The sequence below is a fragment of the Acanthochromis polyacanthus genome, chromosome 8 (genome assembly GCF_021347895.1).
Source record: "Acanthochromis polyacanthus isolate Apoly-LR-REF ecotype Palm Island chromosome 8, KAUST_Apoly_ChrSc, whole genome shotgun sequence".
Taxonomy (NCBI): Eukaryota; Metazoa; Chordata; class Actinopteri; family Pomacentridae; genus Acanthochromis; species Acanthochromis polyacanthus.
In genome coordinates this window covers 23,490,382-23,778,739 of record NC_067120.1, presented here as the reverse complement: position 1 = coordinate 23,778,739, position 288,358 = coordinate 23,490,382, and the positions used below count along the sequence as shown (strand labels likewise).

Below are 288,358 nucleotides of genomic sequence, written 5' to 3'. Positions count from 1 at the left end.
CAGTATTCACTCAGGACACCTCTGGTCCCTGTATTCATGTAGATGATACCATGACATGTACCACCTACCTAAACATTCAGTGGCTTTCCACCACAGGGTAGGTGTGAAATACCATGTGCATGTACAGGAGCATAACTGGGGCTTTTAGCCAGATTACCTTTCCATTGTGATGTAGGATCCAACAGCTTCAACCCTGATGTTTAATCTGAGTGCACAAAAACAACTGGTTCGATGAGTCCATAGGAAATAGAATAAAGGAAAGTGGTTATGTTAGGCTTTACAATCAGTGCAATGTTGTTAATGATGATGTTGGAGATGAGAAGACTGCCTTTCGATGAGGACAGAAAGAGGGCAGAAAATTACACTTTTTGTTCTGATCTTTCTGTGTTTAAAAATCCACATTTATTTCCCCTAAATTCAGCCAATCAGTGCGAAGACGTGCACTACAGTCTTTTGGAGCCAGACAGAAGTACCTAACCGGAAGTAGGTACTTTTTCCTCCTCTGGACACAGCCCTGAAAACAGTTCTACATGGGTGGTTCTAGTCTGGTCTGCAAGTGGCTTTTAGTTTGGAAAGCAGATAGAAGTCAGACAGTGCAGGTTGTGTAAGTATGGTTCTTGAGTTCAAAGTCACATTTGGCTCCTTTGCCACCTGCACTGTGTGAGTGGCTACATTGTCCTAGGGCAACAGCAGACAGCTTTAAGATTTTCTCTCCTTTTTTAATTTGAATGTGTCAAACATTTGAGTTTTGGTAGACATAAGGCATTATGGTACATAGCTATGCCCCAAAAATGGGGATCACAGCCCTTGTTTCTGGATGAGATTGATAATTTTTTGAAGTACCCTCACATAGGTCTCCCAGTGCCAGCCACCACAGGACATGGCCAGAACTCCTGATTCAATTCCTCAATCAGGAGCTGTTTTACAGACATGAGAGAGATCTACACAACACAAGGCAGGTGGTTTTTATGTTATTGGTGTATTTTGACTTGCATGTAATCCAGATGTCACCCATCAAACCCTTAATATGGCTCAATAATTAAACTACAATTGCATTTTTGTGCTTTCCAGATTAAAGGCCCTTGTCCATTGCAAAACCAGTCAACCTCTGACAACTTGAATGCATCTGTATTTAAATTTGTGCAGAAGTGCAGATTGTTGCTTCGACTTCCATTATGTATTGGAGCCTATTAACATATGTTTTCAGCATTGTTGCTAGGTGTCAACACCCTTTTAGTCTCAGAGAATTTGCCAGGATGTTCAGTATGGACTGTAAACCTCCATGGATGGCAGCAGTTTAAGGTCATGGCTTATGATATGACACACAATCAGTGTTCCACCTCACTGTCATCCAGTCTTGAGGGCGGTATTCTGGCCTTTGAGTCTCATTGTAGCCCGGAACATTCCGAGAAAAAAGAGGAGTGTCACATAAAGCAGTAGATACTGGACCACACACTTACTCTGTTTAGGAACACAACCTGCGGTGCTGGTGGGAGGATGGACTCGGCCCTGAGTTCAAGGGTCGCATATGGTGACTTTTCACAGGAGGAAAAACAGCAGGAGAAGGAGAGGGAACTGTTTCATCATGATGTAGCCTTACGGGTGTGTGCAAGGTGTCTGGAGACAGAAATTGGAGATAAGAAAGAAGATACACATAGTCGCTGTTATCTACTCTTACAAAGTATCGAAGCCCATTTTGCGAGAAAAAATGTACAAATGTTAGGAAAAACCCACAAAAAACTAAAACCTCATCCTTAAATTCTGATGTATCATCTCTTAACCTGTAATAGTGGTGGTCTCTTTTTGTGATTAGTTGTCATTCTGCAACTCCCTTGATGTATGTTATGTGTACTTTACATTTTTGACATCAGCAGATAGCAGCAGGTAATGACTGTGAAGGTTTTCGGGATCATCAGTACTCCAACCAATCAAAAATCAGTGGTCAAAGCCATGGCAGCCTAAATAACAACAACTCCTGATAGTTGACTAGAAGACAGAAATGCAGAAAAAATGCAGATGAAAAGACAAACATATTTTTTAACATATTAAAACATATTTTTACTGCTTTTCTGTTGCTGTGGTACACTAACATTGTTTATTTTTTGTCTCTGCAGGATTCCCAAGTTTTTGAAAGAAGGAACCAATAGAGTTGTTGAGCCACTTTAAGTGGAAAAATCATTGCCTAAGGACATGGGCAATCTGACAGAACTGTACTAACAAGCTGGCTGACAAAGTAAAGGAAGGGAGTGAGCTTTAATTTGGGTGTGGTAGACAGGGTGGAGTCATTTACATAAGGAGCCAACCACAAGCTGATATTTACATATGTGTGAACTGAATATTTAGATAGCTAAAGACCTGGGAAATTTATGAAAATATCTTCTATTTAAGCAATTAAAGAAAAATATACATTAGAAAATCTTATTGTCATATAATCCTGCATTTGTACTGAAATACTTGAATGATGATATTTTGATGAGATGCTGAACAGTCACACAGAGTTGCTATACATACACCTCCACCACATAAGATGACTTCAATCTCAAATTGGCCTTGAATATAATGTGTACTTGCCAGAATTAGATTTGGACTCCGCCATGGAAACTATGAAACTCTGGCCACACTCTATATGCATATATATCACACACAGCTGCTGGAGAAGAATGAACATTAAAATGTGCATTAGAAGGACTATATACCTGACAAATCTGCAGCCTAGACACACACCGTTGCAGGAGATTTATTTCTGCTGTAAAATATTACTTCTGAATTTATAAGCGGAGTGAGAAAATAACTCAAAGATGCGTGTGGCCTGAACAGCGCCTCTAGTGGCAACAAATTACAAAGAATCATTGACTGGATGGCTGAGCAAAGACTGGCAGTCTGCAACTTATTTTGGAGAAAAATCACTTTTGCTTTCTGCAAACTTGAGTTGATTTTATCCTTACATGTGGAGATGGCATTACTCCGTCAAAGAACATGGTGGAGTTATGCGATGATCGGTGTACGTTTGTCCATCTGTTTGTCTGTCTGTCCATTTGCAACATTACTCAAAAACAGATCAACTGATTTGGATGAAATTTTCAGGGAAGGTCTGAAATGACACAAGGACCAAGTGATTACATTTTGACAGTGATACGGCTTACATTCTGGATCCACAGATTTGTTAAAGATTTCTGTATCACTTCGTTACTGTAACTATGACTGCAAGTGAACGCTACGTCAACTGCTTGCTGATGATCACATGATTGTGATCCTACTACTACTACTACTGCTGCTGCTAGATGATATAAGAAGTGATGCAAGAACAACTGGGTTTTACCGAGTCCCACCTATTCCCACCATCCGCTACATACACTCAACAAAAATATAAATGCAACACTTTTGTTTTTGCTCCCATTTTTTATGAGATGAACTCAAAGATCTAAAACTTTTTCCACATACACAATATCACCATTTCTCTCAAATATTGTTCACAAATCATTTCTTTGCCATAAGCCGTCTCGAAAGGCGTTTCAGAGAATTTGGCAGTACATCCAACCAGCCGCACAACCGCAGACCACGTGTAACCACACCAGCCCAGGACCTCCACATCCAGCATGTTCACCTCCAAGATCGTCTGAGACCAGCCACTCAGACAGCTGCTGAAACAATCGGTTTGCATAACCAAAGAATTTTTGCACAAACTGTCAGAAACCGTCTCAGGGAAGCTCATCTGCATGCTCGTCGTCCTCATCGGGGTCTCCACCTGACTCCAGTTCGTCGTCGTAACCGACTTGAGTGGGCAAATGCTCACATTCGATGGTGTCTGGCACGTTGAAGAGGTGTTCTCTTCACGGAGGAATCCGGTTTACACTGTTCAGGGCAGATGGCAGACAGTGTGTGTGACGTTGTGTGGGTGAGCGTTTTTCTGATGTCAATGTTGTGGATGGAGTGGCCCATGGTGGCGGTGGGGTTATGGTACGGGCAGGCGTCTGTTGTGGATGAAGAACACAGGTGCATTTTATTGATGGCATTTTGAATGCACAGAGATACCGTGACGAGATCCTGAGGCCCATTGTTGTGCCATACATCCAAGAACATCACCTCATGTTGCAGCAGGATAATGCACAGACCCATATGGGGGAACCCCTGCACAATAGACATACGGATCCTTGCAACATGCATGTTGCAAGGATCTGTACACAATTCTTGGAAGCTGAAAACGTCCCAGTTCTTGCATGGCCAGCATACTCACCGGACATGTCACCCATTGAGCATGTTTGGGATGCTCTGGATCGGCGTATACAACAGCGTGTACCAGTTCCCACCAATATCCAGCAACTTCGCATAGCCATTTAATTTTATGTTGTTATGATTTCAGATCATCACAAACTAATAAATAAATGCTGCATTTAAAAAAAAATAATAAATAAAAATTGCTGCTTTTCTGACAGTGCCTATGGGGGAATGAACAGCCTTGGCAGAGTGCTCTCAGAGTATTTTTCCAGTATTTTTGTATGGACTGGTTTCCAGGGTTAGTACTGGGTTTTGTAGGTAAAGTTCAAAGTTTATTCAGGATAAGGTCTGGCTTGGAGATGCATAAGACTAAGAAATCTGGGAGAAATATGGAATACAAGGAGCCTTTTCCTTTAAGGCTCCTTATATTCTCAGATTGTGCCAAAAACACCTTGAAACACTTACACTACCATTCAGAAATTGGGGGTCACTTAGAAATGTCCTTATTTTTGAAAAAAAAATTTTTTTCAATGGCGATAACATTAAGTGAATCAGAAATACGGTCTAGACATTGTTAATGTGGTTAATGGCTATCAGGACTTTTAATGGAATGTCTACATAGGGGTATAGAAGCCCATTTCCAGCAACCATCACTCCTGTGTTCTAATGCTACATTGTGTTAGCTAATGGTGGTAAAAGGCTAATTGATGACTATAAAACAGTTATGTTCGCACATGAATAAAAGTGATAGTTTTGGAAAACATGAAATTGTCTGGGTGATTCCAAACATTTAAATGGTCGTGGATGTGCAAACACTTTATTGAATTCTTTTGTATGGACTGACACTTCGCTGCGTACATCAGGTCAGTGGTTTGAAAAGTGGGAGAACCAGAATCCACCAAGTTAGTTGCTAGATGATTTCCAGAAATTAAATGTATCGTAGTCTAGCCACAATTGTTCCAAACCACAAAAATAGTAGATTAATTAAAAATGAAACCATGTAAATAAAAGCACGTCATCAGTTTAATAAATTTGCAGATGACAGCAACAGTGTAGGAGTTTGTTGCTTGTTTCACATACAGAGACGTCACCAGTGAGTCTGCAGCTGCTACATACTGTCTGTTTACTCAGTCTGACAGTTTAAACATGGAAATTCCTTTGACTGACGTATTTTGTGACTAACCTATAACAAATTCTAAAATAGTATGATGAAGGTTTGCTGTTGTCTTCTTTTGTGCTGTCATTACGGCCATGTTTGGATAGTCGTATTAGTGTGTGTGCACAGCTGCATGCAGTATTAGTATACTTCAACCACCAGTGCGCCCTTAAGTCTTTGACATTATTTATTTATTATTTTGGGGATTTTGAGCGAGAAAGTTTGGGAACCCCTGCACATTAGACATACAAAACCTTCCTAGTTGTAATTGATTTACCAGAAAAGTAGTCAAATCCACACGATTACACAAAAAACAAAAAGAACTATGCATTGTGGCAGGAGCAACATGAATCAAAATGACTTATTTCACATTCTGTGGGTAACTATACAAAAATAAGCAGTGGCGGCTGGTGGTGAAATTTGTTGGGTGGGCTAACAAATGCATAATACCGATTAAATAGTTAACACAGCTGCAAAAGCAGTTACATCAATTACAGGTACACTATACTTTTTTAGTGCTCTACATCAACACTCTCTCTCACTCATTCTCTCACTCACTCTCTCTCTCTCTCTCTCTCTCTCTCACACACACACACACACACACACACACACACACACACACACACACACACACACACACACACACACACACACACACTCACTCACACACATACTCCACTACAAAACGTGTTCCAACTGCAACGACTGCCCACAGATAGCCTGCTGCAACTGTTTTATTACAACTGTTTGGCGACATGTAGTGCAAAACACGCCTTCAGTACAACAGATGACCTCAGCAAAAACAGTGTCACAGTCCTTTAACAGGTCAACATGGGCCTACCTTATTTGAAAAGAAGCTCACATCGACGGCCGATGTGATCCCAGTCTCTTAACTTCCAGCTTTTCCTCCAAAGACATTGAGGAAAATGGACATGAAAGCAAATAATCCACCTCGTTCATGCTAACGCCCACCATAGCTTAACCTTTTCTCGCTGAGTCGAAGGCCTGTGGGCTGACCGAAGTTAGCCCAAACGATCAGTCAATCACGGGGGCGGGACATGACACCTGTCAATCACTTACAAGAAGAAATGAATGAAAGCGGACTGTATCTGCTGGGGCTGTAAAAAAATAAGCCCATTTAGAGATATTCTATGTTTTTCTTTTGACTGATTGGTGCTGTTGCTACCTTTGTTTTCACCTAAACTTAAAACAATCTGTTGTAAGTTATTTAAAAAATAATTGTCTCATCTTTTTTGTGTTGGCCTGGGAGGGCTTAGCCCTGTTAGCCCATTTATACCAGCCGTCCCTGAAAATAAGGCAAGATAAATGGCAGATAAACATTTAAAGACAATGAAAAACCTGGCTGTGACATTCTCCTCTTGGTCATTCCATCTGAAATCATCAGGGACCATCTGCACAACCATCTCTGATCTGCCAAAAACTTATTAATTGCCCTTTTACCTATCTTTGGCTTGTTCTTTTTGCACATTGAAATTTAAAGGCTGTTTGGATGGCAATATCTCAGGAACTGTTAAAGACAGAAGTGTGAAATTTTTACTGTTGCAATATTGGACAAGTAGACCAAATAGTCTTTGATTAGGGGTGAGCTGAAACATGATGAAACATGAAGCAGGGCCATAAAACAGGGCTTTCAAAAAAACAGAGGGAGAGTTATAACATTAAATAATTAAATTACAGTAACACCTAATTTTGCAAAGATTATTTTATTCCCGACCATACTTCGTATAAGTATCAGTGCTCTACACTTTTATGCATTCACTGTAGCTCAGAAGAAGTCATTGGAGATAAAACATATAGTGTTTCTGGCACACACCTCACAGCTGCCTCTTCCAGCTGGACAAAGACCCCTGCCATGCCAGATAGCTGCTCAGAAATGTCTCAAGGAACCTGACAAAGAGCCTAGAATGTTAACTTTTCCTCAAAACAACTAGATCTTAATCATTTGAACATCTTTGGGATGTGCTGGAACAAGTCTGATCCACAGAGGCCCCACCCTACAACCAACAGGACCCTTAGGACCCAGTGCCAGACACCACAGGAAACCTATGTTCTGAAGGGTCAGATTGGACTATACTGTATGTGTGGAGAGGATTGAAAGTTTCCAAAATTTTTGAAACTAACCTTCACAATGAAACCATGTATTTTAAATTATGTTGCGTATTTTTATAAACACCCACCATAAACCAGTTATGACTCAGCTCCTTGTTCTTTCCACTCAGTGTTTTGTTTAAACGGTTGGTGAGGCATTAATCAAAGGGATTATTGCATTCTAAAGCACAGATATAAAACAGCAGCAAACTGAAACATTCAGCTCCTTTTATAGAAAACATTCTTCATGGCTTTGTCATACGAAAATTAACTCCAGCAGTCATGCTGCACATGGACTCTGACATTCTACTTCAAATTGTTTATGACAGAGTGTTTCTTTAGAGTGTCGTCTATTTTTAGAGCAAATGTCCGCACTTCACATCTCAAACTTTGCTTCATTTTTAACCCATAAGGTCACGAATAAGCTCCTTGTGGGATCAGAAGAAACTAGAACAAGGAAGGCAATCTGTCATCTTGTGGGCAGATAAAAATACACTGGTTCACATCCAGTGACTTGAATTGATTAATTTCAGCCCAATCTGTTGAAATGTTTTGATTTGGGTGACAGTCTTCTGCCTTAACATTGTTAATGAAGAGACATTTTTCCTTTAACATCAGTCTCCAGTAAAAGCACAGATCAGAAAGACTCCTTCCAGGTTTTCTGCCTGAACGTGTTTGGTTCTCACGCTGCAACTTCAGCCTCTTTTGGAAAAATATCTTTCAAGCTTTTCTCATGGCACTTTAGGCTTCATGCCATCAGTTCTGTCATATTTGCGCTTAATGGCTCCCAATAGAAGCCATTAGTATAACTCATGAAATCACAAGCAAAATGATTTGTGATTGAAGGAAGTGAACATTTGACATTATGGTTTGCTGATAGACTCTGTTAACGAGGGTTGTCCTGCTGACGCCGAATCAGTCAATGAATAGCACACATCCCACAGCAAAGTGCATGAATCAGATGTTTGGTAACTCCTGGTAACAAACTTGATCACAGGATTTGATGCAAAATGATAGCAATAATATGCAAAGGGTGATTTAAAAAAAAAGTCAAACGACACCTTAAATAATTCCACCACACACCTATGTTTGGAGAATTAATGTTTCTGCAGGGTATTTATTATTGATCAGCCGACCAGGTAGTGTATTATTACTGCAAGACTGCTTAATCAGAATTATCCATCCATCCATTATCTATGCACCGCTAAATCCTCATTAGGGCTGTGGGGAGGCTGGAGCCTTATGAAGGTAAATTTGTTTCTTTATTCTTCAATCGAAAAAAAAGTTGCTCCAATCGCAAAACATGTTTTCAATCAGAAAAAACTTCACTTCAATCAAAAAAACGTTTTCAATCAAAGAAAACTCTTGTTCAAACGCAAAAAAATATTTGAGACCCAAAAAATTGCATATAAACACGTTTTTTCTTTGATAGAAATTTTTTCTTTTGTTGTTGAAAATACATTTTTTGATTGAAGTCATATTTTTGGATTTGAGCCATATTATGGGTAGGACATTTGTTTCTTTATTACTCGATGAAAACAAAAGCATCCTCAATCTCAAAAAATGTTTTCAATAAAAAAAAGGTCACTTCAATAATAATAAAAAAATTCAATCAAAGAAAAAAACGTTTTCCCAATAGAAAAAATATTTGAGACTAAAAAACAAATGCATTTCGAACACGTTTTTTCTTTGATTGAAATGTTTTCATTATTGAATTCAGTTTTTATTTGACTGAAAATATATTTTCTGATTGAAGTCATATTTTTGGTTTTGAGCCATAAAATGAGTAGGACGTTTGTTTCTTTATTACTCAATCACAAAAGATATAGCTTCAATCAAGAAAATTATTTTCAATCAAAGCAAATAAAAAGTGTTCGGAGTGTTTCGACTTTGTTTTGGCATTCAAACACCTTTTTTTCCGATCGAAGTGAAAAAAGTTTTGAAGCCTGTTTTTTGCGATTGAATCATTTTCACACAAACATCCCACAGTGGGCGGATGCTTCTCCATTGGTCGGGCATGTTTGAGTGACAGGTGTCCACACCAATGACGAATCTCTCTCCAGAAGAAGCTACTTGTGTGCGGGGAAGTCAGTCTTTTCTATAGTCGTATGTTTGTGCAGCTGACACTGCATCTGTGGTTGCAGGCGCAGGCCACTACTTATTCCACCACCAGCTGCAGCTGCATTGTAGTATCCACGATACTGAATTTACTGTGAGTACAATGCCCTCAGCACACTTCATATTATAGGCTATATAAACACTGTTAAACACGTTATATTAACCCGTTGCACTTAAGTTGCGCTTCAGTGTCCCGCCCGCGGTTCACTTTGAGATCTGCATAAGCAATTTGCTAAATGTCTGAAACTGCAAACATGAATAGACAAACACTATACGCCGATGGAAAGCTCAGATTCTCATGAATCCGCCGGTATAAACCATATAACGTGCTTAACAGTGTTTATATAGCCTATAATATGAAGTGTGCTGAGGGCATTGTACTCACAGTAAATTCAGTATCGTGGATACTACAATGCAGCTGCAGCTGGTGGTGGAATAAGTAGTGGCCTGCGCCTGCAACCACAGATGCAGTGTCAGCTGCACAAACATACGACTATAGAAAAGACTGACTTCCCCGCACACAAGTAGCTTCTTCTGGAGAGAGATTCGTCATTGGTGTGGACACCTGTCACTCAAACATGCCCGACCAATGGAGAAGCATCCGCCCACTGTGGGATGTTTGTGTCAAAATGATTCAATCGCAAAAAACAGGCTTCAAAACTTTTTTCACTTCGATCGGAAAAAAAGGTGTTTGAATGCCAAAACAAAGTCGAAACACTCCGAACACTTTTTTATTTGCTTTGATTGAAAATAATTTTCTTGATTGAAGCTATATCTTTTGTGATTGAGTAATAAAGAAACAAACGTCCTACTCATTTTATGGCTCAAAACCAAAAATATGACTTCAATCAGAAAATATATTTTCAGTCAAATAAAAACTGAATTCAATAATGAAAACATTTCAATCAAAGAAAAAACGTGTTCGAAATGCATTTGTTTTTTAGTCTCAAATATTTTTTCTATTGGGAAAACGTTTTTTTCTTTGATTGAATTTTTATTATTATTATTGAAGTGACCTTTTTTTTATTGAAAACATTTTTTGAGATTGAGGATGCTTTTGTTTTCATTGAATAATAAAGAAACAAATGTCCTACCCATAATATGGCTCAAATCCAAAAATATGACTTCAATCAAAAAATGTATTTTCAACAAAAACAAAAAAATTTCTATCAAAGAAAAAACGTGTTTATATGCAATTTTTTGGGTCTCAAATATTTTTTTGCGTTTGAACAAGAGTTTTCTTTGATTGAAAACGTTTTTTTGATTGAAATGAAGTTTTTTCTGATTGAAAACATGTTTTGCGATTGGAGCAACTTTTTTTTCGATTGAAGAATAAAGAAAGAAATTTACCTCCATAGAGCCTAAGCCTGTGCTCAATTGCCCCGGTGACCTCAAAACTTTCGAACGGCAGTGTATCCATGTCACAACCCTTTGCTTTCCAATCTGAATTAATTCAGGCCATTGCAGATACAGTGGTGTTTATGAAATCCTATAAATGCAGAGATTTTCCACTTTTCTGGAAAGGATGCTTGAGGTCTAAATATTGCCTTGCTGACTTTTGAAAATTCGTATTACAGTTTTATACATCTATTTGTCTGTGTGTAGCTTAACGACTCTGCCTTAGTTGGAAAGTGCAGTTAGAAGTAGTGATTCATTGTGTTCAACGCCCCCAGAATATATTGCCATTTCCTGTTTTTTTCTGAGTCTTGGTCTGACAGACAGCTGTAGACAGACAACACCTGTCAGGTTGAAAGTTTCCAAAACTGAATGTGTACAATTCAGAAGCATTGTGTTTTATGCCCCTAAGATTGACCTACACTAAAATACAACCTGCTTGTCTGTCTTACTCTGAATGGGACCATAATTTACAAAATGAACTTCATGCTGTATTGAAGGAGACTTGAAAGTAATGATTGAGACCAAAAACTCATTAGAAAAACATTTACTGAAGTAACTGATCAAATGAGAAATTGGGTTGTTCGGTCTTTTTTCTGCAACCAGAGGAGTTGCCCCCTGCTGGCTGTTAAAAAGAATGCAGTTTTAAGACATTTCCCTGTTGGCATCATTTTTCAGACTCCAAATCCAGTTTATGGCCATATCCAATGATCAGTACAAATGAACGCTATCGCTGATCAAATTGGAGGACGTATTGCACTTGTCTACAGGTGACGCATATCATTTCAGGATATCCATATTGTTTATCTTCAGTTTCAATTAGAGGTTAAAACACAGATCATGGCAGGTCCCAGCATATATGGAAGTTTTCATTTCTCTCAAATGTCATCTTTATTGTCATGATGGCAGTCTGTGGCTCAGCAGCAGCTGTTCTTCACAATTCATACCACAAAGTTCATTTGCTGTACTTCAGTTAGGTAGTTAAGTTTAAAACACGAGCCTCAGATGAGCTCACCCCTCAGGAATCTCACATCTTCTCTTTCATCTGTCTCACTCTCAAAAAGAAACACACTCAGACACAGGCTCATACTGTGCCAGGGATGTCAACATTGTGCCAAAGAGAGACGAGCCTTCCTCAACATTCCACTCAGGAAGTAGTGTAAGGCTGATAACGAGGAAATGGGAAGGGGGAGCATTACACACTCGAGTGCTCATGCATTTGTATCTGTGTGCATGTTAGCCATAAAGTCTTGGATAAGTAACACAAGTGGTGAAGCTTAGACTAATTAATAACTAACAGGAAGTGCGCGATTTGTTTTCTTTGTGCAGCTAAACATGAAATTAGAGGCTTTATCTCTTATCTTAGCCTCTCAGGCCCCCGGTCGCCACATCTGACAAGATGTAATGGCATTTTTTCAATTGATCCCAGTAGGAAAACTCAGGTCAGAGGTCAGACCGTGGAACAACAGCTGTGGGACTGGCAGAGGTGTGGAATCGGATACTATAGCGATGCTGTAACTGTTAGACAGTTTGAAAGCAGGGGAGGGAAACTACTACTAACATGAAGTTATTAGAGGACTCACCACCTACATCTCAGATTTGTTCAGCAGTTCTACCACGTCATACCATTTACATCTTTGTAGTAGAATAAAGGGGGCATCATCTGTCTACTGAGCTAGCTAGCCACCCAACCACATACAGTCAAAAATATTTGATTGCAACTCTAAATAATTCCTTAAATCTAATGTACACTGACAGTCATTAAAAACTTTGAGACCATATTTTTCAACATAATTTTTATTTTGAAGCCCGAAACTGGATTTTCTTCATATGAATCATTTGTTTAGCATGTTGGCATACAGGAACAAAAATCAAAAGTTTCAAGAATGATTTCAAAATAAAGACTTTCACAAAAGAAAACGGCACCTGCCAAACACAAAGTCACAACAGTCAATACCGAGTATGGCCTCCATTTGCTTCGATGCAGGCAGCAATCCGTCGGCGCATGCTTTGGACCAGGTTTCTGATTGTGGGTTGGGAACAGCCCATACGCCTGGCTACATCACTGTAGCTCAAACCAGCCTCCACCATACCCAGTGCCTGGAGACGTTGTTCATGTGACAGACGCGGCATGATGCTGTTCACTGGACTAACAATGGTGGCCTTTTTTGGGCCTTTATACAGGCCTTCAAAACCCATTCTCAAATTGTGCAGATATTCACTGAGTATTGCTTGGTGTGTATTTGGTTCACTTTTGCAAAGGGACCAACCCATGTGCAATGAATCATGACAAAATGACAACTCATCATTATCTCAACTACCAGGGCACTAGATCATCAGTAAATCCACAATGAATAATAACAACCCCCCTACAAGTAGAATTCTGCGTACATTTCTACCTCAAAGTTTCTATTGACTGTCAGTATACATACAGTTATCTTCAAGGCTGGACTGACAACAAAAATCAACAAATCATGTTCATTTTCCCCCCCAAGGATTTGTATTTAAGAAAGCAACAATTTAGAGCTGAATTAATGCAATGATCACCTGAGACTCAATTTGACATAACAGCTGTATTATCTGAATGATTTAAAATATTGCAACATATTTGCCATTTGTTCTGTTTATTAATTATAATGCATCAATAATTACCTGGAATGAAGTCCAGACTGATCATATGAATGGTGCGTTGAGCATTAATTTCATTCAAACGAACACAGTAAGATTCATTAGTGCACAGTAATTAGATTTATCCTGCTTCCTGCTTCCTCCTCCTCCATTCTTTCCATTTCTTGCTAAGAGCCATGTTTATTAAGACTATTTACTTAATCATATTAACTGCTGGGCTGCCTATCAAATATTTTATGAATTATAGGCAATGATCCATAACAGAACCGAGTAGCCAAGAGGAACATGATCAAACTTACATATGCATTGTACCCATTTTTGGCTATAGACTTTGGACAACTTTAACATAAACTCTCTACATGTTTGTGCACTGAGTGTCAGAAATGGGCAGACTTTGAACTCCAAAGTTAACCTAAACCTTGAGTTAGTTCATGCGACTCGTTGACAACACAGAGGATGTAAGCTTGGCAAAATGGTTGCTTCCTGCTCACTCCTCTCTCATGTTTTTGAATTTTCACCACTGTCATCATCATCATCATCTGCAGAACGCCTAAATGAATCAATTATGTCTTAACACATCTTTTTCTTAGTTTGGTATCTTCTTTGCACTGCTAAAGCCTTTGTCTTTCTTTTTCAGCAGTGAGTGCTAGATGCTAAGTGTTTGAGGGTTAGATAGCTTTATTTGTGATCGTAACCTCTAACTGCTGTTCAGATGATCTACGTAATATTTGTATACAAAGATTTATACACTACTGACAATGGGATTGGAAAATAGAAAATTCCCAGTCTCCTTATGGCCAACACTTACCTCTTTATCTTTATAATAAACTGCAAAATGCATTTCCATTACTTATCAAGGTGTAATTGTCGTCTCTCGTCAATGTTTTTCTCATCACAAAGCAAAGGCATCAGCTTTTGTGTGGACATTCAGAAAGCTTGGGAATTTTCCTGGAATGGTTTTTTTTCCCCTCAAACAGATATTCAATAGTTGTGTAATAGTGTTGGTGGTCAAATGAACACCCGTCATCACCGTGCTGAGGTTGTGGGTGATCTTGGGTCAGATGGTCTCATTCACCCATGGGTGGCTGATGAACACTAATGGCCCTCCATGTTTTTCTTTGTGCAGCCTGTCAAGCTTTTGCTCCATGAACTGTCAGTCTGTCTCTGCAGTTTTTTTGTTCTCCTGTCATTTTTTAGGCTCATTGCTCTGCTTGTTACGCTGTCACTTCTCCTTTTCTATCTCTCCATTATACTTTCTCATCATTTCTCATTCACAACTTACCTCACACATACTCTTAGTCCGACACACAGGCTCTTTTTCCCCCTCCCTTTCTTTCCTTTTCTCTTTCTTCTCTTTTCCTCTTTGCTGCTAACATCAGCAAACCAAGGTGTAGCTGCATAGAAGTGTCTATATAAAGCCTCCCTCACCCCTCACCCACCCATCGCACACCCCTCTGTACTGCCTTCCCACAATCCTCTCTGCCTCTGAGCCCAACTGACCGACGCAGAGTTTCCTGGCCTCGGTTCAGGAAATTGCTGCTCCAAAGAAGGAGGAGGAGAAGAAGGAGGAGGAGGAGGAGGAGGAGGAGGATGGAAACTTAGAGACGGCTGCTTTGCCTTGGATACAATAATAAAACACACATAAACACACACACGCACACACACTCAGAGTGCAGGAGAGAATGCACACACTGCCTGCCTTTGTAATCAGGCGACTTGTCTGATGTCTCTGTTATCGGGACACAGTCTGGGAAAATCTAGACACTTGAATGAACAATAGAAGGAGAAGCAACATTTTGGAGGCATTTCTTTCTTCTCTCTTCTTCACTCTTCCTTCCATTAATTTTCACATATAAATTCTGCAACTTTTCTGGCTTCAGCTTCTTGCTAAAGTGAAGGCTTTTTAGTCCCTCCAACAAAGGCCTCCTTTGTATAAATCGTAAAACTGACAAATCTTGAGTCAATAAGATTTACAGATTTAATATAAAAAAGTAACCCGAGGTGTCCTCTGGTGAAATTTACAATCAAAATATGCAGGTCTGAAAGGGGCTTCTTTGTCTTCATCTTGGACTGTGTTGTGTCACTTGTCTTCTCTGTTTCTTTTTTAACAGTCTCTCTGTCTCTCTTCTCTTTCCGTCTTTGCCAAAACTTTCTTTCTCCTGGTCTTGTGGTCCTCAGTGGTGAAAGAGAAATTGTGCCTTTCCTCTCTGGTGCTCCTCAGTTCTGGTGACTCAGTCTTGCCTTTGAGTAACAGAGTTGCCTTCTTCCTCACTGTGTGACCGACCAATGTGGTGTGTATTGTCTCAGCACGTGTGTGCACATCCTAACACCAGATCTCCTGAAGCAACAACTGTCCAAGCAATCAATTCACATTTGAAAGTCAAGTTTGGTGTTAAGGCTTTTAAATGCTACCAGATTGGATGTTTCTAATTATATGTGTTTTATGTACATTGGGACCCAACATCTGAGGAGACATTAGATGCACTAGATGGGTCAGAAATCAAAAGAGTTGATGATTTTCTATGTCTTGAAGGCTACACCAACACAGAAACAAAAACTGGTAAAGCTTGGGAAATCTTGCATTCTTTGTCAAAAATATGTCTATCTCCAATTAAAATGGCATCCAAAATTAGAGTATTCAAGGCATCAGTGGAATCCATCTTGCTTTATGGACCTGACTCCTGATCACTAACGAAGACATTCTCAAAAAGAATTGATGGGACTTATACCAGAATGCTACAGATGGTACAAAACATCTCCTGGAAATCACACCTCACCAACAAGTCGCAATATGGCCCACATCCATGCTCGTCAACCATCATTAGGTAACGTAGAATATCCCTTGCTGGACATGTGGTGAGACACAACAAAGCAGCTGGTAAAAAACTGTAATGGAAAACTGATATTATCAGAAGGGCTGAAAAGCCTAGCACAACATTAAGGAAGATGCTAGAAGAAGACACTGATCTGGAAGGCAAATAACTTTTGACTGCAATGTTGGTCAGGGGAGCTGGAGGAAGAACTTTATTCATGTCACCGATTCCACCAGATACAACTGATTGACAGACTGACATTGGGACACATAACCTTGATTCTTATCTTTTGTATTTACAATTTAACAACGAGAGTTTCATTTTATTCGAAACACTAAAAAGGCTACAAACCTGTCAACTCCTTTGCATTTAGAACCCTAAATGCCCCAGATAGTTTTTTTTCCACTTTGCTTCAATAGTAATATTGTGTGACTTGACCTTCTTTTGTACATATACTATCTAACTGAGGAACACACTGGATGTCACATGAGTTTGAGACACAGAGTTAGTTTTACTCTAAGTGTTGTGGACTGTGGCAGTGCTGGTAAATGGGAGTGCCCTTCAACCAGGCATCCAACAGCGTGTGACTGATGCCAAATGGGAATCTTCATTCCTTCCCACGCCATGCAGTTCTGGGTACACACTTGGCTTCTGAAATGCAGCCACTGTGCCACAGATGTCTATATGTGTCATCATGCACACATTCCGTCTTATGAAATTATGAAACTAAAGCCAAAAGCACAGATTACAATATACACACACACCGACAGAAGTACGTAGAAATACTGAATGAGCAGAGACACACACACACTCTCACCAGCTCACGTACACACATGCTGACACATTCACTGTAAAACCACAATGCAGTGAGCCAGAATGCTCTGCAGATGACGTACACCCTGCCATGCCACAAATACCCGCTCCAAGCTTATTTTCTGTCAACACTGGTGTCTCCCCTTTTGCCTCTAGTCATAACTTGTTGGTAGTAGGTTGCTATGACAACACAAGGTTGCTATGGTAAGGAGCTTACATAACTTCCTCCTCCCAACATGGTCATGCGGCTTTGGATGGAGGCAGGATGGGTTTGGACTCCGTACTGGGCTCTGGAATAACGTGGCTGACAAAACCAGATGGTATTTTTTAACAAAGCATAATTGCAAAATGAAAAATATCTTTGCAGGAAAAATGGTGTGACAGATAAATTTTGGTGTTTCTTGAGGATCTGTACAAGTATTATGATCATGTAAATCAAAATTTGCCATGCAGAAGAAGCCTGAAGCTAAACTATGACTTTACTGTTCTGAACAGCAGCCAGTAGGTTAAGTATATGAAAATATATTACAGAAATTTGAACTGAACTAGGGCTGCACAGTGGAGTAGTGGTTAGCACTTTCACCTTGCAGCAAGAAGATCCCTGGTTCAAGTCCCGGCCTGAGCCCGGGATCTTTCTGCACGGAATTTGCATGTTTTCCCTGTGCATGCGTGGGTTTTCTCCTGGCACTCCGGCTTCCTCCCACGGTCCAAAAATATGCTGAGGTTAATTGATGACTCTAAATTGCCCGTAGGTGTGAATGCGAGTGTGATTGTTTGTCTGTATGTGTGGCCCTGCGACACGCTGGAGACCTGTCCCCTGCCTTCACCTGAGGCAGCTGGGATAGCGCTTTGAGGACAAAGCGGTGTATAGAGAATGGATGTATGGATGGACTGAACTAATTGCTTTACAGCTTTAAACAACTGAGAACTGCTTTGAAGCAAGGTAGGCAAATCATAAAGCTAGAATTAATCACAAATTACCTGTAGCGTACACTGATTTGTCTGAGTTGTAAAATTAATTAACGTTTAACAAACAGCTACCATTTAAATTTGAAAATTACAAGCAAAACCATAAGAGATAGTGATTTTTTTTGTTTTCAAAAAGTTTGTTACTCGACCTCGGCAGAGTTATGTGATAGCGTTAGTTTGTCTGTCTGTCTGTCTGTCTGTTTGTTAGCAACATTAATCGAGAACAAATTAATGGATTTGGATGAAATTTTCAGGGCAAGTCAGAAATGACACAAGGACCAATTGGTTAGATTTTGGGAGTGATACGGCTTATAGTCTGGCTCCATAGATTTTTTTTTTTTTAAAAGAATTCAGCTGTTGGAAATGATTCACCGTCTGAGCAGCCTTTGGGGAGTACTGCGCCATTTGAGTGTTTTTCTGGTTGGTAATGTGTAAACCTGCTGTGTGAATCTTTTGCCTCCCCCTTCTGGGTACGAAATAATCAAACAGCGTCAACATGCTTATAACATAGGTCTGAAGTGTATGTCTAACCAATCACTACTGGCTGACTTAAAATTAATCTCTACAAGTGTGGGAACATCGCAACAGACCCTAGATATAAAACTCCAGTGAACTATGAAATACAGAGAGATTGACCTGACCCTCATAAGCTTAATCAGCATTGAACAAACTTACTAGAGGAACCCTGGTAAGAAGTGGAACATAATGAACATTCATATTTTAAGCAAAGCTTTTAAGTCAGCGTTGAGTTGGTCAAAGACAGATCAAAGTACTTCTGGTTGCAGTTTACTTGTTTTGCCCTGAAGTTCTTTCTTGGCTATGCCAGACCATAAAGACTGAAGTAAAGTGAGTTGGCTACATAAAAGAAGTTCTGTCTCTGCACTATATTTTTCTATTGTGAGCAAACTGGAAACTTTGTGAAGAAACATTGTATTGGGAGCTAGAGGACATCACAGGACAGTATGTGTGCTGAAACTACAAAATATGTGTTTCCTCTGTGAAAACTTCAGTCCTTTACTGCAACAGAAGAATGTCAGAAACCTTACAGCACAAAGTGTGCTGCTGCTTTGTGCTTTCATCATCTAACAGAGAGGAAAGAAAACCTGACATGTAAACGACCTGAAACATGTTTAACAGCTCATTTTGTAAAAGCATGTTGTTAACTTATAATCTATCTGATTCTATGAAGGACACTCATGGTAGGATTTCAGGATGATTATATATCAGGAACCCAGCAAGCAAAAAGGCAAGAGGCTGGAAAGACTAGCAACGTTGTCTGCCACATCTGAGGGAATTCCGTAGGATGTAGGAGAGTTTGTCAAAAGCCTGACAGGGAAACCCTATCATCCCATGAAATTCCTTCCAAAGCCTCTCACCACAAACTCACTCACTCACACACACACACACACACACACACACACACACACACACACACACATACACATACACATACACACACACACACACACACACACACACACACACACACACACGCTGAAATGTACAAACATATGCATTCATGAGACCTCACACACTCTCTCACACATGCTCACACACACTTACACACACACACACACACACACACACACACACACACAACCCCATGCTAGACAGCAGATGTAAGGGGGGAAAGCCCATGGAAAAAAACAGACAGAAGCGGTAGATTAGCGAATGGGAACGTCACCATCCCTGCATGTGTGAGGACACCCCTGCAGCCACGTGGTGCAGTCCAGATGGACGAGTGAACTACGTGATGGAATATGTTTTGTGTGTCTGGACACGAAATGGTCTAGAGCAGGGATTTCCTCAGTCTGTTATTGGAACTCTGCTAATGGGACTTCAGTTGATGTGTGTAAATCTGTCCATGAGCCCGGTCATGCAGGCACACACCCTCATCCTCTGGCTCACAGAGTCCGGTGTCAGAGTATTGTACGCTGCTTGGTAGCAGTGAGGATATGACGGCATGTTTTGGAGCTTTGGATGCGAAAACGATACCCCAGAGAGCGTTCTCTTGTTACCCAAATAGGCCTCAGCTGGCTGCTTCCGTGTATTGTAACCACCGGGGGGGACGAGGGGAGGGGGATACAGTAGAGGGGCTTGGCAAGGACTCCCCCAATAGATTTTCTTCAACAGCTTAATCAAGAGGGAAAATATGAAAACATGGTGGGGGAAATGATCCCAGAGGGTGTAAACTACACTGTGTACTTTTTCCTCTGAGCTGACAGGGGAAGCCCTGTCGTAGATTACTGAGAAAAGCTTTGGTATGATTGGACAGATTTTCCTTGTCCTTGAAAACAGTCATTGCAGAACAAGCTATTGGCATAGCAGGACTTCTCTAGGGGATTCTGTAGAAGTAGTGCATATGTGGACCATTTAGTCTAGGTTCCAGACCTGCAGCTATATTCATTGCATGTATTTTAAATTATGTTGCATTAAGTCAACTGTGGCTGACTACCAAAAACTGTCTCTTTATGGCAGAAATATCAATCTTTGTAATGTTCACAGAGCTTATTTTGATGCATTGAAAAAAATGGAGAAGGAGGAATGACAGACAAAAGAACCTGTCACATAAAATTGTACACTCCCATGTTGTGTGACTTTTTTAGCAGCAACTTCATGGGCTGAAACCTGAAGTCAATGTGGACCTGATAAAACTGCAGTTCTTCTGATGTCCACTTGAGGCTGGCAACAAAGTGAATAAATCAGCATAGACCTCCATGTTAAAATGTCAGTTTTGGATTAGCCTGACAACATGAATGGTCACCACACTCAGCTTTAAACCACGATGCAGGAGACCCAGGAATGACCATAGACTGTATATAAAGATGGACGTAGCATCTGGCTCCAAAATTGAAGCCCACCCGGAAGTGTCAAAAACTTGCAATATCACGCCATCCGCTAGGGTTGGCTCCAAAAAGCTTTTTCTCCATAGATCCCAATTCATTTTTGGAAAAAATAAAATTTGACAGACTGATTTTCTACAGCTCAGGATTTTTTTTTCCCGTTAGTTTTCATGGTCAAAATGAGAGATCAGGTGGCCGATCTTAAAATAAATCAATACTGAATTTTAAATAAATCGTTAAAGTTGGCAGAGCCAGGGGGCGTGGCTATACTTGATTGACAGTCCCATTGACTGGTCCTACCCCGAGTTGCTCTCCAGTCCAGCCCGTTTGATGACGCTTTTTACGTCACTGGCTCCAAAAAATCCAAAATGGCGACCAGGAAGTAGCAAAATCCGGGCTTCATTTTCTCGGCGTTGAAACCAACGGGTGATGTCACAGTTAGTTCACACCTGGGAATGACGTCATGGAGGATTCATCCGTCTTTATATACGATTAACAATAATATGACACCTAATATTTGTGAGTTTCAGCTGTCAATAGTTACCAACGATGTCAACTAGTTATTTTTCAATTCAATTTATGTTTTGCACAAACTGAATCCCGTCTGATAAGTAGGATTTAAACCATTCCAGTGCTGTCCCTTTAATGTCAATAGAATTTAACAAGAAGGTCCAACAAAAAAAGTATAGACACCAGTCCATTATCTGACACTATGAGAAAGTCATTCGTGACTTTCACCAGAGCTGTTTTTGTGCAGTGATGCACTCTGAAGCCTGACTGACACTCTTAAAACAAGCTGTTTCTTTGTAAATGTTCACATAATTGATTTGCAACCGTTCTCTCCAGAATTTTAGCTAGAAATGGGAGGTTGAATACAGGTCTATAGTTAGCTAAAACATTTGGATCAAGAGTAGGCTTCTTAAGTAAAGGTTTGATTACAGGAGCCTTAAAAGCCTGTGGTGCATAGCCTCTTACTAAAGAGACATTGATCAAATTTGTGACAGTTTTAGGAAGGGTGAGATAATTTTTTTTCTTTGATCGTAGCAAGTTTATCTGTAAAGAAGCTCATGAAGCTGTTAGTGCTCAACGCTAAAGGAATACAAGACTCAACAGAGCTCTGACTCTGTGTCAGCCTGGGTACAGTTCTGAAGAGAAACCTGGGATTGTTCTTGTTCTCCTCTATTAATGATGAATACTATGCTGTCCTGGCATTACAAAGAGCTTTTTTTAAAATATAAATTACTAGACTATTTTTCCAAGCTACGTAAACATTGTCAAAACTAGGGGAACGCCACTTCATTTCCAGCTTTCGTAAGGCTTGCTTTAAAGTCCGCAGCTGGGAATTGTACCAAGGCGCAGGTCCTTTCAGAAGAGTGCAACACTATCAAGTGTCGTGCATAGTGAGGCTACAGTATTATTAGCACGATAAGTCACTTCTGGGCAGATAAAGTTAGAATAACTGCCCTCCATTTTATCAGTAAATGGTGCTGAGTTAAATTGTGATGGTATCACCTCAGATTTAGTTACAGCATTGCTAGACAGACATCTACTGTAAGGATGTTTATTCCCAACTGTTGTACAATCCATTGTTGTAAATTGAAATGTTATTAAAAAAATAAAGGTCAGACAGAAGAGGGTTCTGGGGAAATACTATTAGCTGTTCAGTGTCTATGCCATATGTCAGTACCATGCAATTGTAAGGCTGTCACTGTCAACGTCAACATGAATTTTAAAATCACCAGGATGATTAAATATCAGGACAATGATGGCTTTATCTAAAATGAGCACTAGGTCAGATAAAAAGTCTGATAATTGAGACAAAATCTTGGAGCAAGGAGCACACAGACATTATTCAATAACAAATAAAACTGGCTTCTGAGTTTTCCTTTCTCGATGTGAGATTAGTATGTGGTTGCAAATACTGGTTAAAAATAAGACTTGTGGTGCATTATGTGATATGGGAACATCAGATGTGGGTAAGCCCACATGTGGACAGTGTCTTGCTGTCTTGTTAGCTCAGTAGCTGGCCTCAGGCCCAGATCAGTCTTGCTTTCTTATTAATTCACTTACTGGGTAAATCTTATAGCGCTTGTGATCAAAGTGTAGCCAGCTGTCCCCAGCTGACCTGCCTATTTACCAAATGTTCTTCTACACAGAACAATCAGACATCTGGAGTTAATGTGGAAGTTTACACTGCTGGGGAATGTCTGATTTTTCTTTTGAGAAAGTGGAGGGTTTAGGGGGAAAAAAGCATTGCCTATCTGCTACCATAGGTTAAACCATAAGATAAGATGTGCGCTTTCTGGTCCTGGCACAGAACACAGAATAATCTCTTTAAGGATTGCAGTCATGGGTTTTGCGTGGCAATAAATCAGAACATTTTGATATATTTAGGGGATTTTGGAGCAGGCAGTGCTGATACACAGGACGCACAAGCACTTTTTCTAGGCTCTGTCTCACAGGGCTTGTCATATGTTTTTATCACTCCAGCAAGGAATACGTCTGTCTGTCTGTCTGTCTGTCTGTCTGTCTGTCTGTCTGTTAGCAACATTACGGTACTCAAAAACGGATTAACGGATTTGGATGAACTTTTCAAGGAAGGTCAGAAATGACACAAGGACCACTTGATAGATTTTGGCAGTGATGCAGCTTATAGTCTGGATCCATTTGGATTTGCTAAAGATTTCTCTGTCATTGCGAGATAGTGTCACGGCATCACTGTAACTATGATTCTAAGTGATGACCATGTCAGCTGCCTGCTGACGATCACTTGATTATCAGCCTACTACAAATTGACTGGTGTAGACTTATCGGGACTTAACCGTTGGTAATCATACAACAACAAATCAGCCTTGGCAGAGTACTGCGCTCTCTGAGTGCTTTTCTTATTATCAAATGCTGTTGTTTTCATTAGACAAAATAACTGCCCTGTACTTGTTATAGGAGACTTTGTATTTTAAAACAATTTAAATCACAGTCATCCTTGGGGCTCTGTGAGGATGTAATTTGGCACAGTGCTGCCATGAACGAAATACCATCATGCTTACAACCTCATAATGACATTGTTAACACGTTGATGTTCAAATGGTATAGTGTTCACCATTTTGATTTAGAAAGTCAGAATGAAGCTGAAGGATTTGTCATTAGTTTTGAAGATATTTGGTGATAAGCCAAACTTCTGGACAAAATGAAGAATTGATTTGATGTTAAAGATTATCAAGAATATGTCAGTGGTACACATCATCTGGCAATGTTTCATTGCAATCCACTGAATACTTATATATCTGAATCAGATCCACTGTGGCTAAAAAAAAATAAAAAAAAACCTGCAAGAATTTATAACACACAATAAATTCAAACTAAACCAAACCCAAACTAAAAACTAAGGTCTATGCCAAAATAACAAAAAATCTGCTTCAATATTATCTATATTATGACTGACCTTTATTCCTGCCGCTATGATTTGCCTTGACACTGTTATACACATTTAAGAAGACCCCTGCTGGTTAACTGGAGGGAGCAGTGGAGCAACTGTCAGACACTACAGACTTTCCAAGTTAAATGACCTAATGTACTTGACATGTACCTTGAGTGGTGGAATGCAGGGAATTCCCTTAACAGGCGAAAGTAAACAGCTGAAACAATAGACGGGAGATACTATCATAGAGGCTATGTTCGCCTGCTCCAAGCTGCTGGGTTCATCTGGAAACACTGAGGTGTTAGGAGTGGCAAAAACGCAATAATAAACACAATATGTATGAAGCTTTTACACAGAAAAGCTTATTCAAACATTCATGAACACATTAAGGATATATCAACAAGAACAAAGAGACATTCACCACCTTTTGCATGCAGGTTCACAAACATAGTAAGACAGGTTGTTCACACCGTGCGTGACCTGGGCACTGAATACACAGGCATGTGTGGCCTCAGTGAAAGCAGGAAGAGCTACAAGCACAAATTCCTTCCATGGCTCCATGGTGCTTCACATTGTGAGCAGATACAATTTATTACGGTGAGAGGGGCCAAGTGTATTATCCAAAAGTCACACAGGGAAATACTGAGGCTCCTGTTTGTGTGTAATGTTAGAAGAGAAATGGTAAGAGCTTTGCAGCCATCCTATCATACACACACACACACACACACACACACACACACACACACACACACACACACACACACACACACACACACACACACACAGAGGGCTGGTTGTGGGAAAATACAGGGAAAGAGACCACAACACATGTAGTGACAAGAGGTTTTGTTTAATTTTCCATTAAAGGTCCACTGATGTTCCCAATAAGAAGCCATGAAGGACATCCACTGTCAACTGCAAAGATGTTATTGTTATTTATCAAAAACAACATAACAAAATCCATCCAGGACAGAAGAGGAGATTGGAGGGTAAGGAACTATAAAACACACATTGGGATACATGCACGATGAGAGTAACATAAATGATACATACAAAGTACAAGCCAACATTGGAACTGATTCATAAGTTTACTGTTATGGTGCAAGGCTCTGACATTAAATATACTACATATGTAGCTAGTAGTGAGATGCAAACATTGTGTAGCTGGAAATATCAGGTATAGTAAGGGCAATACAGAGTAGGATGGTGGAAATGGGCAGCTGGAAGCAATGGGCTGGACGAAAGACACCAACCGCATCCCACAATGAACATGTTGGAGACTAAGCCAGCTGGTGGGACAGCAACCACAGATCTGAAGCATCCAGCTCTGAGACCAGGGACACCCAGAAAAAGACACACAGAGACACAAAAGGAATGCAGTGCAATAATGGTATATATAGTAAATACATAGGTAATTAGAGAAGGTCTCAGTGCATCGAGAGAGGTCCCCCAGCAGCCTAGGCTGTAAGGGCATAACTAAGGGACGTCAAAGAAGTCAGTTACGCCCCCGTACATGCAGACTCCAGCTCACCCCCCAGGGTCACCCAAGTCAGCCCTGACTATAAGCTTTGCCAAAAAGGAATGTTTTAAGCCTGGTCTTAAAAATAGAGAGTGTCCCCCTCCCCAACCACATTCCATCCTTAAAGATATCATCACCTAAGATTGACAGACGTGTTTTTTCCAGTGTGTTGTTTAGACCAAAAGAAAACTACAGCAGAAGACACAATAGTGTTAACAAGCATAGTTGCAAATGTCAAAAGACAGTTTTCTATCAACCTTTGATGTGCTGTAACTTTTATCACTGTGCATCTGTCCTCCCAATGAATACCTTTACCAAAATTACCAGAGAAATCTGCTCATTAGTCTGCACTGTAACAGCTGCATCATCGCCACAGCTGTCCATCTACTGATAGTGATATGCTAGCAGGTTGCTGAACTGGCCCGACCATCCCTAGAGCAGCATGTGGAATATACAGTACCACTAGGAGACAGAGGAAGGAGGGGAGGGTGCAGAGATATTCCGTATGGGAATGGATTAGGGTTGCATGAGTAGGACTGGGGAATACCTTTTCTAAAAGGCAGAGGGATTAAAGAGGAATTTTCTGCTGACCTATGTGGGGAACTAAATCAGCATTTTCCCCGTTCAAAACTCTATTTTTTCCCCTAAATCACCAGCTGCCAGACTGATGTACATTTTGTAGAATCACCAAAAGAGGGAAACACATTTGCTCTTGGGGATGGAGCCAAAGAGCAGCAGTAACTCAAGAGGCATACAGCAAAAGGTGGAATTTCTACAATGGCTGCATTGTCTGTGTTTGTGCTTATGTGTGTGTAGTGCACATACGTAACCTACGCCAGGTACACACTTGCGATTTCCATGCTTCTGTGACTGTGCTTTCATACCTTAGTGACTTTAATTGAGTCCAATCATAGAGGGAGAGTCCCACTTCAACATCAATTAGTCCGTGACATTGTGGAAAGTGTGCTGGCTGGCTCAATGGACGCCTGTTTTCAGGGACACCATGGGGTTATAAAGGGCCTCAGAGTCTGTCTGTCTGGACGGCTGGTTGGGAAACACATGATCCAGTCAGCGCAGGAGTCTGCCAGGGCCTCTCTAATGCTGATCTGAGGTCCAGATCAACACATGAAGCAATTTGTCAAGTTGAGTGAGATCTATTTAGAGAGAGGAAACAGTTTTTGCACTTTAGCAATCAAGGACATAAATACAAAGGAGTACAAACACATTCAGATATTTCTTTACAACCTGGATCTAATTTCAGGAGTTTTAGCTTTTATTTATGTTACATATCTAATTCTAACCATAACACTTACTCTTTTCCTGTGAACTCAATTATCTTAACCACCCATTTGGAAGTGAAAACACAGGGAGTGTACTGAGAGTCCATTAAAATCTCATACTACACAGTAAAACTGCAGGCAAGCACAAGAACAGCAGGTAAAACTGTTCTTCTTGTTTATATGAGATAGTTTAGGTTATCATTTTAACAATCTGATTACTTGATATCATGTTCAAACTGAGGGAGTTGGCTTTTAGTTTGAAGCCTGTCTGACTGATCCCCCTAAGCAGCCAGAATGCCAATACTTACAAAATTAACCCTCGAAGTACTATTTTACCATATCATCATGCAAAATTTGCCCCCAGCAGTATTAAGACTGGAGTTTTCCTTGTAAAAGACAAAAGTTTGCTAACAGTAGTTGTTTGTAACAGGCAATAGTAAAATATAGGGAACCTACAGCTCATCTGATATCCTTCATTTCATTAGACCACCCCCCAGCATGATCAATTTTCCTTCTTTCTGCAACAGCTTTGTTAGTAAATGAATAGTTAAAGCTGTTGTCTGTGCAGGACTCACAGTGCCTTGAGGAAGTTATGCAGCTGAGAAAATTGAAAAGAAGAGACAAGCTCAGGTCTGCCCATCAAGCCTGAATGTGTCCTGATTGAAAGCGATTACCTAACTCCCAAAGAATGAGAGGTAGAATGAAAAGTGTTGCCAAGATAAAGCTTTTAAAATGTCTCATCGTTATTAGAAAAATAGCACCTCTCAAATCAGAAAGATCAAAGACAGAAATTTCACCACACAGGCTTCAAAGTTTAAACCTTCTTGGCCTGAGCGTCCATGCTCTGACATCAATGTTTTTAATTTCTGCTATACAGTATGTATTGCAGAAATTAAAACTGTATGTTTTAGTGCTAAAACTAAAACATACTGTTCTGATGTGTGTATACCTCTTAAGGTCAGAGGTCAAACTGAGTTTCACTTCAGTTCCAGTACAAAGCCCTGCTTTCACCCCAGATAACTCTAACATGCTTTCTTCACTTGTTGAGAATGAAAACTATGCAAGAAGAAGCCAGTGTTTGGCATCATGCTGTTGACAGATGATGCAGAGCAGGTTGGTCCAGATGAACAGACAGCCAGAGCTCATCCCATGAACGTATAAGAGACCATGTAAACATACGAGGCTTAGAATGGGAGGTTGGGAAACAACTGTTGCACAGTTGAATTTACTCTGAAATGTTGTCTAATTACTCTACACTTTTTCTGTCACATGTAATAAAGTTTTTTTGGTTAAAGGTGGAAAATACTAGCCTCAACACAATTATTTATCTAATAAAACCTGATAATGTTTTAGCAAAGGATCCTGGCCAACAGTGTTTGCAGGAAACCTGCAGTCATGCAGTCAATATGGCTATTGCAGGTGTAGAGTAAAAATTGAGTTTTTGAAAGTTTAAGAATAAATGAATAAAATGACATATAAAGGAAAGCATTCTTTGCTTGTCTTATTTGAATCTACATGGACATGACAACCTTTCCACCATAAATTCCTCAGTTAACGGTGGTTGTTAAAATAATGCAAAACATGAAGTTGAGACTAGCCATGTGCTTATTATCATAACTATAATGATTCAGTTGATATTCTCATCCAACACCCTTATATAATCATTCATGTGGGAGAACTGACCTAGCTCAGAAACCTGTGATAGCTTAGCTGTCAGAAAGCAGGGAGCTCAACGCCTGTGTGTGTACTTGTTTAATATGTGCTCATTACTGCACTCCAAAAAACACATATTACTTAATGAATCAACCAGCTGATTCCAGTGTCATGGAAGTAAGCACAATTTAAGCTGATGGATTTGTTGCAGCCTTCATCCACCTTTACAGCTCAAAATAATCTGGTCAGACCTTTCCACCATTGAGGTCTTGCTTGGATCGATCTTTATCAGGGATCTTCCCTTCGCCCTTATGCCATTGGTGATCCTACCAAGAGCACAGCTCCACACAGCATCATTCTCACGACCACACAAGCTTATACATCCCAACAAGGTGGCAATCCGTTAAGAAAACACCAGTTTTTATGACTGCACTATTATATTGTCACGGTCTCGGTGAAGAACCTAAACAGAGAGCACATGGTCGAGGCCGAGGAGGGTTTCAACATGTTTTATTGAGGGAGTGTGAGGGAGGTCAGGAGGGGGTCTTGGAGGGTGAGGTGAGGTGGAGATCAGGGAAGGGGTGACAGAGCTGGGGACGGGTGAACAGAGGGGGCTCCGGTCAGGGAGGTCCGGTTGGGAAGACCCAGTCGGGAGGTCCGGAGGTCCGGCCTGGGAGGGCCATTTAGGGAGGTCCAGAGGTCCGGCCAGGGAGGACCGGTCAGAGAGGTCCGGTCAGGGAGGCCAGAGGGGAGACACGAAGCAGAAGGGAGCCACGGCGGGGAACCAGAGAGGGACACGGTGCTGGAGGGGTCCAAGGTGGGCAGCCAGAGGGGAAGCACGAAGCAGGAGGGAGCCGGGGTGGGGAACCAGAGTGGGTCACGGTCCGGTTGGCAGGGCAGGAGGGAATCCGGGCAGCTGGGTCTTCTAGGTGAAGAGAAAAGAGAGAACACGTTAGTGTTGTCTTTCAAAACACGCAGAGAGAATCAGCATGGTTAGAGACAAACTGGCAGGGTAGTCAGGTTTGACAATCTGGCAGCGAGTGGAAGGATGAGCCGGTCTTTATTGGAGAGGTGATAATCAGTAGTATGAGCCACAGCTGTCCGGACGCCAGGGAAGCAGCTAATCAGCAGAGTAGAAGCAGCCTTGAGACTGCTCTCCACTTAGTGCAGCGCTGAGGAGAGAATTGACAGGAGAGAGAGGGAGCGAGGAGCAAGAGAGAGAGAGAGAGGAGCACAGAGGGAGAAACAGGGGGAGACAGATAGGATAGGGGTATTTGGGATGCCAGATGGGGAGGACGAGGGTGAGGAGGGAGCTCTGACATATATAAGATGGGTGAATCAGTTAAACAACGTCAAACCAGAGGAGAATCTGTTCCTCACCTGTTTCCAAAATGGATCTTCTGGCTGAGAAGATAATAAAATGAATTTCGAAAAATAACTGCAGATCAAGGAGAGCTTGTCTATTTGTAAAGGGATAAAGGTCTGATTAAAATCAGTTCGTTCTATTTGATTCACCATGATCAGTGGATCCTCTTGGGGAGGCAAAATTAGTCTGTGCAAATGTTCCGCTCCCAGGGGAACCAAAACTGAGCCGTAGACTGACAGCAAGCCAGTTATGAGATAGAAGTCAATGCCACACTTTTGAGTAAAGACATAAGCGTTAATAACAGCTTCAATGTCAGTTTGTTGTGTGACTGCCACTTAAGAACATCTTGAGTGTCACTGACTCTTCTGAACAGCTACTGGATAGCTATAAAGCTAAGACTGAATGCATCCAAATGTTGATGGATTGAACTGGATCAGAACCGTCCATCCATCCATTTATCCATCCATCCATCCGTCCATTATCTATACGCCACTTAATCCTCATCAGAGTCATGGAAGGGCTGGAGTCTATCCCAGCTAACTTATGGTGGAGGCAGGGGACACCCTGGATATGTCACCAGTCTATCATGGGTCACACACATTCACACCTATGGACAATTTAGAATCATCAGTTAACCTCAGCATATTTTTGGACTGTGGGAAGAAGCCGGAGTACCTGGAGAAAACTAACACATGCACAGGGAGAACATGCAAACTCCATGTAGAAAGATCCCAGGAAGGTGGGGACGAGAACTGAGGATCTTTTAGCTGCAAGACGAAAGTGCTAACCACCAAATCACTATGCAGCCTGGATAAGAACCAGATGAACTGAAATCTGTAGTAGTTTGAGACACAAATGAGACATAAATGGAAAACTAATAGGGTCCTTCCCCTGTGATTATGGCACCCGCAGGTCTGCTGGTCCAATGTAACAAAAATAATTTTTTCAAGTAAGAATTCGAGAGAAATATTTACATGAAACTCCAAAGGACAGATTTTGGAGCAACCTTAATGACTTTCCATTGTAGAACTCAACTCAGGATAAACCACAGAAATGCTACAACTTCCACTTCTACAATACTTACTGAGTTTGTGAGAGTTCAAGGCTCCTGCCTCATTTATGGTCTTTGTGTTGTTGATATTTTTTATGACAGGAATGACTAAAGTGTGCACTAACAACATTCCCTTGAAAACATTCTTTCAACAAGCACAGACCGGCACACAAAGCAACGCACAGAGCGAGTCAGACTCAGACACTGGTGTTAGTGAGAAGTCACAAATATAAGCAGCATTGAAACAAACCAATCATTTTATTGGAATAATGTCTCAAGATTACATCCGAGAGATGTTCAGTGAGCAGTCATGTAATTATGAAAAACTAATCTCTTACACAGATGTTAATTTAGACACTTCTCGTGCCAGGAAAGAGATGTCCCACAGAGACATATGAAGTAATTACAGATCTAAGAGTTTCCTACAAGGGTGGAGTGAGATAGAGGTTAATCTGTGTCTTCTTATCTGGGTCTACATTTCTCTCCATCTGCCAACAAACAATTGATGAATGAGCAAAGTATTGCACATTTATTTTCTTTGACTCTGTTATCCACCGAGGGAGTGGTGCAAGGCTGCCCGTGGAAATCATTGCTCACTCAAACAGTAGATGTGTGGATTTTGGCATCGACTAGTAGTGGGAAGAGTGGGTGTATTCAAGGGTCAAAGGTCACAAGGTGAGAGCTGGGCCAACACTGACACCCACTTCACAATTCTCTCATGGAATTTGTACGAGTGCGGAAGGACGAAGCAAAGTTTGTTTTACTTTCTGCCATTTCCCTCCATTCCTGCTGACAGGTTCTCAATCAAATCAATTAGAGGGATGGGATGGTTGTATCTAAATACTGCCAGGATGATTCAACATATCGCCTCACCTCACAACAGTTTACTTTAACAATGCCTGAAGGAAAAATTCTACAGTAAGCACAAAAAGAAAAAATGCACTCAAAGCTATAGAGTAAAACAACTTTTTTAAAAAAAGCCAAAATATTTACAAAAATAAACATTGTCTTTCTGTAAAATTGTTTCTTAAAGTATGGGAATGACCTTTTAAGGAAGTTTTATGTCAAATTTTGGTGGGTCCCACGCTCTCCGAACGGACATGTTCCTACAGGTCATTGCAATAAATTAAAGATTTTGCAATGTAAACATTGGTGATCACTTTTAAAGCTCGCCAGGGTCTCGCCCCAAGCTACATTTGCAATCTGTTGACCCCTTATGAGCCTGCTCGCAGCCTTAGATCCTCAGGTTGATCCCTTCTGGTTGTTCCAAAGTTGAGGTGTCATACAACAGGGTTGAACCCAGGCAGCAGGCACAGACAACAGGGTGAAGTATTAATGATTTAATTAATTTAAAGAGTGTAAACAAAACAGAAACTCATCTTAAACAATGCAGGAGGGGAAAGAGCAGGAGGGAGAACTAAACAGAAACTAATCAACTAAAGGAGGACCACGGGCCGAGGTAAAAACTATAAAACAAACAAGACTAAACTAAACCAAGGGCGGACCGAAGGCCGAGAACAAACAAAACATAAAACTAACTAAGTCAACGGGGAAGTGGCTTACTGATTGTCTCAAGTGTGTGAGATGGCAGAGGGCAGAGCTGACAGAGCCGGAGGGGAAGAGAGGCGGTGGCTGGGAAGGGCAAGATTGTCCAAGGAACGGGGCATAGTGTGAGTAGTGTCCAGGGGAGAAAGCAGGGTCCAGGAAATGACGAGAAGCGTGTAGTATCCAGCGGGATGCGTCGTGTAGGGGGGTGACGGGTGAGGATTGTCAATGACGCAGCGTCGGGGAGATGGAGAACGCCAGGCTTTATGCAGCACTGATTGTCAATTACGCCTGGCTGCGCACTCCGCACAGCCGTCTGTCATCAAGTTAATCAGTCTGGTCACAGGAGCGGGAGGCGTGACATGAGGCTTATATCTAAGGGTGACCGAGCTTTCTCCCTCAGGGCTTGACTTTGGAACGAGCTGAAAACCCATGGCTTAAATCCCACTGTTATAGACTTCCTTATTTGTGAAGTTTACTTTTAGCTTTAATTAGTTTTAGTGCCCTATTTTGTGTTATGTCCTGTTTATTTTGTATGTTCTCTGTTGTTTTATTTTAATTTTCGCTGTCTAGTTCATTGTTATGATGTCATCTCAAAATTAATTTTTTTAAAATTCTCAAATTTTTTGATTTTTAATTTCTAACCTTTTAACCTTCAATCTTATTTTTTTTCATTTTAAACTGCTTAGTGCCTTTGTTTGATATACATGCTAATCTAGCTAACTATTAATTTAACTTACTATAATTTTTGATATTTACTTTAACTGACTGCATGTTTTGACCGTCAAAGCATCTTGTGAACACTGTTGTTAAAGGTGCAATATACACTACCGTTCAAATGTTTGGGGTCACTTAGAAATGTTATTTTTGAAACTGATCAGAAATACAGCCTAGACATTGTTAATGTGGTAAATGACTATTCGAGCTGGGAACAACAGATTTTTAATGGAATATCTACATAGAGGTACAGAGGAACATTTCCAGAAACCATTACTCCTGTGTTATAATGCTACATTATGTTAGCTAATCATGTTGAAAGACTAACTGATGATGAACCAGTAATGTGCATTTATGTTAGCACATAAATAAAACATTTCAACATCACATTTACTGCCCACTCAGACTAAGGAGATTGATTGAGAATGAAAGTCACCACAGTTTTGGGCTTTCTCGTTAAGGTTAGGGTTGCAGGGGACAGACTTAGAATAAGGTATGGTTTAAGGCACGCACTAAATACTGAGACAAGTTTCATGTGTGTGTCAAAGGAGCAAAGGAGGAGTATAGTTACAGGACAATGATGTTGGACAGATATGTAAACATCACTCCATCATTACCACCTGGCTTGCTGTGCACACGCACACGCACACACACACACACACACACACACACACACACACACACACACAAATAGTAGATATACCACAGGTTTAAAGGCTTGGCCTTGAACCAGATGAAGCTACTCACTTATCTGTGTAAGAAATGACAAAGTATGTGAGGTTGTATTTTACATAAAACAAGATAGAGAGTGTGTGTGTCAGTGTGTCTATATTTGTCTATATGTAGTGTATATCTCAGCTCATTTTCACACTGCTTTGTTTGCTTTGAATCGACACCACGAACCGACTGCCACCCATTCTTCTAATGCCTCTGGTCTGCTTTCACACATATTCACTGCTGTTTCCATTCGTGGTGCCTTTACTTCCATATCAAAGTGCAGGTGTTCACTACTGTTACCAGGAAACTACTTTAGGGCATTTTCTTTTTGCAGGCATATCAGTCAACATACAAGTTGGCAGAGCAGGGTCCTGCTTCAGTTCTGTTTCAGAGGTTTTTCTGTTCTGTTTTTTTTTCTTTGCTTTTTTAATTTTTAACTATGAGTTTCTCATCTCAGGATCAGTTAATTCAGAGTTCAGGTTTAGAGTCTGAGTTAGTTAAACCTGCTTTCTTGAATTAACCTCAGGTCTGTCCTAACATATTGCAAAGAAGTTAACAAGACATGACCCACATCTATGACCTCTTCCTAGAAAAATAACGTGGAATCTGATTAATTTTCTGTTCATGCATCTGTTAGTAACATTTTTTTGTTTGATAATACCAGAGATCTGGTTGCACAGTGGCATGGTGGTTAGCACTTTTGACTTGGAACTAGAAGAATCACGGTTTGCGTCCTGGCCTTCCTGGGATCTTTCTACATGGAGTTTGCAAGTTCTCTCTGTGCAAGCGTGGGTTTTCTCCAGGTACTCCGGCTTTTTCCCCACAGTCCAGAAACATGCTGAGGTTAATTGGTAACTCTAAATTGTCCATCGGTGTGAAGGTGAGTGTGATTGCTTGTCTGTCCAGGGTGTCCCCTGCCTCCACCATAAGTCAGCTGGGACAGACTCCAGCACCCCCATGACCCATAATGATGAGGATTAAGGGGTATATAGATAATGAATGGATGGAAGGACTACCAGAAATCTATTATGAGTGTTTTCATGATGAATTTTACTCATGAGAGAGAATGGAATAGGTTCTGTCAAAACACATGAAGTTCACAGTTGCAGCAGACCATGTTGTTCAAATGTAATTTAGATGTGCTATTGATTTGACTCATTTCATTTAGCTTAAAAACATTAGCTTTATTTCTTTACATATTCTTTACATTCCTAATTGCATATCACAGTTTACAATGTCCTGGTGTTATTGGCACTGCTTCTGTTCAGACTGTGATTCTAAAAACTTTTGTCTGTCTGGTTAAATAATTTCAGTCATTTCAATCCAAAAAAGCACAGAAATAAGTTCTGTTTTTTTTTTTTAAATAATGATGCTCGCTAAGCATTATAACTAATACTGTACATCATGTCCTAACTGGATGAATGAAAAAAAAAAAAAAAGAAATTTACACATGCTTAAAATTACCTACCAGAAAAAACAAAGCAAACAAACATAAAAAAAACACTTGTGAACCTCCTGGTTTGCTACAAGTTAGTAAACTGTCACCGAGGAAGCTAGCTACCCCTTCTGTTAACTTGGAAATTAGCTCCAAAGGAAAAGCCAAATGTTTACCAAATACTTACTTCTAGCATTTTCCATAGAGCTAGCAGGAAGTTCCCCCCCCAGATGAAAATATGACCTTTCTGCAAATTTACAGTAACAGTGGCTGAGGTTAACTACAATTGTTTGCCAAAAACTCAAAATTTTTGTAAAGGTAGGCCGAAATTAACTGTAGTCAATATAAACAGTCAGACACTTGTTCTCAAAGAAAAGCCAGCCCAAGACAGGTTGTTATATGAGGGTTTCCAATGGTTGAAAAGCAGTTTTTTGTTCCTACAATCACAAAAGTAATAGGTGGAAAATGTTTATTATTCCAGTATTAGCCTGTTTGGTAAGAGTGCAGAAGCTCAGCCATCTAGCCCGAGTCGTAGATTTTATGAAGGCTGTAGTCAGTTTTGTATTGACATGGAAGTGGGAATGACACCTATTTTAAGGTAGGACAGCTCACACTGTTAATTCATGGCTATTTAACATGTTATATACTACGCTTCAACAAGCAATTCAACCAAATTTCCCGACTGCAAGAACCCCACAGCTAAAGTTTGACGGAGGTGATTGGGGGAACCCTCGTTTATCTTCACCTCCTCCTCCTGAATCCTTGGTAAAAGTGTATCAGAACCAGCCTAGATACTCACAGGGGGAAAACACACATGTGAGCTTAAAAAAAGAACCAGCAGTCAAGTTTTATGACCATACAAGGCAACCTCACATTCCTGCCCCGGAACATTTACAGACTCTTAAACCGGGGCCTGGTGCTTGCCAAAACTCGGGAGGAATTCTTATCAAGCTACAGTACGGGAGGCATTTACTGGTTTTTTTGTTTAGTTTTTTTGCTCTATGAAGGGAGTTATGGGAGCATGATGAGTGGTGGAAAGAGGAGTGAGTGTATATAAAAGGTTAATGGGAATAAATAAGGGTGGAGAGAAAATGAGATCAAATAGACATATGGGAGTGTGAGTCTGGAAAGAGAAGTTTCCTCTTAAAGGCCTACTGACTGATCCAGTGGAAACATGCCGCATGTGTCGATGATGTATCTACTGAGGCAGAGAAATTGCAAAATATCTTCATTTTCTACATTTAAAATCTGACTGCATATATTTCACATTTTCACCTTCTGGCTTGTATTGTAAATACGTCTTATACTGCATGTCGATAAGGTTACGCCTGGGAAGTTTTATGAGTTGAAGCTCAGAGAAGTCATCATTTAATTTCATGTATGAGGGGTCAGTAGGTTAATATGTGTTAGTTTAGGGAGAGATATTGGTATGTCAGCTTAACTCCCACACACCGACGCACACACTTACACACATCTTTTCAGTATAAGAGAGAGTGCTGTACTGTGTCATGACTTAAGAGACCTCTCCTGTATATGCATCTGTGCATATGTGGATGATTTTTTTCCACCACTCTGTTCTGCTCTGCCTGGCACAGCAGTGAAAGCCCCTCATTACAACCATATGACGAATTGGATGCACGAAAGCCTTCGTGTGAGTGTGTATGGCTGAAACTGGTATGCACGCATATACACATACCTGTCTGTATCCACACATGCGCACATAAACATCCTTACTATTATTTACTGTTAAAGTCATGCTGTTCTTTTCAATGCTTACTGTATTGCCACAATACCTATAAAAAGTATTAACCAGAAATGCAGGACTTTATTTTGTAGAAATGCAGCATTTGTTTATTAGTGACTGATGATCAGAAATCACGGAAACATAGAATGTTGCCATTTAATATAGATGTACCCACAAACAAAATGACCTTACGCTGAGCAGAGGCATGTGTTATGCATGGGTACATTATGTACGAACACCGAATCGCGTGACCTAAATAGATAGTGGGTGGTGGGAATTGATGGGACTCGGAAACACCCCCACAATTTAGTCAATTGTTCCTTTTATCATTTCCGACGGATAGGTCCCAAAAAGTCCGCAGCGGTCAGTTTGTAGTAGGATTACAATCATGTGATCTTAGCAGGCAGCTGACGTAGTGTCACTTATAGTCATAGTTACAGTGACACTGTGCCGTTTTCTCGCAATGACACAGAAATCTTTGACAAATCCATGGACCCAGACTATAAGTTGCAGACTACATCACTGGCAAAAATCGAATCACTTGGACATTGCATCATTTCTTACCTTCCCTGAAAATTCCATCTAAATCAGTTTGTCCATTTTTGAGCAATGTTGTTAACAGACAAACAGACAGACAGAAAGACAAACCAACACCAGTCGTCACATAATTTCACAGCCTTCCTTGTTAGAGCAATAAAATGTAAAATAAGTATTGTCTCTCTTCAAGTCACTATTTAGTAGAGGCAACTTTGGACACAATTACATCACTGAGGATGTGTGACAACCTTGCGCATCTGGACACTGTAACTTTACCCCATTTTTCTTTGCAAAACAGTTGGGTTGCAAGAAAATGAAGTCCAGTCACAATCTTGTAATTTAGGACTGCGCTCTGACTCGGTCACTCTGAACATTCACCTTGTTGTCCTTTAACCATTTCTGTAAAGTTATGGATGCATGATTTGAGTCAGATTCTCACATTATGATGCTGCCACCACTACACTTCACAGCTGGAATGATGTGTTTGTGGTGATGTGCAGTGTAGGTTAGTGGTGGCTCTGTGAGTGATGGATTTGTAAAAAGGCTACCATTTGCTAATATGACTGTTTTGAACTTTCTAACATATGTCAGACACAGGTTCTTGTCAGGCTTTGTCAGCTAAGATGTCCCAAACGTGCCATTATCTAAAGAAATACATCCAATTTAATACAACTTCCTTTCAGTTTTCAATGATACGTTTCACTGTTAAAATAGCTGCTTAAGTCCTTCATGTGAGAGTCCCTTGTGAAGCAAATCTATTGTAAAAGAAACAAAGAATGACACTAAGGAAACTAAGGAAGACATCTGATTGGATGCTGGAAGACTCAGCTAGATTTTCTCAGCTGACAAGCTTGTTGACCATGAGTGCAGGGTCCAAGTCCCTGGTCATGCAGTTCTATGGGAAATAAATAAACTTCTAATGACTTCAGGGCCCTGGATGGATGATCAAGTGAAAAACAAGCTCTCCTCTCACATGATCAGAATTGTAAACAAACTGCGCTTTTAAAGAAGGGAACACAAAATTTTAATTTTAATTGCTCAAGTAAACGCACAAGAGAAAAGTCATTGCCATATTAAAGTGGATATAAAAAGTGAATTGTTTAAATGTCTTTTTTCTTTTTTTCTGTATACAGTTTACACATAGTATCCAGGTTCCACAATAATTCCCAGCATGCAAAGATTAAATTGTAGACACTAAAAATAAAGCAAAACTTCAGAAATGCTCTCAAAATCAACATTTTTTTTTTTTTAAAGAGTTGTAGATTCTTCAGTCAAATGCTATTTCCTTTAGAGGAAATCCCTTCTTTGAACAGTTATGTAAAACAAAAAGACCAGATGTGTAAATGGTTGAAATGAGTCACGCACATAAAGTAATGATACATTCAGGACCAGATACTGCTCCCTTTGTTCTTAGGAGGCTGCTGCTATCCAACACTAAAAGAAAAAATTCCACAATGACATTTTGTTTTTAGAAAAAAAACTGGTGCATGTGTGAAAGCTAAATCCTTGTGAATCTATTATGAATGTTGTTGTAGGAAAATGAAATACTATTAAATCATCGCTCTGAGTACCCTCTAATCCATAATGAGGATCACTATCACTGCGTCACCATTTCGTACTGTAGCCCTGAGTGGAGCCCTGATTATCTCCGTGAGAATTCAGCTCCTTTTTTCCAGCTTCCAGCTCTGGGAGGAGGAAGAGTGTGGTTGACAATGGCAGGAAAGGGAAACTTGTAAAGTGAAGTTTGGCTGCAGAAACGACATCAGTAGCAGTACAGGCTTATTCTTGACATCATTAACTGCAAATACCTTGTAAATGTTGCCTTTTTGATTTGTGCTATGCTGCTGGTGGGGATAGTGTACTGATGTTGCTGCAATTATGCTATTTCTGCCTGAATTAAGGCTAATCTAATTTAGTATTTGAAAATGGCTGTGATTTGGAGTTTCAATTGTGCATCATCTTGTGCAAATAGCAGTGAGAACACAGCAACAGAAAAATACACTCTTACAAATCTACTTTCTCATAAACAGGCACATGTTTCCACAGTAACCATGGGGACTGTTCTCTCACCACTGTCAGTTACACATTATCTTATGACATTTTAGGGTCAGGGACGTATGTTTGACTTAACAGATGATTTAACCTATCTAAATATGAGGGATGAGTCACCAGGGAATCCCAAAGCAATGTTGAATTGCGAAGAAAAGGCTCTCTCTTAAACATTGTCATAAAGGCATCACAGACTAGAGAGATCATATTTCCGATGCCTCTAAAGATGACATTTTCAGTTGAAGTGACACAAATATTGCCAACTGTAAGACAGAATAATTACCTGGCGATTTAGCTTGAAATGTATTCAGAACTATGAGATCCAAAGACAGTAAGGTCAACACAAATTGAATGTCTTGTGTCTCAAAATTGCTAGCCTTAAGATGATGTTTGGAGCCCTGTGTACCAGATTTGCCTCTTCTAAAGGAATAAATGACAACAGTTGTGTGCAGTGACATCGCAAGATCTTGTCACTGTTAAGTTGTCAGGTAACCAGCAAAGGCTACATGAAGCATGATTAGATTTCTGTTTGTGTATGTGTTAACTGAGTAGCATAAAATGTGGTAGTTAGCCATCCTTAGGGGACACATTAGATTGTTTTAGCATTATATGCTAAGACAAGCTAGTGGCTCAGTACATGGCACACACACATTCTTTCAGAGTGGTTTTGAACTTCCCATTCCAGTCTTGGCGAGAAAAGCGTGTTTACCAAGAAATTGAATTGGTCCTGTAATAGATTCATGATCAATCCTCTTGGCTAATTTTCCCCCAGCTCATTTTCAGCTTGTCAGGTTCAGTGTTGGACAGTTTGGTTTTTGTTAACAGTTCTCCTTTCACTAGTCTATATGGTTCTTTGTCAGCTTTTTAACATATGTTATAACATAGCCTAGTAATATTTTGCAGACTAGCATACTGTGCTAAGATCATAGACTGATGAATCTCATTGTAGCATCACCCCTAGCTTTTCTGAAGCAAGATTTGAAGCTCTGTGGTGCCATCACCATCTCCTGATGGCACCTGCCTCGTAACTCTTGTTTAATCCAAAAATGAACAAAGAAGGGAAATGTCAGTGGAGCTAAGGAGGGCAATGAAAACATCTCACAGTCACTTAAAGTGGCCACGGCCTTGATTACGCATAATTTTACGCCGCAATAACTTTAAGCCTTTAATATATAATTCTGACAAAAATTCAGCCTCTCTGTAGTTGTCATCAAATCAGCTACAGACACCTCAATGTGTTTTATAGCAGGCTGTCAAATTGTTTATTTCCGTAAAGTCTTAACATGAGGGGATTGACTCATTTTGGAGCCAGTCTCAAGTGGCCATCCATAGAGCCGCAGATTTTGGCATTTCATTGCTGGCTTCATGCTTCCACCCTGGTTGTTGCTCTCTTATCACTAATTCGCCTTCAAGAAATAAAAACACAATCAAGATGTCTGAGCCTGTCTGAGCTGCTATGGCAACATCAGTTTCCTGGCAGCTAACACTGTTTAGATTTCCTAATCAAGAATGTTGACTAATTAATGAAGGCGAACAAATACTGACTAATGTTTCCAAAGAGTGGAAACAGTGGAGCCACCTGTCTGTGTAAAATAATATATTAGTAGTGTCTTTTCTGTGGAGGGAGTACATTGTTATAAAGTAAAAGGTTACCTGGCTATATGAAAAGTCTGACAGTGTCAACTGAAGGAAAGTTGCTAGTTATATAACATATTTAATTGGTAAAGGTGTAAACATTGTTGACATCTGCATTTTTACAATGTGAGGTAAAAGCTTTTTCTGTCTTATTCTGAAATGGATGCAGAATAAAAGATGTCTGTCAGTACTGGCACATACTTTGGCTGAACAGACAGGATTGTGTCCAGAGCTGTAAAGATAGAGCTCTGTTAGACATTTGCTGAACAGGTGCTTCCACATTGTCAGGCAGAAGTTTTTAAACCTTCAAATCATTCCTACAGGCTTTATGAGCCCACTTAGTCCAACGCCAAGGCTCTGATTTATAAAGCACATGTCTATAGGGAAGAGTGACTCCTAGTGGATACAACAATAATGTGAAAGACTCCAAAGTGAACCCCAAAGATGAAAGGCTATTTTTGAATAAGTCCCTTAGATGAAGATGTTTGAATTGAAGGATGTCATTGTTCCTTCTGTCCTTATTTTTCTATCATTCCTACTTTGTCCTTTTCCTCTCTTTCTGTACCCATACATGGAAGCTTATTAAATGTTCAACAGTAGCACTGAACTCTGTTCCCTACTACATTTTGAATACTATTACCTTTAATACAGCAATATATTAAAAAATTACGCTGTCATACGACTGTTCAGTTCAGTTGTTGGTTAAACTTTAAAGGTCGAAAGATTCACGTTTCAAAGTTCAATTCATTCCTTCAATAAAATCTTGAAGCTCACTGCTTAACAAACACCAAGCAAGAAAAGCACTCAGTACAGTACTCCGCCAAGGCTGCTCAGTTGTTGTATAATTTCTGACTGTTGAAACCTTGCAAAAATTTGTGGCAGAAATCACGGCACCATAGAATATGACATTTAATATAGATGTACCCACAAACAAAATGACCTTGTGCTGAGCACAGGTGTATGTTATGTATGTGTATGTTATGCTGAATTGTGTGACCTAAAATATGGCAGACGGCAGGAATTGATGGGACTTGGAAACAACCCCACAATTTAGTCAATTGTTCCTTGCATCATTTTATGGATAAGTCCAGACAAGTCTGCCGTGGTTGATTTGTAGTAGGATCGCAGTCATGTGATCGTCAGCAGGCAGCTGACGTAGTGTTCACTTGTTGTCATAGCTACAGTGATGCTGTACTGCTATCTCGCAATGATACAGAAATCTTGAACAAATCTGTGGATCCAGACTATAAGCTGCCAAAATGTAATCACTTGGTCTTTGTGCCATTTCTGACCTTCTCTGAAAATTTCAGCCAAATCTGTTTGCCCATTTTTGAGTAATGTTGCTATCAGACAGAAAAACAGACAAACATATGGCGATTGTCACATAACTCCATGGTTCCTTGGCGGTGTAACAAAAGCTACAAATACCCATGGAATAATAAGTCAAAAAATTTATTAATAATTTTTGGGCAGCATCTTTGCTTATGTCTCTTTATCTTTGCTAGTCCGGTCAGCTACACTAGCATAGCCTTTGCCTCTGGATGATTTCTGCATGAAAAAGAAAGTAAATATCTTGGTGCCACATCAACTGAAGTGTCTGTACAGCCTTTGGATGTTGACAGAGGGAGAGACTGAGATCAGGAAGGCAGAAAGGAAAGCTGCACATGGAACATGTGAGAGCAAATCATTTATTAAAGAAAGGAACAATGCTGAAAGGTGAAACAAATATGTAATTCACATCAAAGCTCTCCTTGGAGAATCAGTGTTCTAGGGTAGATGGAAGAACACAAAAACTGGAAGGCGGCAATGAAGGAGAATCGGGACAAAGACAAGCAGATTCAGGATCAAGGAGATGATCTCTGATATAGAGGAGGGCTGATAGTAGCCATGTGTAAAAACAAAAGACAGCAGAGAACGTGAAGGAAATGGAGAGGAAAAGGGATGAAGATGTAGGCACAGATTTGCAGGTTGAATAATCAGAAAGTAGGAGGACCACAAAGAAAAAGAATGGGTTAAAGGATGTCCATCAAATAAAAGGAGCAGCCAAGTAAACCAGACTTGACAATCCTCCAGTTACCTGAACTGAATTCTTTTCTCAAAGATAATAGCAGCTTTAAAAAGCTGAACTGTGATCTGATGATACCAGAGGACGATCAACACCTTGGATTAATTGTTCTCTTCTTTGGCCCATTCTTGAACAGCTTCTGCAGAGTGAGGCCACTGCTGTTGGTCTGGAACAATGTTTAGATGGATGGTATGTAAAGCAGCATCCACATTAAGTCCAGCGGAACATTGCATTGTAACAAAGTGATCAGTGTCAGCAGTGGCTTTAATACTGTTGCTAACTGGTTTACTTTCTTTAGCTTAAGTCCCTAAACTTTCTGTTTCCACCCAAGTTAAATGGAGATACATTATCTTTCAAAAGTTTGAGCTCACCCAGACAATTTCATGCTTTCCATGAAAACTCACACTTTTGTGCATGTGCTAACATAATTGCACAAGGGTTTTCTAATCATCAGTTATTGTTGGAAAGCACTTTGGTCTTCTCTTATGTTGTTGTAAGGTGCTCTATAAATACATTTTGATCGAATGATTGATTGATCAATTAGCCTTCCAAACACGATTAGCTAATACAATGTACTATGAGAACACGGGAGTGATGGTTACTAGAAATACCCCTATGTAGATATTCCATTAAAAATCAGCCATTTCCAGCTAGAATAGTCATTTACCACATTAACAATATCTAGACTGTATTTCTGATGAATTTAATGTTATCTTCATTGAAAAACTCCTTTTGTTTCAAAAACAAGGACATTTCTAAGTGACCCCAAACTTTTGAATGGTATTGTACTGGAAATTCCTTTGTGAGGCTCAAGTTGCAGGAGGCAGAATTTTACAAAAGCCAAAAATGGCAGATTTGAAAATATACAGTTCTTGTGATGCAGCTCTTTGTTAGTATAATATTTCTACCCAATAATACAAAAAAATACTGCCTATCCCAACTTTAAATGATTGCTTTCTAGGTTCCCTGCAGCTAAGTTGGGTTTCATTGAAAGGAGTTCCCCTGAAGAATGTTTACTGTGACATCTGTTGGTTATCCACATTAACCAGGACATGACAGATATCTCAAAACCATCTGCATTGCATGATACCACTGTTTATTTATTTATGTATTTTTGGGGCGTTGATTTAACACTTTAACCTTTGAAGTAGACAGGCAGGGCCCATCGCTGTACTGGAAAATTACCTTAGTGGTTTTGAAGGAGATGTAGAGCTGCTCAGTTTGAGCCACACATGCACGCAGCTTGTTTGACTGTACCATTAAACATGATCGCTCCTGTTGGCTGCTGGATCATACCAGGCCTGCTCCATAATGACATTCCATAAAAATGAATCATCCCGGCGCTCTGCCTCCTCCCTCACAGGAGGAATGTGGGTGGTGAGTTATCAGAGAGCTGGCATTGATACCAGCTGTGTTAAGAAGTGTGCCATGGCTGATATTTCTGCTCATCTTCCTTTATACAGTGCATCTGTGTCTAACCTGGATGAGCCAGAACTGGATGTACTTTTTAGCCAGGAAGTATGAGGCCCTCACCTTTATCTGCTATTTATGGAATCTAAAAAACAGATTACGTTTGGTTTATAATCTGACTGAAAGAAAACACTGTCAAAGTATAGTATACTGTACATTTAGAAGGGCAACACTGTTTTACATACCTCCGATTCTTCCACAGCTTCTGCAGTCTCAGACTCATAGTGATCAAACAATTCTTTGCATGCCTGAACTGCTCTCTTATATTATGATTCCAGTGTTACAGGAATGCTATCAGTGTGTTCCGACTCTTTATCTCTGCTCTGTTTCTTCCTTGAAGTAGTTCAGACATATTCTTAAAATAATTATCATATAATATGTGGTTTTGATTTTGCAGTCAGGACAAGAAGTAAAAAATGCAAGTTGAAATGATCTTCAGATGGTTGCACCTAACCTCATTTGGGACTCTTGTGTAGCAGACATTTCTGGACAAATCAGGGAAGCAGCTGTGAATTGTACTATGAAGTGCAATAGCTAACCAGATGTGCAACTCCTACACAGATCAGTTAGTTTTCATTCTCAGTTATTTCTGTTGTAAGACTGAAATACAGTGTTTGCAGAGACTAGGGATTAAGCTTAAGGGCTGGGCTTGTCGTTGCCCCCTGTGTCTCCATCCATCCATTCTCTATACACCGCTTTATCCTCACTAGGGTCGCTGGGGATGCTGGAGTCTATCCCAGCTGACTCGGGCGAAGGCAGGAGACACCCTGGACAGGTCACCAGTCTGTCACAGGGCTACATAGACAGACAAACAGTCACACTCACATTCACACCTACGGACAATTTAGAGTATCCAATTCACCTCAGCATATTTTTGGACTGTGGGAGGACGCCGGAGTGCCCGGAGAAAACCCACGCATGCACAGGGAGAACATGCAAACTCCATGCAGAAAGATCCCAGGCCCACCCCGGGATTTGAACCGTGGATCTTCTTGCTGCAAGGCAAAAGTGCTAACCACTACAGCACTGTGCAGCCCCCTGTGTCTGTTGGGGGAAAATAATCACTACAGATGCAGAGCCTCATCTCATTTCATCATTTTCAGCCTTCTCGTCTCCCGCACTCCTGCCTGTGTTAAATAAAAAACAAAATGTATGACTTCTGTACATTCTCATCATGTTATGGCACACTGTAAATTGAATTGTAAGTAAACACTTTATGCACACCTTACAGAATTCATAAAATACAGCAGTAGGCTGCAACAAAGCAATGGACAGATGCTCTAGCTCACCACACATAATGTTTAATTGACATCATTTTTAAACAACAGTTCAGAGGTGAGGACGTCTCATTTTAATGCCTTGACTTCTCTCTGCTTGCATGTCTTCCTTTCCTCCTCTGCTTGCAACTACAGGGTGTCCCTAAAGTCTGGATACATAGGAAATCTCATTAACTGTATTTTTTTTCCCTTAATGGATTAAATATGGCTTTGTTGAAAGAAGAAGCAGTTGAATTTGTACTTCTCAGTTTCAGCTGATACATTTGGTCATCCAGAACCGGGTTTGTCCATGACGCTGCCCGTTTCTGTAAACTTTAACCCACCTTCGCCACTGTGGAAAAGCCAGGTGGAATCCTGCTCGGATGACGTGCATTAAATTCATCTGCTATCGTCACATCCACTGAGAAGTACCAGTTCAACTCTTTCTTCTTTCAACAAAGCCATATTTAATCTGTTGAGGCAAAAGAATATAGTTAACGAGAATGTCTATGTGTCCAGACTTTAGGGACACCCTGTAGTTTGAGAGGGACCAAGAAATGAGCAGACGAGTCAAGGAAAGGAATCCAGCATATATAAGCCTGCAGCATTACTTGTCTTGACCTGGGATTCTAAGGTTCTCTGATCATGATTATTTGGTTGTTTCTTGATATAAAGGAGACTGTGTCACTACCTAAACTTTGGAAGACTTTCCTGTGTCTTTGTGTAAAGTACTTTCTGATATTCCCCTCTTGAAGGGTGTCATATAACTACAGCTATTTAGTCTGCTGCTCTCCTAGCATTAACATGAAGAAGAACATGTATCTATGTGCAGTTTTTCTTATGTTGTAGCTTCTCCATTGTTAATCAGAAAATATCAAGCATGAATTCTTGGTAGCTTTTTAAAAACACTTAGCCCCATGATAGTACTTTATGTGAACCGAGGGTTTCACACAAGTTTGGTTGTCAGTGCAGCACTAGTTGAATTTTAGACATCCATAATATTACAAGATTTAATTTGGATATCCATCCTGTTCTTGGAGAACTTGGAGAACAAAACAGAATGAGTAAGTGTGGCTTACCTGAGAAGACAAAAACATTCACGTGAACTCGTGAATGCTGCAGCTGCTCCCCCTTTTACTGCTACTTGAGTGTTTCAACATTTTGAATTGTCAAGGCATTACTCCATAATGAAAAACTTGCTCATTGAAAATGAGTAAAGTATAGATACTTCAAGTGTTTGTGTCCTGAATGTGAATCATGACTCTGTTGTAATCCATGCATAAAACCAGAAACAGATTTCTACTCAGTTGCAAACAGTCTCTGTGTTCCATGTGGCGCCTCCACGCTGCTCCATCATAGCTGACGACTGTGCAAGCAGAAAACTCAGATTCCAAGTGTCATCTTGATTTAATCTCTTATCTCTCTTCATATGACTCTGACTCACTCTTTACACGTTGGATACAGTTTGCATAGATGGTGGCCTACATTCACGCATTTATAGCAAGAATATATGACATGGATTGTCTGAGTACAGACTCAAAGTATGATTTTAAAGATCATGTCCTCGACACACTTGATTCAAAGAACATTTCACCTCTGGAGTATTCACTTAGAGATTCTTAGGCAGAAACTCTGGGTTGGACAGAGTAGGAGCGTATCAGGAAAAGTACAATGGTAGTTTCAGTTTCAGTTTAGTTTATTTGACAGGGGACAATACAGTTTCATAAAACACATGATTACACATGGTTAAAAAAGCCAGAATTAGCCAGAAGGTAGTAAATGTCACCATGCAACTGCATGGACACAGATGTGGGTATGAAGCTTGTTGCAGCTGGTGCTATGGCCAGACTTACAGCATAAACATAAAATCTGATGACAAATGGACCACAATGCAAATTCCTTTGTTAAACTGCAGCACAATGCAAATTCCAGTATATGGAACGAATCACATGCAAATTCCATCAGGCACACAATATCACAGGAAGGCCGACCTCTCTCCCCACAGCTTTCAGAGTTTTGAACTAATTTCTTACATAAGACAATAACTACATTCTAATTCTTAGATCAACACTGCAAGTCTAATGGCAACAATGCCCTTACTTCCTGAAGCGGAAGAACTGGAAATGCTAGGAATCTGCAAAATGGGGGAAACTAGAGAAAGGACACAGGAAGATGTTAGCGAGGAGCTATGACTGTGTGATCTTGGAGTTGGTCAGGCAATTCAGTCACATCAGGTCTGGTGGAATTGTGGTTGAAAGAGGGGAAATAGCAGCGTGGCTTTGGGCTGACTGCCACTTAAGACAATGGGCTTCCTCAGAGATGGAGCTTCCTTGAATTGTGTACAGTTTCCACAACGTGAATGAAAACACAAACACTTCAGTCGTGGTTTTTCCATCATGGCCACGCTGGTGCAGAGTTCCCATCAGAGAGTAACAGGTGATGCGTCAGAGAGATTAATATAGGCCCTGTGGGAGTCCCAGTGAGTGGTATGGATAACTGAAGGTAGTGTAACGCTTTGGACTGTCGACAGTCCTTCATAAATACAGGAAGGTCAAAGTAACGGTTTAACTACTGTCAGTTGGATCATTTCTTGTAAATGTGAATGTACACTGATGACAGTCTGTATACTGTGGCAATAAATTACAGTACAAATGCAGTGTGGAATTGGTATTCCACGTACTATTAGCAAATGCCCCGCACATCCACACAAGCGTTTTTACCAACCCGGTCTCACGGGGATTCGTGAAACTGTCACGTAAGTTTTAGTTTCGGTTTCGTGCGCACCAACACGATTTCGTCATGTTTTTCGTGCCGCTCACCACGAAATGTTTTTCGCTGTGGTAATCACATCTGAAAGTGGTTTATACCGGCGGATTCGTGACGATCTAAGCTGTCCATCGGCGTATACTGCTTGTGTGATCGCGTTTGCGGCCGCCGGCCGCCGGACATTCTTGAAATTCCTATGCAAATTGGTAAGTGTACCACCGGCTTATGGTTAGGTTATGGTTAGGTTATGGTTAGGGTTATGGTTAGGGTTATGTTTAGGGACGATGTCATGCAAAATATAGCGTTGAATTCGCCACGGTTTTACATTAAAAATATAATATACACATTCTTTTGAAATACGTTCTGAGTGGCACGAAAAGTCCGCCGTTTAAAATACATTGGAGCGCATTTCGTGGTGAGCGGCACGAAAAACATGACGAAATCGTGTTGGTGCACACGAAACCGAAACTAAAACTTACGTGACAGTTTCACGAATCCCCGTGAGATCGGGCTGTTTTTACAGATTTGCTCTCTGGTGATTAACTAGGAGAGCTGCACAGTGGCTCTGGGGTAGCACTCTCACTTCACAGCTAGATGATCCCTGGTTCTAGACCCGGCCTGTACCTGGGATCCTTCTGTGTGAAATTTATATGTTCTCCCTGTACTTCATGGGTTTCACTGAGATCTCTTTCTTCCTCCCACACTTCAAAAACTTGCTGTTTTTATCCGTAGGTGGGAGTGTGCTTGTTTGCCTCTATATGTAGTCCTGTGACAGACTGGTGACCTGCCCAGGGCATCCCCTGCCTTCACCTTAAGTCAGCTGGGATAGACTCCAGTGCCCCCGCAACCCTAATGAAGATTAAGTGGAGTACAGGTAATGGATGGATGAATGATTAGACAGGAGAAATTATTCACAAAAGACATGCTTCAACAGGAGAAGCACCAGATTAATGATGGCTGGGTTCCATGTAGTGTATGTGGCTGTTTTGCATGCTGACTTGCTGAAATGCTTTGTTGGGACATGTCATGGAAGGAAGATGTCATGGATGTGATTATTTACACCTCTGATTTACCTGCTGGCACATTCAAATGTATGCTTTGGAAAATGGAGGTGGGGGTCATCAGTTCTTCTACCAAACTACCATAGCAGCAGAAGGCACCATCTTTGGTGACATAAAGCCTGAAGGTCCTGGCAGCATCCATCAACCAATGAGTAGCTTATGCTGCAATGGGTGTAAACCAAAACAGGTAAGAGAGAGACAGCAAAATATCAGTTGAGCTTTCAACATACAAATACTGAGAGATCTAGTCAAGTGTTTCAGAAACCCTGGGTGAGGCTGGACCATGGTGGTTTTAATTATCCACCGACTCAAAACCTTTGCTGTACTGGACAGCAGACCTAAACAATAGATTGATTTCAAATCAGAAGCACAATTTCAAACAATGTAATCAGGAAGAACTGCAGTTGAAGTATCTGTGTATCAGGTGTCGTGATTGAAGGATCTGACTAATGCTGTAATTCAGTTTTATTTAATCTCAGAAGACTAAAATGTTCAGAGGTTGTTTATGCATATTGATCAATGTAAAGTTGAACACAAAAGTTTACATACAGTTGTAAAGACTATGATTATCAGAGCAGTCTTGAGCTTTCAGTGACTCCTACAGCTCTTCATTTTCTGTGCTGAAATCATTAAAACACAAGTCTTTGTCACAAAAAGCTATGAATAAACTGTGCTGGAAGTATGGGTCAAAAACACACAGAAAACAGACTGAACTAGAAAAGCACTCGGAGAGCGCAGACCTCCGCCAGGCCATCTGTTTGTCTGTCTGTCTGTCTGTCTGTCTGTTAACAGCATCTCTCAACTGTACAGAGTCCTTCAAAAAAATCCTGGATCCAGACGGTGATCCGGATCACCTCCAAAATCTAATCGATTGTTACTTTTGCTCTTCCGGACATTCTGTAAAAATTTGGTGAAAATCCGTCCATGACTTTTTGAGTTATGCTGTTAACAGACAAACAGACAAACAAACTCCGATGATTACATAACCTCCTGGCGGAGGTAATTATGAGTTTTGGTGATGTTAGTTGTATTACAGTTATGTTAATCAAACTTACTAGTATGGCCTCTCAATTTTGCGTGAGTAAATACAACTGACTACAACTTGTGACTTCTCTGAGCCAATTTGATTAGGCCCCATTTGATACACTCAGCAGACTCAGCCACAAATGCTACAATGGCTAGTCTGAGGATCTCTGCGCAGATCAAAGAAAGCAAATCATTGACTCCAATAAGTCAGGAAAGTCACTTGGAGTCATTTTGCCCAAAATCAACTGTACAAACAACTGTCTGTAAATGTGAAGTGTGTGACACATTGTGTCACTGCCATGGACAGAAAGAAAACACAAACTATCAACTGCTGCAGAGACAACTGGCCAGGATGGTCAAGATTCAACCAAGAATCACCAAAAAGCAGGTCTACAATGAATTAGAAGCACCAAACAGTCAAGTGTGTTTTTCATCACCATTGTCTAAGAGGCTGTCATGTGAAAAGGGAGCCCTGCCTCTGAAGCGGCACCTAAAGGCTCGACTGAAGTTTGCTGCTGATCACCTGGACAAAGAAAAGGTCTACTGGAGGAAAGTTCTGTGGTCAGAAGAAACAAAATTTTAGCTCTTTCACAATGACTAGAAATATGCTTGGAAAAGAGAAGGTGAGGTCTTTAAATCCAAGAACACAAATCTGCCATCAAACATGGTGGTGGTAGTATTATACTGTTGGGCTGTTTTGCTGACAGTAGAACTAGTGCTTCACTCAAAGGAAATGAAATAATAAAGAAACAGAATTACCTCCATCTTCTTAAAGAAAACCTAAAATCATCAGCCAGAAGGATGGGTCTTGGATGCAGTTGGATGTTCCAACAAGACAACGGTTGAGTCAGGCTAGAATTAAGGTTTTAGACTGATTTCCCCAAAGTGGCTTACACCCCATCCAGTGTCTGCAGACTGTGATGAAGAAACAAGTTTGTGTCAGATAACCAACAAATGGAGTTGATTTCTATCAAGAGAAGTGGACAAATTATAACCAAAAGCTTATGGACAGCTACAAAAAGTGGTTAGTTTAGGTGAATATGACCAAATGATATTTAAACATGCATTAGAATGGCTGCATGTATATTTTAATTAGTCAGCAGCTGTGGTCAATCTTAACCACTCAGGAGAAGTAAATAAAATTTGATTAACGTATATGTCTGTATCACCAAAACTCATTATACAAGTTGCTGTATGTCTTTTTGACCCAGCAGATTTAGTAATTTTTCTAGAAGACCTATAATAACTACAAAGGGCAATGAAAGAGAAAAAACGCATGCTTGTTTTTGTGACAAAAATGCACATTTCAATGATTCCATCATAGAAAATGATGAGCCGTAGTAGCCACTGGACGCTCAAAACTGCCTTGATATGTATGGTCTAATTGTAAACGTTTTTATACGACTGTACTCAATGTCGTCAAGGTGTCTCGACTTTAAAAAAAAAAATCTCGCAAATCAGATTGTAGCACGTCAGAACAATCACAATTAGATATTCGCATCAAATTGTTCAACTCTACTACGGATCATTTCACACATTTAGTTGATCCCAGGATGTTGCTATTACTACAATTATTGAGAAAAAAAACTATTTAACACTCATCAGTACACCTAGGGTCCATGTGGATTCCAAGGGTATATAACTTGTCATTTTTTTTTATTTGTAAGTTGGATTTTTCAGTTCCAACTAAGTTGTCACCCACATAGTTGCCATCACATCCATCAAAGCTTATCTGATTCCAAAGAGGTTTGTGGTGTATATATATATAAAAAAATCATTTGAGGTACATGCAGACCCCAGCCGGACAGTGCATCTTTTATTTATGTATGTTTGTGTATTGCTGCTCTTGTGATGACTGCTTCAGTTGCATTGTTTCATTTCAATTTAGGAGTTCTTTCGCTAATATTGTAAGCAATGCACTACAGTAATTCCATCCATCCATTCTCTATACACCACTTTATCCTCACTAGGGTCGCGGGGGGTGCTGGAGCCTATCCCAGCTGACTCGGGCGAAGGCAGGGGACACCCTGGACAGGTCGCCAGTCTGTCGCAGGGCTACATATACAGACAAACAATCACACTCACATTCACACCTACGGACAGTTTAGAATCACCAATTAACCTCAACATATTTTTGGACTGTGGGAGGAAGCCGGAGTGCCAGGAGAAAACCCACGCATGCACAGGGAGAACATGCAAACTCCATGCAGAAAGATCCCAGGCCCAGACCGGGATTTGAACCAGGGATCTTCTTGCTGCAAAGCAAAAGTGCTAACCAGTACGCCACTGTGCAGCCCCACTACAGCAATTATCAATAGTAATTTCATTGTTTCTTTCATCTTTATATCTATAGACAACACATTTTAGGATAATGTACAATGAGAGGGTATGGACAGGTACAGAAATGAGAAACAGATGAAATACTACCGGGGGTCCAGTTGGACCCCAAGTGTTCAGATGAAGTAGGTTTTGCCACGTGTACTGATGAGGGTTAAAGTGCAGTTTATTGATGAAAGTAAAACACATGGAACAAAAATAATGAAAAAGAAAGATTTAATGTGAGACTTTGTGTACTGTGCTAAACCGGTCATTCTTCCTCTACAAGAGCTGGATAGCAGGCAGTTGTTGTGTAGCTCCACTGCATTCTGGCAAGCAAAAAACACACCAGCTTCTGGAACAAGCTTCTGTGCTGCCGAACTCCTTAAATACGCCTTCTTTGGAAAAGTCCTCATTAATTATGCAGTCAGAATACACATTTGATGTAATGCATGAGTATATTTTTCTTTCATTTACAATGAACACATTTTGTTTTGCTTGTAAACTTTATTTATCAGTAGATTTATATTTACAGCCAATGCTATAGACCACTTTATTGGCAGCAATGCCAATCCAGTTAGACAAATAATAATGAAAGAAACACCTGTGCATTCAAAGACAGCCAACTATAGTAACCATATGTTTGTGCACATCATGTTAACACTGTAACAGACAGGTGTTTAATCCATTCTTTAAGACTGTCTTAACCAACATGAACATATGTGAGGAAGGTGGTATTAGAAACAACTGGTAGATACACCACTTAATTGCATATCAGAAACTATTTCCTAATTTTGCATACAGGAAGCCATTTGTGCTGTTTTGCTCCCTTAAAATACTACAGAAATGCTACTAAATAACTTCAGTGGCTAATACAATAAAAGATGTGTAAAGAGTGTGCTAGCTGTAGACTGATATACTGTTATCAGAGCTGGGGCAATTTCCAAATCTCTCACTGAAATCCTGGCAGCTAAATTTAATCAAGAACCTTAAATTAGCTACAACCGTTAAGCTGGTTATTTACTTTTATAACTTAAATTCAGTCAACCCCACACCTGCTAATACTTCTTGCAATACAGATGCATAGAGAAGAATGGGCATCAGTAGTTTTTCTTTGAGTGGAGGTTACAGTATAAAGTGGCACATTAAATCAACAGTGTAAAGATGGAACAGCACAAATAATACAGGTTTAACAAAAGAAATAATCTCATCTGTGATTAAAAAACAAAAAAGCAGTGCAACAAAATCAACAAAAAAACTCAAAGGCTGAAGACAAAAATGGACAGTAGAACCCTGGGGGTTACTCACTCTGACACTGCGACATCTATCAGCACTGTGGTCTTCCGTGGACAGGCAACAAAGAGAATCCAAATACTAACGGGCTCAAAAATCTTTACATCAAAGGTATCAGGCACTATATCATGTTACACAACCACAACCCATCTCTGCCCTTGTGCAGCTGCAGTGTTTGTTTTCTCTGGTCTGGCTTTAGGTTTAGCTGAACCCGTCCTGGTTTCACAAGTGGTCATGGAGAAGATGAGGGAGTTGCTTTGGCCCTCTAAGCCATGGTTTTCTTCTTGCACTCCATGGAGCAGAAGAGGAAGTTCTGCACTGCCATGAAGCGTTGGCCGATCAGGCACTTGGAGCAGCCAGAGCACTTGAAGCACTGCGGCTCGGCGTGCCAGTGGTGTTCACCGTAGGAAACTCTCTGGGCCTCAGGCTCCACCGCATTCTGGCAGGCTGAGCATTTCTGGGAAGAAGGAGAATATGGTGTAAAGTCACAATCGCCTTTTAACTCAGATATTTCATATCTTTTGATTTGTCAAAAAAAAAAAAAGCTTTATTAAAGCTGTTTATTTCTGTGCAAAGATTTTCTTTTTTTAATCTGTATTTTCCTCCCTAAAACAGTAAGCTCAACTGCAGTCACACAACAAATTTAAGAAAAATACAAAGAAAAGGACTATTGTTGTCAAAGTTAGGGTAATTTCTAAACAACAATGCAATTTTGATAAAAAGTAAAAAAGATTTTTGTTTTTGCTTTGTCTTGTCAAAAATACTACTAGTACTCGGACACATTAAACTTGAATAAAACGCTCAGTAGCATCATGAAAAGAATGCTTTTGAATACTTATATACCTAAACAGTCACATGTAAAGAAAAGTACAAAGTTATTTAAAACATGCACCAAAGTCTGTTCTACTTTGCCTCATGACCTGTCCAAAAGTCTTTTAACAGTAAAGTGACACTTGATGCTTTTGCTGCTTAGGATTTGGAATATGACTTTAAATTACAATGTGAATTAAGCAAAGACTGGCTATTAGCTTTTATTTCATGCTGTTTAATAACCACATGCATTTTTTGTTTTCACAGCTCTCTGATACAAGTATGTAATTGAGTGTCAAGCCCACTGTCTTTAATCCTCTTTTCAGCAAGTAAAATGCTCCCCAAGGTTTAAATTTCGTGACTGAGCAGTGTTAGATCGTCCTATTTTTGTCACTAATAAAAGCTTTTGTTTAAATGGCAGTGTGTAGGGGTTGCTGTATTGTTGCAGGACAAAGGTCCAGTCAATGAGATTGGAGGAATAAATTTCTGCATAATTACAAACAAAACGGAAGTTGTTTTTCTGTCAGAGAAAGTTCTGTGGTCTTCATGTTGGTATATATACATTCTTGTTCCAGTTGCATTCACAACAAATACAAACACAGACTGAAATGAGATCTAGACAACCACTGTACCAATATATGTTAACAACCCATGCAAAAGCAACCACTTGGGAAACAAGTTCCACCAGTCATCCAGTTTTTAACTGATGTTAGGACATCTGGAATTTGGAGCAATTAACACAACCTGGCCATTGAATGAAAACTGATAACTGCTTCTTTAATTTCTTATCTATTCTCATTATCTTCATTTGCTATTCTGCATGTCTTACTGTTTTTCTTTTCTTTTTTTTAAAATTACTATATTACTCTTAATAGTATATTATCCATAGTCAGACACTTTAAAAGCCTACACAAGATGACACCATTTATTTTTTAAATTTCCTGGACCTCCGACACATGTATCTGTACATATTCCCTGTACATCAGAACAACAAGGGCCTCACAAGCTAAGGACACACATTCAGGGATCTGAATTGTGGTTTAAACAACAGGTTTCAACAAAGAAATACTAAAGATGTAACTATAATGAGCCAAGACAGCATTAACACCTGCCTAATATGCTATTGGTCCTTTGCGTGCTGCCAAAACAGTTTTGACCTGTCGAGACATGGCAGCTACAAAACCTGTAAGGGTGCCCCGTGATATTTGGCACCAAGAGGTTAGCAGCAGATCCTTTGGGTCACCAGTGGTCAGACCTGTTCAAGTACATCCATTACTCTCCTCTTCTTACTACTGTCATTAGGTATTCACAACAGCTGACAGAGAACAACTTCTTGCCCTTGCAGAGATGCTCCAACACAAGTGTCCCCCGATAATTACTTGCTCTTGTCAAAGTCACTCATGTCTTTACTTGTGCATTTCTCCCATGTTTACTATGTTGAGTATTAGAATCAACTATTCATTGACAGTCCAATACATTCCAGACAACATTTTTGTAAAAAAAAAAAAAAGTTGTTTGCTTCATCTGCAAATGGTCATGAGGTTTTAGCTCGTCAGCGTCTTTAAACAGTATTAGAAACACAGATGAGGAAAGTCTCACCACAGCATAGTTTTTCATGTAGCAGGTTGTGCAGACAGGCTTGTCATTCTCCATAACATATGTCTCTCCAGCCAGGATGCAGTCACAGTCGAAACAGCAGAAGTGCTTAAGATGCCAGTTCTGGCCCTCAGCTTGAGTGTACTCATTACTGAAGATCAGCTGTGGACAGACACATTTCAGAGTACAGATTGAATGAGTTTCAGTTACGACCTGTGCCTGTGTAATCTCAATTTTGCCATGACACAATATATAAACAAAATTTAGACTTTAAAAACTACAAGACGGTCATGGTATCCGCTCCCACCTCATCACAGCCTCCGCATCGTGGCTTCTCGCTGTCTCCATAATGGCGTCCGCAGTACATCTTGCCTTTCTTCCAGAAGTAGATCATGTCAACCAGCAGTTCATTACAGTTACAGCACACAAAGCATGCTGGGTGCCACAGCTTGTCGTAGCCGGCCCGCTCAGCATAGACCGCTGGCTCACCCATACGCATGGGCTGCTGGCAATGATGACACGACTTGAAGGGAAAAAAGAGAAGGACAGAAGGTTGGTATAGTTACAGATTTAGACTATACTACCAACAGTGACAGTAGATATGGACCACAGCGCAGATATGGGTATGTACACACAAGCAAACAAAAAACAAACCAAGGAAAGCCCTGTCAAAATAAACAGGTACATCATGTCTTGAAAAAGATTCTTATAGGTCATTTAGTCCTAACAAATAATTACTATGCATTTCCAGTAATTCTCAATAGGTTTACACAAAGGGTCTTCAATTCCATAGAAAATTCAAGTGGGGCCTCCTTTGATCTGACAAAAGAAACACTCTATCTTTTAACCTTTGATCACTGTACTCCTTGAATGAACACAGAAGTGCAGCTGCTGTAACCTGACCATGATGTTTTTAATTAAATGACATGACTGCTGTTAGGTGAAGACTTAGGTGAGCAAGTCGGGAGAGAAAAGCAAGCTCTCAACAGTGTGCTGTTGTGGATGCCATGAGGAATGAAGAGGGAGGCTGAAACACAGAGCGCAACAATGAAAACAGAAGAAGTAAGGAACATGAAAACTATGAGGGGTTTGCAATAGAAGATAGAAGAAAAAAGAAAACAAGAATAAAATACATGGAAAACAGAAAGAAAGACGTCCAGCATGGATGATGTTGACTGATGATTTCATTTCAGCCCTGCTACTCTTGTATAACCAGTGCTGCTTCTTGTTTCAGTTTTAAACCCTTTTTTAATACATGCACCACAGTGGACTGAAAGTAGGAATAAACCATTAGAATCCACACAGGAAGAATTAATGAACTGCATGTGAGTATGACAACCTAAACTTCAGCTGTGACTCATGCTCCACTGTGAATTCTAATGAAATCACTATCCATCATCCTAAATAGGGAAGGCTGGGTCAAAGTTAATGTTTTGTCTCCATCTAGTGTCCTTTTGTTTAGGAACAACACTGTTTCACTCGTAATCACTAACAGTGCTGCACCATGGAAAAAAATGGGTAGATCAATTGAATCAGCGTAACTTAGTCATTTAATTGACATACACATTAAACATGACCTAAAGTACACACTTACTAGTCATTACATGTAATGGCAGAAGCTACACCTGCAAGAAACACTTTTTATTTGGGATTCCCACCTTGGAAGCAGAAACTTTCCCTAGCAGTCACCAGATAAACTGGAGTGGTCAAGACATAATGGCAAAAAGTAGTAGCAGTGAAAAAGTTGTCTTGCTGCTTCACTTTACAATCTAGGGGGAAATAAGGAACTGAAACACTTATTTTTAGAGGTTTACAAGCCAAAATTACTGTAAGTCATTAGCATTATCTTGCTGTCGCTCGCTGAAGGAACACTGTGCAATCATCTCTGTTACTCGTGCAGACAGCCATGAAGAAGAAAATAATGTGACTGTTGTAACAATTAAACACTGTTTGCACCTTGATAGTGCAAAACATGTCAACTACCTACAAGTACATGCACTATTGCACTGATTTCCTACCATTCTGTAGTACCTCTGGAGCTATGAGAGATTGTGTGTCTGTGTTGTTCAAAGACACTCGGTGACCCTGACATTTCTTCTCACCGAGGCAGGATTTCCCATGACTATTCCATCCTGCTATGTACTAAAATACTAAGCTACAACATACCGCTGTGTCCTAGGTTGCAAACCAAACTAGTACTGTGTCTTAAATCGACTGGTCATGGGGGAAAGGAAATCTGCATGTTAATAACTAAAGGCACAGCATGTCCATATTCATGTGATGATCATGTGATGAAGATGATATATCATGTTTGTTGTTGAGCTCCGATATACAAAATGTATATCGGAGCTTTTTGTAACTTTTTGTCCACTTGTTTGTCCACAAAATTTAGCCATACCACAAAGTTATTTGACATGCAAGTCTGTTAGTTTGGAGGTGACTCTGAGTAGACGTTCACTAAAAGTTAAATAAGTTGGACCAAGCAGTCTCCATTTGGTAGTGTGATTTAAAACTTGTGAAAATGCAGGGCTGTTCACAAGTAGTCTGTTTATTCCATTGCCATAAACAATGACATAATCCTGGAAGGCTATTAGTGTTGAGCTATTCTCCTCATGAAAGTAGCATTTGCAATATATTTTAGTTCGCTACCACACCATAAATGAAACTAAAATTAAGTGATAGTAATGCTTTTACCTCTCTTGCATAAAAAACTATTTGAAATTGATTCTTCTCAACTTCAGCAGACATGTTTAATATTCAATTAACAAATACATCTTTCCCAAATGCATGATTCTGAATAAACTTTCATCAAAAATTAACTTCATCTTTGGTATAATGTCTAACTATAAAACACAGAGAATTATGTAAATATTGAGATTATCATTTTCAATCTGTTTAATCGGGGCTGACCTGGATGCCATTTTACTGCCAGTGATCATTTCGGCAACAGAGACTGAGGAAAAGACAGACTGATATGCATATAATAGACAAATATAGTGTAGACATCTTACAAAGCTCTGTTGTTGTGGTAGTCCACCTTGAGATCCAGGGACACTCATGGCTCCAGCAGTGGCAGATGTACCCATGGCTCCTCCAGCAGGCGCATAGTCAGCGGAGGGTCCAATCCCAGGCCCTGAAAATGGTGCAGCACCACCAGCTCCAGCTAGAGCTCCGGCTCTGGCTCCAGCAGGCCCAAAGTCACCACCAGCTCCCACACCAGCTCCAACACCAGCTCCAACACCAGCTCCCACACCAGCTCCCACACCAGCTCCCACACCAGCTCCAACACCAGCTCCAACACCAGCTCCAACACCAGCTCCAACACCAGCTCCAACACCAGCTCCAACACCAGCTCCCACACCAGCTCCCACACCAGCTCCCACACCAGCTCCCACACCAGCTCCCACACCAGCTCCACCCTGTCCTCCTGCTTTAACCAGAGCCATCTCCTCGGGCAGCATGACATCTCCAACCCCCAGGGCCTCATCCTTGTACTTGCGAACAAACTGCTGCATTTTCTTGACTTCGGCAGGGCTCAACTCATGGCACTTGGATGGGTCCTGGTCGTGTTCAGGCAGCTGACGGGCCATCTGCTGCCGACGGTAAGCTGCTCCCTCTGTACCAGCCACTGGACGCTTCTCTGGTGGGAGCAGCTCAATGTATCGCACTGCCTACGAGGCAGGGGGGAAAAAAAGAATACAATTTCAGTTTGGATAGTATAAAGGAAGCGATGTGAAGGACAGAGATGAGAACAGTAGACAGAACAGAGAACAGAGATTAGCTAAGGACCAATCAGAAAGCAAGTACAGGGAAATTGTCTTGTCTTATGCGAGAAGACAAGCAAAACATGGGCCCTACAGATACAGCTCTAGACTAAACAAAGACAAGGGTTTAATAGACTGGCTGCATTAATACCAAGCAAAAGATTAATGAGGTGGTGAGAGCTGCTGTCATTAATTAAAAATTGCATCTGGTTTTTAATCATCAGTGCTTCAAAAATTCATGTAACTTAACAAATTGCTTGGCCAGATATATGGAGTCAATAGAATATCACTGTATCCTGAAATGGACAAAGGCTTTCATAAATTTCCCCTAAGTATCTCAAAATATTCTCGAAATTGTAAATAAAAAAGACAGTAGCTACATGCTTGTGGTCTACTAACTGACGGTTGTGAAAGCAGATACACTGGAGCAGACACAAAAATGATCTTTTGGGTGAATAAAACACGTGAGCAACCGAGGTGACCTCGACAGTGACATATTTAAACTTGTTCTAGTGAAAATCTAATGCCAAACATCATATGAAAAAAACCAATACAAGTAAATCACTACATTTGAGAAATTAGTTTTGCATTTTTTGAGTTATTTTATCACTTGCTTGAACTCTTACCATATACTTGTTGGCTACTGGTGGTGCCCACTCATAGGTGACAGACTTCATTGGTACATCTTTGGGAACTGCCGTCGCATTAGCTGATGTGGCACTGACAGTGACCGGGACTTTGTTAGCCTTGAGCGGTGTAACACCAGCTGGTGTAGGCTGAACCTGAGCCTGAGGATGAGCCTGAGGATGAGCCTGAGGATGAGCCTGAGGATGAGCCTGAGGATGAGCCTGAGGATGAGCGCTGCTGGGTGCCAAACCTGCAGAGGCTCCAGCAGGTTGTACAGATCCAGCTGTGGCAGAGGGAGGCACAATGGTGGAGGAGGCACTGGGTGGGACTGTGTAAGCAGTGGCAGGGCTGGGCAGAGTGATGGTCACCATGTTGGCTTGGTATCTGGGAATGCCATCCGTCTTCAGCTTGGCGATGAGGCCAGTGTACTTGGTGTCCTCGAACAACTTGCCTACCTTCTTGTTCTCTTCCGAATTCATCGACACATCATGCTCTGTAAGGCCGCATTTACAATTCCGGCATATTTTTCTACACAGAAGAATGATGAGAAAACACTGAGAACCTGTATTTCTCAAACATTTATGGACTTATTTAGCATGTTTTGCCTTTTTTAGCCATGTACTGTAAGCATTTAAAAGATGTTAATTGAATTGTACATTCTTTACGTTACACAACTACTTTGTTTGAAAAATGTTCATGAATCTCTACTCCATTGTTTTCTCTTAACTGCACTGCAGTCTATTTTTAAACAAACATGCATTCATTTTTAAAAAATTTTTCTTATTTAAGTAATTGTAATCAACCACAACTTTGCCATAACACTGTACCAACATGACAAGCTCAGTGTTTATCTCAGATATATTCACTTTTAACATGCCTCAACATAACTGTACTCATATCTGTAGAGTAACTCTGACATAATTTACGACTACAGGCATGCTCCAGCCTGACCAGGCCCTCAGATTTCTAGCATGTTAGGAACTATTTCTTCCAGCTGTGGTAAGCTGTTTAAACACAGTTTCAGTTGTATGGATGAGAACTGTAATACAATTTTATACATTGGGCATTCAATTGACTGATAGAGACTAACAAAAAAATGTTTTTCCATTGTGCTCATATTAGTGGATGAGGGAAAAAAAAAAAACTAAAAGCATGCAGGGCAGTAAATGGACAACCTGACTTCCCGGGGTCCTCTGTCTTGCTTACAATGTCTATCACAACATGTGCTCTTTATTTGCTGCAGCAGCTCAGAACAAACAATTCTGTTTGGACTCTACAATTATCCACACATGGCTAGTTTTCTTGAGGCTAGCACCAGGTGCCGTGACACAGACTGGAGCACCAGCACAAAGACACACCACGGGTTTCTGGGGGTGTTCAGAGTTTTTAAATGTCTGATGTCCAGCCAGGAATGCTGCCCTGTTACAAGCAGTGACCGAACTTATGGCAATGGATTTGTAAAAGTCTTGCTTTAACTAGCTGTACCACTGAAGACTTGTTGACTTTGTAACTATGACAATACTGTATAGTGTACTAGGGTGAACACTCAAAAGTAAGCAATGGCCTGGAGGGCAGTTAACCTCCATTTAAATTTGCTTTGTAGAGTTAGACCAAAACTCACCATGAAAACTCAACCCTCGCTCTTCAGTCAGAACCAATCAGACCAATATTCACTGAACTAATATTTCCAGCACTGCTTTCATTATTGCTAACAATAAGTCAGTGGGACGTGGAACACAGTGTTCAAAGACAAATGTGAGGAGCTCCTGTTCTCAAAACCAGCACGTTCCTATTAGGCTGATGACTCCTGCTGCTATTGGGAGTATTTTTAATTAAGCAACTGACCAGACTGGGTCAATGAATGATGTTTTAGTGTTTTCCTTTTTATTATTCCTGGAAGGGCATGCTGAATAGGCATGCTGTTTTTCATGACTGCTCTGGGTCATAATCATATACTGACAGTGTTTTACTATGGAACACTAACTATCCTCCCCTGAGGATTCTGTGCTTTGCTCAAAAGAACTGTCATTTAGTCTGAAATTACACATAAGGTCCTAGTGTCGCAAAGGAAGTAAAAATTACTCTCTGTTGTGAACCTGTAATATGGTACAAAGAAATTGTACAAACCTCCAGAAATGCAGCTCAAAGCCCTCGCACTTGTCCTTGCATTTTAAACAAGCCGCTCCAGCGCCAAACTCATGGCCAAGGGTCATCTGTAAACAAAGCACACAAAGGAGATCACAATTGCTATTGCAGTTTTGTTTTAACTGTTGAGCTTCAGTGAAGGAAGATGTATAAAGACCAAAGTTAAAGTCATGAACTTATTAAGTAACTATTTGCTTTTGCTGAATGAATAAAATTAAGTTTTGGTACTGTGCATTTAACGTAAATTTGGTCAAACTCAGTGGACTTTTCTGACACTTTGATAAAGTTTGATATTTAACATGCAAACTAATCCCTCCTTTAAACTCTCTGGAGTGGAACTGCCCCACAAGTGATCACATTTGGAGGGAATGAGACTGGCACCAGAAGAGTCAGGTTAAAAATTATTATAGCCCACTGTTCATAGCATGAGCAAAAATGTGATTACCCTGTCACTTTCTCCTGAGCAGCAGTGAAGTAAAAGTTTGAGATGGGAAATTTTCAACTTTTAAACATTAGCATAGCACATTCTGATGTCACTTTGATTTCTTGCAGTGTTCAGGAAAAAATATAGCAAATACTCTCACTGCATACCCTGGAATGTGGTTCACATGTGTTGTAACCCCAGTAAAATAGCTCTGAACTTGACTTTAGAATTACTTCAGAGCCATTTCTTTCAGTGAATGACATTCAGACTTTCATCCTGTCCAGCTTCTGCAACTCTGCTGCACTTCTCTCTTGCATCTGTGGTTTCTTGTCAAACATCACTCATGTCCACCTTAAGCCATTCCCACCATTTGCAACCATATATGGGCAACTATTCAATGATGCTGAAAGCCTCTTGGGATCCCGGGAGGCACCCCTGCTGTCAAGAGAGATGTTTTTGACTCAAAAGACACTCACTGCAGAGGAATGCAGACAGTGACTCCTGTCTTTAATGGTGGAGCCTCGCTGCCAGAGTTTGGGCTTTCTCTGAAATTTCCGGAGTGGCATTTTCCTCCCCTGGGACGTGTTGACGATTACAACAACAAAATGTTGCAACATGATTTGTAATGACAATTTAAGGAGTGAAACATTTCAGGGAATCTCTGTGAAGCTGCACATGCACTCCTCTGCTTTCTCTTTTCAGGCAGTATAAGCTGAATTTTAGATCAAATTTGACTAGAAAGAAAATGTGATGTGTTTTCTTTTCTTTCAGAATAACTTTTTAATGTCTTGAATTTATTATGTCCAGAAAATACGTCTTGCTTGAACTTGTGTTTCAGTACAAAGATGGAAGCAATAATGCAGCAAAGGAAGACCGATGTCTAAACACAAGTAGCTGCACAAACTGTTGCTTAAATACAGCATAATCTTTAAGGAAAAAAATGCATGGACAACTTGTGCTGTTTGATTTAGAAAGAGTAAACAAGATTAGAAACCTGTGCAGTATCGATAGCTAACTTTCCAACTTTCAGTCCTTGATAATCTGCCCTGTGGGTACATTTCAGCTGGTGCCAGAAAAGCGTTTGGACTGTTGCATCTATTTTCAGGTTCATGAGAACTAACCAGGTACACACATCGTAAAACTAAAGCATTTGCTAAAATACCTCAAACGCAAAAGTTAATAGCTTGGATTTAAGGCAAACCGGAATAAGTGGTCACAACTAGAGCAAGTCTAAATATTTATGTCAGACATGGTGAGGACGACTGGCCGTTTTCTTGCTGAGGTCACTCCATCTGTATATATTTCCTTGGAACACAGTTGCAACATCTGCATTTAGCAGTTGATGCTAATCAGTAACTTGAAATTATGACTAGGCATGTAGGATAATTAATTCTGGTGGAACAAGGCAGTTCAAACACGAAGTAAATGACTTGGATCCGATGAGTCATATTCATGAGTCACTGTGCTGCAACAGGACTGAGTTACAGACCAGTGGCAGCTGTGATGAAGGAAGTCACTCTCATTTCCAAGGGGACACCAGTCAGCCAGAACACACGTCAGTCTTTAAAAAATAAAGTCTTTCTTCTGTTGTTTTCTGTCGAGTACGTCTACAGTATTTTACTCATAATGCAGTGCTGCAAAAGGTTTGGTGATAGTTTACAGAACAAAACGGGGTGTATTAAGATACAGAGCGGCACAGTTTAGTTTTAGTCAGGCCAGTTGCAAAACTCACAGCTTTTGTTTTTTCAGTTTAAGCAGAACTTTCCGATGTCAGGTTCCAGCAGTCGTTTAACCTCATGAGCCCCTTTTGGGTTTCAAAAGTATATTGAACCAAAAAAAATAGAAAATGACACCAATTATCAAAGCAAGAAGTTGCAGAAACAAAAAGAATGATTATATATTTGACAATCTGATGGTCCTTGAACTACTTGTGTGTTATGTGTGGTTCCATTGGGAAACTTAACCAAATCTAACCACATTTCATTAAAGTTACTTTATTCTACGTGCCTAATTTAAAAAGTGGCAAAAATAAATAATTTGCTTAAACAGTATTGCATCAAAAACAAAAAACGCTGTGCTCCTCTGTGCAACAAGGAAGCCAATCCTTGTATTTTTTTAACCAAAAATACAAGGATTTCTCAGCTGAACAAGGCTGAACTACAGGCAGTCCAGACAGGATAGCAGAAAAGTTTGGAAATAGACTAAAAAGGGAAGTAGTGACATACCTATACTATGTAGAGTCACCATTTCTTACAGCATTGGTAACACCTGGGGACACCTAGAGAATGTTGCACATGTTGATACCATACAGGTTTTTTTTAATTGTTGCAAAATAAAGAATTAAAAACATGTTTTTTGTTGTTTATTTTTTATGATTTCTGGCATTTCAACTTCATTATATTGCAAAAATAACATCAGAGTTGTGCCTACTTCTTGTCACTGCTGTGCTGTTTCTGCAGAGGTGCAGGACTTTCTGCTGCAGAGAAAAATGAGCCCACAGTGAGGAAAAATGAGACGGCAGCAAAACCCACACAGAAGCTGCTTGGGGTTCAGAGGGTTACATTTATTTTCATTTCACAACACTATCGTCTCTTATCTGGGTGTGGAGAAGATGGAATATATTCATGCATTTCACATCACCACAAATATGACTTTGGTTCATCCTCCTTGCTGTTGTTTTGGAGACAGATTTGATTTGCACTGCCTTCACTGTTTACCAGTTCACATCACAGAACGCTCTACAGGATTTAAGAAACACAGAGATCTGTGTAGGATCTTCTGAACTTTCTTCCAAAAACAAATCCCGTATATTGACTCTTTAACGGTGATTTATGTTAAGGATATAATCAACATAATCTGTGTTAACCTAGAAATTGACTGTAACACTTATCATGCTAAAAACTGAAAATTTTGTTTTAAATTGCTACATAAAATAAGTATACTACACAAGTTGAAGTAATTTTCTTATTTTGCCTATTGAAAGTGTGCATTTGAAAAATATTGTATTTTATATCTGCATCTGTCTGTGGGCCACCAAGGTAAAAGTTGGCATAATAATATGTTAAATCCCTGACAGATGAGTGAGAGCTCAAGCTCACTGTAACAAGGTGGAAAAACATGTACATTTAGCAGCAGCAATTCACCAGAATGAGCTGGGAAATATCAGCATATCAAACATCTGCAAGCATCCAATATCATGCATCCCTCATTTGTCTATTTAGGGAGGAAAATGACTCCCACTGGGTAAGACTGTTGGAGAAAGACCATCAGAATCAACTCTGATTTAACACAGGGGCACTGCTGACGATTTCCCAGCCTGTACAGCACGTTCAGTCACAAACCTTTACCTCAGCTGTCTTTAAAAGACAAATGCATGGGTTTAATTGAGCATAATGTTACCTAACCACACAGGTGGCTTTTCGTGAAGCAGTTACAGTTTTAGCCTCTCGCTGATTGCAGCCCTGCAATCAGCCACAGCAGACTTATCTCCTCCAGGGATTAAAAGCAGATGTCAGACTGGGTGTGTCTGGGTCACCCAGCTGCTCAGACCTACTTTTTAGTACAAGCTAACTGTATATACATGCTTTTCCTGTGCTTTGATGGAGTTGACTTTGTTAGCTGAATAATAGTGGTTCTTAGTGATCAGCAAGCGGGGTGGGACAATGCCACGAGGCACATTTTGGCTTTCCTATGGGCTGTCTTCACTCTGGCTGAAAACAGAGCTATCCGCTCAAGATCCTGCTTCCATCAAACACTTCAATTACAGAAAAAAGAAGAATTAAATAATATACACTGTAGTGAGACAAAATAGGCAACAAACTCCATGTTAGCTTGTTGTGACACATGCAGTATGGCATCATCATGTACCTTATCTAATTTGATCTGACAGTTTGTCAAGAGTGATTGCCAATGTAGACAAGATGGAAACTGTATTTTGAAGTGACTGAAGTGATGACAAATTTAGGTTGCAGTTTATTAAGTGTACTCCCTCGAATTGCTGCCAGATCTCTGCAGGTCTATGCAAGGACTCCGGTAAACTCAACAGCTCAAATTACCTTTGACAAAAGGGAAAATGACTTAGTGCCCCTAAAAGGAGCATTTGGACACAGATACTCAGCAGGTCGCAACGCTTAAGCCTTAAGAGCCAGATGCAAAAAAGTCCAAAGCCAAATGACTGCTGGGATTCAGCTGTTTTCAGTCCACAAACTTACACAAAGAATTTATAAGCACATCCCCAAACATGCATGAAGATCCGTGGATTCCAAGTGTACAAAGTAGAGGGAATCCAATGGAAGCAAACAATGATGTGCATCTACAATGACCTCTGTGATGTGAAATGCATGACTAGTCACTGGGCAAAGTGTGTGTCTTAAATGTGATGCCTGTCTGAGAAATTAAAAGCCATAATGCAGACATGACACCTTGTCTCCTCTCTTGCGTGGCAAAATGTCATAAAAACTCTCTTAATTCTGCAGCCTCTCACTCCAGAGCTCGAACATATAAAAGTAATCAATGACTTAATGTTTTTGGAAGTTTTAGTGACAGTATTCCCACAAATCAAAAACAGAAACGCTTACTCAGGAGTGAATAAACTGGTTTGGATGTTGCTGTCAGCCACTAAAAATGTAGCTGTTTAAGGTATACAGCGATGTGAACTAACACTAAAACACTGTCAAAGCAACAGCCATTAAAAGCTTAAAGACTATGCCGAATTTAGGAATTAATTCAGTTGTTTCAACAAACAATTGTTCATTTGTCACAGAGCTTAAGAGTCTGTTTTATATGGAAGGCGACATTATAGTGTGAATGGCTCTAACAGTTTGTCGTGGACTTCCTTCAGAAAGGAACTTAATCTTAAAGGGAAGTGAAAGGGTACGAGGCTGCTCGTTTTGTAAACCTTTCAACAAGAACTTAATAATTTCAAGTGTTAAATGTTGCGTGAATGAGCTTTTAGTATACATCTTATAAGCGGAAATACAAAAACGTGGCTCTCAGACGAGCTCGAAATGTAAAACGAAACACAAACGACATAGTCGGACTTCATAACTTTTCTCGCCACCTGCCACGCGCTCGGCACACCTTTCAGGGCGTTCCCTGGTCAGTCCGAGACACCGACGGAGAGCACCGAGGGGGGAGAGAGAGCTTACCTTCTTCACCTCCTTCTCTATTTCCATTTTGGTGTCTGTCTGCGCGAAGTTTTCTCGGTTTACAGGGAATTCTCCTGGAAGAGCTGTCAAAAAAAACACTGATAAAAACGGGCCGGACAGATAAAACAAGCCCTGCTTCCCTGCTTCTCTCCTCTCGGAGGTCCTGCTCCCACCGTGGTGAAGATCAACAGAATTAAACACATCATATCCGGTTATACGTTTCAAAATAAATTGCTGCCAGATCTGGACTTTGCCTTGTTTTTAGTATCTATCAACTGTGAAAGTGTGTGAGCTTTGAATTTGTTTTATCATAATTACTGCAGCAACTTAATCATCATATAATGTCAACATATACAGTAACATGCAAATCAAACTGCATCAAAATAATTAAACTCCAGAAATGCAAGGCACTACATGCTAACCAAAATGGCACTGTACAGATTATCTACATGTGAATTTAGTTTATTTACCACACAATTACTGCAATTACTTTACAACTATTTTTTTAACGTGTGGGATAACAATTCTGTTGCTGTAGTCTTCGTCTTTTTACAAAACAAACAGCATTGTCCTGTTTCCGGGCAGATTCTCGTTTCTTCTCTCCAGCTTGACGCAGCTTTCACTCTGGAGGTCCTGTTCAGTTTTCATTGATAAAGGGGAGGACTTCCGCGTTGATAGATTTTTATCTAAACCAATAGGAACAGAGAAAATTAGTACTAGCGCGCAGTTCAGCCAACCAGCGCACAAGAGAGGCGTGTCTTCACTTAACAAAGGACATGACTGTATTTTGACACATTCAACCTGCTTTAGTCACAGTCGAGGGCCATAGTACAGATTCTGGATATGCTGTTTTTTCTCTCTCCAGAAACTTCTTTTTTTTTTTTTTTCTAATCATGATGCTTTGAATTAACAAAACACTGATATGTTCATTTTGTCACTGAACAGTGAAAAACATCCCTATTTAAAGATAGAATAGCGCTTTTTTTTTAATGCAGTAGCACACATAAATATTTCTGGGACATCCTGGGACACACATACAAACACAAACCACACACCACAGCTGGTTTGCTTTTTGATGTGCTGTTTGTGGCTTGTACTGAAGTGCCTGTCAAACAGCTGTAGTGTTGCCTCCTTGACAGGAAACAATGGTGGTGAGCAGTTTCCTGTGTGTACTGCTGTTGGTTTTTGCAAAGGAAGTGACACTGTCACACCCTGACAGGTCACATATTGCGTTATCAGTGAGAGCATATGCAATTTGTTTTCAACAACTCTCTCTCTCTCACTGTGATGTCTGATCTGTGCTGTCTGGTATGCCTGTAAACTCTCAGGCAGCTGATTCCATAATGAAGTCATTTTAACTGAAGTATTCAAAACTGATTTGAACCTCATCATGTGATATGAACCTACAACATGCTCTGATTTGCCCCTCTTTTGTGTACAAAATGCGACTTTAAAATATCATCTCATGGGATCCTGAAGCAAAATACATGGATTTAGAAGATCAACATGCATTTTAAAGTTACACTCAGAAGCTGAATCATGATGCCTAAAATGAAACCCATGTCATAAGCTTAAGTGTTGCTACAACAGTGAGCATTGACTGCAGACCCTCTGTGCTTTCCATTATTTAACTTTCTGATCCTTTTCCATGACTAGGGCATTCATTCTGAGAATTTTAACATTTCCATGAAAGGATATTGCTCTTGATGGCATGTTTAAGGAGAAAAACTACTTTAAATTAAAATAAGGAAGTCATGCTCTCCTAAAACGCTGTCTCACTGTGACGTAAACAGAATTTTAACTCATCTGTATCATCTGTGTTTTATGTACTTAGCTGCTGCCTTTAGTGATCCTGATATTGAACAAACAGAAGCTCACGGAGACTTCAACAGAACTCATGGATGTGGACCAAGCACGCTGTCTGCTGAACTGTAAGTATCTGTGAATCCTGCAGGTGTTTTCCACACCACTCTTTACTTTTCCTCTGTACTCACCTTATCAGCTTTGTTGCATAAGACTAAATGGCAGATTGCAGATGGTACATGTACATTGGAAAGAGTTTGCATTCGTTAGTAATGCCAAGGATTATAACATTGGTGTCATGTAAACTGAATAATAATGATTGCATGTCCAAATGTGGGCTCAGTCTTTTATAATAGTGCATAAGAAGGCATTCACATGAGGAAGAACATTTGACTTTCCAGCCATTCAAGAATTCTGAAAATGTTATTTGGTGTCCATTGCTCAATATTTTAAAATTCTCAGACTATACTTACACCAACCAAACTGTTTTAGAAGAAGAAGGCAAAAGCTGGATATTATTGCAGAGCCCATTCAAAAGTGAGTGTTACTTCGATGCATGCTGCCTGTTTGTTGGAGCAGGTGTCGCATTGTTTTGTCGATTTTAAAATGAAACCCTGGTAAAACACCAGATGTGCAGTTTGTACTCTGATAGCTTAAATTGTCTCGTGCCTTGAAGTGTGTATCAGCTAACAGGTAAAGTTCATAGTAAATATGTCCCAGGCAGCTGGTTTTAATCTGGAGCATTGATGCTTTTCTAACAAGAGAGGAAACTGAAGCAGACTGCGGACGGACATGGTTTTGTGTTGAGCAGTGAGATTCCATTTTAAGCTGCAAACAGAATTTAGTCCAGCACTTTATGGCAGTTCATAGTAGAAAATGGCCTCCTTTTCTTTCATTGTAGCGTTTCCTGTTAACAGTTATTCTGTTTTCAAAGTTACTTACACAATGAAAACAAAAGGAAATGGTGATAAAGACATAATGATGTAAATATTTGTTTAAATATCACTTAAATTCAGATTTGGTCACAAGTCCTAAAATTGTAATGAAAAAATATTATACCTGGTCATTTATTTATTAAGAAAAATAATCATTGTTCCATATCAATGGCAGTGGCAGTGGCAAAGTATATGAAGTATTATCAGTTAATTTGAACGTATTATTAGGAGCAGGTGTGTTTCAATCAGTGGGATGACAATTAGGTATGAGTGGGTGCTCTGTTTTATTGATAGAACAAGGATTTATCAAAGAAAGTGTACCATGGCATGAATAAAGAAGATTTCTGAGGACTTCAAAATCAGTGGGGAAAAGGTTACAGAGCCATCTCCAAAGAGTTGAGACTCATTCAAAACCATCTGAATGCTCACCAACACCGGCTGACTCACCAAGATCACTGCAAGAGTGAGATGTGTAATAGTCTGCAAGGTCCTAGAGGAACCCAGAGTAATGTTAGAGCCATTCACACTGACAAATGTTAATGTTAATTAGTCTGCCATCAGGAGAACACTGAACAACACCAGTGTGCATGCCAGAGCTGCAAGCAGAAAGACAGTGATTTCCAGGAAGAACATTGTTCTTGACACTGACATTGTTTTGGGAATAGATGACAACAAAATATAACCTATTGGGTTTGAAAGAGAAATAGTGCATTAGGAGAAAGGACAACACTGCTGATTTATAAAGCATGCTTGTGGTATCACGGTTTAGGCCTGTTTTGCTGCTGCTTGGCCATGACAATTCATCATAATTGATGAAACAAGACTTTTGCTAGTGGATTTTGCTAGTGAAATCGAAAGAGAAATGTCATGACAGCTGTCTGTGAACTCAATCTTTACACACAGTAGGTAATGCAGCAAAACAATTATCCAAAGCACCAAAGAATGGTTAAAGAACAATATAGTTAAGACTTTGAAATAGCCAAGTCAAAGTCCTGAACTCTAATCCAATAGAAATGTTGTGGAAGGACCTGAAGCAAGCAGTTAATGTAAGAAACCTATCAACATCCCCAAGTAGACATTGTTCTCTATAGAGGAATGGACTAAAATTCTATCAAGCTGATGGCTAGTGCTGATCAACATTTACCTGAAACATTTAGCTTCAGTTGTTGGATCACAAAGTGATTATAGGTTACAGTTTACATATTTAAGATTAACAAACCATTTCTATATATGTAACCTAAGAGAATGAGGAAACACATTAGGTTTGTAAAGGTGTTTCAGAAAGGACCAAAACCAAATCCAGCTGACCTTGAACCCTCTTCCTTTTTCTGTATAAACTCAACACAAACAAAATATGTAAGCAACATATGCATGCACTTTTGGTGCGGTATCTTCAGGCTGGTGTGAGAACTGCTGCAGCAGGTGACACACCTCCATCACATTTAACAAGGTCGTGGTTGGGACATGTGACGTGACACACTAAGCCATAAAAGCTTGTGTTTGGGCTCTGACAGGTTCACACTGTTGGTCACGATGAGGGGGCTACTCACATTCGCCACGCTGCTTGTGACTGTTATTGCAAAGGAGTCGTTCGAAGGGTAAGTGAGCCAATCAGAACCTCTCACTGCTGGGTAGGATGTAAGTGATCTGTTTATATGGCACTGAGCAAAAGTTTGGGGCACTACAAGTAATGTAACAAAGTCATGCTAGCGGAGTGCAAACTTTGACTTTTGAACCAACATCACTTCTCTCAAGTACACTTGACAATCAATCACGAAAACATGAGGCAGTTAGACGAAGGTACGATACTTTCACCAAACTGGAACATCCATCCATCCATTCTCTATACACCGCTTTATCCTCACTAGGGTCACGGGGGGTGCTGGAGCCTATCTCAGCTGACTCGGGCAAAGGCAGGGGACACCCTGGACAGGTCGCCAGTCTGTCGCAGACTGGAACATCCAGTGGGCTTTTAGTGCCACGGAATCCGACAGACCACCCTGGCCCATGCACAGTTCAAGTCCACAAAACACTTTCAAATTAAGTAGAATCTACAGAAAACTGACAGACAGTAAATGTAAGGACTTCCCTCTGTACATTTGTAGGTCACACTCAGGAAGCAGAACTCTGACTCAGTTATCACTAATTTATTACTTTATCGCTCACCGAGATAGAGGAATGGTCACATTTTAACTATAAAAAGCTGATTTAGCAACATAGCCCTACTGTTTATTTCAGAACTGTTTAGTTTGGTGACTCCGGGTGACACAGAGAATTTTAGGCCTTGAATCAATAACAGAAAACCAACAACCACAAAAAACTGTTTCAGTCTGGTTGAGTTGTACAAAGTCTTGTCACTTGAAGGCACTGAATTCTAAAATACATGTAAAAATAGCCACGATTAGTCCCTTGTCATGAGTAGGCACAGCTATGGCATATTAAGTATATTACTGATGAAAGTTTCAGAGAACAGAAAACCAAATACCCAGGACTTCTCCACCTGCAGATCAATATCTGAGTGTTCAGATTTGAAAGAACAGAATTAGATCTGTGCATTCAATCTTGAACAGGCACACAACAGTCTCTGAATCTTCTACTCCAATTATCTTTAGTGGTTTTGTCAACTGATCCACAATGAAGATTGTCAGAGACTGTTTGCCATCAGCAAACTGCAGCAGTTCTCACATTCAGATATCAGTGCCATCTCTTTTTCAGAGAGATGTCATGTATCTACAACAAAAAGGTAGTAGCCCTAATATAGATCCCGAAGGAATCCCACAAGAACTGCTTGGAGACATTATCATTGGTAACCCATCTTCCTTTCTTAGAAGACAGCATGTTTTGTCTCTGGCTGTGTGTTTAGGCTTGTTCTTCTGTGCCTCCATCAAAACTCACATTTTTATTCATGTGTAAACATGATTGCACAAGGGTTTTCTAATCATCAATTAGCCTTTCAACACCATTAGCAAACACAATGTAGCATTAGAACACAGAAGTGATGGTTGTTGGAAATAGGCTCTGTACCCCTATGTACATATTCCATTGAAAATCAACCGTTGCCAGGCTGAATAGTCATTTACTACATTAATAATGTCTAGACTGTATTTCTGATTAATTCAGTGTTATCTTCATGGAAAAAAATGTTTTCTTTCCAAAAGAAGGACATTTCTAAATGAGCCCAAACTTTTGACCGATAGTGTACATTAATCTCTTGTTGCTGATGCTTCCATTTGATGCCAACAAAAGCTGGTTTAGATGATTAAATGATAACTCCACTTTCACAATAAATACACCTCATATTTTTCTGTGGAAGGCTACACGGTCAACACAGGAGGGTTGTGTTGAGTAACAGATTATAAAATATCATGGTTCTCTTTTGCAGACATCAGGTTCTTCGAATCATTCCAAAGGATGGCATCCAGCTGTCTCTCATCAAGGAGCTGGAGGACATGATCCACTTTGAGGTCATTTATCCTCACTAACCAAATTCTCCAATAAAAATAAAAGCAACAATGATTCAAAAGTGTGACACTCATTAATGTACGACATTGCTGCTCTTCTGAAAGTCAGAAACCTGTTCTGTTCACTCTGTGCATGACATCTATGTGTTCTTTCAGCTGGACTTCTGGAAAGAGGTGACACATGTGACCACTCCTGTGGACGTCAGAGTTCCCTTCCACAGCTTGCAGTCTGTCAAGATTTACCTGGAGACTCAAGACATTGAGTACTCCATCATGATTGAAGACCTGCAGGTACAGTATGAGACCTGGTGACATCCCTGAATCTTATTAAAAAGAAAGAAAACTCGTTGATGTGACACTCAAACATAAATTACATCACTGTCCTGCAGGTGATGCTGGATGAGGAGCAGAAGGAGATGATGTCTGTTGCTCGTGCTCCTGAGTCCAGAAACACTGACAGCTTCGACTATGCTAATTACCACAGCATCAGTGAGGTAGGTGAGCACAGCTGCTCCGACTGCTGGAATCCACTAAAGTGATTATCACCACAACTGTATGAAATAGCTGAGATTTAAAGTCTGATCCAATTTTCATCAAAGTTACAATTATGGTGACACACAACATATTGGAACTGACAAATGACAAATGGCACAGTACATTAAATGAGCAAAACACAAATTAGGATGACATTACAAAGACAGGTGGAAAGAGAAATACAAAAATAAGTCTTTCAGGAAGTGCTGCAGGTGCTTGTGCATTCAGAACATTATTGTGTGTTTGGTTCAGATCTACAGTTTCCAGGACATGCTGGTGGCTGAGAATCCCAACTTGGTCAGCAAGATCGTGATCGGTCAGAGCTACGAGAACCGTCCCCTGAATGTGCTCAAGGTAAAAATAATGCAGCACATAAGGACTGTAATTATACAATGAACTAAAAGTTATGAAAAAGAATCGAATGACCTTAATTGTAAAGAACATGTTTTCCAAAGCATCACTGAATCACACGATAGTCACTTGTCATGTAAAATCACCTTTTGCAGTTCTGAAAATAACGAGAGTGCACATATTCGAAGTAACTGTTTGAATATATTTTAGTTTCTGTTCCTTTCCTTTGCTGTGTTGTAGTTCAGCACTGGTGGAACCAATCGTCCCGCCATCTGGATCGACACTGGAATCCACTCCAGAGAGTGGGTCACTCAGGCCAGCGGCACCTGGTTTGCCAAGAAGGTCCTTTGATAATGAAGTGCAACATCTTCCTTCGATGTCTCTGCAGTTTCTAAACACTAACTGGCTGTCCTGACTGTTGTGTCCTTTGCATTTGTGCGTATAGATTGTGACTGATTATGGAACCGATCCAGCTCTCACTGCCATCCTCAACAATATGGACATCTTCCTGGAGATTGTGACCAACCCTGATGGATTCTACTACACCCACAATAACGTGAGTCTCTCATAAGTTTTATTAAGTGATATGAAATATATCTTACAAAACCTAAAAAAAAAAAACCCTAAAGGTTTCTTCAGAGCTTCTCAACTAAATTTTTGAAAATTTCCAAGGTAAAACCCATTATATCTCGCATGCTTCTTTGTTGATGGAAAGTGAAATTCCAAATTAGAAGTAGAAATCTACCTACTGGATATTTAGACTGCAGTATGCAGGCCTATTTTGTCTGTGAGTCAAATAAGACATTAACAAAATCAAGACTCATAAATATAACGGGAAGTATGAAAGTGAATCCTCAATGTCAATTGATGTTTTCAGAACCGTATGTGGCGCAAGACCAGAAAGCCCAACTCTGGTTCTAGCTGTGTCGGAGTCGACCCCAACAGGAACTGGGATGCTGGTTTTGGACGTAATGTCAACCCACTAATGCACCACATGCCATTCACTGAAGAACTCTTCAGCTGCTGTCCAGTCAAATATTGAGTCAGGTTATTTTGTTTTTGGAGGTTCTGCTTTGGGTTCTGTCACTGAGGATTGAGGGCAGGACTGTTGAATGTGATAGTGTTTCAGTGAAATGTTTTATGTTATCTACTTAACTGACCTTTAAAGTTACTGCATGTAGATTTGAACCATCTTCCATTACTTTCTGTCACAATGCTATTGTTGATGCCACCATCAGAGGACACCAAACTGACACATTAAGTTCTGAGCAGTGGCTTTTCAGGTCCCATACTGTTCCCCGTTTTGGCTCCACAATATGTCTTAGTGTATCTTGTGTCTTGTATTTTCTTTCTTTGTTTGTTGGATTGTCTTTGAAGCACAACAGCTTCATTTCACCATGGCTGTGACTCTATACCTTACCTTGCTCTTTACAGGGGCATTAGGTTGTGTTTCTCATACTCATTTGCAGTGCCAGGTGCCAGCAGCAGCCCCTGCTCAGAGACCTACCGTGGACCCAGAGCTGAGTCTGAGTCTGAGGTCAAGTCCATTGTGGACTTTGTGAAGTCTCATGGCAACATTAAGGCCTTCATCTCCATCCATTCCTACTCCCAGATGCTCCTGTACCCCTACGGCTACACGAGGACTCCTGCCAAGGATGATGCTGAGCTGGTATATTAAAAACACGTTCAGATTTTTTTTCCTTCCACTAGAGTATTGGTAGTTGTTATATCTCGTCTCTGAGCTCTGCTGTTTATTGAAAGTCTCATGATGATCTCTTTCTACAGTACAGTTTGGCTCAAAAGGCCATCACTGACCTGGCCTCCCTGTACGGTACTCGCTACAGATATGGCAGCATCATTGACACCATCTGTAAGTTTCAGCAACACTACTGACAATACAGACTGTTTGACTTTATTCTGATAACCAAATAATATTATCTCACCTTCTCTCACTCTTACTTTCTTTTCTGTAATCGTGAAGGTTGCAGTTGTACTAAAATTATTCAAATAGGTAACTACAGAATACCGATCTCATTTCAAGCTTCAAACTTCCTAAACAAAAAGCAAATTCATTTCTCCATCACTCACATGTATGAAATGACATATGAAAACAGACCCCAGGTTGAAAAAAAATGAAGTTCCCCTTTAAGAGAGCCAAAATTTTTAGGATAAATTTGTAGCTCATGAGTGAATTGTCACTTTCAGGTCTTAAAATGATGAGTAGATTTGATTAAATGTTGACTGGATTCTTTCCTTTCACTCCAATTGAAGTTATTCAGAAAGATTCTTGAATTTGTCACATGTACATCCAAGCAATTAAATGTGTTCAATCAAAACAAGATAGATCTGTCGTTCAAACACGTACTATGCTTTTTTAATATATAAAGCACATGGATCATAGGGGTGAACACAATTAATGGTAACAAATAACATCTCAATATTGACCTCATTTGTAAACCAACAATTTAAAGTTAATACAGGAAGCAGATTTGAGTTAATTCAGAGTGAGTTACCAGAACAAAAAAGTATAAGTTAGATAAAGTCAAAGCATGTATTTCTAAAACTAACTTGTCTGCTTCAAATTTTGAGTTTCTTCAAACCTTCTTTATTGTACAGTGTTTTCGCTGCTCCTCAAACATTCAGTTTTGTACTTAGAATGTGAAAGTTTCATAGATACCTGTTTTCATTGTAGATCAAGCCAGTGGTAGCACTGTTGACTGGACCTACAACCAGGGCATCAAATACTCCTTCACCTTTGAGCTGAGGGACACTGGTCGCTATGGCTTCATCCTGCCCGCCAATCAGATCGTCCCCACTGCCCAGGAGACCTGGCTGGCTCTGATGGCCATCATGGATCACACCAACAAGAACCCATACTAATGTGTGTATGTGTGTGGGTGTGAAAGTGGAAATCCCCGTTCAGGCCACACTGGTGACAAATTTCAGATTTGAAGTGTCATCTTTGTCTCTCAAACCATCTTCACCATCAGTGACCCTTCCAGCATATTCGAAATCACAAACAAATGAATAAATACACACGCTGAAAAGTGGCATTTCTGTGTGATGTAATTCACAACATCTTTTATGGACAAGAAGTTGTCTCAGGCATTTTACACCTCTCACATCAGATCGCAGCACTGCCCTAATGGTAACAAAAAGGAAGATGAAACAGCCTTTGATATGACAAGGTTGAAAGTTTGAGTTTAGTTTTTTGTGACATCAGTGTGAAAAAAATACTCTGGAATAAATGGATACCTTACATGCAATGTCTTGTGTTTTTTTTTTTTATAGAAAAATAGTGTAGTTTTAGAATGTAGCACCAAAAATTGTGTATCACTAGCCCTTTAGTGACCTTTTGCTTGATGTTTGCTGAAAAGTAGGTGAAAATGACCATACTTTGTTGACAAAAAAAATTTGAATACACACATTAATCCTGTTGCTGCTTGCAAATTATTGGTTACTTGCTTACTATTAACCTTAGAATAAGAGCTCAATGTTGTGTTCTTTTGAATGAGTACCAGTTTCAGTGGTTGCAATTAGAAATGATGTCATACCAGCGAGTTCTTCCGAAGATGTCCGGTGACAATTTTGTTTGGAAATTTTGAGACTCTAGGTGAGAATTTGGCTTTTGATTCACCCTATAGAGTTGATTTAATTGTAAATCTGCATGTACTATACATCAATCTCTTTTTAATTTAGCTGTGAATAAAGCAGTACCCAACACATAAGTGTATTCTAACATTAGTTAAGTAAAATCATACCTTTTACTAACCCTGCCCCCATCAATTTTCAGTTTGTGAAAAAAATACATGCTGTTGTAAAAAAAAAAAACTTGCATTCATTCAATTGTCAATGTAGAGCAACCAAAATTGAATCACTTATACCCATTTATATGGGCTATAAGCAGTTTACATTATTTAAGCCTAATAACTTTAATAAACTGATATCAAGTTTTTTGTTTTTTGGTCTGGTCCGTGGGAGGGACTTCAGCATAAAGCCATGTTGTGCCCACAGCCTTATCTTTTGTCTTTCTCCAAGTAGGAAATGCCATACAGCAGTCAGGTAACTCAAAGAAAGGAGGAATGAATTAATACAAACAAATAGCAAAATGACAATGTAAACCAAATGTGCACGCTCCATCCAGAAAACAGTGTATTTTCAAAGTGCTAATAAACCAATTTTAAACACAACAAACTCAGAGTTGTAATTAATTTTAGTAACTGTAACTCAACTAAACATGTGGTAATGGTGTTTGTGAGTGTGTAAATGCTACAACCTTTTGTGTGGCTGTGGGCATGGCCATCGCACAGCCAATCATACAACGGTAAAAAATTGCAAAGAGAGACAAGGACATACTGAAGGAATACAGTCTTGGGATTTCAGATGAACACCTTGTAGGTGAGATGACTTGAACAACAGAAACAGAAACAATACTGCACGTAGAAAACAGATGGCCAAAAGAAACATAATTATTCATTCCACTTACTGATAACATTTCCTTGAATGATGTTAAAAGAAATAGGGTGACATTTTATGATGTATGTTCAGTCAGTTTCATGAGGAGAGTGAGATAATAAGATTGGTGCCACTCTCATAGCTGTATAAATATGGCACTTAGCTTAAAGTAAAGACAGTGAAGATGGGACTGTTAGATTTAGCCTGGCTCTGTCCAAAGAGCAATGATGGAAAGTAACATTTACCAAAGTACTATACTTGTGTACAGATTTTCACTGAATATTTCTATTTTAAGCTATTTCATATTTCCACACTAATAATTCACAGGGAAACAATCTATTTTATATTCCATGACATTTACTGGACAGCTTTAGATACTTTCAGATGAAGTTTTTAAAAATACAACATGTTGTCAATGATTACACGTGTGGTTCCCAACCTTTTTAGATTCTGACGTCTGTAGTGTACAGGTTATAGAGCAGTGGTTGGCAACTGGCGGCCCGCGGGCCAAAACTGGCCCGTCAGGAATAATATCTGGCCCGCCAGATGATTTTGAAAATTTGATTTGGCACGGAGCCAAGCCAGTCCGTCACCGCAACACGAAACTCGCGTGGTCGGCTGCTGCCGGGCATTTCCGCGTTTGTGCTACTCGTCGGACACAGTTGTACAAGCCAGATTTCACTGGGCAACAGTGTGTGCAAAACATGTGTGTCTCGGGAGTCATTTTTAATACATCTGTGATCACAATTGAGACGTGTGTCCCAAGCAGCTGCGATCAGCTGTAGAAGCTCCGCTGCTCGCGGGCCATGCCCGCCGGAGGCGCCGGCACCCAGACCCCCCCCGACACGACAGACACGGAGACCCCACACCAAGGTGGGGAGCCCCCCAACCAGCCGAGTCGAGGGGACCCGTGGACAACACCCCCAGCAGCAGACTAGACACAGCCCCCAGTGTGGAGGACCCCCCTGAGGAAACACTGGAGTTAAAAGAAATAAAATTTTAAAAAATAAACAAATAAATAAATATATAAATAAGTAAAGCATGGAAAGTGAAAACAGTGAAATATATAAGATAATAAATAAGTAATGATAAGAACATAAGAAGGCTTAAAAGGTCAGTTAAAAGCCTGATTAAAAAGGTGAGTCTTTAACCTTCTTTTAAAAACATCGACTGTCTCTGCAGTCCTGAGGTTCTCCGGCAGGCTGTTCCAGAGGCGGGGGCCATAGTGGCTAAATGCCACCTTGCCGTGGGTTTTAGTTCTGGCTTGTGGTATAATTAAAAGGCCGCTGCCAGAGGAGCTCAGGGTCCGTGAGGGTCGGTATGTTAAAAGGAGATCGGACAAATAAGAAGGCGCAAGGCCGTTAAGGCATTTAAAAACTAATACAAGAACCTTAAAATCGATCCTGAAGCAGACAGGGAGCCAATGCAGCGACTTTAAAACTGGTGTAATGTGTTCCCACCCTCTGGTCCTTGTCAGCAGGCGTGCAGCTGAGTTTTGCAGTAACTTTAAAATTAAAATACTCTTTTTGGGAAGACCAGAGAGCAGGGCATTACAATATTCTAAACGAGAGGAGATAAAAGCATGCATTAGCACCTCCGTGCTGGCTTGAGTGTCAAGGCGAGCTGGTGGACCCGAGCAGAGAGCCACACTACCAAGGCTGGCTGAATGAAAGTGATTTATTGTTTGGGGTGAAAATGGTGGCTAGGTGGGGGAAAACCAGGGTGCAGGAGCAGGGGGTTCCAGGCAGGAGTGGGGGTCCAGGCAGGAGTGGGGGTCCAGGCAGGGGAAACCGGTGAGGACTTGTCGGGGAGTGCCGGAGGGGAAGGAGGATGGCGTGGGGGATCCCGGACAGCTGAACTGAGGGAGGCAGGAGAAAACAAGGTCAGAAACAAGGCAGGAACTCAAACGGATTTGTAAAGGGCTAGAGAGCAAACTGTCAGGTATGATGTCAGGTGGGAAGGACGAGGGTGAGGAGGGAGCCCTGACATTGAGAGAGAAACAGGCGGACTCTGGCTATGTTCTTAAGATGATAAAAAACCTATCTTTGTTATTTTTTTTAATATGTGGGATAAAATTCAGCTCAGAGTCAAAAATAATGCCCAGGTTTTTTACAGATTGTGCTAGTTTAAAATCTTGTGATTTAGATAAAGGTAGTGTCTACAGATACGGACCGTACCCCTAGCCTGTGGCCTACCAAACACGGTCTCACGGGGATTCGTGAAACTGTCACGTCAGTTTTTGTTTCGGTTTCGTGCGCACCAACACGATGTCGTCATGTTTTTCGTGCCGCTCACCACGAGCGAAGATTCATGACGATCTAAGCTGTCCATCGGCGTTTGCGGCCGCCGCCGCGGCCGCTGCTGCGGCCGGATGTCTGGCAGCCGCAATGGCGGCCGCCACGGCGGCCGCAAACGCCGTATCTGCGGCTGGGCCTACAGATACGGCACTTTCCCTTCTCATAAATATTAATGAGCCGTACATAAATATTAATGAGCCGGCTGATGAACGCGCTTCGTGATTGGCCGGTAATCCGACGTACATGAATATTAATGAGCCGGCTACGCTGATGAAGGCGCTTCCGTGATTCGAGGTGAATCTGCTTGCGGAGCCTGTCATGTCAGTCATCTTTGTGTATTAACAGTGTGTTAAAGTCCATTCATTCCATATCAAGTTCCAATAAAGTTACAAGAAATATTTTACAATCAGTGTGCTGGGGTCATTGTTGTCTGTGGAAAAGTCCAACATCACTATCTGACTTTTTCACGGACAGCGATTTGGGGGTTGAAATCAGCACTACTATTAAAAACAGCAAAACTTTTTATTCACGTGACCCTGTTCTAATAAAGCACAAACGGCAAACAAAACAAATGGCGGAACTAACATCCAGCAAACTACAAGTATTTTTTTACCTCCAAAAGTAGCGACAGACTATTACATATTAACAACCTAAACAAAACCCTGACGTATTTTCTACGTCTGTCAACACAGACACTGCATGTCACAGTCACTTTAATGTTAGCGGACTCTGTTGAATGGCTAAATTACATAACCACAAACAAATCTCACAATATCACAGTAAATCGAGTTTGTGTTTTTTTTTAATTCATGCCGAATTAAAGAGCTGCTCCTCACCATTCACGAGTGTTTGTTTCATATTCGACATCCTTAACTTTATCTTGTAAATTAGCATCCGAAATTAAATGGGAACATTTGCAATGGAGTTCATCAGCCGCTTCCACCACTGAACACGGTAAACTAATTACCGTAATAGGAGCTGGACTTCAAACAATTTATACACGGCGTCTAAAAGCGTAAAAACTACATTGTCTAAAGTGTGAGAGGAGACGGTGTATTTTTGGTTGAATTATACAATGTTCGCCGTCAAAGTCATTCATATAAACTGCCTGTAATGTGCAGCAAATAGTAGTTAACCGGCGCCAGCTCTTCAGTGACCTTAACGGGTCCGTACCTCTAGTACAGATGCTACGGGTACGGGTCCGTACCTCTAGCATCAACCTTAGATAAAAGTTTCTCTCTCTGACCTTCAGGACCTATAGCTAAAACCTCAGTTTTGTCCTGGTTGAGCTGTCGGAAACTCGCTGCCATCCATGACTTAATGTCTAAAATTCACTTTAAAAGGGTATCTATTAGGGCTGGCCCGAATAGTGGTTTTTGGTCTCCGGATATTCGGGCCCTATTAAAGATGAATATCCGAATATTTGTTCCGCCTCCTAATACGTGTATATGTCATAGACATTTGTGTATATATTTATGTGGTTACACGACGGGATGAGCCGATATGAGCCGATGTGGGTAAAGGCGCAGGGAAGACAGTAACGCCGAATATTTGTTCTGCCCGGTAACGTCTGACGGTGGTGGGGGGGTCGAATATTCAGATACCAAAATTAATATCCGGATACCGCTGTAGCGAACGAATATTCGGATATTTGGGATATTCGGGTCCAGCCCAAGTATCTGTCGGCCCTGTGTCATCAGGAGACACGGCAATGTACAGCTGTGTATCATCAGCGTAGCTATGGAAACTGATGCCATGTCTCCTGATGACGTCTCCAAGAGGAAGCATACAAAGATTAAAAAGTATGGGACCTAAAATTGACCCTTGGGGAACCCCACACCAAATTTCATGGGTTCCTGAGGAACACATATCCATACTTACATAAAAACATTGGTCTGTAAGATAAGAGTTGAACCAGTTAAGCACAGTGCCAGAGAGGCCGACCAGGTGTCTAAGTCTGTTTAACCAGCCCGATCTCACGAGGATTCGTGAAACTGTTACGTAAATTTTTGTTTCGGTTTCGTGCACACCAACACGATTTCGTCATGTTTTTCGTGCCGCTCACCACGAAATGCGCACCAATGTATTTTAAACGGCGGACTTTTCGTGCCACCCAGAACGTATTTCAAACGAATGTGTGTATTATATTTTTAATGTAAAACCATGGCGAATCCAACGCTATATTTTGCATGACATCGTCCCTAACCATAACCCTAACCATAACCCTAACCATAACCTAACCATAACCTAACCATAACCCGGTGGTACACTTACCAATTAGCATAGGAATTTCAAGAATGTCCGGCGGCCGGCGGCCGCAAACGCGATCACACAAGCAGTATACGCCGATGGACAGCTTAGATCGTCATGAATCCGCTGGTATAAACCACTTTCAGCTGTGATTACCACAGCGGGTTTCGTTGTGAGCAACACGAAAAACATTTCGTGGTGAGCGGCACGAAAAACATGACGAAACCGTGTTGGTGCGCACGAAAAAGAAACAAAAAATTTACGTAACAGTTTCACGAATCCCCGTGAGACCGTGTTGGTTTAACAAAATGTGATGGTCTACTGTATCAAAAGCAGCATTTAGATCCAGTAGAACCAACGCTGTTAGTTTTTTATTGTCTAAATTCCACCTGATATCATTTAAAATCTTTAAAAATGCTGTCTCTGTACTATGGTTCATCCTTAAACCAGACTGACGTTTTTCTAAAATGTTAATTCTGTTCAAAAAGTCATTGACTTGGTTAAAAACCAGTTTTTCTAAAATTTTACTTAAAAACAGTAAGTTAGATACAGGACGGTAGTTATTAAAAACATTGGGGTCTAGACTGCTCTTCTTCAGGAGGGGCTTCACCACCACCGTTTTAAAGGCAGTGGGGAAGACACCCGTCTGAAGAGAGCAATTCATTATGTTTAAAAACTGTTCTTCAAAGAATCCATAAAATGATTTTAAGAGTGGTGTGGGAATAGGATCTAAAGGCAGGTTGTTGGGTTTACTTGGGAGAAAACTCGACCAAGTGTCCCTGCATCAACCAGGGCAAAACTCTCCAGGGTTTCCTCAGGCAAGGACAGCAGATCAGATATGTTAACAGATAAAACTTGGTGGGATAAAAGGCAGGATCTGATGTCCTTGATTTTGGTTCTGATATGTTCTGCAAAGTTCTCACAAAGAGTGTCAGATGGTGTCTTAAAAACTTTATTAAAATTAGTGCCTGCTAAAACATTGAAAGTGGAGAAGAGGAACCGGGGGTTGTTTTTAAGGTCTGTAATGAGTTGTGAGAAATGAGAAATTCTTTCCTGTTTGACTGCATTATTGCAGCTGTCTGTGAACTGAATCTCTAGAATAAAGTGGGTAATGCAGCAAAGGAATTATCCTAAGCACCAAAGAGTGGTTAACAAACAATATAGCTAATGCTGTGAAATGGCCAGGTCAAAGTCCTGAACTTTAATCCAATAGAAATGTTGTGGAAGGACCTGAAGCAAGCAGTTGTGATGTGCAGTGCTGATCAACATTTACCTGAAACATTTAGCTGCAGTTGTTTCAGCACAGTGGTTACAGGTTAAAGTTTACATATTTAAGATTAACAAACCATTTCTATATAATGTAAGAGAATGAGGAAACAGACTGGATTTTTAAAGGTGTTTCAGACAGCAGCAAAACTAAATCCAGCTGACCTTGAACACTCTTCCTTTTTCTGTGTGAACTCAACACAAGCTAAATAAATAAAAACATCTCAATGCATGAGTTTTATTTTGGTGCGATATCTTCAGGCTGGTGTGGGAACTGCTGCAGCAGGTGACACACCTCCATCACATTTAACAAGGTCGTGGTTGGGACATGTGACTTGACACACGAAGCCATAAAAGCTTGTGTTTGGGCTCTGACAGGTTCACACTTTTGGTCACGATGAGAGGCCTGCTCGCATTCGCCGCACTGCTTGTGGCTGTTATTGCAAAGGAGTCGTTCGAAGGGTAAGTGAGCCAACCAGAACCTCTCACTGCTGGGTAGGATGTAAGTGATCTGTTTATATGGCACTGAGCAAAAGTTTGGGGCACGACAAATAAAGCAATGAAGTCATGCTAGCGGGGTGCAAACTTTGACTTTTGAAACAGCATCACTTCTCAGGTACACTTGTCAATCAGCCATGAAAACCTGAGACAGTTATGTGAAGGTACCACACTTTCACCAAACTGTCTCGGGTTCCTGTCCTGGAACATCTAATGGACTTTTAGTGCCACAGAATCTGACAAACCACCCTGGTCTATGCACAGTCCACAAAGTGCTTTCAAATCAAGTAAAAAAAATTAAAATCTCTCGAAAAATGACAGATAAGAAATGTAAGGACTTCCCTCTGGACATTTGTAAATTGCACTCAGGGAGCAGAACTCTGACTCAGTTATCACTAATTTATTACCTTTTCTCTCACCTAGAGAGAGAAATGGTCACATTTTAACTATAAAAAGCAGATTTAGCAATAAAGCCCAAAAGTTTATTTCAGAACTGTTTAGTTTGCTGACTCAGGGCGACATAAAGAACTTTAGGCCTTCAACCAATAACAGAAAATCAACAAAAGAACAGATTCAGTCTGGCTGAGTTGTACAAAATTTTGTCATTTCAAGGCACTGAATTCTAAAATACATATATAAAAAGCAACAATTAGTCCTTCAGCTATGGAAGTATTTTATCGACCAAAGTCTTCAGAGAGCGGGGAACCAAATACCCAGCACTTCTCCACCTGCAGATCAACATTTGAGTGTTCAGGTTTGTAAAAACAGAATCAGATTTATGCATTTGAAACTGAACATGCACACACCAATCTCTGAATCTTCAACTCCAATTATCTTGTCACAATGATGACTGGAAGAGACTGTTTGCTATTCGCAAACTGCAACAGTACTCACATTCAGATGTCAATGTTGTGTCTTTTTCAGAGATGCCCTTTATAACTAAAAGGTAGTGGCCCTGTTTGGAGACATTATCATTGGTCAATCATATTCCTTTCTTAGAAGACAGCTTTTTATGTCTCTGACTGTGTGTTTGGGCTTGTTTTCATGTGTCAGAATGACTGCAGGATCAATAAGATGCCTTGTCATGCTGTTGCATGATGGAACAAACCTGAACAGCTACAGTGCCTCAGATTTTTGCACGGTATGTGTGCATACACTACCATTCAAAAGTTTGGGGTCACTCAGGCAGTTTCATGTTCTCTATGAAAACTCTCACTTTTATTCATGTGCTAACATAATTGTACAAGGGTTTTCTAATCATCAATTAGCCTTTCAAAACCACTGGCTAACACAACATAGCATTAGAACACAGGAGTGATGGTTGTTAGAAATGGGCCTCTGTGCATCTATGTAGATTTTCCATTAAAAACCAGTCGTTTCCAGCTAGAATAGTCATTTACCACATTAATAATGTCTAGACTGTATTCCTGATTAATTTAATGTTATCTTCATTGAAAAAGTGCTTTTCTTTCCAAAATAAGGACATTTTTAAGTGAGCCCAAACTTTTGAACGCGAGTGTACATTAATCTCTTGTTGCTGATGCTTCCATTTGATGCCAATAAAAGTTGGTTTAGATGATTAAATGATAACTCCACTTTCACAATAAATGCACCTTATAGTTTTCTGTGGAAGGTTACCTGGTCAACACAGGAGAGTTGTGTTGAGGAACAAGTTATAAAATCTCATGGTTCTCTTTTGCAGACATCAAGTTCTTCGAATCATTCCAAAGAATGACATCCAGCTGTCTCTCATCAAGGAGCTGGAGGACATGATCCACTTTGAGGTCATTTAACCCCACTAAGTCAAATTCTTCAATAAAAATTAAAACAAACAAACAAATGATTCAAAAGTGTGACACTTGTTTATGTATGATATTGCTGCTCTTCTGAAAGTCAGAAACCTGTTCTGTTCACTCTGTGCATGACATCTATGTGTTCTTTCAGGTAGACTTCTGGAGAGTGGTAACACGTGTGAACACTCCTGTGGACGTCAGAGTTCCCTTCCACAGCTTGCAGTCTGTCAAGATTTACCTGGAAACACAAGACATTGAGTACTCCATCCTGATTGAAGACCTGCAGGTACAGTATGAGACCTGGTGACATCCCTGAATCTTATTAAAAAGAAAGAAAACTTGTTGATTTGAAACTCAAATATGAATGACATCCCTGTCCTGCAGGTGATGCTGGATGAGGAGCAGAAGGAGATGATGTCTGTTGCTCGTGCCCCTGAGCCCAGAAACACTGACAGCTTCGACTACACCCAATACCACACCATCAGTGAGGTAGGTGCGCACAGCTGCTCCGACTGCTGGAATCCAGTAAAGTGATTATCGCCTCAACTGTTGTGAAAGAGCTGAGTTTTAAAATCTGATCATAGTTACAATTATGGTGACACACAACATATTGGAACTGACAACTGACAAATATCACAGCACATTAAATTAGGAATCATTGCCATTGTAAATTTAGATTCCCAACCGCTCATTGTCGTTTAAATACACTGCAAAAGAAAACTCAAATTAGGATGACATTGCAAAGACAGATGGAAAGAGAAATACAAAAATACGTCTTTCAGAAAGTGCTGCAGGTGCTTGTGCACTAAGAGCAGGATTGTGTGTTTGGTTCAGATCTACAGTTTCCAGGACATGCTGGTGGCTGAGAATCCCAACTTGGTCAGCAAGCTCGTGATCGGTCAGAGCTACGAGAACCGTCCCCTGAATGTGCTCAAGGTAAAAATAATCCAACACATAAGGACTGTAATTATACAATGAACTAAAAGTTATGAAAAAGAATCGAATTACCTTAATTGTAAAGAACATGTTTTCCAAAGCATCACTGAATCACACGATAGTCACATGTCATGTAAAATCACCTTTTACAGTTCTGAAAATAATTAGAGTGCACATATTCGAAGTAACTGTTTGAATATATTTTAGTTTCTGTTCCTTTCCTTTGCTGTGTTGTAGTTCAGCACTGGTGGAACCAACCGTCCCGCCATCTGGATCGACACTGGAATCCACTCCAGAGAGTGGATCACTCAGGCCAGCGGCACCTGGTTTGCCAAGAAGGTCCTTTGATAATGAAGTGCTACATCTTCCTTTGATGTCTCTGCAGTTTCTAAACACTAACTGGCTGTCCTGACTGTTGTGTCCTTTGCATTTGTGCGTATAGATTGTGACTGATTATGGAACCGATCCTGCTCTCACTGCCATCCTCAACAATATGGACATCTTCCTGGAGATTGTGACCAACCCTGATGGATTCTACTACACCCACAACAACGTGAGTCTCTCATAAGTTTTATTAAGTGATTGGAATTACTCCTTAAAAACCTAAAAAAAAACACACCCACAAAAAAACTCAAAACTTTCAGGTTTCTTCAGAGCTTGTCATCTTAATTTTTGAAAAAAAAATTTTTTTTTTAAATGTCTGCATTTATTCTCATTGTTTAACTCCACAGAAAGGGTGTCAACATTTTATGAGATTAATGCATATTTTAGTCTTGCAGCCAAATATTTTATTTGAAAATTTCCAAGGTAAAACCCATTATATCTTGCGTGCTTCTTTGTTGAAGGAAAGTGAAATTCCAAATTAGAAGTAGAAATCAAACCACTGGATGTCTGTGCAGGTTCTCATTCATCCAGGTCATGGTTATCCAAAGAAGTTTAAATCAATCCACTGGACAGAAAGTTCCTTGAATACGTTTCACCTCTCATCCAAGAGGCTTCTTCAGTTCTGGTGGTGGCTGGTGTTGCCTTAGCTTTTAAACCTCTGTGAGGTGTGTCCAGGGCTATTATTACAACGACCAATACTAAAACTCATCTGAATACTCAACGATGGTCGTGAGTATCGGTGGGGGTCATTGAAATGCACAGATGTCACTGAGCCCTCGTGTGCTAATGGTGGTCACATTGGTGTCCTGAAACGAGTGTTTAGTGTTAGTCTTCAAGGAACTTTCTTAAGTCCAGTGGATTGATTTAAACTACTTTGGACAAACCACTGAATATTTAGACTGCAGTATGCAGGTCTATTTTGTCTGTGAGTCAAATAAGACATTAACAAAATCAAGACTCATAAATATAATAGGAAGTATGAAAGTGAATCCTCAATGTCAATTGATGTTTTCAGAACCGTATGTGGCGCAAGACCAGGAAGCCCAACTCTGGTTCTAGCTGTGTCGGAGTCGACCCCAACAGGAACTGGGATGCTGGTTTTGGACGTAATCTCAACCCACTAGCGCACCACATGTCATTCACTTAAGAACTCTTCAGCTCCTGTCCAATCAAATACTGAGTCAGTTTATTTTGTTTTTGGAGGTTCTGCTTAGGGTTCTGTCACTGAGGATTGAGGGCAGGACTGTTGAATGTGATTGTGTTTCAGTGAAATGTTTTATGTTATCTACTTAACTGACCTTTAAAGTGACTGCATGTAGATTTGAACCATCTTCCATTACTTTCTGTCACAATGCTATTGTTGATGCCACCATCAGAGGACACCAAACCGACACATTAAGTGCTCAACAGTGGCTTTTCAGGTCCCATACTGTTCCCCGTTTTGGCTCCACAGTGTCTTAGTGTATCTTGTGTCTTGTTTGTTTTTGTTTAAGCACAAAAGCCTCATTTCACCATGACTGTATAAGCTCTGGTTTTATTTGGCCAGTTTTGCCCAATAGGAGGCTCTTTAGTTGTAGGGAGCCTGAGGAATAGCAGAGGTAAATGTCTGCATACCTTACCTTGCTCTTTACAGGGGCATTAGGTTGTGTTTCTCATACTCATTTGCAGTGCCAGGTGCCAGCAGCAGCCCCTGCTCAGAGACCTACCGTGGACCCAGAGCTGAGTCTGAGTCTGAGGTCAAGGCCATTGTGGACTTTGTGAAGTCTCACGGCAACATTAAGGCCTTCATCTCCATCCATTCCTACTCCCAGATGCTCCTGTACCCCTATGGCTACACCAACACTCCCACCACGGACGATGCTGAGCTGGTATATTAAAAACACGTTCCGATTTTTTTTCCCCTTCCACTAGAGTATTGGTAGTTATATCTCGTCTCTGAGCTCTGCTGTTTGTTGAAAGTCTCATGATGATCTCTTTCTACAGTACAGTTTGGCTCAAAAGGCCATCACTGACCTGGCCTCCCTGTACGGTACTCGCTACACATATGGCAGCATCATTGACACCATCTGTAAGTTTCAGCAACACTACTGACAATACAGACTGTTTGACTTTATTCTGATAACCAAAGAATATTATCTCACCTTCTCTCACTCTTACTTTCTTTTCTGTAATCGTGAAGGTTGCAGTTGTACTAAAATTATTCAAATAGGTAACTACAGAATACTGATCTCATTTCAAGCTTCAAACTTTAAAGCAGGATGGTTGTCACAATTTGGCACATTTGTCAAACCAGAGCAGTTAATAGAGCCAAGATTTTTAAGATAAATTTGTAGCTCATGAGTAAATTGTCACTTTCAGGTTTAAAATGATATTGTAGAATTGATTAAATGTTGACTGGATTCTTACCTTTCTCTTCATCTGAAGTTATTCAGAAAGATTCTTGAATTCGTCACATGTACATCCAAGCAATTAAATGTGTTCAATCAAAACAAGATAGATCTGTCATTCAAACACGTACTATGCTTTTTTATACATAAAGCACATGGATCATAGGGGGGAACACATTTAATGGTAACAAATAACATCTCAATATTGACCTCATTTGTAAACCAACAATTTAAAGTTAATACAGGAAGCAGATTTGAGTTAATTCACAGTGAGTTACCAGAACAAAAAAGTATAAGTTAGATAAAGTCAAAGCATGCATTTCTAAAAGTAAACTTGGCTGCTTCAAATTCTTCATTGTACAGTGTTTTGGCTGCTGCTCAACCACTCAGTTTTTGTACTTAGAATGTGAAAGTTTCATAGATACCTGTTTTCATTGTAGATCAAGCCAGTGGTACCACTGTTGACTGGACCTACAACCAGGGCATCAAATACTCCTTCACGTTCGAGCTGAGGGACACTGGTCGCTATGGCTTCATCCTGCCCGCCAATCAGATCGTCCCCACTGCCCAGGAGACCTGGCTGGCTCTGATGGCCATCATGGATCACACCAACAAGAACCCATACTAGTGTGTGTATGTGTGTATGTGTGAAAGTGGAAATCCCCATTCAGGCCACACTGGTGACAAATTTCAGATTTGAAGTGTCATCTTTGTCTCTCAAACCATCTTCACCATCAGTGACCCTTCAAGCATATTGAAAACCTCAAACAAAAGAATAAATACACACGCTGAAAAGTGGCATTTCTGTGTGATGTGATTCACAACATCTTTTATGCACAAGAAGTTGTCTCAAGCATTTTACACCTCTCACGTCAGATCACAGCACTGCCCTAATGGTAACAAAAAGGAAGATGAAACAGCCTTTGATATGAGAAAACTTTGTGTCAAGTAGTGAGATTCCATTCAGAAAGAGCCTGTCATGGACCCAGCAGTCTTCACACAAAAACAGGTTTAGTTCCAAAAAAAAAATAAAAATAAAAAAAGATGGATTTAGTTTTCCAAAAAAAGCAGCTTTTCTAAACAAATCATTGAAGATATTGAAACCAAAGTTATAGGGCCCTTAAAAGATGTCAACAGAATATCACTCTACTGAAAATAAGGCTACCAAAAACTGGACACCAACTCAACTGACAGAGCTTCCAGAATGAGACACCAGGGCAACCTGTATAGTGGTTGATCAGACCACATTTAACAGAAAAGATGAAAACTATATACACAATTACCGAAATTAAACAATGAAACCCTGGCACAGCCTTTCATACAATGGTACAAAAATAGCAGAGAACAGGACACAGTGAAGGAATGTAGTCATGAGATTTCAGAAGAACACATCATTGGTCAGAGTACTTGAAGAACAGAAAGTCACTCAAACAATATTACATGTAGAAAACAGATGGCCAAAAGAAACATGATTATTCATTTTATTTATTGATAATGACATTTCCTTGAATGATGTTTAAAGAAATAGGTTGACATTTTATGATGTATGTTCAGTCAGTTTAATGAGGAGATTCGCAGATGGTTTACAAACAGTAAACATTTAAATGAACCAATATCTCAGCAAAGATGAGAAAATACTGAAAAGACAATTTTGTATCAGAACTCTCCTCCCTCTTTCCCTCCCTGATTCATCATGTGACAAGTCCCCAGGTTTATCTGCTGTTTCAAAGTAGTTTAGACTCCAGCAGCAACAACAGTAACAGGCTGCTGATAGTCCCATACTTTATTATTGTCAATGAAAAATCTCATAAACACCACCATTCAAAAGTTTGGGGTCACATAAAAATGTCCTTATTTTGGAAAGAAAAGCACTTTTTCAATGAAGATAACATTAAATTAATCAGAAATACAATGTAGACATTATGAATGTGGTAAATGTCTATTCTAGCCGGAAACAACTGATTTTTAATGGAATATCTACATAGGAGTACAGAGGAACATTTCCAGCAACCTCCACTCCTGTGTTCTAATGCTACACTGTGTTAGCTAATGGTGTTGAAAGGCTAATTGATGATTAGAAAACCTTTGTAGAATTATGTTAACACATGAATAAAACTAGAAGATTCATGGAAAACAAGAAATTGTCTGGGTGACCCCAAACTTTTGAATAGTAGTGTATCTTCATTTAACTTAGGTGGAAACAGAAAGTTCAGGGACTTAACTTAATGAAAGTAAACCAATTAGCAACAGCATGAAAGCCACTGCTGACATTGATCACTTTGGTATAATGGAATGTTCCGCTGGCATTAATGTGGATGCTGCTTTATGTACCATCCATCTATACATTGTTCCAGACCAAATACGAAGCACTCTTCAACAGCAGTGGCCTCACACTGCAGAAACTGTTAAAGAATGGACCAAAGAAGAGAACAATTAGCCCAAGGTGTTGACCATCCTTTGGTATCGTCACATCACAATTCAGTGTATAATCATGTAACACTCTGCAGAACTAAAACAGGGCTTTTACTTTAACACTTTAACTACTTTTTGCAATTAATTATGTACTTCTTACTTGCAGTAGCATATTTTTACATTGCTAAATTAGTATTTTTACTGCAGTAATGGATCTGACTCTTCTAAAGTGAATACTGTTACGTAGGTTGTAAAATGAAAACGACTGTAGTAGACAGAACACTTTACTTCACTCTTAGCAGTGTAAGTATTGAGGACACCGATGTAATGTTGCAACAGTTAGTCGCCATCTTAGAATTCTCTTCTACTTTCTTTTTGCAGCATCTTAGTAAGTATCATAAAATACATACACATAGATTCACACATACACAACACAGGGAAGAGGGAGCATGTCAGAAGCAGGTTAGCCACCGTAGCTTCCCGCAGCAACTCAGCGCTGTTACTGAACACTTCAGTGTGATACCTGAAATGTTTGAAGTCGACAGCCGACGAAGCTAAACAACCTGAAGCGAGACGATCGGAGGGGAAGTGTCTTCAGTCTTCAAGAAACAGAGCGAAGAGAGATACCGTCCAGTTTTTATACTAGGTCAGTGAGTCACAATTGGCTGACAACTCTCAGTGATTTAAGGGTGGGACTCTCTTGCTACAGTCTGAAGACGGTTCAAGTTATCCTTAACTGAAAGTCCATTTTTTATCCTGTAGTATGGAGTCAGTGTTTCACTTACTGATCTTATAGAAGAAGGCCAGCCATTTACTATTTGTGAATGAAGGACGATTAGCTCAGGACAGGATGAGCAGGCACCGGCAAAGTCAGCCACTGGGAAAGTGCTCAGGGTAGCAGAAATCTGTGCCTCCAATTCAGGTTCAGCATCTTGAGGAGTCGAAGTGGACAGATAGGGGAAAGGCATGACAGGCAGTCCGCTGTGTAGTTTAGAGAACCCAGTCTGTAGATTACATCATAATGAAAGCAGAGCAGGCGTGCAGACCATTGGGTCTGATCTCATTCCAGTCCAACCTGGTCCTTTTGTGCTGAGCAGAGTTGTTAATGCTTGATGCCAATACTCAGAGTAAAGCGATGTCCACGCTAGTATGTTCTACATTTTTCTGTAGCGCACATACAAGCGAGTGCTTCTTTTTCAACTGTAGAATATTTTCCGTTTCTGTTAATGTGTAGAAGGCAAAAAGCAACTGTTCCACCGGGCTGTATTTACATCTTTACTTGCATCTGTGGATATCACAGGATATACAGAAGGGTGTTATGGTGAGTGGAGTGGCTCAGGTACAGGGAAGAGATTACAGACTCAGGTAAAGTTTTAGAATGTTTTTTTATAACACATAAAAAGGGACAACTACAATTGTCAGAATCGAGGAAACAGAAACGGAAGTCTAACTAATTCTAATCTACAAGACAGAATGAGCCCCTCTTGCTGGCTGGCAGAAAAACAAAAACTACTGAAACTACGAAAACCCATGTTTGGTAACATCAAGGCAGGAATCCAAAATAATATAACAGAACTAAAATTAAACAGAATTAATATCAGTAATCCAAGTCAACTAACCCCAGAACAAAATACTATTTATAAACTACGAAGTTTTAGCAGAAAATATTACTGGATACGAACTAACGAACAACTGTAAATACTAACATAGGTAAGCGGTAGTCTAGTAGTGTTCAGGAATAAAGACTTAACTGATTGCTACAGATGAACGGAGTTTAGAATGAGGAGGGAAACCAGGCCTGTCCAGGTAAGTGAATCCTCTTCTTAAGTGTACAAGCCAGCGGTGGAGCAGCTGGAGTGGAGGTGTGGGCTGTTGGAAACTTGGATTTCCACGAGGTTTCTGTCCACGTGGGTGGTATGGCATCTCAGGTGGCGAGGTTTGGCTGACAGCAGGTGTTTTCTCCAGGAAGTCCAAGGTGGAAAGGTGACAGAGGACCAAGCAGAAGATCTGCTACCAGAAGCAGGCAAAAGTCGAAACTAAACAAAGAAAAACGGGATTACTGAAAGCATTGAAACAGGTGCAGACTTGAACTGTGCTAAGCACTAACTATTAGTTGTTCACGGACCTGCGTCTGATGATAAGGAGGGGCAGGAGTACCTTGATTGTTCGAATTCCACCTGCACACAATAACCAATCACTGATTTAAAACACCTGCTGCAGCCTTCTATGCTAGCACGCACAGTGAGAGAGAGAGGGCAAGAGAGGGAGAGAACAGAGCCTGAGGAGAGAATTCTGCCCTGACCACAGCCTCAGGCTGTGGCCATGACAGGTTCTGCAAGTGTGGGCTATCAACGAGAAGTTGCTTTACTTCTTCAAAACTTGCTTGTGCTGTAGGAGGCCATGTACCATGTAATTTTGTCTTTGTGACTAGCACATGCTCACATTGGTGTTAGAATCGTTGCAAAGGTTGGCTGAAACTTTGAGTACCAAGACACAAGGCCCAGAAGGGATCTGAGAGTAGCAGCATCTGAGGGAGGCGAAGCTCTGAGAACAGCATCAACATGTTCTTGGTCTGGAAGGATGCCATTTGCAGTTATGATGTGACCAAGGAAGCGTCGGGAAGGCTTTCTGAAGTTGCGTTTGTTGTCATTGAGCACTAGTCCTGCCTCTTTCAGTTTCAGTAGCACTGTGTTGATTTTCTGATCATGTTCATCTGCATTGGTACCATGTACAATGAGATCATCCAAATAATTCTGGACACCTGGAAGGTCTTTGAGAATGTCTGCCTTTCATCATTTTCTGAAAGGCAGAGAGGGCAGAAGCAAAACCATATGGGACTCTGCAAAATCTGAAAAGTTTTTTGTGTGTAATGAATGCTGTAAGGTCAGTTGGTCATATGCATTAGCAAGATCAATCATAGAGAACATCTTAGCACCTTGGCGGTTTGTTAACAGTTTATCTACATGAGGTAGTGGATAATGGTCAGTAACGACAGGTTTGTTTGGTTCACAAAGGTCTGTGCACATTCTTATTTCACAAGTTTTGCGTGCTGTGACTACTATAGGTGAAACCCATGGTGATGCATCAATTCTCTCCATGGCTACAGCTTTCAGTAAGTAATTAAGTTCAACTGAGACAGAAGCCCACACAGCAAAAGGCAAACGTCTGAACTGTTGATGTACCGATTTCACAGTTGGGTCAGTTTTCACCTTAAGCACAAAGTTAAGTGCAAAAACGATGTCAGGAGTTGAGGTGCCGAAGGCAAGCATAGGTCTGTATTGGGACAGGTGAAGCAGTAGTCAACACAGGAGCAAGCAACTCAGTAGTAGGAGGAAGAATAGCATTTCCTTTAATACTGATATCTAAAGCAGCCACGAGATCTCTTCCTAAGAGAGGGGTGCCTTTTCTCACCACAAAGAACATAGATGTGGCACATGTAGCTCCACAACTTACTTGAACTTGCAGACAGCCAAGCACAGGGATTCTTTTACTCGTGTAGATCACAAACTGAGGTGTAGGTTGGAGTAGTGGTATGGCACTGAAGGGATTTCTGTGGATGTACTGGGGCAAAATAGACACTGCAGACCCCGAGTCCACAACTGACTGTTGTTCAGTGGTACATGATGCAACAACACTGCCGCTTTGTGAAACGTAGTGGTGGTATCATGATTTAGGCTTGTTTTGCTGCTGCTTGGCCATGACAGCCTACCACAATCTAGATTAAACAAGACTTTTTCCAGTGGATTATACCAATGGAATCTAAAAGGAAACGTCATGACAGCTGTCTGTGAACTGAAACTCTAGAATAAAGTGGGTAGTGCAGCAAAGGAATTATCCTAAGCACCAAAGAGTGGTTAACGAACAATATAGTTAATGCTGTGAAATGGACAGGTCAAAGTTCTGAACTTTAATCCAATAGAAATGTTGTGGAAGGACCTGAAGCAAGCAGTTCATGTAAGAAACCTATCAACATCCCCAAATAGAAGTTGTTCTCTACAGAGGAATGGACTAAAATCCTACCATGCGGATGTGCAGTGCTGATCAACATTTACCTGAAACATTTAGCTTCAGTTGTTTCAGGACAAAGTGGTTACAGGAGGTTAAAGTTTACATATTTAAGATTAACAAACCATTTCTATATATGTAATGTAAGAGAATGAGGAAACAGATTGGATTTTTAAAGGTGTTTCAGACAGCAGCAAAACTAAATCCAGCTGACCTTGAACAACCTCCCTTTTACTGTGTGAACTCAACACAAGCTAAATAAATAAAAACATCTCAATGCATGAGGTTAATTTTGGTGCGATATCTTCAGGCTGGTGTGGGAACTGCTGCAGCAGGTGACACACCTCCATCACATTTAACAAGGTCGTGGTTGGGACATGTGACTTGACACACGAAGCCATAAAAGCTTGTGTTTAGGTTCTGACAGGTTCACACTTTTGGTCACGATGAGAGGCCTGCTCGCATTCGCCGCGCTACTTGTGGCTGTTATTGCAAAGGAGTCGTTCGAAGGGTAAGTGAGCCAACCAGAACCTCTCACAGCTGGGTAGGATGTAAGTGATCTGTTTATATGGCACTGAGCAAAAGTTTGGGGCACTACAAGTAAAGCAATGAAGTCATGCTAGCGGGGTGCAAACTTTGACTTGTCAAACAGCATCACTTTTCTCAAGTACATTTGTCAAACGGTCATGAATAGCTGAGACAGTTGGGTGAAGGTACCACACTTTCACCAAACTGTCTCGGGTTCCTGTCCTACATGCTGGAACAATGGACTTTTAGTGCCACAGAATCTGACAAACTACCCTGGTCCATGCGCAGTTCAAGTCCACAAAGTGCTTCAAATCAAGTAAAAGAGTTTTAAAATCTACAGAAAACTGACAGATGATAAATGTAAGGACTTCCCTCTGTACATTTGTAAATTGCACTCAGGGAGCAGAACTCGGACTCGGTTATCCCTAATTTATTACCTTTTCTCACATCCAGAGAGAGGAATGGTCACTTTTTAAATACACAAAGCAGATGTAACAACATACCCCTATTTCAGAAGTGTTTAGTTTGCTGACTCAGGGTGCATCACAGAGAATTTCAAGCCTTGAAACAATAACAGAAAAACAACAACAAAAATAACAACAAGAACAGATTCAGTCTGGCTGAGCTGTACAAAATTTTGTCACTTCAAGATACTGAGAGAGCAACAATTAGTCCTTTGTCATGAGCAGACACAGCTATGGAAGTATTTTATCGACCAAAGTCTTCAGAGAGCGGTGAACCAAATACCCAGCACTTGTCCATCTGCAGATCAACATTTGAGTGTTAGATTTGTAAAAACAGAATCAGATTTATGCATTTGAAACTGAACATGCACACACCAATCTCTGAATCTTCCACTCCAATTATTTTAGTTTTGTCAAATTATGCACCATGAAGATTGGAAGAGACTGTTTGCCATCAGCGAACTGCAACTGTACACACATTCAGATGTCAATGTTGTGTGTGTGTGTTTTTTTTTAGAGAGATGCCATTTATCTATAACAAAAAGGAAAGTACTTTCTTCTAAGACAGCTTTTTATGTCTCTGGCTGTGTGTTTGGGCTTGTTTTCATGTGTCAGAATGACTGCAGGATCAATAAGATGCCTTGTCATGCTGCTGCATGATGGAACAAACCTGAACAGCTACAGTGCCTCAGATTTTTGCACAATATGTGTGCATACACTACTGTTGAAAAACTTGGGGTCACTCAGGAAATTTCACATTTTCCATGAAAACTTACACTTTTATTCATGTGTTAACATAATTGCACAAGGGTTTTTCTAATCATCAGTTAGCCTTTCAACACCATTAGCTAACACAATGTAGCATTAGAACACAGGAGTGATGGTTGCTGGAAATATTCCTCTATATCCCATGTAGATTTTCCATTGAAAATCAACCGTTTCTGGATAGAATAATCATTTACCACATTAATAATGTCCAGACTGCATTTCTGTTGAATTTAGTGTTACCTTCATTGAAAAAAATGCTTTTCTTTCCAAAATAAGGACATTGCTAAGTGAGCTCAAACTTTTGACTAATAGTGTATATTAATCTCTTGTTGCTGATGGTTCCATTTGATGCCAATAAAAGTTGGTTTAGATGATTAAATGATAACTTCATTTTCACAATAAATGCACCTTATAGTTTTCTGTGGAAGGTTACCTGGTGAACACAGGAGAGTTGTGTTGAGTAACAAGTAATAAAATATCATGGTTCTCTTTTGCAGACATCAAGTTCTTCGAATCATTCCAAAGGATGACATCCAGCTGTCTCTCATCAAGGAGCTGGAGGACATGATCCACTTTGAGGTCATTTATCCCCACTAACCAAATTCTCCAAAAAACAAACAAAAAAACAACAACAACAATGATTCAAAAGTGTGACACTCATTAATGTATGATATTGCTGCTCTTCTGAAAGTCAGAAACCTGTTCTGTTCACTCTGTGCATGACATCTATGTGTTCTTTCAGATAGACTTCTGGAAAGAGGTGACAGGTGTGAACACTCCTGTGGACGTCAGAGTTCCCTTCCACAGCTTGCAGTCTGTCAAGATTTACCTGGAGACACAGGGCATTGAGTACTCCATCATGATTGAAGACCTGCAGGTACAGTATGAGACCTGGTGACATCCCTGAATCTTATTAAAAAGAAAGAAAACTCGTTGATGTGAAACTCAGATATTTATGACATCACTGTCCTGCAGGTGATGCTGGATGAGGAGCAGAAGGAGATGATGTCTGTTGCTCGTGCCCCTGAGCCCAGAAACACTGACAGCTTCGACTACACCCAATACCACACCATCAGTGAGGTAGGTGCACACAGCTGCTCCGACTGCTGGAATCCAGTAAAGTGATTATTACGACAGCTGTTGTGAAAGAGCTGAGTTTTAAAGTCTGATCATAGTTACAATTATGGTGACACACAACATATTGGAACTGACAACTGACAAATGTCACAGCACATTAAATTAGAAAACTTTGCCAGTTTAAATTTAGATTCCCAACCGCTCATTGTCGTTTAAATACACTGCAAAAGAAAACTCAAATTAGGATGACATTGCGAAGACAGATGGAAAGAGAAATACAAAAATAAGTCTTTCAGGAAGTGCTGCAGGTGCTTGTGCATTCAGAACATTATTGTGTGTTTGGTTCAGATCTACAGTTTCCAGGACATGCTGGTGGCTGAGAATCCCAAATTGGTCAGCAAGATTGTGATCGGTCAGAGCTACGAGAACCGTCCCCTGAATGTGCTCAAGGTAAAAATAGTCCAAAACATGAGGATTTTAATTATAAAATGAACTAAAAGTTGTGAAAAAGAATCGAATGGCCCTAACTGTAAAGAATGCATTTTCCAAAGCATGAATCTCATCCCACATAATAGTCACATGTTATGTACAATCCCCTTTTGTAGTTCTGAAAATAACCAGAGAGCACATACTGGAAGTTATAATTTGAGTATCTTTTAGTTTTTGCTCCTTTCCTTTGCTGTGTTGTAGTTCAGCACTGGTGGAACCAACCGTCCCGCCATCTGGATCGACACTGGAATCCACGCCAGAGAGTGGATCACTCAGGCCAGCGGCACCTGGTTTGCCAAGAAGGTCCTTTGACAATAATGTGTTACATCTGCCTTCGATGTCTCTGCACTACCTGGCTGTCCTGACTGTTGTGTCCTTTGCATTTGTGTATGTAGCTTGTGACTGATTATGGAACCGATCCTGCTCTCACTGCCATCCTCAACAATATGGACATCTTCCTGGAGATTTCGGTCAACCCTGATGGATTCTACTACACCCACAACAATGTGAGTCTCTCGCACGTTTTATTACATGAGTGGAATTACTTCTTAAAAATCTAAAAAAAAAACATTACGGTTTCTTCAGAGCTTGTCAATCTAATTTCTACTAAGTTTCCAAAGTAAAACCCATTATATCTCGCATGCTTCTATGTTGAAGGAAAGTGAAATTCCAAATTAGAAGTAGAAATCTACCCACTGGATATTTAGACTGCAGTATGCAGGCCTATTTTGTCTGTGAGTCAAATAAGACATGAACAAAATCAAGACTCATAAATATAATGGGAAGTATGAAAGTAAATCCTGAATGTCAATTGATGTTTTCAGGACCGTATGTGGCGCAAGACCAGAAAGCCCAACTCTGGTTCGAGCTGTGTCGGAGTCGACCCCAACAGGAACTGGGATGCTGGTTTTGGACGTAATGTCAACCCACTAATGCACCACATGCCATTCACTAAAGAACTCTTCAGCTGCTCGAATAATAAGTCGGTTATTCTGTTTTTGGGGGTTCTCCTTAGGGTTCTGTCACTGAGGATTGAGGACAGGACTGTTATCTACTTAACCGACCTTTAAAGTTACTGCGTGTAGATTTGAACCATCTGCCATTACTGTCAGTCACAATGCTATTGTTGATGCAATCATCAGAGGGCACCAACCCGACACATTAAGTTCTGAACAGTGGCTTTTCAGGTCCTGAGGAATAGCAGAAGTAAATAATAATAATAATAATAATAATAATAATGCATTTTATTTGTAAGCACCTTTCTTGTCACCCAAGGTCACCTTTCAAGAAAAACAAATACAAAAGAGCAGATAAAAACCCAAAATAAAGATAAAAAACACATAAAGACCTAAAAATATACATAAAGAAAGAGGCAAATGCAGAGAATAAATAACCCTGAACAGGTGACTTTTGAGTCTGAGTTTGAAAAGAAGCAGAGAGTCAATATTTCAAATGTCTAGTTGGAGTGAGTTCCAGACTTCGGGAGCAGAGCAGCTGAAAGCCCTTGCTTACTCTTTCTAGAGGCATTAATTTGTGTTTCTCATACTCATTTGCAGTGCCAGGTGCCAGCGGCAACCCCTGCTCAGAGACCTACCATGGACCCAAAGCTGAGTCTGAGTCTGAGGTCAAGGCCATTGTGGACTTTGTGAAGTCTCACGGCAATATTAAGGCCTTCATCTCCATCCATTCCTACTCCCAGATGCTCATGTACCCCTTCGGCTACACCACCACTCCTGCCAAGGACAAGGCTGAGCTGGTATTTTAAAAAACATGCTCAGATTTATTTTTTCCTTCATTTAGAGTATTGGCAGCTGTTTATTGAAAGTACCTTGATGATCTCTTTCTGCAGCACAGTCTGGCTGAAAAGGCCATCACTGACCTGGCCTCCCTGTATGGTACTAGCTACACATATGGCAGCATCATTGACACCATCTGTAAGTTTCAGCAACACTACTGACAATACAGACTGTTTGACTTTATTCTGATAACCAAAGAATATTATCTCACCTTCTCTCACTCTTACTTTCTTTTCTGTAATCGTGAAGGTTGCAGTTGTACTAAAATTATTCAAATAGGTAACTACAGAATACTGATCTCATTTCAAGCTTCAAACTTTAAAGCAGAATGGTTGTTACAATTTGGCACATTTGTCAAACCAGAGCAGTTCGCAGAGCCAAGATTTTTAGGATAAATTTGTAGCTCATGAGTGAATTGTCACTTTCAGGTTTAAAATGATGAGTAGATTTGATTAAATGTTGACTGGATTCTTACCTTTCTCTCCATCTGAAGTTATTCAGAAAGATTCTTGAATTCGTCACATGTACATCCAAGCAATTAAATGTGTTCAATCAAAACAAGATAGATCTGTCATTCAAACACGTACGATACATTTTTATACATACAGCACATGGATCATAGGGGTGAACACAATTAATGGTAACAAATAACATCTCAATATTGACCTCATTTGTAAACCAACAATTTAAAGTTAATACAGGAAGCAGATTTGAGTTAATTCACAGTGAGTTACCAGAACAAAAAAGTATAAGTTAGATAAAGTCAAAGCATGCATTTCTAAAAGTAAACTTGGCTGCTTCAAATTCTTCATTGTACAGTGTTTTGGCTGCTGCTCAACCACTCAGTTTTGTACTTAGAATGTGAAAGTTTCATAGATACCTGTTTTCATTGTAGATCAAGTCAGTGGTGGCACTGTTGACTGGACCTACAACCAGGGCATCAAATACTCCTTCACGTTCGAGCTGAGGGACACTGGTCGCTATGGCTTCATCCTGCCCGCCAATCAGATCGTCCCCACTGCCCAGGAGACCTGGCTGGCTCTGATGGCCATCATGGATCACACCAACAAGAACCCATACTAGTGTGTGTATGTGTGTGGGTGTGAAAGTGGAAATCCCCGTTCAGGCCACACTGGTGACAAATTTCAGATTTGAAGTGTCATCTTTGTCTCTCAAACCATCTTCACCATCAGTGACCCTTCAAGCATATTGAAAACCACAAACAAACGAATTAATACACACGCTGAAAAGTGGCATTTCTGTGTGATGTGATTCACAACATCTTTTATGCACAAGAAGTTGTCTCAGGCATTTTACACCTCTCACATCAGATCACAGCACTGCCCTAATGGTAACAAAAAGGAAGATGAAACAGTCTTTGATATGAGAAAACTTTGTGTCAAGTAGTGCGATTCCATTCACAAAGAGCCTGTCATGGACCCAGCAGTCTTCGCACAAAAACAGGTTTCGTTCCAAAAAAAAAAAAGAAAAAAAGATGGATTTAGTTTTCCAAAAAAATAGTAGCTTTTCTAAACAAATCATTGAAGATATTGAAACCAAAGTTATAGGGCCCTTAAAAGATGTCAACAAAATATCACTCTACTGAAAATAAGGCTTCCAAAAACTTGACACCAACTTAACTGACAGAGCTTCCAGAATGAGACACCAGGGCAACCTGTATAGTGGTTGATCAGACCACATTTAACAGAAAGGATGAAAACTATATACACAATTACTGAAATTAAACAATGAAACCCTGGCACAGCCTTTCATACAACGGTACAAAAATAGCAGAGAACAGGACACAGTGAAGGAATGCAGTCATGAGATTTCAAATGAACACATCATTGGTCAGAGTACTTGAAGAACAGAAAGTCACTCAAACAATATTACATGTAGAAAACAGATGGCCAAAAGAAACATGATTATTCATTCTATTTATTGATAATGACATTTCCTTGAATGATGTTTAAAGAAATAGGTTGACATTTTATGATGTATGTTCAGTCAGTTTAATGAGGAGATTCGCAGATGGTTTACAAACAGTAAACATTTAAATGAACCAATATCTCAGCAAAGATGAGAAAATACTGAAAAGACAATTTTGTATCAGAACTCTCCTCCCTCTTTCCCTCCCTGATTCATCATGTGACAAGTCCCCAGGTTTATCTGCTGTTTCAAAGTAGTTTAGACTCCAGCAGCAACAACAGTAACAGGCTGCTGATAGTCCCATACTTTATTATTGTCAATGAAAAATCTCATAAACACCACCATTCAAAAGTTTGGGGTCACATAAAAATGTCCTTATTTTGGAAAGAAAAGCACTTTTTCAATGAAGATAACATTACATTAATCAGAAATACAATGTAGACATTATGAATGTGGTAAATGTCTATTCTAGCCGGAAACAACTGATTTTTAATGGAATATCTACATAGGAGTACAGAGGAACATTTCCAGCAACCTCCACTCCTGTGTTCTAATGCTACACTGTGTTAGCTAATGGTGTTGAAAGGCTAATTGATGATTAGAAAACCTTTGTAGAATTATGTTAACACATGAATAAAACTAGAAGATTCATGGAAAACAAGAAATTGTCTGGGTGACCCCAAACTTTTGAATAGTAGTGTATCTTCATTTAAAGCTCCTGTCCGGAGTTTCCGTTTGTTTTCAATTTATGTATCATTGTTTAACAAAGCTTAAATGTGTTAGTCTAGTTCGATACTATAATATAATGTTAGTATGACGCGATATGAAAATTTATTCATGAGCTCCACCTTCCTCTCATAGACTCCCATGTTATTCCAAAAAGCGCCGGTCGCTGCCGACCAATCAAGTTCGAGCTTCAGCTTTGTCATGCTGTCAATCAACAGTTACGCGCACAGCAAGCAAGCCCATGCAGAGGTGGGCGAGCTCCGCACTTCGCAACCGCGCGCACATTTGTTTTGCTTGTGGAGGAGAGAGCATCAGGGATCAGCAACTTCCAGAAAAGTTACCAATCCCACGGCTTGTCAGGCCAAGAGACTGCAGGACGTTTTTTGGCTCGGGGTGCTCGCGTCGCTCCCCGACCACGGCCTCCATAGCCCGCCTGACGGCTTCGTTTAGATGCCCGACCTCTGGAGGAAGATGTTGGGGCGTCTGGGACATACTCTTTGTCAGAGGAGTCATGCAATTCTGAACTCTAGATAGAAATAAATAAACAATGTAACACATATACACGCGTAAATGCACTAAGTTTGATAAACAACGTCATCGAGAGGGATACACGAGTGTAATCACATATTGAAACTTTACTCGTTCGTCCTAGCAGATTCATGTTATTTTGGTATTAGGACAAGTTAGACTCAATACAGTATTCTAACGTAATTCCTTTATTATTTACTAAATGTACTAAATGTAGAGGAGTGGAAAACAGCAAAACAGGCAAGATGCTGCAGCACTCCGGGCACTCCTCTCATGTACTGCACGCGTGCACAAATAAAGGGGCGAAATCAGAGGGAGGGAGGGTGGGACCAACAGTGTTTTGGGAGACGTTGCAATTCAAACTCCGGACACGAGCTTTAACTTAGGTGGAAACAGAAAGTTCAGGGACTTAACTTAATGAAAGTAAACCAATTAGCAACAGCATGAAAGCCACTGCTGACATTGATCACTTTGGTATAATGGAATGTTCCGCTGGCATTAATGTGAATGCTGCTTTACGTACCATCCATCTATACATTGTTCCAGACCAAACACGAAGCACTCTTCAACAGCAGTGGCCTCACACTGCAGAAACTGTTAAAGAATGGACCAAAGAAGAGAACAATTAGCCCAAGGTGTTGACCATCCTTTGGTATCGTCACATCACAATTCAGTGTATAATCATGTAACACTCTGAAGAACTAAAACAGGGCTTTTACTTTAACACTTTAACTACATTTTGCAATTAATAATGTACTTCTTACTTGCAGTAGCATATTTTTACATTGCTAAATTAGTATTTTTACTGCAGTAATGGATCTGACTCTTCTAAAGTGAATACTGTTATGTAGGTTGTAAAATGAAAACGACTGTAGTAGACAGAACACTTTACTTCACTCTTAGCAGTGTAAGTATTGAGGACACCGATGTAATGTTGCAACAGGTAGTCGCCATCTTAGAATTCTCTTCTACTTTCTTTTTGCAGCATCTTAGTAAGCATCATAAAATACATACACATCGATTCACACATACACAACACACGTTCACTGTCGAAAGGTTTCTCTTTTTAAATATAAACCTCGAAACACTCCCTGGTTTTCACCCCGTTTATATTTCCACAATGGCAAAGTTGCAGAAGCACTACCATTCACTCCCATGTCACATAGTACTTGTGTCCCCCACAAAGTAGCACAAGCACCTTTCTGCCCCCCAGTCCCTCTATACACACCATATGTATGTAGATTTCACACACACACGCACGCACGCACACACGCACGCACGCTATGGCGTCAGAATCGTGTCAAAAAGCGTGCGCAGCTATCAACTGAACATGTCACACGCGCGCGTACTTTGACGCCTGTGCGCCTGACGCGTAATCCAGTTTCCCCATTGACTTATAATGGCCTCCCGTTCATGCGTGCGTTCACGTATGATCATTGCTGCGCACCGGCAATCACACTACGCGGAGCGGTCACGCGTAAAATTCATGCTTTTGTTTTACAAACGCACGCATTAACGCTCACATGAAGATAATAGAACATTTCGGTCACACGCTCACACGTACGCGGAAATGACGTGCGCGAACTCTGTCACGCGTAACAAGAAGCTGCGTGCGTATGAAGCAGCGTGTACACGCCTGTCTGTCACTGTTTGACAAATACTTTTACGCGCTCACACACGCATGCGGTCGCAATTTCTGATTGTACACAATAGTTGTTGATCTGCACCGTGCGCAGCATAACGCGTAACATGAGCGTGTCGTGTAGTTGTTTGGTTCCAGCTGATGGCACTGTTGTTCCAAAACACGGGGATAAACTTACCCAGTTTTTATTATTATTTACATTAGGTTCTCGGGCTTCACAGCCCCGAGCCACTAGGCTGCAGTTCTTCTGACGTTTATTATTATTCCATAATTCATTTAGCTTAGCTACTTAGCCTCAAATACGTTTGCATCCATTACATAGCGGTTAAACTTCTTTTCCTTTCGGCTTTTCCCTTCAGGGGTCGCCACAGCGAATCAATTGCCTCCATCTAACCCTGTCTGCTGCATCCTCTTCTCTCACACCAACTACCTTCATGTCCTCTTTAACCACACCCATAAACCTCCTCTTTGGTTTTCCTCTAGGCCTCCTGCCTGGCAGTGGGAAACTCAGCATCCTTCTACCAATATATTCACTCTCTCTCCTCTGGACATGTCTGAACCATCTCAGTCTGGCCTCTCTGACTTTATCTCCAAAGCCTCTAACATATGCTGTCCCTCTGATGTACTCATTCCTGATCCTATCCATCCTGGTCACTCCCAAAGAGAACCTCAGCATCTTCAGTTCTGCTACCTCCAGCTCTGCCTCCTGTCTTTTCCTCAGGGACACTGTCTCCAGACCAAACAACATGGCTGGTCTCACCACAGTTTTGTAAACCTTTCCTTTCATTTTAGCTGAAACTCTTCTATCACACATCACACCTGACACTTTTCTCCAGCCGTTCCAGCCTGCACGTACACGCTTCTTCACCTCTTTTCCACACTCTCCATTGCTCTGGACTGTTGACCCGAAGTACTTAAAATCCTCCACCTTCTTGATCTCTTCTCCCTGTAACCTCACTCTTCCACTTGGGTCCCTCTCATTCACACACAGATACTCCGTCTTGCTGCGGCTAACCTACATAGCGGTTAAACAAATGCAATAAATTGATGATAGTATCTATATTTACCTTTATAGATGATCTTAATTACGAGACAGAGGTCAGCTGTTGTCTGGGAACATCCATGACCATGCTACTGGTGGGACACAACTGTACCGGATTTCAGCTGAAGGCTGCTGTTCTGTGCAAACTGTCATGAGACATTTTTATTGTGATATACCCTTCACTGCTGTTAGCTTTTGTTTTAATAAATTGTTTGAGATGAGGAAATCGCTATTGCATGTTCCTACTTAAATGCCCTACTTTCATGATTTAATATCACCATCGCATTAATTTTTACAATTTCCATAAATGTCACCTGAAAGTTGAGTAACTTTTTGTGAGTAGTGTATGTAGACATGTAATGTAAGCACGCTTCAATAATACATCTGCTGCAGTAGTGCAGTTTATCTAGCTTGGTGTGACATATGTTGTAAGAAACAACATACTGGTATGTTGCTGATATGTTTCAGATAGAAATCTGCTTGAAAAGCACAACTGATTATCTGTCAAAATGTGTGTACATAGAAGTGTGCACTTAACACTGAATAAAATCTCTGTAGATTATAGACAAAACACGCATCTTTCATCACAAATATATTTGTATTCACCCAAAGTGCAAGAGTAAAATACCAGTGTACTTAAATAGCTAAGAAGGAAAAGAATTTATAAAAAATATGATTACTTTTTCTAAAAAAGGCAGGAATAGTGGACAATGCAGTTTATTTCTGTGACAGTCACTCCAGCACCGACACCACGTGTCCCATCAGTCCAGCAAAGGTGTTTGAATTTTCATCCGTCCTCTGGATGTTCTGGAGCAGGGCAGTGGTCAGGTCTCGGTGTCTTCAGATCTGTTCCAAGAACCGTTCCTCTGACGTCTCCAGATACTGCAGCAGATCCACAGTTGCATCCTGCTTCCTTTATCCTGCATAAAAGCACCCAAGCAGCATTAGTTGTCAGTAATTATTTTCTATATTCATGAACACAGTTAACTTATTACCTCCGCCAGGAGGTTATGTAATCATCGGAGTTTGTTTGTCTGTTTGTCTGTTAACAGCATAACTCAAAAAGTTATGGACGGATTTTGGCGGCCATCTCTCAATTGTACAGAGTCCTTCAAAAAAATCCTGGATCCAGACGGTGATCCAGGTCACCTCCAAAATTTAACTGATTGTTACTTTTGCTCTTCCGGACATTCTGTAAAAATTTGGTGAAAATCTGTCCATAACTTTTTGAGTTATGCTGTTAACAAACAGACAGACAGACAGACAGACAGATGGCCTGGCGGAAGTCTGCGCTCTCTGCATGCTTTTCTAGTTATTTCTGTTGTAGAAGTGTGTATGTGTGTGTGCGTGGCTGTGTGACTGTCTGCGTGTGTATTGATAGGGAGTATGATGGGAGCTGAGTTGGGAGGGATGTGGGGCATTGTCTTTTTATTGTTTGTTTTTCACTTGTTAAGCACTTAGTGCTACTTTATGTAAGAAAAGTGATATAGAAATAAACTTTGATTGATTGATTGATTAAAAATAAATGTTGTACGTTGTGATTTTAGGATGGGCCAAAAGATAACATATTGATCATGTTGATGTCTGCATGGTCTAAACAAATCTTACTTGATTTTTTTTATTGTAAATGTATGGTGTTTATTAATTAAATCAAAATCTTACTTGATTTGGTCTGTAGCGAGGAGGACAGCATGAAGGAGCTGCAGGATGGAACCAGTAAGCTGCAGAGTAGTGATCCTGGTAACTGGACCTCATCATCCTAGGCCGACAACTAAATAAAATATACAAGAAATGTTGTTGATAGCATCTGTAATTTAAAACCATTTTCTCCATTAATTATTAATTTGTCCGTATGATGTTAGAAAACGTTACAAAAAATGCCTGTAATAATTTCCAGCAGTGCTAAATGCCTTGATATATTTGAGCAACAACTAAAAACCATCAAAGAAATCTGTGTATAAGTAATGAATGCATTGAATTTCCACAGCTGCAAAGCTGGAAAATCACAGAACAATCAGCATTTTACCTTGAAATTATAAAAATAGCTGCACATTACCAGTATTCATTGTGTTAATTTGATCTTTTGAATAAGTTTTAGACTTGTATTAATAATGTTAAACAGTTTATTGGTTCTTCAAGGGAAATTTCAATGATTATCATATAGTTCAGCAATATGATTAATGGGCCATTGTGTAACAACGTGGGAGGTTCTGAATACAGGTCTGGTCATGAAATATTGCTGCTGTTTCTCAGGTTTTATAAGACGGTTTTCATAGCTTGCTAGCTTAGCAGTGGCTAACCGGTTAGCAAATAGTCGACCTCTGATCCTGTGTCCGGACCACGTTAGCTGGTGTAGCGTTCATAATATTGATGTGGATCTGTTGTAGCTGGCGTATTCATAGTCGGCTAACAGCAGGGTGTTTAAGAAATAAAACTTACCTATCAGGATCGGTACTGCGGCCTGCATCAACTCCTGCTCAGCTGTTGCGTTCAGGGACCCGGTTGGAATCACGGAATGCAGCTGGAAAAAATTGGGGCTCTTTTTGGCCAAAAACTGCTGCATCCCGGCTGCCTTTTCTGGTTCTTGTAGTCATTTCTGAACTTTTCAGTTGTTGAGGAGTTAGTCAGGCTCCGTTCGTACAGCTGTAGCCATCTCCCTCTGGATTGTTTCGAACACTGGTGTGGTCCAAGAGGCTCCCTCTAACTTCCACTGAATTTCATATGAAGACCACAGTTCCAGGAAGCTTTGGGTCTCCTCCTCAGACCGTTGCTGCTTGGATTTTGCTTCTATATTTAACGGTTTTTAAAACACAAACACTGAACATTACTGCTGCTCGCTCGGCTGTTTAAAAACGGCGCTTCTGTGTTTCCCCTGTTGACGGTCGGACTGTAACCCCAGCCCCTGACGTACTGGGCTCTCACCTCGGGCCACCTCTGGCCCAGCAACGAGTTGGGGCCGGTGCGAGTCCCAGTTTTTGGAGCCCGGAGGCGGCCCACCGTCTGCCAAAAAACAAAAAACCGGAGCCGAATCGGCCACCGACTCCAACCTCGAACCGGAACTGCCTCGGTCGAAAAGGGGAGACTCTTCTTCGTCTTCTTCTTTTCCGCCAGTATGGCTCACTGCTGCCTCCCCTGGCTGACTAAAATGAAAAGGCCAGCTACACGACACGCTCATGTGAGGCGAACTGGTACGCACGGTGCAGAAACGTTCTATTGTGTATGGCGACTGCACGCGTGTGTGAACGCGTAATAGTATTTGTCAAACAGTGACAGACAGGCGTGTACGCGCTGCTTCATACGCACGCAGCTTCTTGTTACGCGTGAAATACAATCTGCACACGACAACGCACGCACGCACGCACGCACGCACGCACGCACGCACGCACGCACGCACGCGTAAGAAAATAATCATGCGTGTACAGACACGTTGCTGCGAGTTGCTTTGATTGTTTTGACACGATTCTGACGACATACGCACGCACGCACGCACGCACGCACGCACGCACGCACGCACGCACGCACGCACGCACGCACGCACACACACACACACACACACACTTTTAAAAAACATTTATTTCAAGTACAAAGCAATGTGAGACAAGCAGACCTGAGGCTTTTTCAGGTTTTCTTCCACTTAGATGCAGTTCTGACAGAGAGCCAGCAGATGTCACTCTTCTGGTTGTGTCAAATACTTTGAAGCAGCATGCCATTCTTGAAGTAGTTAGTGTCAAAGTGGTTCACTGCTTCATGAAGTTTCAATTTCCCCATCACTAATAACAGAGCCAAATGAGTACTCCCGAAGGCTGTGTACCACACACACACACAGGGAAGAGGGAGCATGTCAGAAGCAGGTTAGCCACCGTAGCTTCCCGCAGCAACTCAGCGCTGTTACTGAACACTTCAGTGTGATACCTGAAATGTTTGAAGTCGACAGCCGACGAAGCGAAACAACCGGAAGCGAGACGATCGGAGGGGAAGTGTCCTCAGTCTTCAAGAGACAGAGCGAAGAGAGATACCATCCAGTTTTTATACTAGGTCAGTGAGTCACAATTGGCTGACAACCCTCAGTGATTTAAGGGTGGGACTCTCTTGCTACAGTCTGAAGACGGTTCAAGTTATCCTTAACTGAAAGTCCATTTTTTATCCTGTAGTATGGAGTCAGTGTTTCACTTACTGATCTTATAGAAGAAGGCCAGCCATTTACTATTTGTGAATGAAGGACGATTAGCTCAGGACAGGATGAGCAGGCACCGGCAAAGTCAGCCACTGGGAAAGTGCTCAGGGTAGCAGAAATCTGTGCCACCAATTCAGGTTCAGCATCTTGAGGAGTCGAAGTGGACAGATAGGGGAAAGGCATGACAGGCAATCCGCTGTGTAGTTTAGAGAACCCAGTCTGTAGATTACATCATAATGAAAGCAGAGCAGGCGTGCAGACCATTGGGTCTGATCTCATTCCAGTCCAACCTGGTCCTTTTGTGCTGAGCAGAGTTGTTAATGCTTGATGCCAATACTCAGAGTAAAGCGATGTCCACGCTAGTATGTTCTACATTTTTCTGTAGCGCACATACAAGCGAGTGCTTCTTTTTCAACTGTAGAATATTTTCTGTTTCTGTTAATGTGTAGAAGGCAAAAGCAACTGTTCCACCGGGCTGTATTTGCATCTTTACTTGCATCTGTGGATATCACAGGATATACAGAAGGGTGTTATGGTGAGTGGAGTGGCTCAGGTACAGGGAAGAGATTACAGACTCAGGTAAAGTTTTAGAATGTTTTTTTATAACACATAAAAAGGGACAACTACAGTTGTCAAAATCTAGGAAACAGAAACGGAAGTCTAACTAACTCTAATCTACAAGACAGAATGAGCCACTCTTGCTGGCTGGCAGAAAAACAAAAACTACTGAAACTACGAAAACCCATGTTTGGTAACATCAAGGCAGGAATCCAAAATAATATAATAGAACTAAAACTAAACAGAATTAATATCAGTAATCCAAGTCAACTAACCCCAGAACAAAATACTATTTATAAACTACGAAGTTTTAGCAGAAAATATTACTGGATACGAACTAACGAACAACTGTAAATACTAACATAGGTAAGCGGTAGTCTGGTAGTGTTCAGGAACAAAGACTTAACTGATTGCTACAGATGAACGGAGTTTAGAATGAGGAGGGAAACCAGGCCCGTCCAGGTAAGTGAATCCTCTTCTTAAGTGTAAAAGCCAGCGGTGGAGCAGCTGGAGTGGAGGTGTGGGCTGTTGGAGACTTGGATTTCCACGAGGTTTCTGTCCACGTGGGTGGTATGGCATCTCAGCTGGTGAGGTTTGGCTGACAGCAGGTGTTTTCTCCAGGAAGTCCAAGGCAGTATTGCCAGATCTCGCGACAGAAACAAGCAACCAGCTCTTTGGAAACAAGCCCAAAACAAGCCCAATAGCTGAACCGCCACATCATGTAAATGCAGGCTTCTTGATAAGAGTATAAATATATACATTTATTTGTTGTGCAACAAATTGACAGTAAACAGTCCACTTAATAACTTTAAATAACTTAAATGTTTAAACCGGGATTAAAATAAGACATATGCATATAAACCACAGTAAATTGACTGTAAACAGTCAACATAAAAACTTAAATAACTTAAATGTTTAAACTGGGATTAAAATAAGACATATGCATATAAACCACAGTAAATTGACTGTAAACAGTCAACAAAAAAACTTAAATAACTTAATAACTTAAATTTTTAAACTGTGATTAAAATAGAAGACATATGCATTGTGCATAAACTACAGCAAACTGATAGTAAACTTTGAAAAACCTAAGTGTTTTTTTTTTTTTTTTAAACTCTGAGCCATCTCAAACAGGCCAAGTGTAAAACCCAAAACAAATATAAAACTTTCTCCTGTCCTCGTCTTCCTTGCTTCACCATCAGGTCTGTTCCACGACGCTGAAGTTAGCTTCCGATTCGGCACTTAAGGGAAAAGTTAAGGGGAAATGAAATGAACCTGCGGTGCGACAGTTTATCCACAGATTATCTGTTTTTTTCGACACTTCTTGATGTGTAAACATTTTAGACATTTGGGTAAGACATTAACTATGCCTGACAAGAGCTATTGTATTTGTAAAATTTGTATTTTATTTGTGAAAACGTTTAAGGGGATATTTCACCGTTTTTGCTTTATAACCAGTCCTTATTAGACCAGGTCCAGATTGAAAACCACTGTACCTTCACTCCTCAAATCTGTACTCGACTATTCTACAGAGCCTGTAGATTCATAAAAACACAGTCTCTGATTTGTGAAAACTTTATCCTATTTGTGAAAATGCAATAAAGGCACATTTTACGGTTTTTTCAGCATATAGACCACATTAGACCAGGTCTAGGTCGAAAACCGCTACACCTAGACTCTTCAAATCTGGACTAAATTATTCTACAGAGCCTGTAGATTCATAAAAACACAGTCTCTGATTTGTGAAAACTTTATTCTATTTGTGAAAATGCAATAAAGGCACATTTCACAGTTTTTTCAACATATAGCCCACATTAGACCAGGTCCAGGTCGAGAACCGCTACACCTACACCTCCGAGGTGAGGAGGGAAGAGGGAGCCAGCAAGATAATCCACAGGGTGATTGAATCCAAACAGCAATGTGTGCATGACTGAGTTCCACATGCAATGGCCCAGCATTGAGCTGTGGGAAGAGCCAGGCTTTTAAGCTGTGCTGATTGTTGATCACCAGCAGCTGGGCTCCTTCACAGCCGTTGGTAATTAGGAGAGCCAGAGCACAGGAGCGAGGAGGGGGCGTGACAGTTTCTGATTTGGGAAATCTTTATTTTTTAATTCAATTCTTTGTCATTTGTCATTTTGGTACGTCTCTCCATCCGGCAAATGCTCGGACTCCACTGTGAAGGCCGGTGCTGGAATAAGCTAACTTCCTTTTTCAAAATAAGTTAGCATGGTGTTTTATTATGGAGCTCCGAAAGGGACATGCAAAAAATAAAATTAAAAAAACGTTTCATGTGCTCACCTGAAACTTTCAGGTGCGCACGTGAAATGTTTTAGGTGAGCACCTGAAAGTTTTTTTTTATTCTATTTTTTGCATGTGCCTTTAGGGGCTCCGTATTACATACAGGGAGAGAGAGCTTTATATTTAAAAGCCAAGCTCGAAATAGGTCTACTAATTATTGTTTTGTTTTTTTGTTATACTTATTATTATCATTATTATTGTTGTTGTTGGTTTTGTTGTTAATAATTCTGTTGACATTTTTTTGAAAGTCCATGTACCATGTCCATGTATGTTGAAGATTGTCAGTGTTTATTAATGATAGAAATAGGGTGTCACAGGTTCATTATAACATTGTTGACATATATTGTGAGTGTTTTGTGAATGATTGGTCAGATCATTACAAAGACAAAACTTGACATAAAAAGAGTTAACACTCCCAAAAGTTAGAAGGACAAAATTTGCATCCAAAACCAAGGTACCTGTAATCACATATCAAAGGAAGAAGAATGAGAAAACATAAAAAATGCATTCTTATATCATTGTTACATTATCTGTAGAGGCCATTGTTCTGACTAATTGTAGAAATAAGTTGCGCAACCCCATCCCAGATGACAAATAGCATTGAAAAGTGCCTTTATTGCATTTTTAAAAATAGAATAAAATTTTCACAAATCAGAGACTGTTTTTATGAATCTACAGGCTCTGTAGAATAGTCGAGTCCAGATTTGAAGAGTCAAAGTGTAGCGGTTCTCGACCTGGACCTGGTCTAATGTGGTCTATATGCTGAAAAAACAGTAAAATGTGCCTTTATTGTATTTTCACAAATAGAATAAAGTTTTCACAAATCAGAGACTGTGTTTTTATGAATCTACAGGCTCTGTAGAATAATTTAGTCCAGATTTGAAGAGTCTAAGTGTAGCGGTTCTCGACCTGGACCTGGTGTAATGTGGTCTGGATGAGAAAAAAACTGTAAAATGTGCATTTATTGCATTTTCACAAATAGGATAAAGTTTTCACAAATCAGAGACTGTGTTTTTATGAATCTACAGGCTCTGTAGAATAGTCGAGTCCAGATTTGAAGAGTCAAAGTGTAGCGGTTCTCGACCTGGACCTGGTCTAATGTGGTCTATATGCTGAAAAAACAGTAAAATGTGCCTTTATTGTATTTTCACAAATAGAATAAAGTTTTCACAAATCAGAGACTGTGTTTTTATGAATCTACAGGCTCTGTAGAATAATTTAGTCCAGATTTGAAGAGTCTAAGTGTAGCGGTTCTCGACCTGGACCTGGTGTAATGTGGTCTGGATGAGAAAAAAACTGTAAAATGTGCATTTATTGCATTTTCACAAATAGGATAAAGTTTTCACAAATCAGAGACTGTGTTTTTATGAATCTACAGGCTCTGTAGAATAGTCGAGTACAGATTTGAGGAGTGTAGGTAGAGTGGTTTTCAATCTGGACCTGGTCTAATAAGGACTGGTTATAAAGCAAAAACGGTGAAATATCCCCTTAAACGTTTTCACAAATAAAATACAAATAGCTCTTTTTACAAATACAATAGCTCTTGTCAGGCATAGTTAATGTCTTACCCAAATGTCTAAAATGTTTACACATCAAGAAGTGTCGAAAAAAACAGATAATCAGTGGACAAACTGTCGCACCGCAGGTTCATTTCATTTCCCCTTAACTTTTCCCTTAAGTGCCGAATCGGAAGCTAACTTCAGCGTCATTTGGCTAGAAGGTCAGTTTGTTCAAACGAGCATGTGAGGACTTAGCTAACTTCACAATTAGCTGGCCATGCAAAGACATGTAAAAGCAAATTAACATTACCTTTCAATACTGCAACTGTTGTAGGATCCATGCCTGAAAAAGCATTTCGAGTTTCATCCGTGGCGTAGTCAGTTTATAGGATTTACAACAGTCTTCCAAACGGCAGAATTGTGCACAGGCAGCCTGCTGCAACTGACCCGCTGCAGACTACAGTCGTCGGACTCTTTCTGGCGCGTTTCATTTGGAATGTACCATGTCATAAAATGGGGGGGACATACATGTTGTACGAGGGGAGAATGTTTGAACTAATGCAGTCATGATTTGAAATTCATACAGTATATTGAAAAAAATATTACTGCAAGCAGTTAATTCCATAAATTACATTATAAATACGAATAAAAAACATTTTAAAAAATCTTAATTCATAGAACTCCCCTATGCTGCTAGATAATGTGGTCAACAGGCCGTTGTTTTACGTAATTTTCCCATCTCTTTCAGAGACTGCAGAAGAAATTTTACCTTCCTGTAGGACTTAAAAATCATTTTTGAAAACTTGTTGATGGCTCCCATTTCAAATTGTGTCCCTGATTTTCAGAGATACCAAATGCATTGCAGGTTGTTCTGTACAAAGATGAAATAGAGATCTGTAATACACTAAGATCATTTGCATGAGACCCTAGCAAACGTAAATCCAAAATACAGGTCTAATAATTGTAATAAATGGCAATACTTGCATAATTCAGAAATCAATGATCCTTGCATACATAATGATTGGTAATATGCCAGAATGTGTATTAGTCAAAAATGTATGTCTTGTTGATTCCCTGCTTTATTGTTTGTAATATCAACTATTTCAAACTATACACTTTGATAGAAAAGTCATCGCATATCAAGTTCAGGTCCCATACCTTGCAAAGGAGTTAGTGGATGCTGAAAAGCTGGTGGATTATACCTCTCATTACACAATCAGCAGCAAGAGTCATACCTTTGTACAGGTAAAATACCATCTTGGGGATGTAATAGAATTATACAATAGTGAAAAATAACTGGCAGTGCTCCCCAGATGTCACATGCTTTTAAAGCTGCCCTGTAATTTGGAAGCACTTATCTGAATGTACATGAACTATTTCTGTTTGAAATTGTTTGAATGTTACATGTTAAATGTTTAAATATTAACTATCAGTTTACAGTACTGTTCCAACTGTACTAATATTTAAGTACATATTTTTATTGTGGCTGCACAGCGGCGTAATGGTTCATTTATTCATTTCATTTATTTATTTAGAATGGGACAGTGCATATTAATCAACATGAGTCCAAATTAAAGATTTGTCTAAAGACGATCAATAGATGAAAAATCAAGGATGAGAAATATTAATATGCCTTTACCCTTTTCCAGAACAGAACATTGATGTCAGTTCCAAATTTCATTCCATCCATGAAATGATCACAATACATTTCACAAATATGATGAAATACAATATAAGACAAATCTAATTCATTCACAATGGTGCCAAAAGAAAGACATTAACAATCTCATAACAATTTCATAAAAATATAGTAGTTGGTCAGTATTATAACCACACAATGAAAGACATAAGCTCAGTGTTGTTTGTTCACAGCAGTACTATGTGATGTAGTACTGAATCACTGCAGTGTACTCACCTGACTCTGTATCCTCATTGGGATTTATAACATTTTACTCTCGTGAAATTCCTCACAGCTGCAGTTACATGGTGGGAAACTCAAGCACTCTCACAAATGTTTGTGCTTAGCAAAAAATGAACACGACTGTTTGTCACGAAATGATGCTCAGTCAGATAAACTACACTGAGGAATGAGCTGTTCTTCTACAATCAAAGGTATTTTTAATTACTTAATGTTTGGTAGCACAAACACAAATTGAGAGATAAAGAATAAGTTGTTTAATGGACTTTTCTACATTATTTGAAATGAATGTTTGAGTGTTGTGTAGTAAGTTACTACTGTTCTTTAGCTTCTGATAAATTCATTTTTTTTCTAAATAATATAGGACCACAATGAAGAAAAGAGGAAAATCCAACATTTAATTCAAGTGCATTTATTCAGTGGGGGAAAAAAAATCACACATTAATAAATAATTCTTTTACATCAAATCATGTGTGTCACAATTATTAGCACCACTAATGTTAATACATTGTACAACCCCCTATTTACCAAAAAAACAGCACCTAGTCTTCTCCTGTAATACATTTTTCTACAATTTTCAGTGTGAGAGCATGCTTCTGCAATAAAAACTGAATTTATTTGAAGGTTTTCAACACATCTTAACCAGGGACGCCAATAATTATGGAGGGCGCTGTAAGTTTTTTGGAAAGTATAATGCCTGGCTAAAATATTGAGCTTTAGGGCTTCATTTTGATTTTACAATTTTCTTTATCTAACGTGAGACAAAAATCTACAGTATGCAAAAATCCATTCTAATAAACCTTCTTCCATTTACCACAATATCAAACTTTGTCATTAGTGTGGTATCAGTGTGGAGAACAACTGTCTTCCTGATAAGGTCACACTTGTTTTTCGTCTCCCGTCCTGCAGCTGTGCCTGTTGAACACAGGGTGGAAGCAAAGCCCAGGCTGTGCTCTGCTGGTTTTGCTGCATGTATGCATATAAAATCATCTTTTACTGAAGAGGGGAAGACAGGCTTTTTGATATGTTTGCGTGCGAGTGTGAATGTGGGGTCGGTCTTGGTGAATTTCTCGTGAGGAACAGAGGGATCAGCCAACACACACACACACACACACACACACACACACACACACACACACACGTTTGTACTTCTATCTTAGTGAGGACATCCATAGGCGTAATGCATTTCCTAGAGCCTTACCCTAACCTTAACCATCACAACTGATTGCCTAAACTTAATCCTTACCCTAACCCTAACCAAACCTCAATTCATACCTGTTCTCTAAAAACAAGTCTTCACCCTCAAACATGGCTGTTTCAAAGTGAGGACCGGCCAGAATGTCCTCACTTTGTAAAAATGTCCTCACTTTGATAGTTAAATGCAGAAAATGGTACTCACCACGTAGCAAGTACAAGAACACACACACACACACACACACACACACACACACACACACACACACTACCTATGAGATTACATTCAGTTATCACTTTGTTTCTTTTTTGTGTGTTTGGTGTGTGTGTGCAGCCCTCTGTTCCGTCTTTCTGTTCACTGACTTTAATTGACCCACCGTCTTGACTGTAATCTTAATTTCTGTCCCTTTTTTTTTCTTTGATTCTTTTTTTTCATTGCCTCTTGGGACTGCTAATAAAATGATTGTTAAAAGTGAAACTCATCTTTGTGATTCTCCCGTTCATGACTTCACTCAAGAATTTTTTTTATTACAAATGTGATTTAATAATAATAATACCAAAACACAGTCTGTTCATATTGCTGCACACGTCATGTCTAGAGCTGTTCATGGTTTTTTTAAACATTACAAAACATTATTTCACTCCCTCTTACGAGTAGCCATGCTGATGGATTTGCCTTCATATGTTAAGACTTTAAAATACAGTCTGCTCTCAGTTTCTACCAACCAAATACAAGTTGAGAACTGCAGTCCAATGCAGTGAAAAGTGCACGTAAATGATGCCTATAAAAAGTAATCAACCCCCACAGAAGCTTCCCTGCTTACAGATATTCAAAACTGAATCACAATCAAGTTCATTTGGCTTTTTTTTTTTTTTTTTACCCCTCCTGTTGTCTTCATTTACAGGCACCAAAAAATATTGTTTCCTTGTCTGAAAAAAAATCCAAAAATTCCCCAAATTTCTAAAAATTTGCAAATTCTTCAGGAAGAAAATCCCAATAATTCCAGAAAAGTTTTATTTTTAAAAAATCCCCCAAATTTGGCAAGAAAATTCTTGTAAATATTCTCAAGAAAATAGTAAGCCTCTTCCAAAAAAAATCCTAAAAATACCTAAAGTGATTACATGCGTGTCAGTAAAACTTGTAATATTTTCTTTCAGAATATTCACATAAAAATCAACCAAAATCCAGTGAAATTCGCTGGATTCTGGTTGATTTTTATGTGAAGGTTCTTAAGAAATATTTTTAACATTTCTTTTTTTCCAAAAAAAATGTTGAAAATGTGGACATCAGAAGTTTCACTGTAAAAATATTTCTTTTTCCACATTGTCAAACATTACACCGGGTCAATTTTGACCTGCAGGACGACACGAGGGTTAAAACAAGCTGCACCAGATCATTTCAGTTTGTGCAGAAGAAGAGTCAAATTACGCCTTCTTTTATGTTAACGCGTACAAAATTTGACGCCTGAAAGCCTGAGTTAACAAAGAAAGTTGCTAACTCCCTTCATGATACCTGTTGTCTCTGACTGGGGCTTTAGTTCCAGTCAAACCGACTTAAACAAAGAAAGCCCCACTAGACCATAAACAGGAGCTATAGTCCCCGACGCAGCAGCCTGGGTTTGATTCCAGCTCATGGCACTTTGCTGCAGGTCTTCCCTCCATTCTTCTCCCTACTTTCCTGTCTGCCTCTCTATTAACCTGTCTAATAAAGCCAACAAAAGGCCAAAAAATAACTTTCATAAAGAAAGCCCGACTATGTCAAACCTGCTTTGTAGTGCAGCCCTCTGAAGTCTAAGACACCAGTTTCTCCTGACCAGGAAAAATATAAGCAAACATATCTGCTTGAGTAGTTCAGCACAAGTACACTGTGGAGTTCACCCAGCCGAGATGAAACCCCGGATAAACCGGCTCGGTGAAGGCGGTGCGGAAGGTGTGGAGGAGTGTGAGTGAACCACAGGAGTCCCTATAAAACGACAGTGTCCCCGCTGACAAGTCCAGGAAGACTCCCACTTTATTAGAGGTGGGTGTCTCAGGGATGGCGGTGTTGGTGTCTTTGTGCAAAGCCCTGTAGCCGTCCTTGGTGCAGCTCAGGGCCCAGGAGAAGTCATTTCGGCCTAACCAGCAGTCGTGACCTTCTCCCTTCCTATGCATCCCTCTGTAGGCCACTCCTATGAAGAGCCTCCCGCTCCACTCCGTCTCCCAGTAGCACCGTCCAGTCAGTCCCTCCCTGCACAGCACCTGAGTCCAGAAGTCAAACCTCTCCGGGTGGTCGGGATACCGCTGATTGGTCCAACGGGTTGCTTTCCTGTTTCCCTCGGACAGAGAAAGATCCTTGTGTGCTGTGTTTGGGTTCAGGGTGAGTTTGGTGGTATCTGATGAATCAGAAATAAGAATGTAAGTATTTCTCACTTTAATGACTTTAAAGGAAATAAGGCGGTCCAGTGTGCTGGCTGCTTACATTTCTGTAGACCTGGCTGAATCCTGGATTCACCACAGTGCTCCACACTAAAACAAAGCAGAACATCAGTAGTTTTGGAGATGGATGGATTTTAGCGTTTCATGAGTGCAACATTGCAAAACAAGATAAAGTCTTAACCCCTTGACACCTATTGTTGCGAATTCGCATCATACCACTTTAACTCAGACTGCAGCTGAGATAGCCTATCCATTCCCCCAGTGGAGGTTTGTGCATATTCATTGTGTGCCTCGGAACCTTTTGCAAGCACTGGTTTCTCATAGGACCGGTCGGAGTGGGACCTAATTATTATATTTCTGTTATTATTATTCTATATCTATGTATCTATGTTCTATGTGTAATAGATAAATTAACAACTTCAACTTATTTTAGCATCAGCTGGAAAGCAAAAACATCCAAAAAAAAGTCTAATTGGGGTTAAAATTCATACAAACCTAAAAGAAATGTGACTTTGCTTCCATGAATTGCTTTAGAGGAAAAAAACAGGCTGTGTGGTGTTATCAGAGAGTGGCAGTAATGCCTCCGACCAACTGAACAGAAAAAATGCTTTCTAGTCACGGAGAAATCTTAAAGAAGAAGAAACAAACACAACTTTGTCCGTTTACAAGAGAAAAATACAGAGACACCTTCAGGAATTGTGCTCAATCGGGAAACTTGTAATCATTTTGTCGACTATTATTTGAGTTTTTCTTGGTGTTCGGAGCGAAAGACAACAGAAAAAGTTGAAAAAGTTCATCATTCATGAGAGCTAAAAAAGACCTCTCAACCTATTGGAATAAGGTTTCAGAAAAGTCAGAAACCACATTGAGAAAGTGTAAAATCTTGTTTTTTTGCGGGAACTTTTTTCAAATGATGCTGTTTTCAAGAACTTTTTTTCTAATGTGATACTTGCAAATCAAGTGTTTATTTAGAATGTTGCAGAACTAGTTGTAATGAACCTTTTTAAATAATAAGTTTTTTTAAGAAAATATATTTAATCAGTTCTCTATAGCTGTTGCTATGTTCGTTTCATTAGATCTGAGTGCTATAAGAGTATAAAGTTGAATTAATGTGTATTTTTATTTGTTTTTGCACCTCATCTTACAAATACCAGTAATCTAGAGCCAAGATGGATCCTATTCTGTCCTGCTGAGCTTGTTGGTGGATGCAGCTGTAACGTCAGCAGCATTAGAGCTGCTGGTGTTCTGGCTAAAACTAACTTCACTGCCGTCTCTGCCAGATTCAGGTTGGGTTGGTTGAATAAGTACGGCAGATATTTTGGCCTGACTTTCAGAGGTTTGAGGTCAACATCTGTCCATGTTTGGATTTAGAAGGATTAAGATTGTTGTGAAGCTCTTAACATGGTTATCTTCACCTCACCTGCTTTCTAGTGACCCAACAAACAAACATGGTGGGAAAAAAGAAAACAGAGGAGAAACTACTGGAACTGTGGTTTGACAGCAAAAGGAATGAGTGGATAACAAAAAAATTCAAGAATTTTTTTGTTTTTGCTTTGAAAATGTGTTTGTTTTAGATTTGTAATTTATTTTTCTTTGGTTTGGGGAAGTCCGACCTTAAAGACTATAGCAGAGGAAATTGTGTTGTCAATGACTATTTTTTTCAATGGTAAATTCTTTTTTTTTCAATGACAACCAATACTGTCTCTATTTTAGCTCCATGAGGAAATGCCTGACCATCTGAGCAAACAATGAGCTCTGCAAAATTAACTGCACAATGAAAATGTAAAGGATTACAAATGATTAAGACTGATAGTTATGGGAGACTTGTAAGTTGCAGAGTGCAGGAAAAATAACTTCATCACTCATTGCAATGAGATGTGCTTGTCCCTTTTAACCCTTGTAGCACCACTTTGTTTACAAGGCATGTTTTGTTTTTTTTTAAAAATCTTCAAAATGCACACTCTTTTTAGAGCCAGAAACTGTAAAAATGGAAAGAGTGGTTCAACTTTCCGACTGTTTGTAATAAATACCATCAGTTTTGTGTGGTTACATAGAGAAAACATCTTGAAAATAAGCTTAAAATTGTCAGATTTCATTGTAGTCACTTTATTTAAAATGTCAAATTTAAAAATTCACCAAAAATAACGATGGAAATTGTAAAAAAAAAAAAAAGAAACCCAAAGACTCTCTGCTCTGCACGGCAACTGAGAAGCCATGACTGACTCAGGGCAGTTGTGAGCATCAACCATGTGACCAAAATCCAGACACTTTTTACGTGAAATTTTCAATTCATTTTCAATACATTTTATTCACCAGCTCAAATGGGTCATCACAAGACACTTCAATGAGAACAGTAAAGACAAAATAATACAGAGAAATCCAACAAATCCAAAGTTTCCTTTGGATTCCCTGTCTGAGCAAGCACTTGGCGACAGTGGGGAGGTAAAACTCCCTTTTTCAGGAAGAACCCTCCGGCAGAACCAGGCTCAGACAAGGCGGCCATCTGCCTCGACCGGTTGGGGTGAAGGTAAACCCAGCGAAGGATGCTGAGGTCAGGAACTGTAATGGACTTTTGTTGATTTAAAAAAACAAACAAACAAAAAAAAACTAAGTCCGAAAGGTGGATCCAGTCCATTAGTGCTGCTCAGTTCATCACATCCTTAAACTTGGACACAGCAGCAGCAGCAGAACGTCTTCTTTCTCCAGGAGAAGATGCGTTGGAAGTAGTTCTTCTTCTTTGTCTTTGTCTGCTCCTTGTTATTGACTTGAGTGTCTTCATCATTGTCACTGTCTTTGTTGTTCTCAATGTCTTCAGCAGTGTCTCTCTCCTCATGTTCACTGCTCTTCAGGTCACTTTCTTCATCAGGCAAGCCTGTCAGGTTGATTCTGTTCTCTGGATCTGCAGGCTTAACCGTGATGGACAGGCTGGTGGAGGGTCTCGGTTCATCGCTAAAAAAGAAAACATACACGGTTGGGTTTACATCCGACAAGCAGAGAATGTAAACATGAAAATCAACAAAAGTCCATATCAGTCTTTTGTCACCTGCTGGGCTGCTAATGTCTCACAACCTGTGTACAAAGTAAACAGAAACACACTTACCGACTGCTGGTGGGGGAGTTGCTGCTGAGGTAGCTTCTCGTGATAAAGGGATGCTTCAGGATACCACTGGGGGTGATTCTGTCCTTCTCGTCCCATTGAAGCATCGCCTTCAGTAGCTCGATGCACTCCTTTCTCTCATCAGCCTCTGCTAGGTTGTCCGTCTCAGAGCACACCTGGTACAGAAAACATTTTGAAAGTCCAACAGTGGTCAAATCACCTTCCACCGTGAAATGTGAACACCATAAATGAAGGTGAATTTTCAGCAACTAGCTGCTGCTTCCTAACGTACCGTTTCGATTTCATCCAGAGAGCTGAACTGGTAAACTGCGTCGTCGAAATGGGTCCCAAAACACTCTGTAGGTCTCTGAAAGAAGAAAACAATCATGCTTACTAAAGTCTTTATCTTATTGAGTGAGTAAAGGTCAGAGGTAAAATCACAGTAGGAGTATTGTACCTTCAGCTGCCACAAACCATCAGGCATTTTCTGAAAAAATAATTCTGATCTCCGTCCAGCATCGATGACATGTTGTGGCGGCACACCCAACAGACCGATCATGCGTAGGAGCTGCAAACAAACATAACACCATGTTAGACCTGAAGCTAATCCTGTGACGGCTTCTAATGTGTTTCAGCTGCGGTAATTTACTCACTGTCCAGTATTCGGAGTCTGTTCCGAAGAGACAATCTAGAGTCATCATCCTCACCATCACGCAGCCTAATGACCAAATGTCGATGGCCTCAGAATACGGCAGGCCCAGGATGATTTCTGGAGCTCTGAATGTGGAAAAAACATCAAATGAAGATGTGACACAGTAGACAGTAAGGAGACAGCGCTGAATTAAAGAAGTTTAAAAAGTAACAGTATTTCATACCTGTATGCAACTACTTGGAGTAGCTTTCCCGCTTTGGCTTTGGAGCTGTACTCGGCCTCACCAAAGTCAATGAGTTTGACTCTGAAGGGCTGCTTCACACGATCCACCATCATGATGTTGTCTTCCTTCAGATCAGCGTGGATTATGCCAGCGCTCTTTGTGGTATTCAGAGCTACAGCCAGCTGCAAGTAACAACATTTATCAGGAGTTTGTTAAAGAAATCTGTCACATGACAATAAAAGCAGAAGTTGTAAAGGTTCCTGAAACACCGATGTTGATTCTAGCACCACTCAAGGAGAGAAATATAAGGAGACAATAGAAGGTCGTACCTGCTCAATAATTGTGCGGACGTGTTCCAGTGGCATTGGATGTTGTGAATTCCGCAAATAGTCCCACAGGCTGATGTCTAATTTTTCAAACACCAGTTGCCGCTCATTTTTTATGAAGATGTCTCCTTTGTAGTCGATGATGTTGGACTGCTTGGAGTTGTGGCTCACGAGCTTTTTCATGATTTCCGCCTGTGGAGAGAGAATATGTTTGCTGAGTCACATAGTCCAATCAGTTCTTCTCAACAACTAAAAAGTACATAACATCACCAGTACCACTACTCAGAATCTTGTAGTGGTACTACCTCTTTTTGAAAAATGTCTTTTTGTGTCACTGTTCAGCTGGAATCAGTGTCCTACCTCATGGTCTAGATTGCTCCATTCGGGCACCTTTACAGCCACGTGCTCTTCGGTGTTGTTCTTCACACATTCCACCACTAATGCAAAGCCTCCATGTCCTATTTCTTTGACGAATGTGTAGCCTGTTGAGACTTCGGAACGCTGGCTTGTGGTACTCTCCTCAGAGGAAGATGAGGATGAACTTTGGATGTTCATTCTGATCTTGTCACAGAAGCCTGAAAGTGAAGCAGACACAAATGAGAACCATATTCTATGGATGTCTTGTTAAACCATTGGTAATCTACCACACTGATGTCATCTCAGTTTTCAATCATATTTGCTAAATATTGAACCAATTATCATAAAACAACAGCACTGAGTGTTACAACCTGTTCTGAATTGTGTTATAAAGCATATTGGACATTATTGCAGCAAAACTACATGGATGTTTCCTCAGAAACTCCAAAGTGTTTACTTCATTAAACAGAAGTCTGCTCTTTACAGGAGTACTGGTTGTTTAGTAATCCAATTATGACCAAACCTGAACACTTCTTCTTTATCCAGGAGAAGGCGCATTGGAAGTAGTTCTTCTTCTTTGTCTTTCTCTGCGCCTTCTTATTGACTTCAGTGTCTTCATCATTGTTATTGTCCTTGCTGGTCTCTTTGTCTTCAGCAGTGTCACTGTCCTCAAGCTTACTGCTCTTCAGGTTACTTTCCTCATCAGGCAAGCCTGCCAGGTTGATTCTGTTTGCAGGGTCTGCAGGCTTAACCGTGATGGACACGGTGGTGGAGGGTCTAGATTCATCGCTAAAAAAGGAAACATACACGGTTGGGTTTACATCCGACAAGCAGAGAATGTAAACATGGAAATCAACAAAAGTCCATATCAGTCTTTTGTCACCTGCTGGGCTGCTAATGTCTCACAACCTGTGTACAAAGTAAACAGAAACATACTTACCAACTGCTGGTGGGGGAGTTGCTGCTGAGGTCGCTTCTAGTGATGGAGGGATGGTCGAGGATATCACTGGGGGTGATTCTGTCCTTCTCCTTTGAGTTGTGGCTCATGGACTTTTTCAGCATTTTCACCTGTGGAGAGATAATATGTTTGCTGAGCCACATAGTCCAATCACTTCTTCTCAACAACTAAAAAGTACATAACATCACCAGTACCACTACTCAGAATCTTGTAGTGGTACTATCTCTTTTTAAAACAACGTCTTTTTTGTGTCACTGTTCAGCTGGAATCAGTGTCCTACCTCATGGTCTTCATAGTTCCGTTCGGACACCTTTATGGCCTCGTGCTCTTCGGTGTTGTTCTTCATACGTTCCGGCACAAATCCACAGCTTCCATGTTCCAGGGTTTGCATCAATGTGTAGCCTTCTGGGACTTTGAAAGGATGCCTTGTTGTACTCTCCTCAGAGGAAGATGAGGATGAGGATGAACTTTGGATGTTCATCTTGATCTTGTCAAAAAAGACTGAAAGTGAAGCAGACACAAATGAGAACCATAATCTGTGGATGTCTTGTTAAACCATTGGTAATCTATCACACTGATGTGATCTCAGTTTCAATCATATTTGCTAAATATTGAACCAATTATCATAAAACAACAGCACTGAGTGTTACAACCTGTTCTGAATTGTGTTATAAAGCATATTGGACATTATTGCAGCAAAACTACATGGATGTTTCCTCAGAAACTCCAAAGTGTTTACTTCATTAAACAGAAGAGTGGAGTTACTTACTTCACAAAAGTTTGGTTATCTAGATTTTGCTGAAATGTGGATGTCTCTGAGTTTGGTGTTAAGCTGGTTTCACTGAACTACTCAATAAACGAATAAATAACTCAATAAAATAAATTGAAATGGTGTCTCCACTCAGAGATTTTGTGTTTGCCATGAATTCTACAATGCCTTTGAAAACAATTTAAAATTTCTCAGCATTGTTTAATTTTGAAAATGGCATGTTAAATTACTGAAACTGGCCCTGTTTTTCTCATCTATCTGCACTTAATAACTTATAGTGACATATTCTGAGTAATGTTGTTAGAAATTGTTGAAATCTCTCATTTATTAGAACATTTTCTGCTCAACCATGTCTCATTTGACAGATTTTTTCTCACATAAAATACATTTCAAATGTATGAAAAAGGCTAACTTTTAGAAATGTGTTCCGTATGTTTATTTACAAATCAAAATCAAATTTAAAAACTCATTGAAATTGTCACTGAAAGTCTCATCTTTGAGCACACATTGCCCCAAAAAAACGATAATGCAGAAATCAACCAATGATATTTTCTGACACTTTTGTACTTGCATGCCAGGATAATACAAAATAAAACATACAGAATATTTTTTAAACATTAAATGCTTGCTCACAAAAATGAAAAAGAAAATGTGATGAACTTTAGTAACTGATTGAGCAGATATGACAAGTTGTAGCACCAAAAACAAAAATATTGCTGGATAGCTTCATCCAATTTCATTTTTGGATTCCATGTTGCAAGTTAAGGAAACAGAATGAGCTATTACCTTACTTATTACACTTACTGAATGAATTTACTGATCAGAAAAAAGTGATCTTAACTCTTGCTCACATCAACACATCAGATTATCTTTATATACTCCAAAATGAATATTTCCCAGTAGAAAAATCCTGCTATCCCAACATATCTATGTATTTGCTCATGGTTATAGTCAAATTATTCCAAGTTTGGAGCTTTAAAACCATATTTTGTCTTAACAAAAATGTTTGTCCTGCTCTTTACAGGAGCTGGTTTTAGTTATCCAGTTATGACCAAACCTGAACACATCACTTCCCTTCCACACTGCTAAGATCTTACTTTTTAATAACAAGATGTTAAAAATGACAAGACAAGTATAAAACTGAGTGTTACATCCTGTTCTGACTCACAGATTTCATTACAAATTGGACAGAGTTGTAGAAAAATAGATTTTAAAACTTCCTTCTGAATGTTTCCTCTGGTGTTTGCTTCATCAAACAGAGCAGTGAAGTCACTCACCTCAAAAATGTTGGGTTCTTTGGATTTTCTTGAAAGTTTAACGTTGAGATTAATCTCGATGTCCTGCTCGTTTCAAGTAGTCCTGTTGTCTTGTCGAAATCTGGAAGACACTGTGCAGAACTGTCTGCACCCTGATTTAAATGCAGCACTACCTCGTTCAAATGTAAACAAAGCAGCATATATGTAATGTTGTTATTTTTTAAACTTTTAGCTGTCATATTTACTGTACTGTACTGGTGTAGTCATTGTATATGAGGAATATGGCTTTCCAAAGGGAACAAACTTGGAGTTAGTTGAGCCTTTGGAGAAAACATGTTGGGGGTAAATTGTGCCATCAATTATGTTGAAGTAAAATTTAAAATTTTCCATCTCATATAATGTAAGATCTGTCTCCGTTTGTTCATGGATGACCTGATGGGCTGAAAAGTCATTCTGTCCATCTTCATCTGCCACCTGACGGATGAACTTCCCCTTCTTTACTTCTCCTACACTGCAAAAAGTCCTCCTTCAAAAACAAGAAAAAACCCCACAAAAACAAGTGACATATTACTTAAACTAAGCAAAATTATCTGCCAACAGAACAAGAAAATTTGGCTCGTCAAGATTTTCCAAAACAAGTAAAAATATCTAACCTCAATGAAACCCAAAATACCTTAAAATGAGTATATTCTCACTGATAAAGTGCATTTTTCTTGGAAGAAATAAAAAATATGAGACCTCTTTTCTCAATATGTTGAAAAATATTCTTAAATTAAGCAAATGCTCGTGCCATTGTCTTGACATAATCATATGTAGTAAGCATTACATTACTTGAAACCAGCAAAGTTATACTAAAATCTAATTTCCTTTTCTTGATGGAACGGTAACAGTTAAGAATATTTTTCTCGTTATGTAGGATAATTTTCTTAAAATTCTTAAAATGAGCCAAATGCTGTGGAATTCAAAAATATTCATGCTTATAATCAGTGATCCTGACTACAAGAACAGTAAATGTCACTTGCTTAAATGAAGATACAAATCCAATTTCTTTTCACCTCTTTATTATATTTAAGGTGCAATCTGTATCAAAAACATTTTACAGAAGAAAGTGCTCTGAGGAGCCCTGAACAAATGCTAAGACCTGAACAAACCGACTCATCTAACATTTTCTGGAACTACAGAACAACGTACAAGCCTTCTCACTCAACTTCCTCCACTCAGCCATAGCTTTTTTAGATGAAGAAGTCATGTCTCGGTCATGGATGGCATCCATGAGGACCTCTGTCTGCAGCACAGAGAGGAGTGTGGCTATGCACTTGGGGTATGTGAGGTGAAAGGTGTAGTAGCATGCCATGATGTACATCACACTGTCTGAGATGTCCTCCTTTGGGAAGATCAGCACAGGCATGGTTCCTATGGCCAGAATGCAGTTGCTCTCACAGACCATCACTCCAGGGCTGGAGAGTGGTCTTGCGTTCAGGAAAGCGTTGGGGTCTTCCACAGACTGAAACACAAATAGAAATATGAGGCTAATTAAGTGTGAATTGAAGCTTATTTGTGTGTGTGTTTATGAGAGTAAACTAAATGGATATGTGGCAGGGTAGCAATGCTTGTCTTTATCTAGAATTGAAATAAAAATGAATATGTGGAAGTGACAGAAGACAAGAAAGTTAAGTGTAAAAGAAACAAAGTAGTTGTGAGCCAGTGTTTATTACTTTTTATGGATGTGTGTCAAGGAGCCTACTATACAGCCTGCAACTATAGCTGTCATTCTGTTTTGCCTGACTAATCTGAGTCGTCCAGATATGTTCTTTGTAATGTTAGACACTTTTCTTTGGTCATTGCCAGGCTCTAGTAATGCAACAATATTCTTCATAAACAGCTTTTATAATTTCTGTTTTGTGGGATCAAATACACAGGCGAGTTCAGTTATTGTTTAATTTCTGAAATGTCTTTACTCAATCCTGTCGTTTGCTTCTTTTTAGTACTTAAGAAGCGCCGTGATGTAGCTTGATAGGAGATGTCAGAACTGACCACACTATATGCCACATGACATATGATGTGCTGTAGAATACATCTCTTTCAAATTTGTTTACTTCTGTGGCTGTATCACAGCTTATGTTGCAAAGAAAATGAAACTGAGCGCTTCACCCAGTTTCTTAAAGTAGGCCTATTCGTTTCTCAGTGTGGCAATATGAATGTTTTCAAAATGCAGTGGTGTGATGTATCAAAAGTAAATATTTACAATAAAAAAATCAGGAGAATGTCTAAAAATGTGGTCCCTTAACAATAGAGTTTAATAGCCCTGTTGTAAAGTATGTGAAAAACTATCAAACATCATTTTTTTACCTCAAGGATGTGAAGAATGGCCTCACTTGCATGCCCCAACTTCTTGGGTGGAGCAATGGGTGATGGGAAGATGTCTGGCAAAGCTTTCATCATCGCAACCCCTTGCTTTGCTGTGAAAAACAAAACCACCTCATTTTATTTACTGCAGTCAGTTATTCAAAAAAACTACATAAAACAGAGTAACAAGACAAGAAACATAAGTGAGTGTGGTTGGGAGAGACTGCAAGAAGCAGTAAACTGCAGGTGGGAAAATGAAAAAAGCACATGGTAGAAGTGGTTAGGATGGTTGACAAGTTATGTAAATGGAAAATACTTGGTGGATGTGTGAAACTGAGCAGCACCAGCAGCACTGACTACTGTGGTCAGCTCATGGATTCTTAAGTCATCAAATGATAAGTAATTACCTTTATCAGCCAGTGGAGGTCTCATGACTTTTTTGAAAACGCCATAAAACTGGATCTTCTCACAAAAGGTCCTCCAGCGGTTCTTCAGTTCAGCTATGAAGTGGGGGTTTCCTTGATTGAGGATCCGCTGCAGTTCATCCATTATCTACCACAGAAGGACACATAGCAAATACCTGTTAAATCAACATTCCAATCAAAATCTAGTCAATAAAAAATGTCTGGACCTATTATGTAAAGACCAAACAAATGAATTTCCCTTCGAGGCGCAATAAAGTTCTATTCTATGTAAGTAGAAATTGCAGAGTAACCTGCTTTGTGAATTATGAAACAATTTGTGCAAAAAAGAACCTGGCCAACATCTGTCCTTAATTTAAAAAATGGAAAATGGCTAGCAATCTATAATTTGTAAACTAGCATACCTGCAATCATGCATCCATCCTCTATACACCGCTTTATCCTCATTAGGGTCGGGGCTGACTCGGGCGAAGGCAGGGGACACCCTGGACAGGTCACCAGTCTGTCACAGGGCTACATATACAGACAGACAATCACACGCACATTCACACCTACGGGCAATGTAGAGGAACCAATCAACCTCAGCATATTTTTGGACTGTGGGAGGAAGCCGGAGTACCCGGAGAAAACCCACGCATGCACAGGGAGAACATGCAAACTCCATGCAGAAAGACCCCAGGCCGGGATTTGAACCGGGGATCTTCTTGCTGCAAGGCGAAAGTGCTAACCACTACGACACTGTGCAGCCCCACATACAATCATATTAAACATAAATCAACTTAAAATGATTTGATTTGCTTCCATGATCCACTTCTCTGAAGCAGGGACATGCTTGAAGAAAGCTCAGTGAAGCTGACCCCCCACCCACAGAAAAAATCCAAGCAAACAGGCTGAGTGGTTAGTGCCTCGTTTGTGCCGTTAAAATTTTCATTTGTGCTGCTATCGCTTTTGAGATATTAAAGATTATTTTTTAGGTCATTCAGAGGTCATCATCCCCCCAGCTTGCTCCAAAATGAACCAGACTTGTCTACTTTTTTAGTGCTTCGTTTGTGCTGATTTGTGCCGTTAAAATTTTCGTTTGTGCTGCTGTAGTTTGAGATATTACAAGTTTTATTTACAGATGATCACATGACCCAAATTGATGACGTCTGTAGTCTGCCACGTTTATAATGTCTTAATGTATATAGAACTACTGTAATAACATCTGAGGATGTTAACCTGTGTTATTGCTGGAAAATGTCTCTTTGAACTGACTTTGTGCCTTTGTGTGTACATTTGTTCAATGAAATTTGGTTAAATAAACGTAGAACGTATGTTTATGTTACTAATTTACATTTTTAATGAACTGTGCTTTATATTTACTTTGCCAATCACATTTCTGTCATAAGACAATAAATGAAATCACTTCAAGGTTTATTTAGGAGCATGAAGCATTTAAAAAAAAAAAAAAAAAAAAAAAAAATTCAGCACTCCCCACTAAGAACTACACAAAATAGCAGTCTTTCACAGCCATTTAACAAGACACACACACTGGATGACCTTTTCACAATTTTACCATTTCAGTGGTATTTTTACAACCTTCAGATATATCTGATTTCTAGACACGGTAAATGCACTTGTAAAATACCGAGGTTTTAGTTAAATTCCAAGTTAACACATGGTATAGGGAACATGATTTAGCTAACATGGTATCGCTAACATTTTAACGGCACAAATCAGCACAAACGAAGCACTAAAAAAGTAGACAAGTCTGGTTCATTTTGGAGCAAGCTGGGGGGATGATGACCTCTGAATGACCTAAAAAATAATCTTTAATATCTGAAAAACGATAGCAGCACAAACGAAAATTTTAACGGCACAAATTGGCACAAACGAGGCACTAACCACTCAGCCTGTTTGCTTGGATTTTTTCTGTGGGTGGGGGGGTCAGCTTCACTGAGCTCTTGAAGAATCTTGGTAGGTCTGTCGTGCTCCTTCATAACATCAGAGTCCATGTAAGTGTCATACAACAGGAGTTTGAACCCAAGCAGCAGACAGATAGATGGGTGAAATAAAAATGATTTTAATGAAAAAACGAGAATATTCATGAACAGAAACACTAAATAAAGGGAAACGGAGGGAGACAACGGGAAGGAGAGAAAAAACTAAACTAAACCAAACAGAAAGCGGACCCGAGGGCCGAAATAAAACTGAACATTATTTAAACAAAGGGAAGGTGGCTTACAGAAGGTCCAGTCCAGTGTCAGAGGTGTGGATGTGGGGGGAGAGCCGACAGAGCCGATGGCGGGGAAGAGCCGGTGACGGAGAAACAGGCAGAGAAGTCCGAGGGAGAGGCAGAGTCCAGAAGACAACGTGCGGGAGATGGTGAACGGAGTGAAGGATTCCAAACTGAGTGTGTCGTGGTATGGACAGCGGAACAAGGGTGAGCAGTGTAGCAGGGAGGTCCATTCAATGATGCGGCATTGGTGTGGTGGAAAGAGCCAGGCTTTAAGCAGCGCTGATTGTTCATCAGAATCGGCTGTGCTGAGTGCACAGCCGCTCATCGTTGCGCTGATGAGCCAGCTCGTTTTGTCACCAATGGAGCGTGACAGTAAGCCCGTCTTGCTTGCTATTCCAGGTCCAACAGCTGGGCAACATCCTTCTTGTTGGGCCTGGGCTTGGATTTGTATAGCTCCTGCAGAACTTTGTAGTGTCTGGCCTGGTTCCTTGGGCTGTCAGTAGTTTCAGGCCCGATTGTTGAAATGAAATTATGATTACTGTTTCACTTTCTGCCATTACAGTTTGAAGAAACATACAAATATTCAAAGTTACTGACTTTTAGTTTAATCATTTCAATGTTTGTATCTAAAACTAAACCATGTATAAATGACTTCTAAAAAGAAATGTGACAGTACATCTGCAACAACTCACCACACTTTCTCACAACTCAACTCTATACGGAGTAGATGTTTATTGATAATAAAATACAATATTCCTTTAGCGTATTCCAGTGAAGTAATAGTTACGAGTCTGAAGTCTTAAGTCAGCAGGAGTATTCTCTCTCTTTCTCTCTCTGCTCTTTCCAGCTGATCCACCAGAACCAGACTGAGCTAAAGCTGCTATCATGAAAAGATCATCTTGATGATTAATGATTAATACCTTAAAGGCACTCCCCCTTTTCAATACTTGTAGCAATTTTAATACAAAAACACAATCTCAGTATGTGCTCTTACCATCCACCTGTTCAGCCTCCGGGGAAGTGCCTCCAGACTGCGGTGATGTTTCCAAGCTCAAAGTTGAAGCATTGGACCCACTGTCATCAGTGGGTGAACCATGGCTGCTGCTCTCAAAGCTGATGGCCAGTCGCCTCTTTCTTGAAGGAGTTGCTCCCTGCTTCTTTTTGGGGGTTGTCACATTTTGGACCCTTCTCAAATCTGCTTCTTCACAGATTCCTGACAAAAACATGGAACGTAAAATCACATCGATCATAATGAAATTACGGCATAAAAGCCCCGATCCTGAATAAAGCATATCCTCCTACCCACTCAGCTCCACTGGCTGCAGACCTGTCCCGCAGCATTGGGTAGTATACAATGAGACGCTGAGCCATCGCAGTTAGCTCACGGCTACTTGGATATCGGAAGTCATCCCCTGCAGCTCTCTTTATGGCGATCGTGCTTGTTACTGTGTTCCTTATTATGCGACAGCGAAGCTCTTTGGAGAGTGTGAAGTCTTCTTCTTGTCCAGCACGCTGTTTTTCAAAAAAAGGTGGTTCTTGACTGCTCCAGCTCTGTGTCTGTGTATACAACATATTGTGGACTTTGAAGCTGTACAGTTCTGCTGCCACTGTCTCCTGGCTTTGAAGAGGGGACAGTTGCAGGGAAGGAAGAAGGAGTGGACAAAGCGTTTGGGGTCGTTGGAATTGTGGCACCATCATAAGTTCCAGAGGAGGTCCCTAGGTGAGGCTGGTCCAGTTCTTCACACTGAAAAACAAAAATTTATCTCACATTAATTGTAAGTAGTGCACTACAAGCAACAACACCAAAAAGGAAATGTTTCCGTCAGGTTTTGCAGGATTGAGCCAAAATGCAGTTACAACCAAACAGGTAGCAAAGAACAAATAGGAAGACTAGAGAAAGTTAGGAAGAATAGACACTACAAAATAAAACAGAAAAACGAACAGGGAACAAAAGACACAGAGCATGACAGTTTCACTGAAATTGTAAATCACAGCATAGTTTAATGTCCACACAATGTTAAAATCGGATATCACCTCATTTTCACCATGAGTGGTCCTCCAAATGGCTTTCCTTCGGAAAAAGTGCTCAGGCCCCGGAAAGAGGTCACGCAAGTCCTCCTTAGACAGACTGGGAAGCAATTCTGTGCTAATATTAGCAGCTGAAAAACACATACAATCACACTGTAAATATACAGTATGAGGTCATAACTTGGTTAAGTCAGTGGTGGCAGCACAGAAGCACAGCTTAAGCAGGAACATATATCTACGTTTAGCTAAAGTCCAACCATGATTTTGAACCCAGCCGCGCGCGCGCACCCCTCCCCGACCAACCCTCCGCAACCATTCTAACGTGCAACACAAAACATGCTAAAGCTAAAGTTAACAGCTGCCTAAAAGTTCTTCCTTCTGTTTCTGACAATAAAATAATATAAACTATTTTTACGGCAAGACTTTTCGTGTAGCTGTTCACTGTTTCTAGCCCACATTTGGCACGACGCTGAAGTTCGCTTCCCATTCGGCACTTAAGGGAAAAGTTAAGGGGAAATGAAATGAACCTGCGGTGCGACAGTTTATCCACTTGATTATCTGTTTTTTTTCGACACTTCTTGATGTGTAAACATTTTAGACATTTGGGTAAGACATTAACTATGCCTGACAAGAGCTATTGTATTTGTAAAATTTGTATTTTATTTGTGAAAACGTTTAAGGGGATATTTCACCGTTTTTGCTTTATAACCAGTCCTTATTAGACCAGGTCCAGATTGAAAACCACTCTACCTACACTCCTCAAATCTGTACTCGACTATTCTACAGAGCCTGTAGATTCATAAAAACATAGTCTCTGATTTGTGAAAACTTTATTGTATTTGTGAAAATGCAATAAAGGCACATTTTACTGTTTTTTCAGCATATAGACCACATTAGACCAGGTCCAGGTCGAGAACCGCTACACTTAGACTCTTCAAATCTGGACTGAATTATTCTACAGAGTCTGTAGATTCATAAAAACATAGTCTCTGATTTGTGAACACTTTATTCTATTTGTGAAAATACAATAAAGGCACATTTTACTGTTTTTTTCTCATCCAGACCATATTAGACCAGGTCTAGGTCAAGAACCGCTACCCCTAGACTCTTCAAATCTGGACTGAATTATTCTACAGAGTCTGTAGATTCATAAAAACACAGTCTCTGATTTGTGAAAACTTTGTTCTATTTGTGAAAATGCAATAAAGGCACATTTCACAGTTTTTTCAGCATATAGACCACATTAGACCAGGTCCAGGTCGAGAACCGCTACACCTACACCTCCGAGGTGAGGAGGAAAGAGGGATCCAACAAGATAATCCACAGGGTGATTGAATCCAAACAGCAATGTGTGCATGACTGAGTTCCACATGCAACGGCCCAGCATTGAGCTGTGGGAAGAGCCAGGCTTTTAAGCTGTGCTGATTGTTGATCACCAGCAGCTGGGCTCCTTCACAGCCGTTGGTAATTAGGAGAGCCAGAGCACAGGAGCGAGGAGGGGGCGTGACAGTTTCTGATATGGGAAATCTTTATTTTTTAATTCAATTCTTTGTCATTTGTCATTTTGGTACGTCTCTCCATCCGGCAAATGCTCGGACTCCACTGTGAAGGCCGGTGCTGGAATAAGCTAACTTCCTTTTTCAAAATAAGTTAGCATGGCGTTTTATTATGGAGCTCCTAAAGGGACATGCAAAAAATAAAATTAAAAAAACGTTTCATGTGCTCACCTGAAACTTTCAGGTGCGCACGTGAAATGTTTTAGGTGAGCACCTGAAAGTTTTTTTTTTATTCTATTTTTTGCATGTGCCTTTAGGGGCTCCGTATTACATACAGGGAGAGAGAGCTTTATATTTAAAAGCCAAGCTCGAAATAGGTCTACTAATTATTGTTTTGTTTTTTTGTTATACTTATTATTATCATTATTATTGTTGTTGTTGGTTTTGTTGTTAATAATTCTGTTGACATTTTTTTTTGAAAGTCCATGTACCATGTCCATGTATGTTGAAGATTGTCAGTGTTTATTAATGATAGAAATAGGGTGTCACAGGTTCATTATAACATTGTTGACATATATTGTGAGTGTTTTGTGAATGATTGGTCAGATCATTACAAAGACAAAACTTGACATAAAAAGAGTTAACACTCCCAAAAGTTAGAAGGACAAAATTTGCATCCAAAACCAAGGTACCTGTAATCACATATCAAAGGAAGAAGAATGAGAAAACATAAAAAATGCATTCTTATATCATTGTTACATTATCTGTAGAGGCCATTGTTCTGACTAATTGTAGAAATAAGTTGCGCAACCCCATCCCAGATGACAAATAGCATTGAAAAGTGCCTTTATTGCATTTTCACAAATAGAATAAAGTTTTCACAAATCAGAGACTATGTTTTTATAAATCTACAGGCTCTGTAGAATAATTTAGTCCAGATTTGAAGAGTCTAAGTGTAGCGGTTCTCGACCTGTACCTGGTCTAATGTGGTCTGGATGAGAAAAAAACTGTAAAATGTGCCTTTATTGCATTTTCACAAATACAATAAAGTTTTCACAAATCAGAGACTGTGTTTTTATGAATCTACAGGCTCTGTAGAATAGTCGAGTACAGATTTGAGGAGTGTAGGTAGAGTGGTTTTCAATCTGGACCTGGTCTAATAAGGACTGGTTATAAAGCAAAAACGGTGAAATATCCCCTTAAACGTTTTCACAAATAAAATACAAATTTTACAAATACAATAGCTCTTGTCAGGCATAGTTAATGTCTTACCCAAATGTCTAAAATGTTTACACATCAAGAAGTGTCGAAAAAAACAGATAATCAGTGGATAAACTGTCGCACCGCAGGTTCATTTCATTTCCCCTTAATTTTTCCCTAAAGTGCCGAATCGGAAGCTGCCGAATCGGAAGCTAACTTCAGCGTCATGTCTGTTCCTCTGTAACACAGAAATCACATACCCAAGCATTAACATTAAGTCTGGCAAGAATAAATAAGACATAAGAACAGCATTTACCTTAACTGCAATCCATCATCACTGTCTTCGTTTGCATCTGTCTCTCTGCTGCCTGATCTTCCTCCCACAGAGTACATGTGACAGTTAAAGCGCTGCAGCATCTCCTTGCTTGGGATGAAGTCTTTGCAGCATATACCTTGTCTTCTCAGTCCATACTTAATGTGGAGTATGCTGCTGAGTGTGTCTTGTCCCATTCTGCTCCTCAGTTTGGACTTGACCAGGTTCATTTGTGAAAATACTCATTCTACATCAGCATTGCTTAAAGGCATTGCAAGCAATGACAGAGCAAAGAGGGCAAGTTCTTTGAAAGCCTGGTCTCTACTGCTGTCTTTGTAACTGAGCACTGATACTGAGAACTGAGCAGCCTGATACTGGGTGTCAAGAGCCGTAAGCTCGCCGGAGTACAGTTTCAGAAGTGACAGTGACCTGAGGTTGTTGTTTTGCTTGTGACAGAATGACAGCTGGACTGAACTCAGTCATAGATTTCCATATCTGGATATTAGTTGGAAGCCTCTGTTGCACTTGTCTGCATGCTTCCACCAAGAAGTCACGGCACCTGCTCTTCATATTTCTCTCACTTGTACTCTCAATTTTTGCCTCCTCGAGCGCAATTGTGAAGGTGAGCCCAAAACAAATGGCACCCACAGGTAACAAAACAGTCTGGTCTGTGAAATTGATTGCAAGCAGTTGTTGGTCTGATGTAAGGATTTTATCACAGCAAGCATTCCAGCATTTTGAATGGATTACCCCTGTCCTGCTGAAACAGCTTGTTGATCCTGTTGAACTCTTGTAGAAATGGCATAAGAAACAGAAGATACAGTTTGTTCATGGGATCACTGTACATCTGGTGCAGAATTTCAGCATCATAACATCTTTGCTGATCTTTGCTTTGCTGAAAGTGAAGCTTTAGTTCATCCCACTGCCGGAGTATGCGTGAACAGCAGTCATGGATCGAAAGCCATCATGTACCTGACATCTGTGTAAGCATCAAAGGGACTTCACCTGGATTGATAAGGCTGTAGATCTTTGCATATTCGCGGCGGCGAAGGGCACTGTGTGAAAACCAGTTGTGAGAATGAGAAACCAAGTATTCAAGGTTGCGAGGGAGTGTCTCAGCTGCCTTGCTTACACACAGCTGTATTGAATGGCACACACACTTGAGCAGCTGAAGATTTGGGTTTTTCTGGAGCAGATGTGTGTACACAGAATTTCTTTTCCCCACCATAACACTGCAGCCATCTGTACCTAAGCCCATGCATTTCTTCATATCCAGCCCAATGCTCTGTAGAAAACTGGTCAAAGTGGAAGCAATAGCCTCTGCTGTTTCACCAGCCAAATTAATCATCCCCGAAAAGGTTGACACAATTTTGTTCAGTTTAACACTGAAGTAGCGGATTACCACACACAGCTGCTTGACAGATGTGATATCTGTGCTTTCATCTATTACAAGGGAATACTGGGCATCTCCAATATCACTCATGAAGTCTCTGAACATGCATGGGGCAATGACATTATTAATTAATGCAGTGCATTTGGTCCGGTGTATTTTGAGTTCTTTTTCAGTTGAGGTCAATCCAACTAATTCACTAAGATGATCCACAGCACTGATGGATGTGTGGCAGGCTATGTACGTGGCTATCTTCAGTTCATTTGTCTTTGTTGTCTCGTTTTGTTTGGAGGTGGTGAAACCAACGTCCGTAAGTCTCATTGACGAGAAAAGTGCAGAGTTTTTTTTGTGTTTTTCGGTGCCGGCATGCTGCATTAAATCAGCATGGTGAGCACGTACAGTGCCTTGTGAAAGTATTCGGCCCCCTTGAACTTTTCAACCTTTCGCCACATTTCAGGCTTCAAACATAAAGATATAAAATTTTAATTTTTTGTCAAGAATCAACAGCAATTGGGACACAATCGTGAAGTGGAATGAAATTTATTGGATATTTTATACTTTTTTAACAAATAAAAACCTGAAAAGTGGGGCGTGCAATATTATTCGGCCCCTTTACTTTCAGTGCAGCAAACTCACTCCAGAAGTTCAGTGAGGATCTCTGAATGATCCAATGTTGTCCTAAATGACTGATGATGATAAATAGAATCCATCTGTGTGTAATCAAGTCTCCGTATAAATGCACCTGCTCTGTGATAGTCTCAGGGTTCTGTTTAAAGTGCAGAGAGCATCATGAAGACCAAGGAACACACCAGGCAGGTGCGAGATACTGTTGTGGAGAAGTTTAAAGCCGGATTTGGATACAAAAAGATTTCCCAAGCTTTAAACATCTCAAGGAGCACTGTGCAAGCAATCATATTGAAATGGAAGGCATATCAGACCACTGCAAATCTACCAAGACCCGGCCGTCCCTCTAAACTTTCCCCTCCAACAAGGAGAAGACTGATCAGAGATGCAGCCAAGAGGCCCATGATCACTCTGGATGAACTGCAGAGATCTACAGCTGAGGTGGGAGAGTCTGTCCATAGGACAACAATCTGTCGTACACTGCACAAATCTGGCCTTTATGGAAGAGTGGCAAGAAGAAAGCCATTTCTCAAAGATATCCATAAAAAGTCTGGTTTAAAGTTTGCCACAAGCCACCTGGGAGACACACCAAACATGTGGAAGAAGGTGCTCTGGTCAGATGAAACCAAAATCGAACTCTTTGGCCACAATGCAAAACGATATGTTTGGCGTAAAAGCAACACAGCTCATCACCCTGAACACACCATCCCCACTGTCAAACATGGTGGTGGCAGCCTCATGGTTTGGGCCTGCTTTTCTTCAGCAGGGACAGGGAAGATGGTTAAAATTGATGGGAAGATGAATGGAGCCAAATACAGGAGCATTCTGGAAGAAAACCTGTTGGAGTCTGCAAAAGACCTGAGACTGGGATGGAGATTTATCTTCCAACAGGACAATGATCCAAAACATAAAGCCAAATCTACAATGGAATGGTTCACAAATAAACGTATCCAGGTGTTAGAATGGCCAAGTCAAAGTCCAGACCTGAATCCAATCGAGAATCTGTGGGCAGAGCTGAAGACTGCTGTTCACAAACGCTCTCCATCCAACCTCACTGAGCTCGAGCTGTTTTGCAAGAAAGAATGGGCAAGAATTTCAGTCTCTCAATGTGCAAAACTGATAGACATACCCCAAGCAACTTGCAGCTGTAATTGCAGCAAAAGGTGGCGCTACAAAGTATTAATGCAAGGGGGCCGAATAATATTGCACGCCCCACTTTTCAGTTTTTTATTTGTTAAAAAAGTTTAAAATATCCAATAAATTTCATTCCACTTCACGATTGTGTCCCACTTGTTGTTGATTCTTGACAAAAAATTAAAATTTTATATCTTTATGTTTGAAGCCTGAAATGTGGCGAAAGGTTGAAAAGTTCAAGGGGGCCGAATACTTTCACAAGGCACTGTATCTCACATTTACAATATCGGCAGAACGCCTTCGAACTATCTCCCACCTGTGGTCAAATCCAGTCTTTCAAAGAGGTTTCTTTCTCTCACTCTTTATTATATTTTTTTTACCATATCTGCACCACTTTTTCCCGCTCATTGTCAGTCTCTCTCTCCCTCCGTGTGTCACTCTCAGATGTTGCTGTCTATGTTTGAGTGTGGGTTGGGGCGGTAACTGAGAAACGGAGGAGTGGACGGATCCTGGAAAAGGACAAAGTATCGTGTTTCGCTTTGTTGTGGAGAACTGGGAGAGAATCAGGAGCAGTTTATGCAGGCAGCAAAGCAAGCCCAAATAAGCGACTGCACTTCAGAAAACAAGCCCAAAAACCCGCAACCCGCGACTGACGAGATTTGCAAGCGACTTTACAAAAAAACAAGACCAAAGTCGCTTATAATAAGCAGACTTGGCAACACTAGTCCAAGGTGGAAAGGTGACAGAGGACCAAGCAGAAGATCTAACAGAAGCAGGCAAAAGTCGAAAATAAACAAAGAAAAACGTGATTACTGAAAGCATTAAAACAGGTGCAGACTTGAACTGTGCTAAGCACTAACTATTAGTTGTTCACGGACCTGCGTCTGATGATAAAGAGGGGCAGGAGTACCTTGATTGTTCAAATTCCACCTGCACACAATAACCAATCACTGATTTAAAACACCTGCTGCAGCCTTCTATGCTAGCACGCACATGAGAGTGAGAGAGAGAGGGCAAGAGAGGGAGAGAACAGAGCCTGAGGAGAGAATTCTGCCCTGACCACAGCCTCAGGCTGTGGCCATGACAGGTTCTGCAAGTGTGGGCTATCAACGAGAAGTTGCTTTACTTCTTCAAAACTTGCTTGTGCTGTAGGAGGCCATGTACCATATAATTTTGTCTTTGTGACGAGCACATGCTCACATTGGTGTTACAATCGTTGCAAAGGTTGGCTGAAACTTTGAGTACCAAGACACAAGGCCCAGAAGGGATCTGAGAGTAGCAGCATCTGAGGGAGGCGAAGCTCTGAGAACAGCATCAACATGTTCTTGGTCTGGAAGGATGCCATTTGCAGTTATGATGTGACCAAGGAAGCATAGGGAAGGCTTTCTGAAGTTGCGTTTGTTGGCATTAAGCACTAGTCCTGCCTCTTTCAGTTTCAGTAGCACTGTGTTGATTTTCTGGTCACGTTCATCTGCATTGGTACCATGTACAATGAGATCATCCAAATAATTCTGGACACCTGGAAGGTCTTTGAGAATGTCTGCCTTTCATCATTTTCTGAAAGGCAGAGAGGGCAGAAGCAAAACCATATGGGACTTTGTTAACAGTTTATCTACATGAGGTAGTGGATAATGGTCAGTAACGACAGGTTTGTTTGGTTCACAAAGGTCTGTGCACATTCTTATTTCACAAGTTTTGCGTGCTGTGACTACTATAGGTGAAACCCATGGTGATGCATCAATTCTCTCCATGGCTACAGCTTTCAGTAAGTAATTAAGTTCAACTGAGACAGAAGCCCACACCGCAAAAGGCAAACGTCTGAACTGTTGATGTACCGATTTCACAGTTGGGTCAGTTTTCACCTTATGCACAAAGTTAAGTGCAAAAACGATGTCAGGAGTTGAGGTGCCGGAGGCAAGCATAGGTCTGTATTGGGACAGGTGAAGCAGGAGTCAACACAGGAGCAAGCAACTCAGTAGTAGGAGGAAGAATAGCATTTCCTTTAATACTGATATCTAAAGCAGCCACGAGATCTCTTCCTAAGAGAGGGGTGCCTTTTCTCACCACAAAGAACATAGATGTGGCACATGTAGCTCCACGACTAACTTGAACTTGCAGACAGCCAAGCACAGGGATTCTTTTACTCGTGTAGATCACAAACTGAGGTGTAGGTTGGAGTAGTGGTATCGCACTGAAGGGATTTCTGTGGATGTACTGGGGCAAAATAGACACTGCAGACCCCAAGTCCACAACTGACTGTTGTTCAGTGGTACATGATGCAACAACACTGCCGCTTTGTGAAACGTAGTGGTGGTATCATGATTTAGGGTTGTTTTGCTGCTGCTTGGCCATGACAGCCTACCACAATCTAGATTAAACAAGACTTTTTCCAGTGGATTATACCAATGGAATCTAAAAGGAAACGTCATGACAGCTGTCTGTGAACTGAAACTCTAGAATAAAGTGGGTAGTGCAGCAAAGGAATTATCCTAAGCACCAAAGAGTGGTTAACGAACAATATAGTTAATGCTGTGAAATGGACAGGTCAAAGTCCTGAACTTTAATCCAATAGAAATGTTGTGGAAGGACCTGAAGCAAGCAGTTCATGTAAGAAACCTATCAACATCCCCAAATAGAAGTTGTTCTCTACAGAGGAATGGACTAAAATTCTACCATGCGGATGTGCAGTGCTGATCAACATTTACCTGAAACATTTAGCTTCAGTTGTTGCAGGACAAAGTGGTTACAGGAGGTTAAAGTTTACATATTTAAGATTAACAAACCATTTCTATATATGTAATGTAAGAGAATGAGGAAACAGATTGGATTTTTAAAGGTGTTTCAGACAGCAGCAAAACTAAATCCAGCTGACCTTGAACAACCTCCCTTTTTCTGTGTGAACTCAACACAAGCTAAATAAATAAACAACATCTCAATGCATGAGGTTTATTTTGGTGCGATATCTTCAGGCTGGTGTGGGAACTGCTGCAGCAGGTGACACACCTCCATCACATTTAACAAGGTCGTGGTTGGGACATGTGACTTGACACACGAAGCCATAAAAGCTTGTGTTTAGGTTCTGACAGGTTCACACTTTTGGTCACGATGAGAGGCCTGCTCGCATTCGCCGCGCTACTTGTGGCTGTTATTGCAAAGGAGTCGTTCGAAGGGTAAGTGAGCCAACCAGAACCTCTCACTGCTGGGTAGGATGTAAGTGATCTGTTTATATGGCACTGAGCAAAAGTTTGGGGCACTACAAGTAAAGCAATGAAGTCATGCTAGCGGGGTGCAAACTTTGACTTGTCAAACAGCATCACTTTTCTCAAGTACATTTGTCAAACGGTCATGAATAGCTGAGACAGTTGGGTGAAGGTACCACACTTTCACCAAACTGTCTCGGGTTCCTGTCCTACATGCTGGAACAATGGACTTTTAGTGCCACAGAATCTGACAAACTACCCTGGTCCATGCGCAGTTCAAGTCCACAAAGTGCTTTCAAATCAAGTAAAAGAGTTTTAAAATCTACAGAAAACTGACAGATGATAAATGTAAGGACTTCCCTCTGTACATTTGTAAATTGCACTCAGGGAGCAGAACTCGGACTCGGTTATCCCTAATTTATTATCTTTTCTCACATCCAGAGAGAGGAATGGTCACTTTTTAAATACACAAAGCAGATGTAACAACATACCCCTATTTCAGAAGTGTTTAGTTTGCTGACTCAGGGTGCATCACAGAGAATTTCAAGTCTTGAAACAATAACAGAAAAACAACAACAAAAATAACAACAAGAACAGATTCAGTCTGGCTGAGCTGTACAAAATTTTGTCACTTCAAGATACTGAGAGAGCAACAATTAGTCCTTTGTCATGAGCAGACACAGCTATGGAAGTATTTTATCGACCAAAGTCTTCAGAGAGCGGTGAACCAAATACCCAGCACTTGTCCACCTGCAGATCAACATTTGAGTGTTCGATTTGTAAAAACAGAATCAGATTTATGCATTTGAAACTGAACATGCACACACCAATCTCTGAATCTTCCACTCCAATTATTTTAGTTTTGTCAAATTATGCACCATGAAGATTGGAAGAGACTGTTTGCCATCAGCGAACTGCAACTGTACACACATTCAGATGTCAATGTTGTGTGTGTGTGTTTTTTTTAGAGAGATGCCATTTATCTATAACAAAAAGGAAAGTACTTTCTTCTAAGACAGCTTTTTATGTCTCTGGCTGTGTGTTTGGGCTTGTTTTCATGTGTCAGAATGACTGCAGGATCAATAAGATGCCTTGTCATGCTGCTGCATGATGGAACAAACCTGAACAGCCACAGTGCCTCAGATTTTTGCACAATATGTGTGCATACACTACTGTTGAAAAACTTGGGGTCACTCAGGAAATTTCACATTTTCCATGAAAACTTACACTTTTATTCATGTGCTAACATAATTGCACAAGGGTTTTTCTAATCATCAATTAGCCTTTCAACACCATTAGCTAACACAATGTAGCATTAGAACACAGGAGTGATGGTTGCTGGAAATATTCCTCTGTATCCCATGTAGATTTTCCATTGAAAATCAACCGTTTCTGGATAGAATAATCATTTACCACATTAATAATGTCCAGACTACATTTCTGTTGAATTTAGTGTTACCTTCATTGAAAAAAATGCTTTTCTTTGCAAAATAAGGACATTGCTAAGTGAGCCCAAACTTTTGACTGATAGTGTACATTAATCTCTTGTTGCTGATGGTTCCATTTGATGCCAATAAAAGTTGGTTTAGATGATTAAATGATAACTTCATTTTCACAATAAATGCACCTTATAGTTTTCTGTGGAAGGTTACCTGGTGAACACAGGAGAGTTGTGTTGAGTAACAAGTAATAAAATCTCATGGTTCTCTTTTGCAGACATCAAGTTCTTCGAATCATTCCAAAGGATGACATCCAGCTGTCTCTCATCAAGGAGCTGGAGGACATGATCCACTTTGAGGTCATTTATCCCCACTAACCAAATTCTCCAAAAAACAAACAAAAAAACAACAACAACAATGATTCAAAAGTGTGACACTCATTAATGTATGATATTGCTGCTCTTCTGAAAGTCAGAAACCTGTTCTGTTCACTCTGTGCATGACATCTATGTGTTCTTTCAGGTAGACTTCTGGAAAGAGGTGACACGTGTGAACACTCCTGTGGACGTCAGAGTTCCCTTCCACAGCTTGCAGTCTGTCAAGATTTACCTGGAGACACAGGGCATTGAGTACTCCATCATGATTGAAGACCTGCAGGTACAGTATGAGACCTGGTGACATCCCTGAATCTTATTAAAAAGAAAGAAAACTCGTTGATGTGAAACTCAGATATTTATGACATCACTGTCCTGCAGGTGATGCTGGATGAGGAGCAGAAGGAGATGATGTCTGTTGCTCGTGCCCCTGAGCCCAGAAACACTGACAGCTTCGACTACACCCAATACCACACCCTCAGTGAGGTAGGTGCACACAGCTGCTCCGACTGCTGGAATCCAGTAAAGTGATTATTACGACAGCTGTTGTGAAAGAGCTGAGTTTTAAAGTCTGATCATAGTTACAATTATGGTGACACACAACATATTGGAACTGACAACTGACAAATGTCACAGCACATTAAATTAGAAAACTTTGCCAGTTTAAATTTAGATTCCCAACCGCTCATTGTCGTTTAAATACACTGCAAAAGAAAACTCAAATTAGGATGACATTGCGAAGACAGATGGAAAGAGAAATACAAAAATAAGTCTTTCAGGAAGTGCTGCAGGTGCTTGTGCATTCAGAACATTATTGTGTGTTTGGTTCAGATCTACAGTTTCCAGGACATGCTGGTGGCTGAGAATCCCAAATTGGTCAGCAAGATTGTGATCGGTCAGAGCTACGAGAACCGTCCCCTGAATGTGCTCAAGGTAAAAATAGTCCAAAACATGAGGATTTTAATTATAAAATGAACTAAAAGTTGTGAAAAAGAATGGCCCTAACTGTAAAGAATGCATTTTCCAAAGCATGAATCTCATCCCACATAATAGTCACATGTTATGTACAATCCCCTTTTGTAGTTCTGAAAATAACCAGAGAGCACATACTGGAAGTTATAATTTGAGTATCTTTTAGTTTTTGCTCCTTTTCTTTGCTTTATTGTAGTTCAGCACTGGTGGAACCAACCGTCCCGCCATCTGGATCGACACTGGAATCCACGCCAGAGAGTGGATCACTCAGGCCAGCGGCACCTGGTTTGCCAAGAAGGTCCTTTGACAATAATGTGTTACATCTGCCTTCGATGTCTCTGCACTACCTGGCTGTCCTGACTGTTGTGTCCTTTGCATTTGTGTATGTAGCTTGTGACTGATTATGGAACCGATCCTGCTCTCACTGCCATCCTCAACAATATGGACATCTTCCTGGAGATTTCGGTCAACCCTGATGGATTCTACTACACCCACAACAATGTGAGTCTCTCGCACGTTTTATTACATGAGTGGAATTACTTCTTAAAAATCTAAAAAAAAAAACCATTACGGTTTCTTCAGAGCTTGTCAATCTAATTTCTACTAAGTTTCCAAAGTAAAACCCATTATATCTCGCATGCTTCTATGTTGAAGGAAAGTGAAATTCCAAATTAGAAGTAGAAATCTACCCACTGGATATTTAGACTGCAGTATGCAGGCCTATTTTGTCTGTGAGTCAAATAAGACATGAACAAAATCAAGACTCATAAATATAATGGGAAGTATGAAAGTAAATCCTGAATGTCAATTGATGTTTTCAGAACCGTATGTGGCGCAAGACCAGAAAGCCCAACTCTGGTTCTAGCTGTGTCGGAGTCGACCCCAACAGGAACTGGGATGCTGGTTTTGGACGTAATGTCAACCCACTAATGCACCACATGCCATTCACTTAAGAACTCTTCAGCTGCTCGAATAATAAGTCGGTTATTCTGTTTTTGGGGGTTCTCCTTAGGGTTCTGTCACTGAGGATTGAGGACAGGACTGTGTTATCTACTTAACCGACCTTTAAAGTTACTGCGTGTAGATTTGAACCATCTGCCATTACTGTCAGTCACAATGCTATTGTTGATGCAATCATCAGAGGGCACCAACCCGACACATTAAGTTCTGAACAGTGGCTTTTCAGGTCCTGAGGAATAGCAGAAGTAAATAATAATAATAATAATGCATTTTATTTGTAAGCACCTTTCTTGTCACCCAAGGTCACCTTTCAAGAAAAACAAATACAAAAGAGCAGATAAAACCCAAAATAAAGATAAAAAACACATAAAGATCTAAAAATATACATAAAGAAAGAAGCAATTGCAGAGAATAAATAACCCTGAACAGGTGACTTTTGAGTCTGAGTTTGAAAAGAAGCAGAGAGTCAATATTTCAAATGTCTAGTTGGAGTGAGTTCCAGACTTCGGGAGCAGAGCAGCTGAAAGCCCTGCTCCCCATGGTGCTGAGGTGGTAGGAGGACACTACGAGGTCGATGAAGGAAGAGGATCTGAGAGACTGGATGGAGGAGACGATGTGAAGGAGATCAGACAGACAGGGAGGGACGAGGTTGTGGATGGCCTTAAATGTTTACAGGAGGATTTTGAATTCAATTCTGAATTTGACAGGGAGCCAGTGGAGCTGCTGTAGGATGAGGTGATGTGATGAAATCAGGGGGTTTTGGATGCAAACAGCTGAATTCTGGACCACTTGAAGCTTATTTGTGAGAAAGACCAAAGAGGAGAGAGTTACAATAGTTAGTGCAATAGTTGATGCAATGCAAATGTCTTCATATGTTTGCTTACTCTTTCTAGAGGCATTAGGTTGTGTTTCTCATACTCATTTGCAGTGCCAGGTGCCAGCGGCAACCCCTGCTCAGAGACCTACCATGGACCCAAAGCTGAGTCTGAGTCTGAGGTCAAGGCCATTGTGGACTTTGTGAAGTCTCATGGCAATATTAAGGCCTTCATCTCCATCCATTCCTACTCCCAGATGCTCATGTACCCCTTCGGCTACACCACCACTCCTGCCAAGGATGATGCTGAGCTGGTATTTTAAAAAACATGCTCAGATTTATTTTTTCCTTCATTTAGAGTATTGGCAGCTGTTTATTGAAAGTACCTTGATGATCTCTTTCTGCAGCACAGTCTGGCTGAAAAGGCCATCACTGACCTGGCCTCCCTGTATGGTACTAGCTACACGTATGGCAGCCTCATTGACACTATCTGTAAGTTTTGCAACACTACTGACAATACAGACTATTTGACTTTATTCTGATGACGAGAGAATATTTTCTCATCTTCTCTCACTCTTACTTTCTTTTCTGTAATCGTGAAGGTTGCAGTTGTACTAAAATTATTCAAGTGAGTAACTACAGACTATGGATCTCATTTTAAACTTCAAAATTCCTAAACAAAAAGCAGCATGGTTGTTAAAAATTGGCACATTTGTCAACCCAGAGCAGTTAGTAGAGCCAAGATTTTTGTGAACCACTTAATTCATGCTTTTCCCAGTTGCGAAAATGCAACTTTTATTCTTTGGCGTGAACGCAATTTTCAGTTCTTGTTTTCGAAGTTTAGGCTAAATTTATGCCAACAGATAGACAAAAAAAGCACCGTGGAATAAGAATGCTCTGCTTATTTGTTTTCTGTCGTTGGGGAACGCAAGTTTGAGCTTCCTCAAACCTTCTCCATTGTACAGTGTTTTGACTGCTGCCCGAACACTCAGTTATATACTTATAATGTGAAAGTTTCATAAATACACACGTGGACAAAATTGTTGGTACCCCTCAGTTAAAGAAGGAAAAACCCACAATTCTCACTGAAATCACTTGAAACTCACAAAAGTAACAATAAATAAAAATTTATTGAAAATTAAATAATCAAAATCAGTCATCACTTTTGAATTGTTGATTAACATAATTATTTAAAAAAACAAACTAATGAAATAGGGCTGGACAAAAATGATGGTACCCATAACTTAATATTTTGTTGCACAACCTTTTGAGGCAATCACTGCAATTAAACGATTTCTGTATTTGTCAATGAGCGTTCTGCAGCTGTCAACAGGTATTTTGGCCCACTCCTCATGAGCAAACAGCTCCAGTTGTCTCAGGTTTGATGGGTGTCTTCTCCAAATGGCATGTTTCAGCTCCTTCCACATATGTTCAATGGGATTCAGATCTGGGCTCATAGAAGGCCACTTTAGAATAGTCCAACGCTTTTCTCTCAGCCATTCTTTGGTGTTTTTGGTTGTGTGTTTTGGATCGTTGTCCTGTTGGAAGACCCATGACTTGCGACTGAGACCAAGCTTTCTGACACTAGGCAGCACATTTCTCTCCAGAATGCCTTGATAGTCTTCAGATTTCATCGTACCTTGCACACTTTCAAGACACCCTGTGCCAGATGCAGCAAAGCAGCCCCAAAACATTACTGAGCCTCCTCCATGTTTCACCGTAGGGACAGTGTTCTTTTCTTCGTATGCTTGGTTTTTGAGTCTATGAACATAGAGTTGATGTGCCTTACCAAAAAGCTCCAGTTTGGTCTCATCTGTCCAAAGGACATTCTCCCAGAAGCTTTGTGGCTTGTCAACATGCATTTTTGCAAATTCCAGTCTCGCTTTTTTATGAGTTTTTTTCAGCAGTGGTGTCCTCCTTGGTCGTCTCCCATGAAGTCCACTGTGGCTCAAACAACAATGAATGGTGCGATCTGACACTGATGTACCTTGGCCTTGGAGTTCACCTTTAATTTCTTTGGAGGTTGCTCTGGGCTCTTTGGATACAATTCCAACGATCCGTCTCTTCAATTTGTCATCAATTTTCCTCTTGCGGCCACGTCCAGGGAGGTTGGCTACTGTCCCGTGGGTCTTGAACTTCTGAATAATATGAGCCACTGTTGTCACAGGAACTTCAAGCTGTTTAGAGATGGTCTTATAGCCTTTACCTTTAAGATGTTTGTCTATAATTTTTTTTCGGATGTCCTGGGACAATTCTCTCCTTCGCTTTCTGTTGTCCATGTTCAGTGTGGTACACACCTTTTCACCAAACAGCAGGGTGACTACTTGTCTCCCTTTAAATAGGCAGACTGACTGATTATGAGTTTGGAAACACCTGTGATGTCAATTAAATGACACACCTGAGTTAATCATGTCACTCTGGTCAAATAGTTTTCAATCTTTTATAGAGGTACCATCATTTTTGTCCAGGCCTGTTTCATTAGTTTGTTTTTTTTAATAATTATGTTAATCAACAATTCAAAAGTAATGGCTGTTTTTGATTATTTAATTTTCAATAAATTTTTATTTGTTGTTACTTTTGTGAGTTTCAAGTGATTTCAGTGAGAATTGTGGGTTTTTCCTTCTTTAACTGAGGGGTACCAACAATTTTGTCCATGTGTGTACCTGTTTTCATTGTAGATCAAGCCAGCGGTATCACCATTGACTGGACCTACAACCAGGGCATCAAATTCTCCTACACCTTCGAGCTGAGGGACACTGGTCGCTATGGCTTCATCCTGCCCGCCAATCAGATCGTCCCCACTGCCCAGGAGACCTGGCTGGCTCTGATGACCATCATGGATCACACCAACAAGAACCCATACTAATGTGTGTGTATGTGTGTGCGTGTGTGAGTGTGTGTGAAAGTGGAAGTCTCCGTTGAAGTCCCACTGGTGACAGATTTCAAATTTAAAGTGTGATCTTTATCTCTCAAACCATCTTCACCATCAGTGACTCTTCCAACATATTGGAAACCACAAACAAACGAATAAATAAGCACACTGAAAAGTGGCATTTCTGTGTGATGTAATTCAGAACATCTTTAATGCACAAGAAGTTGTTTTAGGCATTTTACACCTCTCACATCAGATCACAGCACTGTCTTAACGGTAATAAGCGGAAGCTGAAACAGTCTTTGGTATGAGAAAACTTTGGTGTCAATCAGTGAGTTTCCATCTCGAACTATGAATAGAATTTATAGCAACTTTTTACAATACTTTTATTTCACTCAGAAATAGCCTTTCATTCAACAGTAAAAATTGGTAAAGAAAAGGACACAGTAATGGAATACAGTCATGAGATTTCAGATGAACACTCTATGGGTGAGATGAACAACAGAGACTCACTAAAACGAAATTGCGTCTAGAAAACAGATGGCCAAAAGAAACATATTTATTCATCCTATTTACTGATAATGAAATTTCCCTGAATGATGTTTAAAGAAATAGGGTGACATTTTATCATGTATGTTCAGCCAGTTTCATGAGGAGAGTGAGATAGTAAGATTGGTGCCACTCTCGTATCTGTATAAATATGGCACCAGTGCTTAGTTTAGTGTAAAGACGGTAAGCATGGGACTGTTAGATTTAGCCTGGCTCTGTCCAAAGAGTAATAATGGAAAGTGACATTTACCAAAGCACTCCACTTGTGTACAACTTCATTCTTCATTCTTCTACAATGCAATATTTCACGAGGAAACAATATACTTATTGTCTATCAGAATCATGTGACAAGTCTCTAGGTTTGTCTGCTGTTTCTATGGAGAAAATTTGATACAAAGTAGTTCAGACTCTATCAGCTACAACAGTAACAGGCTGCTGATATAGCCAGGATTCACTATTGTCAATTTAATAATCTCAAATAAAATACTGTATGACTCTGAGGGAGTAAAACACGGCTTTTGCTTTAACGCTTTAACTACATTTGCAGCTAATATTTGGACATTCCTATATTAGTACTTTTGCTGAAGTAATGGATCTGAATACTTCTAAAATATGTGAACACCTCTTCCACCACTGTTCAAAGGCACTAAGAAGCATAAAGTATAAAAACTACCTGTTGAAGTATAGGGTTACCTACCCAACTCTGGCTGTTTCCTTGTATTTCAGCAACAGACATCCGAGTGGTGTCATTTTGTAATCTCAAAATTCTCTAAAGAAAAAACATTAATTCAACAAATATTTATTAGGCGCATGCAATGTGCAGAGGTTTCCTCCTTATCAAAGAGTGATCATATTTCTGTTCGTGCTAAAATGATTTTTTATCATTTAATTTTTTAACAAAATAAATACATTACTGTTTCTGTCATGAATTAGTTGTTCAAATCATTAATCAATCATTCTCTGCGTCCAGCTTGTCTCATTTTTCAATCTTCTATAATCCATCCATTGTCTGTACACTGCTTCATCCTCATTAGGGTCGTGGGGATGCTGGAGTTTATCCCAGCTGGTTTAGGGTGAGGCAGGGGACACCCTGGACAGATCACCAGTCTATCACAGGGCTACATATGGAGACAAACAATCACACTCATATTCACACCTACAAAAAATTTAGAATCACCAGTTAACTTCAACATGTTTTTAGACTGTAGGTTGAAGCTGGAGAAAGCCCATGCATGTTCAATGAGAACATGCAAACTCCATGCAGAAAGATCCCAGGACGGTATGGACACGAGGCAGGGATCTTCTAGCTGCAGGCGAAAGTGCTAACCACCAATCCACTGTGCAACCCAGTTTTATATAATGGTAAATGTAATATATTTAGCTTTTTGAACAAGCAATTTCAAGATGTTATGTAAAACATTTCTCAGTGTTTTGTAGAATTACTTAAAATGCTGCAAACAGTAATCAATATTGAGATACATCAGTAATGGTAAAGCAACACTAAACCTTACGGAGTCTATAAGCTGCTTCTGTGAGTCTTCTCCATATGTACACTACCAGTCAAAAGTTTGGACACACTTTCTCATTAAATGCTTTTTATTTATTTGTATTATTTTTTACATTGTAGATTAATACTGAAGATTTTTTTTTATTTACAACATAATTTCATATCTATTCTTTTACCATTTTGATGTCTTCAGTATTAAACTACGGTGTATAAAATAAATAAAAACCATTGAATGAGAAGCTGATAGTGCATGTAACACAACTGACTAAAGAAAAAGCAGATCTTGAACAACTTTGTGGTGCGTGTTGCAATTTTTGGTGTAATGAGAACATCAGCCACTGAAACACATATAAGAACCCAAAACAACATTGTAGTTCAGACAAGTGACCTGGCTCACGCAGGTGTAAAATCCTGTGTTCACCCCAGTAGTGTTCACACTGTTGACAATGATGAGGGGGCCGACAGCATTGGCAGCGCTGTTTCTGGCCGTTGTTGCAAAGGAGACGTTCGAGAGGTAAGTGGGCTTGCCAGAACTTCTCACTGCTGGGTAAGTCATGAGCGTATACGGTACCGTGCTAAAGTTTGGGGCTACCACAAAGAGAAAGGATCAGCTAATTTTACTGAGGCTCTTAGGAATGCCATGAATATTTATTTTCTAATTCTTACAAAGTGCAGTGAAGCACACTGCTCTACCTTCGACTTTAGAACAGCGACAGGTCTCCTAAGTACAATTCTGTACAACTTTTACTTCTGCAAAACTTTCCACAGTCATATATGTGTACATTATTGAGAAATACAACCATTCAATATGTAGTACATGTGTAGTGTTATGCTACTTTTCTGCTCTTTGGGCCTCTGGTATCTGAATGTATCCAGCCTGCCAATCTACTTGAGTCCAGCACAGGAAACATTGTGCGTCGTGCACAACAATGGACAAACTGCACTTAACAAAAACAAACCTTAATGCATCACCTCAATAACAAGAAAACATTCTTCTCTTTCTCTCATAATTCTACCTCCGTATAGGATGTTTCAAATTATTAATATCTGAAGTCAGGAATGTTCACTAGTGGTAAGACTTGTGCCATTTGGTGTACCAGTCCAGTGAAAGCTGAAGTTACTTGTGGCAAACTTCCTCCATCAGACCCTTAGAAATTTCATTCATTAGTTTTTTTTAAGATCATAATTCTAATTTATCTGGAGAATAATTATTTTCAATGTACAGCTACTCTTTTTATTTGGTTATAAAATCCTTCAGATATCCTTGCTTATTTGAATTATCTATTGTTACCAATTTAAAGTGTACAAATACTCTCAGTAGATAAAAGCCAAGGAAGAAATCAAACTGAAATCCCTTTTAAGTGCTTTGTTATGACAGTGGAGAGAAGTGAGCTAACAGCACTATGAGTTTTCTTACTGTGCAACTTCTACAGAAGCAGAACCAAGCAAAATTGAGAAATCTTTCTTCACTCATGAGCCAACTTCTCTCTGGTTATTTGAGTTGAGTAACAGGTTATAAAACATCATGGTTCTCTTTTCGCAGACATCAGGTTCTTCGAATCATTCCAAAGGATGACGTCCAGCTGTCTCTCATCAAGGAGCTGGAGGACATGATCCACTTTGAGGTCATTTATCCCCACTAACCAAATTCTCCAATAAATTATGCATTATACTGCTGCTCTTCTGAAAATAAGAAACCTGTTCTGTTTACTTTGTGCATGACATCTATGCATTCTGTCAGCTGGACTTCTGGAGAGAGTTGAGTGGTGTGAACACTCCTGTGGACGTCAGAGTTCCCTTTCACAGCCTGCAGTCTGTCAAGATTTACCTGGAGACACAGGGCATTGAGTACTCCGTCATGATTGAAGACCTGCAGGTACAGTATGCATCTTTTTAAACTAACTTTGATTGTGTATAACTCAAACATAAATGACATTACCGTCCTTCAGATGATGCTGGATGAGGAGCAGAAGGAGATGATGTCTGCTGCTCATGCCCCCAAACCCAGAAACACTGACAGCTTTGACTACGCTAATTACCACACCATCAGTGAGGTAGGTTCACGCCATTATCCAGTAAAATGATTATTATTGCTGACAACTCTAAATTAATAGTTTTGATGCAATCCTTGAGGTTAAAAAGTAAAAAGTAATGAGGATGTTCTTGTTGCATTGATATGTAGATGCTGATGATTAGCTTTAGTGTCTAATATTTACCTGCAGGACTGTTTTAAAGCTCTGCTATCTGGCCTCCCTAAGAACTAAATATCTGGACTGCAACTGCTTGACAGGTCAGCTGCAAACGCACTGATTAACCCCAGAAGGAGAGCACACATTACTTTAAAGTCTGCATTGGATGCTTGATTCTTCAAATGAATAGTCTTAGGTTTTACTTTTTCATCAAATTTGCTTTCATCCTGTGAAGCTTCTCAAACCCTTAGGTCTTCTCGTAGTGACCTTATATTCAAACCCAAAGTCAGAACAAAAAATTACATTGAAGCATCCTTTTGTTGTTACGGTGCACATTCTTGGAACAGCCACCCAGAAGACCTGAGGGCGGCAGAAAGTGGTGTGATTTTCAATAGCAAGATAAACACCTACTTGTCTTGTCTGATTTTTAATCAGTTTTTATATATTTGTACCCCTATGTAGATATTACATTAAATGTCAGGCATTTCCAGCTAGAAAAATCATTTACCACAATAACAATGTATACACTGTGTTTCTGATTAATTTAATGTTATCTTTGTTTAAAAACTGCTTTTCTTTCAAAAATAAGAACATTTCTAACATTTCTGACCCCAAATCTTTGAATGGTAGTGTATGTCTGAACATGTTACATCTGTTTGTCTGTGCTTCTCACTTTTCTCTTATTGTCTCAAGTTTTGACTTATCTTGTCTCGAGAATTTCATCATTGCACATTTATGAGATTTATTCACAATTGGTTATACTCTTTATATATAAAGTGCTGTACAAATAAAACCTTACTGACTGATTGATGAAAAATTTTGTCATGCAACAAATGCTTGAGCATTAAGAGCAGAATTCTGTCTTTGACTCAGATCTACAGTTTCCAGGACATGCTGGTGGCTGAGAATCCCAACTTGGTCAGCAAAACTGTGATTGGTCAGAGCTTCGAGGGCCGTCCCCTGAATGTGCTCAAGGTAAAACAAACAAAACAAAACAAAACTAAAACCCTTAAGTCTAACCCTACAAGAAAAGCAGGTTGGTTCTGGAAAATGAGGACTCTAGTTGCTCAATGAACTGAAAATGATGACATCTGCTCTTATGGAAGTACTAAATGGCAGTACTGTAAATGTCCCAAATTAATGTTTTACGAAGCAAAACAGTCTGAAACGATTTGTCACTGATCCCGGTTCCTTTCCTTTGCTTTATTGTAGTTCAGCACTGGTGGAACCAACCGTCCCGCCATCTGGATTGATACTGGAATCCACTCCAGAGAGTGGGTCACTCAGGCCAGCGGCACCTGGTTTGCCAAGAAGGTCCTTTAATAATGAAATGTTAGATTTTCCTTCTCTGTGTCTGCAGTTTCTCAACACTAAGCAGCATTTCTGTCTTTAGATTGTGACTGATCATAGACGTGACCCTTCTCTCACTGCCATCCTGGACAATATGGACATCTTCCTGGAGACTGTGACCAACCCTGATGGATACAGTTACACCCACTCCACTGTTAGTTTGTCACAGGCCGCCATTTTTTGTGCTGTTTCAATGAAAAATACTTTTTTCTTATTAAAACAACTGTATTAAGCCAGCAATGGACAAATTAAGCATTGCATAAAGTAATAATCCTTTCTGAAGTATTCTGATAATTCCAGAACCGTCTGTGGCGTAAGACCAGGAAGCCCAACCCAGGCTCCAGATGTGTGGGAGTCGATCCCAACAGGAACTGGGATGCAGGTTTTGGAGGTAGACCTTTCTGTTTGCCCAGGAAAGTTAGCAATACATCAACAAGGCCAAACATATCTAAATTAAGAAAGCATAAGTTTTTGTTTTGAGGTGTTGTTTTAGTTCTCAGGGCTTTTAAAATTTTGCCATTGGTGACAAAGAATTTGAATGTACATTTATTGATATTATTGTGTTCCAAAATATTTAATTAGCATATTTTCTGTATAATCTTGATTTAAAGTTGCTATATGTAGATTTTTAGAGCCATGCATCATCCTCAGTGTCACTCCTTAAACAACCACAAGATGGCCCCAAATCTGCAAAATGTTAATTCTTACATCCAGCGACTTTATATTTGATTTCTTTATTTTCTTTTGTTTTGTACAAGACTTTAGCATAAGTAGACATTGATTATATTGACTATAACGTTAACACATACAGTACCAATCAAGTATCTGGACACAGCTTGAAGGAGCATTCAGAGATTTTCAGTGTTTTAACCATTTTCCACATTACAGAACAAAACTCTATGGCAATCATAATTAAGAAATAACACATATGATATTAGTAATCAAAAAATCTAAACAAACCATGCAAAGTAGACGTTTGCCTTGATGACACTTTTGCATGTGTTGGTACTATCTTAACCAGATGAGCTTTGACTAAAGAGGAATTTTATTGTCATCATACAAAGACCATAGATTTTTGTTTTCAAATGCTTTAAAAGATTTATTTAAAATTCAAGACATGTGCTGCGTCAGATGACCTGGCCTCTACACTTATTGACTTAAATCCAACTGAAATGATATGAGATACATTTGAATGTAGACAAAGAATTGAAAAAGCAGTCAGCAAGTGGTCAGCATATGGGGAACTCCTTAAAGACTGCTAGAAAAACATGGCAGGTGACACTGACATTGAAACATTGTGAAGTGTGTGTAAAGCAGATACATAAATTCATTCCATGTGTTATTTCATAGTTTCAATGTCTTCAATTTTGTTCTACTTTGAAGGAATCAAACAAACAAAATAAAATCATTAAATAAGAAGATGTATCCAAACTTTTTACTGGTGCTGTCCTGGGGTAGCTGTGTCATACCATGGTTGCAGGCCATGATTGCATCTTTGTACTTTACACAGCACCTAGAACTATTTGTACTATTGACAAGTCACCTTGGCATGTCATAGTGCCTTTGCAATGCCCTGTGATTAACTGATCCAATACTGAAGTTTTTATTGACATTTCCTTTCCTTTCTCATACGTTGTTTTCATCACATGTAGGACCTGGTGCGAGCAATGACCCCTGTTCACAGATCTACCGTGGACCCAGAGCTGAGTCTGAGTCTGAAGTCAAGTCCATTGTGGACTTTGTGAAGTCTCATGGCAACATCAAGGCCTTCATCTCCATCCATTCATACTCTCAGCTGCTACTCTACCCCTACGGCTACACCAGGACTCCTGTCAGGGACAGACCTGAGCTGGTATATCAAACAAATTAGTCCGATTTGATTTTTTTTTTTTTAACTTTATAGTTCATAAATAACTTAACATGAGCACCATGATAGTTGAAAGATTTCTTCTCTACAGGTACAAGTATCATGATGATCTCTTTCTACAGGACAGATTGGCTAGAAAGGCCACCACTGACCTGGCCTCACTGTATGGTACTCGCTACACATTTGGCAGCATCATAAACACCATCTGTAAGTTCCAGCAGCACTGCTGACAGCAAAGACTGTTTGACTCTATTCCACTCAGTGGTGACGATGAGAAAATATATTTTTCAGTCTGACTTTCATTTCTATATGAAAATTTTAATAGTGCCTGTTTAATTTGTAGACCAAGCTAGCGGTGGCTCAATTGACTGGGCCTACAACCAGGGAATCAAATTCTCCTACACATTTGAGCTGAGGGACACCGGACGCTTCGGCTTCATGCTGCCTGCCAATCAGATCATCCCCACTGCCCAGGAGACCTGGCTGGCTCTGATGACCATCATGGATTACACCCTCAAGAACCCATACTAATGTGTGTGTATGTGAAAGTGGAAATCCCTGTTGAAAAATTTCAGTTTTGAAAAGTGTCATCTTTATCTCTCAAACTATCTTCACCATCAGTGACTCTTCCAACATATTGGAAACCACAAACAAATAAATAAGCATGCTGAAAAAAGTCATATACTACTGTTTGTGGATGTGTGTGTGTGTGTGTGTGTGTGCGTGTGTGTGTGTGCGTGTGTGTGTTCATCATCATCAAAAAATGCATGATTTGTGGGTCCTGCGCAAGCAACAGAGATACCAGCTGTTGGCTCGCTACTGCAGAATCTCAGAGTCAGTGATTGATGAGGGTGTTAAACCTACGGCACATGGGTCACACAGGAGAGCTATTGCATCCATGGATTTGTTGGCACTGCATAAACATCGCAGATATGAACTGCTTGCCAGCCACCGAAAACTCACAGGCTCACTGGACGAGGAAGACGATGTTTCCAAGGCAAAACCTACCATTGGAATAACTCAGAGCAGCAACCCAGGTAGCTGCACCTCCGGAGACCAAGACATGAGCGGAACCAACAGAAGAGCCATCGACAATGGTTCGACTGAAAGTAAAAAACAATACCGCGCCGTTCCGTTTAACAGAAGAATGGCTGACCAACTGTCACATCTCAGCCATGGTAGAAACTCTGACTCGGCACCCAACAGAAATTCCTCTGATAGGAAGGCAAATCACAGACATGAACAGCGCGCCCAGTTTCAAAGAAGGCAGCGCCCTCCTGCTGTGGGCCTCAAGGGGTGAGCATTGCAAGACAACAACCCCATGCCAGCCGCAACACTAAGAATCAAGTTGCACGCAGGCAATGGAACATTGGTCGTGCATGGGCTTGGCAGAGGTATCCCAGCTACCAAAGGTTGACCAATCCAAGGCCCACTTGGTACAACAGACCAGCGTACCAAGCTGATTATCATCACAGGCCCTTTTACAGAAACACTTCTTGTGCAGGCTTTGCACAGAGACAGCACAGTGGCAAATTCTGTCACTGCAAAGGCCAAGTAAAAAGGGACAACCAGCAACGGTTCACACCACAGCAGAACCGCAGGGGCAAGTTCAACAATGTACACTAGAGACACCCACCGAACCATTTAAGTTCCAGTGGAAATTTGCTCCAGCCAAGAGACAACAGAGTCAGCAGCAACCCAGGTAGTAGTAGTGGCCCCCAGACTGGCCACCAGCTGACCACAAATGTCCAGCTATCAAGTCCTAAGGTTCCTGATGCAATGAGCACACTGACGGCGGCATTCTCCAACATCACCCTTTAATTTGTTTAAATATTTTTAGTGTCAACACCACCACCGAAACAAATAATTCAAATAACCCAGAAGATGGACAAAATGTCGAAGGCCATGTTCAAGAACCTTAAAAAATGTTTGGCTCTGCAGAAAAGCTGCTGGAGGCAGCGATGAATGTACAATATCCATCTTTTGATGAAGCTGTGGTGTTGGCTTTGAACATCCTTTCCTTTCCCTACTACTCTTTCTTTCTATTCTTTCTATTCATTCTATTCCTCCTTTCCTTTCCTTTCCTCTCCTGTCTTGTGTCCTGTCTTGTGTCCTGTCCTGCGTCATGTCCTGCGTCCTGTGTGTTCTGTGTTCCCCTCTAAGGAATCGCCACCTTATCGCGGTGGAGGGGTTTGAGTGTCCCTGTGATCCTGGGAGCTATGTTGTCCGGGGCAATAGCCACTGGTAGGGTCTCCCAAGGCAAATTGGTTCTAGGTGAGGGACCAGACAAAGAGCGATTCTGAAAACCCTGATGAAATTTAACAGTTTTTTTTAATTACATTTTAATCGAATACAGTGTTTTCAGTATTTTTTTAAATAGCTGTAAGACTTAGCTAATAATTTTTTATCATGGAGCAATATATAGTGTCACCACAAGGCTTCAGCTCCCAACCTGTTGCATTTCTAGAAATATTAACCTCTCGATTTTAAGATATCAAAGAATAAAAATGAAGAATAAATCTTCAGAAAAATAAAAAATACAAATGGTCTGAATACACCTTCTTTTTAACATGTTTTTTTAAAAAAATTCTACTTCAAAAATAAAACACTTTCTATTTGTATTGTCCAAAAAACAGAAATTATAGAAGATAAGTCATGTTAATATTCTAACATATTCAAACAACCATACAAATAAAACAGCACAAGTGAAATACTGAAGTGAAACCTCAGTTTTTATTATTTATTTGACCTTCCACTTTTCTTTGTATAACCCAGACAAGGCTTCGAAATTATTTTTTACCACGTCGTCGGTCGCTTTTCATCTACCTAAAATATTCATATACAACCCGGTCTCACAAGGATTCGTGAAACTGTCACGTATTTTATAAATGTTAATTATAAAATTGTTTCATTACTTGATGACTTTAACCTGTCTTTAGTGTGTTAATGTGTTTTTTGTGTGTTTTAATGTGCTTATAGTGTGTGCTAATATGTTTATAGTGTGTGTTAATGTGTTTTAATGTGTTTATTATTATAATTCATCATTTGTTTGAAGGAGAACGGATGAACAGCGGCCATCTTTGCTTTCTTCTTGTGCTTCTCTTGTTGCATCGGCTGTTGTTCTAGAAGAAGCTCTGCAGCTCCTCAGTTTACAGGAGAATCAGCTATATTTTTGCACAGTTTTATTTTTATTTCATATGGAGAATGCTCACATTTATGTGTTAAAAACAACAGTGGCATCAACGTCTAACTAATAGAAATCCTAAGATTAAATGAAAATTTAGTTGTTAGGATCAGAACTTTTCAATTCAAATCAGTTTTATTTACATCTCATAGCTTCACAAAGACAGAAAGGACAAAGAGTGAGAAAATATCACAAGTGGAGCGATAAAAGTACGGAAAAAGAAAGTAAAAGTAGAAGAAAGTAAAAGTAAAAGAAAGTAAAAGAAAAGAGAAAGTAAAGAAAAAAGAAAGTAAAACCCAAAGAAGCTGTTAAAGTATTTGTTTTATAACGCTCTTACTCACTGTATTCAGAGAGGCTTTTATTTTAAAGTCACACTATACAGGAAATGATGTAGGTTCACTGACGAAAACTTGTTCCTGGCGCGTAGAGCCAATGTTGTTGTTCACAGTCCTGCCACGGAGTTACTTTGCTCTCCAAAATAAATATGTCCAGAGAAGAGACTAAAGAGCACCTGCGAGAGTCCTGGTTATTCTACGCCCCTCAACAGGTTATGGGCCCAGGCACCCAGCAAGGTACCCACACTCGGCAAGGTATCCAGACACCACGGCACCGAGTCAGACAGGCAAAGTTGAACCGACGGACCGAGGCTGCTGCAGAAGGTGTGCAAGGACGGATTTGAGCCGAATAAAATAACCAGACGCAGAGGTAAAGCAAACGTGAAGCATTACACGGAGCTTGGCATGGACTTTGAGCAAGTTATGTGACAGCATATTTGAAGAAAGAAGCGCGATGTATTACGCAGGCTACTAAGCTAATCAAGCAAAGCTAAAATGGAGTTTGGGCGCCAGAGAAAATAAAAATGGCGGCTCGTGCTGCAGGAACTCTGTCCCCGCAACTGTTCTTTGATGGATCAGAGGAGAAGTATGACCTTTGGGAAACAAGGTTTTTGGGACATTTACACATATTAAACCTGAAAGAGACTATTTTGAATGCACCAGCTGGTGAAGAACAAATAGTAGCAGACAGGAAAAAGAACCCAGATTGCTATGCTGAGCTAATAAGGCTAATCGATGATAAGAGCTTGTCATTGATCAGACATGAGGCTCAATACGACGGCAGAAAGGCATTGAAAATATTGAGAGAGCATTACTCAGGGAAAAGTAAACCTCGTATCATAAACCTGTACACGTCTCTGACAAAGCTTAGAAAAGCAAACAACGAGTCAACTACGGACTACATCATAAGAGCAGAAAACGTGATTATAGCTCTTCGTGATGCCGGTGAAACGCTCAGTGATGGTTTGATCATAGCCATGCTTCTTGGTGGTCTACCAGATGCCTACAAACCACTAGCAGTACATGTAACACAAAATGAGGATAATGTTACATTTGCTGACTTTAAAAGAAGATTGAGAATTTATGAAGAATCTGAGAAAATGAGCACACGTGAGACCACTGATAATGTGATGAAAACTGATGCAAAGCAGGAGAGAGGTGTTCACAGAAAGTACACCAGCAACCCTGGGAAAAATGATGATACTAACATTACATGTTTTAAATGCGGATTAAAAGGACATAGAGCAAGAAAATGTCTCCGAAAAGTGTGGTGCAACAACTGTAAGAGCAACACACATCATGAATCCCTGTGCAAGAAGAAAGATAAACAGGACAATGCAAGGAAAGTCACAGATGAAGATGCAAATGACTTCCTTTTCAAAGCCGCACAAACAAAAGGAAATGGTCCAACCCCCAAAGTGAAAATGAAGGGCATTATGGTTGATGCTGGAGCGACATCCCACATCGTAAATGACATAAAGATGTTTACGAGCTTTGATGACACTTTCCAACCAGAGACTCATTCAGTGGAGCTTGCTGATGGGACGCGTTGCAGTGGAATGGCACAAGGCAGAGGAACAGTGATGATACGCCTACTGGACAGCGACGGACGTGAACAGAGAGCACAACTGAGGGAGGCTTTGTACATGCCATCTTATCCCCACGACATCTTTTCAGTGTCAAGAGCTACTGGTGGAGGAGCAACAGTAACCTTCAAGCGAGGAGACAGTCACATAGTCACCAAAGATGGTAAAAGATTCGACATTCATGAATATGAAAAGCTGTATTACCTACCTACTGTTGATTATGCTGACCAGTGTAAAGTGTACCATGATGTACAAACCTGGCATGAGATTCTTGGGCATTGTAATTTTGATGAAGTGATCAAACTACAAAGTGTGGTAAAAGGTATGAACTTTAAGGGAAATGCAGTGAAGCCAGATGAAATGTGTGAAATTTGTACACAAGGAAAGTTTACTCAAACGAGGAATAGGGAACCAGACGTAAAAGCAAAGAAACCATTAGAGCTTATTCATACTGATCTAGCAGGCCCAATGAAAACTACAAGTATAGAAGGATACAAGTATGCCCAGTCATTTACTGATGATTATTCAGGGGCTATACTGGTATATTTTCTTAAGTCAAAAAGCGATGCAGTCCTCGCTACAGAAAAGTTTTTAGCTGATGTAGCACCCTATGGGGAAGTAAAATGTGTACGTTCAGACAACGGCACTGAGTTCACAAGTAAAGATTTTCAGATGTTGTTAACAAAGAATAAAATCAGACATGAAACATCTGCACCTTATTCGCCACACCAAAATGGCACCGCAGAGCGAGGTTGGCGAACACTTTATGATATGGCAAGATGTTTACTGTTAGAGAGCAAGTTACCAGACTCAATGTGGAACTATGCTATTCAAACAGCTGCACATATTAGGAACAGATGTTACAACAGGCGAACAAAGAAAACAGCATATGAGTCACTGACAGGAAAACTACCAAATGTATCCCAAATGCAAAAGTTTGGATCAACATGTTTTAGCTACAAACATGAAAAAGGTAAACTAGACTCTAGATGCGAACAAGGCATTTTTGTAGGCTACGATAAAACAGCCCAGCCTTTCTGGTTTACTATCCTAAAATAGAGAAGGTCCAAAAGCATAGGTTGGTGAAATTCACAGCTAAAGCAAGTAAAGAAAAAGAGACACAAACGGCAGAGTCATTTGAAGGATTTGACAATACAATCAGAGACAGTGAGTTTCGTGATACAAAAGACAAAGATGAGAGAGCTCAAGCCGAAAACTTTGCAGAAAACAGTTCTCAGGCTTTAAATGAACAAGTAGGAGCTGAGTCAGTAGAAGCTAATGCTGAAACTGTAAAGAGGAGAAATCCACCCAGAACAAAACAAAAACCAGTATATTTACAAGATTTTGAGACAGAGGACTCAATAGACAAATTACAAACCTGTGTGGATTTTTGTTACCGAGCAGTGTGTGACATACCAAAGACTTATGATGAAGCAGTGACATCATCCAAGTCAAGACAGTGGAAAAGCGCCATGGACGAGGAGATGCATTCACTGGAGGAGAATGAGACTTTTCAGCTAACCCAATTACCACCAAGTAAACAAGTACTGGGAGGACGATGGGTCTATGCAGTTAAAGTGGACATAGATGGTTCGAACAAGTACAAGGCAAGATTTGTAGCCAAAGGATACAACCAGAAGTCCGGAACAGACTATGATGAGACATTCTCACCCACAGCTGACATGACAAGTGTCAGAGTTGTCATGCAGAAGGCAGTGCAGGAGGATCTGATCCTGCATCAGATGGACGTCAGGACAGCGTATCTTCACGCACCCATTGACTGTGAGATCTACATAGAGCAACCTCAAGGTTATGAGAAAAGGTCAAAAACAGGTGAAAAACTGGTATGTAGATTGAAGAAGTCTTTGTATGGACTCAAGCAGTCAGGGAGAAACTGGAATGCAGTATTACACTCATACTTATGTGAAAATGGTTTTGTGCAAAATAGTGCAGATCATTGTGTGTATACTAAGGAACAACATGGTGAAAAGGTAATCCTCATTGTATGGGTAGATGACCTTATTCTAGCTGCTAATAATGAAAAAGCAATGTTTAATGTAAAGAGAATGCTAACTCAGAGATTCAAAATGAAAGACTTAGAAATACTTAAACATTTCTTAGGAATCGATTTTGAACAAACAAATGGACAGGTCAAAATGTCACAAGAGAGATATGTTAAAAAGATATTAGAAAGGTTTGAAATGCAAAACTGCAAACCGAGAGGAACTCCTTGTGAACCAAAACTTGATTACACAGAAGATGCAGAAAAGTTGAAACAACCAAGACAGTACAGAGAAGCAGTGGGAAGTTTAATTTACTTGTCCACATGCACTAGACCTGACATTAATTTATTGTCAGTAAACTATCTCAAAACTTCAGTGAACCTACTGTGGAACATTGGAATACAGTAAAGCATGTATTTCGATATCTTAAAGGTACAGCTGAACAAGGACTGTATTTCAAAAAGAACACAGCAGAAAAACTTGGTCTAAAAATTTACTGTGATGCAAGTTGGGCATCAAATGAGATGGACAGACGAAGTACATCAGGATATTGTGCCAGTCTAAGTAATGAAAGTTCACTTATTTCATGGAAAACAAGGAAACAACAGACAGTAGCGCTTTCTACCTGTGAAGCAGAATATATTGCTTTAGCTTCAGCTATGCAGGAGTGTCTTTATTTAGAGCAGCTACTTCAAGGACTTGACAGCTACGAATATACAAAACCAAAGTGTACGAAGACAATCAAGGTACAATCGCACTAACAAAGAATCCTGTTAACAGACAGAGATGTAAACACATTGATGTGAAGTACCATTTCATCAGAGGTGTTGTGACTACTGGAAGGGTCATTTTGGAATATTGTCCAACTGATAAAATGATTGCTGATGTGTTGACAAAGCCAGCTACTAGACAAAAGTTGAGAGATTTCAGAGAAAAATTGTTTGGCAATTAGAAAATGTTTATGCAACGAGATTGCTATTATGTAATGTGTTACCCAGTGAGCTAACAGCGAGTGGGGGTGTTAAAGTATTTGTTTTATAACGCTCTTACTCACTGTATTCAGAGAGGCTTTTATTTTAAAGTCACACTATACAGGAAATGATGTAGGTTCACTGACGAAAACTTGTTCCTGGCGCGTAGAGCCAATGTTGTTGTTCACAGTCCTGCCACGGAGTTACTTTGCTCTCCAAAATAAATATGTCCAGAGAAGAGACTAAAGAGCACCTGCGAGAGTCCTGGTTATTCTACGCCCCTCAACAGAAGCTTTGAATCCTTTGGCACGAGGATTGCGTCCATTCATTATGTCAAACAGCCTGTCAATCATCTATAAAGAAATATCGGCATCTAAATCACTATCATTACAGAGTTTCATTAGGTATCAGATAGTTGAAATCAACACTCATCTATTCAAAATATACAGAGAACAGAGTACTTATTTCTAAACTGCATGTACAATGAGTTAATATGCAAGTATTAGTATTTGCTTGACTTCCTTATTTCCGTAGGTCTGCTTTGTACTACAGTAAATTTCAGAGCTTTACCACTCAAACATCTGTGAAGGTATGTGTAAGGTTATGTACAACCTTTTGTGTTTATGATGAACATGCAATATCATTGTCATGATTCCTCCCTCTCCTACTCGGCAATCAGCCTAATCACTAGCGGCTGTGACAGAGCGCGGCTGCTCTCCATCAGTAATCAGGGCAGCATAAAAGCCTGACTCACTTCACGACTCACCGCTGGATTATTGCACTCTGTACGCTGCACACTGGACTCTACAAACCGCATGTCGCCACATACACTTCGTTGTTTGGACTCTGTTTCATGCTTCTCACCATATGCTCGCCATTACCTGGACTCCACTTCACTCAGTTAAATTACCTTGCCGGCTCCGCTTTCTCACCTCCGTCTGCGCTTGGACAATCTGCTCCTCAGCCATCGTTGCGCCCCTCATCTCCGGCTCCCTCTGCTCCCTTTCCCCTGTTTTCCGGAATTTCCAGTGAGTTCCCTTCCTTGGTTAGTTTAGATTTGTGTTTAGTTTTTACCTCGGCCTTCGGGTCCGTCCTTAGTTCAATTCAGTTAGTTCTCCATTCTGTTAGTTCCCCTTGCTTCCCAGATTAAGAGTTTTCTGTTTCTATATATATATATATATATATATATATAGCTTTATTAAATCATCATTAATTCACCCGTCTGTCTGATTGCCTGCTGCATGGGTTCACAACCGCCTAGATCATAACAATCATGGTTTATGACAACATTTGGATGTTGAATTTAGAGTCAGTCAGAACTGTCAACAAATTGTTCCTGATGCTCAAATCAAATTTTATTTTTTTGTTTTTTTAAAACATGTACTTGGTTCTATAATCATTAATAGTATTACCTCAATGAATTCTGCCGTTGCCTCACAGTCGTTAAACTGAGAGTACCCAAGATCCCTCATTGTGCGGAGAGCCACTGACACAGAGTGACTCAGTGTCTGCGCAGCCAGGGACACCCTCATCTTGTGTTTCTCAAAATAGACATGTTTGTCTGTAATTTTATTGGCAGCGTGCAGTCCATCCTTTTTTTGCGCATCATTGAGATGATTAACCCTCAAGCGACCAAGCTATTTTAGAGACTAAAATGAACGACTGGCGTCATTTATGACCTCACTATATTTTACACAGGAATATGTTTTTTATGTTTTTGCACCAGATATGTTTTTTTTTTGTCATCACTTTTGTTATGTTAGTGCTTGTCTTTGTTTCATCTTGTTTGATTTTCTTTTTCTGTCTCTTTGTTGGTGTCCTATTTTTCCAGATGTGTGTTGTTAAAATTTGGACACCAACAAAGAGCTCTGAGTCATTTTAATGCGGAAAAAAATGTTTATGAGGCTCACGAAATACATGTGTGTTGTGTTACAAAGAAATCAAATTTCTAAATTGGATCAAGTACAGTTTTTCCTAAACCTATTATCAAATAGCTCGCCGAAACAAAGAGCTAATAGAGGATATATGACAAACCGGTCTCACAAGCAGTGTTGCCAACTTAGCGACTTTCTCACTAAATCTAGCGACTTTTCAAAGCTCCTAGCGACTTTTTTTTTGTCAAAAGCGACTAGCGACTTTTTCTGCCGTTTTGGAGACACTGACAGGAAAACTCTTATTCCCGTCATGCTCCATGGGGAGGCAAGAAAAAACACTCATGTTCCACAAAAACAACGTTACTGTTCTCAACGAGTAGCAGGCGCTGCTGTGAGCTTCTCCCCCTCCCAGAGCACAGGCTGTCAGTCCAGTAACCCCACGGCAATCCCAGTGAGGGGAGGGGGAGACCCACATCACTCCGCGGCCAGACGGCACATGAATCGCGCATGCGCAGTCACTACAGATCCCATCCAGATTTACGGAGCCCTGTAAATGTTTCTTCATTGAGTATTAAAATACATTGAGAATGTGGTTATGTTTTCCTCTGGTGTGTGTGTGTGTGTGTGTGTGTGTGTGTGTGTGTGTGTGTGTGTGTGTGTGTGTGTGTGTGTGTGTGTGTGTGTGTGTGTACTTGCTACATGGTGAGTACCATTTTCTGCATTTAACTATCAAAGTGAGGACATTTTTACAAAGTGAGGACATTTTGGCCGGTCCTCACTTTGAAACAGCCATGTTTGAGGGTGAAGACTTGTTTTTAGAGAACAGGTATGAATTGAGGTTTGGTTAGGGTAAGGATTAAGTTTAGGCAATCAGTTGTGATAGTTAAGGTTAGGGTAAGGCTCTAGGAAATGCATTACGCCTATGGATGTCCTCACTAAGACAGAAGTACAAACGTGTGTGTGTGTAAAAATGGGAATCCCTGTTGAGGACCCACTGGTGACAAATTTCTCATTTAAATAGTAATTTTTCAAATAATCATCAGTGACTCTTCAGTCATCCTGAAAACCCATAAGCAGGCAAATAAATGAGGATGCTGGAAAACTGACATTTTCATCCTTGTAATGAAAGTCCTTTATATGCAAGACAATTTCTTCTATGTTTAAATCTTCATCTGCATTGTTTTTACACTGCTTAATGTAAATTCAATCATCACACAATCCTTACCTGCTTAAAAGAGATTTAAATAGAAACAAAACTTATAAAACAAAGTTACTCTCACATTGAAAATGTATTCCATTATCAAGTTGTAAAAACATATTGCAAAGTTGTCGTTAGGTCCACATAGATAAAAACATAAGCTAGATACCAAAAAGCACTTGCACAAAAATTGAAGATACAGAAAAACCCAATAAGTTACACAAAGTACCACCAAAAACAACATTAAGAGTAACCTTTCCACATCTTTCAAAGCTATCTTCATCAGATGTCACTGTGTCAAGCAGAATAGTACTTCAAATTATTTGTATTTGATTTTTTTTGGGAAACCAATAAATCTCTACTACCACTACCATCAGTCTCAAGGAAAGGATGGCTTACTATTGGAATGTCAGTATAAAAAAGAAAAACAGTAGAATTCTCTTTGTAGAGACTTAAACTTTGATAAAGTTTCTTAAGAAAGTGTCTGGACCCTTTCACATCATTTGAACATTTTACAGTTTTAAAGATTTCATTTCAAATGGATGAAAGTGAAAACACATTTTCAGAAACACTTTTATATCTCATCTCATGTTTTCCTGTGACTTGTAAACAGTTGCATCCATTTTGCTTTAATTATCCTTAGTATGTTTCTAGAATTTGACTGGAGTCCACTTGTGGCAAACTAAATTGAGTTTGAACTCAGCACTGACATACTGAGGACCCTTATCTGAGATGACCACATCAGGAATGCCGTGCCTGTCAAACCTCGATTTCATGGTAATAACGACCCTGTTACTGGTGGTCTCTCTCCTGCTTGTTTTTTTCTGGGTACTATAAAAAGTAATCCCCACAACCTCAGATTGTCTGTAGTGGGAGAGGTCAACCCCTACTTTCTCCAATGAGCTGGGGTGTGAGAGTAACGACTCCTCGGGTTATTGTTTCGGGTCTCAGTACAAATGGCACATTGAGATACCGTCTCCTTAATGTGTGAAGACATGCCTGGCCTATACAAAATGTATCTGGCTGTCTCTTTACACTTAACAATCCCTAAGTGTCACTTGGGAGTTTAGCACAAGCGTTCTTTGTCTCAGCTGATGTGGAACAATGAGCTTTGCTGCTTTAAACATCAGTCCAGATGTGTACATGATCTCATCCCAAAATGTCCACTACGATTGAATGCTCCATGAAACCTGCATTTCTCTCTTGTGGTCATTCTGAAAGTGTGATATCTTTTAGTAGCTGGAGTGGTGGTACAATGGTCAAGTCTCTGGACTACTGAATATAAGGTTAGAGGATCAATCCTCAATTTCTCCATTGTTGGACCCTTGAGGAAGACCCTTAACCCTTCCAAGGGTGCTGACCCCAATTGGGATATGCAAAAAAACAAAACATTTTACAATCCTGCAAATGTATTTGTGACAATGAAAGGCTTTTCCTTCTTCAGTTCAGGCTCCTCTGACGTGGCTCTGTTTAACTTTTCCTCTACAATGGGTAGCTGAACTGTTACAATGCTCCCTTTCAACTCTTTCTCCAGATGATCTTTCTGCTCTTTCAGGAATGCTTAGCTCGAAGCGGCTGCAATGTGTACTTCACTGCCTGGCCTGTAGGTGATACTAAGGCTGTATCTTTGCAGTCTAAGGAGCATGCTCTGTAATTGCATGTGGATTTGGTACAAAGACTTTTTCAAGATACTTTCAGGTGGCTTGTGGTTGCTTTCGACCTGAATGTTTTTCACAGTCAAAAATAATAGCCAGCAGCCCTTTGTCAGTCTCCACGTACCTCTTCACCCATATGTTACAGTGTGACAGATCGATGTCTTCTGAACTTGCATCAACTGAGAATGTAGTAGGTTTGTTGACGTCATAAAACTTCTGTGTTGTTGGTAACAAACTGCTTGGGGTGTTCAAAACCCCTCTTCTGTGCTTCGTCCTAGCAGCGTCCTTCATGGACCACTGAATATGCAATGAGGATTCTCCCTGCTGCATTTTTCCTACACACCATGTGAGTTAAGGTCTGCCAAATCAATTAAATTGTCTTCATATGGTAAATTAGTGTAGTTTGTTTCAAAAGATATTGTATATAGCGATAGGAAAACTGTGTACTGTAGGAAAGAGAGATTATTCAAACTAAAATTTTAATTTTCAGCATAAAAATAAGTTTCATGAAGCAGCTTTATGTTCTTTCCAATTGTCTTGTTGTTGTGCTCTTTAGTTGTTGTTTATTTTCATTCCATTCCTTGTTTACTTTTGTTTTGCTGTGTACGATTCTGGTCTTCTATCAATGAACATTTCCATTAAGTTGTAATGGACAAAGAGACAATAAAGACACATTTTACATGAACCATGTGATTGTACTGTGATTAAATTCTTACAGTGCCTCTCATAAGTATTCACCCCCTTTGATGTTTTACCCTTTTATTGCTTTCATAAACCAATCATGGTCAATAAAATTTAGCTTTTTTAACAAAAAAAATATTGGAAAAAACTCTTTAATGTCAAAGTGAAAACAGATTTCTATAAAGTAATGTTAATGAAAGAAAATTATATAAATAAAAATAATTGTTTGCATAATTATTCACCCCCTTTTTAATTTGCTGGTCTAATTCAATAGAGGTCCATCAAATTGTTGCCAATAGTCTCACAATTAGTGAATCAGGCCGCCCTCGTAAACTGAGTGATCGTGCAAGTAGGAGACTAGTGAGAAAAGCCACCAAGACCCCTACAACTACTCTGAAGGAGTTACAAGCTTCAGCTGCTGAGATGGGAGAGACTGTGCTTGTAGTTACTGCTGCCTGGGTTCTTCACCAGTCAAAGCTTTATGGGAGAGTGGCAATGAGAAAGCCACTGTTGAAGAAAAGTCATATTAGATCTCGACTAGAGTTTGCCAAAAAGCACGTTGAAGACTCCATGGTCAAGTGGAAGAAGATTCTTTGGTCTGATGAGACCAAAATTGAGCTTTTTGGCCATCAGACAAGACGTCATGTTTGCAGAAACCAAACACTGCACATCACCAAAAACACACCATCCCCACTGTGAAGCATGGTGGTGGCAGCAGCATGCTGTGGGGATGTTTCTCAGCAACTGGACCTGGAAGGCTTGTAAAGATAGAGGGCAGAATGAAAGCTGCAAAATACACTGAAATCCTGGGGGACAGTCTTTTTCAGTCTGCAAGAGAACTACGTCTTGGGAGAAGATTTATTTTCCAGCAAGACAATGATCCAAAACATACTGCAAAAGCTACACAGGAATGGTTAAAAAAGAACCAGGTAAATGTTCTGGAGTGGCAGAGTCAAAGCCCAGACCTCAATCCTATAGAGAATTTGTGGCTGGACTTGAAAAGGGTTGTTCATGCCCGATACCCGCACAACCTGACAGAGCTTGAGCAGTTTTGCAAAGAAGAATGGAGCAAAATTGCAGTGGGCAGATGTGCAAGACTGATTGAGACCTATCCACACAGACTCACTGCTGTGATTGCAGCCAAAAGTGCATCTACTAAATACTGACTTGAAGGGGGTGAATAATTATGCAAACAATTATTTCCATTTATATAATATTCTTTCATTAACATTACTTTATAGAAATCTGTTTTCACTTTGACATTAAAGAGTTTTTTCCAATATATTTTTTTGTTAAAAAAGCTAAATTTTATTGACCATGATTGATTTATGAAAGCAATAAAAAGGTAAAACATCAAAGGGGGTAAATACTTATGAGAGGCACTGTATGTAGTACCTGCAGTCATTTGCATGGGAAGCCCTTTTTTGTCATCATTTCGAATTGTCATATTCATAAGTAAGGTATACTAGGTATACTAAACAACTAGTTATTCTGTATGAAGGGACAATCGAAAGTTCATTACAATCCACAAACATGAAAACTGAAACTGTCACCAAATTCTATATATCAATTTTGTCTTATGTGATGTAATTCTTCAAACTAAAAGTCTCTTGTTGGTGAATTTAACCATTGATTTAATGCAGTTTTAAATACCAGTGCTGCTGCTTTACAGTTACATAAATGTATGTGTGTAGGTTAATGCAGTCTGGAAATACATATGTTCTGCTTTAGACCACTTGACTCCTCCTGATTTATGATTTTACAATATGCCTGCCAGCTGATAAGACACCTGGCATAGACAGTTGAGGTACAACCTCCACATCTGCTGCTTATTTTACTTGTGCTGCTGATGATTCACTACACTACAGCAGGGATTTAGTTTCATAAACCAGAGAACGGTTCATCAAGTCTCACTGCAGCAAATGTGAGCGTGGAAGTGAATCAAACAACACAACAGAAACACACCACTCTCCCCTTGTAGTGGTTTACCCCAGTGCTGCCCTACTTCCAGTCTCCATCCATCCTCCCCACAAGGTTAAACTGTCCTAAAATCTTTGCCATTACAATAGTTTGGATTGTGGCCCCTGGGAAGGCCACAGATAAAATTACACTCATGGGGTTCCTGTTCTAGTTGGAGGGCGGAGAGGATGCAGGTGGGAGAGCAAGAGATGCTAAGAACAGAAAGGGGGAAGTTATTGTGCTGTACAGAGGAGGGTGGAGGACTTGCAGATGGCTTAAGGAATTAAAAAGTTGATGCACAGCATGTTGGGTGTAGAAACAGATAGTGTACGGTATGTGCAGGGTTACAGGTGTGCTTGTGGTTAAGGCAATGACTGTTTAGTGTGACAGAGGGTGATGGTATCCGCCTGTGTTTATGGAACAATATCTAACAGTGCACACACAATAAGAGTTTACATCTAGCAGTAAACAATGCTGTTCTTGTGTATACTGTTACACTATACTATTGTATTTGAATTTTTCTAAAATCACAGTTTTATGTGTATTTACATAGTATGAGACGGACAGGTTTGGTCTCTTGATCTATGTACAGTGCCAAACTGCTCTGATGCTGATTTACAGGAGAATTCATGTAAAATTAATCAACAATGAGCAGATATCACAGATCACAGATGTGTACACGCTCATATGTTTGTCGGAGAACATTCTAATAAATTAGTTTGTTCCTGTAAATTCCAGTACAGGCTGAACGCTGCTGGAAACCCTCTCTCCAGGCGTCTCCTTCAATGACGTTATTCGCACTGATCTAATCGCAGCGCTGATTCGTCAGTGCCTCAGGAGAGACCAATCAGAGAAGCCGATACTGCACATTGAATCTACACAGCAGTTGTCCATTATTATGTCTAGCTAGTTGCTTAGCAGCGGTAGACGCTCCCATAGATACGCTCCAGCTTAACGACGTGCTGCATTCAGGTCGCATTTTCAGATACTAAGTATTTGTAGATTTTTTTTTCTGCTATTCCTTTATGCATTTATAGTTTTCAGTTGCCTAAAAAATACATTTAAATGTACTTGTTTTCTAGACATAAATGTTACTGATATTTGCTGGAGCTGCGAGTTCCTCCGACTGATGCAAAATGTTCAAGTGGTTATTCCACAGCTAACTCCAGATTTCATAATATTCTATAGTTCTAATTATTTGCTGTATAAATGCTTTTGTTGTAATTGTAAATGTTTGCTTCGTCGATTTGATGCAAACGTCGTTTATATCCAGTACTGTATGGAATATTAAGCTTGGATTATCATTTTTTACCATTGTCGAGTGTGACATGAATGCAGCACAGCTAGTTTTCCAAAGTCAACCCACGGGTAGCTGCAGTCGTTTAGTTGTACGTAAATTATTAGTGATATTTGGTTGCCTGTACAAACATGCACGTACTTTTCAAGTTTTTATTAGAGTTTCATGACATTCAATGAGAATTTAAGTCGATAAAACACAGTGAACTTGAGTGCCGTAATATCTGCATTCGACCTGTCAGGTCTGAGAAAGTTGCGGAAGGCGCACTGTTGACAGTCATGGAAGTACAGAGTAGCGGGTCCGTTCAAATCTCTCTCGGACAACATTAGCTCTCCTAGCAAAAGGAAACAATGGCGTCTGTTATGGTAAGTACGTTAGTTATGATGCTTTTATCAAGGCTGATGAGCTAAACGGTGATATTGAACTCTACTGGTAGCCGAGTCGGCAGGTTTGCTAGCTGCGATTGTGCTAAGAGGATTTGCTGTTTGGGGCTGTCAACACGTTAGCTCCTTTCCGTTCACTCCTTACAGCATTTGCTAACAATTAACTTTCTCCGGCTGCTGAAGTTTTTTTTTTCTCAGTGGAATGTCTCTACTGTCTGTGTTGGTGGGACAACAGCATACCAAAGGGACTTCCTGCCCAGCACCACAGCCTACACTAGACATGAGCCCAGGCATTAAGACATAATACAATTAACACTCCCTTCTAGTGGCAGCAACAATGAAATCTTTAACAAGTTCATTGAATTTACCTTAATTTGTCTTGTGTCAACAGCCACATGTTTTTTTAATTACTCTGTAGTCTCTTGAATAACTTTATGCATTCTCTGCTAACTTTCTGTCAAACATATTTTAAAACAGTTACTTCATTGAAACTGCAGACATTTCTTGACGAATTGTCTAATTGCGATTATTGTCATTACAGGAGGATCCCACCCTGGAGAGACACTTTAAGGGACATAAAGATGCTGTCACCTGTGCAGACTTCAATCCAAACCGCAAACAACTTGGTAAAAGCTTTATCAATAACCACCTGCTGTTCAGATGTTATTTGGCAGTGTACATATAGTTTGCTATAATCCATACAGGGCTGAACAATTGTTTAAAACATTATTGAAATCTACAATTCTACAACTCTACAATTTCATTTAGCAGACGCTTTTATCCAAAGTGGCGTACATCTGAGACTACATACAACACAAGCAAGGATCTAGTCAGGGGAAAAAACCCCAGATAAGAGCCATGAAACAAGTTTAAGTGTGATAATAGGATCGTGGTGTCTACAGGCCATACAGACATAATAGGATATATTTCATTTAATTTTTTTTTGCAGTCTGTCAAGTGCAAAGGTGTTCAGTAAAGGTATGAGTTTTTAGTCTTTTCTTAAATAATCACAAAATAGACAACTGCGATACCCCAATCCATGTTGCTGCAGTTTTTGATAATGATAAAACAGTCACAACCTACAATTTTTCAGATTCCCTTACATGAAAATACTTTCCCCCCACTTGTTAAGATGTCCACATATGGAAGGAAATCTAGCTTTTTGAAATGAACAATATGCATATGCTTTTTCACCTTGAAAATGCACTGTACTTATGATGGTCTCAGAAATATGGATTCAAAATTCCAGGTTTTCACACGCAACAAACCTAAGAAGCCAATCCCGTCAGCTTGCATAGGGAGAGCCTTTCTGTGTCATTCTTCTTCAGAATTGGTTTCCTGCTTAAATATTTGTATTTAATTTACACCAGTGTTACAGCTTGTCATCGTGTAGTGTAGAGTAGTTTTACAATGTTTGAGCAGAGTCGTAGGAGAGCTGGTGGGTTCGAGAACAATCAGATCTTCAGAAATAAACTGCACAATTTTGTGTAATCTTCATATACAATACTTGCTTGTCCCCTTTATATATTGGGCATGTACATTGTTCAGCTAGAAATGGGAGTATCTATTATGTTGTATCTTTGTCAGCCTCATTATGATGATAACAAATGCTACTGGTCAAAAATTTGGGCTCACCTACTCATTGAAGTAAAATCTGTTTGATATTTTAGGTTCGTCAAAGTAGTCACTTTGTACCTTGATGACAGCTTTGACACTATTGGCAACATCTCAGAGCTTCATGTTGCGATGACCTGGAATGATTTTGACAAACAGCTTAGCCCTGTCAAAGTTAACGGGTGGATTTTCTTGCCCTTGTAATGCCTTTCCAAGCATTGGATTTGCTGTGCAGAGGTAGTGTAGATGTACAGCTAATGGTTCTATTGGACTGCTGCATTTAGCAATGTTATGACCAGAACCACTCAAATAACTGAATAAAAACAACAGTCCATGGTTACTTTAAGACATGAAGATCAGTCAGGAAAAAAACATTAAACACCGTGATGAAACGGTGCCGTCCTTAGAAATCACCAGTTTACAAAACCTCAGGTTGACCCACATCAGTGCTTCCCATAATTCATAGTCACATCACAGCATCAGCTGAATGGTAGAATGTGTGCTAAATACTGAGGCAGACTAAAATGAGTTAGAAAACAATTTGGCCATAAGTACTATTAGTTCAATGGAAATCTGGCCTTTAGTTTGACCATAACCAGCATTGCTTTCCCAGCAGAGCATACCACAGGACAATGAGCCAAAAACACCTCCAGGTCTGCAAGGCCTGGATTATACACAGGCAGCTGTGGACACCACAAACGGGACGTTGTTTTAAATGATAGTATGTCCATTTGAGCTGAACAGTTAATCGATTTCAAATCCACATTGCAATTTGAGACAATACAATTAGCAAACTGCAGACATAATTTAGAGTGTATGTTGTTGTTTCAGTTGTTTTCGAAATCTGTGCCGTCTTCCTTGTGTGAGAACACATTTTTATAGTGTCTCACTGTTGGATGCTGGATCACATTACACAGGAAATACGTAGCTGAAGCCTGACTTTAAATATATATACATGTATACTGCAAATCAAATAGCAATATCTGTCTGAAAAATTACATTTAGATATTGTCTCCACACTTAGAGTTCACTCGGAGGACATGTTGTCATACATGCATAGCAGATTGCCGCCTATGTATTCTGTCCATGCACACTGCCGGTGAGCATGCATTCTACAGCCTTTGAAGCACAGAGCCCATGTGGATGCAAATGTTTGGCAACATGTGTATGTCCACAAATAGGTCCATGTGTGGAGATGACCCTCAAGTACCTGAAACTGTAACTGATGGTATTACAGTGGACTGTGTTCTCTTTGACTAAGAAGCAGAGTAATGGGGTGCTGCATCAGATGACCTGGCCTCTACAACCACTGACTTCAACCCTGTTGAGATGGTTTAGGATGACTTGGAGCACAGAGTTGAATAAAAGCAGCTAACAAGTGCTCAGCATACAGTATGCGCTCCTTCAAGAAGAAAAAACTCTCCAGGTTTTTGATTGACAGAATATTAAGAGTGTATAAAGCTGGTAGTAAAACGAACTGGCTTCTATCAAGAATCTAAAGAGTAGAACGTACACTACCATTCAAATGTTTGGGGTCACCCAGACAATTCCAGGTTTTCCATGAAAAGTCACACTCATGTACTAACATAATTGCCCAAGGGTTTTCTAATCATCAGTTAGCCTTTCAACATGATTAGCTAACACAGTGTACCATTAGGACACAGGAGTGATGGTTGCTGGAAATGTTCCTCTGTACCTCTATGTAGATATTCCATTAAAAATCAGCCGTTTACAGCTAGAATAGTCATTTACCAATTCTAGACTGTATTTCTGATTAATTGAATGTTGTTTTCATTGAAAAGAAACTGCTTTTCTTTCAAAAATAAGGAAATTTCTAAGTGACCCCAAACTTTTTTACAAGAGTGTATATTTTTTTATTACAAGTTTGTTATGTTTCCTGTATACATCCACATGTTTATTCCTAGTGTTGTCTTCCATGCTGCTCTACAATGTAGCCAAAATAATGAAAAGCTTTTCAATGTGGCCAGGAGACTGAATTTATCAACTCAGCAATTTTCGGAGCTTTTGTGTCCAGCTAAGGAGGGGTTTCAGCTTTACTCTTCAGCTGGATAGCTCATTATTGATTCCAATAATTGCTCTTTATTAAATCATTTAGATTTTTAGACAACAATGCGTAGCTCTGCAATTCTTCTTTCTTTGTCTCCCTCCAGCCTCAGGGTCAGCTGATAAGAGTCTGATGATCTGGAATCTGGCTCCCAAAGGGAGAGCCTTTCGCTTTGTTGGCCACCAAGATGTCATCACTGGGGTGCAGTTCTCCCCCTCTGGCTCTCTAGTGGCAACTTCGTCCAAAGACAGGACAGTTCGACTGTGGACACCTTCCATGTAGGCATCAGTCACTGTATTCACAACTGTCCAGATGATTTAAAATGTGACAAAAGTTACTTGATGCACAGTTTGGGTTTCAAATCGGTTGTATTTGTTATTTTGTGTGTGTATGTGTGTGTCTTAGGAAAGGCGAGTCAACAGTGTTTAAAGCCCACACGGCTGCTGTGCGCAGTGCTGCTTTCTCCCATGACGGCCAGAGACTGGTGACAGCATCTGATGACAAGTCTATCAAAGTGTGGAGTGTTCATCGACAGTGCTTCATCTACTCCCTCAACCAGCACACTAACTGGGTGCGCTGTGCTAGGTATCCAACAGCACCACATCCAGCCTCTTGTACTCTAGAATGTTTGCATGTTTGTGTCTTACCTAAAACAACTTTAAAACATAGCTGCAATCTGGAATGAACTTTTTGCACAACAAAAATTCGCCAACGGACAATCAACCTAATAGTTACATACACTACCAGTCAAAACTTTGGACACACCTTCTCATTCAATGCTCTATATTCATTTGTTTTATTTTGTACATTGTAGATTAATACTGGAGATTGACAGTGTTTTGTTTACAAAACAATTCCATATGTATTGTTTTATAGTTTTGATGTCTTCAGTATTAATCTAAAATGTAGAAATTAATCAAACCAAAACCATTTAAGGAGAAAGTGTGTCCAAACGTTTGACTGGTAGTGTATGTCTTAACATTTGGCTCTTTTCTGTTTAATAAGGAACAATGTGAAACGTCTTTTAGAGAAGAGTACATAAATCTCGAGCCATGCTTGACTGTATTGGGTGCTGAGTAAATGTGTGTCCCCGTATGAGTGTGAATCAGGGCAGTGCAAAGAAAACGTGAATAGACACTGGCTCTGTAGAATTTGCCTTTCATGTTCTGCCCTTGCTGTAGATTTTCTCCGGATGGGAGGCTCATAGCCTCCTGTGGGGACGATCGGTCTGTCCGGCTGTGGGACACAACCACCAAACACTGCATTAACTGTTTCACTGACTATGGAGGGTAAGTCCCCCCAAAGACTGCTTTAGAGTCCTTTTGTTCCCCTCAGCTTTCGTTTTGCTTTCATGTTGCTTTTTGCTTTGTTACTGAAATGTGATTAGTATTAGTTAGGGAATAATATTTTCTCTTTTGCAGAACTGGAATCATCACTGGATTATTACATCATAGTTTTTTCTTCCTAATGCAAAAACCAATATCTTTCCAAACTTTTAAAAAAATCCAAAAGTACATTTTTAATGCTGATAAAATCCCAGAACATCACAAATTGTAACTTTTTGTGAAAGATATGTAAATTGCTCTCTCTTTCCCATAGACAGCACTATTGTGTATTATTTAAACACTTGACCTGACTCCTGACTTTACTAAGTGTTTTTATTTTGTCAGATCAGCAACATTTGTTGATTTTAACTCCAGTGGCACCTGTATTGCTGCCTCAGGAGCTGACAGTTCACTAAAAATCTGGGATCTTCGGACCAACAAGCTGATTCAGCATTATCAAGGTTTGTCGGAAAAAAAGGATGCTATGTGTCCAATCATGCAGATGCCTGAAATAATGAACTGCAGTCATGACTGCAATTGCATAATAGAGTTTTACCTGAGAAATAAATTTACCCATTCAATGACGAAGCTTGTTTGCATGTTTTTTTGTTCCCTGTTTTAGCTGCAGTTGTTATTTAATGCGTTTCTGTCTGAGTGTGGCTTGTTTGTTTGCCTTTTGGATCAGTCCACAGTGCAGGAATCAATAGTTTTTCCTTTCACCCGTCCAACAACTACTTGGTCAGTGGCTCCAGTGACAGCACTGTTAAGATCCTGGACCTGTTGGAGGGACGTCTCATCTACACCCTCCACGGACACAAGGTGATGCTACAACACAGCTCGATGTACTCGTAGTCATACACCATTAGACTCTATCAAATGCCCTGTGCACTCTAAAAAGACTTCCAATGTTTGTCTGTTTCTGTCATGGTGTGTTTTTAGTCATTAGCATTGTCTTCTATGTTTTTCAGGGTGCTGTGATCACAGTAGCATTTTCTAGAGAGGGAGATCTGTTTGCCTCGGGGGGAGCTGATAGTCAGGTTTGTGCCTTATGACTACATAATGACTCTGCTCATACATCAAAGTTATACTGTTTACTCTTTTGTAGTAAAAAATGTGTTAACCCTGGGTCACAGAAGTTGTGGTTGTCCCTTGGTCCCCTAGGTGCTCCTGTGGAGGACAAACTTTGACAGCAGATCTTATCAGGACGTCCTACAACAACACAGCCGGAGATCCACCCCAGATCCCCCACCTCACCTGTCTGATATTTATCCCAGGACAGCCCACCTTCATCAACCACAGACCACAGCCATTCAGGTCAGTTCAATTTCACTTTTTAAATAAAGAGGTACTTATCAATTAATTGTTCCAGTTTCCCCAAAGCTAATGTATGCTTATGGACAATCACAACTGTAAGGTACTAAAACTCTATTTTTTTATTTTTTTTTTGCCATTTCAGTTTCGAAATAATTTGATACTGTTCATTTTTAAGATTTGAAAAAGATGACAAAAGTCATTCACTTTGCATTTGTTAACTGGGCAATCTAAAATTTTACCTTCGTTTGTATTTAGGGGCACAGTGTCAGGTCTTTAATGAATTGTTTTCTTCATAGGTCAGTCCAACAGTGGCAGACACCCGGTCCACTGACCCACATGTCATAGAGTTGGGTCAAGCTTTTCACAGCACCACGGTAAGCTGATGCAGTACACGCAGTCAACAGGTGCACAAATACGAGAAAGCAAACCAATCCCAAATGACTCAAGATATGTACTTATGTTACTCAGATCAGTCCAATCCTTTCACATCTTATAAACTTTGACCTATGTGTGACCTGTCAGAGACCTAGCTCAAGAGGGCTGGAGAATACGGTGGATGGCCTCCATAAAAATGTTCTAAATGAATCCATGTAGAGCACACAGGAGGAAAACGGCATTGCTTTATTTGTTCAGCGATTTTATTTTCCTGTCGACCATTACTCTGTATGCGTACAAAGAAAGTTTAAACTCCCAGAGAAACTGCTCACCTTTATCCATCATAGTACATCATCACACCAGTGTGTTTCTCAGAGTCTGTGAGGATATCTACATTTTACAAAGTAGAAGAGTGTCTGTTTCCCGATTCACCTAAGTGACATGTCTCCATGTGTCTACTTCTCTTTAGACATAACAAACAACACCACAGTTGTGCACCACTGAAAGCACTTACATTAAAATACAAAGGCAGCAATATATTCAAAGTACTTACATACTGAAAAGATAAGTTTATCAATATTACTCCACCAAAGAGATGGAGCCTCGGTGGAGTAACATTGAATCAGCGTACGTATGAATCAAAGTACGTTTTTCTGTCTGTTTGCAACATTACTCAAAAAGACTAATGGATTTGGGCGTAATTTTCAGGGAAGGTCAGAAATCACACAAGGACCAAATGATTATATTTTGGCAGTGATGTGGCTTATAGTCTGGACTCATGTATTTCTTAAAGTTTTCTGTATCATTGCAAGATAGCTTATATAACATACACATGCATAACACACCTGTGCTCAGCGCATGGTAGTTTTGTTTGTGGATACATCTAGATTAAATGGCCACTTTCTGTGGTGTCATGATTTCTGAGCTTCAGTAACTAAGAAACAAATGCCACATTTTCTGAAAAAAAATAAAAAAATGCTGCATTTCTGACAATGCCATATGGGGGAATGAACAACCTTGGTGGGGTACTGTGCTCTCTGAGTGCTTTACTAGTTATTTATGGCGGACGTAGAGAGTCAAGGTTATCCATTTGGGGGGAAAACACTGAGAACCACCAGGTGGCAGTGCAGACCGGTATTTAGTTTGGCCATTCAGCTGCAGCACTGAAACCTGCTTCAATGAACAACAATTTGTTCACCTGTCAGAGGTGCAGTGATGGAGCAGAAAGCAACACTTCACTGTTCAGTTTGTGTTTATCCTTAAAACAGTGGTTCTCCATGAAAACTGTTCAAAAATGTAATACTATTGTAATTGTAATTACACAGTAGTATACACTAAGGAATGTCTGTAATTTTACAAATGCCATAAAAAATGTTTACAACTTGGTTATTTTTAAATGTGACTGTAGCTTCAATTTTATTTTATTTTATTTTTATTTTTTTAATCTTGAGAGCCCTATTACATATGGCGTAGTTGGATACATATGGCATAGTCGGCAACGACTGAAGCTGGCATTTTGTCAGCCAAATGTAGCCACTGTTAGCCACGCGCAGCTCTGTCCGGGGGCTATGTTTTTCTGTTCCAGGATACTTTCCAGGCTAACATCACAGGCCTATTTATTAGACTTTTGAGCTGCCTTTTCATATATAATTCTATCAATACCCCTTTGTGTGTTTGGGGTTAATTTTTTCTTTCTGTTGTTATTTATTGTTGCTGAAGGCCCATCTAGGGTGGCAGGGCAGTGACCTGTCCATGAACTGCAGTAGCCAGTTCAGATTATGTTGCAAGGTAAAATCCTGGATGTAAAGTAGTGCTCTGGAAATGTTGATCCCGGATAAACGACAAGAAACATGAGACTGATGTAGGCAGGTCCTAATGTACAGATTAAACACGTATTAGGAAAACAACACACTTTCACAGACCCGAGGATGACCCGTAGACATACAGTTTTGTGGTAAAAATGTCGTATCCACTGTCATGTTTGTCACTGTGAAATGAGTTAATTTTGATCAGAAATGTTCATTGGCATGAAATTTTGTCTGTAGGCTGTTATCTGAGAAAATGTGAGCTTTAGTAGCGTCACCAGTTGTTCCCTTGACAATAGGGTCCCAGCATCGGTACCAGGAATTACTGCCTCCTACTGTTGTAAATAAGAATAGCATGGCGTGGAAGGATCAGTTTGGGATTCATAAGATGGGTGTTTATGTATGCAGTCAGTGTGTATGACCGATTCTGGTACTTTATCCATCAGCTTGTCATGCTTTAGACATGAGAGTGTAATGCACCGCCCACTGTGTAGCTCACACATTACTCATCTAGGCATCACTCACACAGGCTTTTAAGCGTTAAAACTCTGTTCAGGTAACATTCTACCATGAAACAGTCATAGCAATAAATCCATTAAACCATTAGATAATTTAAAATGATCTAAGTCGGTAGCTTAAAGTAGCATTTAATGATGAATGGTAAATATAATGTTAGTGTTATTTACATCACAGCCCAAATGATGGACATAAATGTGCTTATTATTGTTTTCTAATATTCAGGAATACTGTACAATCTGAGCGTGCAGGGAAATGGTGATTATCATTTTCCTCTAGTGCCATCACTTTTTTGACCCTAGAAGTCAAGTTGTGTAAAGGTCTTTTGAGCACTCTGCAATGTTTAGGGGAATGATGGGGAGATTCAGTTTCTATTGACTGTGTTGGCATTAAATGCTTTAAGAAGAAAAATCTAATCTTACCCTTGTTCCAATTCCTATAAATGATGCACTGAAAAACTAAGTATATATAAATTATAGCTCCTATAATAGCTGTAGGAGTCATTTTTCTTTAGTGTGTTGCCCTACTTCTCTTAGTGACTCCTTCCCTGCTATTGGCTGCTGTGTGGGAGGAAAACCAAGAATGGACTTAGCCAAGTGGAAGTCACTTAGAATGAGGATGGCCAAGTCCGATAAGTGGTTTTGGTTTAAGACTCCAGTAAACACACAGCTATAAATCAGCCATTCATAGTTTGAAATGTTCTGGCCTCATGGAGCTGTGTAGAAGAGTGGGTGACAGAAGACATGAGTTTTAATCTGCTCGTCATGGATTGCTTCTGGCAAATTGTTGAATGTAGGAAAATTATAAATATGCACAATATTGTGTGTTTTCAAGTATGTTTTGCTAGCCTAGCCGCGCTAGACAACCCACGGCAACGAATTTAATTCTCTGCCAGGGTGGGTCTAGTTACCCTCCATAAGGCTTGAGGCTGGATGCTCCTAAAACTGGCCGGACCAATCACCATGAAGTGTAGAGTCAGAAGGCGGGCGTAACGAAGTGACGACAGAGGCGTGACGATTCTGACAGAAACAACCGGCGCACAATAAACAGTTATCTTTCAACTCGGCTTTGGCCACAGCCCTTAAAGATTTGAAGCTAAAATTCAACTTGAAAGATAAACAAAGGACGGCACTGAAGTGTTTCATTGAGAAGAAAGATGTATTTGGACTTATGCCGACGGGATATGGCAAATCCTTAATATACCAGTTGGCTTCACGGCTCCGCTGGTTGGGAAGCTAATGGGACTTAGCCACAATCCGCCGGTGCTCTTGGAACTACGTCAGCCTATTCGTTGCGCTGATTGGTTGTATACCTACCCAATTGCTGCAGAGGGATTTGATAGACAACCTTTTAGCCCGCCTCCCTCCCTGTCGAGCTTCCCTAGACCCTTGTGCCGTCAGAAACATGGGTATAGCATGGCTAGGCTAATGTTTTGCTGCTGTTTGCTTAGAATTCACATAACATATTGGAAAGCTATTACATCTGCATGTACACTGCTGTTCAAAAGTTTGGGGTCACCGAGGCAATTTCATGTTTTCCATGAAAACTCACACTTTTATTCATGTCATGATTTGTGTATGATGGTGCATCTGGTTGCTCTCTTCTAGGGAAAGCTGTCTGGCATACAGAAACTCAGTAAACTTACTAATAAGGGGAATAAGCAGTTATTTGGCCTGGTAATGCCTACCATAGATGGATAAATCTAAAAATATTGCTACCCACAGAAGATCTAGCTTCTTCAACAGAACTTTGAAAAAAAAAAAAGCTATCACACTGTTCTTTGCGTTGCCTCAGTGACAGGTGATCATAGACTTGTTAAGTAGCTGGCATTTAAGAAGTAAAAGTTAATTAATCAGTAGATGACCACAAAATATTTTATTTTGAGTGCACACTTTCTGGCTGTCATGTTGCTCTTTTATGAATGCAAAACCTTTTCATTGAGTACTCAGAGAAGGATTTCTAAAAAATATTATTGACACCTAAGCCTGCTTGTGTAGTCAGCAGATCACTCAGATTTGGCTCCTCGGCTGTTTCGTCCTCTTTGCATCTTCCCTTTTCTCTCCTTCTCTTCTCTGTGCTGAAGGAGCTTGTGTTTGCTCCCTGCCTGAATCGCCCAAGCGTGCCTGAATGGGAAGGCCCGTGAGAGATCAGAGAAAGATGGGGGGCAGGGGTGGAGATCAGAGAAATGAGGAGAGAGAGCAGGAATCCACGTGCCAGTGCCCGGGCCCCCGGGGGCCCTGAACAGGGAGCAGCAGCCACAGCTCTAATAATAGACTAGCTGGAGTTCTGCCTGCCTGTTTAACTTACTGACTAACTCCCTACACCCTAGTGTCACCCATAGTTAATACATATACATCAGTTTTCTCTTGGCCAAAAATAGCACACTCTCTGTTTGTGCATCAGCTGACTGTGTTCAAATGAAATGTGTTCACTTTTTAAACACACATGCACAAAGCTCCTGACTTATTTGTGCACATCCTTCAGTGGTTCCTGCAGTGTCCTGTGTGTCCATGCATGTGTTGTTAAATGTGTAAGTGTATAGCTGAATTAGTGTGAATTTGGTTGCGTCAGTGAGCTGCATATATATGAATGTGTTGGTGCATATGTGATTTTTTTTTTTTTCAAAGTTATTTGTGTGTGTCTGTGTGCATGTGCGCTTCAGGGGTTTGTCTGTGAATGAGTCACTGGGTATTGCAGTGTGAATGTGTGTGTGAGGGTCATTCCTGTTTAAATTGGTTCTGAGCAGGGAGCCCCCAGTGCTACTTTTCCTGTCAGCACTCATCATCTGATATCCATTGCTGGGAAACTCTCCTCCTTGTGCTCTCTTCCTCGTGTCTTCACCTCTGGTTATTTCCTTGTCCTTCCGCTGTTGATGTCCTCAGAGTGCTTTCCCTTCCGCCCTGCATCCGTGTTTCCCCTCCATCGCCCTAATGGGCCCAAGCGTAGGAGGAAAGAGGGAGAAGGGCTGGGAGATGCAAATAGCCTGAGGTGGGTACGTGGGTGGTTGGATGGGGAAGTTCCTGTACTCAGAGTTCCTGTCGCCATCAGTGACCTTTTGTCTTGAGGCCCATCTCCTCTTGTCACTTATGCATCATTTTCCTTTGACTTTCTTAGACTCCAACGACTCTTAAGCCTGTTAATGCTTTAAATGGCAAGCCTGTTCACAAGCTTTCCTGGGTCTCTATTAATCCCACTGTATGTAAATGTTATTGATAGTTAGATCGGTGTGCAGCCATGTTTCAGAAACTGGTTGGAAGCCTTCCCAGTATGAGGTTTATTGTTTGATTGCCCATATATTTTAGACCATGATCTAAATGATTTTTTTTTCATTTTGTATAAATATTCCTTTTAAACAAAAAGTACAGCTTTTGCAAATGACTCATAATATTATCAACAAAGAAGAAACAAACCATTAGTCGTTATACATCAGTTTACGGTAAAAGCAAATACTGTGCATGAGGTCAGTAGGATGCCTCCATGTTGGATAAGTGCACACATAACATTACAATTCTATAGGGCTTCTTACTTGCATTCAGGAAGTTTGTATGGACACGAAGGTGACGTCAGAATCGACTTGATGACACTAATGTGACATCAGCTGTAGCTTTGTCCCCTTCCTCCCTTTCTCTGTATCTCTTTTCAGTAGCCATTAAGCTATGCAGTGAACTGGCAGCACTATCAGGGCTCAGTGCTTCTGAATGGACTGTTATCAGCAAACACTATGCCCTCACAGAGCAGAGAGAGACCCACAGCGATGCCCCCCCCCCCTCATGTGACGTGATATAGCTTTGATAGACACACCAGTAGCTACAATGTGACCTATCTAATCCACATCAGCAGTCATAGTGTCCATCGGCTGTGAGTTCTGGATGACCGAATAGTCTATTGATATTTGTTTTAAAATTTTGCCGTTAAAATTGTGACAGTGTACATTTTATTTTCTGACCCAATGTAATAACACTGTCTAAAGTCTGAATGACTTTAAATAGAATCACATGATGTTCATTTGTGCAAGTAGTTTTTTTTTCGTAACTAGTTTAGTTAAATTTAATTGCTATTACCACGTTGAGGTTCTCTATTTTGGGCCCAGGCAGTATCTGCTAATAAAACACAACCTTCCACCATGTTTAGGTTGCCAAGCATGACACATTTCAATGAAATAAATCAATATGTTAATAGTATGATTACGTTAATGTAGCATTGTCGTGCTTAATTTCTATTGCAGTTGAGAATTTTTAAATCAGGTTAATTAACATCAGTGTTTTACTGACTGTAGAATGCTATTTATTGTCTAATTTGTGGTTTCAACTGTCAAGATTCTCCCTATATTATCTGAAATGCCTCTTATTCGTAGAGCCATAGCCCTGCACTTTGGTATTACAGTTTTGGAGCAGTTACTGGCTGAATTTGAAATGTTTTTTTGATGTTGTATTTTTAAAAAACAAAACAAAACAAAAAGGTCTGCTTTTTGTGGAGTCATATGTATATCTTGCTGTAGTAATATATATTCATCTTTGAGCATTTTTTTTTGCTAAAAGATGCTTTGTGGTTAGTTTTCATAAACATTAATGTGTCTCAATGTACTATTTCTTCTTTCACGGCTTAACAAAACATTTTTGAACTCTGTTTGATGTCAGTGTCACAAAGTATACTTTTGTGGAACTGTGTGGCCAAGCGTCTTTCACTATGTAGCACACTCTGCTGTCTGCTTGAGTGTCCTCTAGTTAAGTGACAGCAAAGAACAGGTTGTGAAACACGGTGAGTGTCAATCCCATTGCACTGAACAGATATCAAGTCAGCTGTGAAACACATGAAGAATGGCAAGCATGAAATGAGGCTAAGGAAAACAACAGAGTTGTGTGTGTGTGTGAGTGTGTGGTGTTCTTGTTTTTATGAGGACCACAGTGTCCACAGACACTGTTCATGAGTGAGTGAGTTCATCAAAGTCCACCGGAGTAGAGCAGGCTGCTAGGTGACCGTTTTTCAAAGATAAGGTTTGACGTAAAGTTGATAGTGCAACAGTTTGGTTTGAATTTCGAGCCACATGTAGGATTAGGTTTAGGATAAGCATCTAGTTAGCAATGGTTAGCTGTATGGTGTTGAGACCTAATGTTTAAGCCAAAATTTGAACGTTTTTACTGGTGACAAACAGTCCTCAGCATTAGCAGTACAAACGTGTGTGTGCATGTGTGTGTTTAAGAGGTGATTAGATAGCGTACGGTTAGATTTGGTTACTTGCACAATCTCTTGTGTCCCTGCAGACGTTAGCAGTGACGCCAGTTTGACCAGACAAGGTGTCCTCTACCAACAGGCCTCCTGGCACAAACCTCCATCCGTGTACATGCATGCGTGTTGGTCTTCTAGTTGTGTGTCCAACTCTCCTGTGCGCATGAGTGCATAACCCTGATGTAAAAGTGTGTCCCAACTTTATTTGCTGTGCTCTGTCCTCAATTTTAATAACTCTGTTCAGGTGCATCCATTAGCTGTGAACATGTAAGACCATGCATATTTGTGCAAGTGCATAGAGGACCCCACCCCCAGCCCTCTCTCACTTCCTGTGTAGGGGAAGTACAGGATATTGGATGGCCCGGAGGTTTAGATACCAGATTTAAGTGCTATAGAGGAGAACACGAGTGACAAGACACGACGGAAATGAGCTAAAGATAGTAACAGAGGGGGGAGGGGGGTTCACTTTCCACCAGGACATGGACTCCCAGAGGCTGCATAACACCCTCACGCTTGAATACATTACCACACGCAAACACACACTGCTGCACTCAGGAAAACACGCTTGTGTGCACTCCGTCCGAATCACAATCGGGCACATTCATTCATACTATATTCTCTCAGATGCCGTTAGAATCAGAGAGACTCTTACTCACATACTCCCCTGCAGACCTAATCAGCTAAAAATAGGCACACAGAGCATTTATGCATCTAATATTACAATAGCAGCATGCTTGAACTTGCTTTAAATTATTATTATATTAGCCTTAAAGCTGCTGTCCGGAGTTTGAATCGCAGCGTCTCCCAGAACACTGTTGGTCCCTCCCTCCCTCTGATTTCGCCCCTTTATTTGTGCACGCGCGCAGTACATGAGAGAAGTGCCCGGAGTGCTGCAGCATCTCGCCTGTTTTGCTGTTTTCCACTCTTCTACATTTAGTACATTTAGTAAATAATAAAGGAATTACGTTAGAATGCTGTATTGAGTCTAACTTGTCCTAATACCAAAATAACATGAATCTGCTAGGATGAACTAGTAAAGTTTCAATATGTGATTACACTCGTGTATCCCTCTCGATTACGTTGTTTATCAAACTTAGTGCATTTACGCGTGTATATGTGTTACATTGTTTATTTATTTCTATCTAGAGTTCAGAATTGCATGACTCCTCTGACGAAGAGTGTGTCCCAGACGCCCCAACATCTTCCTCCAGAGGTCGGGCATCTAAACGAAGCCGTCAGGCGGGCTATGGAGGCCGTGGTCGAGGAGCGATGCGAGCACCCCGAGCCAAAAAACGTCCTGCAGTCTCTTGGCCTGACAAGCCGTGGGATTGGTAACTTTTCTGGAAGTTGCTGATCCCTGATGCTCTCTCCTCCACAAACAAAACAAATGTGCGTGCGGTTGCGTAGTGCGTAGCTCGCCCACCTCTGCATGGGCTTGCTTGCTGTGCGCGTAACCGTTGATTGACAGCATGACAAAGCTGAAGCTCGAACTTGATTGGTCGGCAGCAACCGGCGCTTTTTGGAATAACATGGGGGTCTATGAGAGGAAGGCGGAGCTCAGGAATAAATTTTCATATCGCGTTATACTAACTTTATATTATAGTATCGAACTAGACTAACACATTTAAGCTTTGTTAAAAAATGATACATAAATTGAAAACAAACGGAAACTCCGGACAGCAGCTTTAACTAAAATGATTTTGTGTCATTTGAGACAATCAGTCATAGCACTGGAAACATGGAGTTAACAACCAGCTTTATAGTTCTGTGCAGATTTTTGTCTGTGGTTTTTGTTTTGGCTTTCTAAATTGCACACAGCACATTTCCGACCTAAATGAACACTAAATTGAGACACAGTATGTTGCTATGGGTACTGGTTGAAGACATGCTCTCGAACAACAACTAACTTTTAAGTTTTGTTAAAATTTAACAAAATGACGATGCTTTCTCAGTAGTGGAGACTAAACCAGAGCTAAAAATGTATATTGGACACAACTCCTGTTTGCCGGTTGTGTAATTAAACCATTGTTTCATACTATTTAGAAAATTGAGGAAAAGCATGAAATCAGGTGGGTATTTGGGTTCCACCACCTAGCAGACAGAATGCGCTTCTGGAAGTGTTTGATTGGACTATTTTTAACTGGGATATTACTTGACACCTCCTGACCATACAGCAGCCCCAGTGACAGCAGAGTCGAAGCGTAACCTCGTCTCTAGACACCACACATGTCATGTACTGCAATGTTTTGCTGTTAGACTCCCCGTTGTGGCTCCAGTCTCTCAGGCGCTTGCATGCAAGTGTCCAAAAACTTGATCTTCCTCATCCAAAATGCAAGAGGAGGGCAATCCTTATCACTAATTTATGAGGGTTCTCTCTTCAGATTCCTGTCCATGCTTTCCCTCCCTCACCTGTCACCCTTTCTGTCTCTCCCCCTTCTCTCCTCTTGTAACTCTTGTCTCTTCATCTCGACCTTACGCAACACTCACTTACAAAAAGCACTTTAGGGTCCCCTCCTGACGAGAAGATTTTTTTGGAATTGCCCCATTGTACCTATCTAATCTGGTGAACCCATATGTCCCCACACGGGTTCTCCGTTTCCAGGGGACTGGACTTCTGAGTGTCCCAAAGGTCCGTAAAAAAACGGTTGGGGAACGGACTTTATCATTCTGGGCACCAGCATTATGGAACAGTCTACTGGTTGAAATCAGGCAGACATCTTCCATTGATGTATTTAAAGCTAAGCTGAAGACCCACTTGTTCACATTTTCATATAAATCTTAAATTGTTTGTTTTACTGATGTCTTTTTTTATTGTTTTGTTTTTATTGTTTTTTATCTATTTTTGCTGTTTTTATCTGTTTTTGCTGTTTTTATCTCTGTACAGCACTTTGATTATAAGCGCTTTATAAATAAATTTATTATTATTATTTGCTTCTCTTAGATCACAAGGTACAAAAGTGTTTGTCTGTTATTCAGGTTAAGCATGCCGGAAAAGTAATAAAACAATGATCATAATATATAGATAATACTGCATTATCACCACATCCTACTGTGTAAGCATTTATTTGGGAATTTTTGCGGTTTCTTTATCTTACATTGGTTTTATGCATAAACAGATATCACTGAATAGGTGGTCATGGAAAGTGTATGGAACAATCAAGAACAAATCTTGCAAGTCTATTGACCAAAACATACAGCGCCCTCCATAATTATTGACACCCCTGGTTCAGATGTGTTCTTTAGCTTCTAATAAGTTCATTTTTTTTCTAAATAATATAGGACCACAATGAAAAAAAAGAGGAAAATCCAACATTTAATTCAAGTGCATTTATTCAGTGGGAAAAAAATCACAAATTAACCCTCCTGTCGTCCTGTGGGTCAAATTGACCTGTTTTAAAGTTTTTAAAAATGTGGGGGGAAAAAAATATTTTCACAGTGAAAACTTCCACATTTTCAAATTTCTTTTAGGAAATTTTTGAAAATTGTTTTGGTGGAAAAAATTTTTTTTAAAAAAATGTTTAAGAACATTCAGAAAAAAATCAACCAAAATCCAGTGAATTTCGCTGTCAAATTTGGGGATTTTTTTTATTTTTAAAAATAAAACTTTTGTGGGAAACTTTTCAGGAATTTTCTTCCTGATGATTTTGCAAATTTTTGATAAATTTGGGGAAATTTTTTCTGAATTTTTGGACTTTTTTCAGACAAGGCAACAACATTTTTTGGTAAGGACAACACGAGGGTTAAGAAATAATTCTTTTACATCAAATCATGTGTGCCACAATTATTAGCACCACTGATTTTAATACTTTGTACAGCCTTCTTTTGCCAAAAAAGCAGCACCTAATCTCTTAGAACACATTTTTCAACATTTTTCAGTGTGAGAGTATGCTTCTGCAACACATCTTAACCAGGAGTGCCAATAATTATGGAGGGCACTGTATGAACGCTGAAAGCACAAAAAAAAATCATAAATTTCTACTATAGCTCTAAAAGTCTAAAAGTCGCTGGGGTCATTTTCCTTTTTTTCTTTTCCGAGTTAATATATAGAACAAAGTGAGACATGTGGACACGTGACTAGATCACGCTCTGCTTTTAAAAGGATAGTGCTTTAAAGTGAAAATCTTTTATAAACACAAATAGGTCAATGACATGCAGGATCATCAAATAATTTCTTTATATACGGTATTCCTAAAATACTGTGCATGTTATTTTTGGTGTGTTAATTCATATGGTGAATGAATTCACGTCAGTAGTAACTCTACAATGTCAGATGTAACACTGTGAGACGTTATGGCTATTTCAGAGCTGTTCACCTCAGTTCCTGTCACTCTGAGGGCTTCCCTCCTTGCATGTCACCTCCACTAGCCCTCCACATTCGACCAGCCTCCATCTCACTGAACGTACTCTCTCAAGGGTACCGCTTGTATCCTCAGAGCCTCTGGTGAAAACGTGCTGACAGTCGGTCCATGCAGTGGCTAAAAATAGTAAGGCAGGCCTATTACAGGTATTACTGGGACACCTGAAAGGCAAATGATGGTGTGTTGTGTTTTCTTCCCTGCTTGTTCGGAGAAATGCGTGGAAGCTAGAATGCAAGATAAAAATAGCATTTGGTTGAGATAAAGAAGCGCATTTATGGGGTCATCTTGTCTATAAGATCCTGGAAAGAAGGGAGAGAGAAACAGACTATTAAAAATATTTGTGGAATGCTGCCTTTGTGGTCAGTTTGTGTTTTTTTTGTAATTCCCAGTTGGTTTGTTGAATCTGCAGATTTCTCATACAAGGATTCAGTGTTTCACTTTATCTATTTTCCTTATTTATGTTTACTTTTGCATTCTTTTCTATATAAGCTGATGTAATACTATGTGATCATAACTTGAACTCAGCATAAATATACACTACCAGTCAAAAGTTTGGAAACACCTTCTCATTCAGTGGTTTTTATCTAATTATTTTCTACATTGTAGATTAATACTGAAGACAGCAAAACTTTAAAGAATACATACTGAATTATTTTGTAATCAAAAAAGTGTTAATCTTCAGTTTTAATCTAAAATGTAGAAAAAATACAAATAAATAAAAAGCATTGAATGAGAAGGTGTGTCCAAACTTTTGGCTGATATTTTACACTTCCGATCCAAAATAAAATATCAAACCAGTTTGCTTTCACTGGTGCTGTCACCCAGTATTAACATATGCCACCAAAACAGCTAGAATCTGTGGGGGCCTGGACTCCACAGATCTCCAAAGTTGTCCTGTGTCACAAAGCACTAAAACGTTCACAGCAGATCCTTTAGTCCTGCAAGTTATGAGGTGTGGCCTCCGTGGATGGGACGTCTTCATCTAGACATCCCACCGCTGAATGACTGGTTATAGATCGAATGAATTTGGAGGCCAAGCCAACACCTTGAACTCTCTGTCATGTTCGACAAACCATTTCAGGATTGTTTTTGCACTGTGGCAGAGTGCATTATCCTGCTGCTGCAAGATGCCAGTGCTGTCATTAATACAACTGCCATGAAGCATTGTGCTAGTATGCAGTATACAGTGTTTATTTAGGTAGGTGAATGACAGGACCCAAAGTTTCCTGGCAGAACATTTCCCAGAGCATCACACTCTTCTTTTTTCATTTTTACTGCAAACAAACATTGGCTCCAGATATTTGTTTATCACTCTCCTCGATTACTTGTGATCGGTATCAGTATTCACCAGGTGTCCTTCCTTGGACCATTTTTGGTAGCTACTAATCACCGCTTGCCAGCAACACAAGACCTGCTGTTTCAGGATGCTCTGACCCAGTTGTCTTGCCATCATAAGCTGGCCCTTGTCCAAGCCACACACATCCTTTCCGTTGCCCGTCTTACTTGCCTCCAACACATCAACTTCAAGAACTGACTGTTCACTTGCTCCCGAATATGTCCCTCATCTTGACAGGTCCCATTGTAGGAAGATGATTGACATTATTCACCCCACCTGTCAGCGGTCGTACTGTGTTCGCTGATCTTTGTATGTGTGTTTGCTTGAGAGTATGTTTCAGATTTTCAGTCACAGTACCGGTAGGTAAATAAATAGACATTTTTGTTCCTTATGAACAGTTACAGAATAGCTTTAACTGAAGAAACTGTTGACGTTGTTTAAAAGGACCTGCTAATGTATCTAGGGCAAATAAATCTGGCGTTGTCTGACTATGGTAGACAGCTGCAGCTAAACCCATGTAAGGGAACCATTGTGTATGTATGTGGAAATAACAGGCTACCTTAATGTCTGGCAGTGTTGCTTGCTGATGCTATTTTCTCCCTGAGTGGAGGCAGAGAGGATGTGGCCCGGTGAACCGCGTAGGCAGATCAGACGCCTCATGGCTCTGCTGCTGGCCGAGTTTATTTCTGTACAACCCATCTAGGCTTGCAGAAAAGGACATTGATTTTTCTGAACATTTTTTTTTTAATGTGTTTTCTTTTTCTTCCCATTGAAAGGCATTTACCTGCAGGCCTTGAGTGATTGGTACAAAGGTTAGCTAAGACAGGATTGTACTTTCAGTGGACTCTTAAAAATGGATTTTTAATGGCTAGATTAGATGGTAGATTAAGCATACAGTAGTTGTGTCAGACTGTCTGGTAGCTGCATTAGCTCATTTTTCTATTAATCTATGGATATAGAAGTTCTGTTATATATTATGCTGCTGAGGTTGCTTATATGCTGATAAACAGTGTGTTGACGATCTGTACATTAGTTGCTTTTGTGAGTTTGTGTCGCTCTGTGTGTGTCTGCTCATGTCTGCACACCAGTACATGTGTCTGTGAAGAGAGGATTACTGGGAAAGGGCTACGAAAACAAATACATTTCCTGTGAGCTGAGAAAGCCACGGGGTCACGGTTTCTCTCCGGAGGTGCAGCTGTAACCCAACACTGCCTCAGTCCCAGGTTAAACCCCACCTCCTCTCACTGCTACCCCCCTCCTGTTAAGCTCATAGTCCACCTGTGAGGAAGTCATTCATCTCTCTGTTCCCTGGAGGGGGATAACTGGATCCCCCACCTCTGACCACAGCCGCACTGATGGATGGCTTTAATGGGCTTTTGTTCTTTGATATTTCCACGCTCTTCCTCTTTCTTTACCAAATCGCCTCTGATATCTGCTCATACCTTTTTACTTCATTTTCTCTTTTGTGTTCCATTTCCATTTCACATATGTTCAGCAAATAGGTGAAAGCTTTTGGTTAAGTAGTGGTCTCTTAAGTCTTATTTGTGTTTTTTTTCCTCCCTTTTTTAATAACTCTCACATCATAAAAAGTAAATACACATATCTTTATATCACCCTCAATTGGAGTCAGACCTGCCAAACACTTAATGCATAAAATAAGTGAGTACATCTTAGAAGGCTATCTGTCACACTGGCAACTACATGTTTATACCAAAATGGTAATGTATAAAAATATATGCTGAGAGTTGCTGTCACAGTTTGGTGTCATTTACGGACACATTACTTCTGTTGTGGGCAGTCAAATAGAGTACAACTACTCTGACTTAACAGATGTAGACTGTGAATATAAACCTGCCACTGGCCCTGTCTATCAAGAATGTTGCAGTTTTAAAATCCCCATTGCTATAGAAACCATCAACAACTTCCAAGCTCGCAAAGAACATGGTAAAAATGCCCACTTTTGACAAAGATTTTTACACGGGCAGACCTATTCCATTTCATGCAAGCTTCTATGTTGGTTTAATATATTTCTTCAAGAGTTACAAACAGTCGCCTTAATGAGTCCATTTAGCTCCTCCAGAGCTAGAGTATAGGCAGGCTTCAGCTTCTTGGTCACCAATTGTCAACTTAGTTTTGTTTTTTTTAGCTGTTAAAGTAATATATCACACATATTGAGGTCGTTCTATAAATCCTAAATATTTCAGTTTAGCTTCTGCTCAACCATCTCTGATTTACTTGAAAAATGCTTAACATTATATATGAATATTCATGAAGGTATTTGTGAAATTTTAGTGTGATATATTGTACACTTTCTGAGAGAATTAGAAAAACAACAACTAACAGTTGACCCAACTTTTGACACTTTTTTTCGCAGATTGAAGTCAGAGGCTAAATTTGGACAAGAATATCTCAGCAGCTATTAAAGATTCAAGCCTAAAAATAGCGCTGTATGTATGTCAAACTCTTATCTTCCTTCAAAGTATTGTGTCAGTGCTGTAGAATAGTCTGAATGCACTTATTGCTCCACCAAGGAATGCGATGACAATTGGTGTTGGTTTGTCCGTCCGTGTGTCTGTTTGTCCGTCGATCACAACATTACTCAAAAATGGATTGAAATGAAATTTTCAGGGAAGGTCAGAAATGACACAGGGACCAATTGTTTACATTTTGGTAGTGATGCAACTTATAGTCTGGATCCACGGATTTGTTAAATATTTCTATATCAGTGCGAGATAGCGGCACGATGTCACTGCGACTACGTATGACAATTCAAGACTACGTCAGCTGCCTGTTGCCAGTCACATGATTGCAATCCTACTACAAATCGACTGCAGCAGACCACAAATTGTTTAAAGATTTCCTCCATCAGAAATCATACGACTGAGCAGCCTTAGTGGAATACTGTGCTCTTTGAGTTCTTCTCTTGTTATCATTTTGCTATAGGCGAATAAAAAGCAAAGATGTAGTGATGGTGCCCCTCTAGCTTGTTTTAGATTGAACTTTTGCATGTGTTACTAAATTGTATAATTCACAACAAAAAAAAGCACAACAAAAAGATCTATGATGGTTCACCTAAATGTTCAACCCAGATGTGTTGCCCAGTGACATTTGGCTACACATTATGTAAGCCAATTAGACGCATGCAAGCACATAAACAATACAATAACAACAACTCCATTAATCCCATTAAGAACAACTTATTTTTACAATAAGGGTGTATTTTCGATCATTAAAAACATCAAACAGATCAAACATCTAAGAACTGCAATTTACAACATGAAGGTAAGCTCATCCACCATTGTTTACTTTATGAAATTATTGAGGATAGCCACAGTGCATACCACTTAGAATTGTTTGGCTCTTTGTTTCAGGACTTTGTGAATACTTTTTTGATGTTCTTAGAAGGTCTGGTCTCAATCAGATATAAACCTTACAAGAAATGCAACTTTTATGCCAAATGCTGTGATTACTGTCTCGATAAACAACGATTTTCATGTTGTTAGATCTGGAGTACAAATGAATTTTTGTCGTATTTTTGTTTCTTTTGTTTGAGTGTTTTCAAGGTTCAGAAGTAAGGATTTTGGTTAAAGACGCTTAAGTGTTTTGTGGTGGCTGTGAGCCCGGTATGTGTGGGAACAGAAAAGGTTAGGTTGCTAGCATAGTCTGAGAGCTTACATTGTCTTACAATGGGACTATTAGTAATTTGCAGTGGGCTTGTTCTGAATGGCAAATGAGTTTCCCACAGGTGCTTTGCAGTCCTTTTAGTATTAGCTTAAGTGCTAAAGCTGATTAGGAGGCATTTGTGTGGCAAGGCAGCTCAGTCCAATCTCTCATGCACACCCCATCTGTATTAGCAGTTTCCTGTGAGAGTCACTACTTTTGAAATAGTGTTAATATTTCTGTGTAGATGTTCCTGAGTTCATTTGATGAGGTCTTCCATAATTTCTTTCGTGATGACTCACATTCAGATCCATTTAGATGTCCTCATATAAAAGATTTGCAGCACAGGAACTTTTAGTTGTAAGATTTTCTGTGATACTTTTACTCAGCACAGCTGCTGTTTGTCCATTCTCTCTGTCACTCTTTCATCTTTCTCTCCCTCTGAGTTGTTTACCTATCTGGTAATCTCCAGGTTGGCTTTCACAGAAGTAAAAGGATATGAGTCATGCTTATGGTTGGATATGTGTCAAGATTACGTGGAAAGATTAACCTCCTGCTGTCCTACATGCAGTACACCTAAGCCATCCATATGGCAAGACAATTCTCTTTTGAATATGAAGAAAAGTGATAGTTTTTAAGTTTACATGATAAAAATGAATAAATTCCAGACAGGATCAACAACATTTTTGTAAGACTGGAACAATTCCTAAGGTTGGTAAAGAAATCACAGCTCAGCCCAAAGACACTAAGATAAAGAAAACTATCTTCAACAGTTGAGTTCTTCATGTCATGCTACTTGACTTTTCACATATTTTTCTGTATCCTGACACCCATCTTTATTATTGTTAAGTATTAACTGTCTGTCTTGTTGCGTATAATTATGTAACTGATTCAGAAGATCAGTACAACTTGTGAATGACCAGTGTTACAGTTGGCTGCTTGCTATAGGCTGTCGCTTGACAGTTAAGCCAACCTGATGGGACAAATGTTGTACATTAACAACAGATACCAGAATTGTCAGTTTGCAGGCATTGTAGAATAATTGCACTTTCATTTTGTTCTACTTCAGTGGTCTTTACACACAAGGAATTGAGGGGCCGAGCTGGCTACAGATATACACTCAGAAGATTCAGGGCTCTTGAATAATGGACTTCTAGGCATTGATAAAAGAAAATTAAAGTGTGGGCCAACTATTTAAAGCTGCTGCTCTTTGTATTCAAGAATCTCAAAATCAAAAAAAACTTTTGATTCATGGCAAATTACTGAGTGTGATGTTTGCATAAAGAATCTGTATGATTCCTTAAAAACAGACTTGGTGAAAACCATTCGAGTTGATGTGTAAATTCTTCAAAAGAGTAGCAGAGAAATTTCCCCCATGATTTCTGTCATTACATCTCTAGGCAGTATTGTTGAATAAAAGCTGCCATCTCAAATCACGTGGCATCTCAGTATTTTCAAATGACATCTTTAATTTAATTCGTCCAGCTCCACATCATTAAAGGCATTAGAGGATATTTAATTTCCTACGACTTTGAACGTAGCATGCGCATGCGCACATACAACCTCTCCCTCACCCCCTCTAACCTCCCCCCTCTTAACATTTACGAAGAAACGCCCCCCTCCAGAAACTTGCGTAGCACTCGTGAAGTTGTCTTTTACGGCTGGGTCCCCCTGGATCTTTAGCTGCCATTATGTAAAAAAAAAAGATGAGCAAAACAAGTCGCCAGCTAACTACGAAGCTATACCAAAATAACACGTACAGAAAACACGTAAGTCCAAGGCGTACGTAATCTACGTAACTACGCCCGAACCGGAAGATTTTTGATTGACAGGAAAGGGAGCAAACCAAACGCCTCGGTCCGAGCGCATTGATTGGCTGATGTTTTTCAGGTCCTGCCATGTCCACAGTTATTTTTTTTAATTTTTTTATTCTTTTAGAAACCATACATACAAGTCCACTAAAGGTCAGTATATTCATTTTATGTGAATCAGACAAATTAAACAAAAAAAACATCCTCCATAATGCCTTTAACGGTGAGCCGGGAATAAACTGTGAGGAAATGCTGCATGCAAAAGAGGCTGTCTTATAGAAATATTCTGTATAACTGGAACAAAAGCATGGATGTCCTCACTTTGACCCACCACAATTCTCTTGAACATGTACACATGCCACCTTTGTGCCATAGGTCCCCTTGTGACATGCTATATTTGAACACATAAGTGAGCCTAATGAAAGGAAGTCACCCATTTATTTCCCTCTCCACAGTTCGTTATTCTTAGAATGTCCCATTGCTGCTCAGATGAATCAGTTGTACCACTTCAAAGGCCTCAGTCTGAACTGGCATCCATGGCCCTTGTTAAGAAACGTTCAGTAATCTTGTGACACACAACAGGAGTTATGTTTAGAATGGCTCATGTGAGAGCAATTGACAAGAAGTCTGGTCAACAGGTGATATCTGAATTAGACAAAGATCAGATGGATTAAGTGCAGGGATCCAATTACTTTATTTACTGTTGAATTCATATAATGCCATACATTATGTTCTTAGGTGTGTAGACTAAGAACAGCTTCTGGTAGACATCGAGCTAGTGTTTTAAGACATGGACTCCTGTTACTTATTTTTCATAAGCTTTCTGGGAATTGGTGTTGTCTTATAGAGTTTTGAGAGTGTCAAAAAAAGACAACTAGAAAACTGCAACCGATGTGGCTTTGCTCTTGGCAGCGAAAATGTGCAACTTCAACTTGAGAAAATAACTGAATCTCTTGTGAAGTTACGGTATGTGAGTTTTGTGAATGTAAAGACTGCCCAGCACAGCAGTTATATTTGCATAACTTAGTTGAGGGAAATAAATAAAAGCTCTTAATGTGTTAATGTGCATAATACACTTTGTGAGATCTTGGGGTGTGTGATTGAAGATATGGAACTATTCATAAGAAACAGCTGCTTTTATAAACATTTTAGGACATTTTAATTGTACACCATTGTCCAGAATTTGCATCCAGAAGGAAATCATTGGGTAAGGGTTCTGATATTTAACTTAAAGATACTTTAGAAGGCTGACTTTGTGGTTACAATGTGGTTTCATAAACCAGTAATCTTACTGCTGTTACTGCGACAGTACATACTCGGTGTTTTCTTTGTTCTCTGTCATCATCTCTGTTTTTCTCTTCACACTTCTCTCCTCTCAGACTGCCTCGCTCTCTCTATCTCTTGTTCTCTGAAAGAGTATGATTTTGCTACTTTGGTAATTCACTGTATTTCCTCTGTTCCTAACACTCAGAACACAATAGCTTTGGTGTTTGAAATGCCCAGGAGGAAACCCTGTACAGTCTGTTGTTCCACCTGTTTCAGTGGGCTTGAAGGTTTGGCTTGTTTGACGTTAACCCCTGACCCTTGTGGAGGTGGTATGATGAAAACGACAAGAAGGGCTCCACTGTTTGAAATGTTTTCCTTGTCCCTCAGTTTTTTCGTCTTATTCTCATAGGTTTGCCCAGTACAACCTCTATTACCTCTGGAGTCTGTTCCCTCCTCCACAAAGGTTGAAACTGTAGTATGCATTAGTTTTTTTCAATAAAATACAATAATAAATACAATATGTCATAGATCACTGGCCTGTATGTTTGCTCTGTGTGTGTGACCCCACCACCACAAACATGTCAATGCAGCTGAAATAGTTTTTCAGTCTGTACTTGGGTCTGCTTTATGACGTGTTTAATGTGAGTTGAGTTAGTTTGCTGTATGTGGGTCAGATGAGGCGGATGTATGCGATAGATTATTCTCTGTCAGAAAGTCACAGCTATTTTAAAGGAAAAGGCTGCTGAGCATAGCTGCATCAACCGTGCACATAATTTAACAGTTTGATTGAGGTCAAAAACAGCCATGGTATTACATTTACAGTAACAGCACCACTGGGCAAATGGTGTATTTGTGGAAAAAAGGCACAACCAACAGCAATTATGTTCCATTCTGTTTCTATTAGTATACTGAAGACACTCAAATAAACAATTTAAGCTATTGTCATTTTGAAGGTGCCAAGGCAGAATTTGTACAAAACCGCGCTAACCCCAAGAACCTTTTGTTCTGGCCTTGAGGGCAGAAGCGGACAAGATATTTTTACAAAACACACAGAACCTGATGTAACCATCCCTTGTGTTATTTAGACTGAACGCCTACATTAAAACCTGGCTTTGATGTTAGAGGAGGTGGGTGAGTGCAGGGATGTCACCGGGGTTACCAAATAAGCACCTCCTCTGCCAACTAATCCCATCACATCTCCAGAAATTCAAAAAGTAAATTCTTCTTCCTCTGAAGCACCCACATCCACCACCCACTTCTAGCTCTGAGCTCATCCATACAATTGTCTACACAACCCTGACACTGCTTCTACTTTTGACTCATTAACATATAACTCACTTCACTTGGGGGCCTGAGTGATATTTCAGTGTATTGTAAATTCCTGAGTATCTGTCTAGAGGATGGCAATGCTCTGCGTCAAGAAATGGGCCGAACATGGCTTTTGCTGCTTGGATTAATCAGCTTTAGGCACAACACTAAATTGTTAATCTTTTTGTTTTTGGCAGCCTTTTAAAACACATAGTGTGCAGGCTTTCCGGTTTGCAGACAGGACTTCATTTGCAACTTCAGACAAATTAATCAGGAAAAAATACTTAAATGTTGTTAAGCCTCTTTGAGGAGGAGCTTTATTTAATGATTCACATCTTCGTCGTTTACGTGAATTTATTTTAGGTCACAGTGTATCTGATTTCTCGCAACTAGTGTGTCCTTTGTATAGCATGCGCGAAACAAACCTATCCTTCAAAAACTAAACGGCCTACTCATTCACATTTTGAAAGAAATGTAATTTGGTTTTTAAACAAATGAACATAAGGCTATGTACTGGGAGAGCCTTCTAGTTTGGAAGAGTCACACAGTCCATGTAAGAAGGCAGTGGGGATGATAAGGCATAAATGAGCAACAGAACATTCACCCAGGAGATCGAAGGTCCTAAGCTTCTTCTGAGGTCCTATAGCTTTTTGTTTTTACTCGTTTACTTTTGGTTTTTATTCACTGGTCCAGTTTGGGCACCAAAACTTTATGGTTCGATATGTAAAAATGTAAGTGTAATGAAGGTTGACACTTTCACAACAATTACTGCATGTTGCTGTTAGCACCAAAGGTACTTGGTTAGGTTTTGAAAAATAGCACGTTTTGGGTTCAAATATGACATTCACTACATGTTTGAAGCTACTCTTCCATTTTCTGGGTTATGAGAGTGATAAGTCCCACCTCATCTAATGTATGATTGGTTGGCTTAAAAGTAGTGACAGCACTTTTTCTTTTTCGCTTGTAGGTCGGATAAATTTGGTTAAAATGGTGATTCTTCCACGGTTCCTTTATTTGTTTCAGCACCTTCCCGTTTTTCTTTACAAGTCATTTTTTGTAAAATTAGATAAACTTATTCCAAATTTTTTGTGGGCCGGAAAACCAGCTAGAATTCGAAAATCAGTTTTGCAATCGCCCAAGGACAAAGGTGGATTTGCTCTGCCAATTTCTAGATATTATTATTGGGCAGCCAATGTGCAGAAGCTTTTGTTCTGGATGTGCAATGAAGACTTATCACCTAGATGGGTACATTTGGAAAAAAAATCATCTCCATTCTCATTATGCTCTGCTCTGTGCTTGCAAATTCCTCTTCCACTTTGACGTTTGGTAGGCTGTCCAGTAGTACTGATTTCTTTAAAAATTTGGAACCAGTTTAGGAAGCAATATGGCCTCTCGGGGCCCTTTGTTTTGGCCTCTGTCTATCGAAATTTTGCTTTTGGACCGTCTAGAAATGATCCAGCATTCCGGGTCTGGCATAACAGTGGGATAAAATCACTTAGCGATTTATATAAAGGTAATACATTTTCTTCGTTTGAACAGCTTTCCACCGATTATAACCTTCCAAATCATCATCTTTTCCGTTTTTTTCAAGTCAGGGACTTTGTTAAAAAACAGTTTCCTCATTTTCCAAATCGTCCTCCAGAAACTTTGCTAGATACCCTCCTTTCTGTGGACCCTGTTACAAAGGGGTTGCATATCAGTTTTGTACCAGTCTATTTGGTTAACATCCTCTACATCTCTTTCTGCCATCAGAAGTGTATGTGAAGAAAGCCTTAATGTTAAACTTACAGAACAACAATGGAACTCTGCTTTGTCTCTTGTTCATCGATCATCCATCTGTGCTCGTCACAGATTGATTCAATGTAAAGACTTCTTTAGGGTCCATTACACTAATGCCAGACTGGCAAAAATCTATCATTCTGTTAGTGATAGCTGTGGTAGATGCAATATGTCCCCAGCGAATCATGTACACATGTTTTGGTTGTGTCCCAAACTAGGGCCTTTCTGGACAAACATTTTTGAAACCTTAAAGCTCGTGTCCGGAGTTTCCATTTGTTTTCAATTTATGTATCATTGTTTAACAAAGCTTAAATGTGTTAGTCTAGTTCGATACTATAATATAATGTTAGTATGACGCGATATGAAAATTTATTCATGAGCTCCGCCTTCCTCTCATAGACCCCCATGTTATTCCAAAAAGGCGCCGGTCGCTGCCGACCAATCAAGTTCGAGCTTCAGCTTTGTCATACTGTCAATCAACGGTTACGCGCACAGCAAGCAAGCCTATGCAGAGGTGGGCGAGCTACGCACTACGCAACCACGCGCACATTTGTTTTGCTTGTGGAGGAGAGAGCATCAGGGATCAGCAACTTCCAGAAAAGTTACCAATCCCACGGCTTGTCAGGCCAAGAGACTGCAGGACGTTTTTTGGCTCAGGGTGCTCGCGTCGCTCCCCGACCACGGCCTCCATAGCCCGCCTGACGGCTTCGTTTAGATGCCCGACCTCTGGAGGAAGATGTTGGGGCGTCTGGGACATACTCTTCGTTAGAGGAGTCATGCAATTCTGAACTCTAGATAGAAATAAATAAACAATGTAACACATATACACGCGTAAATGCACTAAGTTTGATAAACAACGTCATCGAGAGGAATACACGACTGTAATCACATATTGAAACTTTACTCGTTCGTCCTAGCAGATTCATGTTATTTTGGTATTAGGACAAGTTAGACTCAATACAGAATTCTAACATAATTCCTTTATTATTTACTAAATGTACTAAATGTAGAAGAGTGGAAAACAGCAAAACAGGCAAGATGCTGCAGCACTCCGGGCACCCCTAGCTGGTACTGTGCGCGTGCATAAATAAAGGGGCGAAATCAGAGGGAGGATGGGACCAACAGTGTTTTGGGAGACGCTGCGATTAAAACTCCGGACACAAGCTTTAAGCAGAGCCTACAGCTGTAGGGTTACCCCAAATCCACTGTCTGCGATTTTTGGTATTTCCCCTATTGTGGGACTGCCAAAAAGACTTAGACGGGCCTTGGCTTTCACTACCTTACTAGCCCGCAGGCTGATTCTGCTTAATTGGAAGCATGTATAATTTGAAGCTGGAGAAGCTGAGGTTTTCAATGAATGGATCAGTTAAGTCGTTCTATGATACATGGGATCCCTTTTTGTTCTATATTGATTCGATGAATTTGTAGAACGATTAGTGTTTTTTTTTGTATTTATTTACTTTTTTCTTTTTCTAATAATTGTAATACAATTTTATTACGATCAACACGTCTCACTGGTGTGCGTGTGTGTGGATGGGTGTTTGTGTCTGGCCTTGTGTTCTAGGACATGGGTGGGTGGTTGACACAATTGAAACTTCTGCAATCTTTAAAATTGTACATGCAATCTCTGTGTCTGGGCAAGTTTAAAAAATGTTCAGTAAATAAAGTTGGAAAAAAAAAAGTAGTGACCGTAAAGCATTAAAATCAAGAAAAGCACTCAGAGACCGCATTCCTTTGCCAAGGTTGCTCAGTCGTTGTGTGATTTCCGACAAATAAGTTCCAATAAGTCAACAGCAGTGGCATTTTAGTAGGATTGCAATCATATGATCGTTAGCAGGCAACTGACATAGTTCACTTGTCATAGTTACAGTAACACTGTGCCTCTATCTCACAATGATACAGAAATATTCAACTAATCTGTAGGTCTAGACTATAAGCCGCATCTCTGCCAAAATCTGTTGAGGTGGTCCCTGTGTCATTTCTGACCTTTGCTGAAAATTTCATCTAAATCCATTAGTCTGTTTTTGTGTAATGTTGCGCGCAGACAAACCGATTTACAGCAGGACAAACGTACAAAGATCGTCAAATAACTCTGCTGTGTTCCTTGCTGAAATAATAAATGGCATAATGTGCTCTTTTGAAACACATTTTTGATGCATCACAAATAGTCACAGGAATTTCCCTCAAAATGTAACTGAGAATGCAGTTTAACACAACTTAAAAACAATGAACTGGCCCTTAAATGTTGATGCTGGTCTCCAAATTCTGTTTACCTTTCCAGTGTGACAGTTGTGAATACACACGCACACACACACACACATACATACACACACACACACACACACACATACACACACAACATGATACCTCCTGTTCTCCGGAAATCTATCATGGTCCTCATGCATCCCATCGTTTGATGTGTTAGGTCTCAGCAGCGGATGTCAGCCTACAGGCTCTAATCTGACCCCTCAGTACTGTCATCAGAGCAGGATGTTCAAGAGGATGAAGCACAAAACACAAACTGACAAAATATCAAAAGCTCCTACGAGATACTACAATCTTAAATGTTCTGCCATTTTTTAATGATAGCATTACATTTGAGTATGAACCACCAAGTTTTATTTCCATCTGCTGACTTTTGTCATTGTAATGTTACTTTAATGTTTTCTTTAGATCTCTTGTCAAATTGTCAGGAAAGGTAGATAAAAGATTAGAATGTGTTACAACAAATGTGAACCAATCACAACTGATGAAGCAGTGACACTTTGTTGCTGCATTTTGATCATTTTGAACATTTTTGAGTTCAAATTTGACCCTAAAGTAAAGGGTCAAAAGAAAATTTATCTGATGCTGATATTCGAAACTGTTGTACTTTCACACCAACGATGAGCTATGTAGACAGCTAGGTGGCATATTGCAGTACACAATCTTCCAAATAAGTTCCTGTGCTCTCTAATTTCACATATCTGACCGTGGCATTGCAGCTAGCATTACAAAAGCATTGCAGTGAGACAATATGGCTTTTGGAATCTTTATGAAAGCAAAAATGCAAAAATATCAAATCGAAAGAGGCCTAAAGCCATTATAGGTCGCTCAGAAGTTTTAGACATGTACACATACACTATGCTTCTCATATTGTGCAACATATCAACATATGAGCATCTCCGCAAAAGCTATTTCTAACATTCCCATAAGCGCTGCTGTGAAGATGCACACATACACAGATATATAGACACATGCATGGACAGAAAAGCCTGCTTGTTGTTTGTCTCTGTGATGGAGAGCTGAGTAGCAGCTTGGTTCTGCAGGACTCATGGTGATAAACCACAAAGCCCACCTGTGGCTGCCTGGGCCCGGGGCAGCTCTCTCAGTTCCCTCCTGCCTGTACCGTGAAGGGCAGAGTCACAGCATGACCTCTAACCCCCCGCTGCTTCAGCTGTCAGTCAAGCAGCCCAACCGTACCCCCTTCTTTCAGTGCTCCCTGTGATGCTGCTCAGTGATGGGAGCCTGAGCAGCTTACTCTTTGAGGGCCTCTCTGGCCCAATCAGCTGGCCTTTCTTGTCATTCATTTAGCCACCTGCTATCAGCATTTCCCACAGGTTGGCATTTTGGAGGGGGGCTGGAGAGCATTACAGTTGTCTGTGGATCGTTGTTGACATTTCAGTTAGCGAGCCCAATATGTCATTTTCAGTCATGCTAGATGAAGATAGCTTTTACCTAATTGCCACTGCAACATGAAGTATTATGCTCTCATCTAATGCTGCTTCTGCTGTTGTGAAGTGGAACAGACCGCTAATTAAAAGCAGCATACTTCCTTAAGGCAGGGTGACTAACCTAATTTGTCAAAATGACTGCCGAGCCTTGTTCAACGCTGCCCAGTGCTTTGTCATCTGTATTTGGTCAACAGTCAAGTGATTGGTTGCAGACTGGATATTTTTTGTTCACTGTGCTATTTTTAGTAGGGCAGTATGTAAAGTTTGTCTGTTTTTAGACGTCACAGCCTCTCCCAGTGTAACCCGTAATCTCCTCAATCTGGTTTGGATGAACAGTTGACTTAAACCTCAAATGGTTTTTAACTGAAAATACGAGCAATTGCTGAATCAAACTTCTGTAGCAAAATAATATTTCTATTTTGGTTTCCAGAGGTGCAAGTAAAATAATAAAAAGAAGGTGATTGATATGATCAGTGATCAAGAACTAGAATTGATTGGTGAAGCTGAGTCAGATAAAGCCCAATCACATGAACTCCCAATGTCCCTGTTAACAGCAGCAAACTGTTGGATGACAAGGAGAGCCTGGGCTGGCTTTGGTGGGACAGTGTGTTTTTTCTGAATGTCTTGAATGTTACCAGCCTTGTTTAATTGCAGATTATTTCCATACATGTGGACTAGTAGGAACCTTCTCCATCTTCTAGTAGGCTCAGTAAGCATGTTGTTATTCATTCTGATCAATGATGAACCCAAAGCAAGCCTGATAACTTGGGCAACCACTTGTGACTATCTGAATGGTGTGTGTAAAATCTCAGGAGTTGTCATAACCCTGGAAGCAGCTTAGTAACACACAATAAAATTACCCTCAGGGTGTATTTTAACCCTAACTGTGATCTTTTTCTGAACCTAACCAAGCAGCTTTTGTGCCTAAACTTAACCAAACATCAAGTCTGAAAACACTATACACAGTGAAATCAGGAAGTGACAGTAAAAATCATAACGAGATATGAACTATAGTTGTGGTCGAAGACTGGAGAAACTCAAATCTCTTTTGTGAATGTCAGTTAAGTTATGCCTACACCAGCTCCTCTTGCCTCCAAATGCGAGTGTTTTTTTAAACCACTTTTTAAGTGCAAAATTGTGGTTCCACAACTTTTAAAAGTGGTTACATGGTAACGCCCTTAAATGCTGTAAAAACTGCCTACTGAGTTTAGAAAGTGGTGGACAATCGTATTGGCTCATATGTACTGTATGAATATGTCCAGTGATGATAATGGCTGTTTAATGAATTTACATCTAAAACAGGTGAATCTCAGCTAATAGACTTGTATGCTTTTTGATATTATGATGTTAATATCCATGTCCAGTAAGCATATATTTCTGCATATCATTTCCGGGCAAAAGACATCTAGAAGCCTGGGTTAAAATCAGCTTAGATTTGATGAAGCTGTTTTTGATGTCTGGTTTAAATGTAAGCATTGTTTAAACAGGATTTAAGGATTTAGTTAATTGGAGGTATTTAGGGGGGCTGTTCATTGTTAAAATGCATCAGCACAACCATACAAAGCTGTGTGGGTGCATATGGGTAACTTCACAACAATATTTACTTTCAATATATGTCCTATCCCTGAAAGAGCGTTTCGGCATTTTAGAGGTGCATTTGCTTGTTTATGATATGTATTTTTTGTACGTTCATGCCGATTGATCCAAATAAGTGCAATATCTATATGTGTTTTACCCTTTTCAATAATTTCAATGCTGTCTTTGTATCTGCACAATACCTACGTTTGAGTGAGGTCAATGAACCTTGAAATTTCCTCCTTTTGATTAAGCTGCCTGCCTTCTTATTTCTTTGCTGAGGATTTTGATTTTAGCCAGCATGTGTATGTGTGGGTGGGAATGTCCATTAAAATGTGAATAATGTGGGTAAATCTTACTAAGGGGCTTTAAAATGGGCTAATCCCATGTAAAGCCACAATGACGCTCATTCACTTCCTTACTGTGAAAGGATTCGCCTCCACTTGAGACGTTGGTGAGAAAGAAACCGAAGAAAAACCTCTAGCTGGGATATGAGTTTCTGAACTTCCCAAGTGAAAGCCTCATTTCCTCTCTAAAAAGAGACTTAGGAACCTCTGGTGTGTGATGTCAGTCTATTCAAGTCTTGCTTAAAAGAATGCTCTACTAAAGCTATAGGTGTATATCATACACAAAGATAGTGTTCAGACTGCTTTGCAGTGTGATTTCCTGTGTTTGTCCATTACTTTAAGCTAACACCTCATATGGCATTAGAGTAATCCTGGTTTCCTTTAATGAAATAGTTAATCTACTCAGACTTTGTTTTTGTTTCTCATGAAAGAACCTAGAAGTTAGCGGCATCCCCAAAACATCAAAACACTCACCACAAAACTCATCTCTCATGCTGCATCCTCTTGTTGCAATGAAGCTGATGAAGCGACTGACACTGGACACAAGCATTACCTTCCCTTTTTGGTGTCTGCACTGTTTACTCAGACATTGTATCCATAGACACTGGGAATCAGATAACAGAGTCATTGCCATTTGGCACATAATGGGCAGAAAAGTGGAAGTATAAAGAGGAAGGATAGTAGAAGACAGGAGGAAAATGAGGGTACGATGAAAAAAGAGGAACCAGACTTGCTGACCAACTCAGAGGTTGTTTTAAAACCAACAAAAGAAAGGAACTGAAAGTTACAGCAAAGGGGAAAAAATAGACTACCCCTGTTCACCACTGTCAAGATTGATGACCTAAATTGTTGGTTTTCATTTAGCTTGAAGTCATGCTGTTGCCTCCTGTTTTGCCCTGGGTAACGTTGTTAGTTCTTGTTTTGGCAGAAGGATCACTTTCCAATTCTATCCACATGTGTAAAACAATGATTACATCTATCCAACAACAAGTGAACATGGAGAGCTATGCTTCATGTTTAAGTCCCCATGACTGTAAACATCCTGTAGAAGTGTTCTTGAACAAAACGCTGATTATTTTTCCATGGGTACTGTTCTGCTGCTGACCCTTATCTTTGACCTTGCCAAGGAGCACTTGCAAAAGAAAAAGGGAAGCTTTCGCCTTTCAAAATGACAGAGTAGGTTCAGATTGTTACAACAGCCCATAAATTCTTAAGACGATTGTAAGTGATTTCTTTATCACATTTCGAGTTTTGTAGGATAATTAAGTAGGATGTGAAGGCAGTAGAATGTATGTAAAAGATACATGTAGTCTCCTTGTCTGAAAAGGGAAGCCAACATATATCTGCCGTGCATGTGCATTCTAATGGCCAGCAGGCGGCGACTCCCTGGGTTGCAAAAAGAAGTCTGATTGTAGTATATGAGAAAGTGATCCTGCTTCAGTAAGTATGTTTCTGATAAGTTAATGGTCTTAAATGCTAATTTCAAGTCTCCTTCAAAACAGCATGCACATTTAATAAATGATGTTCCAATTTAGAGTGAAATAAATGATAAAGCAGGGTACGTTTTATATTAGTCAGCCCTCAAAGCTAGCATTTTGTTTAAATGAACATTACTCATTACAATCACCTTGTTCTAAAACAAAGACCCCTTTTATGTTACCAGCAGAGTCAGAGTCTAGCTTAAACTCCTCTGCCAGTGTTCCTGGTTCATAGTTCTTTGATGTCCCAGGAATGGCTCAGAATGCCAGCCAAACACAGCCCTCGGGCGAATGCAGCTCATGTGCTTATTTGTTCAGTGAATAAGTAATCAAGCAGTAGATGCCTCTTGTTTCTTTTTTTTTAAACGGATGTTAAATAATGTAGTTTTAATTGGCTTTGAGTTCAAAATTAGGGTTTTTTTTTTGCAATGGTGGCCCTTCAAGTTTTATTTTCTGTAACACAAGCATTGATTTGCCTTTGCAGGGCTTTGAGGTTGGTTTGTCACGGCCCTGTGGACTATAATTTGTTGTGGATCCTGCCGACCAACAGGATGACATTAAATGAGGTGTTTCAGATCATACGGACTACGTAAGGATACATAGTACTCCAGCCTCTGAAATAAGTGCACACTGAATGCAGAGATCATTTCTTCCAATCATGCCACCAGGTGCCATGTAACAGGTGAGAGGAATATGCAAATACAAAAACTTGGCTCAAGTTCAAGGCATAATACAATGGTCCTGAACCTCATTGTAAACACAATTACTGGCATCAAGACAAAGACTAGAATTGTGCGTGGGCATATTTGCATAAGTGTGTACACTAATGTCCTAGGTGTGGTTGTGTGTGATAGTGCATGAAAGGCCTCCCAAGAATGTATTCACTTCAACCGAGTGTACTTCTTGAGTGGGTGAACTGCAGCCAAGTCAGGAAAACATGTTCCTGCTACCTTACCACCATGTCAAAGCAAAAACCTGAGGTGAAATCCAAACTGATTGAGTGTATCTGTCTTGTTGTGACCTTGACTCAATATATTTAATCTTACTAAACCGTCACCTTGTCTGGTGTCGAATTTTTAGTGCCCTTTTGTTTTCACCGTCATCATCCATGTGGGTGCAGGTTATGTTTGCTTTCTCCTCTTATCTTGGTGTAAAGAAAGTCGTGACTGGACCCATGAGGAGTTTGACGTTAATGATCAACAAACTTTTTGCTGGCAGTGTTTACTGTCAGGAAGAAATGCTGTAAACTAACTCTGGATTTTTTCTCCAGCCATACACAGTTGTATGCAAAGTTTTATGAACTCCTGTGCAAATTACAGTTGAATTCCAAAGTGCCAAAAGTAAATAGTACAGCCCTTGCAGCACATCTGCTAGTTAGAAAGGCAAACCAAAATGTCTGTATAACTGCAAAAGAGCTGCAGGAAGGTTTAACTGATGCAGGAAGGATGGTGCATTGTTCCACACTGCAGTACTGATACATGAACAGATGGGAGAGTCGTCAGAATGAAACTTTGCCTGCGACTGCATCACAAAAGTTGAATCTGAAGTCTGGAAGATAAGCCAGAAATATTTTGAAACAAATCTCCATGAAAATGAAGCTGAAATTGGCCCTAATCCACATTCATCACGTTTTCTTTTTAAGTTTGACTTACACTGTGCTGTTCCTGTCGGTAAAGTACATTAAAATTGCTTACTGACTGACATTATTTCCACGAAAAGAGACAAAAACCTGGTTCATAGTCAAAGATAATGATGAGTAGGCTTAATAATAATACAGGAAATGTGTACTGTTCAAGTGGAAGACGTATGGGAACACAGGAGCTTTGGAAAGCCATAGTAATCAATTACCCACCATGAGGGAGGGCTGGGACATAACCTTCTCAGAGGCAGCAAAATTTAATTTCCTACCCCATGTTGGTCTGGTAATGCCATGTTAATAGCTTCCTGCTCGCATGCATTAAAGCTACACTGTCACACATGCTTGTTTATTTCCGCCACAGCATGCCTGCCTAACATTATGGTTACATGGATGACCTGCTGGCAGCTGTGAACTGTACACACATGTGAACACACATACCAGCTGTGTGACTGTACTAAGGTACACACTAAGTTTCTTGTGAAAACTAGTTGTTTTCATAAATTTTGATTAAAGTTGAAAGTTAAGTTATCAATTGAACAGTAAATTTTCTGAGTATTGAAGTTCAAATTTGACCTTCTATACTTTGTGTAGTTGTGTGCTTGTAATTTTGCAGTGCAAAGAATGATGATAGAGGACAGGTAGGGAGAGCCGTCTTTGTTTGGCTTTGAGAAAGTGGTGTAAATATAACTGAACTGTGAATTTACCATCTGTGCACTCATGGACTTTTTCAGTGTTTCTGACCACATAATTTTTTTAGTTTTATGCTTTAGTGTTTATTAGGTTGTTCATTTTAAATACACTTTATAAGCTTCATTATTTAATAGTCTTCTTCCTTGCAACTTTTCTTACCACCAGTGTCAGATTTGTATACCACTGCTAAAGAGTTAAATATCTGGCAGCAATTTGGCTTGTGGAATTCATCATGTGCTGAGACATGCTGATTTGAGAATAATACTGCTTACACGTGTTGTTGGACTTTTGGCTTTTAAGACTTTGATACTTCAGAACGGAAGGCTTTCCCTTACCCACACGCTATGCAAGCGGCTGAAGTGCCAGTAACGCCAACTCTAAGTGTTAGGCATGTGATATTACCTATCACATATCACGCCATCTGCATGCTTCTGCATTCTTGCGTGCAGACTGTGGGTATACAAGACACCTACAAAATGGGGACGTGCTTATTAAAGCCTCACTCCAAGCACCACCAATAGTTGAAAATTTCACCTATTAGCTTAATAAGTAAACTGTAAATGAATGATGATGACTTATCAATGTAAATGAGACCTTGGCTGTAAACGATTAATTTTCCTTTAACACAGTAAGTACCACAACAGTGAAATACATGTCAAATGTTACAGCTACTGCCTGATGTTTTGATGGGCCTTTATCTTTGTGTGTTCATCTGTGTGTGCTTCTGTGTTCTTGTATTCATGTATGTTTCTGCTACATCCCAAAAACGACTGCATTGCCAGCTTTCATGGAAGCTGCAGGATGCTTAACCTCTGTGTCCCATGACTATGACTCATCTTTGGCATGATGTTGTTATGTAAGCGGGTGGAGTGTCCTCTTAAAACCGGGCACAGGGACACCAGATCACAGAGAGGCGGTTTTTCAAGATGACAACTGAGCTGGGATGATTGCATTAACACCTGGATTACTGTAACTCAAACTTGATTGCACATTCACCCGACTAGACCACCTGCAAATAAGGCCTGTCAGTTCTGATTTCACATTAGTTGCATAATAGTTACTACAATTTACACTGTGCTGTTGTCTCCCAGGATTTTATCTATAAGTGCGTATGTATTTACCTCCCACTTGGAAGAGTTCCACTTTCATTGCTTTTTAGCATTGACTCATGACTCATAGCATTGACTCTTTAATGTCAAAGGAAAAACTGATTTCTACTAAGTGTTGCTAATTAATTAGAAATATAAATTCAGACTAGACACAGATTAGACAGACGAGACAGCCTCCTCATGATGCTGCCAAGATGCTTCTCTACTACAGGCCCTGGAAGGCTTGTAAAGGTACAGGGTCAAATGAATGCAGCAAAGTACAGAGAATTCCTGGAGGAGAACCTGGTGCAATCTGCAATACAATTTTGACTAAGGAAAAAAAAATGTTTTCCAGCAAGATATGAACGGCCAAAGCTCCACAGACATGTTTTAAAGACACCAAGGGTAATGTTCAGGACAAGCCAACTGAGAACCCAGACCTCAATCCAGTTGAGAATGGACTTGAAAAAGGCTGTTCACTGATGTTGCATGTCTGTTTACATGACAGAGTCTGAGCAGGTTTGTAAAGAAGAGTAAGAGAAAAATGTCAGTGTCCTGATATGTAAGGAACACGGAGACATATCCACACAGCTTCAGTGCTGTAATTGCGACCAAAGTGCATCGACTAAATACAGACTTCAAAGCGGTAAAGACTTGTACAATCATTTATTATACTTATATTTTGCTATATTTCCTATTTTTAATTAATTAAAAATCTGTTTTAACTTTGGCAAATATTTTTTTTCGAAATTGTTTTCCAAAAACCGAAATTATATTGGTCATCATTCACTGTTGGACAGTGATAAAAAGGTTTCAAAGAGGGGTAGATACTTTTAATGGCACTATCACCACTACCAGTGAACAGAAAAACAAAAGTCTCCTTTATTTCTTGGGACATTTGCAACCATTGTGAAACTTCAGTCACATTTTTCAGGCCTTTGTACCTTATTCATCATGGGTATTAGTCTGTTGTTTTTGAATCGTGAGTGCTTTTCAGTCAGATCACGACTTGTACTCCAGTGTGACTCATTCCTCCTAAAGGGGTGGGGATAAATTCAAGATGTCTTATGACCACGAACAGGTAATAAAGACAGGCAGAAATAGCTCTTGCTTTGTAGTATTTTAATAGAAAAAAAATCCTGTTGATGGCTAACAAAACCTGTTTCCACACCCACACTGAAAGTGCTTGACCACATTTAATGAAGACTGAGCGACCTTTTTTTGGAGGATGCTTTCATCCAAAGCTCTCTATTGTCAACACTGCATCTACTTTTAGCATGAGTGGTAGCCTATAACCCTATCAATGTGAGTACTGTTTCTGCCCATTAAGCTGCACCTACATGTTTCAAAATAATATATCTACAATTTCTGAAACGTTATCCATAACTTAAAGGGACAGCAGATTTGAAATGTATAATATTTTAGTATTTATAATTTCAACAGATAAGTTCAGGTTTTGTGTATCACTGCTGTTTACAGCAGCTTGTTTTGCCACCATCTGATGATGTCAACTCTTAACTTTTAATCAGTCAGAGATTGTGCATAATTACTTTTGTTTTTGAAGTTGCTACATTTTAGTCACTTGACTCTTGTTACGCTCTTTCCTGGATCTTTAATGATCTTGATGATCAGATACAGTGTGTACTGATAGCAACCTCAGCAATCTTTTTTTTAGAAATTTGAAGTTGGTGAAATCATTCGTCTTTTTGCTACTTTACAAATAGACAGTAACTGTTTAAATACAATGTTGATGATGTATTGCTTCAAAAAGATGATATTATGAGTGTGTTAGCCAAGAGTTGTCAATTTCCAGGTGATATGGAGCAGCAGTAGCACTGATTTGGAGTCATGTTTCTGGCCTAACAATCAATGTTAGTCTGTGTCTCCACCACCTCCTCAATAAGGCCTGGCTCAGTAACTGTCACTTCTGTGACAGTTGCCTGTTTGTCTGTCCTCTTTTAAGATCTATGCTGTTTCATTGAAAATACATTATTAAAAGAACAACACTGTGTTCTGTCTGACCGTTTTTGGTTCATATTGCTAGGTGTTTACTGTACTGTGAATCTTAGCAATCTGCTGAGTACTGTTGTGTGTCTGTGTGTGTGTTTTTTAGAGGACCCTACCTCTCTGCTTGTTCATCTATTTTTTATTTTTCTGATAAAATGATGAACTCCTGCCTCTTGGGTATGAGTAATAAGATTGATTGGAGGGATGATGCTGCACCACTCTGTCCGTCTCTCTCTACCCGGTCCTGCCTGAGCAAGGCAGTGTTGGGCAATGATACATCTTCATTCATGGTTAGATTTGACAACAGATGCTATCTCATTTATCTTGCAGAAGTGAGTCATAGTGCGCAGTTCATCTTCACACTAAATTACATTTTTTCGTCTCCTTCTCTTTCACTTACTTTGTTTCATTATCCTCTTCCTGAGATGATTTTTCCATTTCTTCCCCTCTGTCTGCAGATAAAAACTACACATCAAGGTGTAGTCTAGCGATAGACTACACATCAATCCTGTATCTCCAGTGCATTTGAAGGGACCACAGTGATTGCACTCCACTTATTTATCAGCAGCACACATTACTTACTGCAGATGTGTCACATTTTTTTGGTCAGAGCAACAGTGTGGTATTACTTCACCTTTCATTATTGAAGGCAGATTTATGTGCTACTTTGGCCCATGATGAATTAGTGTGTGTTTGTAATGCAGTCAGCTTTGTTCTTTTGGTCTTAGTCACCTGCTTGAGTGATTGGAATTAAAGCTTTAGTCATGCTCATGGGACAGCTCTAAGGTTGGCAATGTTAATCTGTCAGATGATCTGTCTGTTGGTCCCTCATTTTGACACAGACCACAATGTCTCAACAACTACTGAAGGGATTGTCAATACTTTTGTACAGGCATTCACGTGTTCTAGTTGATGTATCTTAACACTGTGAACGCTAATGCAAACATAGGTATGTTACATGCTGATTACGTCAGCATTACTTTTAACAAAAATACAGTGTCAAAGACTTCCAGTGGACATGTATAAACAGACTGCTTGGCATAGCAATATGCTGACCGAAATAGTATCATTAATTTATTCTGAAGTGCAATGAGAATGAAAATTACTCATTCACTTGGCAGTTTATTAGGTTCACCTAACTAAAACTAAAGCTACTTTGGGAGTAATAAAGATTTTTCTGGTCTTAAGATAATAGACCAGTCGTGCAAATCCTGTATTAGCTTTTTCAAAGACATGTTCAGATGTCTGTACGGTAGGGCATCAAGCAACTTTTCAAAGTTCAGTTTCTAGAATCATTTGAAAAGTTTAACTAGAAATCTGCTCATCATATGTCACATGCTCGTTTCTAAACAGCGTACTGCTGATGTCTACTGTGTATCTACCGCTATTCGTCTGTACCAGTAGTCACGTGAACTGAATGCCCGTGTGTCTTCCCGTCTCCTGAAGCACCTGTCTTAATAAATCATGAATCTGGCATTATTCTTAATTAACCCACTCAGTTGCTGCTGAGCTGCCTAATTAGCAGGTGAACAGCACACTTTGTGTGATTGTCTTGTAACGATTACTTTTATTTTTCAAGTTTACAATGGTGGAACTGAACCCGACTGTTACTGTAAAGTGGCTGAAAAAATAATGGCAGTAATAATAATGCATTTCATTTGTATAGCACTTTTCAAAATATTCAGACACTTTACATAGTTGTGTTCAAAATTAGCAAGCATTAAAACAGAGGAGCACCATAAAACTAATCATAAAACACATCTTTAAAATAAGTTAGTGTTATGTATTAAAAGCAGTGGCAAACAAGCAAACAAGTGGGTCTTGAGGAGTGATTAGAAAGTGGTCGCAGATATGTTGGGGTAGTGAGTTCCAGAGTGTGGGGGCAGATATGGAGAAGGCTCTGTTGCCCCAGGTTAGGTGCTTGGCTCTGAGCGGGGAGGAGAGAAGGTTTGCAGCAGAGGAACGAAGTCTGTGGGAGGGAGTGTGGTGGTGGAGCAGGTCTCTGAGGTATGGGGGTGCTTGGTTATGGAGGTCATTGTGGGTCAGAAGGAGGACTTTGAACTGGATGCGTTGGGGGACAGGAGCCAGTGGAGGTTTCGGAGGAAGGAGGGGGGTGTGTTCACAGGAGCAGAAGTGGGTGAGGAGACAGGCAGCAGAGTTCTGAATATACTGAAGTTTATTGAGAACTTTTGAAGATGAGCCATAGAGAATGCTGTTACAGTAGTCAATTTGTGATCTGATGAATACGCGGATGAAGGTTTCAGCAGCAGGGAAGGAGAGTGAGTTGCAGAGGCGGGCGATGTTTTTGAGGTGACAGAAGGCGGTCCGGGTGATCTGGTGTTGTTCAAAAGTGAGGTTGCTGTCAAGAATGAGTCCCAGATTACAAAAAAAAAACAACCCAAGAATGTTACCAGAAGTACCTCGGTAGCTCAACAGGTTGAGCCGGTGACCTATAAACAGGAGCTATAGTCCCCGACACAGCGGTCATGAGTTCAAGTCCAACCTGTGGCCTTTTGCTGCATGTCTTTCCTTACTTTTCTCCCCATGTTTCCTGTGTCTCTGTCTCTCCACTGTTTACTATAATAAAGGCTCAAAAATAACTTTAAAAGAAATGTAAATCAGAAAAAAGATGATTATCACTGCTGTTATGGTTACTTTATCTATCTGTTTGTATAGGAACTGTTCATATTTTGGCAGCATTGTGACATGGGAAGAATGCAGGTGAAAGCTCTTGCAACTTTATATGAACAGAGACTCTTTTTCATTGCTCTTCTGTGACAGCGAACACAACACATAGACTTTAAAGGGGAACTTCGTTTTTTTTCAACATGGGGTCTGTTTTCATATGTCATTTCATACATGTGAGTGATGGAGAAATGAATTTTCGACATAGCTCCAGTATTTAGCCAGGCAGGCAGCTTAGCAGCTCAGCGAGCGAAAATTATGGGGCAACTTGCTCCCCGCGTCAAAGTCCGCCCTAACGTGCTTTTTTTCCCACACTGACCGGGTCGGATAGTCTCAACGAGTGTCCCACAACATACGAGAGATGAGAAGTGAACGAAAACCTCCACATTACTTGGCGATGGCTATTTGTTGTGGTCTGTATCCAAATCTCAGGACGCTAGAAAGCAAATCTCGTTCCGAAATTGCGCGATAGCTCGCGCCAACACCGGTGTTTTGGCGCGAGCTATCGCGCGATTTCGGAACGAGATTTGCTTTCCAGCGTCCCAAGATTTGAATCACGAATTGCTAAGAACCAAAATCTAGAGGCAAAGAGTTGCAATCAGAATCGTTAATGTACCAATGATGCCCAGTCTTTAGTAGCCCATGATGCTGCTCACATCTATAAAGGCTAAATGAGAGAAACACAGTTGAACAATTTCATCAACAGTGGAACACTGATCATGAAGAGAAGATTTATTGCAGGACTGTATTAGACTGCCTGAGTTTTAGGTAGGCGTACACAATAAAAAGCCAGCTGATTATCTCCATCTATTACATAACTAAACTGGTTGTCCTTCCCGAGTGTCCATCTGCCAATCTTCACACATTTTCAGGTATCAGTCGTGCCTGCCATCGGGAATGAATCCATACCTTTTTTCCAAAAGTGGCATTTCTGCATAAATTATCAAATAAATACTGGCACAGTGAGCTGTTGAGGACCGTTGTTGCATGAAGCTGAGAAAGCGGACGATTTGTTATGAATGACTAGCTGTGACACTGCATTCATTCAGTATAATTTCTATGTATAGAGGAACAGTTGTGCTGTGTTTGGACTAAGACATAAAATATTTCTCCAGATCTAAGAATTGCTTATTTGTGTGTCCTTGAAATGTAAGTATAAAACACACTGTATTCATAAGTTCACATCTCTGTGAGTGTGCGTGTGTGTTACGTGCTTCTGTAAAGGTGTGTGGGTGTGTGAGTGCAATTTCAGGCTCCTGTGTTTGCATAACTGTGTTGTGTTGTGATAGAGGAGATGCAGTGTGTGCTTCTGTGTGTGCAACTTTATGTGGAAGTGTATATTTGGTGCTTTGACGTGTAATAATGTTGCGATCAATTTTTTGTTGTATGCATGTTTAAAAGCCCGGATGTGTGTGTGAGTGTGTTTTAATTATATTTTTGAACCTTCCTTCTATACATGTTGCTTCTAAACTGCTTTTATCTTCCGAGTGTGTATACCAGAGATAGAGATATCTGGTTCAGCTGGCCTTGATTCATTGCAGGACGATGCTGTCTTCTTCTTTTTTCTTTAAACTGGCTGTGGTTGAGGTGTTTACAGTTCACATTCATGTGTGTGTGATGCGGTCAGAAAACACACTGTATTTAATGGCGAGCAGGATATTTTCGTTGGAGTGTGTGGGCGGCTACTGTGCGGATGTCAGAGGCAGACAGATAGGGGAGAGAGAAAGAGGGAGGGAGGGTGAGAAATCAAATGAATGTGTTCACTTCCTCAAAGCCACATGAACCTCCTCTCAGTTTCCTGCTCGTCTTTCAGCTCTGGCCTTTTAAAAACATCAGCGTAGCGCATCCCCGACGAAGATATCTGTGGATTTGGGTTCTGTGACCATGTACTTCCCTGTTGACCCTGTGTGAACGTTCTGACGTGTCACTTTGTGTGTCCATGTGTGGGTGTGTACCTTCTTAACTGTGTCTGTGTTTTGTCTGAAGAAACACAGTTCCATGTTGTGGGTGTGGATATAGCACCTTGAAAAATGAATTATCTGATGTGGCGGTTTTCCAAGACCAACATGACACACAGCGGCTTCAGATCTCTCTGCAGTTCTACCTGCCTCCTGACTTCCTGTTGAAGATTCAAGGTCAGGGTCTGAGAGGAGGAAGATATTGTTTGTTCCTGCTCCTTCCCACGAAGTAGGCAGTTTACCTTTTGAAGAAAGATAAACTGGATGTTACTTTCGACAGCTTTCAGCAGTTAGTGCTAATGCTACTGTTACTGCTGCTGCTGGTGCCATGATTCTATGGGCATTTACACTGAAAACAGGCCTGTTCTAAATAGATGTGAAGATCTGTGTTGATTGATGTTATTTCAGGTTAACACTGGCAATGTAGCTGTTGGAATGTTTTATTTCTTTCAGTTATGATAATTCTTCATAATTTTTTAAGACGAGAGTTTTATTTTCTGTTTCACCACCTTATTTTGAATGTAATCACCGTAGCCAATTGAAGTACACAAGTTCAGATTTCAGTGTTAACACTATAAACACACACAAACACACACACACACACACACACACACACACACACACACACACACACACACACACACACACACACACACACACACACACACACACACACACACACACACACACACGTATGTGTGTCTTGCTATCATTGTGGGGACATACCATTGACTCCCATTCATATCTAACCCCTTACCCTAACCCTAACCTTAACCAAACCCTAACCAAAACAATGCCTAACCCTAAAGAAACGTTTTTGCACTTTTACTTTTTTCAGTAACAACAACATGGCCAAGAAAACACTGTTTAAAGTTGTGGGGACCCAAATGAGGTCCCCACAAGTGACATAGTTTTCGGTTTTCCTACAGTTGTGGGGACATTTGGTCCCCACAATATAGCAGAAATCATGGCAACATAGAATATGGCTGTTTAATATAGATGTACACACAAGCAAAATGACCTTGCGCTGGCGACAGGTGTGTGTTGTACATTTACATAATTTTTTTTCCAGAAAGCCCAGCTTCTTTTCAGAAGCCCTCTGTGTTGACACACCATCTGTGTCAATGGACTGGCCTCATTCTTATTAATGAGAAGGATGGGATTTTCACGAAGGGTGATGGCACATTCAGTAGATCAGTGTCCAGGCATGACAAGCAAAGAACTCTGTCGTTTGAATGGAACCAGTCTGTCAGCACAGCAGGGGTGCTTCCCAAGGAGAAAACAAGACAAGACAGGGTCCTCTGCTAAAAAGGCTAACCAGGCCCTGGTTTGGTGAAACCCAAATACTTGTAGAGTCTTCCAATAGTAAGAACACGCATGTTAACAGACAATGATTGGTTGGTTGTTAGCAGTGGCGGCTGGTGGTGAAATTTGTTGGGTGGACTAACAAATGCATAATACTGATTAAATAGTTAACACAGTTGCAAAAGCAACATCACCTATGATAAACATAGTTACATCAATTACAGGTACACTATACTTTTTTTAGTGCTCTACATCATCTCTCTCTCTCTCTCTCTCTCTCTCTCTCTCTCTCTCTCACTCACTCACTCACTCACTCACTCACTCACTCACTCACTCACTCACTCACTCACTCACTCACTCACTCACTCACTCACACACACACACACACACACACACACACACACACACACACACACACACACACACACACACACACACACATGCCACATCGGTTGTCTCATCAGCTTGCACGGCCACAAATGCCGTCTGTGATATTTCATCAGTCTCTTTTTGTTCATAAACAGCTAACATACAATCAAGCAACTTGTTTTGGCTAGTCTTGGACGTGTACTTTGCATCTTGTGTGTTTGACAGGTGATCTGCTAACTGGCTGTCTAAAAAAGAAAATTGGTCAACCAGGTCCAGAAATACGCCGCGTTGGGTTGAAGTGGGGGATTCGTCAGACCCCCGTAAAGCTAGGTCGTGTGCTCCACAAAATTTAATACAGTCCAAAATCCTTGATAGTGATTTTTTTTTTTTTTTTTTTACCAGCTCATTGTGCCTCTGTACAGCGATGCTGTGGCCCTCATCCAGCTGACAGGCGATGTTAACTTTTCCTAACATGAACAGCTTGACGCTGTTTCCGATGTGACTTGTACTGTGTTCATGTTTTCTAATTTTGTCCGACAAGTATTTTAAATCCACAATTCCTTGTTGAGTCCATGCGGTATCTCCTCCAAAAAGTAAGCATGGGAAATAGAAAAGTGAATTCTTAGCTACACTTGCCGTTAGCCAGTCCTTTCTGTCAAACCAAGAAATGCAAAACCTATGATTTTTGTCGTTTGTCCCGTTGAGTTATTTGAACATCGTTTGGACGATGTGATCCCAGTCTCTTAACTTCCAGCTTTTCCTTCAACGACATTGAGGAAAATGGACAAGAAAGCAAATAATCCACCTTGTTCGTGCTAATGCCTGCCATAGCTTAACTTTTTCTCCCTCCTTCCCAACTCTGGCACAAATAGCAGCACCGCTGCGTTAACTCGCTGCTATTGGTCAAAAATCAGTGGCCTGTGGGCTGACTTAAGTTAGCCCAAATGATCAGTAAATCACGGGGGCGTGACATGACACCTGTCAATCACTTACAAGAGCGAAATGAATGAAAGCGGGCTGTATCTGCTGGGGCTGTAAAAAAATATGCCCATTTACAGATATTCTGTTTTTCTTTTGACTGATTGGTGCTGTTGCTACCTTTGGTTTCACCTAAACGTAAAACAATCAGTTGTAAATTATTTAAAAAATAATTTTCTCATCTTTTTTGTGTTAGCTTGGGAGGGCTTAGCCCTGTTAGCCCATTTATACCAGCCGGCCCTGGTTGTTAGTAAGATAAGCTTTTATTTTGTTAATTTAAGGCAGCTCTATGCCAGTAATAGTTGGCAGAAGATACTGAGTTAATTCATCATTCATGTCAACGTGTGTTAACTGGATCGATTACAAAATCCTAATGTCATTTGTCAATATGTTTAATGAACTACCCAGCCCTACATTGTAAAGTATTTTGTCATCTTGTATTCTCTAAATATGTTAATCTATTGCTCAAACTGAACTTCCTGGGTCATATTTCGCACTGCAGCCCCCTGAGAGATTTTAACAGGACTGATTTCATTTTGAATGCCCACTAAGACTGTTGTGTATCCACAATCTGACCACAGCGGTTAATTGTTTTTCCACAACTGTACTCAAGTGTGTAGTGCCTAAAATAATTTTTCTGTGTGTTTTAATTATGCCTAAATATGTAATGACCACTAAGAGGCATGAAGTGGAACTAATTGGTTTTCTAAAGAGTTGTGAAGTATCACTGGAAAACATCCTCAAGGCAAGGGCCTTCGCAAAGCAAATTATTTGTATTTATTTATTTATTTATTTTTACAAAGGCTGACTTTTAGGATGCGGTATGTCACTTTTGTGGGGTAAGGACTTGGAGCATATGCAGGAGGTTGGAGGAATACAGACTAGAAATAGCTGGGTTTGTGTTTACACATAGAATTTGCACTGTAACTGCTTGTACCAATGCAGAAGTACCTTGGGAAAACAAGCAGAAAAGATGAAGATATAGAGGCTGATGTTTGCCAACCGTTTGCACACATGACACTAGTAGTTGAAATTGCCAGTCCTGGATTGTGCACGCCAACTTCACTTCCAGTTCAGGAAGGTCATCTCTGTGTGTCTGTGCATCCAGAGGAGTTGGGCTGTGAGTGCTGGTAATAATCAAGGAAAGGACTGTGGAGAGTGACTCCAGCTGTGTGAGTTGTGTTTGAGTGTGTGATACTAGTTGCTGAGAGATTAGTCGGGCAAGTGTGTGTTTCTCCCTGTTGGTAACAATCTGCAGCCAGTGCTACATGTGTGTACGTGCCACAAATAATGTCTGCTTGGCTTGAATAGTTAGTGTCCAGAGGGCAACTATTTGGGCAGCCATTTGCTTACATGTGCAAGTGTGGGTTTGCAAAAAAAAAAAAATAGGAAAGTGAAACCGGGGCGGAAGGTCAGGGCCAGCTAATGCCTCCATTTATTTTTAACAAGGATTTCCTCCCATCACAGAGTCTGCTTTATAAAGGGCAGTAGACGGCATCCTGTGGACAAAAAAAATTGCTCCTTTCCCATCACAAGATCAATTTCAGTACCACATGAACTGTTTGATAAATCAAAGGCGTTGCAAGGTTTCGTGATGAACACCGATGTTCATGTTTAATTGTGACGTACTAAGAAATATGTATAGATGATGCCAATTTCTGGTAGGTCGAAGTAGAGCAGTAGTTTATTTCCCACGCTGTTTTTCCATCGGCCGTTATGGACATCTTTACAAACCTACCTCTCCTGCTTAATAACCTTTCATGTAAATGTGACAGAGATGTGGTTAATGGCTTACAATGAAGACGACATTCAAAAAATTTAATATTTAAACATAAAGAACTTATGTTTCTGCATGAAAATGTAGGACAACAAATACAGCTTCTTTGGAAAAAATCATTGCTTTTTAAAAAAATGAATAACTGGATTATTTGATTATTGAACTACAGAGAATTTTTATATGCCAATAAATAAGCTTTAATGTGACAGTGCTCAGTTTTAAAAACAGTCAAAGAGGAGTATGAAAAATTCTTTAATCAATCATTTAACAACAGCAGGGCTTAAAATATACTTCTCATTTCACATACACTACTATTCATATGTTTGGTATCATCCAATGTCATGTTTTCCATGAAAACTCACACTTTTATTCATATGCTAACATAATTACACAAGTGTTTTCTAATCATCAATTAGCCTTTTAACACCATTAGCTAACACAATGTAGCATTGGAGCACAGGAGTGATAGTTGCTGGAAATGGGCCTCTGTAACCCTATGTCGATGTTCCTTTAAAAATAGACTATTTCCAGCTAGAATAGTCATTTACCACATTACCAATGTCTAGACTGTATTTCTGATGCAGCTTCTGAGGGCAGGTATGCCAGTGTGAATACTAAACATCACAAGACGGGAGATCCCAGCTGTGTCCTCTTTAGTGGACAGGATTGACTGACTTGATTTCTTATATTCAATCGGGAAATCTGTCGAGAACAAGAGCTCACTTCCAAGAAAAACTCGAGTTCAAAACAGATAGCTGCATGTTCACAGTTCAGTCACTCTAAACAGGAATCACATGCACACAAACACAAATAGCATCTCTAAACTGATACAAGTGTCAGGTAAAGTAGAAACTTAAAGCACTTTAAAGTCCCTTACTTGAATCAGTGTCTCGAGGTTCAAACTGTTGCACTTCATTTTTGGAGTGAGGTAGATTAGATCAGAAAAAGTTTGTGTGAGGTACTTTTAGGCTCCTTTAAAACTGATGAAGATGCAGGTTTGCTGTTGCCTTCTAGATGACAGTAATGTCCACTCAGCCCTTGTATAAAGACAGCCTTGCATATGTAGAAGCAGCATTTTGTTCATTTTTTAAAACCTACAAAGGCAAATATATCTGATTGACAATAGCAGTGACACTGAAGTTTCATTAATAATTTACGATTATCAGCTATTATCAATGACATTGAATTGACAGATGCTTATTGATAGAAAAGTGAAGTGCACTGGAAAGATATTGGCTCTGGAAGACCTTTGCTGACATCACAAGGAGGATTTTCAGAGTTAAGTAATAAACACCAGGGAGATTTTTGGAGATGAATTTGCGGCTTCAGGTGGTGCAGGGGGGAGGTGAGGAGAGTCGCTACATCAGAGAGGCCCCTCAATTAAGATCAAACGGCTTTTTTATGTAAGGGTCACAGTGTCTGAGGTTGCCTGCCAAAAAAGAGAGTGCAGCTAATTGTGGTGCTCATGGTAATCGTGTTTTTGATCAGACATCTGTGATTTGATTTGGAGAGGCTATTTGTGATCTGTTTTCTCTTGAAGATCCTTTGATCATAAACATCACAGCGCCGATAACATTTGAATATGAATCGCTCTTCTGATGGCGTTGCCATTTTAGGTAAACGTGCTACAGTCAAGTTAACAACAATATCAATGAATAATGACTGATTAGCATTTACAAGTGCTAGTTTGTGTATTTGACATTGCATCTGATCATCAACTGGGGGTAAACTGCAGCAAAATCTGCAAACTTTTCACAGATTGGAGTAATTTGTGTGCTGTTGAAACACTGACTGTCTCTGTGTGGTGTAAGGGATAATCCGTACACTGTCAATATTGATGTCTCACTAGCATTGGGGCACTGTCACATCACTCTCATTGCCCCCTCGTTATCACTGCGGCTATTTTCTGCATTCCCTTGCTGTGCCACCCTGACCTAGCCACCCGCTGATCTCCCATCGAACACGAAGCCCAACTGGCAGCACGCCATGACCACATTCATTCCGCTTAGAATTATGAGGTTCTTGTTTAAAATGTTAAGCTTCAGCTCTATCTGCCTAGAGGTACTAATCTCTGGTGTGTGTGTGTGTGTGTGTGTGTGTGTGTGTGTGTGTGTGTGTGTGTGTGTGTGTGTGTGTGTGTGTGTGTGTGTGTGTGTGTGTGTGTGTGTGTGTGTGTGTGTGTGTGTGTGTGTGTGTGTGTGTGTGTGTGTGTGTGTGTGTGTGTGTGTGTGTGTGTGTGTGTGTGTGTGATCAGGTTTTGGCTATTGTTGTGGGGACCTAATGTCCCCACGACCATAGGAAAACCAAAAGAAATGTCATTTGTGGGGACCTCATTTGGGTCCCCATGAGGGGAAACAGTGTTTTCTTGGCCATGTTGTTGTTACTGAATAAAGTAAAAGTGCAAAAACGTTTCTTTAGGGTTAGGCATTGTTTTGATCTGGGTTATAGTGCAGCGGATGAGACACACAAAATAGACAAATTGTGCACTTTTGAGTAAAAGCAAGAGACTTTTCATGGTGATTCTTCATCCAACACGAATGAAATTTAGAAATGGAGGCATTTGAAAAAAAAACATATTTTCAAGATGGTGGCCAAACAAAGATGGCGGTCATGCGAAAATCGAGATTTTTTCATGGAACACGAATTTTGAATGTCTTTCTGATAAATATCTGAGAAATTATACTTATAAGTAAGAAAAACACATTTCTTTTAAAATATGTACTCCATAAGCTTGACGTGGAATAATGTTTATTTTTTTTCAAGATCATAACGGATGGCAACAGCGACTGACCGTGTCCCATGGTGTTACTACCATCCATTCTATGCAAGGACACAGGTCAGATGATTTGCGTTGTTCAGTTCACAAAACTCTAGGATTACATTCTAAATTCTTAGCAACACAAACAACAAACAGTCAAACATTGTATCTACGAACAATGAACATCAAATGGTATATTTTCTTACACTATAGATCAATACAACATAAGAACAAAATCAATACAGGCTAACTGCTACTTTTAAAAAGCTGGACATGTTTGAAAACTCTCAACCTGGAACATCATGTATGTATGAAATACCATAAAGAACACCCAAATGTATCATATTACAAAATGCTTATCCTAAGTTTTCTATGATATCAGGTATATACATCTGTAAACTGCCAAGTTCTCAAAACCAGGTGACGTCTACATACGCCAAACACTGTACTTAGAAGACTAACTGCAATAGGCGAAAATAGCTTCTATACCTATACATCAATAAAGTATGCACCACTGTAACTTTCTGTACATTCAGTTGGAACAATCACCTGCACATTTGCAGAGATCAGTGCATTTCAGAGAAGCACTTCGGCATTTGCATCAACCATGACAATCCTTTGTGCAACCGCAACACAACAGTTCAATACACGTTGCAGAAGCTGAAGCCAAGGTCGACCACAATGGTGTCCAGGTGGTACTTGTGCCAGACTGCTCCTTGTTCCATCCCCATGAGGATGTATCAGGATATTCTGGTCGAGCTATTAACGCCTGGCCCCAAATATGCCCACCTTGGTATACTGCTCTTCGCACGTGTTGAGTAAGGGATGCTTGTGTCGGTGGGATGTTCTCAATCGTGTGGCTTTTCTGAGTAAACAGAACTCGCCGAACATCATTGACTTCTGTGCTAGCTGAAGTTCTCTCATACAACAATACAACAAAACATTCAAGTTCAGCTTAGTGCGAGTCAGAAATTTCTTGTGGAGGGTTGGATGACAGGCTAGCAAATGTCGTCGTGATGTGGCCATATGTTTGCCAGAGTTGTCAGGCCTTTTTCTTGCCTACACCATACATTGCAGAAACTGTGCCACATCCTGTAATACTGTGAAACAGTGGAAGACCAGTGCACTTCTGTGGACCGAGAGTCATGGTTAGTTCATGTACAGGAATGAAACGCCTTGTTTTTCCTGTTCCAAAGTCAATCCACAATTCTTGCGGTTTGATGGTTGCAAAGTGAGCAGTGGCCAACACTACAACATCCGTATCTACAGTTCTGATGTAGATCTTTTGATAGCCATGTCTGACAACATTTGCAATGTGCAACAACAAGTGGGTGTCGGCTTCCTCATGTGTACAAGCTGATATTTCATTAACAGCAACATCTTCCTTGTTGGTCAGTGCCCTTGTGCCTAATGTCACCACGATAAGCTCTTGAACCTCAAGGGACACAGTCATATCAGACAGAAACTGGAACAGTTCTGTCTTGTTCATACTGTTCTTTAGGAATTCACTCCACTTTCTTGGAACTGTGTTGTCTGGTGCCATTCGTCATCTTGCACCAGTTCCTGGCTTGTCCCTGGCATCAGATTTAAGATTGTCCTGATGATAGACATCCCATACAAGGTCCAGTCTGTCGCACGTGGTCAGTGCTCTTTGGATGAAGGGGAGGAAGATCTTGGAAGCATACTCAGCAAAGGTCCGGCAATTTTGTGGAGTCAGAAAGTGTACAACAGCAGGACCATCTGGCATAACCGCATCAACCTCAGGAGCAGCATCACTGGGCTTTGCCAAGTCTTCCAAGCAATTTAACAGCAGGCTTTTGTTTGAAGGACGCAGTTTTTCAAACTGACTAAGTGCAGGGGGATAGGCTTGATTTTCATGGAGAAAAGAATTCTTCCAATAACCCTTCTCGAGACTGACTAGCAATGTAGAGTCATGCAAATAAGTTGCAGTCTTGCTTCAAAGAAGATACCTGAGTAGGGACTGTGCTTTTCTTAACTGTAGGCCTTGAGATCAGCGGAAAGTTGTTCCTCTTAATTGGATCTGACAACAGTTTTGATCTGTTGATGATTCTCTCATTGACAAATGTGTTGTACTGCTCAATGCCAGATTGGTTAATCTGGTAGAGTGTCTCCGTCACAGAGTTGTCAATGATGTCTCCTGAAAAGAGAACAACCAGTTCTGAAGTTTCATTGTTGAAAGGATTTCCACCCTTCTGAATACTCTAAGCAAGTTTCTTGACGTCTGACACAAACGTTGATTGGACTTTCTCATGTTCCTCGTGATGCTGGAACTGTGTTTTTGTAGAAGAAATGCAGTCGATGGCGCTTTCAAAATCTACAATCACTCTAGCCATTTCGGGTCCACCGACAGTCCACCTTCTCAAAGCAGCAGCATTTTCTGTGAGCCCAATGGCCCCGCCCTCACCCTTTACCAGAGCATTATTTTGCTCATGCGCTTGATCGATCGACATTCCTGAAAATCGATTACATGTCTTCCGGACCATGAAGTTTCCTTGCTTGAACTGTTGGAATACGTCTGGATGAGTGGTGTGGAGGTTGGTCATATCCCTGATGTGAATGGGTAGCCACCGTGAATAGTTGTGATGGTCAAGAGCAAAAAACCAAGGAGCCATCTGTATTAGAGACTGAAGGTAGAGTTCAAAATTTCCCTCTCGCAATGACCTGACAAACAAGAGCAAGGTGAGTTCCATCTCTAATACAAAAGACCAGTACTTGAAGGTGGGATGACGGTCTGCCTGATTGATACACCAAGATTCCATGCTGCATTGCTCTTCTCTCCCTGGGAGGTCGCTCAGGTAACCCTGATAACTCTGAGTGAGCAACATCTGCAGAGCACATGCTGTGACTTCGTGAACTCTTCTTGTACGAGTGACGTGCCGCTTTCAAAAACGAATCTGCTGTGCCTGATCCAACAAGTCCTGTGTCAACAAGTGAGTCTGTCCAGCCACTGCCTTCTAACCACTGACCTATTGCTTTCAAGTATGCCATTTCAATGTGGAGACCACCCATCATGATTACAAAGGAGGACTCACCATGCTGATCTGGAAATTGCCACTGAACTTCTTTAGCAACTGAGAATAGCGGTTGATCTGCAGCAATTATACAGGTCTGACCTGGATTGAGATACTCAGTAGCCTTGCGGACCATTTTCATACAATGCATGATCATAGCTACAGACTTCGCTTGTTCACTGAACAAAGGGAGGAGTGACGTGACTGATGGCAGCCTATCCGAGTCATGGATCAGATTCAGTGAGTGGTATGCTCCCCAAGACACATCAGAGGGTATTCTTTGATTTGATACTGCCTCTTGCACATAATTGAGCCACTTAAGTTCCTCTTCTTTGGACTTGTTGAAGCAGTTGTTTTCTACTAGAGGAACAAAACCATCGAGTAGTGGTGGTACAAGAGGTTTCTTCTGTGACACTGCAGGAGGAACATTTGCATAGAACTCTGGCAGCTCTGAGACAGATTTCTTCTTAGGTCTCGACAATTCCTGCCGCCGCGTTTGGCATGGATCTCATGTTTGTTTGATAGTGGGATACTGGAATATAGATATTCCAGTTTCATGAAAGGAACCATGTGATGTCAAGGAGCTCGGATTTTGATCGATATTATCAACGGCTCCAGTACAGAAGATCCCTCGACGCAGATTTGTTGGAACCACAGCCTCGATTTCATTGAAATGAGCATTAGCAGCATCGGTGAGTTGCGTGGACACTTGAAGGACTCTATCATATGATACTGACATTCCTAGATGATAGAAAGAATCCAGTAAGTTCCTACTTCGTGTCTGTGCATGGATCTTGAGGCCCAAGTACAAGGGCAAAGGAGTTTCCTGTTCTTTGCTGTGAGTGGTTGTTCTGCCTTGGCCTGAGCGCTTAACACAGTTGAATTTAATCAGGTGAGCGATGGAGAGTGCTGCTTGATACTTTGCTTTGTTGTTACATGTAATACTTGGCCCTGTTAGCGTCATTGTCATCAAAGCTAGGAGAGACTCTGGAATGCTATCTTCCTGATTTATCGATGATTCATCAAAACACTTAGACTTGTGATTGAATATGTCTCTGCGAATTAGCCTGGCTGCCTTTGCGAGACACAAAGCTTCGTCATCGCCTGAGTCTCTGTAGAAAGACTCAAGTGCTTTTCCTACCTGATGTGTGAAAGCAAGCAGCACGTCTTTACCTGAAACATGAGCCTGCAAGTCAAGAATGGCGCCTAGCAAACGATTCTTTAACCTTGTACTGTGAGGTCTTTGCTCAATGCCATGCTCCTTCAAATGGGAAGCATAGAGACATGTAAGATCAGCCAGTCTTAAAGGCTTTGGGTCGCAGGAAACTCTGTGTTCTTCAACATACTCAACAAGTGCAGCAAATGCAAGACTGTGAAACGTTTGTCCACCTTGTCCTTCGTTTTCCTTCAAAGCTGACTCTCCTTCTATACAATTGGGCCAAACATGACAAGTGATACTTTGCTTCCTGAGCTATCAAATCACCACAAGTAAGCTTTGCAATCAGTTTCTCATCCTGAAGGTCAAACGCACATTTTCTAACCTTTTCATCAACAGAGTATGTTTCGACATTATGAAGTTTTTCCTTTGTCACAGTGTCACACAGGAAACACACCCGTGAAATAGTGGCAGATACGTCTCTTCTAGCGAACTTACGAGAGCTTGTGTCATCACCAACCGACTTCCGTTTCTTCTCGGCTCTTTCCACGGCTTGGTTGTTACACTTAAGGAAACACGATTTATGCCACTTTGCACAGTTGTCTCTAAAGCTGGCCTCTAGGCCCTTCCCTTGGTCAATTCTGGTAAGGTCAAGGGAAAATGGAAGGGAATTGCATTTCTGCAGGCGATTCAGGTTGTTGGCAAGTGTTGTCCAACCAGCCCCACCTTTCCCTTTTCTGTTGGCAGGACATTGTAATTGCTCAGATGTATCGTTTTGACAGAGAATACACAAGTTCCAATCAGTTGGATTGTTACTCTCGTTGCTAGTTGACGGTTGACCTGGTTCATTCATTGTTGTAACGATCCAGTTACACACACACACACACACACACACAGAAAGTTCACAGCAGAACAGCATCAGCCAGAAGCACCTTCACCACGTTCTTGAAAAGAAAAACAATCATTAGTACATGAAAGAAAAGCATAGGATGCGTCATCACAACCTGTGCAAAATTCTGCGTTTAACACCAGAAGTAAATGTAAGATCTATACTTAAACAAAACTTTATCTTAGTATAATATGTATTAATTGGCACATTGTATAATATCACTGCACCAAATTGCATGCATTTGCTGCTAGTTCACCTTGGCTTATGCCAAGATAAATGTAACATTGTGGTCATTTTACCAACTCCCTGGCAGCCATATTTGATTTGGCGGCCATCTTGGAAATTCACTTTTTTTTGCGATGCCTCTATTTCTAATATTAATCAGCATATCCTACAGTATATATACAGACCAAATTTCATGCTTTTAATATGAAGTGCACAATGGTTTCCATGATCCGCTGTACTATAAGGTTAGGGTAAGGGTTAGAGGTTAGCTATGAATGGGAGTCAATGGTAGATCCCCACAAGGATAGGAAAACACAGTGTGTGTGTGTGTGTGTGTGTGTGTGTGTGTGTGTGTGTGTGTGTGTGTGTGTGTGCGTGTGCGTGCATGTGTGTGTGTGCATTATGTAATTTGCTGTGTGTAATGCAGCTTTCCTCAGTACATTTGATTAAATGAAGAAGCATCACTATAGATCTGCATGGTCCCATGGTTTTGTAGATGTCCAGCATACCTGCTGGTGCCAGTTAGCCGTCCTCAGTCTCTCTAACTTTAGGTTATCATCCAAGATTTTCTATTTTTATATATTTGTTGCATAATGCTTAATATTTTGTTGTTTTCACTTGTCATTCTTCCTTTAAGTGCGGTTAATAAGTTAGGTTCTCTGGTGGTCCTGCAGGGCTCATTACCTTCCACTATGCCTGTTCAAAAAAAGTCGCCACTTGGATTTAACGAAGCAGATAGTTAAGAACTTTCCATTGAATAATTACTGCTATGATAAATATCTTATTGAACCTTAGCTGATGCAATGATTAGCCTCTCATTTCTTACACAGCTGTGTTGGAAGACGTATCCTGTGGTCATGGAACAGATGTTAATCAGTTTCAGAAGGGTCAAATTATTGGCCTGCATCAAGCAAAGAAAACAACTACGGAGGTTGCTGAGACAACTAACATCGAGTTGAGAACCGTCCAATGCGTTATTAAGACCTGAAGGATAGTGGCGAACCATGATCTTCAAGGAATAAATGTGGTTAGAACAAGCTCTTAGATGATTGCAGGAAATCAACAGTCGAACTCAGGGCTATGTTCAATAGTGAAAGTAAGCATTTCCACACTCACAGTCTGAAGGGAACTCAAGGGATTGGGACTAAACAGCTGTGTAGCTCTAAGAAAACCACTGATAAGTATGGCTAATCAGAAAAAAAGGCTTCAACTTGCTAGGTAGCATAAAGATTGGACTCTGGATCAATAAAAGAAAGTCAAGTGGTCTGATGTGTCCAGCTTTACCCTGTTTCAAAGTGATGGGCGCATCACGTTAAGAGAGGCAGATGAAGTGATGCACTCATCATGAGGGGCCACACAGAGGGATGGAGGTCTGGATCACATGAGTATAAATGAGCTGAGCAGATGTTGGCCAGATGTGACCAAGAAGGGGAGGGCAGGCGTTAAGGATGAAGAGAGGGGAAAAAAGAAAGAAATGAGCACAGATAGCAAGAGAGACTCACTGTCCACACACTGACAGCTTTGTTCACCTCCTCTCAGGAGTTAAACGTTACTCTCCCTCCTCCTTCTTTTACACACACTAATACACTCCTCCTCTCCTCCCTCCATCCTCCTCCCTCTGCTGCCTCCCTCCTCTCTCTCTTTGAAGTGAGGACAGTGAACAGGAAGCAAGCCGGAATCGATTGCTCCATGCATTAGGCCTGGAATGTGTGACACCCTCCTCCTCTTCACCCTCCTCTTCCTTCCTCCTCCATCCTACTGACACATCCTTCATTTAATTCCTCCCCATTCACATACCCCCTCCACCTTCTGCATAAAACACTACTATTATTTTTGCTGAGAGCCCTACTTTGTTTCTCTTTGTCCAGATTATTAGTAGCAAAAATGATAGCTTGTATGAAGTGAGCAGTTAATTGTTCATTGAATCTACAGTACACTACTATTAATCGGTTACAATTTTAAAATCGGTCACTTCAGCCATTTATCAAAGATTCTGTACAGCTTCTCAAATGAACAGTTAACTTGTCCTTTTGTTTGGACTTTTGGTTGTACAAAGCAAGCATTTTGAAGACATTACTGTTGGACTGAAACTGGAACTCTACTGTAAGGTTACTGTGTTAGCGGTTTCTGCTTTGATAAATGAGAAATGAGAAAAAGGTGTTCTTGGTTAAACTGAACAGAATGTTCTCTCTTCGTGTTCAGCCTCTCGTCATGCGCCTTTCTTTGCTCATTAAAAAGAAAAATCACCTTTTCCAGGAGCACACTTAGTACAGGCAACGAAAAAACAAAATAAAGCAGATTTTCTCTGCTTTGCTCTGTGGCTGTAGCCAGTCCTGTCTTAGAGTGTAAATAACCTTGCGAACTTGTCTTTACTTGGGAAGGTAGTGAGTCGGTCACAGAGTCTGCTGTTCAGTCAGTAATCCAGCAGTGTGAGTCATCCACCTACTTCAGTCTGCCAAGTTGCAACAGGCTCAAGGCCTATTCCACTGACAGAACAATGAGACAGGACGGATGTTGGCTAACTCTGCACAGCATTATGTATTACCACTGCATATTAGCGAGGCTTATTAACACCTATGATTTATTCTGTCTCACACTTTGATTCCTGCATATTTCGAACATGACGGTGAAGTAGGAGAGGTATTTAGGGCTCCATCTGTGCTTTGGTATGAGTATTATTTACAGCTCAGACTTTAACGCAATTTGTACTGACACTTCAGTTCATGTTTCAACAACATGTAGAACTCCACTTCACATTTCAACCTAATCTGGTACTTGCATTTCTAGTTTCTGATAAGTTGTGAGATGTCTCAGACAAGGCAATTAAGAAGTCAGATTTTCTTCCTGTGACTTTGCCGAGAGAGGAGTGACTAAACGTTACTGACCAAATGGGTTGACGTTGCCATGGACCCGCTAACAGAAACACGAATGTAGACAATCAATGGTGAGAATGATGCAGGTAATCTTGTATTGGAAAAACCTAAGAAAAGAAGGAAAAAAATGGCTGTCAATTAGTCCACTGGTGGTAGCTACAGGACAGTATTTGTCTCCAATTTTCGCCATGTTTCTACGAGTCATTTGGGCTGCTTTTGGTCAGTGTCCTGGACACATTGTAGTTGTTGTCACATATCGAGAAAGAAAGTAAAAAAGATCTGACATAAAAGTCCATATCAGGACATTGTGAGACATCCCAGATGCGGCATTTGTTGTCCTGCACTGTAAAAAACAGTAGATTGTGCAATGTAATATCTATTATATTGGACAAATAATGCATGTTGTTTTTGTTGGGGTAGAGTGGTATTTTTTTTTTTTTTTTTTTTTTTTTTTTTTTTTAAGCAACGAGACAGCTTGACACCATTGGTCAAGCTGTCAAATACTGTTGGACACCTCTGCAAATGTCAGCCGTCACCTGTTGCTAGGGTGACGGTACCTGGCTGGAAAATTAAATATTTCGTCTTCACTTTACTGGTTTGGATGTTATTGGTTACTCAACTATCAGCTCAAATACATTTGATTTATCACATAGAAGTAGTCCTAGCAGATCATACCCCAGCCTTTCTTTTCAGAACATACTTCAACTGAAACTAAAATTCCCTTTAGCATTTTAATTGTAGGAATCGCTTCCATGTTAACTGCCACTTCCACCCTCTTTCGGTGCTCCAGCTTTATGTTCCTTCACCCATTCTTGTTAAAAAATTTCAGACGTTCCACCAAATAAAGTTTTGAAGACATTAAAGCTGCTTCAGATGTCTTAGAAATCCTACAGTGAAATAGAGCACCCTGAAATTTTCTTTAGAAATATTTAGCCTAGCTTTCTCTCACTCTGTGCTTCCTATTCATTTCCAGCAGGGTCCTGAAACAAGCTGGGCACTTACGGGCGCCCTTTAATGGGGTATTATTTTGAGAGCCCATTGTTTTCAGTGACATGCCCTCAGTTATATTTCAGAGTGTCACAATGGTGATTTGATTTAATGTGGGTTTCTTGTGGAATACAATGCGTTTGTTGGTGGCAAAATTCATGGCAGACCTGAGCGGGGCCCTTATGTCAGAGAAAATACCCACACAAATTTTCTCTCTTGCTTTCATTTCCAGCTCTTAAACAGTAAAACAAACTTGACGCCCACGCAGGCCAGCGCCAACGGTCACTACTCCAACGGTTTGCCGGCGCGTCACGTCGCCAGTTCAAGAGTGGAAGGGTGGATGGGGGGAGAAAGTGCCGGTAGGGGAGGTTTGACTGCTGGGAACCAGACTGGGCCTGACAGGGGAGGAAAAGGAAGGAGAGAGGAAGAGGAGATAGCACAGACGCACCCACTGGAGGTTCTCTCCGGTCATCCGTCGAGTCTGGACTCGACCCTACGGCACATTGTTCAACAGTTGGATATTCTCACGCAGGTCAGTTATGGGTACAACTTAAAGCATCAGCTCAAAATACTGACAGGAAGTGACAAATATCAGACATGGAGGAGACAAATCCTCCCACTGCAGTGTTTTTCTCCCAGTGTCAGGTCACATTTACTATTCAAAATGCAGAATCTAGACTGTAATAGGTGCCATTTTTCTCACTGGAAAAATTAGTCACACCTGTTTTTTGCAGGTGCCAGTGGTAGCTGGACAGAGACATTTTTGCATTTCACATCTTTTATATTTATGGGCAGCTAGCATGAAATTTATGCACACAAAGGAATCAGTCAAAACACATTTTATTTTGGCGGTGCTGTTTTATGAGAAAGTCAGCAACAGAAAATGCATTTGCTGTTCTTTTTATTTTGTAATTTAGTTAAAGTGGCCATCCATAAAAAATATATATATTTGTTGTGTTTTCTGCTTCCCAGAAAGTAATAATTTGATTAAAACATGCAACTCAGGGAACCTCTAGACCAGTCCAGACAAAATATGTTTCATTTAAAAATGACTGTTACCCTTTTGGTGCAAGTAAACCATGCTGATGAGCTGCTCCCAGCATCAAGGCCACAGTGTTGCTGTCCTGGCTGGTGTGTCATAAGAGCTGTAATGTCTCTGAACTATCTATCTTTGGCTCTGCGTTATTTTTCCATAACGCTAAAAGGATTGATTTCAGGGCACTCAGACTGATCTTTACTCGTCTGATTTCTACTTCTATAATTATTCTATGACTGCTGTGTAATTATTCCGCCCTCCCACCACTTCACTTCATACAGACTGTTTCAGTGTTGGAGGAGCGTCTCACCCTGACTGAGGACAAGCTGAAGGAGTGTCTCCTCCACCAATCCCAGATTCTGAAGGATGTGCGAGCATCAGAAGCATGGCGGAGGACGGACAGCGAGGGGACAGATGGATCACCTGTCCATTTCACCTGAGAACAACCTCACCCTCTATCAGACTGCAGCACAATCACACATTGTGTTGTTGTGCTTAACCCCAACACTGCTGAACATGTGTGTGTGAGTGATTTTAACCACTATGGTGGTCTTTCTCAGGGGTCAGTGGGTTAATCAGGATTTGGGCAATGATAGAAGTTTCTTTTCGACTGCATGTGTCTGTGCGTGGAAGTGTGCAATACCAACATATTTTGTCCATGACTCTCTACACTTGTTAAGGATATCTAGCTGCACAGCCAAGAAGACATTCCATTTCTGTGTGTGTGTGTGTGTGTGTGTGTGTGTGTGTGTGTGTGTGTGTGTGTGTGTGTGTGTGTGTGTGTGTGTGTGTGTGTGTGTGTGTGTGTGTGTGTGTGTGTGTGTGTGTGTGTGTGTGTGTGTGTGTGTGTGTGTGTGTGTGTGTGTGTGTGTGTGTGTGGACGGTACATCCAATCTGGACAGCTGCAGCTATGAAAACAGACGGTGCTTGTCTGCCATATGACCTTTTTGTGCGAATGCGTTTACATGTGTATACTTGTGAATTAGCAGATGTTTTTGCAGTTTTGTGCTTCAGCAATAACATTTTTTATAGCATTTTGTTTGCATCTTTGCATAATGCCATGTAATTTTAAACCAAGCTGTGCACACATTGCCTCAAGCAAACCTTCCCAAATAATTATTATTTATATGAATAAACAATTTATTATATTCCACTAATTCTAATAGTACGGTCTGTATCTTTGTTCGGACAAAAGTCACAAAAACAGAAAAAAATTAACACATTCAGTTCCTTCATTTTCAAGACTGATTCTTGTTTTCATGGTTATTGGCTAAAACTTGTTTTTGTTTTCTGAATTACATCAAAATGCAGTCAGAGTTATTGACTTTTAGCTTGAAGGCCATACTTAGCATCAAACCACTTAAGACAAATCAAGTAAGATGACATTGAGACAGATTAGCCTCATGGATTCCCAATACTGAAACCGATTTGGTAGCACTTTATAATAACTATACACTATTAAGCATTAGTTAAGCATTGGTTAAGCATAATTTCAGCATTAGTTAATCCTTAAATCCTCATGAACTCATCATGAATTCACCATTAGTAATGCATTACAAAGCATTAGTAAAGACAGTTTTAAATGTTCAACCAACACATTATTAAGCATTAGTTAAACATTAGTAAAGTGCTTAATTCATCGTTAACTCATCATTTGTAACTAATTAGTTATACGTGCATAATTAATCATGAATTCATGATCTGTATGACATTTATTATGCATTACTAAGCACTTAATAAATCCGGTTAAAAATGTTTTGTTGCTCATTGATAATCTCAGATGTTAATACTTTATAAAGGGTTAGCAACTGTGTTAGTATATGATTTACAAACACATATTCATCCTCAATGAATAACTTATTAATGCGGTTACTACTCATTAGTTAAGTATATTCCGTGAGCCCATCTAAAGTGAGGACTATCTATGCTTTATAAAGCATTTATAAAGGACACAGAAGCAAAGATATACAAAGTGTCAGTTTTATTGGTCCCAAACAATACAAGCTCTTTTAGTAAAACAAATATACCGTTTTCAAATATTGCAAGATAACACTAGATAATTTCTGCAACCTGTTTGCCTCTACGATCAGCTGCCATCTCCCCAGCGTGATATGGCTCTCTCTCCGACTTCCGCATTTCAGAAAAATTAAAAAAAAAACCGCGCGGTCTCGCTCTCCAGAACCGCGGAGGAGGCTGGGACTTGTAGGACTCTGGGACTCTGGTATTTTGGAGCATGCGCACTCGCATTTTTGACGGTAAGAGCATGCGCAGTAGCGTCCTACACGTCCCAGAGTCCTACAAGTCCCAGCCTCCTCCGCGGTTCTGGAGAGCGAGACCGCGCGGTTTTTTTTTTTAATTTTTCTGAAATGCGGAAGTCGGAGAGAGAGCCATATGACGCTGGGGAGATGGCAGCTGATCGTAGAGGCAAACAGGTTGCAGAAATTATCTAGTGTTATCTTGCAATATTTGAAAACGGTATATTTGTTTTACTGTAAAGCACTTTGTGCACTTCAAGGGCACACCATTGAAATGCACTGGCGGAATCCCAGAATCAGGCAGCCACTTACCTCTGGTGTGTGTGTGCCCTGAAGAGATAGTTCACCAGTTTACTTGAAATGTTAAGGATTGCAAAGTGTGTATTTAAAAGAGCTTGTATTTTATTTTTCTATTTTATACGATCACAGACTGTTGTTATTTGAAGATGTTTGTCAAGTTTACTTGAAATTTTATAGATTGTATTTGTTTAAAGTGTGTATTTAAAAGAGCTTGTATTGTTTGGGACCAATAAAACTGACACTTTGTATATCTTTGCTTCTGTGTCCTTTATAAATGCTTTATAAAGCATAGATAGTCCTCACTTTAGATGGGCTCACGGAATATACTTAACTAATGAGTAGTAACCGCATTAATAAGTTATTCATTGAGGATGAATATGTGTTTGTAAATCATATACTAACACAGTTGCTAACCCTTTATAAAGTATTAACATCTGAGATTATCAATGAGCAACAAAACATTTTTAACCGGATTTATTAAGTGCTTAGTAATGCATAATAAATGTCATACAGATCATGAATTCATGATTAATTATGCACGTATAACTAATTAGTTACAAATGATGAGTTAACGATGAATTAAGCACTTTACTAATGTTTAACTAATGCTTAATAATGTGTTGGTTGAACATTTAAAACTGTCTTTACTAATGCTTTGTAATGCATTACTAATGGTGAATTCATGATGAGTTCATGAGGATTTAAGGATTAACTAATGCTGAAATTATGCTTAACCAATGCTTAACTAATGCTTAATAGTGTATAGTTATTATAAAGTGCTACCACTGATTTTTAAATAATGTGTAATAAATGACAAACAAAAGTATCCTTTTTTACTGAAATTTAGTAAGTGCAGAATCTCCACTACCGTTCAAAAGTTTGGGGTCACCGAGACAATGTCATGTTTTCCATGAAAACTCACACTTTTATTCATGTGCTAACATAATCACACAAAGATTTTCTAATCATCAATCAGCCTTTCAACACCATTAGCTAACACAATGTACCATTAGAACACAGGAGTGATGGTTGCTGGACTGGGCCTCTATACCTCTATGTAGATGTTCCATTAAAAATCAACTGTTTCCAGCTAGAATAGTCATTTACCACATTAACAATGTCCTCACTGTATTTCTGATTTATTTAATGTGGTCTTTGTTGAACAAAACTGCCTTCCTTTCAAAAATACTGAAAGTACATTTCTATTTTCTGAGTGAACCCAAATGTTTGAACGGTAGTATATCTTGAGAAATACTGCTGTTATGAGTTGGGATACATTGGTAGAACACTCTCTTTATTTGCACCTTAAACTTTGATCAAGTGCCTCATTATTGACAGAGCGACTTTTGAGTATAAAAGAAAACACTGTAGCTCATCAACTTTAGATTTTGACTTGGTGTGTAAAATTCTTGCCAACCTTCAGTATCTTTTAACTTGAAGTGTTTTTACCATTCTAACTTTGTCATCTGTTGTTTTTATTCAGCTGGTAGCAGAAGGTTTCCATGTAGCTAATGTACATAAGTCTTACTTGTCACCTGATAGAACTTTTCATATGATTCGTGTCACAGTGTCTCTGACTGTGAAATGCTCTTTCTTGCTCTCGCCCAGTGTACAGACGAAAGGTTTTTATGTTTTTGCAGCGGTGGAGATGTGGTGAGCGGCACGGCCGGGGTGGGAGGAAGCTGTAAAAAAAGCCACACAAAGAGGGAGCTCTCTGCTGGCTGCTGTTTGCGCTCCCCACCACATCCTTCCCTTCCTCTATGGCTTTACTGGTTTTCCTCCTCCTGCTCATTTTTCTCTTTCCTGATTACGTAAAGTGGTTCAGCCTGCTGTGAAAGGGCCCGAGTCCAGTTCACCCAAAGCGGAGAGACGACTCATTACATGCAACATTAAAAAGACAAAATGCTTAAATGGGTGAAACAGAAATGTTTCAGTTCAAAAACAAGCATCCAGGGTTCTTGTTTTATAGAGCGCGCCCACACTTTTCATTCTGCACTTCCTCGCTACAATCCTAACATCTAAAAGGTCTTTAACAAGGACTACCATGAGCCAAGAACTACATTTTTTGAAACTGAATTCTGAAGATCTTTACCTCTATATACACCAACAGAGATAGATAATGCATCCGAATGTGGGACATCTACAAGACATATCAATGTTCATTCCTCAATATGCATGATGCATTAGTCTGTCCCTCCAGCCATTTCCCAACACTTATTTAAAGTTGGGTGATGATAGAAGCAAGCTAAGCAAAGTAGCCCAGAAATACACCTCCCAAGCAATATTTCCCAGCTCCTTGTGTGGCATCCCAATGTGCTTCCATGTCAGATGTAATCTTCTCAGCATGTTCTGGGTCCATCTTTGTGTATCCTGCTAGTTTAGACAACTCAGGTGTCCAGGAAGCATCCTGATCAGATGCCCCAAACACATCAACTGGCCCCTTTGGACGTGAACAAAAGTGGCTCTACCTCACGCTCCAGCTGGATGTCTGAGCTCTTTACTCAGTCTGTATTAGTGGACCAAGCTACCTTACAGAGAGAACTATATTTTAGCTGGCTGTATTCACAAAATCATTCTTTTGATCACTACCCATAAACTCGTGGCTATAGCTGAGGATCAAATAGGACAGCTGGTGCACTACTGTTCAAAAGTTTGGGGTCACCCAGACAATTTCATGTTTTCGATGAAAACCCACACTTTTATTCATGTGCTAGCATAATTGCACAAGGGTTTTCTAATCATCAGTTAGCCTTTCTGTCACGAACGAGGGGGTTGGACCCGAGCAGAGAGCCACACTACCAAGGCTGGCTGGAATGAAAGTGTTTTATTGTAGGGGGTGGATTAGTGGCTCGATGGGGGAAAACCAGGGTGCAGGAGCGAGGGGGTCCAGGCAGGGACAGAAGGGGTCCAGGCGGGGAAAACCGGAGATGACTTGGTTGGGGAGAGCCGGAGGGGAAGGAGGATGGCGGGGATCCCGGACAGCTGATCTAGGTGAGGAGCAGGAGAAAGCAAAGTGAGAAAAGGCAAACTTAAACAGATCTTAACAGATGGCTAGAGAGTGAACTGACTGAGGTGTCTTGGTTCAACAATCTGGCAAGGAGTGGAAGGATGAGCCGGTTCTTATTGCAGAGGTGTGTAATCAGGTCGATGATCGTCAGCTGTCCGGGAGCCGTAGAGGTGGTTGATTGCCTGAGTGGAGTCAGCTGGGAAGCTAGACTCCACTCAGGCACCAAGCTGCAGGGGGAGAGACAGGGCAGAGGAGCGGATGGGAGACAGAGAGAGAGACAGGGCAGAGGAGCGGATGGGAGACAGGCAAGACAGACAGGGCAGAGGAACAGGAGAGGGGGGAGAGGAGCATGAGAGGGAGAGAGATGGGGAAAAAGGTATTTGGGATGCCAGATGGGAAAGACGGGATGAGAAGGGAGCTCTGACACTTTCAACACCATTAGCTAACACAATAGCAGCTGGAAATGAGCAACTGTACCCCCTATGTAGATATTCCAGCTAGAATAGTCATTTACCACATAAACAATGTCTAGACTGTAATTCTGATTAATGTTATCTTTATTGAAATAAGGATGTTTCTATGTAATCCCAAACTTTTGAACGGTAGTGTATATTGAAGACTTTCCCTTCACCACCAGAATAGCCAGGTACGAGACCCACTGATACCGCACCAGTCCACCTGTCAGTCTCCAATTTACTGTCAATCATGAACAAAACCATGATCTCCCACTGTTGTACCAACTGGGAAATCTGCATGATGCTCAGCTGAATTATGAAAAGGAAGTGGCTCTTGATTGGAGATACTTTTGAAGTATATTGCACTGTAAAATGATGATTGCATTTGGGATGTTGATGTGTCTGAGCAAAGTTCTTAGAAGAGTCTCCTTGGAGAGGTGAGAGCTGCCCAAAATGACTTCATTTTGCAGAGATTTCCCCTCAAGGCCTCAAACTCGTACTACTGCGTCTCTGTCGAAGCATGCAAAAGCAGGAGAGCATCACATGCAGACAGTTAATGACCAATTTCCACCTTCACTTCCACTTCGATCTCATTAAGTGCACACAGACCTTGTTTAACTGTGAGCACAACTACAGTGTGTGTCTCTTTAGTGCGTTGTGAACATGATCCCATAACATGTTAATAGCTTCCTAGAGGAGGGGCTTCCTGTTGATATTGAGGAAGGAGCTCTTAAAGCCAGACTTGCCACCAGGCGAAGGCATAGTTGCAGTTTATTGCTGAACCATGTGTGTTTGTATTTATATGTGTGTCTTTGAGTTTATGGGCTGTGGAAGTGTTTGTGGAAGCAATGTTCTGATATCTGTCAGCATTACACTAATACGCTGCCTGTCCAAAAAAAAAAAAAGTTGCCACTTTGATTTAACAAAGCAAATAGGTAAGAGCCTTCCATTGGATAATTACTGCAATGATGAACATGTTTCTGCAGCAATGGAAGAAAGTCATTTGGTCTGATGAGTCCAGATTCACCCTGTTCTAAAGTGATGAGTGCATCAGGGTAAGAGAGATGGATGAAGTGATGCACTCATCATGGCTAGTGCCTTAAAACTTGTGGGGGGTTAGGGTGATGATCTGGGGTTGGTCAGGTTCAGCAACATTATGTTCCCAAAGAACGAGGTCAGCTGACTACCTGAACATACTGAATGACCAAGTCTTTCCATCAATGTAGTCTTTCTTCCCTGACAACATGGGCATGTTCCAAGAGGATTCATGGGGCTCACTTTGTAAATGAGTGGATCAGGGGGCATGAGATGTCATTTTCACACATGGATTGTCCTCCACAGAGTACAAACCTCAGCCCCACTGAGAATTTTTGGAATGTGCTGGAGAAGACTTTGCGCAGCGGTACATCTCTCCCATCATCAATACAAGATTTTGGTTGAAAATTAATCCAACTCTGGACATAAATAAATGCTGTGACATTGCAGAAGCGTATCGAAACTATTCCATAGTGAATGTGTGCCGTTCTCAGAGCTAAAGGCGGTCCAATGAAATATTGACCTTTTATCAGATATGACTTATTCACTGGTGTTCATCTGCTGCAGATATGTTGGACATTCATGAAAAGAAAAATGTAAAACAAACTTAAGTCTAAAAATGTTATTCTTTCAGAATTTTTCTGTTTCAAATTTTATGTTCATCCAAACTATAAAACTATTTTCTCACTCCTGTGATAGTCATGCAAACAGGTCTCTGCTTTTGTAATTTGTGCAGGATTTCAATTATTGACGGTTCACCCCAACACAACAATATTTAGTGCAGGTTTAAAGGTTCTCCTGCAGTTTTACAGATCAAATAAGTCACTTCCTTTTAAATTATATGTAATTCTCAAGAAATGTTATTCGTCTGGGTTTCAGTAGAGAGAGTTAGTGTTCCTTTGGGGTTTAGATACTGTTTCATAGGTTTTTCCCACTTGACCAGTAGAAATATTCTTGCTTTTGACTGCTTTCAGAAGCTAATCACTAGCCACAAAGCTCCTTTGGATACCATCATTTCACCCCACATGGTAAAGCTGTTGCCACAGATCCGGCACAAGGTGGAAAGTAAACATTATCTTTAGCTCCCAACTGAATTGACAGACCCTGTCTTCTTCTCCTCCTCTTCCTCTTCTTTTTCTTCCGCTGCCTACCCATCTCTGAAAAACAGGAGGATTATCTTTTTCGGAAATTCTTCCTTAACCCCCTTTAGGGGATGAGGCGATAAACGGAGGCCAGGGACAAAGGAGGAGGGAGTGGGAAGAGAAAGAAGAGAAGGAAGGCAGTGGAGGAGAGGAGGAACCTGCACCCACGCTTACTGCCTTACAGTGAACTCAGGATATGTCCTGAACAATAATTAATTGTGTTTTATTTAACATGCACGCCTATTCACACACAGTGACACCTGTTCAAATGGCTGCAGGACGGGCCAGGTAAACACTGGAACCTACCTGCTGCTCAGTGGCTCCTGTTTGTCTTTTGCGTCTCTGTTTGATGGAAAAAAAATGCCTTCTGTCTGCCAGAAGGCTTTTAACAACCTGCTTCTGTTGCCCTGCTCATAAAAATAACTAAGCAGCTTTCAATTTTTACATGATTGGTAGTAAAATATCTTACTGCTGATCTGGTAAATGTTTTTCCACCACAAGAGGGAGAATAGAAAGAAACATTCATCCAAAGTGATGCACTGTGCAGGAGAAACTGTAAGCAAATGTGTGGTTTGCTGCTGTGAATTGTGTTCAGAATCCAAGAACTTGCTACAATTCATATAAATTAAAAAAAAAATAAAACAAATGGCAAAAAGTTTTAGCTTCGCTTTGTGTTTTAAACCCCCATTTCATTGAGAATGGAATAAATGGACCCGAAAATATTAACATCACAAAGTAACCCCTGTCCCCACCCGTAAAAAAACATCTGTGTGTCAGTGTTACATATTTAGAAAGTTTATTGCCAAAAAAAAAAAATCCCTTCTCCCCTCTGTGTAGTTCCTGCCTCTCTCCTTGCAGGCAGCAGCTCGAGGCCACCAGCTCACCTACAACTAAGTGTTCTGCTCAAACACTGTAAAACTGCTCTACATTAGCAAGTTGTGGGATTGATCAAGTTAATTTATACACACGTGGACAAAATTGTTGGTACCCCTCAGTTAAAGAAGGAAAAACCCACAATTCTCACTGAAATCACTTGAAACTCACAAAAGTAACAATAAATAAAAATTTATTGAAAATTAAATCATCAAAATCAGCCATCACTTTTGAATTGTTGATTAACATAATTATTTAAAAAAACAAACTAATGAAATAGGGCTGGACAAAAATGATGGTACCCATAACTTAATATTTTGTTGCACAACCTTTTGAGGCAATCACTGCAATTAAACGATTTCTGTATTTGTCAATGAGCGTTCTGCAGCTGTCAACAGGTATTTTGGCCCACTCCTCATGAGCAAACAGCTCCAGTTGTCTCAGGTTTGATGGGTGTCTTCTCCAAATGGCATGTTTCAGCTCCTTCCACATATGTTCAATGGGATTCAGATCTGGGCTCATAGAAGGCCACTTTAGAATAGTCCAACGCTTTTCTCTCAGCCATTCTTGGGTGTTTTTGGCTGTGTGTTTTGGATCGTTGTCCTGTTGGAAGACCCATGACCTGCGACTGAGACCAAGCTTTCTGACACTAGGCAGCACATTTCTCTCCAGAATGCCTTGATAGTCTTCAGATTTCATCGTACCTTGCACACTTTCAAGACACCCTGTGCCAGATGCAGCCCCAAAACATTACTGAGCCTCCTCCATGTTTCACCGTAGGGACAGTGTTCTTTTCTTCGTATGCTTGGTTTTTGAGTCTATGAACATAGAGTTGATGTGCCTTACCAAAAAGCTCCAGTTTGGTCTCATCTGTCCAAAGGACATTCTCCCAGAAGCTTTGTGGCTTGTCAACATGCATTTTTGCAAATTCCAGTCTGGCTTTTTTATGAGTTTTTTTCAGCAGTGGTGTCCTCCTTGGTCGTCTCCCATGAAGTCCACTTTGGCTCAAACAACGACGAATGGTGCGATCTGACACTGATGTACCTTGGCCTTGGAGTTCACCTTTAATTTCTTTGGAGGTTGCTCTGGGCTCTTTGGATACAATTCCAACGATCCGTCTCTTCAATTTGTCATCAATTTTCCTCTTGCGGCCACGTCCAGGGAGGTTGGCTACTGTCCCGTGGGTCTTGAACTTCTGAATAATATGAGCCACTGTTGTCACAGGAACTTCAAGCTGTTTAGAGATGGTCTTATAGCCTTTACCTTTAAGATGTTTGTCTATAATTTTTTTTCGGATGTCCTGGGACAATTCTCTCCTTCGCTTTCTGTTGTCCATGTTCAGTGTGGTACACACCTTTTCACCAAACAGCAGGGTGACTACTTGTCTCCCTTTAAATAGGCAGACTGACTGATTATGAGTTTGGAAACACCTGTGATGTCAATTAAATGTCACACCTGAGTTAATCATGTCACTCTGGTCAAATAGTTTTCAATCTTTTATAGAGGTACCATCATTTTTGTCCAGGCCTGTTTCATTAGTTTGTTTTTTTAAATAATTATGTTAATCAACAATTCAAAAGTAATGGCTGATTTTGATTATTTAATTTTCAATAAATTTTTATTTATTGTTACTTTTGTGAGTTTCAAGTGATTTCAGTGAGAATTGTGGGTTTTTCCTTCTTTAACTGAGGGGTACCAACAATTTTGTCCACGTGTGTATATGTTAAAAGCACAAACTGATTCAGAAAAACTCTCGGAAAGCGCAGTACTCCGGCAAGGCTGGTCAGTCGTATTGTTTCCAACAGCTGAAATCTTGAAAAACATTGTGGCAGAAATAACGGCATTTTAGAATGTGGCCATTTAGTATAGTTGTACCCTCAAACAAAATGACCTCATGCCGAGTACAGGCACATGTTATTCATGTGTACGCTATGTAAGAATACCGAATCGCGTGACCTAAACATGGAGCAGGTGTCGGGACTTGATGGGACTTGGAAACACCTCGACAATTTAATCAGTTGTTCCTTGTATTATTTCCGATTTCTCAGTAAATCCGCAGTGGTGGATTTGTAGTAGGATCGCAATTATATGATCGTTAGCAGGTAGCTTACGTGTTTACTTACCAAATGTGTGGATCCAGACTATAAGCCACATCACTGCCAAAATCTAATCAAATTGATCCTTGTGTCATTTCTGACCTTCCCTAGACATTTCATCCACATCCATTAGTCCATTTTTGCGTAATGTTGCTAACAGACAGACGGACAGACAAACCAACACCGATCGTCACATAACTCCGCCGAAGCTTCACCTCCTTGGCGGAGTCATAATGACATAGAAAGGTGACAGGATTGGTTCCTCAGGTTTGTCTCATACAAAACCCTAGAAGTCTGAATCTGTGTTTTTTCAGTACACTGCTGTATCAAGGTGGTCATGTTCCAGTAGAACCATGACCACCAGGTTATGCATTACTGTATAACCTGTGTCTTATCTTATTTTATTTTACTGTATAACCTGTGTCTAATGTCTTATTTTCTTTTGCTCTATAACCTGTGTCTTTTGTCTTATTTTTATACTCGCACTATTTGTATTTTTTCACTGTATACAGCACTTTGGTCAACAGTGTTGTTTTAAAGTGCTTTAGAAATAAAATTGGATTGGATTGGATTGGATAGGGTGCTAGCTACTTATTTTTTTCACAATCTGTTTTCTTGCATATGAAAAACAACAAATGGACATGTTGACAAGTCAAAAAAAACCTGATGAACAGAAGAAGGTCTTTTAAATAATCAGCTGCTACTCCTCTGCTAACTGACTGTATAATCTCGCATAGATTGCCAACTGGGAGTCGATGAATTCCTGGTACTGTTTTGGCGAATACTTTTGTGGGGATGGTGCTAAAAAAAGTTGGAATAAAATACATTGCATACAATAAATACAGATGACAACATGACAAAAACTTGAGTTGCTTTCCTCTCTGTCTCACCCAGATGGTGCACCGTAGCAGTGGCTTTCAAAAAGGAAAGTTTTGAGCTCTGAGAAAACGTGAGACTATAGGGGAATAAAAGCTTTCCACCTGGTGCAAAATTTTCTGAGGAGTAACGTGTCTCTATTTCGTAGCCGACCTGTCTGACATTTTCTGACAAACTAATGATGTGAATGCAGCCCCTCAGGGTAAAAATGCATCACTGCTTATCCCCTCTGACAAAACTGAATCATGGAGAAGCGGCTCACTCATCTGGACAATGACAGATTCAGTGTTTGTTATTATTGGATGGCATTCAGAGTGAGAACAATGTGTCAAAAACTGACTGTCGTCATGTGCAGTTTTTTTGGAGTATTTTATGTATTGCAGTGTGAAAAGAGTGGCAGGTGCATCTGCTGTCTGCTTTTTAAAGCTGGCATCGGTCTGTGCACGTGGATGTGGAAACCACGAATTTGCCTTTACATATTCAGACTGTATATCGTCCAGTTTTTAAACTCGAAAAATCAGCATTGAAATCCTTGTTGGTGCGTGACATTTATTTGGAGCAATTTAAACAGACACAAGAAAAGCACATTCATGCTGGTGGAGTAATTAATACGGTAATTAGTATTAATGCTTGGGTCTACAACATCTTTTAATGTTTCATATATGACAAAAAGACCTGTCAGTAATTTGCCAAAAGCAATCCCTCTTTCTTTTGAACTTCTCCACTTACTGTCTTCATGTCAGGCTCTCCATTAGTCAACTTTACACGCTGCGTTTCCCCTTGTGACAACTGCTACGACATCAATGCACACAATGAAGACAAATCATGGCCACACAACCAGAGGAAACACATTCTTTGTTTTTGCGACACACGGTCCTGAGCAGCAGTGGTCTGATGCAGCAGAGCAGACTGGGACATCTTTGCAGCCTGGTCTCAGCTTTAACACTCATGGCCTGTTTTTACAGGGCTTAGCGTGTTGAAAGCTTATCTCCGGTGGAAAGGGGGGGAGCGCTGGGTGAAAAAAAAAAAAAGAAATGTGAGTGGAAAAAGAGAGCGAGCCCAGGAAAAAAAGCTGACTTCCGCAACAGGAAGGTTCAAAGGGACCTCCGCTCCTGCATGATCTGTTTGTTGTCATTTGATCCCTGAGTTGATTTTCTATCTCCCTCTCTCTCTTTCAGCCTTCCTGTTTCTCTCTTTCACTCAGAGGAAACAGAGAGATGCATGTACACAAGGCCTCCGACAACAGGTTCAACCTTTCCCCTTCCTTTGCGAGCCTATAAAATGTTATTTGTTTCTTTTCAAACTTCCTGTATCCTGGACACAGTGTGTACTGAGCCCTAAATAGTTTTACTTCCATGGCATGTGCAGTGTTGGGCAAGCTACTTGGAAACTGTAATGAGCTAAGCTACCAGCTACTCTGTGTTAAATCAAGCTTCACTACACTGAAGCTATGACCCACAGAAATGTAGCAAGCTAAGCTACAGCAATACGGCCAAAGTAGCTTAATACATTCAAGTTACTTTTTTTTCTTACCAAAAAATTTCAGGGACTAATGAAGTCAGTCAAACGGAGACAAGAAAATGCTGACTTGTTTATTATTAAACCATCATTTTTGTTCTCAGTGCTCCAAACTTAGTAAATTGATACACTGAGGAATATGTGGAGCTATATTTAAAATGAATCAACCTTTTTACATTAGAAATCATTGTTTTGATTTTCTTTTTAGTTTGTATTGCAGACATAATGTATCTGATAATTAAGTTGCAGTAGCTTATATTAACACACCACTTACATTGGAGGGTATAATAGGTTACATTTGATATCATTTCCATATAAAGTAAGCAATATTATAGTAAGACAATTTTATACATAATTTGGGTATTCACGTTGGGTATTAAATCAAGTTTTATTTCTTAAGTCTAATATCTATGTAAAATCATTCAATGCTTTCCCAAAGTGCTGTATCCACTACTACTTAACTCAATTTTGGTCGTGAGTGTAAGATTAAGATATTTAATTATTTATGCCATCACTTTTGTTTCCCTTTCTGTTATTTTTTTCAGCCATTTGCTCATTAGTGTTAACAGTAATACTGAAGAAGACAGATTTTGGTTTTACTGTTACCTCGTTTTCTCCCATACCTCTTCCCTCCTATATGTATCAGTTTATTTAATCCCCCAATTTATACATATTCACACACTGCCACCACAACCTTACGCTTAATTTAATTAATTTACTGCCACGCGAATTTTAGATGTTGAAAAGTAGCTCGTTTGTGTGTGCATCTTATACTGCGGTTGACATGTGGTGGTTAGCTAACTGCTGCTGGTTGTGCATATTCGGTAGTCACCCAGCCCAGCGTCACCTGTATATGGGTTCTCTGATTTGTATTTGACGTCTTTGAAGTTGACAGAAACTTCGCCTTGGGCTGGCACAGTAGGCATCTGAAAACAACTTTTCTCCGTTTTTTTCACAAAAACTGATAACTATTTAGGTAGGGCCACGGTGACTGTGACTCCTTCTCTGCCATCTCTCAGTTAACTGAAGCGAGCGTCTGTGTGTGTGGATCCAGTGAAGTCGCAGGAAGGGATTGTTGAATGACGACATCAACAGTTCCTCCGCTTCTATTGGTCGACACAGACATGTCGGCGTTTGGAGAGGATGTCACTGTCTGATCCTTAAAAGTGTGAGATGACACTGCAGCAGAGCAGAAAGCTCCGCTTCAAGCAGTTCAACATTCATCATTTTAAAATGTAGCTTTTTGCGTTCGCTACCGCGCTACATGACCAAAAGATTAGCTAAGCTGTTGAAATGTTTTTTGATTTTGTAAACAACGACGCTACCACGTCGTTACAGAAAAATGTAGTTAAACTACTAACGACGCTATTTGTAGTGACGTTACTGCCCAACACTGGGCATGTGTATGTAGTTGAGATTCGTAACTACAGTATGTTGGAGTCCAATAAGTCACAAAAGGCAACAATAGAGTTCTTTAACTAAATCCCAATGGTGCTGACCAATTAAAAAAAAAAACTAATTAACTGTTTACACTAGATGCCATTTCTTACTTGCATACCTTTGGTTAAGATATTTACGTCACATGTCCAGTTTTAAAGATCATAGGATATTTCCTGAATGAGTTTTGCTGTCTGTTCACTCTGCAGTCTGTGCTGCTACAAAGGGGAATGTAGCTCCCTAAGAAAGCTTGAGCTTTATCAACCAAACAAGAGACGCACTGAACACTGACTTAGTGATTTACAGGTCAAAAGACGTGCATAAGTCCTGGTTAGAGCTGTGCTAAATCAGGTTTAATATGATCACCATTTCACAGAGGGCTGGGTGATGTAGCTGAAAAATCTGTTATGACGAATGTTTCATTTTACTGAATATCAGTAATTACTGATAATATTCAATGACTTGCACTACTGGTCAAAAGTTTTAGAATGCCCAAATTTTTCCTGTCCAGAAGACCCAAAATCACAACAGAATCAGAAGACATGTTTCAGAGAGTCAGCAGCTTCAAGCACAGCTTAATAGTGGTTGTAGTAAGAAGTCTGGACAGAAGAGTGAAAGCAAAGCAACCTACAAGTGCCACACATTTATGCAAACTTCTTCAACAGAGTTGGGAAGAACTTTCTGAAGAATATTTGATTTCCATTGTGGAAAGAATGCCACGAGTGTGTTCAGCTGATATATCTGTCAAAAGTGGCTACTTTGGTGAGTCAAGAGTTTTGAATACATTTTGGTTTCTAAATTGATTTTTTTTTTACTTCATTTGTTTATTTGTTCTATGCTTCCATTTCAGAATACAATGAGGCATCAACTTGCATAATTTCCAACAAAAAACAGGAAATATTGGGGTGTTCGAAAACTTTTGACCAGTAGTATACTTTCAATAAAAACCAGAGGAAAAACTTTTAATTCGAAATGAATCAAATTACTTTACAATTAATAATTCAGCCTTCCATGGCAGACAGGTAATACAACTAATATCAACATAAAATCAACACAGGCAAGTAAGTGTGGGCACTTGAATAAAAAATAACTCAGGATAAAGAGAAGATCTCAACTCTATATACATTAAATAAAGAAAGCAAGTAAAATCAGCTTTGAGGTGAACTGACTGAACACAAATAAGATCCAATAGATAGGGAATCTTTAAAGAAATTGTTAAATATAGTAATAACAAGCATAGAGCAGGCTAACTCCTACATTATCGAGACTGTTGATGAGCCAGGGCGGAACATGTTTGAAGTTTGTTCATGCAACTTCACTTTGTGTCTTTGTTACATGTTTTCATAATGGTTTGCATCTTATGCATTTCAGTAAAACTATTGAAAATTGTAGCTGGCAATGTTCTAACTAGTATTAATAAGTATCTCTCTCGGGTACATGTTGTTATTGTTTCACCACCCAGGCCCAGATTCAACTAGACAAGACTGTCATTTTCAAATGTAGACATCTGAAAGTCTTTTGTGTTGCAAATTTCTGCATCAGTGCTTACTGGGGAACATGCTGAACCCAAGGACTGTAGATGAATAGATCTGGCAGAGTGGTTGTAGTTAGATCTACCTTGCAGTGGCATTAAGGACCTCAATGCTCACAAAAGATATGCTGATTAGGGTCAAATGACCCTTCTCTGGATTCAATAGTGATATGTACAAACTGGCCCACTCCTTGGTTTGCTAGTGTTAAGGAAGACATGAAGGTCATCCAAAGTCTGTATTTACAGCTCAAACTGCCATACCAGTTATTTTTCTGAGGAGGGGATTTGGATATCTTGACATGTATAACTGCTCACTGACTGAAATATTGATGCTGTTCGACTGAAGCTTAATCAAGCATTTTACATCAGGTTGGGAGTTGTAGTACAGACACTGACAGGGATGCAGGTTTATCTTTAAGAGTAGAATTGAGTAATTGAAAGCTCTCATTGGTGAGGAACTTTTAAGCAAAGTACCAGAATCACAATATGAGGCCTGAGACTTTGCACACTAAGGACCTTAAAATTCATTCAGAGACTGACCTACGTCTCACTATTTTCTGACTTCTTCCCAGAAAGCTAAAACAAAACAAAACCCATAAAACAAAATATAAATCTTTCCAACTCCCTTCCTCCAAATGCTGCCGGGCTTCCGACATGGCTCAGTTCTCAGTTGTTTTATCTGGTTCCTTTTTCTCTGGAATAAGGGACAAAACTTGGGAACAGTTCGTCTCCGCTGCTCAGATAAGGAAGTGGTGGACTTCCTGACATCCTGCTACGTTATTGGTCCGGGGCCATGTGGGTCGAAGGTCTTTCTAGCGGGACACACATCCTTCCCTCGCTGCCGTCCACAACCTGCCAGGTCAGTCATGGCCTCTAATGTGTATTTATTTCAAAGGATAGAGTTTATAATCTTACTCCTGGTGTACAAAGCACTGAATGGTCTTGGACTAAAATACTACATGAACTGATTAGCTCTATATGAAGCATCCAGAGCCCTCAGGTCATCAGAGACATGTTTACTGCGTGTTACCAGAACCAGAACCAAAAACCAAAAAATAGTGAAGCAGCATTCAGCTATTATGCTCCTCACCTGTAGAACAAACTTCCTGAACACCTGAGGTCTGCTCAAACTGTCGGCTCTTTCAAACCAGGCCTGAAAACCATATTGTTTACTTAAGCTTTCTCTTAGATGCTAAACCTATTTTCTTGACTTTTAATGCACTTTTATGATCTTTATGTCTACTTTTATGTATTATTTTTATGATTTTAATGTAAGTCTACCTTTAAATCATTTTTCTGAATATATTTCTTTGCCATTGTCAAGCACCTTGAATTGCCTTGAGAATGAATTGTGCTAAACAAATAAACTTTCCTTGCCTTCATTGTGTGTTAGGAGAGTCTGTTGACTTTGTGCTTCTGGAGATAAGAGCGTTAATCATGTCCGTATTATCCACATTTTCTTGGAAACACCATCTAGTCACCGTTAGAGGAACTGTAGCTGAAGTAACTGAAATAATGGCCTTAAACTGTGTGTGTGTGTGTGTGTGTGTGTGTGTGTGTGTGTGTGTGTGTGTGTGTGTGTGTGTGTGTGTGTGTGTGTGTGTGTGTGTGTGTGTGTGTGTGTGTGTGTGTGCGTGCATGCAGAGTCCGAGGAATACAGATTTAACGGGAAGTGCCATCTGGGTTGTGGGTGGCAGCTCTGACTGGCGTATCCTACTTACCCTTCTCACGCACACACACACATGGTCAACATAATACTCCTCACTGCTGCTTTATGTTCAAAATCCTTCACTTCTCTTTCCATGTCATTTTCTGTGTTAGCAACGCTCCCCGTCAGAGTCCATACATCTTCATATTCCTTTCATGTTTTCTTCGTAGACTCGGCAGAATCATATGACCACTAACACACACTGGGCAAAAATCCGATGTACACAGTCTCTCATAGTCTTACCATAAATGGATAATGTCTTTCTGTACCCGTCATTAGTGTGGCATGTCCAAAATATCTGCCAGTATCTTTAATATCTACCAACATTCTCTGTCGCCAACTGTCACAGCCTGCTGATTTCCATCGTGATGCATTTTGCTGATGTCAGTGGATAGCAGAGGAGTTGCGTGAACAGTTGGGCCGTGTTACATTTCATTTTCAATTTCTGTCCTGTATCTAAACTGATAAAATTTATTTTAAGATGCAGCATCTCTTGTCTGTTTCAGCCTTCCATTAGCATTTTGCCAGCATGTGTTGATGGATGGATAGGCTAAACTGGAAAATGAAATCTTCAGAAGCAGGCTCGAGGACTCGGCACCAACATTAAGGAGCCCCTTTTTGAAAAACTTCATGAACTTTTTTTTTCTTTCTTTAAAATATTATGACAAATATCTACACCCATGATGTTATGTGGGCCGCATAAAGATGGCAGATCACACTGACATTCTTTTCTGTTTGCACAATCATAAGCTGAGGAAATGCTCAAACAATGATTGAACTAATTAATTAGTCTGTTCACTGGAAATGTATTGACTGTTTTTGTTTGTCATCCATAGATCCATCCATCCATTATCTGTACACCGCTTAATCCTCATTAGGGTTGCCGGGGTTGGCTGGAGTCTATACCAGCTGACTTCGAGTGACGGCACAGGACACCTGGACAGGTCACCTGTCTATCACAGGGCTGCATATAGAGACAAACAATCACACTCACATTCACACCTCTGGACAATTTAGAATCACCAATTAACCTCAGCATGTTTTTGGACTGTGGGAGGAAGCCAGACTACCCAGAAAAAACCTACACATGCACATAGAGAACATGCAAATTCCATGCAGAAAGATCCTGGGAAGGCTGGGATGTGAACCGGGGATCCTCTCGCTGCAAGGCAAAAGTGCTAAACATCAAGCCACTGTGTAGCCCCCATCCAAAGATGTATTTACAGTTTTACAATTTAAAATGCCATTTAGCAGATGCTATAATCCAAGGCGACATACCTCTGGGAGTAGACACAACACTGATGTCACTGTTGATATTTCACTATTGTTTGACTTTATTTGACCTTAAGATCAGTTAATTGAAAAAGACATGAATATGAATGGTTAATAATGGATGGTTCATGAATATAGTCAACGCATGCAGCTCTAAGCTACTGATTCACAGACTTCCTGGACACTTTCCTTCAGTTGACAGATGTCATAAGAAGCTTACCCGGTCAGGTAAACATGCTCACCAGCTAACCATTAATAATCTCAGCGTGTGTGCTGGTACATGTAGGCACTGTGCCAGATACAGAAAGTCGTTATAGTCTTGATTACTACACATGACAATGCTTTTAATGCGCCTAGTGTAATAAACTAGTCCAATGTAAAAGTGTTTGTCTAAGCTTTTATCTGCATGTCAAAAACAGATCTCTCACACGTCACCTTCAGCTGTGCGTTTGACAGACGGGCTGGCAGATCCCAAAAGCGTGATACTCTCTCTGTTCATGTGAGTAACTGTGTCACTATGCCCTTCTCCCAACAGTTCTCCATGTGTCTGTTCTGTCATGTGTTTGGCTGCAGACGTGAGAATCCTCTCCTGGTTAATAGATTTTGCTCTAAGCCTGCTGTCACAGCCGGTTCCTGAGGACAGCAGAGCGTCACACATCCCACGTCACAGCAGGTTACGTTCTGTAATTCTACACACCCCTTGGATCTCCATGCATATTGAAGAATAAGAATTGATTTAATCAGTAAGGGGAGCACATGTACAAAAGACGGGACATGTTCACAGCTTTGCTTTCATTCACACAGTGCGTGAAAGATGGTATAAGTGAGTGAGATAGGTTTTATCTGAGGTGGTGGCAGGGTGGGGGAAAAAAGACACCACACAAGGCGCGAGACAAAAGGAGGAGATGCTGTTCAAGCAACAGCAACAGAACAAACAAAAAATTTACTTCAAATAGCCTGACAGTTTTGATTAGAGTCTCAGCAAGCAAGATTCTGGTCTACAGGGTATCCTAAAAGCTGGACACATAGAAAATTGCATTACCTATAATTTTTTGGGGGTCTACAAATTAAATATGGCTTTGTCAAAAGAAGAAAGAGTTGAATTGGTCCTTTCCAGAGAATGTGAAGGATGGACATATTGAAAGATTGCGGATGAAATTAATACATGTCATCCAAGAAGGATTCCATTTGGCTTTTCCACAGTGAGGAAGGTGGTAAAAACATTTAAAGAAACAGGCAGTGTCATGGGCAAACCCTGTTCTGGACGACCAAATGTATCAGCCGAAACTAAAGAATTGATGGCAAAAATTCATGCTCGCCCCCAAAAAATCACTTCCACGAATCACAAATCACTTTGTCATTGTTATGTTCAACAATGAAATTGGGTGCTCTCTTTCAGCACAATTACAGATAAAAACAGAATACAAATAAAAACAGAAAAAAATACAGATAAAAAAACAGGAAGAAGGACAACCGTCACAACGCATGTGATGACTGTCCTTCCTATATTTTGATATATCCATCTTTCACGTCCACTGAGAAGTACCAGTTCAACTCTTTCTTCCTTTCTTCCTTCAGTAAAGCCATATTTTATGTGTGATAGCAAAAAAAAAAAAAAAACACTTAATGAGATTTCCAATGTGTCCAGACTTTAGGGACACCCTGTATACTAACTGAAAAAAAAAAATATATATATATATATATATATATATATATATATATATTAAACTTAGCAATGATCACTAGTGTTATTATTCAGCATAAACCAAGTGCTGAGGATTTTCTCTACAGCTCACTGGAAAAATAGGTTGGTATTTTTATAAGTCTGCCGTCTCTGGGATTTCTGAATGGATGTTGCAAGTCACTTTACCCTTTCGAGTACTTTTAGCACCACACTAAGCTAAAGCCCACTATTCAGCATTTTCGTGCCTCTGGGTCAGCTCCCACAACGCACCTCTGGTGTAGCCCACTTCCCAGTATGTGACAGCAGTGTCTCCTGACTTCAACCTGTCCTGATCCCTTGTTTCTTTCTCCTTCTCTTATCCCTCCAGCTGCTTTACGTACTTTACTGAGTGGATTTGCAGGACACCTGTCTGTTTTCACTGCTATTTGTGAACCGCTCTCACCAGTATCCATCCTCATAGTGCCATCTTATGCAGTTTGCTGTGACTTACGACACCAGGAAGCCAGAACACTAAAACTGATTCACTGGATGTAGACTGCGGGTACAAGCCTGTCATTGGCCTCTCATTCCAGATGGCTCTTTCCTTACTCCTCTGCTATCTGAATCTTGCAGTTTACAAATTCTTCTTTTGTACAGGAAATGACAACAACCTCTCAGCAGCAGCCGACCACACTCAAAATTTCATATTTTGCTGGGATGTTTGTTGTTCAGTAAGGCAGCCCTGCTAGTTGTTTTGAGTGGATTATCCAATTCAGTGACAGTGCTCGCATCCCTTCGTGCAAATAGTCCACCAAAACAATTCTACTCATAGCTAGCAGCCATATCCTTCATTTAGCTCTGCCAAAAACAACTGTGATTGGTTTAAAGGAATATAAACGCTATTTTTCTGCTTGTACCACAATGATGCTGAGGTGCAGTCAGACTGTTATGGGCTAGCTGTGGAATGGGCTAGCTAAGAGAGACTATTGTAGTCAGACCACTGATCATCTCGATACAACATCTCAGGCTTGGATCCTGGCTGTCTTGGATGCTACTTTGACATGTACCACCCATCTAGACATTGTTCCAGATCAAGCATAACCTCTCATGAGTCTTGCTTTACTGTAAAACCTTCTCCAGATAGACTGGAGGAATACGACAAAAAGACCAAGACATTGACCAGACCTAAAAACTTACCAGATCCTAATCTAACCAGGCGTCCATGGAATGCATCAAAATAAGCCTGATCCAAAGAGGTCCCATCCAGCAGCCCACACAACCACCTGCAAATATAAAGCTGCCAGATACACCAGGACACCCCCCAGAGGTCCCGGGTCTATGCCCCAAGCATTCAGAGCTGCTTTGATAGATATGTAATACGCAAGTGGTTTTAATGTTCAGGCATATTGGTGTATGACGTACAGTATAAATTTGGGTTAACCTTAAAAAGAGAGTCAAGTCTTTTTTCTGTGCGTGTGTGCTTTTACATACGTCAACAACCTTGCTGTGCATCACTGCCACAACCAAAAATACAACCGTCATTCTCCTTACGCAATAAGATGTGTTCTCTGCAGAGGTCTGACTGTGAATCATCCCATTAAAATATAAATAAAAACACAAAATGTGGGTGCACGATGTGCAATGTGCTGCCGGCTTGGTCTGGGCAGGCTGCTTGCAGACATTGTAAAAGACAGGTTAATCTCTGCTCAACAATCTGAAATGTGCGTCCCCCCCACCCCCACCCCTTCTCCACCTCCTAACCTCTCTCCTCCCCACCCCTACTGATCCTTTCCTCCCATTGCAACACAATGCCAGTAACTGATGTATCACAAAACCCATAGGAATCTGTGCCTCTGCTTTTGTGACAAACCATTTCCATGAAAGCAGAGGTGCAAGAGTCAAACACAACTGCACAGCCCCCGACAATCTTCCTCTACCTTTTGCTTTAGCTCCACAGTGTGAACGTGCTCAAGGGTACGACTTTAATAAGCAAGGATTTGGTGTCGCAGCTCGCCTCTTCTCTACTCCCCGGCGGTTTGTTGACCTTTCCACTCAACATCGGCACAGCAGAGTTGCATCTAATCCTCTGCTGTAACCCGGAAAGTCTCCTCTCCCACCCAAACAAGCTCATCTTCTGCCCACATCAAGGGCCTGTTCGAGTCCCCAGTCTGGCTAAAATTAGACACAGAACCACTGGGTGGTCTTGGTGGATCACTTGCTCCACAGTGTTGAGTGGTAGAAAGCAACAACTGTCACAACCACTTCAGAAATGAAGCAAACAAAATAGAAATAGACTCTTACAGATGCACCAATATGAATTTATTAACTGATTGTTTCCAGTAATTACACTACCGTTCAAAAGTTTGGGGTCAAGTAGAAATGTCCTTATTTTTGAAAGAAAAGCAGTTTTCCCCATTGAAGTTAACATTAAACTAATCAGAAATCCAGTCTAGGCATTGCTAATGTGGTAAATGACTATTCTAGCTGGAAACGGCTGATTTTTAATGTACTATCCACATAGGGGTACAGAGGAACATTTCCAGCAACACTCTATATCCTAATGCTACATTGCGTTAGCTAATGGTGTTGAAAGGCTGATTGATGATTGGAAAACACTTGTGCAATTATGTTAGCACATGACTAAAAGTGTGAGCTTTCATGGAAAATGTGAAATTGTCTGGGTGACCTCAGATTTTTGACAGTAGTGTATATTCATAATTTTAAAGAGAATGATTTTTTTAAATAAATGAAAATATCTTTATTTAATATTATTGTAATTTTCTGTGAATCTGTAAAAGTGTCATTGGTAAAGAAGACCAACCTACAGCCAGAAATGATCACACTGGATGTTTATTAATCCACTAGTCAAAATAGATATTATTTATTGCATTTATTTGAAGATCTACAGCTTAACTTTTACCTGTCAGGAGTCAAAAACTATAGAAAGATGCATACATTTTCTTTTCATGTGTTTTGCTATCGATTAAGAAATACTGTATACCTTTCCTTATTGGTTTGTCATTTCACATCAAGTTATAATTAAAGAACCTCTGACTGCACTAATGACCTTTAATAACCCTGCTGTTGCGTTAATGTGTGCAAGTGTTTTGGAAAAGCCTTCTTCCCCAACCTTCACTTCAAGCCTCTAATCTGTGACGTGCCAAAGGGAGAGGAAAAAAAAACCTCCTTTCCTCCAGTCCCACCCATCCTACTCCCTCTAATCCCCACCAGGTGTTGGTGAAGCCCCCACACTGCCCCCCCATTCATCCTGCACAGGACTCTCCCCCTTCATCATCATTCCTGGAATCAAACAGCTCTCCTTTGCCCGCAAGAAGAAACACTTTGTATCTGGCGATCGCTGTTGTTGTTCCTTCTCCTCTGGCTTCCTTCCCTCCAGATCCACCCCTCTCTCTCCTTTGTGCAGTCCTTTCACCCTCCTGGCTCCTGCATCCAAATGGGTCCATCTGTCAGTGTGTCTGGAGAGAGGGAGGGGAGGGAGGAGAGCAAGGGGATGACAGACAAGAGAAAGCGAGAGGAGCAGCCAGAGACCTCAGATGATGTGGCCTGTGCTGTCAGAAATGTCTCCTATCTGCTTCCTCCACAGATAAATGAATGTCAGGTCCCTAAAATGCCGGAAAAGTTCCGCCCACCTTGGTTCTTGCTTTGCCAACAGCAGATGACCCCGAACCTCGAGGTCTGCTTTGAAGTTCACCTTCATCTAATGATTTGCCAGCCTTTGTAGACGTAAATGCTTTTCCAGAGAGCTTTTGTATAATGGCATGTATTGGAGAAACACTGATTTTCCCATGGGGAGATGAGTCTTCTCCTGTTTTCCCCTCTCCAAGGCCTTGATTTCATGCATCATCAATCCTGACCTGTGTAACCCAATAGGAACTTTTTGTTCTTTACATCAAAGACATCCCACCGGACCTGAGATCAATCAGCCACTGATAGCACAAAGTGGATTCAACCCGTTTGGAAAGCCATCAATACCAGGACTAAAGAAGGGGGAATCCCTCTCTGGTAAACTGATTGATTTGATTAGGTCCCTTCCTCTCTGATTCTGTGTTCTTTTTTAGCTTTTGCTGGTTGCCCACATGGAGATTGAATTATCTAATTTTCATGTGGCTCTTTTAGTTTAGGGAACTCACTCTTGCTTCAACATGGTTCTGCTTATCTGGAGGCGTACAGACAGCGTCTTTGATAAATTACATAACAGCAACATCTGTCTTCATAGTTGTTAAAGAACAGTGCAGCTTTCATTTTCTCCATTCTCGATTACCATACAAAACATTTTCAAAACAAACCACTGCTGTCAGAGCAGCAGCAAAAACATACAACTCATAAAAAGACCAGTTTTATCTGGGTAAAGTGCCAAGGAGGATTAGTTTGTGGAACATTGATTATAGACCCCGCTTCCTCCTTGGGTTTGATCTTATGAAAAACCTCTGAACTATTAGTCATGTTCTATCAGGAATGCCTGGCCATGTGTCACCATTGACTGTCCCTCTTTTGCTACACAGGCTGTAACCCCATGACCTCGCAGCCGGTCTTCCTGAACGGGATGGGGGGGGGGGATGGGAAAGACGCCTGTGTTGTGGCTAAGTCACGACCAGGCGCCAGGAAGGCAGGAAGCAAATTTTTCACATAAACACAAAAGATTCAGCACTTTTGAAGCAAGTTGCAGAACTGTTTGTTCACATGAAAACACATAAACAGACAAAATAATAATGATAAGCATGTAACGGTGATCACGCAACAGCATTGATGGGCTGCAGGAACTGTGAGTACCCAAACCAAGCCCAAAACTCTGTCTTGGAAGTTATGTCACTCACTCAGTGGTGAAGTTAAGTAAATGTAGATGAAGAAAAACATTAAAGAAACCGAAGGTGGCACACAGTGAAACTGTGGCAGCTTTTATAGGGGCGAGGGAGCATGGACCATCTGCACTGAATAAATACCACTGCTGCCCAATTATCTGCAAAAAGCAAAACTATCATTGCACCTAAGCAAATCAGAGACCTGCTGCAGTCAGTAACTGGAACACAGAGAACACATTAGCCCAATTTTATCATCTGTGTTTCTCTTCCAAATAGTTTTAGAAAGTTGTTTTTCCTATTCATCAAAGACATGTATTAAATGTGTTGGCTTTGGTTTCATTTTACAAGGTCCATACATACATACGCCATGAAAATGTTTGAAGAGTTTGTACCTGAAGGTGTAAAATTGCGCATTTGCTAGGAGGGTGCAGAGGTGAAGCACTCAAACACTACATCAGAGTCCAGGGTTCAATCCCTATCAGCAGTGCTTCGCTTTTGAAAGGGTTTTGTATGCCAGACAATGAAAGTCTCCTCTACTGTACAAATGCCAAGGTACAGGGAATCTATAAATGCTTTCCTTTGTCTTTGGTTTGCATCTGTCGAAATAACATTCAGTCAGTGCACTCTAACAGGAACAGGGATATCCTCAGCATCTTGGGTCATTCCAGAACTGTAGGATTGGGCTTCAAAATTTTAACAAGTAAGCCTTCCCTTTTTACAGTTTTCTGCTCCAGATTCATCAGATTATCAAAGGCTTGATTGGCTCAGCTTACACATCAATGGGACCATTTTTATTAAATGTTTTATTTGTTGTTCCATGCTAATGTTAGCTTTTTCTCAGGCACAAAAGCTAGATATTTAGCTAGCTGTTACTGCTGACCAAGAGGACAAACTTACTTGTTTTAAAAAGTAAAGAAAAAAGTAAAAACAATTTGTCTTATCCTGATAATATGCATAACAGGATTGCAGGAGATAGAGTGAGACATTCAATCAAGGCTGACAACGTCATGAAATATGAAGAATAAATACATCGATTTGGTCTCAGGACAAATCTATTTAAACAACAACTGCATGTTTTAGTATTTCGGCTATGGATTACTTGAAATTTGATGAGTGGAACGACCTTAATAATGTACATAGACCAAATTAAAAAAAAATACAAACAGGCCTGGAGATCTCTGATCTCCTCACATCACACCACAGTAACCTTCAGTCTTGCTTTGCTTTCTCTACTGCTGGAAGCCTCCTATAGCCCCTAAAGTCTCTGGCAATGGTACAGTGTCCCCCACCCTCCCTGTCCCTGCAGCTTGCCGTAGTGTGCCGAGCGGGAAGAGGGCCAGCCAGTCAGCGGCTGGCAGTAGGATGGTGATGTTTGATCTTCAGGGAGGTACCGTCAGCACTGAGCCTTCCTCTGCTGAAGCGCTTTGTGCTTAAGTGGCATTAGCAGCAGGGAGATCCTTTAAGACGGGGCAGCCACGCACGAGACCTGTGGGCAGCTGGCCCTATGCACGGCTGATGGGATGAAGGAACCAGGGAGTGCTGGCTACGGCAGGAATTAGGCTGGACGGGGATATGGAAAGGGGAAGAGGAGAGTGAGGTGTGGAGGTGGTGTTGGCTGTGTGGGGAGGGTGGGAGTGCTGGCAAGGCTCGGTATGCCATTACACCAACTCTGACCTGGTTCAAAGTGTGGGGATTGGAGTTGGAAGTATGTGTGTGTTGGAAAATTTGGGGGAAGAAGGATATAACATATGTATTTAACTACAGAATATGATGCATAAAGGGGGTCGCATATGAAGTGGATGAAATGTGCGAGTGCTTCATGAGCTTAATGTAAATAATGACAGTGATGGCTGCTTTGTAGGCTGTACAGTGGTGTAAGTGGTTAGCACTTTTGCCTTGCAGCAAGAAGATCCCCGGTTCGAATCCCAGGGTAGGCCTGGGATCTTTCTGCATGGAGTTTGCATGTTCTCCCTGAGCATGCATGAGTTTTCTCCGGGCACTCCGGCTTCCTCCCACAGTCCAAAAATATGCTGAGGTTAACTGACTATTCTAAATTGTCTGTAGGAGTGAATGCGAGTGTGATTGTTTGTCTGTATATGTAGCCCTGCGACAGACTGGTGACCTGTCCAGGGTGTCCCCTGCCTTCGCCCGAGTCAGCTGGGATAGACTCCAGCACCCCCCTCGACCCTAGTGAGGATAAAGCGGTGTATAGAGAATGGATGGATGGCTGCTTTGTTTTGAAGGACGTTGCATATATTTGTGTGTTTATGTGTCCACGTGTCGGCCTGTCTTGTGTGTGTGTGTGTGACGTCGCTCAGTGTGGTGACAGTTGGTAGCCCAGGTTGCAGAGCAGTGACAGTGGTAATCGCTGCATGTCAGGCAGTTGGCTAACGGCTGTCGGCTCTTAGCGTAAAGCACCCGTCTGCTCGCTGTCACTGTGTGTCACTGTCACAGCTGCTGAAGCGCTGAAAGAAAATCTGTCAGTAGATTTAAGCTGGCCACGGCCTTACTGGGGAACATGTACTGCAGGTCTCGATTGATAAAAGTGATACCAAGCAGAGCAACATTCAAATCAGACTTGCAAATTTAAGACTTGGAATCAAAATTACAACAATTGGAACAGGCATATCAGGCATCTCCATCGACAGAATTATTGGGCAAAATTACAAAACTGAGATGTGACTATAATTCTTTACTTAATAAACAAGTTTGTCTACAAATTACAAAGTGCAAACAAAACTTTTTTGAATTTGGAGACAAGCCCCATAAGCTGCTTGCTCGAATGCTTAGATAAACACAATCCTCACAAACAATTCTGTCCATTAACGACAAGAATGGACATACAGTTAGAGATCCTCATGAGATAAACAAGTGCTTTAAAAGATTTTTACTGTGATTTATATAGCTCAAAAAGCTCAACTCGTCAGTCAGTAATTGAATTTTTTTTAGAGAAATGTAACCTTCCAAACAACAAAGCCCCTGGCCCAGATGGTTTTGGGGCTGAGTTTTGTAAAGCTTTCTGTACAGTACTAGCTCCTCTCATTCTTTGGTTGTTTAATCACTGTAAATTGTCTGGTTCACTGCCATGCACCTTATATCATGGTGTTATCTCGTTAATTCTTAAAAAGGACTGTGATCCTTTGTCTGTTTCATCTTATCAGCCAATTTCCCTTCTTTCTGTTGAGACTAAAATATTGACTAAAATACTATCGAATCGCCTCAAAGACCATATTGCAAAACTCATCCATGCGGATCAGCCTGGATTTATTCCCAAACGATATATTTATTTTAATATGCGCAGATTATTTAATTTAATTTACAACCCAGCAAGAAGCTCTGATGACTCTGTGGTTATAGCTTTAGACGCCGAGAAAGCTTTCAATCAGGTTGAATGGCCATATATGTTTGCTGTGTTATCTAGGTTTGGATTTGGTGACGCCTTCATAAATTGGATTAGAATTTTGTACAAGGAACCAACTGCTTCTGTTTTAACTAATAATAATCTCTCAGTACCGTTTCGACTACACCGTGGCACCCGTCAGGGTGATCCCATTTCTCCTTTTATATTTGCCTTAATCCTAGAACCTCTTGCAGCTCGGATACGCCTGAATCCTGATATTTTACCAATAATACATGGTGGTACTTCACATAAGATTTCTGCTTATGCAGATGATGTGGTTATATTTATAACAAAGCCGAAGACATCCCTTGATCCTCTGCTACATTTAACCAACGAATTTGGCCTTTTTTCTGGTTATAAAATAAATTGAATGAAAAGTGAGCTTATACATATGTCGGAGGGGGTAGATATGGATTATCTGAATAGAACACCATTCAGAATTGTCAAAGATAAATTTGAATGTCTTGGTATTACAGTCACATGTAAGTTGACACAACTGCTAAAATTAAATTGGAATAAAAAAAAGACTCAGCTGGAGAAAAACATAGAATTTTGGAATACGTTGCCTATCTCAATGGTAGGATGAATTAATGCCATTAAAATGATCGCGCTTCCTAGATTTTTGTATATTTTTCAGTCAATTCCAGTGTGCATTCCTCAGCTATATTTTCAAAGGTTGGAATCAATTATTTTATCATTTATTTGGTCAGCCAAGGTTCCTAGGATCTCTAAAAAGCATCTCATGAAAAGTAAGTCCAACGGTGGCCTCGGTTTCCTCATTTTAAGTTATACTATATGGCTGCTCATTTGAATATCTTTTCATATTGGCGAAAATGCACTCCTGGAGCTGAACTGAATGGGCAGCTGTCATGGCTATTAATAGAACACATGTCTTGTTGTAACTCCTGTCTTCCTGCACTCTTGAATAGTCCAATTAAGGTCAAAAATACACTGTATAACAAGAATCCAATAATTCATAATTCTTTGAAAGTCTGGAAACAGCTTCTGAGGATGATTAAGGCACCGAAAATGTATCTAGATGCTCCAATATGTAACAGTCATGCCTTTAAACCTGGCTTGGAAGATATCACATTTAATACATGGTGTGAAAGGGGCATTTCCTCCCTTAAAGATTTTTATATAGATGGACATCTTGTGTCTTTTCAACAATTGCGAGTCAAATATAATCTTCCAAATTCTCTTTTTTTTTTTTTAGATTTCTACAGGTTTGTCATTTCCTCAGAGCTGGTGTCTCACAGTATGAATCTATTCTCCAGAACACCGCACTTGATATGATCTGTTGAACCATATTCTAAATATGCTGTTTCTCATCACTATAATGTTTTATTAACCTTACAAAGCCCACCATCTGAGGCTTTCAGGGTTCAATGGCAGGAAGAACTGGGAGTGGACATCTCAGAGGATATTTGGCAAGATTGTATTAAGAACATATATGGCAGTTCTATTAATGCCAGGCATACTCTTATCCAGTTTAAGGTTGTCTATAGATTATATTTTTCCCCCACTAATTTAAAAAAAGATCTATCAGAATGCCTCAGATATGTGTATCAAATGTAAAACAGATCAAGGAACATTGGGCCTCATTCATGAACGCGTTCGTAAGAACGGCTTTAAGAAGTCCCAAGAGAAAAGTACGTTGGATTCACGAAGCGTTCTTGACAAGCCAAATCTGTTCTTAGGAGGGAGATGCGCCGGATTCAAGAACAGTCTCTACGAACACCCTCCCCTCTCATTAACATGACATTTACATTGTATTGACTTGTAAATGTAAAAGGTACACCCTCTAAACTTCCTTATAAGGCAGCAGCAAGAGCGTGTTTGAGACACGTGAGCACTGGAGTGCAGGTGAAACTCCGCCCACCAGGGTGATGGTCATTTCTGCAGATGGCTCAGCAAACAGCTGTAAGGCAGCTTTCTCAACTATGAACATAATCAAAATATGTTTTGAGAACGGCTCGAACAAGCAGCAGCTCAGCTCTCCCATTAAGCTGCAGAGATATTAGGAGAGTGATATGAGACAGACAAAAATGTAAAAGTGTTCAAATGTTTACATTTATGAGATTTAATTATTGTTAAAGATGTATAGAAGTTGATTCAGGTTGTTCAGTAATGCTTTTTTAAGTTCTGCACTTTATTTTAAGATATACAGTTATATATAAGTTATTTATTAATAAATGTCAAAATGTTTTTGAACCGTACTGAATTTATTTGACGGTCAGTTTTTGATTACAGGCAGACTCTAATAAAACTACCAGGTTACATCAGCATATATCACAGTAACTCAAGTTAGACATTATGATGTTCTGGACCTTTGCTGACTGGACCTCTCTGAATTTTAGCTGAATACCCCTGGCTTAGAAGAAGAGGGAAATGAGTCTAGAACTTCTAATGACCCAACATCAGTCAGTGGAGAAAAAATAAGAAAAAGAAAGCAAAGCTAAATGAAACCATTTCAGTGTTTTAATAAGCCTGTTGCTTGTCCTGTGAATACTGCCACTTTAGGGAACACTACAGCTGGAGCTAAGGTTAACGTTAAGGAAAGGGAGCCTGATGAAGAGGAAACATCAGCTCTACCTGATGAAGAGGAAACATCAGGTCTACCTGATGGCAGGAGGAGGAGCTGCCGACGCTATAATGTCTTTAAGTATCTAATTGGTAGTAGTTTGAAATAAAGGAGCTGCTGCTGCGTGTGTGTGTGTGTGTGTGTGTGTGTGTGTGTGTGTGTGTGTGTGTGTGTGTGTGTGTGTGTGTGTGTGTGTGTGTGTGTGTGTGTGTGTGTGTGTGTGTGTGTGTGTGTGTGTGTTCTTGTACTTGCTACATGGTGAGTACCATTTTCTGCATTTAACTATCAAAGTGAGGACATTTTTACAAAGTGAGGACATTTTGGCCGGTCCTCACTTTGAAACAGTCATGTTTGAGGGTGAAGACTTGTTTTTAGAGAACAGGTATGAATTGAGGTTTGGTTAGGGTTAGGGTAAGGATTAAGTTTAGGCAATCAGTTGTGATGGTTAAGGTTAGGGTAAGGCTCTAGGAAATGCATTACGCCTATGGATGTCCTCACTAAGATAGAAGTACAAACATGTGTGTGTGTGTGTGTGTGTGTGTGTGTGTGTGTGTGTGTGTGTGTGTGTGTGTGTGTGTGTGTACTTGTTTCTGCTATACCGGTGGGGACTTTGACCTGACTATTTGCTATAAAGGTGGGGACTTGTCTTACGGTGGGGACCTAAAATGAGGTCCCCACGGGTGGCAACACCGTTTTCTTGGCCATATTGTTGTTAATAAAAAATGTAAAAGTGCAAAAACATTTGTTTAGGGTTAGGCATTGATTTGGTGATGGTTAAGGTTAGGGTTAGGGTAAGGGTTAGGAGTTAGATATGAATGGGAGTCAATGGTAAGTCCCCACCGGTATAGAAAAACAAACATGTGTGTGTGTGTGTGTGTGTGTGTGTGTGTGTGTGTGTGTGTGTGTGTGTGTGTGTGTGTGTGTGTGTGCGTGCGTGCGTGCGCGCGCGGACATGTGAGTGCACGCGCACATATATGAGAACCTGACCTGGCTTTGGTTTATGAGGTTGGAGTATACCCAGTAGAAAAAACGAGACTACACCACTGGTTTTGACTGTCATTACTGTGTACAGGACTTGCTTTGATTTAGAGTTAGGGGAAGTGCAGTGGGGGCAGGCAATACAATGAAAGTCAGTCTGTCTATGAATGCCAGCGCAAGAGCTTTATTGTGATGGGCAGGAGCTTTATTGTGCACTGGCAGGCTCCGAAGCCCCGCCCACCAATGAAACGGAATATGGAGTCGTATTTTCATTTTGGGGGTGAAAACGAAAAAATGAACCGTTTCCTGTTTTTTTTGTTTTTTGGTTCAAAACGAAAAAACGAAAAAACGGCTTGATTTTTTGTTTCTGCTTGTGTCTTTTATAGCCAGGAAACAAACGGATAAAACGTACCTTGTCCTGGAAGTCTGACAAACCTCCTTCCTTTGAAATGTGGTTAAAAGAATTTGGAAATGTATTGCACTTAGAAAAAATTAGATACATGTTGGCTAATCGATTAAGTTTATTTTTCAAAACGTGGTAACCAGTTATTGGTATGTTGGACAATCTTAAGTAACTCAAACTCTTGTAATTCTTGTTTTTATTTTAATGTCTGTTCTTGCCTCAATAATATTGATGTGCACTAGTGATATCACCACCTGTTTCTGTTGTTCTGTTGTATCAAAATAATAATAATAATTTTTAAAAAAAAGGAGACTTGCAACTTTAGGCACTTGTGCACATTATTTCATATAGTTTTGTGCTGAATGCTGTTGAGGTTGGTTACCTGCTGCTTTTTGCAATGAGAAAAGCACTCACAGAGCGCAGTACTCCACCAAAGCTGTTCATGCCTCCATATGGCATTGTCAGAATGCGGCACTTTATTTTCATAAATGCAACATTTGTTTATTAGTTATTGATGATCAGAAATCACAGCAACATAAAATGTGGCCATTTAATATAGATGTACCCCCAAACAAAATGACCGTGCATTGAGCACAGGTGTGTGTTATGCATGTGTATATTATGTACTGATACTCAAGCATGTGACCTAAATATGTAGCGGGCAGCAGGAATTGATGGGACTCGGAAACACCCCCACAAATTAATCAATTTTTCCTTGTATAATTTCCGATGGTTAATCCTGATAAGTCCGCAGTGGTGAATTTGTAGTAGGATCGCAATCATGTGATCGTCAGCAGGCAGCAGGCAGCTGACGTAGTGTATTTAAAAAGCAAATGTCAACTTATTTGTATTTGCAGAAGCTGGAACGAAAGTATCACCTTGTCTAAATGTTCTGTAGTCAAACCAACAGCGGTGTGAGTTTTTTTTTTTTTGTGGTTGTCATGCCGCGCTGACATGAAACTTGTCTGTTTCTCACGGTTTACTGTCTCTTCAAGTTTCCTGTTGGTACAAAATGGACGTATTTCTCAGACAGAACAAGAAGTGTCAAAGCATCAGTGCTGGATTTGAAGATGGGACACACTTTGTTGTCTGTGCTGTTGTTACGCTGTGAGTACCAGATACTTTTTTACCAACTCTTTTGCTTGATTCTTGTTGACAGAATTATAGAAAATGAGTTATTTTGATGTTGAGTCAGAGAAGTGAGTTAAATCATCACAGAAACATATTATTGGTTCATCACAGTGATCATTTAACAGATTTAATACAATAAACTTGTTTCATATTCCACTGTGAATGTCAGTCATAGATCCCCAGTTGTTTCATTTTAATAATGTCTGAAGTTTCAGTCTTTATTTTAGTGCTGAATACACTCCTCTACTGTGGACATGCTCAAGGTAACGGCTCAGTTTACTTTGTCTTCATTCATTTCCTTCACTGAGGATGAGTCTTTAGCTGTCCTCATTATTTTAATCAATGTATCCACACATACTGTAGAGTCAAACTAGTTTGTCAGTCAATGTTTGTGTTCAGTTCTAGATGCTGTGCTGATGACTGAACCCAATTGGTCCACTTTTTTTATCGGAGAGTCTGTGACCTTCAAATGTGAGATGAACAAAGGATACAAGGATGGCTGGAAATACAAAATCAACAAGGATGGACGATATTTCATTTACTACAATATACGTAAACACTACACAGTAGAATCTCTGTCTGCAGGTAACAATGGTGATTATCAGTGTTTCGCTTGCAGGAGGAATTCATATACAGTATGCAAGTACAGTAACACTGTCTCTCTAACTGTTTCAGGTGAGTCCTTCATGTTTTATCAACATGACCAACAGCACAAATTTTTGAGTCCTGTTTATATACTCATTTCAAGTATGTAATACAGTTTGAATTATTGTAAAGTACGGCAATAAATTCTTGATTTTAGACTCTAAAGAGAAATAATTTAGAGCTATTGTGAAAAGAAAACATACCTAAAAATGTATTTTCCCAAAAAACGTTTGATCAGTTGTAATGAGAATAATTGCATGTTCTTGTTTTTATTTGTTTGCTTTTTATTACAGCTAAACCCAAGGCCACACTGACAGCAGACACAACAACCATATCAGTAGAAGGCAGTGTGACACTGACCTGCTCTGTGCAGAACTCTGTCGGATGGAAATATGAGTGGTTTAGACGTACTCAGGAAACCTATGAAGTTCAGATGGATCCAGTTAGAACAAATGATGAACATAACAGAGTTATCAGTGTATCACAAGGAGGACTCTACCGGTGTTTGGGAAAAAGAGGAAACCCAGTTTACTACACTTATTCAAGTGATTCTGTCACCATTGAGATAACCTGTGAGTTCAGTCATTTTGATTGAAGAAAAAAAAACGCACATTTTGATGGTGACTGTTCAAACTGTGGTGAAACAGAAAATTTCTCTTCTCATATTGTGTTTTTCATTCCCCTAACTGTTGTTTCTGAAAACAGTGTCCAATGAGGCTGTTCTAAGACGACAACCAGACTGGACTCAGATGTTCAGAGGTGAAAGAATCACTCTGACATGTGAGGTCCATGGAGGTGAAACCACCAAGTGGGTGTATGACTGGCAAAAACCTGGGCTACATGTACACAGGACAGATAATAACTACTTCACATTTAATGTTTCCGAGTCCAGCAGTGGAGACTACATGTGTAGGAGTACACTCAGAGATGACTTCTATTCTTCAACTGAGTGGAGTAAAGCCGTCACATTGTCAGTATTAGGTAAGCCATGTTTGTTGTTTGTTCTGTCAAAGTTCACAGCACAACTGTTATTGCACTCTACAAAGATTTTACATCCTATTATTTTATACTTGGATGGTCAGGAGTTGACAGTTTGACCAGAAAGCATCCACTATATTCATTTATTTTGACTGAAGTTTAATACAATAAATCCCATATATGATTGCTGCCTTATACGTTTTAACACTATTATATGTACGGCCCACACAGAACCACTTAGATTAATAACGTGCTGCAGTTGCAGGAGAACATCAAAACTTTTATTGATAAAGTGAGATAGGAGTTTTTTATGACTGTTTTTTAGAGTTTGATGAGATGAGTTAGCTGATGTTATCCTAAAGTGGACCAATGTAAGTTTAAAAAAAGGGCTATCATAGTTGTAATCTGGACTTTTCACAGGTATGTTATTGAGTGTTAGCCTTTTTTTTTGTCCTCAGTTCCCTGACATTTAAAATAGCATTGAAGTTGGCTTAAATTGTTGTCCAACAAGGTTTGATTGTGTTTTGTGACTGGGTGATAGAGTAAGATGCTTACAGGTACTTTTAAAAGCATGTTGTACTGCATATAACCGAATCATTAATGTGGACAGATTTAGATAAGTAAGAAATGTGATGGATGAGAGTAAAAACACAGGCAGGGATGAGATGGAAGAGACGGTACTGTTGGAAGAATGACTGTTTGAAAGTAAATGGCAGCAGTATTAACACACTGGGACACTCCTTTGTTGTGGTCAAAGCAGATGGTTGTAACTATGCTGTTTGCGTTTGGCCTTCTTGTGTGTTAGTTGTAAAGTGAAGAGGAGAAAGTTCAAAGTCCTGTACTATGAAGCAGGATTTGAGATTATCGACTCTATTTCAAATTGAATTTGACAATGATGGCTCACTTCTTACCGTTGTATTTCTGTGACGACCCTTCATTTCGACACGAGATGTGGTTTTTCAGGAGCTGAGGGTCGCCTCCTGACTGAGCCACACCTGCAGTCAGTGGCTCAGCTGTATTTAATCGCTCTCCTTTCCAGTTAAGTCAGGCTCACTGACAGGAGCAGTGTGTCTTTGAGTTCCAGCCCCACAGTTTGGTTTTTGGTCCTTTGGGCCTTTGAGGCCATGTCGAGTTATTTGCTTGGCAATAAACCTTTGTTTTGCTCACCGTATAGTGGTTCTCTCTGTGTTTTTGTTACAGCTTTGGAGCCAAGTTGTAACAGTCTCCATGGTAACTTATGCTGAACACCTGACCTGCTCCAGAGTGGGTTATGTTGGAGACAAGTCAGCATAAAGAGGGGAACATAAAAATTTTAGAGCTGTGAGCGATTTCAAATCCAATGATGGTTCTTTAAGCCTTTGTCATGCAATGCAATCCTGAAACAGGCACGAGTTCAACACTTAAAAGAACCTACTTACTGATTTAAATTATTTTTATATTTGTTCTTTACTTGCTATCATTTAACACCGCCAAGCAGCTGAAAGAATAACCAAAGGTGTCCCACAGGCCATAAGAATGAGACATGAGTTTAGTGACTTCATCCTCCACATCACCATGAAAATAACTTTTTTTTCTTACGTGATTATTTGTTAAATTTGTCTCTTGAGTAGTATTAAAGTAGCCTAGCCGCGCTAGACAACCCACAGCAACGAATTTAATTCTCTGCCAGGGTGGGTCTAGTTACCCTCCATAAGGCTCGAGGCTGGATTCTCCTAAAACTGGCCGGACCAATCACCATGAAGTGTAGAGTCAGAAGGCGGGCGTAACGAAGTGACGACAGAGGCGTGACGATTCTGACAGAAACAACCGGCGCACAATAAAGTTATCTTTTGACTCGGCTTTGGCCACAGCCCTTAAAGATTTGAAGCTAAAATTCAACTTGAAAGATAAACAAAGGACGGCACTGAAGTGTTTCATTGAGAAGAAAGACGTATTTGGACTTATGCCAACGGGATATGACAAATGCTTAATATACCAGTTGGCTCCGCGGCTCCGCTGGTTGGGAAGCTAATGGGACTTAGCCACAATCCACCGGTGCTCTCGGAACTACGTCAGCCTATTCGTTGCGTTGATTGGTTGTATACCTACCCAATTGCTGCAGAGGGATTTGATAGACAACATTGAACACGCTGGAGTGATTCCTTCAGTTTGTTATTGCTGGATAGTAAATCACATCATAATTCACCAGTCATGACTATTCAGCTGAAACTGTGATGATACCACTAAATATTTGTTGCATATAGACATAGCAGGCTAACGGAGAGAAACAATCAATATATACAGGATCCAACTGTTACATGTTATCAACCAGCTACACATGGTAACATTTTTTCATTGGTGGGAAATCTCTTTCCATCAGATAAACCCAAAGCTGTCCTCACTGTGTCTCCATCATGGCTGAGTCCTGGAGCCTCAGTAACTCTGAGCTGTGAGGTTGAACATCCGTCTGCAGGATGGAGGTTCTACTGGTATCAGGCTGTTCCTGATCTGTCAGGAACCTCCTACAGTTATGAGCTGCTGCCTGGTAGCATCAACGGGACTGAACAAGATTCCTTCATTATTCATGGACAGTCACAGACAGCAGGATTTACATGTAGAGCTGGAAGAGGAGACCCAGAGTATTCCACTAATTACAGTGAACCTACGTTTGTCTGGTCTGGAGGTCAGTTTCCATGTTTGTTTATTGCATTCTTGTTCTTTCTATTCAGCTTGGTTTTTACAGCCTGTTCATGAAAAACTAATCTTAGAAATTGACAGTATTTGATGTTTAATGGATTGTGTGCATTTATTTTTTCAGTTTCAATTGTTTTGACCCAAGGAACTTATTTTCAGTTTTTGGAGTTCTAGTGTTGTCTTTATTTTTTAAACAGATTTTCTCATATATCATGTTGTAATGCTTTACACAAAAGTGTTTGATTTGAATTTAAATTCAGAATTTGCTTAATTTATTATTCAGGGAAATTACTGAACAGGATATATCTTAAAATTTGCTCCTTTATCATGCTTTGTTTTTCAGATCTTAATTCAGCGTCTCTTACAGTGAATCCTGACACAGTGCAACACTTTGTCTCTGCATCTGTTTCACTGAGCTGTGGGCTGAACTCCATGAAATGGAGAGTGAGCAGGTTTCCTGATAATGGCTCTCTGCTCCACTGTTCTGGCTGGGGAACAATGAGTGGATCAATATGTAATGTTAATTGGATGTGGTACGGTAATGTAGTGTACTGGTGTGAGTCTGGATCAGCATTCAGCAACGCAGTCAACATCACTGGACAGTGTGAGTCACAATATTTTTTCCTGTGCCTGTGCTATGTCAATGTGGCAGTTTGCAGCATGGGAATTTGAAAATGTCAAATAATCAAACATATTCTGTGTTTTGTGGATTTAGGGGTGGTCTGTACAGTAATTATGTCAGTTATCAAATAACTTGTGCTTGGTTTATTCCATCTGAAATCATCAGAGGCCTTTTGCTCGACCATCTCTTTTATTTGTTTGAAACTTTTTCATCATAAAGCCTGATTTTTAAAATGGTGTCTGAAATTTTAGCTTGATACAACAAATACTTTGAGATAATTTGTAGGAAAACAGTTGCCTGTTTTTCATGCATTCAAATTTGAGGAAATGTTTGAAGGAAGACATCTCAAACTATCAAAGGTCAAAACCTGAAAACTTATGAAGTTCATTTTTACCATTTCATTTAGTGTGATTTTTCATGACTTAAAATATTAAAAAATATTGAAGCTATCATGAAAAATCCCATTTTTGAACACACATTGGAAAAAACGATAATAGAGATGTCAACTCGTGATATTTTCTGAATCATGTGTACTTTCATGTCATCACATAAAAAAAATATGGAATATACAATATAATAATACTTGGTCGCAAAAAATGTTTTTGTGAAAATTTCCTAACTGATTGCGAAAAGTGAAAATTATGCCCATATTTGACAAAAATTTTTATTCAAATTAAGAGAACCATGTTGAAACTCCTGAACTCTTTTTTGTTTGAATTGGAGACATCAGCAATATTGTTTTTTTTTCTGGTCCAACTTCATACTTGTTCAGTCAGTTATGAAATATGTGATCAGTATTACAGATCGTGGATCAATTTCATGATGAAAATAACAACGCAATGAGATGTCATTCAAACAACCTCAAATTTCAATGTGTAAAACTACCTGCTGAATACCTGTGGAAGGATCTGCTTGTTTGTTGCTTGGTTTAGATATCTGCTGTATTCATGATTGAAAGCTACATTTTAGACACTGTGTAAGATTAAAAACTTGTGAGATGTTTTTGTCCATCAGATGACATCAGCTGACCACTAAATGAATATTCATGTTGTTTGTATTCCAGATAATCATGGTATTATCCTGGTGAGCCCTGCCCATCCTGTGACTGAGGGAGATTCTGTTACTCTTGGCTGCAGGTTGACGACACAAAATGTTCTTTCTAATGTGCTTTTCTATAAAGATGACAAACTCATCCAAAATGATTCCAGAGGAGAGATGAGCATCTCTGCAGTGTCAAAGTCTGATGAAGGTTTCTACAAGTGTCAACACTCAGGAAAAGAATCACCACAGAGTTGGATGGCAGTGAAACGTGTGTAAACATTTCCATTGTTATTAATTTTAGGAGCAGTAGTCTTATGAAAATATGCTAATTCTTTTGGTGATTCTGTACATTACATATTTTCTCTTATTTCAGAGTCCAGTTCTGAAAACTCTTCCTTTCCTGCTCTGCTGATCACTGGGCTGGTTTGTGGAGTTTTACTGATCATTCTTCTGCTGCTGTTGTGTTGCTGCAAACAGTCAAAGGGTGAGAAGTTTTTCCGATCAATTCAAAATCACAGATGTATTATGATTACTTTAGATAAACTGAAATAATTACAAATTCAGAAACCATGTTAACAACCACTTTGTTTTTCACAGATTCATGCTTCATCAGGTTGGTAAAATGCTCCACTTTGCTTGTTTTCAACATATTAGAATTACATCTTGTGTTTCTTGTCAAATCTGCTGTAATTCCTAAATGTTCTGTCCTCATCAGGTCTCAGAGCACAAATCAGCGCTCTGCTACAGACGACACCATCAACCAGGATGAAGCTCTAAACAATGAATGCGCCTTTCCTGTCAACTGTCAGCCTCATCTTTGACTTTTCTCTGACATATCTTTAACTCTAACATTTCTACTTCCTGTCAGCTGATTTGGAAGATGATGGAATTAGATTTATTAACCCAACCTTGGTTTGGTTTTTCTCTGTAGGTGATGCTTGTCTCTATGAATCGATCAAAGACACTGATAAAGGTAGAGTATATACAGTGACAGGAAGAAGGAGGTGTGACTTCTGGGATTATATATAGATATTTTAAAATATAGACAGTTTGATCTAAATAATTAACATTTGAACTAGTAGCAGTCAGAGCTCAGAATTGAATTAAATAGATTTGTTGTGGACTGAATGATATGAGTGAGCTGAAGCAGTTCTTTATGGGATTATGGTCCAGTCAATTAGAAACACCAGAATGACATGATTGAAGTCGCTGTAAATGATTTACTGACAGTCTCTAAGTTAAAAAATGTGACTGTATTTCAGATGAATCCTCAGATGTCGCATATTCTGCGATTGAGCTTAAAAACGTGGCTAACAAGGGTGAGTGTTTTATGTGGTAATGTCCACAGAATAGAAACTACAGTTGTAGAGAAGCTTTTTTAGACCAAATCAGTAGAATCTGAATAAAGTGCAGGAAAGTGTATTTTCATTCACTGATCTTATTGATCTCACAGGGACGAGGAAGAGTCCAGAGGAGAGTGCAGTTTACGCTGTTGTGAAGAAACGATCATCTACAGGTCGGTCTGTTAAAAAAAAACTGTTTTTGTGTGTTTCCTGCTTCCTGTCAGTGTCATTTTTGACTAAAACTAAAAAGAATTACTGTTGAAATGGTGAAATCTACACACACTGTTGAAAAAAAATTGTTTTAACTTGACAGATATGACAAAACATCTCATATTGCTAAAAATGTTCAAATAAATGGCTGTTTATTGATCCAGTACACTTCATTAGTTAATTACATTCCTGCTTTTGGCCAAATGCTCAGAGGACTTGATAAATAAAGTGTTTACTCTATTTACTTTACCCTTTTTGTAATAACTTCCTGCCTGTTGGTTAATCATACAGATTTCTTGGGACATTTTACACATAAGAATAAGCACTGACATAATGTGTTTACCAGCATCCACTCAGAGGACATGATCAGTAAATGAGGATAAAAACAACAAAAACCATATTTAAACATTTCTAAACTGACTTTTGTTTTAGATGACAGTCTGACGTACGCTCAGGTTCTCTACCACAAGAAAGGTAAAGCCAAGAGAGACAAAGGTAAGTCAAGTTAAAATCCACCTTATTGTTGGAACGGGTTGGTTTTGAAGCTTGTATAAACTGTCACTGTAACCTCCTCTAACTAACATCATCGGTTTCCTTCTGTTCACTGTTTATTTTCCGTTTTACTGAGGAAAAGTGCATTTTAAACCAGCTGACTTTCTTCACAGGAGAATCAGCAGCTGAAGAAAGTTTATTCTGAAGTGAAACCAGGAAGAGCTGCAGGTGACTGTGTAGTGATAAAATAACATTTCTAGTAGGATTTGTCTCTCTGTTGACATAAGTGGCCTTTAATTGTTGAGTAACAGCATTTTGTCATTCTTTGGTTTTCTTCCAGACCAATAAAGAGTTGCTACACTACATCCAGTGAAACAGCAGATAAATTACAAAGTGTCAACATTTAAGAGATTAATATGACCTTAATCTCCTGTTTATAATGTAAATATTCCCGTTGTGTGATCATTTATTCCACAGAGCAGCAGTTTTCAGTGAAGTTTCAAGTGTGACTTTAAAGTCGGCATGTTTTTTGTGTCATCAGACATCATTTCCTGTTAGATGATCAGAGCGTTTTCAATTTCCTTTATTTACAATGGGTTTGAATACATTAGTATTCAGAAGAACATAAAATATTTAAGTGTCATCTTTATTGATAAAGCTTTGGTGTTTTCACAATTTAATGTATGAATAGTCTTGTTTTTCATATCACAGGCTGTTTGTGTGTATAATAGTGATGTAATTGTGTGTTAAATGTGATTGTCTTCACACAGAGAGGTCTTGGTTTATATAAATAAAGTTTGATTGATTCATTGTGTTCCTGGATCACTTGTTGAGCAGGTTTTGGGTTTGCTTGGATGCATTGAGTGTGTTAATGGGCACAACTTTTTGTATATATATATATATTCGTATGTTTGAGCTTGAGCAACTGTTATAAACTGAATTTGAATCTCATGATATATGCTTCTGAACTTGAATCACAAATAAAAATGTGAACAAATACAGTGGGCACGGAAAGTATTCAGACCCCTTGAAATTTTTCACTCTCTGTGTCATTGCAGCCATTTGCCAAAATCATAAAAGTTCATTTTATTTCTCATTAATGTACACTCAGCACCCCATCTTGACAGAAAAAACAGAAATGTAGAAATTTTTGCAAATTTATTAAAAAAGAAAAACTGAAATATCACATGGTCACCACCATGAAAATTTCAAAGTT

The 288,358-nt window shown here is 40.1% G+C and overlaps 6 protein-coding genes and 2 long non-coding RNA genes across 12 annotated transcripts; 5 read left to right on the top strand and 3 right to left on the bottom strand.

Annotated features, from left to right (window-relative positions):
- Window positions 1-53,854: 53,854 nt before the first annotated feature.
- tes (testis derived transcript (3 LIM domains)) lies at window positions 53,855-69,670 on the bottom strand. The gene is made up of 7 exons (XM_022216482.2): window positions 69,492-69,670; window positions 63,903-63,988; window positions 61,775-62,303; window positions 60,396-61,055; window positions 57,692-57,907; window positions 57,388-57,546; window positions 53,855-55,435 (listed from the first exon to the last, which is right to left on the bottom strand). The coding sequence occupies exons 1-7, from the start codon at window positions 69,516-69,518 to the stop codon at window positions 55,244-55,246; spliced, it is 1,869 nt and encodes a 622-aa protein (XP_022072174.2). The 5' UTR covers window positions 69,519-69,670; the 3' UTR covers window positions 53,855-55,243.
- Window positions 69,671-71,323: 1,653 nt separating this feature from the next.
- On the top strand, window positions 71,324-155,922 carry cpa5 (carboxypeptidase A5). Of its 5 annotated transcripts, XM_051952646.1 has the most exons (12): window positions 71,324-71,422; window positions 73,744-73,827; window positions 75,612-75,693; window positions 75,847-75,981; window positions 76,080-76,184; window positions 76,477-76,578; window positions 76,816-76,917; window positions 77,021-77,131; window positions 77,453-77,543; window positions 78,045-78,244; window positions 78,361-78,445; window positions 79,268-79,836. In XM_051952646.1, the coding sequence occupies exons 2-12, from the start codon at window positions 73,763-73,765 to the stop codon at window positions 79,453-79,455; spliced, it is 1,266 nt and encodes a 421-aa protein (XP_051808606.1). In that variant the 5' UTR covers window positions 71,324-71,422; window positions 73,744-73,762; the 3' UTR covers window positions 79,456-79,836. The 5 variants fall into 5 exon arrangements, with proteins under 5 accessions (XP_051808606.1, XP_051808604.1, XP_051808605.1 ...); XM_051952644.1 differs by lacking the exons at window positions 71,324-71,422; window positions 75,612-75,693; window positions 75,847-75,981; ... (6 more) ...; window positions 78,361-78,445; window positions 79,268-79,836 and adding exons at window positions 150,029-150,110; window positions 150,274-150,408; window positions 150,507-150,611; ... (5 more) ...; window positions 153,279-153,363; window positions 155,550-155,922 and having other exon boundaries at window positions 73,748-73,827; XM_051952645.1 differs by lacking the exons at window positions 71,324-71,422; window positions 75,612-75,693; window positions 75,847-75,981; ... (6 more) ...; window positions 78,361-78,445; window positions 79,268-79,836 and adding exons at window positions 89,044-89,125; window positions 89,286-89,420; window positions 89,519-89,623; ... (5 more) ...; window positions 92,438-92,522; window positions 93,282-93,642 and having other exon boundaries at window positions 73,748-73,827.
- Window positions 99,657-105,636, top strand: LOC127535244 (carboxypeptidase A1-like). The gene is made up of 11 exons (XM_051952649.1): window positions 99,657-99,769; window positions 101,516-101,597; window positions 101,761-101,895; window positions 101,994-102,098; window positions 102,444-102,545; window positions 102,786-102,887; window positions 102,980-103,090; window positions 103,409-103,499; window positions 104,141-104,340; window positions 104,434-104,518; window positions 105,276-105,636. Exons 1-11 carry the CDS (start codon window positions 99,705-99,707, stop codon window positions 105,461-105,463), a joined length of 1,266 nt encoding a protein of 421 aa, XP_051808609.1. The 5' UTR covers window positions 99,657-99,704; the 3' UTR covers window positions 105,464-105,636.
- On the bottom strand, window positions 110,474-112,819 carry LOC127535246 (uncharacterized). The gene is made up of 3 exons (XR_007944069.1): window positions 112,687-112,819; window positions 111,910-112,018; window positions 110,474-111,167 (listed from the first exon to the last, which is right to left on the bottom strand). It is a non-coding gene; the product is annotated as an uncharacterized LOC127535246 (long non-coding RNA).
- LOC127535245 (uncharacterized) lies at window positions 127,417-127,952 on the bottom strand. The gene is made up of 3 exons (XR_007944067.1): window positions 127,858-127,952; window positions 127,693-127,767; window positions 127,417-127,576 (listed from the first exon to the last, which is right to left on the bottom strand). It is a non-coding gene; the product is annotated as an uncharacterized LOC127535245 (long non-coding RNA).
- A 2,246-nt stretch (window positions 155,923-158,168) lies between the features above and the next one.
- On the top strand, window positions 158,169-163,885 carry LOC110965494 (carboxypeptidase A1-like). The gene is made up of 11 exons (XM_022214572.2): window positions 158,169-158,313; window positions 159,343-159,424; window positions 159,541-159,675; window positions 159,749-159,853; window positions 160,862-160,963; window positions 161,201-161,302; window positions 161,382-161,492; window positions 161,639-161,729; window positions 162,991-163,190; window positions 163,328-163,412; window positions 163,549-163,885. The coding sequence occupies exons 1-11, from the start codon at window positions 158,246-158,248 to the stop codon at window positions 163,734-163,736; spliced, it is 1,269 nt and encodes a 422-aa protein (XP_022070264.1). The 5' UTR covers window positions 158,169-158,245; the 3' UTR covers window positions 163,737-163,885.
- A 15,709-nt stretch (window positions 163,886-179,594) lies between these two features.
- poc1b (POC1 centriolar protein B) lies at window positions 179,595-246,766 on the top strand. Its single transcript, XM_022214575.2, has 12 exons — window positions 179,595-180,313; window positions 180,873-180,957; window positions 184,117-184,288; window positions 184,416-184,595; window positions 185,192-185,299; window positions 185,681-185,796; window positions 186,021-186,154; window positions 186,304-186,372; window positions 186,497-186,649; window positions 186,946-187,023; window positions 243,851-244,150; window positions 244,936-246,766. Exons 1-12 carry the CDS (start codon window positions 180,299-180,301, stop codon window positions 245,092-245,094), a joined length of 1,569 nt encoding a protein of 522 aa, XP_022070267.2. The 5' UTR covers window positions 179,595-180,298; the 3' UTR covers window positions 245,095-246,766.
- Window positions 246,767-284,056: 37,290 nt separating this feature from the next.
- Window positions 284,057-288,159, top strand: LOC110965495 (uncharacterized). The gene is made up of 10 exons (XM_022214573.2): window positions 284,057-285,365; window positions 285,471-285,581; window positions 285,695-285,710; window positions 285,813-285,901; window positions 286,029-286,070; window positions 286,360-286,416; window positions 286,551-286,613; window positions 287,083-287,145; window positions 287,316-287,370; window positions 287,483-288,159. Exons 1-9 carry the CDS (start codon window positions 285,092-285,094, stop codon window positions 287,345-287,347), a joined length of 747 nt encoding a protein of 248 aa, XP_022070265.1. The 5' UTR covers window positions 284,057-285,091; the 3' UTR covers window positions 287,348-287,370; window positions 287,483-288,159.
- The last annotated feature ends 199 nt before the right edge of the window (window positions 288,160-288,358 follow it).

Coding starts and splice junctions, on each gene's coding strand:
- tes (XM_022216482.2), bottom strand. CDS start 69,518: ATGGAAATAGAGAAGGAGGTGAAGAAG. Junction 61,056..61,774: donor CAGTAGCCAACAAGTATATG/GTAAGAGTTCAA, acceptor CCTGCCTCGTAG/GCAGTGCGATACATTGAGCT. Junction 57,547..57,691: donor GATGCGGAGGCTGTGATGAG/GTGGGAGCGGAT, acceptor GTCTGTCCACAG/CTGATCTTCAGTAATGAGTA.
- cpa5 (XM_051952644.1), top strand. CDS start 73,763: ATGAGGGGGCTACTCACATTCGCCACGCTGCTTGTGACTGTTATTGCA. Junction 151,059..151,293: donor GTCCCCTGAATGTGCTCAAG/GTAAAAATAGTC, acceptor GCTTTATTGTAG/TTCAGCACTGGTGGAACCAA. Junction 151,599..151,918: donor TCTACTACACCCACAACAAT/GTGAGTCTCTCG, acceptor TGATGTTTTCAG/AACCGTATGTGGCGCAAGAC.
- LOC127535244 (XM_051952649.1), top strand. CDS start 99,705: ATGAGAGGCCTGCTCGCATTCGCCGCGCTACTTGTGGCTGTTATTGCA. Junction 103,500..104,140: donor CTGGGATGCTGGTTTTGGAC/GTAATGTCAACC, acceptor ACTCATTTGCAG/TGCCAGGTGCCAGCGGCAAC. Junction 104,519..105,275: donor CAGCATCATTGACACCATCT/GTAAGTTTCAGC, acceptor TTTTCATTGTAG/ATCAAGTCAGTGGTGGCACT.
- LOC110965494 (XM_022214572.2), top strand. CDS start 158,246: ATGATGAGGGGGCCGACAGCATTGGCAGCGCTGTTTCTGGCCGTTGTT. Junction 158,314..159,342: donor GCAAAGGAGACGTTCGAGAG/GTAAGTGGGCTT, acceptor CTCTTTTCGCAG/ACATCAGGTTCTTCGAATCA. Junction 159,676..159,748: donor TCATGATTGAAGACCTGCAG/GTACAGTATGCA, acceptor ACCGTCCTTCAG/ATGATGCTGGATGAGGAGCA.
- poc1b (XM_022214575.2), top strand. Junction 180,958..184,116: donor TCCAAACCGCAAACAACTTG/GTAAAAGCTTTA, acceptor GTCTCCCTCCAG/CCTCAGGGTCAGCTGATAAG. Junction 185,300..185,680: donor TGTTTCACTGACTATGGAGG/GTAAGTCCCCCC, acceptor TTATTTTGTCAG/ATCAGCAACATTTGTTGATT.
- LOC110965495 (XM_022214573.2), top strand. CDS start 285,092: ATGAATATTCATGTTGTTTGTATTCCAGATAATCATGGTATTATCCTG. Junction 286,071..286,359: donor GATCAAAGACACTGATAAAG/GTAGAGTATATA, acceptor ACTGTATTTCAG/ATGAATCCTCAGATGTCGCA. Junction 286,417..286,550: donor TAAAAACGTGGCTAACAAGG/GTGAGTGTTTTA, acceptor TTGATCTCACAG/GGACGAGGAAGAGTCCAGAG.